General features: G+C 40.6%; 1 protein-coding gene, 2 long non-coding RNA genes, 1 other non-coding gene and 2 pseudogenes across 12 annotated transcripts; 2 read left to right on the forward strand and 4 right to left on the reverse strand.

Moving 5' to 3' along the window:
• Positions 1–36,296: 36,296 nt before the first annotated feature.
• Positions 36,297–36,403, reverse strand: LOC143678413 (U6 spliceosomal RNA). Its single transcript, XR_013173224.1, has one exon. It is a non-coding gene; the product is annotated as a U6 spliceosomal RNA (small nuclear RNA).
• An 8,085-nt stretch (positions 36,404–44,488) lies between these two features.
• Positions 44,489–53,534, forward strand: LOC143675784 (thioredoxin-related transmembrane protein 1 pseudogene; annotated as a pseudogene).
• Positions 53,535–115,269: 61,735 nt separating this feature from the next.
• LOC143675785 (large ribosomal subunit protein uL6 pseudogene) lies at positions 115,270–118,684 on the reverse strand (annotated as a pseudogene).
• A 1,504-nt stretch (positions 118,685–120,188) lies between these two features.
• On the reverse strand, positions 120,189–153,496 carry LOC143676383 (uncharacterized). Of its 2 annotated transcripts, none has more exons than XR_013172047.1 (3): positions 153,332–153,496; positions 134,645–134,791; positions 120,189–120,754 (listed from the first exon to the last, which is right to left on the reverse strand). It is a non-coding gene; the product is annotated as an uncharacterized LOC143676383 (long non-coding RNA). The 2 variants fall into 2 exon arrangements; XR_013172048.1 differs by lacking the exon at positions 120,189–120,754 and adding an exon at positions 134,226–134,297.
• A 99-nt stretch (positions 153,497–153,595) lies between these two features.
• ITGA6 (integrin subunit alpha 6) lies at positions 153,596–226,636 on the forward strand. Of its 4 annotated transcripts, none has more exons than XM_077154148.1 (26): positions 153,597–154,035; positions 184,604–184,728; positions 187,785–187,864; positions 189,160–189,415; positions 191,041–191,172; positions 193,057–193,173; positions 194,299–194,509; positions 195,170–195,363; positions 195,503–195,591; positions 196,263–196,381; positions 199,753–199,851; positions 200,078–200,139; positions 204,957–205,114; positions 205,300–205,443; positions 206,902–207,017; positions 207,141–207,330; positions 207,420–207,503; positions 207,611–207,690; positions 207,844–207,921; positions 208,009–208,111; positions 209,612–209,785; positions 211,720–211,818; positions 211,925–212,035; positions 212,127–212,225; positions 218,605–218,730; positions 224,387–226,636. In XM_077154148.1, exons 1-26 carry the CDS (start codon positions 153,854–153,856, stop codon positions 224,546–224,548), a joined length of 3,390 nt encoding a protein of 1,129 aa, XP_077010263.1. In that variant the 5' UTR covers positions 153,597–153,853; the 3' UTR covers positions 224,549–226,636. The 4 variants fall into 4 exon arrangements, with proteins under 4 accessions (XP_077010262.1, XP_077010263.1, XP_077010261.1 ...); XM_077154146.1 differs by lacking the exon at positions 193,057–193,173 and adding an exon at positions 222,003–222,132 and having other exon boundaries at positions 224,387–224,499; XM_077154145.1 differs by lacking the exon at positions 193,057–193,173 and having other exon boundaries at positions 153,598–154,035.
• Positions 193,684–224,929, reverse strand: LOC143677762 (uncharacterized). 5 transcript variants are annotated; one of them, XR_013172855.1, is made up of 5 exons: positions 224,793–224,929; positions 224,341–224,438; positions 220,073–220,165; positions 202,694–203,249; positions 200,903–201,896 (listed from the first exon to the last, which is right to left on the reverse strand). It is a non-coding gene; the product is annotated as an uncharacterized LOC143677762 (long non-coding RNA). The 5 variants fall into 5 exon arrangements; XR_013172858.1 differs by lacking the exons at positions 200,903–201,896; positions 202,694–203,249 and adding an exon at positions 193,684–193,744; XR_013172854.1 differs by having other exon boundaries at positions 200,903–203,249.
• Positions 226,637–260,010: the final 33,374 nt, after the last annotated feature.

Genomic DNA, 260,010 nt, shown 5'->3' on the forward strand with positions numbered 1-260,010 from the left:
TTAAATTTAACTCCCAAATACAAATTTATAACTAAGAGTTTCCATTTGCATTAAGCAAGCCTCTACCAACTGGCTACAAAAGGGAAAAGGAGCAGTACTTACTGAGGGGCCCTGATGTGCCAGAATCAATTGTCTCAGCTCAGTGAGGCAGATGCTATTATGTCCTACTCCCTCCTCCTTGGGGAGTAGTGCCAGGTGGTAGTGGTGGCTGTCAACCCTAGTAAGCAGGCAGAAAGGGGTTCAGAGACAGTGCCTGGACTGCAAATCACTTAATATTCCTGGGGATCGTCCCTGGATAAGTGGGTGTAACCTACACACTGTGAAAGCCAAGGGAGTCAGCATGAGTTCCATAAGTACTTGTGATAACACACCTGAATACCCCCATCAACTTATGTTGAACTAAGATACACACGGAGGTTGGCAGTTAAGGTTAGTTCAATTACCCATGCTTTGCAGTGATATCACATTTTTTTTTTTAAACCTGGTTTCAGTGTCTCTAAAGATATCGGATTCACCTAAGGGTGAATCGGTATTTGAATATGGATGTACCCATGTGACCTGAAATGTAACTTCCCATTTTGCCTGGTGGGGGTCTCAGAAGTTGGGGGTGGGGGAGGAAATCTTTCCCTGAAGAGAAGTTCTACACTTTAGAGATGGTAGGGTATAATGCTTATACACACAGATTCTGGGTCCAGACTTTCTCAGTTCATAATCCAAATTCCCCTACTTATTTCATGTGTGATGTTAGGCAAGTTACGTAACCTCTTGATGTCTCAGTTCTTTCATTTATGAAGTGGGAATGACAAATGTAGTACCTACCTCCCAGAACAGTTGGTGGATTAAGTGGGTTAATCTATAGAAAGCATTTAAATCAACGTTCAACAAACTCTTCAAAGCATTTGCTGCTATTGTTGCTATGAGGGTAGTGAGGCTCTTGGTAAAACTTCCTTTCTGTAGAATTTCATTCTAGCAGAGTTACCAGTTTTTTTTTCCTTTTTTGAGCAACCAGTGTAAATTGTCTTCCTTTTTCATGTTATCTTGACCATAGATTATAGATTTTTTAAAGCTTTTTTTTGTGTTAATTTTTTTTTTATTATTAGGGAAGTTGTGGGGATACAGAACAATCAGGCCTAAAAGACCGGGTTCCCATCTATCACCCTACCACCAACACCTTGTATTGGTGTGGAACGTTAGTTATAATTAACTATAGCATTTTTTAATTGTACTTTTTTTTTTTAACAGTAGTTAGCTTTGTTGCAATTGATGAAAAATTATTAAAGTGGCACTATTAACTATTGTCCATGGTTTTCACTGGGTACCTTTTTTCCCCATATATTGTCTGTACTGGTTTGAAAGGATTTATGTGCCCTAGAAAAGCCATGTTTTAATCCTAATCAATCTTGTGGGAGCAATGGCTTCTTCTAATCCCTATTCAGCACTGTAGGTTGGAAACTTGATTAGGTTATCTCCACGGAGATGTGACTCAATCAAGTGTGGGTATTAAACTTGATTAGATGAAGATGTGTCTCCTATAAAAGAAGAAGTATTTTGGAGAAAGCTTCAGAATGCCGCAGAACCATAAAGCAGAGAGTCCACCAGCAAGCGACTTTTGGAGACGAGGAAGAAAAACACCTCCAGGGGAGCTTCATGAAGCTATGGCCATTCTAACTTTTTCATGTTGGGAAGGAGTATTGATAATATGGAATAGTGGGATGGAACTAGTTGACGTTCTTAGAGAGAGTGGCCCCTCTGGGTTTCAGGACTTATCTGGCCTAGGAACCTCCTGGAGGCTGTAGACTTCTGGAAATCAATCTTAGTGCATGAAACTTATGTAGAGTCTCAGATAGAGCCCTAGGTATTCTTCAAGGCTGACACAAATGGTTTTGGTTGGGGTTTGGCAAACCATGGTAAACAGCAATATGTAGTGGAAGCTAGCATAAGAGTAGCCTCCAGAATAGCCTCTTATCTCTATTTGAACTCTCCTAGCCTCTGATACTCTATTTTGTTACATTTCTTCCCCCCTTTTAGTTGGGAAGGCATTGTTAATCCCACTGTGCCAAGGTCAGATTCATCCTTGGGAGTCGTGTCCCACGTTGCCAGGGAGACTGTTGGCCACTGTTATGACCCTAAGGAATGTTTAAGTAAAAACGAGAGAGAGACTGAGATCAGGGGGTCTGAAGCTTTAGTAGTAAAGACAGCAGACCCCCTGATCCCGTCTTTCTTTCTTTCTTTCTCATCATTCCTTAATACCGTTCAAGTTCCATTTCATAGGAAGCAACAGGAGACTTTCACCCCTGGATGTCATGCCCCATGTAGAGGGGTGGGTAATGATTTTATTTGCAAAGTTGGGCTTAAGAAGAGAGAGGCCACATCTGAGCAACAAAAGAGGTTTTCTGGAAGTAACTCTTGGACATACTATAGGTAGGCTTAGCTTCTCTGCTACAGAAATAAGCTTTATAAGTATAAGCCTCAAGATCAAGGGCATAGCCTATTGACTTGGGAGTCCCTAAGTTTGAGAGAGTATCAGAGGTTTTCCCCACGATAAAAACTAATTGTTCCATATATTTTCTCCCATCCCTCAAGGGACTTTGCCAATACTTTTTAATTATCTGCTCAATATACTCTGGGGTATATCTGGGTATTACATTAAGCTATGCAGAATTACAAGCCCTTGTTCCCATTCTGAGCTCCATGTGTTTGGGTTGTTTAAATGAGCTATCCAGATGGGTTAAGTTAGATTTTGTGCGATAGAAAATTAGGATTTTGCACAAAATCACAAAAATAAACCTCTCTTTCTTTGGCCTCATATAGTAGGTGAAGTTCTAAAATACAACATCCTCTTTACCCCATATTCTGCTTTACCTTAGTCCTGACCTGATTTGTTTTGTTATCTCTAATTGAAGCCTGATCTCTTTTCAGTTTCTTTAACAGTTATTGTATGTAGCAATGCTGACTTTCAGAGCTGCAGAACTGTAATTCTGAATCTTAGATGTCACACAGGTAGCCAAAGTTCCAGGGAGATACCAGGTTATATGTACAGGTTTTTATATGGACAAAACTTTGCGTTTCCTTAGGGTGAATACCAAGGAGCATGACTGCTGGATTGTAGGGCAAATTTATGTTTAGTTTTGTAAGAATCTGCCAGACTGTCTTCCAAAGAGGCTGTACACTTTTTCATTCCCATCAGTAATGAATGAGAGTTCCTGTTATACCATAACCTTGTCAGTATTTGGTGTTGTCATTGTTTTGGATTTTAGCCATTCCAGTAGGTGTTTAGTGGTATCATTGCTTCATCATAGCTTTATTGCATTAATTTTTATTTTAAAAAATACTGCATTAAAATGTTGTTTATCTTGATTATTAATTTTTTTTTGGTGCCCTCTTACATTTTGCACCTGAGGTGAGTGCCTCACTGGCCTTACTCTATTCCCAGTCCTGCATTACACTTTTGTAAATTGTCTCTTTATAAAACTCTTCTCTTGGAGCAAGTGATTTGTTTCATGATATTTCCTGAAAATTGTTTACAGACTGATACAGATACCCTCTCTCAAAAGCAGAAGTTGTAAACCACTGACTCTCAGACAGTATTTTTCCAAAGAGATGATTTATTTTGCCTGATAAGTTTTGAAATTTAGTTGATGGAAATTGGACATTCACACAAAAATCTAGATTTCTGGCTTCTGTTGGAAAAAAAATCAAACAATCTGGCAACACTGGGCCCCATTCCTGTATGGTAACAATTGGCTAGAGTCCCTACTACTCCCTATTACCCCCAATACTTTCACCTAGTGTTTTGCTGTCATTTATTATCACAGCTGCACTGTTGTTTTCCCCCCACTTTGTAAAATTAGAGCAGTTGTATGTTTATAGAAAAATCATTCAGAAAGTACAGTGGTTGCATGTACCCCCTAAAACACATATTTTCCCTGCTATTGACATTTTGCATTAGTTATTATTATTATAACTATACTATTAACTTAGCCCGTAGTTTACATTAGGTCACTCTTCGTGTTGTTCAGTTCTATGACTTGTTACAACCTAAAACAAACAATTTTAACCACTTTCAAGCATACAATCCAGTATTAAATACATTCACAATGTTGTGCTATCATCACCACCAGCCATTACCTAAACTTTTCCATCACCCCTACACTGATGTTTCACTTCACTGGGCCTTCTTGCCCAGTAACCCTTGCAAGGTGCTGGGCTTGAAACACCTGTACCAGCTCTCTGCTGTCACAAGATTTCATTCTTAACTTCCAGTCTTTGTGACTCCCGGTTCAAGTTCTCCTTCCCCAGGAGAGTAGGTCACGTTAGCTCAAATTGAAATAGGTATCCATCTCAGCACCAAGCCACTATATTAAGCATTTTGCAGTTGAACCCCTACTGGGAACTCACTCCTGAAGAAAGAGACAGGGGAGTTTCTAAAGAAGTACCTGTTACACTGCATTGCTGGCTCTAGAATCAAAGTAATATTGTATGCATTTTCTGGTTTACTTAATCTTTTAGCTGTTCAGAGTAAACACCTGAAAATGTCCCATTTAGTGGATTCAGCAGAAGAAATGCTTCTGAGAGCAAAATGGCAAAAAGTAAACACAATTTCAAGTTTATTCTTTATGTAAACAGCATCACTGAGTAGCAAGTGAGGGTGTGTTCATCATCCACAGTCTGGTGTTAAAAAATCCCATGTAAGGCAGGCCTGTTGTGGTATAGGTTGAGGCTGAGGGTTTGACCCAGTCTCTGCACAGCTGAGGTCCCTGACAAGCAGATAGCAAATGTGTGGCTCCACGATTCACCCCTGCCTGGCCCATGGTAGACACTGCTAATTGCTGCAGCACTCCTTATGAGCTTTGTAGGTGTTCAGAGTCCTTCTCAGCACAGCTCTCACGGCAGCTGGCACCAATTGAGCATGTGGCACATGAAATGAAATCCATTTGCCACTCCTGCCTGAGGGGCTTCCTGGCGACTCCAGGTGGGCCTCCTGGAGCTATTGGAGCCAACACTTTATTGACACTTATGAAAGTTTGGATGGAGGCTATTGTGAAAAGCAGATTAGAGGCAAGATCCTCTCAAGTCATCAAGGTAACTCACAAACCTGAGGAATCCAGTCTAAGCCCTTTCCTCACAAAGTCTCAAAACAGACAAAGTGCTACTTCTTATTCAGTTGCAGGAAAGATAAGTGACTCTATTGGGTCACTGTTGGGATTGTGGATAGATGAGCAGTCACAGGCTCTGGAATCAGAACGCCCCTGAGAAGACTCTCCAGATGATCCAGGAGGCATTCCTTCCTGAGTCCTGGAAGAGGGACCATCTGAGGAAGAACCTCCAGAGAAGACTGCTTCCTTCCTTCCCAGTTTCTCAGGCCTAAACCATGGCAGTGTGGCCCCTGGCTGACCTGGTAAGCTTCCAGACAAACCCTGCACAGTCGTTTTTGAAACCAAAGCTGATCTCCTTCTGCACTTCTTCCTCTCCCCTCCCTGCTTTCGGATGGTTAATTAAATTATCAAATTTATATTGATTTTGTTTGAATGAAAGCCCTGGGATTAAATGCTTAGTCCTCCTCAGGGTGTGTCTGTCCTATTATTTAGGGGCCACCACTTGACTTCTTTGATCCTCTTTCTGTCAGCCACTCCCCATTCTCTAGGTTTAGGAACGTTCAGGAACAGCTATCCAGAGACTGGGCTGTCTCTGTCAAGCTGAGTGACTAGTTCAATTTTCTTTGCCTCTCTGGGCTTCTGAGATCATATCTTTAAAATACGGGGGTTGGGATAGGTGATGACCAAAGTCCCCCTTAGCTCTCATAGCTAACATTCTGAGCTCTGACCCTCTCAAACACTTCAGGGTAACACTGAACAATTATCGACGCTTACTCTGAACTTGGAATGGTACTAAGAGTTTTATATACATTCTCTTACTATAGTTCTTACAAAAACAGGTTGAAGAAGTTACAAGTATTACCTCCTTGTATTAGTTAGTATTCAACACAGCTGCTTATATGGAAATGCCCTAAATAGCGACTTCAGTAAGATTGGAGTTTATTTTTCTCTCATGTTAAAAACAAAGCAAAACAAAGCACCGGGAGTTAGCAAGGCCCCTGTGGAGGGTGGCCCCATGGTGTCATCGAGATGTCCATCTCTTTGCTCCATCATCCTCAGCATATGGCTTCAAGTTCACTTCAAGATCCACGGTGGCTGCCAGGGCTCTAGCAATCACATCTCTGCTTCAGACAGGAAAAAGGATGAAAGGGCCACCTTTTTCAATTCCTTGAAATCCCAAAATACTTCTGGCAGAAGTTAATGACATCTTCGTACCTAGCTGCAAGGGAGGCTGATGAGGCAGGGAACAGTCCAAGTGTAGCTTGCCTCCTTCTCCTGGGACACACAAACAAATCCTGTGCTGGAGCCAGAAGTGTGGGCTTTCTGCCTGGGTTGGATGGTGACAGTGGGCTGAGTCCTCTCTGGGAAGCACCTAGAGATGAATCACATTTCCTAGCAGATAGTGGACTATAGGCACATTCCTCCCCCCTTTGCCCCAGCACATATAAACATTCACTGGAGACAGTCTGGCTAAAGTAGGCATGCTTTATGGCATCTGGCTCACTTCGTGGACAGTATATCTGTTCCTAGTGTGGAGGGAGTGGACTTTTTCCACTGTGACACAAAAAGGGACCAGCTCCCTGCGTCTGCCACAGATTGAGACCTGCTTGCCTTAGGGAGCCAAAGTCTACTCCTGAAACTGAACTTGCTTGGGCTTTTCTCTATGGGTAAAATATTGTTCCATCAGTGCCAATGTGAGTTGTGCTTTCGTTGGTGACCTCAACACCTGTAAAGCATGGAGGGGTTGGATCCCTAGGACTGCTGTTCCTGGTGGCAGGCATTTCTATGCTCTTGCTACCCTCTGTGTGGTGAGACTCCTCTGGAGGTAAGAATAGGTGCCTCTCCTTTCTGACCTACAAGTTGGCACTGTGGACAGGATGCTGGCACTCCTGACAAGTAGGAAATGTTGTTTACCAGTCAGAAATGTAGCAGTTAAATATTTGGGCTTTGTCACAAGGAATAAGGTAAGAATTGGTATTAAACCATATTCTAGCAGTCTCTTCACATCACACTTGACAAATGGGAGGAAGCAGGGCACAGAGCGGTTAAACAAATTGCCCCTTAGACATACAGTTGTCTGGTGGCATCCAGCCAATCTAAACCCTTTCTGCCTTCACTAGGGTTCCCTTGATGCTTCTTTTCCCCTCTTATCAAAGGCTCTTCTTATCAAAGACTTCGTGCAGTCTCTCTGGCTCTAAGGCTCAGTTCTCTTCCTGTTTTAGGAGAGCTTCTTATGGAGGCTTCACATTCAATTGCCTCCAAAATGCAAGATGTTGGGCTGAGCTGGGAGGCTGAAGCTGGACTGCAGGAACAGGTCCTCCCATCACTGGGGGAAGGCCCAGTATCCCCCTCTAGAATGTCCTCTGGTCCCCAGGCCCACGCCCCTCTCCACAGACATCCCCTTTCCCATTTCTGCACTCCTCAGCTCCCTCCATGGTGTTCCCAAACCCTTCAACGTGCCCTCAATTCCTGTCCTTGCCAAGCCTGGTATAAATTATAAATTGGTGCATCTCTACTTGCAGTGTTCATATTTGAAAAGATGAAGGAATAAGTTTGTTACTGTAAAATTTATGTAGATTTTTTCCCTTCTTTTTCATAATAGGATGCCCTTCCCAAGCAAAGCCCTTAAAATCATGCCATCAAGGCAGGACCTCCTTTGACTCCTAGACCAGTCGGTTTATTACTAAAGTCATTCCCAGAAGCTGCCACCTCCTCCTTGCCTCTTCTTGTCTGTTCAGTGTGGCCTAAGACCTCTGTGCACAGCAGCCTTGGTGTCACCTGGGAGTTTTTAGAAATGCAGGATCTCAGGCCCCACCCCAGACCTACTAAGTCAGAATCTGCATTTTTAACGGGTCCGCAGGTGATTCTCATCACACACAGGTTTGTGAAGCACTGACTTAGGAAACCTGGGACGTAAGATTCCTAACTAATTGTGAATTGAAGAAATTAACCTATATAAGTGTTTGCTTATTAAATACATTGCTTGTTTTAGAAGGAACCAAACCAAAGAAAAGAGAACAAATGAAAATCAGCTACAGAAAAAAATAATTACCTTTTGTGGCATAGTTATGACCTTATTCTATCCAGTACATCATGAAAATACCGATAGTTCATTGACTGATAGTAGATAAAAATTCTCATGCTTAAATTTTCTCTTAAGATTCCTTTGAAATTTATCCAGATCAGTGCATTTTAAGTCTCCAAATGGCTTTTGCAAATCAGATTAGCATGGCATTTTGGTTCATATACTTGCTCGGTTTTGCTAGGAGATTGCCAAATGCACTGGTCTCTAAACATATACTTTATTTTAAAGATACAATCTAGGTTTAAAAGCTTTAAAATCACAGGAAAGAGGGTTGTTTTACTCTCTATCTCTTTATTTTTATATCATACAGAAGTTCAGAAAGCTGAAAAAATAACAGAGCTATTTATTTCTATGAGCCATGCTTAAATTGGAGTGAGCTGAAAAGAAATTCACATTTGGCACTTTTAAAATATTGGTCCCTCCCCTCATTCGCCACCCCTCACTCAAAGTTATTTTCACCTTTTCACCTCTGGTCAGGTAGTACAGCCTGGGATGTTGATGTAAACCAGCTGGCGTGTGACATCTGAGAGATGCTGCTACTTTGGCTGCCGTGAACAGCAGAGCAGCTTTAAGTGACTAAACTCAAAGCTACCCCTTCCCCAGGGTTTTGATAATTCCTCCTGCCAATTATAGCACTTTACTGAGATTAACTAATTAATTCTCACCAAACACCCAAGAGACAGAATTACAGATAATTCATTCACACGTGTAAAGCACCTTTTATCTAAGGATTCCTGACACCGATGAATGCTCTCCCTTGACAACACTGCACATTTCAAAGATGACAAGGAAAGTCTTAATTACCATTTCAAAAACTGGGAACAAAGAAAAACCCCACTCCAGGACACAGAGGGGGAGATAGGGGAAACTGAACAGGTAGGTGGTTGGCAAGCTTACCACCAAAATACACCTGGGATCCTGGGCGCTGCATGGGGACTTCAATGACCTGTCCCTACTGGTCAGCTCTCTCCCTGCTCACAGTTCCCAGGGCCATGTCTGCAATAAGGAACAAGAGATAGTTTCACAGAGATATTCAAGCATATGTTTGGTTTCCTATGGAACCTCCTATTTCTACTCTCCTGCCTGTCTTCATAACACTGATTCCTCCTCACCTTTACTGGGAGAAGTTCCATTTGTGATTGAGATGAAACCTCTGACCCTTGAAATGGAGCCATTGGCCAAATACTATGAGGGGTTGGGGGAGAGAATTTGAAAAAAACTTGACGAACTGAGAATGCTTCAAGTGGAAAGGAAGGGAGGAAGGGGGAAGTGTGGGAAAAAGGAAGAGAGAGAAGTCAGTCCACCAAAAGCTCTGGAATCAATATTTAGGGAAAAGAAGAGAAAACAGTGATCCACACTACATAGGCTGTTGATTGGTTTACTATCATTTCTTTGTGAATCTCTTGGCAGTAGATTAATTTTGCTCCACTTGGCAGCACAGGGAGCTGACACTGAGCTGCAGTGGGAACTGGAATGACATTGTCATGTGATAGTATCAGGGGTGCTTCATGTACGGGTCTGTCATAAGGGAGACCCACGTGGTCCATTTGGAGATGCTTCTTAATAATGGATGAGCATTCACATAATGTATTTCTTCTAAGCTCAGATTATCAGTGCATCCCACACTCCTGGAGACTGCAAAGATGTGCTGGTTTCCCTTCTGACCAACAGCTGTGGTTCTGGAGCTCAGAGCCCTGGGTCTGCACAATCTGGTGCTTTGGAGTTTGCCTCAGCTGACAAGTAGGTTAGCAGAAACTTCTAGGCCTCTCAGGAGAAGGGGACTCAGAAGGAAAAGCTTTTGCTCAACAACACATTCAAGAAAGAGAGGTTGAGTAAGAACTTCACATTTTATAAGGCTTTACAAGGAATTTCCTAGGTGTATGATCTCACTTAAGCTTCCTGACTAACATATGAGGTATGAAAGTGAAGGGACACCTTTAATTTTGCATATTCAGCATTCTTTTCCTTGGGAAACCGACTTTTCTCCAACCACTGCATTCTGATGGGGCTGCCAGCCACGGGACTGTTCACGCCCCTCCTCCCCACTCCCTTCCCTCTCCCACCTCTCAAAGTTGGGCATATGACTTGAGCTGGGCTACCAGATTCTTTATCCCAAGAATTTGAATGTTGTGGAAGATACTTGGGGAAGATACATATTGGAGCTGTATAAAGAGAATGTCTGTGGGCCTTATCACCAAGACTCCCAGAACCATTCAAAGCCTGCCGCCTCAGCTCTTCCTTCCACTCTGTGAGACCAACGCATCCGTGTGACGGATCCTTAGCTAAAATGGGCTTCCCATATGTGAAATAATTACCTGTAATTCTATCCCTTGAGTATATGGAGAGTCAGGTTGTTTACAGTATTTTGTTATTAAATAGAATATTGCTATGAGCATTCTTGTATAGCCTCTGTGTGCCCAGGGGCAGGAGTTTTCCCAAACTATAAATCTAGAGGTTGAATGGATAGGTCATGCAACAGGCACATCTGCAATTTTACTGAGTATTATCAAATTGTTCACCAAAGCAGTTGCACCAGTTTATACCACTATCACTAGTAACTGAGTACCCATTGCTCTACATTCTGACACTTGGTACTGTCCAGTTAAAATTTCCTTGCCAGGTTAATGGTTATGAAATAGTATCTATTTATAGTTTTAATTTGCCTTTCCCTGACTACTAATGAGGTTGAGATTTCTTTCACAGTGCACTGACTTTGTTTTTTTTTCTGAGCATTGCTTTTTGCATCCTTTGCCAATTTTTCTATTAAGTTATTTCCCTTTTTCTTATTAATTTGAAAGTATTCTTCATATTACTAAATACTAATTTTTGTTGATTATATGTGTTTTTTGATTATATGTGTTGCCAAAATTGTTTTCCTGTCTGATGATTGTCTTTTTTTACATTCCTGTTGTCTTTGTTGAATACAATTTTTAAATGTTAATGTAATTAAATGCATCAATCTTTTTCTTTATGATTTGTTTAATATCAAGCTACCAGCTAGACTCTGTCTTTCTTTCTTTTATAGTAATGGAGTTGCAGCTGGGTTATGATCATTGCATGAGTCTAGAAGTGATGTGTGCAATATCTTTTTTTAAGAAGTCCACCCTTCAGCAGTCTGGTACAGCAATTACTACAGAGAACCCAGGAAGTCTCACATTGAAGTCATCAGAGCTGCCATCAGGTTGGGTCTTCCTACCTATAATCACTGGCCTGGAACCTCTTCCTGGACTATTGCATGAGAAGGACTTCTTTGTTTTTTCTTTAGCTAGTGAATCTGGGGGAAGTCTCTGAGATACAGCAGCTTCACCTACTGAGGTTATAAAGATATTTTTTTGTGTTGTCTTCTAAAACTTTTAAAGATTTCTCTTTTTTTTCACATTTAGATCTTTAATATGCCTGGAGTTTACTCCTACGTATGGTGTAGTACAAATTTTTTTCCATAAGGGTACCCATCTGTTCCAATACCCAGAATTATTATTTTTTTCCTTTAGGAGAGAGAAACCAAGAAAGGTTGAGAGACTTTATCAAGATCACATAGCTTGTTAGTGATTATAGCCCTTATGAAGAGCTAACATTTATAATATCTTCCCCAAAGCTCTATGAAGTAGGAACTGCCATTATCCCAATTTTACATATTAGAAAACCAATGCAGGAGGAGTTACATTGTTAACAAGATAAGCAAATCATCTTATGCCCTGACGCCTATTTACTGGTGTTACTATGCCGAGAGAAGCCTAATTAAATCCAATAAATATTATTAAGCACCTCCCATATTAAGCACCTCTGTGATAAGTGCCACAGGGTACACCGAGCTGAGACCCACCTCTGATATAAGAACCTTACAGTCTGGTCAGGGGTCAAGGCAGAATCACAAGTGTCATGAAAAGGGAAAGTGAGTTATAGGGGATTAGGGGGTAGAAGGAGGGGGAACACCTTCTACTCTGGCAATCAGGAAAGTCTTCATGATATTTGGGATCCCACCAGGCAGCCTGGAGAAAGGGTTTTCTATGGGTAATGGTTTAAACAAAAGTTCACAGGCTGGAAAGAACAAGGCATCTTAAGGACATGGCCAGAGATTGAATTCAACTCGAATGAGGTTGGGTAGAAAGATGGAAAAGAAGCTGGACAGGTCCAGTCTGGAGTCACCACCCAGCTATTTTCTATGAACAAACAATAGTGGTAACCAGGCCTATGGGAGCTGTTTCTTATAGCAACTGCAATGGAAAACTGGGTGGAGCCAGCTGTTAGTCATTCTTGCCTTGAATATCTTTTAAAATGTTGATGTAAAGTCTAAACCACTGTGTTCTCTCACAGCTTTTGAACTTTATAGAAACTCATCATCAGCAAGGCTATCAAGAACATTGCAAAAAATATTATCATCTTAGGATTTCTTTTCCAGGGCCATCTCCACCCTTTGTGGAACCAAGAGAGTGTGTATCCCTCTGAGACATGGCTGTAGATCTCTAACTTGATATCTGCTATTTTCAGCAGAATTTCTCAGTTTTCTCAGAATTCTATCACCAGCTCATGCTTATAAACTTCTTAACTTGACCAATCTTCTCCAAACAAATATCAGCGGCAGAGGCCCTGCCTTATTCATTGTTATGTCCCCACAGCCTGGCCCTGTGCCTGACACAGGGCAGGTGTTCCATACACATTTGGTGCTTGAGTAAGCAGATGTTGGGAGGGAATGAAAGAATGAATTCAGCAATGCTGCATGCAGCGGCTGCTGCAGCAGGCAACTGTGTTCAAGACAGCTAAGACAGGATGCCCAAGTCCTGCCTCATGCCAACTTCAAGGGTGGCCATAAACAGTCCCTGAAACTTTGTGTGAACTAAGATATAGATGCAGCTGCTATAGCAGAGATCCTGGCTTACACAAAATAAAGATTTATTTCTCTTTCATGTAAAAATCAAGCCAGTGTGAGGCTCTAGTTGGCAGAGATCCAGGCCTCTTCTACTCTGTTGTTCCACTAGCCCTAAAGTGTCGCCTTATCCACAGATCTTCCATGTCTTCATTTGCCCAGAGCTGCTATAATAAATACCACACAATGATTGGTTTAATGACAGGAATCTATTGTCTCACAGTTTTGGAGGCTGGAAGTCCAAAATCAAAGTACTGACAGACTTCTCTCTGAATCTGTAGCATCTGATGCTGGCTTGCTGCAATCCCTGGAGTACCTTATCTTGTCTCTGCCTCCATCACATGGCAATCTCTCTCTTTCTCTTCTCTGGTGTCTACTGACTTTTGGCTTCTGACTATGTCCAAATTTCTTCTCTTTATGAGGCCTCCAGTCATATGGATTAAAACTTACCGTGATTCAATTTGGCCACATCTTAACAAATAATCTTCAAAGATCCCATTTACAATAGGTCCATGCCCACAGGAACGTGGATCAAGATTTGCACATGTCTTTTGTGGGAGGTCTGATTCAATTCCCATAAAGAAGAGGGAGAAAGGAAGGAAAGGGCATGCTCTTTCTATCTAAGGGCACAACTTGGAAGTTGCACATATCCCTTCTGCTCACATGCCATTAGCCGGAGCTTAGTCATGTGGCCACACCCAACTGCAAAGGAAGGTGGGAACGGAGTAGTTTTATTCTTGGTGGCCAGTGCCAAGTTGATTACCATCTTATTCAAAAGCAAGGGAGACGAAATAATGGCGAACAACTTACCATTTCTGCCGCAAACTGATTTCACACTCTGTAGCACAGATCAGAGTGCCTAAGAAGGCACAGTGGCAGGCAGAGGAGCCTGGCGATCTACAAACAGAAAGGATGTACTTTGAATAAATTCATCAGTGTTGGTGCTAAAAATCACAGCCTGCAATTATGTGAGCACAGTATCAAAAGTAGAGCTGTCTTCACATACAGAGAACAGTGGCATACCCTCATTAATTTGGACTAGTCAACACGAATCTTCCGTCTGCTTCCAGAAGGTGGTCAATCTAATATGTTGCTGCATCACAATCTGAAGAGCATCAGTGATGAGAAGGGGGGAGACGTTTTGCACCAGAACTTGTATAATTGGCCGAGAAAAGATATCTCTTTTTCAGTAATCGCCCCTCTCCTGTCCCAGATTCTATTTGAGAGGACACACCATGGCTATTATTTTCATTGTCCTCCAGCTCAGTTCTCCCCTTTTTTCTGGGTACATGACTAGACTGTATTTCCCTACGCCCCTCGCAATTAAGTGTGGCGATGTGATCAAGTCCTTCAGAAGGATGTAAGTCTTCTCTGACCCAGGCCTAAAGACTGTGCTATTCTCTCCACGTTCTTACCCTTTCGTGTAATGGGCGACATTGATGTGGACCCGATTTAGCTTTGACCATGTAGACAGAAAAAAATGCCCTAGAGGCTGGTGGGGGGATAACCTGGAAGGAATCTGGTTCCTGATTGACCTCATAGACCAGAGCTGCTCACCAGCCTGTTATGCTCCCTTCTCACTGTACGTAAGAGAGAAACTGTGCTGTTTAATCCACTGTATCTTTGTCTTTTTGTTCATAGCAGCATAAACTTTTAGTGCAACTAATATGTCCATGGTCTTTTTAAATTCTGAACGTGGTACTGTGGACAGGAAGTTGCCCATCAGGTCTGCATGCTTTAACACCGGGAGCACTAGAATGAGGCAGTTTTTCATGCTATATGTCACAGAATTATTTCTTCTGCTGCTCACCTTTTACCATTGCATTCTTATAAAGAATCTACAAAAAAAGAACTCACATAGCAATAAAATGTAAAATACTTTAGATAAAACATTAAAAGAAATGTATAGAATCGACATGAGGAAAACTATAATACTTTCTGAGGTACATAAAGGAGATGAATAAATTTAGAGACATGAAAGATTCAATTGTAAAGACGTACATCCTCTCTAAAATCACTTGTCAGTATTAAATAATTCTAAAAAATTACTATAGGAGAGCTTATGGATCATGATAACAATGATGTAAAGTTATTTTGAATACTAAATGGGAGAGAATAACCAAAAAACAGAAAAATAAGAATAATTGGGAAAGCTTTCCCTACCAGATGTCAAAATTATTACAATGCTGCAATTTGCAAATAAATCTGATAGTGTTTCAGGAACAGACTTACAAATTGATGAATATAAGCTAGGAAACCCTGCTAATTGTGTACATACACAAATATATACGCATCCTTACTATTACTAGGGAAAGGTTACACTACTCAATAAATGATTGCAGGATAATTGGTTAGCTAAGTAGAAAAAAGTAAGTTATATATTTATCCCTTAAACAAAAGGACTGATTTTTTTTTAAAGAAATTTTGTGGAGATAGATTCATATATCATAAAATTCATCCAAGGTGTACAATCAATGGCTTTTAGTATAATCACAGAGTTGTGCATTCATTACCACAATCAATTTTAGAACATTTTCATTATTCCAAAAAGAAAAACCCCATACCCCTTAGCATACCCCTCTATCCTTCCCCAGCCCCACATAACCACTGATCTAATTCTGACTCAATAGATTTTTTAATATTTAAAGAATACTACTTATTACTGTTTACTATAATCTATAGTTTGCATTAGATGATTTTCCCCTATTAGTAACACCTTGTAATATTGACATACATTTGTTATAGTTCATGAAAGAATAGTCTTTATTTATGCTATTCACAATAGAGATTGTCAACCACAGGGTTCACTATGATATGCAGCCTCATATTTTAACCTCTACCTTTCCTTTTAGTAACATACATGACCTAAAACTACCCCTTTCATCCATATTTACATACATGAGTCAACACTGTTAATTATACTCACAGCAACATGCTACTATCATCTCTATCAATTTCCAAACATTTACAATCAACCTAAATAGAAATCTTGCCCACATTAAACATCAGCTCCCCATTCTCTACCTCCATTCTATGGTCTGGTAACCTACAATCTAGATTCTAACTTTATGAGTTGGCTTATTATACTTAGTTCATATTAGTGAGATCATACAATATTTATCCTTTTATGTATGACTCATTTCACGCAACATAATGTCCTCCAGGCTCATCCATGTTGTTGCATGCTTCGAGACTTTATTCCTTCTTGCTGCAGAATAATATTTATTGTATGTAGCACTTTTTGCTTATTTGCTCATTGGTTGATGGACATTTGGGTTATTTCCATCTTTTGACAATTGTGAATAATGCTTCTATGAACATTGGTGTGCAAATGTTTGTTCATGTCTTTGCTTTCAGTTCTTCTGGCTATATATATATATATATATATATAATATATATGTATATATAATAGTGGGGTTGCCAGATAATAGCAGTTGTATACTTAGTTTCTTGAGGAAACGCCAAACTGTCTTCCACAGTGGTTGCACCATTTTACATTCCTGCCAGCAGTGATTGAGTATTCCTCTTTCTCCACATCCTCTTCAACACTTGTAGCTTTCTGTTTTTAAAAAATACTGGCCATTCTAATAGATAGGAAATGATATCTAGACTGTGGTCTTGATTTGCATTTCCTTAATAGTTAGTGATGTTGAACAATTTTTCATGTACTTTTGGCCATTTGTACTTCCTCTTTGGAAAAATGTCTATTCAAGTCCTTTGCCCATTTTAAAATTGGGCTTTGTCTTTTTATTGTTGAGTCATAGGATTTTTTTTAACGTACTCTGGATGTTAAATCCTAATCAGACACATGGTTTCTAAATATTTTCTCTCATTGCACAGGGTTTTCACTTTTTTGACAAGGTCCTTTGAAACACAGAAGTTTTTAATTTTGAGACGGTCCATTTATCTATTTTTCATTGCATTGCTTGTGCTTTGGGTATAATGTCTAAGAAATCATTGCCTAATACAAGATCTTGAAGATGCTCCCTTGTGTTTTTCTCTAGCAGTTTTATGGTCCTGGTTCTTATAGTTAGGTCTGTGATTCATTTTGAGCTAATTTTTGTAAAAGGTGTGAGGTAGGGTGTCATGGTCAGGTTCATGTGTCAGCTTGGTCAGGTGGTGTTGCCCATTTGTCTGGTTGGGTAAGTGCTGGCCTGTCTGTTGCTATGAGGACATTTCATAGAATTAAATCATGATCACATCAGCTGCATCCACAGCTGATTGCATTTGTAATCAGCCAAGGGGAGTGTCTTCTGCAATGAGTGACATTTAATCTAATCACTGGAAGGCTTTTCAGGAGGATTCAGAAGAGATAGTCTCTCTTCCTGCTTTAGCTGGTGAGCCTCTCCTGTGGAGTTCATCCAGACCCTTCATCAGAGTCGTTAGCTTCACAGAATCAACAGGAAACACTCACAGATATAAAATTTATAAAAGTGTCTCACATAACTGTGGGAATGCAGAGTCCAAAATCTGCAGGACAGGCTGTGAAGCTAATAACTCTACATTCCCATGGTTATGTGAGACACTTTTATAAATTTTTTATCTACAGATATTTTCTGCTGATTCTGTTTCTCTACAGAACCCTAGCTAATACATAGGCATCCTCTTTCATTCTTTTAGATATGGATATCCAGTTCTCCCAGCACCATTTGTTGAAGAGATTATTCTATCCCATTTGGGTGGATGTGGGAGTCTTGTGAAATATCAATTGCCATAGATGTGAGAGTCTGATTCTGAACACTCAGTTTGATTCCATTTGTTAGTATAGCTGTTTTTATGTCATTACTGTGCTGTTTTGACCACACTAGCTTTGTAGCAGCCTTTAAAATCAGGAATTGTCAGTCTTCCAAAATTGTTCTTTTCTTTCATGGTAATGTTGACTATTTGGGGCCCCTTACCCTTTCCAAATAAATTTGATAATTGGCTTTTCTAATTCTGCAAAGTAGCCTGTTAGAATTTTGATTGAGATCACATTGAACCTGTAAAGCAATTTGGGCAGAATTGATAACTTAATGATATTTAAGAATATGGAATGCCCTTCCATTTATTAAGCTCTTTGATTTCTTTAAGAAATGTTTGGTAGTTTTCTGGGTATGGTTACTTTACAGCCTTGGTTAAATTTATTCCTTGATATTTGATTCTTTTAGTTGCTATTGTAAATGGAATTTTTTTTTCTTTCCTCCTCAGACTGCTCATTACTAATTATAAAACACTACTGACTTTTGCATCTTTAGCTTGTGTCACACTACTTTGCTGAACTTGTTTATTAGCCAGGTAACTTTGTCATAGATTTTTCAGGTTATTCTAAATATAGGATCATATCGTCTGTAAATAGTGAAAGTTTTACTTTTTCCTTTCTGATTTGGATGCCTTTTATTTCTTTTTCTTGCCTTATTGTGCTAGCTAGAATTTCTAGCATACTGTCGAATAACAGTGATGACACCCTTGTCCTGCTCCTGATCTTAGAGGGAAAACTTTCAGTCTCACACCTTTGAATACAATGTTAGCTGTGGGGTTTTCATACATGCCTTTTATTGAATAGAAGTTTCCTTCTATTCCTATTCTTGAAGGATTTTTATCAAGAATGAGTGATGGATTTTGTCAAATGCCTTTTCTGTGTCAATTGAGATGATCATGTGGTTTTCTCCCTCTGATTTTTTTAATGTGACATATTACATTAATTGATTTTCTTGTGTTGAACCACCCTTGCAAACTTGAAATAAAACCCATTTGATCCTGGTGTGTAATTCTTTTAATGTGCTGTTGGATTTGATTTGCAAGTATTTTGTTGAGAATTTTTGTATCTATATTCATTAGAGAGAGAGGTGTCTGTAATTTTCTTTTCTTGTAGTATCTTTATCTGGCTTTGGTAGTAGGTTGACGTTGGCTTCACAAAATAAGTTAGTTTGTTCCCACCTCTTCAATTTTTTTGGAAGAGTTTGAGTAGGATTGGTATTCATTCTTCTTGGAATGATTGGTAGAATCCCCTGTGAAGACTTCTGGCCCTAGGCCTTTCTTTGTTGGGAGGTTTTTGATGACTGAATCAATCTTTTTACTTGTAACTGGTCTGTTGAAGTCTTCTGTTTCTTCTAGTGTCAGTGTGGATTGTTTATATGTTTCTAGGAATTTGTCCATTTCATCTAACTTTTCTAATTTTATACTCTTATGATACTTTTTATTTCTGTGGGGTCAGTAGTGAGGTCTCCTTCTCATTTCTGATTTTATTTATTCATCTCTCGTTTTTCTTTGTCTAGTTAAGGCTTGTCAATTTTATTGATCTTCTCAAAGAACTAACTTTTGGTTTTGTTTATTCTCTCTATTGTTTTAATGTTCTCAATATCATTTATTTCTGCTCTAATCTTTATGTCTTTCATTCTGCTTGCATTAGGATGCTTGTTTTTCTTTTTCTAGCTCCTCCAGGTGTGCAGTTAGTTCTTTGATTTTTAGCTCTTTATTCTTTTTTAATGTTGTGGTTAGGGCTATAAATTTCCCTCAGAACAGCCTTCACTACATCCCATAAATTTTGATGTGTTATGGTGTTCTCATTTTCATTCATTTGGAGATATTTACTGATTTCTCTTGCAGTTTCTTTTTTGACTCACTGATTTTTAAAAGCATATTGTTTAATCTGCTTAACATTAAGCGGATTTTCCAGTTTTCTGCTTGTTATTGATTTCAAGCTCATTTCATTATGATCAGAGAAAGTGCTTTGTATAATTTCAATCTATTAAAATTTGTTGAGACTGTTTTGTGACCAACATGTGGTCTATCCTGAAGAATGATGCATGAGCACTTGAGAAGAATGTATATTCTGCTATTCCGAGGCACAACGCTCTATATATTCTGTTAGGTCTAGTTCATTATCATTTTATTCAAGTTCTCGGTTTCCTTATTAAGACTCTGCCTAGATGTTCTATTCATTGATGAGAGTATTGTGTTGAAGTCTTCAACTATTACTGTAGAGATGTCTACTTCTCCCTTCAGTTTTGCCAGTGTTTGCATCATGTATTGTGGGGCATCCTGGTTAGGTGCATAAAGATTTATGATTGTTATGTCTTCTTGATGGATTGTCCCTTTTATTAATAAATAATGCCCTTCTTTGTTTCTTTTAACAGTTTGGCACTTAAATTCTACTTTGGCTGATATTAATACACTTTCCCAGCTCTTTTTTTGGTTATTGTTTTTTGGAATATCTTTTTCCAGCCTTTCACTTTCAACCTATTTGTGTCCTTGAGCCTAAAGTGAGTCTCTTGTAGACAGCATATAGACATATCATAATTTTTAATCCAGTATACCAGTTTGTGTCTTTTGATTGGGGAGTTTAATCTATTAGCATTCAGTGTTATTACTGTAAATGCAGTACTTACTTCAACTACTTTATCCTTTGGCCTTTATATTTGATATCTTATTTTTGTCTCTCTTTTTATCCTTTCAGTTAACCTTACTGATAATCTTCATTTCTACACTCTCCTCCAAACCTCTTTCCTGTCTTTTCCTTTCAGCCTGCAGAACTCCCCTTAGTATTTCTTGTAGGGCTGGTCTCTTGTTGGCAAACTCTGTTTCTGTTTCTCTGGGAATGTTTTAAATTCTCTGTCATTTTAGAAGGACAGCTTTTCTGGATAAAGATTTCTTGGTTGACAGTTTTTCCCTTTCAGTACCTTAAATATATTATACATTGCCTTCTCACCTCCATGGTTTTTGATGAAAAATCAGCACTTAGTCTTATTGAGTATCCCTTGTATGTAATGAATCACTTTTGCTGCTTTCAGAATTCTCTCTTTTTATTTGGCATTTGATATTCTGATTAGTATGTGTCTTGCAGTAGGTCTGTTAGGGTTTATTCTGTTTGGAGTACGCCGTGCTTCCTGACTATGCATATTGAAGTTTTTCATAAGAGTTGGGAAATTTTTGGCCATTATTACTTCAAATATTCTTTCTGCCCCCTCTCTCTTCTCTTCCCCTTCTGGGACGCCCATGGCATGTATGTTCATGTGCTTTGTGCTGTCGTCTGATTCCCTGACACTTTGCTCAATTTTTCTCTATCTGTTCTGTCTGTACAATTTCAGATGTTCTGTCTTCTAGTTCTCTGATCCTTTCTTTTTCCTGTTCAAATCTGCTGTTGTATGCCTCTAGTGTGTTTTTATCTCTTCTATTGTGCCTTTCATTCCCATAAATTTTGTTAGTTTTCTTTGCATGCTTTCAAATTCTTCTTTATTCTCACCCAGTATCTTCTTAGTATCCTTTATCTCTTTAGCTATATTTGCCTTCATCTCCTTGAATTGATTTAGGAGATTTGTTTGAACATTTTTGATTAGTTGTTCCAAATTCTGTCTCCTCCACTTTTTAAATTTGTCCCTTGTCTGGGCCATATCTTTCTGTTTCTTAGTTTGGCTTGTAACTTTTTCCTAATGTCTAGGCATCTGATTATCTAGATCAGTTTGCTTTGATGGTCTGTTTCTTTCTTTTACTTGGGATTTTATTGTTGATTAGGCTTGCAGTAAGGTTCTTTTTTGACTCTTGGTTCAACTTATTTTATCAATTTTTCTTTTTTCTTTTTGCATGGGCAGCACCAGGAATCGAACCTGGGCCTCCCGCATGGCAGGCGAAAACTCTGCCTGCTGAGCCATAATGGCCCACTCTCAACTTATTTTAGATCATTAGAATTGCCTGTGTTTAACTGACCAAAACAGGACCAGGGGCCCGTGAAGTGTGTACAGACCAGTTCCAAAGGCCCTGGGGAGAGGGTCAGGAAAGACACCCCAAATCTTTTTTTTTTTTCCTCTTCTTTTCAGCTCCCCAAAACTGCACTTTCCAGACCTGTCCAGCAGATGGCACTCTTCAGCAAACTACTCCCTGCAGCCCTAAGCAGTGAGTGTGTTTTTCAACCACTACAGCCTCCACCCTTGATGGAGTCTGCATTGAAGCAATATCCATGGGGAACCCTTTCCCAGGCAGGTTAGAACTGAGATTCAGACCTGGAACCCAGCTTTCCAAACTTGCCAATCAGAAGTCACCCTAGGTACTTGGCTGTGCCCCTCCTTGTTCCCAGGAAGGAAGGCCCCCATATCCATCTCTGTCTGCAGCACCTAGCCACAAGCCATACTGAGGCTGCTTCCATTGATGTTGAGGGATAGGCGCTGGCCACCACTGTGGCATGATTCACTCACTGTTTTTTTGTTGCAGCTTCTCAGTCTCCCTGTTCCACTCTGTCCTGGATGCTATACAGTGTTTCCCTGATTGCCACAGCCCCAGAGCCATTGTTTTAGACGGTTTCAGCCTGTCCACTGGCTGTTTTTATAGGTGTGTGTTCTGCATCTCCCTACCCCTTTATCTTCCCTGGAAGTCCTCTAACTAGGACTGATTTGCTTTAAAGGAAACCATTTTAAAATAAAGAAAATATGGGTAAAGATATTGTTTGAATACATTATGGCTGATAGAATTTTATGCAGCAGTGAAAAATCATCTTTTTGAAGAAAATGTAATGAACTAGGGAAATGTTCAAAATATGATTATAAGTGAAAGAAAACAGACTACTCTGTGGTATATAGGCCTCCATTGGCCCATCTCCTACCACCCTGCCCCTCACTCACTCTGCCCTGAACACTCTGGCCTCCAGATGTCTTTCTAATACGCCCAGCAGTTGATGTCTGCATGACTTTACACTTGCTATTCCCTCTGCCTAAAACCTTCTGCCTTGAGGTATCTGCACAACTACATTTTCTTCAGCCTTTCGTCAATTCGCATCTTATCAATGAGACTGTCCCTGGCTACTCTATATAAAAACAGTAAGACCCCTCAGCCACTACTGCCATCCCATACTCCCTGTCCCCTTACCCTGCCTTGTTTTTTTCAGTAGCACTTACAATTGACTGGCACAAGACGTATTTTCATGATTATTTATTTATTGTCTATCTCCCCATCTAGAGTATCAGCTCCATAACATCAGGGAACTTGTCTGTTTTGTTTATTACTAAATCCACAACACATAGCAGGCCACCACTTAATATTTGCTAGATAAATGAATAAAATGTATCCCTATAAACAATATTATATGACTTTCATAAAACAAATTTAGGTGACAGATAGATATAGCAAAATGGTAAGGAGGTGGTACACCAAATGTTAACCTTTATGATGGGATTGCTGCTGATTTTGATTTTTTTCTTTATGCATTTCTGTACTTTAAAAATTTTTTATAAAGAATATGTGTTCTAATGAGAGAGAAACCAACATGGTGTTATTTCAAAATTTTATACTGAAAGCAAATCACCTAAAACCTGAGCCGGCCAGATATTCTAATTTGTAGACCAATTCTGTTTTTTGAGAAGTTCCCACCAGTTTCCTCTTTATTTGCACTTTTCCATTTTATGAATCTGGCTACACTTCCACAGGGTTATATTTTATCAGCTACTCCCTCCTGGCATTTCCTTCCTCTGCCTTTCCCACTTCAACAAGCACCTCTATGTCGTGGAATTTCTTTTGGGGGACACTCACTTAAGGCATTCCTCATTGTCCACATTCAGCGTCCTCGGCCCAGTGCCAGCTCGGAATTTGCAGAGACTTCCTCCTCCTTTTCTCCAACCAGGCTTCTGGAGTTCCTTCCCAGGACCTGCATTTCTGGGTGCTTGAAGGGATGATGGGATTGGCCCATTCCAGGCTCACTGGTCTTGACGCAGAGGGGTAGGTTACTTGAGGGAAATTACTTAAGATTAGAGGAGACTGGGATGGGGCACAGCTGGTATTAATCCCCTTAAGAATCTTCATTTAGGGGCTACCTACCCCGCAAAGGGTCCCACTGCATGTAGAACTAATCCAGTGAGGAAGACATGTCACAGCAGCTACGTTTACCTAAAGGGTCCTGGGCCGTAAGCTTCTTTCCTCAGAAAGGAGGTAGATCTTGGTATAAAATCCCAAGTCTCCCTTTATTTGACTCACATTCCTCCTTCTACTCTGGAATATCCAGCTGCACAAGGTGAATGAAAGGTTATCATCCGCAAACAGACACTATTGTTTCCCCTTGCCGTAGCACCTCATATATTAAAAAATAATTATCCAAGTACAAAGAGTAGCCATAATTATCCAAGTACAAAGAGTAGTCGTCCCCCTGAAAATCTGAAGCCCGCCAGCAATGATCAGCGGTGCACAGGCCTGGGCTTGAAGGAAGGGAGTCATCAGAAATACCAGGTCAGTGCTTCTCCCCCAGGGCATTGCTGGTGGCCCGCGTGTTCAAGGTGAGGTGGACGACGACAGTCAGCTATTATTTATAGACCCAGTGGGGAGGGCTTGTGGGCTGCTGGGAAGCCTGTGGCAGTCAGGGACAGCGCTGGCTTTGTTTGAGCAAAGATGACTACGTGCTGGGTGACCAGGGCGTGCCTCAGTCCAGCGGCCCAGCGGCCCCAGCCGAGCAGCAGGGCTTCCTCTTGCTCGCCTCTTAAACATGGGCTACCATAACGGCAGTCGCTGCTTAGAATGTGCCGCATTGGGCTTAGCAGCCCTTGGTATTTCTGAACCCCAGCTGTCCAGGGAAGAACCTCAAAATGAATCGCTGTCTTAGGTCGGTCTCTACCACCATATTTAAATCCTTAACTCCCCAATTGGGCTACTCCTTTGCAACCTCTGAGCAAGCTGGGCACGCCTCTGTTTACCACTCACCATATTTTATGTGAATTATCTGTTCATGGGACTGCTTCCTCTCCTAAATGACAAACTCCTCAAATTCAGGGACCGTGTCTTAACTCATATTTATAGGCCTAGTGCCTGGAACACAGCTGCACTCAACTAATATTTCACAAACCAGTTCTCAGATTCTGGTTTTCTTTTCTTTTCTTTTTTTTTAAATGTTTTTTATAGCTAAATATAACATATATATAAAGAAAAGAAAGAAAAAGCAGTGATTTTCAAAGTACACGTCAACAAGTAGTTGCAGAACAGATTTGAATTTGTTATGGGTTACCATTCTACTATTTTAGATTTTTGCTTCTAGCTGCTCCAAAACCCTGGAGGCTAGAAGAACTTCTTAAAATCTTTTTTTGTGAAAAATGTCATATATACAAAAAAGCAATAAATTTCAAAGAACATTGCAACAATTAGTTGTTAAAGAGATTCAGAGTTTGGTATGGGTTACAATTCCACAATTTTAGGTTTTTACTTCTAACTGCTCTAAGATACTGGAAACTAAAAGAAGTACCAATACAATAATTTAGCAATCATGCTCATTTGTTAAAACCATCATTGACTTTGATCATTTCCCACTCTTTAGGGGTATTTGGGCTATGACCCTTCTTTTTCATGTTGGAAGGGGCTGTCGATAATATGGAATAGGGGAATGGAAATAGTTGATGCTCTGGAGAGGCTGGTACCTCTGGGTTTTGGGACTGTAATTAGTCCAGGGAGCCATCTGGAGGCTGTAGGTTTCTGGAAAGTTACCCTAGTGCATGAAACCTTTGTAGAATCTTATATAACAACCAAGGTGTTCTTTAGAATTGGCAGGAATGGTTTTGGTTGGGGTTTGGCAAGTTATGATAGGTAGCAATGTCCAACTGAAGCTTGTGTGAGAGTGACCTCCAGAGTAGCCTCTCAACTGTATTTGAACTCTCTCAGCCACTGATACTTCAGAGTCTGTTTTAAAAAGTTCAGTTGAAAACATTTCAGACAATTGTGATTCCTTAGCAGATTTTTTATTTAGGGCAAAGTTCATGGGAATATTTCTTGAGAATTGCCTATATCTGGGTCTTAAAATGCCCATGGTGAGGGGTTTCTAGGGTGTCAGGGCCAATCAGTCCCCTAAGTGGGATTTGATATTATTATTTGATATAACAGTTGTCACAGTGAAAATCTCTCATGTGTCTGACACTTCACAATTTAAAGCCCTTTGATTAGATTATCACACATTACTATGCTTACTTCTGATCTTCAAGGCATAAAGTGTGGAGGGGACATATTTTAAAATCTTATAAAATAAAAATCATTTACCCTCTGTGATTTATCTGAGAATCTTATTTTTATAATTAAGCATCTTTTCACCTTCATTCAGCAGTTATTACATTCCTATTCTGTGTGCCAGGCACTGTGCAATGCACTGGAGAAACAAAGATGAAAAGTCACAATTTCTGCTCACATTAGGAAACCAATACAAAGTGATAAGGGCTATAGTAAAATTGTTCCTAAAGGCTACCAGAGCAGTGGGCAGGAGTGTTTGAGTCTGCCTGAAGGGAAGTGTCAGATCAAGATGATGGTAATGATGATGATGGTGGTGATGGTGGTGATGGTGGTGGTGATGGTGGTGATGGCGGTGATGGAGGGGGTGGTGATGATGGTGGTGATAGTGGTGATGGAGGTGGTGGTGGTGGTGGTGGTGGTGGTGGTGATGGCGGTGATGGTGGTGGCGATGGTGGTGGTGATGGTGGTGGTGATGGCGGTGATGGTGGTGGTGGTGGTGGTGGTGATGGTGGTGGTGATAGTGGTGATGGTGGTGGTGGTGGTGGTGGTGGTGATGGTGATGGTGGTGATAGTGGCGGTGATGGTGGTGGCGATGGTGGTGGTGATAGTGGTGATGGAGGTGGTGGTGATGGTGATGGTGGTGATGGTGGTGGTGACGGTGGTGGTGGTGGTGATGGTGGTGATAGTGGTGATGGTGATGGTGGTGGTGATGGTGGTGATAGTGGTGATGGAGGTGGTGATGGAGGTGGTGATGGTGGTGGTGGTGATGGTGGTGATAGTGGTGGTGATGGTGGTGATGATGGTGGTGATAGTGGTGATGGAGGTGGTGGTGGTGGTGGTGATGATGGTGGTGATAGTGGTGATGATGGAGGTAATGCTGGTGCTGGCAATGATGCCAGCAACATGCAGTGCTTACCATGTATCAAACATTTTCTGAGTGCTTTGCATATATTAACTCACTGAATCTTCATAATCACTTTTATTATTTCCATTTAACAAATGAGAAAATTGAGGCATGTAAAAATTAGGTAAATTGTTCAAGATCGCATAACAGGTAAGTGGTGGAGACAGTCTACCTCCTCTTCGGTCGCTGAACCAAAACAACAATAAAATTGACAAAGAACAGGGCCTTCTGTTATTGCCTAACGTACCTTCCTTGGTCCCCTCTGGATGTTCAGCCCACTTATTTCTTGAGCCAGCCCTTTATCTTGGCACTACTCAAGGGTCCTTCCTGTCCAGATGGTGAGTCTGGCTTGTGATTCTGGCCCCATGTGCCTAAACAGCCCATCATGAATAGAAAGTGAAGGTTAAATTTGGGATACCAAGTCAGACAAATCTGGGCTAGAATTCTGATCGTCACTTCTTAGCTATGTGACCTGTTTGCCTCAGCTTTTCCATCTGTAAAATGGGATAATTGCCGCATGTATGCCTCTTTGGCCTTACATGTCAACTACTTTTTGCTCATCCCACACCCTTCACACAAGATTAGGCCCCTGAACCACACGGCTGCTGAAACTGAGCCAACTTGGAAGCTCTTGGAGTTCCCCTGCATGACTGGAGACATTGTTCTGTTGCAGAGGAGAGCCCTCTGTCAGGGAGGGACTGAGGGCTTCAGCGCCTTCAGGAGACAACGGCTCAGAGATTCCTCTGCCTTGCATTTGGAGACAAGCTTTTCCTTCAGAGACTGAAGTAAATGTGATAGAAAGAAATGACTTCATGGAAACCGCAGTTGGTGACTAGCAGAAGGCTGGCGAGAGGACTGGAAGTGGGGTTATGTGCCCGGGGTACACCTCAGAGGAACCTTGGGGCCAACAGCACGCTCTCTGTTTATTCAGGGGTTTCCTCCCTGAACTCGCCGAGGAAACAGCTTTTTAAGGAAAGGGAAAACATATGAGTTCAACAAGGCAAGATGTATTCGGGGGGGCAGCAGAGCCCAAGTAGCGGGCTACAAATGGCCTCCTCTTTCAGTCCAAGGGGGGCCACAGAGCAGAGAGTACAGTGCACTTCCTGCTGTGTGGGGGCTCAGCACCAGTGGTGCACTCCAGGCGCTGCAGAGGGGCTGGCCCGCGGTCACCACCTCCTGGGCGCATCTGGTGCCTTTTGGGGAGAAGCAGCAAATCTTTCGGGGCACCTGGCATCCTTCAGTAATTTCTGAGATGAAGAAATTAGTTGTGGCAGGACTCTCTTTTTCTTTACCCATTTTACCTTCACTCTTGGTGGGAAGAGACTTTTTAAAAAGCATAATAATATATTAAAATTATGCTGTGAAAGGTATAGTATTAGCAAAAGAGAGGGCTTTACTTGGGAAAAAGAATTCATTCTGCTCTCTCAGTTTGGGTGAGGATGGGCTTCAGAGGCCTCCTTGCTGAGTGGTGGCGATGGGAGTGGAGGGTGGAGTGCAGGGCAGGTGGTGAAGGACAGAGGGAGGGAGACTGAGGGAGCAGGAGCTTTTCTCCATTCATCAAATTCTAACAACCATAAGATGACTTGATTGGGAGTAAATGAATGGTTTTACCATCCTCTGGACTCTTAGCTTCCTGTGATCAGCTTCTTTCTGGAAACATATTCTTTTTGGAAATGGACTGTGAATTTTAGATGTTGGGCAAAACAGCCTGATCCACCTCAGCCCGATGGCACTGAGCACCAGCACCGTGCATCAGGTGGAATAGAGATGGAAGGTGCTGGTGGGTCCTGAGGAACTTGGGCTTTTGCGGAGGAGACAACCAATAACAATGACAGATGTCAGCACAAGGGCAAGTGAGAGCCTCTTATGGGTGGTATGGACAAAAGAGACTTCACAGAGAATGGACAGGACAGAAACAGTGAATGGGACTTGGGGCTGTGCCAGGGAGAAGGAGACCAGCTTTCCAGACATGGCTTTCCAATCCTTTGAACTTGACTGTATAGACGCCTTTTTTTTTAAAAAAAAAAAATTTTTAATTGAGAAATCCTCACACACATACTTTCTATAAATGGTGCACAATAAATGGCTCACAATATCATCACATAGTTGTGTATTCATTACCATGACCATTTTTCAGAACATTTGCATCACTCCAGAAAAAAAAGAAAAAGAAAAAAGAAAACTCATACATACCATACACCTTACTCCTTCCCTCTCATCGGCTACTAGTGCTTCCTTCCACCCAATTTATTTTACCCTTTGTCCTCCCCATTATTTATCTATTTATTTATATACATTTTTTTTACTCATCTGTTCATACCCTGGATATAAGGAGCATCAGACACAAGGTTCTCACAATCACACAGTCACATTTTAAACATTATATCTTTGTACAATTGTCTTCAAGAATCTAGGCTACTGGAACACATTTCAACAGTTTCAGCTACTTCCCTTCACCCACTCCAATACAAGAAGTCTCTCTTGGCCATACCACCCACATAAACTAAAAAGGGATGTCTATATAATGCAAAAGAATAACCTCCAGGATAACCTCTTGACTCTTTGAAATCTCTCAGACACTGAAACTTTATTTTGTCTCATTTCTCTCTTCCTCCTTTTGGTCAAGAAGGCTTTCTCAATCTCTTGATGCCAGGTCCTTGCTTATCCCAGGTTTTCTGTCCTACATTGCCAGGGAGATTTATACCCCTGGGAGTCATGTCCCATGTAGGAGGGAAGGCAGTCAGTTCACATGCTGCGTTGGCTTAGAGAGAGAGGCCACATCTGAGCAACAAAAGATGTTCTCTGGGGGTGACTCTTAGGCCTAATTTTAAGTAGGCTTAGCCTATCCTTTGTAGGGATAAGTTTCATTGGGGTGAACCCCAAGATTGAGGGCTTGGCCTATTGATTTGGTTGTCCCCACTGCTGGAGAGAGTATTAGAAATTCTCCAAATGGGAAAGTTGAATATTTCCTCCTTTCTCCCCATTTCCCCAAGAGGACTTTGCAAATACTTCTTTATTCACTGCCCGAATTGCTCTGGGATTTATTGGGACATCACATTAACCTGGACAAACCAACAAAATCTCATGCCCTATTCAAGATTGCATGTACTTATGGTGTTTAACTAAACGGACAATACTTAAGTTAAATTAGGAAATGCACTACCCAAAATATAAATTTTGCACAACTAAACATCTCTCGATTTTGTCTCACCCAGAAGTTGAGGTTTTAAAATGTGAACGATATCATCATTTGCCCAGTCTTCTAGTATACCTTAGTCCTATCCAGATTAGCTTCATTTATATCTCCAGTTGAAGTCTGATCCCTTTTTCACCTGAAGTCTGATCCCTTTTTCATCTTTTAAATAGTTTCTGTTAAAAAGCTGACTTTCATAGCTTCAGAGCTCTGACTCTGCGTCTCAGGTGTCACATAAGTACCTAAAGTTTCTGGGAAAGACCATGTTATATATAAACAGCCCAGTATCTCAGAATTAGAATTAACAGTTACACCCCATGAATATATATAACTGCTGTAAGAGCTTACAAACTAGAACCCTTTGCAATAAGCCCCAACCTGATAACCCATGCTCCTCAACTTTAGTTCACTGATTTTTTTATTTGAGTTAGTCCATGTGATTGAGGTATGATAATATTTGTATTTTTTTCCTGACATTTCATTCAAAATACAGCTCTTAAGTTTTATTCACCTAGTTGCATGCCTCACAACTTCATTCCTTCTCATGGCCGCTCAGTAGTTCATTGTATTACATAAGCACCATAGTTCCCCTTTCCATTCCTCAGTCGTTGTTCCCTTAGGCCACCTCCATTCACTATGGGTCAGGAACACTGCGACCAGAAACACCAGTGTGCAAATATCCATTGAGTCTCCACACTTAGTTCCTCCAGGTGTGTACTGAGCAAAGGGGTTTTAGAATCATATGGCAACCCCACCCCGAGCCTCCTGTGGAACTACTCTGCCCTCCAAGAGCTGCACCTCTCAGTTTCCCTAATGACAGTGAACAGGAACATCTCTTTCTCCGTATTTTCTCCAGCACTTCTCTCAGTTCATTTTTAAACAGTTTTATTCACATGCTATACAAGCCAAACTAAGTGTATAGACATGCCTTCACCACCGTACTCTATCTGAAGACATTTCCTTTTCTCCCACAAAGAATCCATACCCCTTTCCAAATCCCCCTGACTGTTGACATTTAGTTTTGGCATAATGCCTTTGTTACCTTCAGTGGAAGCATATTACAATGTTACTGTTGACTTGTATAGAGGCCTTTGATAGAGAATTTTACTCTGCCTTGATATCTTGCCATGGATTACTGGCCCCTGGTTGGGCAATGTACAAACCTGGAAACCAGGACTCAAATGCCAAACTGAAAGCCTTGAGCCAGTCTGGGTTTGAGGGCTCACGGAATTCTCTCTGGACCCTGCGTTCTCTGGAATCCTGGCAAAGAAGCATCAAATATAATATATATATAGGGAAATAAGGGAAACAAAAGGAGACATTGATGCCCTCAACAGATCTCAGGAAGATTTTTTTGTGAGCAGGGGAAATAAGGGCTACATACACTGCAAGTGTAAAGGCGCCTGTCCTTACCCTTTGCTGGAGAAAGTACAGCTGAGCAGAGAGCAGGTGGCTGTAGGCTGGGCTGGGTTGGACACAAGTATGTGGCGGGGCTGTTAGAATCTAGGTTCTGTGGGTGCAGATGGCTTCGGAATGCCTGGTTAAAAACTTCTCCTGCCCTGGTGTTTCAGGTCTGCAAACCTCCTGGGGTCCTCTTCAAGGACTTCTCCCGAGCACAGGATAATATAACCCGGGCTGCTCTACCCCGGCTCTGCCCCCGCCTCACCCCATCTTGCTCATCTGACCCACCTTCCCATGAAAAACAAACCTCCTCGAAATGTGTTTGATTTTCTTTCTCCCTTTGTAACTATTTTAAAAATGTTCTCCTTTTTGTTTTCTCCTCCAAGAATTTTACAGGAAAGGAGGATCTAAGAATGATTGGTGCAGATAATGAGAAAAGCAGGATTGGGTGGGTAGTTACAATGTCAGGGCGTTTGAAAGAAGAATACTTTTTCCCCCTTCATTGCACCCAGTGGAGAAATTGTTGCAAACCATTCCCAGAAATGTTAGCAATGCAGAGAGATTTATGAACTTCATAGCAAAGGTCATATATAGTACCTAATATTCACAGGAAAATTTTACAGACAATCAAGAATAACATTTTGAAACCAGGGCAATGTGTCAGAGATTGATCTTGGGTTATTTCAGCTATTATTTCCCAAAATGCTACAGTGTATATGTCAAATTTGGTATCAGAGCTAAGTAAGCTTGAGCCTATAGAATCCAAGAAGAAGGATCCGGAAAGGAAAGATTTTTCACTAGGTAGTTTCAGTAATAGCGGTCCTTAGATATACTAAGATCATTATTGTCACATTCTCTTACACTGTAGACTATTTAGAATTTACAAAGTGCTCTTTTAGAATATCATTTAATAGCACACTGTCCCATTTCTAGGCTTTTCTTTTCTTTTTTTTTTTTTTTGTATGCCATATGGCGGGGCAAACACAAAATGTTTGCTTGTTTGTTGTTTTTTTGGCGGGGGGGGGGTAAAGCTCATGGACCAGTAATCAAACCCGTCTGCCACGCGGCAGGTGAGAATTCTACCACTGAGCTACACTTGCACCACCTAGGTTTGCCTGTGTTTGAGATCTGAGCATGTTTAAGTCAAATTCTCTATGAAGGGTCTGTGTTAAGGACTTGTACAAGTGTTTATTTTCTACCTCCAACTGGAGTAGTCTTAATAACAGGATCTTCCCTTCCTCCCTTTCTCCCTTCTTTTCTTTTTAAAAAATGAAGCCCTCTCAGTGCAAAATTTTCAGCAAAATAGCTACATTTTCCATTGCTGTGTTATGCTGAGAATATACCTCTTGACCCTGCCTCTACTTTTTAAACACAGCAGCTGCTGGAGTTAAGTCCTTATCATTTCTTCCTTTTATTATTGTAATTACATAGTTATATCTCTACCTTAATTCCCCTCTCCTATCCATCACCCTCACTGCTGTCAAACTGAACTTTGACAAACTCGAGGCAAGGATGTGTGGAAGCAAGCAATCTCATAGATGTGTCTTGGTACAGCCCTTTCTAAGGGCTGTATGGTAATGTCTATCAAAGTTACAAATGCAGATACCCTTTGTCTTAAAGTTATTCTTCCAGTAACTTGTCCTAAGATATCCTTGTACATGCTAAAAATGTACGTGTGAGGATGTTAATTAAAGCATTGTATATAATTGCTAAATACTGGGAGCAAACTGAATAATCATCAGCGGGGGCACTGAAATGAATTATGGTAAATTGGATGATGGAGTGTTTAAGGATCTTTTTGTTTGTTTTTGTCCTAGCATCTGCTTGCTTTTCAACCCTCCTCATGGTCTGTTGTTGTTGATTTTCTCCAGGGGTGGGTCTAACTGGTGTAGCCAATTAGTCCATCATATTTCCCTGGCAACAATAACTGTTTCTTGTAAAATGGAAGTTTGTCCAATAAGAATGAACTCAAGATTTTGCTGGGAATACTGGGCTACTGACTCCTTCTTTTCTGTCGGTCTTGGAGGTGTGAGACATGAAGTTTGGAAGAGCTGCAGCCATGAGGGGAAAGCCTAGAGCTTCCAGGAGACCTAATGTGGGAACATGAGGAAGGAACCAAGCCAGGAAAGTGTGCTAAGGGATGGAGCCTACTGCCGTTGAGCCATGGGCAGGCACTGGGAATCGAACCTGGGTTTCCAGTATGGCAGGCAAGAATTCTGCCACTGAGCCACCTTTGCATTGCCCTGGGTGAATTCCCTTTTGATTTTGTTTTTGTTTAAGCTACTCTGAGGTGAGTTGTCTTTCATTTGCAAACGAAAGGATCTTGGGTGCTAAAGAATGCATATTAGCCATGAAAAGGTATGAGGGCCATCTACTTGTGCCCAAGTGGAATGATGTTGGTGATATTTCATAAAATGAAGGTGTTACATAATAAATATAGAATATATTCCCTCTATATAAATAAAATGTCATGTACGTGAGTGCATGCCTGTGTAATGCGTGCGTAATGTGTGTAAATGGCCTCAGCTAACCCATACAGTACCTTTGAAAACGTTAGAAAAAGATGTCCTCTTTGGACACTGCAGCCCCGTGCCAGGGAGAAACTTGGCAAGCAAGGGTGCAATGGATTTGAATCCTCTCTTACTCCTTTGGCCAGGCAATTTTGTGCAGTGCACAACCTGAGCAACAATATGCTGTGCCCCTTTATGTATCCATATACTTCTGGTAGGATTTACATGACAGTAGAAAGAAAGGTTGATTTGGGGAAGGGAAGACTGGGAATTTGTCGTCGAGGGTGTAAAGAAGGCTTAAAGCTTTGTACTACATTAGGGGAATGCTTGAATTTTCTTACCACAGACAAATATTATTTGTAAAAAACTAATTAGTTTAAATAAACAAGCAAGAAAGCAAACAGAAACAGAGGTTTGAGCTCAGTCACTCTCTGGCTTTTAAAAACCTTCAATGATTCCTAATGGAGAAATTCCAGATACTTGAGTATGTTGCTCAAAGGTCCTTCACAAACTGGCCTCAGCCTGTCTTCCCAACCTTATCTCTGGCCACTCCCTTCTTTCCCACCTTGCAAGGCAGGATTGCTTGTGATTCATCTCACAGATCATGTTTGTTGGTCTCTCTGGCCTTCCTCGAGCTCCACCCCCAGAGAAATACCCATCATCCTCCAGGGCCTTCCCTACCTGGGTGCTCCCGCAGTCTTGGGTGCTCCTGCAGTCCTGGGTGCTCCCACAGTCCTGGGTGCCTTTCTTTTTCTTGTTATTTTCACATTTTATTGTAATTATTTGTTTTATCTCAGCCACTCCTCCTATTTTGTAAATTCTTTGAGCCCCCCCCCCCATCTCCCTGGACCTAAGAGAGTCAGTGCTTGTGACATAGCTCATAGCTATTCTGTGAGTGAATGGAGGTAGGTTCAGATTCCATCTCTTTACTAAGCTGCTCTATCCCTTTCACATTTCTTTTCTTTTAGAGATGCAAATTCTTATCTATTCTTTGCTTCTCTGCAGAGCAGCAATTATCTAGGAGGTAGCAGAGCTAGAGTTTCCAGCCCAAACCAGATTGCATTTCCTCATGCTTAGCAGCTCTGGGGAGTCCTTTTTCACTTTGTGATAAATGCATCTGAGATTCATAGGTCAAATGACCTGTTTATTAGCTATTTGTGTGCCCCGACACGCACAGTCTGTCATGAAGTGCTCATACAGTTTAGAATCTGGAAAAAGAGATGGGGAAGAGAAGAGGGGTAAGAATTTGTGAAAATGTAGGCAGTTACATGGGCCTTTGCCCCATCAGGCAGTCAGTCTCCCCGGTAAGCCTTTAACCTGGAAACTTGTACAGCTGCTATTCCCAGGAGCCATCACTCTGGTTAAATAATTACCAAGACCAGGAGAAATCTGCCATCTGCACATAAAAATCTGTGAGGCAGATTCTTTCCAGGAAAGAGACAGGTGAGGCAATAGTTCTCTCCTCATGCATTCATTCATACAATGGAGCTGACAGCTTACACAGGGAGGAGCTGAATCCCTCGGGGACAGCACTGTGGGTGCATCATCATAGGTGCTCAGGAAAGACCTGGATGGCTGTTGAGTGGCTAATGATGAATGAGGAAAATGCTGAGCCGTTAGACCCACTCCTCAGTCAGGGGCAAGGAGGGTGCTAGCTGATGAGATCTGGAGAAGATGTGGTGTCCCAAGTCTTAGACAAAGGATTCAGGGCTGGTGCCAATCAATAGAGGGTCTTTGTGAGAATCAGAGAAGAGGTGACAGCCTCGCACCAGACTGTTGCAATCTAGGCTTGCAAGTGGATGGTGTCTCTGGCCAGAGAAAGCATGTTCATCACTTTGGGAGGACACAGCCCCAGGTCAGGCATCTCGACCTCAATGGCCACATGATTCTCTCTGGGGTGGGGTGGGGGGTGGGGTGAATTGATAAATTAGTTTTCTACAGATGTTCAATGTTATCTTTCCAAAATCACCTAAGGTTCTACTGAACCAGAATTGCTGAAGGGGTGGGGGTGGGGTCCTGAAATCTGGATTTTTAATCAGTTTCTAGGGGATTCTAATGCCCACTAAGGCTTAAGAACTGCTGGGTTAGCAGTTGTTCTATCAGGAGTCCTTGGGATCTGAATATCTGGGACTCCAGAACCATCTGACTGGACAGAAGCAAAAATAGACCATCAGTTCCTTGAGCTCTGCTGTGTCATCTCCTTACCTGTCCTTGCAGCTGCTTCTCTGGGGCTTAGGGCTGATGTCATTATTTTTCCTGGCACCACTGCTTTGCTGTTGCTAAAAAGCACTTTCATTTTTCTTTAAAAATATGGAGCGCTTCACGAATTTGCACGTCATCCTTGCACAGGGACCATGCTAATCTTCTCTGCATCATTTCAATTTTAGTATATGTGCTGCCAAAGCAAGCACTAAATAGCACTTTTAAAAGTAGCAGTTTTTAGGATAGAAACTCTGGGACTCTTGATAAAAAGAGTGGGTACCACTCAGGTATTTCACACTTGTTCTTTTTCGTTTTCTCCTAGGCCTCAGGCACCTTTCCTGTCCCCTGGTCATGTGGTAGAGAAGATCCAGGCTGATCCATTTCAATAAGGTCTCCTGGACATTTCATTTCCATTTTGGTTTCCATCCTATCTGAAGGTTGAATTAATCACATCATTCTAAATTCAAAAGATCTATAGAGTTTGCATTACTGAGCTGGCAACATTTTGATTATGCATGAAATATGAGCATGATTATCCCAGCAATGCTTCTTTAATATTGAGATTTTCACTGGAATAGATTTGTTGCTGAACCCACATGTGCTCACTTCTCGTTTTATGGCAGGTGTCAGACTCGGGTACCCACTCTGCTGGGCCACAAGGCCCTCCCTTGGGCCCTGAGCCATTCAAAAGGTGCATTGTTAGGATTTGTGCCAGGTACTAGCTGCACACCCTTCCTTCCGGGAGTGTAAATCCAGACCCACTCTGTCCCAAGATGGTAGCCACCAACCACATGTTTGAGCATTTGAAATGTGACTAATCCAAATGGAGATATGCCACCAAGTATAAGATAGACAACACATTTCAAAGACAGTGCAAAAACAAACTTAAAAAAAATCTTGAAAAATTGTTTTATATAGATGACATGATGAAATCATAATATTTTATATATATATATGGGCTACCTAAAATATATTATTAAAATTAATTTTACCTGTTTCATTTTACTTTTCAAATGAGGCTACTAGGAAATTTAACATTACATATATGGCTCATATTTTATTTCTCTTGGAAAGCATAGCTCTGAGTAAATGAGGATTGTAGAACAGGGTAATAAGGGCTGGGATAAGGAAGAAGAGAGCACTATAGGTACAGTTCGAAGGAGCCCTAAATCAGTCGTGGGAGACAGGGAAAGGCTTCAGGGAGGCAGTGACATCCAATTGAGACCCCAAAGATGAATAAGAATGAGGAGAAGAGCTGGCATAGGGTGTTCAAGATGAGAGAATATGGTGTATCTGGGGACTTGTAAGCAGTCCAGTAGCTGAGTGTGAGGGGAAGGGGGCAAAAACAGGCTGGAGAGGAAGGGAGGAGTCAGAATGCAGGGAGGGCCTGACTCGACTTCTTTCTACGAGAAAGAGCTCAGTTCTCCTTTTCCTGGAACTGGAATTGGAGGTGTTAGAGATGAATGCACACTGATTTCCTTTCTACCTTTCTACCTAGATGTTAGAGATGGGGGTGCAGTGCTCAGCAGCAGCCTGAGGGCGAGAAAAGCATTGAAATTTTTGCCCCTTTTGCCAGATGTAGAGCTGATAATTAGAACAGTTCTTCCCAACGAGATTATATAGATGAAGGTGCATTGTAAATGTAACACCCTATATAAACATTAGTTAATTAATTATGTTTACTTGTACTTTGACCTTACTATAATAATACTGGAATTGTAAATTCTATCCATGGGAAAGTTGTTGCGCTTGCTTCAGACTAGCCTGTTTTCTTTTAGAAGAGGGAATTTTCAATAACTATTGTAATAAGGATGACAGCAATGATAATCCTTTTTTAAAGCAGAAGAATCTGAAGACACTAACAGTTCTGACCTTGAAGTCTCAGAATTTTATAGGAACAGTGCCCCCCAGGTCATAAATCAAGGATATTACCCCATTTTACCTTCTTCTAGGGTGCAATGCATCCGGAAGTTAAAAGCTCAAAGATTTATACATGAAAGAACCATCAGAATCTCTCTGATCTTGCACAGCACAAGATGGATATTATCACCAAAATTCTAAAAGAAAGCAATAAACTAAATGCTTGGCTTGGAATTTTCAGGAAGTTTCACTTCTGTGTGTGGTTTTGCTTTGCTCTTAACACACTGTAAAATTGCTAGCATCTGAGGCTTTACTTATCTGGAAGCAGTTCGTTTGCACATTGCTTTCTTTGCCTTTGGGGTTTCTCTACGATTGGAGGAATGGCAGGAGTTGTCCAGAGCAAACGTTTTTCCACAGATAAATGTCCTTTGACTCCTAAAGTCTTCCACCTACAATAAGGGAGACTCTCCAAGGAAGGTGGAGTTTTTGGACACTTGTTCATTCACTCCTATTATGGTGCCAGGGACTACTAGTTCAGAGAATATTATAATGAAGGATAAAGAAGGAGTCCATACTTGGGTTGAGCTCTTAATCAGGTCAGGGAGAGGGATATATAAGCAAATAAGTCTGCCAAAATGTAGTTTAGTGTTACCGTAAAAGTATGTACACAGAGAGCCCAAGGCCCAGGGGAGGAAGACATTAATTTCGTCTTGATGAGGAGGGAAAAGGCAGGAGAGCTTTTACTAAGAGGTGACATATGAGATAGGTCTGGACCACAGGCAGAAGGCGAAGTAGGTAAGAAAGATATTCTGAGTGGTGTGAAAGCACATGGCCTGTGGGTTGGCATGGGAGGTATGAAAGTGATGAGACTGGACAGGGAGGCATTGGAAGAGCTGGGAGGGAGTTTGTGCTTCTTCCAGGAGAGACAAGATCTTGCCTGCTTTATGAAGAACCCAGCAGTGGTGAAGCCTTCATTGGTGGGGGAAGGTCTATTCAATAGCCCCAGAGTCCAGGTGAATTGGAAATCTACAACTCTGCAATTTCTTTCTCTCCTGTCTGGAAAAATGTCCAGTCAGCCTCTGGGACCACCAGGTAAAGGTGGAACTATCTTAGAGAAGAATAAACCTGTAGCTCCTTCCTCAGGGAGCCATGAGGCTTCTGCAAACCAACGGCCTGCTAAGGATGAATTTCTCCTCTTGTCCACACTCCTGATTTAGAAAGAGCTTTTGTCACCATGTGGAGATGGCTCATGGAGTCTCAGCACCCGGCCCGTGGGGCAGGGTTGCCTGGCTGGCGGTGTGAGAGCCCCAGCCCTTGCCTCGCACCTGTGCTTTGGGGGCTGGGTGGGAGGCCGAACCCTCTGCTTGGTGCTGCCTTCAGGACCACTGCAGAGTGGCATGAATCTTGGTGAAATGTGAAGTTTCCGTTGGCCACCTGCCACTATTCCCACTGCACACTGATGCCCCACCCTGAGGCAGGATGCTCCGCCCTGCAGAGCGGTTGGGAGTGATAAATGCATTTGTTTTTGAATTAAAACCTTTCCTAGCCCTGGGAGAACATGCATCTGCAGCCCGCCTGGCCTGGCAGCTCTCCCCTGCTCTGGTTTCCACATAACACAGAGCTCTGGATAATGATTACACTGGCCTGCTGGAGCCCAATCTCCCAAGGGCGAAGGCGCTAAGATGAAGGGCCCTCAGGCTGGCGTGTCATCATCAAAGGTACCCTAATTACACCACCCTAGGTAATCAAAACTCCAGCCCTACCCTGCCCCTCATTCCCTTATTGTGGCAATATGCTTTGCTTACCTTAGCACTGTGTGTGGCTGTGGGTCAGGTCACCCTGGGGTGTACCTAGGATGGAGGCTGGGCACTTACTTACTCAGGCAGTAAAGCAACATGTGTCTCACTCTTTACCTGCTTAGCAAAGTTGAGCAATCCGGGACCTTTATAAAGGCTCCAGAGGCTTCTGTGAACTCCAAACTCAGAAGCAGTCCTGATTGTAGGATTGCCCCTGGCTGGAACAGGTTTGCCTAGAGAGGTCAGCCAGAAGCATAGGGGCTGGGGCTTGCACTATAAACATCCTTGTGCAACAGGTCCATAGACAGATACTTGAGAATCAAACTGCCTGGGCTGAGTGCTCTACTTATGGGAGCAGCAGGAGACTATCGTTTTATTTTAAACTACATTGCATGGTCATGACCAATACCAAAATTGTCTTTGGTTGATACATTTTGGCTAGTTTCTGGAGAGAAATGAAGTTATTGACAATCATTTTGCTAGTCATTGTATCAAGCTGGAAATATATATTTGCCTTCCATTAAAAATAAAACCAAAAAGTCTACCCCCTTGGTTTTCTAAGTCAGGGTTGTTCTGTTTAAGTATGATATCTTAAGGAGGGCCTGAGGGCCACGAATTTACTGAATCAACAAACAGGATAACACTGCAGTTGAGAAAGTTCACACTGACTAGATCTAGATCCTGCCAAAGCTGTGTGACCTCGGGCAGTTACCTTACCTCCTCTGCCTTCAGTTTCCTCATCTGTATAAAAGAGACTCAAATATGACTTACTTCCTAATGTCATTGTGCAGATTTAAAGTAAACCCGGAAGTGCTGATACCAGAGAAAACATGGATGCATCTTGAAGACATGTTGAGTGAAATAAACCAGACACAAAAGAACACATACTGTGTGCGCTCACTCATATGAAGTAATTAGAAAAAGTAAACTCATGGAGTCAGAATCTGGGCTATAGGGCGGGATGGATGTAGTGAATGGAGAGTTGAGGCTTAAAATGTACAGTTTCTATTTGGGGTGATGGACATGTTTTCGTGATGGAAGCACAGCTTTGTGAATTGTAATTAAACCATAGAATTATATATTTGAATATGGTCAAAAGGGGGAGATTACGTATGTTACTAGAATAAAAAATTAAAAAGAAATTCTACAGGACTGAGCAGCACAAATTGTGAACCTTAATGTAAAGTAAGGACTATGGTTAATAGTTTTTACAATGATATTGTTCATCAGTTGTAACAAAGGTGCTACATGAATGCAAAGTGCTAGTAATAGGGAAAAAAGCGTGCATAAGGGGGGAAATATGAGAACTCTTTGTATTTCCTGCATGGTTTTTCTATAATTCTACAACTTCTCTAATTTCAAAAAAAAAAAAAGTAAACGCAGGTAAAAATATTGAATATATATTTATTAATATTGTTAAGTAACTACTCAGGAGCAGATGAGTAAAATATGGCCCTTATCTATAGGAGTTCCAAATCTAGTGGGGGAAGCAAATATCGACACAAGACTCTAAGCACCTAAACACAGGCATGTATAAGATACGATCAAACTCAAAAGAATCTGATTTCATGGGCTGATCAGGGGAGACTCCACAAAGGAGGCAAGCTTGTTGAGCAGGGCTCTGAGAACCACAGAAGTTGTTAAAAGATAAATTTTTTAAAAGTAAAAAATCATGACTCTCACAGTAGTATAAATTGAGTATCTGTCAAAGATTTTATTTACCTCCCTCAATAATGAGGAAACCAGTAAGATGTTACAAACAGTTCAAAGGAGAATTCAAATAAACACAAATTTATAGGTGATCAGAGATACTGAAAAATATTTATAAATAGATGCAAAACTGGCCAGTACCCACAGGCAATAATCATTTCCGTCACTTTCAGTAGTCTACAGCCTACAGAGTTCTAAAAGAGTTCAAAGACAAGGAAACACAGAGATAACCCAGAAGGGAGCACAAGACAGGACGCCCTGTAATCTTTGTGTATGTATGTGCCCATTTCAATGTTTTTCACAATTTTCCATGACAGAGCAGGTTATTTTATGGGAGAACAAAGGGGAGAGTGGAAGTAGATGAAATGAAGATGGGGCCTGAAACAAAGGCAGGAACCTGATGACCAAGAACCTGGAACACTGCTGGGGAGTCTGAGTTTTATTCTGCAGCCCACAAGTGTGAAGGGATGGGTGGTGCGAGGCTGAAGCTGGAAACTGGACCCAGAGGAAAAGGGAAGAGGCCCTGAGCCAAGGTAATGAGAATGGAGATGAGAGTGAAGAGCACATCTGGATAAGTCAAGTTTCAGGAGGGTGTAGCTATGTGACAAAGTAATCTGAAGAGGCTCTGATTTTCGTTATGCACACTCAAGGGTGTTGTTTTCTGGGAGACCTTCACCGCATCCATTGGAAATGGGGACTACGACTCCTACCCTACTTCTCCGCCAAAGAGGAGGACATTTTGTAGAGATGGCTTTTTTGAGGGAGAATGCACATCTTGATTTTTCTCTCTTGGTTTTCAATATACTCCGGTTCCCAAGGTATACTATGGAAGTGTCTTACTAATCAACTTCGGTCCCTAATCCGGTTGTATCCCTTGATTCTGTGCAGTGTCAGTGGATGTTCATTTTGCTCGTTTTTCTTTGTTTGCCCCTATGTCTTGCCTTCCTTCCCGCCCTCTCCCCCAAGATGCATTCTTCTCCCTCCTCTGCCCTGTGCTAGGAGAAGGCTCACTTCTCCAAATTTTATCGTGACTCCCCTGTCCTCTGTCTTCTGGATGGGTTTGGCACCTGGAATGTGGAAAAAGAGCGGTGGCAGTATTTATATCTCCAGCTCCCTCCCTGCTTTGGTGAGGTTGCAGCTTCACAGTGGCCCTTGGTGACTATAGCCATGGCTGGGCCCAGATCTCAGCCAGGCTCCACAGCATTTTCTCTGCTCTTTGCCTATTCAGGTCCAGAGGTCGTAACAGCTTTTGGCTGGTGCTAAACCATGGGAGACTCACCGTCCTCTTGGTTCCTTAACCCTGCCCACACTTATGAAAAACCCTGCCCATTGCCAAAAGTCTCTTCAAAACTCCCAGCTGAGTGTGCTGTTCATTTGCTGCCAGGACCATGCCTGATACACTATTGTGAAATAGGTGTTTCCCTTGTCCCCTTCCCTTTTCATCTCTCCTTACGACAGTGTTATCTTCCTGGCCTTTACATGCTCTTCCGAGTTGTTTCGTATTGGAACTGCTACTCATGGTAAACTTGGGAGTATGTTTTGTGGAGAGAAGTTTGCATTTTCTCAGCCCATGACTTCTGTAACAGGCAGCACACCAGAGAAAAGGTGGTAGCCGTAAACATACACACATGGTCACATGCTTGAATGGTAATGTCTGTAGTCTGGTGACTTTCCTGGCATTTTGGGCCCTCATTCTTCCATAGACACGTGGGATTCACATCCATGTAGACGTCATCAGCAGGATCTTCAGTTTTGGTGCTAAGTAGACCCACTTGTTTGTGCCAAGCCATAGTTTACTAGAAGGGCTTCCTGCATGCTGAGGAGTGTCACAACCTGACTGCCCCTGCAAGTTGGAAACACAAATATCTCTTTATCCCAGCAGCCCTGTCCTCTCCTCTTCATGTAAGTCTCTGAACAAAGGTTAGCCTGTATTCTTTGGCTGGGTTTCCAAATATCTCCTCTTACCAACACAATGAAAAGATCTCTTCTTAGCTCTGTAGTCTTATTTATTTTCTCCAGTCAAGACAAGACACATCACCAGTTATCATTAGGGGTGATAAAGTGACACTTCAGCAAGGTCATACAGATGGCAGATGTCTATACTGTTAATTTCCTCAGAGTTGAAATTCCAGCATCTGTTCTTTGAAATGGAAGGACACATGTTTTTAAAAAGCCTCTTCGATGTGTACCCCATTCCGGAACTGCTTCTTCACAAACTGTTGCATCATTCGGGTAGATCTGTGGTGGTATGAGAAATCCCACAGCAGTACATTAACGGAGCAAACAATAATAAACTTCTTTTATGCTGTTTGTGTTAAAACAGCTTTTCTAATAGTTTTCAGAAGTAGTTCTAAAACCTCTCTGGTCTATCATAGTTACATTGATCTTGCCTCTATTTACCAGATATATTTTCACTGGCCAGGGCACTCCCCGACCCAAAGTTTACAAAAATATGAGTCAAATACTGAGAAGATAGCACTGGTTACACATGGAATAATTATATATAATTAGTACTAATTAAACATAATTACTAATTACTATAGTTAGTACGAAGGCAGATAGTTTTTATTTTCATATTTTTACTTTCTATTCATGGCAGATGATTCTGACTTTCCATTTTAGTGTTATAAAATCTCCTTGTAAAAAGCAGGGATCGAACGTAAATTTCACAAATACCTTAAAGGTGAAATGACTGAAGCCTGGAAAACCCTGGTCTTTGGAAACACAAATAATTCCGCTCCCCCCGGCCCCCTGCCCCCCGCCACCACCATTAGCAAATAGATCCAACACCCTCTCTCAAATAAAAATTTCAGTGCTATATGAATAAAAGAGGAATAGGAAGAAAAACAGGAGGCTTTTCCCTTTGTCCCGCCGTAATGGGTCTTGAGCCTTAAACGTGGGTCAGCCCTCCCTCGGGCTGAACTCGGCATGGTGCAGGTGCCCTTAGAAGTCCCAGCGCACTCTGCTCCGAGCCTCGCCAGGACTCGGTGGCAGGATTCCCTCGCCAGACTCCAGCAGGCCCCTGGTGAAGGCAGCCCCTCCTCCGGGAGCCGCCGCGCCCCTCACCTGGCCGCTCCTGCGGCCTACGCAGCCGGAGCAGGCAGCCCGGGTGGAGGGGGCGGGAGGCTCTTTTGCAGTCCAGACATGGCCTGGAGTCCAGTCCTGGGCTCAGTCACACTTAATCTCTCTTTCTCTGAGGATATTCTCTGACGGTCATAACTGCTTTCGCCATGAGTTCGTGTGAGGATTAAATAAAATAATTCATGTGAGACACACTGCCTGACACCTAGCAAGCCCCCATAAATGCCATGTTATCTTTTAATAACCTCTGTGTATGTCCACTAAGTGCCATACACGATCCTTGACAATGAAAAAATGGCACTTTCGTGTTGATCTGGAAAACAGAACTAAGCTTTTGGGATCAAGGGTAAATGCATATATACGGTTACATCTTCATTTGAAAAATAATCTTTTTGATGGTTATACAACTCTGTGGTTTTTTGTATAAACTGTCAGAATAATACCTTATATTTGAACAAGTTTTCTGTTTTCATTTGTACTCACAGAAACCCTGAGAAACTGGCAGGGTGGGTATTGATAATCCGTATAGATAAGGAAAGGGAGAGTGAGAGTTTAAGAGGTCTGCTTTAGATCAGCTGGTGCAACAAGAGCTGCTGACTGCTCACCCAGCTTGTCTTCTCTCCTTCTTCCTTGGTAACAGGACGTCTCTTTAAATTGGATAGTAGGAGGTCCAGATAAAAAAGAACATTCCCCAGCCCCTTTTGCTGACAGAGCTGGCCACTATAAGCAGAAGATAGGGGATGATGAGGTTTCCAAGAATGCCCTCTAAAGGAGGTCGATTTATCTGGTAGGTGTGTGCATGTGGGCTTGTGTGTGTGTTAGTTTTCTAGTTATCTAAGCCCTTGTTCGTTTTAAAACAGCCCACTGGGGAATCTGTACTCTGCTGGATGGTCAGGAGTCCACTTTCCAAAAGTGGTTAAAGACCACTGAAATCCTGAATTTCAACTACAGTATTTATTCATTAGCATAAGGGATACTAGAAAGGATTTTCATTTATGAAGTGTTGAGTGGCCAGAAATACTGTAAAGGTACTTCTCCTTTGCATTAATGTGATATTGGAGCCAGCCCCCAGGCCTAACCTCCTTTGGACAAGGGGCTTTGTTGAATTCTGACCCATGCATACCCTTAGACTTAGCCACTGGTGCAACTGGGAGTTTACTGGATTCTGCTCCTGGAGTATATATTGCCACTTCTAATCTACTCAAATGAACTTTTCATTAGAGGTTTGTCAGCTGCTACTTCTCTGAGCTCATGCAAACAGGTGATAGGGCAGCTTATTAATAAATGTTTGTATATGCTGTAGAATTCTAAATGAAATCTGCCTTCATTTTCACACCCTGCCTTGCAGTGAGTTAGTTGGGGAAGAGAATATAGCTTGCACGCCTCTAATCGTTGGGGAACTACCGAAAAATAGCCTGATAACTGTGAATGGCCAAATAGACATTGGTCCACTGTCAACAGATTTGAACAATGTACCTGCTCCACTGGCTGTAAAGGTAGACACTGGCCCAAGCAGAGCCAATAATCAAGTACTTTCTCTTGTGAGTTTGGAATTGAGACTGAAAAATATTAGTTTCAACCTCTGCTTATTGTCAAAACTGAGGTGATGATGTAAATCTGGAAATGGTGGGGAAGCCGTGCGGATGGACAAGGAAGAAAGGCGAGCCGCTGAGAGAGAAGGTGGAGGCACACATGCAGAGGCAGGCGTAAGAGGCCACATGGCCGCGGAAAGAGAGGATGCGAGAGAGCGCACATCTGCAGGGCTGCTTCCTTGGCTCCCACTGACTTTCTAATTCTGGGTGTCAGTTTCTTGGGAACATTTGATCTTTCTGCCCCTGGGGTTCCATGATATACCCCTGTATTCTTATAAATTACTCCTGGTTATTGCTTAAGTGAACTTGGAGTGGTTTCTATCATTTTAAAGAAACTTGAGACAATCTACCGTTACACTGGTATGTATAAATACCATCTAAAAATGTTTGTATATCTATAGGCTCCATTAATATTCCTTCTTCCCAAACTCATTAAAATAACACATGCACACATTGTGCTCACATGCTTAGTTAATTACCACATTGGAACTCCCCACATTCCTAAATGTCTTGTCGGCACTTTTATTTCTTAGGCTCCATAAAAAGAACCATTTTCTAGGTTTTAAGTGGACTTAATAGGAAAAGGTATTGGTAAACTTTCTTTGAGGTGAATTCCCCTTCTTATAACTAAATCAAATTCAAGGAAAAGTTTGCAGCAGATTTCACAAACTGCTCTTGGGCTTATTTCACTCGTTTATCACCCAAAGTGTCAAAAAAAGTGGGGCATTAAGAACAGTTCTATTCACTTCGTCCTTTCTTTATTCAGTAGACATTTCTTGACTGTCCACCATGTGGTATGCTCTGTGTCAGATGCTGTGACTCCACAAGTGAGAGATTCAGTCTCTGTGTTAAATCATATCTCTAGAGGTTCCTTAAATCTAAAGTGCCACTCTCATTCCTCAGTTACATTTTCTGGTTTCCCAGTTTTCCCACACAACCCTCACATCACTCTTACAGGTTCTGTGCTTCCACGTACTCACTCTTTCTTTCTAGACGTTTCAAACTTTTTTTTTTTTTTTGTCTATCTAGAGTCAGGGAATGGTAACCCTCTCTGATTTGGGATTCTTTCTCCAAACATGCCACCCACCAGGAAGTGGTGTTACTTTGGACAGACTAAACACACTTTCACCTTGGCCTCTTCACCCTGGCTCTTCTCTCTGCCAGGAAAGTTCTAGCCGGGTATCTTCACCTTCATCATCCCCTCAGCCCCTTCACATCTTTGCTCAATTGTCAGTTTCTTCTGAGGCCTACCCCTCTCCTAGGTCATCTGTACAATTAGGGGATTGGATTAGATCCTCTTTAAGGTCTCTCGCAGTTCCTAGGGGTTGTGGTGTGGGATGTACTGGGCATCCGGCTATATATTCTGTGGCCAACAGGAAAAATAAGGCAGCCCGGTGCCTCACACAGGTTACTGCTCAATAATGCATGGTCTTCTATTAGTCTACTGAGAGGCAAAACACTACAGGAAAACATTTCACTTCTTTGAATAGTTACTGACTTAAAATGGCATCAGGAAGCTTGAGGCCATTTCAGATTGGAAACTGAGTCAATCATCTAAGTATAAAGAAAGCAAGGGCAGAGATGAGCAAGAATAGCTCCTCCTGAGTTGTGGACTTCAGTTTTCTTTCCTTCTATATTCCTAAAAATAACCAAGCAGAATATATTTTTTTGGTCAGTCTTTTCCTGTTTTGTTCCCTCTCTCCCAAATCATTGCATTTAATTTTTGAGGTTTTTTTTTTTTTTTTTTTTTCACATGGTCCGGCTTTGGGAATCGAACCCGGGTCTCTGGCATGGCAGCTGAGAACTCTGCCTGCTGAGGCTCCATTGCATCGCCCTTGCATTTAACTTTTAATGCTAAAGAATTGACCTTTAATAGAAAATCTGGATTTCACCTGGAACATGGAACATAATCAGAGAAGAATTAGGTCATGCGGCACCAGAACGATAACCTCCTAGCGCATCAAAGCAGCCGTTTTGTGGAACTCAGCTGAAAGGGGGCGGGAGGGGGCGGTGCTGTGTATCTATCCCACTTAGTTATTGTGAAGAATTCTACTTTAACATAGTCAATAAGTTAATTTAATTCTGTTAATGATGACAGTTTACCAAAAAATTAATATGCAGAAGCTTAACCACAATTTTTTTATTAATGTTTTTTTGTTGGTGAAATAAAACGTATATACAGAAAAGCATTAAATTTGTAGGTATGTTTTAACAAGTAATCATAGAGCAGATTTTAAACTTTGGTATGGGTTACACTTTCATGATTTTTCATTTTTTTCTTCTAGCTGTTCCAAGACACTGGAGACACGCAGGAATATCAATGTAATGATTCAGCAGTCATACTCATTCGTTAAATCCCATCTTCTCTGTTATATTCCTTTTTCTCTTTAAATAACATATATACATAAAAGCAATAAATTTCAAAGTACATCACAACAATTAGCTATAGAACAGATTTCAGAGTTTGATATGAATTACAATTCCACAATTTTAGGTTTTTATTTCTAGCTGCTCTAAAGTGTTGGAGGCTAAAAGAAGTATCAGTATCATGATTCAGTACTCATACTCATTTGTTAAACCTGCTTTCTCTGTATAACTCCACCATCACCTTTCATCTTTCTCTCACTCTTTAGGGGTATTTGGGCTATATCCATTCTAACCTTTTCATGTTGGAAGAGGCTATCAATAACATGGGATAGGGGGATGGAACCAGGTGATGTTTTAGAGAGGCTGACCCCTCTGCATTTCAGGACTTATCTAGTCCAGGGACCCATCTGGAGATTTAGATTTTGAAAAGTTACTCTAGCGCATGGAAACTTTGTAGAATCTTATGTAATACCCTAGGTATTCTTTAGTCTTGGCTGGAATGGTCCTGGTTGGGGCTTGGCAAGTTATGATAGGTAGTAATGTCTAACTGAAGCTTGCATAAGAGTGAACTCCAGAGTATCCTCTGAACTCTATTTGAAATCTCTCTGCCACTGATATCTTATTTGTTACACTTCTTTCCCCCCTTTATGTCAGGATGGCATTGTGGATCCCATGGTGCCAGGGCCAGGCTCATCTCTGGGAGTCATCTATCCTCAATTTTTAAATGAGAAAATGAGGCACAGGAAGGTGGGTCTGTTCACCCAAAGCCTCCAGGCCTGGCAGATTGCATGAGTTGAAACTTCCACCTTCAAAGCCCAGGAAACCCTAATGGACTCCATGAGGCAGGCAAATGTCTGCAGAACAAATGTGAAATCTAAAGGGTGGGAGAGAACTTTTGGTTAAACATGGCAGACTGAAGCCACGCTCTTCCAAGACCCACTAAAAATTTCTGTAAAGGAATAAAAAACAGATTCATAGGGAGAGGAGCTACACAGATTTTGAAGTGGCTACAGTTTTGGAAGATGGAAAACAGGAGAGGTGGTGACTGACTTAGCCAATCCGGGTGTGTGTGTGTGTGTGTGTGTGTGTGTGTGTGTGTGTGTGTGTGTGAGAAACCCAAATTCCTACAGAGGGGTATTCTAAGGGGTTGGCTGGTTTCACTCCCCCAATTCCACCCCCAAACAAACAAACAAACGAAAACATAGAAGGCTTGGGTCCTGTGGCAGCAGGATGAATTGAGAAGCTGAGTAGGGGGATTGCTCGGAAGTTCAAACCCCCAAGTGGATCACCTCCCCCCCCCCCATGTAACCAAGCAATTACTCCTCCACCTCCCTTCTTCTGCACCACCTTGCTGGAGGTTTTTCTTCCAGGGATGCTGAGCCAAAAAGACACAAAAGCTCAGGGGACGGGCAGGAGTGACGTTTGGGATGATGGGAGGAGAGTGAGTTAGCGCACTGAATGATGGTTTCCCTTCAATGAGATTCACCAGCCCTGCTCACGTATGTCCAGGCAAATCATCCAATTAAGTTTTTGGACCTTAGTCTTACATTTGAACGCACATCTGGGGACATCTAACTCTGGAGGACAGCTCCCGGCATGAAAAATAGAGACTAAAATCATTCAAGCAGCAAAAAAGATTTAGGAAGAAACAGAAACAAATGCGGGGAACAGAATAAAACCTTGCAACCAGCCCCCTCACACTCAAAAAATTTAATATTCTTAGGGAGATAAGAGATAGTGCTACATCCATTAATCAGAAACTGGATGATTTAATTTAAGAACAATTAAAGAATAAGGAAGATGAGCTCTTAGAAATTAAAAATAGAAGAGCTAAAAAAAAAAATTGGAAGATTTAGAAGATAAAGTGGGAAAATCTCCCAGAAAGACTAACAAAGAGAGAGAGAGTGGATGGGAAAGAAAGGATGAGAAAATTAACGGATTGAGCCAGGAGACCCAACATTCACCTAATAGGAATTCCAGAAAGAGACAGCAGAGAAAATGAAAATGAAAGAATTGGCAAAGAAGTAATATCAGGAAATTTCCCTGTGAATTTGAAAAGACACAAGCCAGGTCATACCACTTTGGAATTTTAGAAACTAAATAAAGAGAAACATTTCCACAGAGGGGTAAAAAACAGGTTCTTTGCAAAGGAACAGAAATTGTAATGGCCCAGTATTTCTCAGTAGCAACCCTGATACCAGAAGACAGAGGAAATAAAATTAGAGTTCATTCTGGCCTCAGAGATGAACAATAGCTAATAATGTAAAACACGGACTGTTGATTCAAACAAAAACAATAATTTAACTATATTGGGAGAATAAAGGTGTGGGTGGGTATATGCAAAACAGGGAGGGGATGTAAGAGTCTTCTACATCATGGCATGTCCATAAACGTTAACCCCAATGGATAAATCAATAACAGTGCAAGCATATTATTTAGAAACCTAGGACAAAGTGTAAAAACAACAGCTAAAAAAGTATTTTTTTTCTTTCCTTTAGAGGGTAGGTCAAGGAAGGGAACAGGGGGCCATCTTTTTCATTACAGGATTTGTATTATTGGACTTTCTAAGCCATGTGCTTGTACTGTATGATAAAACCCAGAGGGGAACCTTGAAAAAGGTCTCATAGCCTTTTTTCAATTCCCTTATCCGATTGCTTTGCCTTCTCCAAGGAGGCAGCCTGACCTAGCTATCTCCTAAACCCTTTATTTTTAGGGGATCTATCGGGGTTTCCCTTGCTTGGAGGTCTGGGCGCTGGTCTCACAGAACAATGCGGTTTACATAACGTAAGGGAAAAGTAAGTCTCTAATATGCCTTTGTGCAGATAAAATACATGAACATTGTTCTTTGTTTACACGGTGCTATTTACACAAAGTTCTTTTCCCTCTGGTGTTTATCTCTTGGCAGGGCTTGTGAGGGGAACGGACTCAGGGGGTGAGGAATGAGTCCCGTTGTTTCCACCCTGGGTGAGGACACCCTGAGCAGGTCTACTGTCCAGTGGAAGCAGGGCCAGCCTGGCCTTTGACGTCCTACTCATTTGTAAGAATGTCATCTTTTTCTTGACATTAACATCAATTTGGATTTGTAAAAATCAATGCAGGATATAAGAAGGAATGAAGTCCTGAAGCAGGGGACAACATGGATGAAGCTTGAGGACATCATACGTTAAATGAAATAAGTCAGACACAAAAGGACGAATATTTTATGATCTCACTGATGTGAACTAACGATTATATAGACATATATTATAGGCATTTTATAGACATAAAATATGGAAGAATATAGGCTACCAGGATATAAAATGAGGCTCAAGAATGGGGAGTGGTTGCTTAGTATGTGCAGAATGGTTAAGTAGGGTGATTTTTTTTTTTTTTTGGTGCATGGTCGGGAATAACTAGGGCGAATTTAAATGTTTGGAAATGGACAGAAGTAACGTTGGCACCTTATTGTGAAAATAATTAATAGTGCTGAATAGTGTTTGAGTGTGGTGGAAAGGGGAAGTTTAGATTCATGTATGTCACCAGAAGAAAAGCTGGAGGTTAAAACAGAGATGTATAACACAGTGGAACTTATGCTGGACAATGTCCATGATTAACTGTACAACACAAAGAAGTTCTTTCATGAACTAGAGCAGCTGTATGACACTATTATAAGGAGTTAATAATAGTGTGGTATATAGGAAAAATATACTTATCACAAACTATGAACTATATCGACCAGTAATATTTTAATATTCTTTCTTCAACAGTAGCAAATGTATTACACCAATATTACAGGTCCAATATTATAATGCGGGAGGAATAAGGAGTATGGGAGGATTAGGGTTTTCTTTTTTATTTTTATTTCTTTTCTGGAGAAAATGTTCTGCCTGTGATTATGGGGCTGTATGCAGAACTATATGATGATACTGTGGGCCAGTGATTGCATACTTTGGGTGGTTTCTATGCTGTGTGAATATATCTCAATAAAATTGCATTAAAAAATCAAAGCAGGGAAGCGCTGCAGGGCGGTGAGAGCGGAGTTCCTCCGGGTGAGCAGCCGCGTGGCTGACCTGGTGCCCTCCGCGGGGTGCGGGGTTCCCTCGCCAGTCCTGGTGGTGTTACTCTTGGGGGCTCCCTCGACCCACAGGCGGCAGAGCGACGTCTGCCTCGTCACAGACGTGACCTGGAAGGAGCTGCTGGAAGGAGATTGGATGATAGAATTTTATGCTCCCTGGTGCTCTGCTTGCGAGAATCTTCAACCAGAATGGAAAGTTCTGCTGAATGGGAGAAGATCTTGAGATCAATGTTGCAAAAGTGCATGTCACAGAGCAGCCAGGGCTGAGTGGACGATTTCTCATAACTGCTTTTCCTACTATTTATCATTATATAAAATGGTGAATTTAGGCGCTATCAGGGCCCAAGAACTAAAAGGACTTCATACGCTTTATAAGTGAAAAAGAGTGGAAGAGCATTGAACCTGTTTCATCCTGGCTTCAGGATCTATTCTGATGAGTAGCATGTCAGCACTCTTTCAGCTATCTCTGTGGATCAGGACTTGCCAGAACTACTTTACTGAAGACCTTGCATTACCAGCTTGGGGATCATGTGCAGTTTTGCTTTAGCAACTCTGCTTTCAAGATTATTTTTAGGACTTTGTGTGGTATTTGTGGCAGATTGCCTTTGTCTTTCAAAAAGGCTCTGACCACAACCATACCCTTCAAAAAAATTATTACCAGAATCTCCACTATTGACAAATGTGGAGGAGCAAAGGCCGATGAAGATGCTTCAGAAGAGGAAGGTGAAAGTAAAGAGAGAGCAAACAACAAAGACTTTCCGCAGAATGCCATGAGACGACGTTTTGTAGGTCCTTCGTTGCCCACAGACAAATACTAATTAATTTTTATAAGTATCTTAATATTATGATTTTGACGAAAACAGAAGATTGATCACTTGTTTTGGAGCAAACTGTGACTTACATTGCAAGGGTCATGCTAGATTGTCATTAGATTGAACAGTCTACTTTCAGAAAATAAAAGTGGCACTAAGTATACAAGTTCGAAATATGATTTAAGAACAGTTTGGTGGTAAAAGTCTGGTACTGAGTAATGAAGTTGGAATATGTTTATTTAACAATAACCTGGTTCAAGTCTGAGTTGAGAATTTATACTACCTAAGTATTGCATTATTGAGATATTTAAAAGATGTACTAACGGATTTATGTTAGGGAAAAATATTTAATTTGATATAATTTTTCTCAGTTTCACTGTGTGAAAAAAAGAGCACGTTTCCCTTTAATGGGAATTTCCCCCATAATCTCAAGAAATGTATATTTCACTGAAAACTCTGTGGTCTTTTAGAGATACAGTCCAAAATTTCTTCATATTTTCAGATTATGCATTAATAAAAACTTTAAATTTATAGTTTTCTATGCATAATGATTAATACAGGATATGATACTGATTTAGGGAGTTTTTATAACTCCATGGTTATTGTCTTAATTCCCATAAAGATTGATGATTGCCTTTTTTGTCCTCTCTGTTCAGTGTATTGTTTTTATTTTCCAAATTAGATGATATTTTCCAGGAAATTTTCATTTTTTAGTAAATAGTGCTTTTTTGTTGGTAAAAATTGATAAAGTTTAGTAAGGGATCCTTAAAACTGAAGAACTGGCTACAGACAACTTTAAATTTGGCAAATTGTGGTAGAATGCTCGCCTTCTCTGCAGGAGACTTCTATGCATGCATCTAAAAAATAAAGAGGTAAGTTTGGCAACTCATCTCAGATTTTTATACTTTTCTTTCCATTATTATTATTATTATTATAAGGTGAACATTCCTGATTTTTTACTTGGTATTATGGAAAAGCTTTGATATTTTACATTTCAAAAATTCACAGAAGCTTAAATTAATATAAAATGAAGTTTGCATTCTGTTCAGGAAAATGCATCTTATAGTGGATGTTTTCAATGGATTTTTGTCTCCATGTACGGAAAATTCTTACTGATTCTATGTAGTCAATGTATGCTTGATGTTTTAAAAGTAAAACATTGTCATGTTTTTGAAAAGACAGACTCCACCTTCTGTACTTTATTTTGTGGTATTTCACATATACTTATCAGCAAGATGGAACATTAATGTATTTTCACACCATAAAGAGTTAGAAGACAGTTTTTCAACTTTACAGGAAAGAAGGGGGTGGGGTGATAGGCAAGTACATTAGCCACAAAAAGAGGAAAGGCCATAAATATTTAGAATGAATCACCTATCCTTTATGTACTAGACATTTTCTGTAATGTCTCCTGACTTGTAGGTTTTGCTGCTGTGAATCATACTTATAGTATCATAATGTACAACAGTCTTCTTTAAAGGTTTCTCCTTTAGAATGTTATTTTCCCATTGAAGAATCTGAATATGTAATAATTTTGTGATGCCTTAGAAAAATATTTTAAGCATGAAATAAGTTTTTTAAGCACTTCAAAAAAAAAATCAAAGCAGGACAATTATATCATGATGAACTGGAGTTTAAAGGTTAAATGCAATGGAGATAAGTCCTTGTTCTCCACAGCTGTTTTCTTTGATCCTAAGCTCTGAGAGTCCCCAATTTAGATTTTAATAGGCTGACCCCATTGCAAGTGCTATATAGCTCAGGAAAAGAAATGCTGTAAATCCTTATCTCTTCCTGGTGTTGCTCTCACACCGTGGTTTCCTTCTATATATAAATCACAAATTCCTAGAGGGTCTTAGGAAAGGGGCAGCCTCCTTGCACCTCTGATTTGGTGGGAAGCGCTGTAGGGCAGCAGCGTGCGCCACTTCAGGGAGCAGAGGAGGTGGTGGCAGCAGTTGCTGCCAAACATCAGTGACCCTCTGCAGCAAGCACTGAACCTCCGACTTGCCGCGGTAATGGGAGGGCCTTGTGGCCAGTCTTAGTGCTCGCTCCCCTCTACCTCAGGCATCCTGCCCCTGGTGCTGCCTTACTTCCCTCTTCCAGGCTTGATGTCCATTTTCACTTTTGCAGGGGAAAGAGCCAGTACAAGGGAATGCTCCAGGCGGCACCCCCTAAAACGGCCTTCTCTTCACTCCACTCCACTCCATTTCCCATCCTCTCTATCTCTGGCTGACTCTCTGTCTCTATCTCTTTTTCTTATATGATTGTATAAGGGCTAAGAGCTGGGTCTTTTTGGCACAAAACATGTGTGCCTTAATCGGTTAGGTGAAGCTGGGGGAGATGGGGGAATTTAGATTTCCTAAATTTGTTTTATTCACAGTCTTCCTGGTGATTTAAAAGAAAAACACGAGGAGTGCCCTTGGATAAGCTCCTAGCTGAGTTTAATGAACTGGGCCAGTCTCGCTCAGCCTTATACTAGGGTCTGTGGGAGTTGAACTTCTGGTGAAAGTCCAGTTTATCTGATTGAGTGCATTCATTAACATTTGAAAAGCAAATGCGTGCTTGGTTATGCTTCTACTTGTCTGATTTTGAGATGCTTGATCAGGTCCCGATTTTCTCTTCTAGAAGATTCCTTTCATGGCTTTGTTTCTGCACCTGTCAATGAAATCAATCACTTTCATCTCTCGTACAATCAAGTGTCTTGAAGGGTCTAGAAGATGCTGGCGTTTCTGTAAAATCTACCACAAGCAAAAGGGTGATGAAGTTTTCAGCAGCTTCAACAGACAGAGGAAGTCGTGGGGAAGGTTTCAACATAACTATCCTGAGTTAAGGACCACTGTCCCTGTTTGGGGCTTCCATGTCTCCTTAGCTGTTAGCTTCAGATGTCAGGGACGGCATTTTACTGGCCCCCTTCCAAATAGTAAATTCGCTTCCTGAAGGAAAAAGGAGAAAACTATGTGGCACTTTCTTACCTAAGGGAAAAAGAAACATTCAGTTTGCAGTTTGGGTAAAATGTTGAGGTATTTGAAAGTAATTTTATGTAGTTTTATGCTGCATTCTTCAGTATTGCCTACAGAATGCAAAAAATTTCACTGTCCTTACTGTATACAAAGGAGAGAAATTTACCTCTATTCAGTTCCTACAACAGTATTTCTTAAGCATAATTGGCAGCAGGATTACCTAGAGAACCTGATACAAATTCAGTTTACCAGGCACCCAGGTATCCTGACTCTATAGAACCAGATTTTGAGAAACCCTGACCCTTAGATGTTAAATGGCCAGAACTGGACAGTGTCTTAATGCTCATAAATGATGACTCCTCATTTTACAGAGAGAAGAGGGGTTCAGTAACTCAAAGAGATTTTGTAGGCTCCTACAGCTCACATAGCTGTCTCCTTTGAGAAAAAATCAGGCCCATATCCTGGTCTCGGGCTCTCAGGGGGCCCTGCCCTCATCCAGCAGCCTTGACTCTCCTGTGACCTCATTTGTTTTTGCTCTCTTCCTTTTCCAGCCTCACCAATTCCTGCTTCCTCTCTTGTCTCTGCTCTTACTCTAACCAGAGTCCTTAACTTGGGTCTTCCTTCTGTCTGATTTTATTCTCCCTGGCCCTGCCCCCTTTACCATCCTTCCTTACCTTCTACAAAGTTACACAGCACTGAAGCAATGGAAATAGCCTTGGCCTGCCCCCTTTCCTCTACCTGGTGAAGTCCTACTCATCCTTCAAGACATAATTCAACTGTCCGTTCTTCTAAGCCTACTGATGCCTCCTCAAACTGACTTAATTTCTCCAGTCCCTTAAATTTTTTATATAAAAATGGTATTTAAGTAGAGAGCACCCATTACACTGTGTTAATTAATTTTGTTGGCTTGCCTACCTCCTCTACTAGACTATGAGCTCATGGAGGGCAGGCATCTTGTCTTTACAGAGCTCTCTATCTTTGTGTCCTCTTTGCCTAGCTATTCTAGTTGACTGTTGTGAATAAAGCCACCCCAATATGCAGTGGCCCAAAACAACAACAATTATTTAATTTGCTCATGAATCTGTGACTTGGACGGAGCTTGGCAAGGACAGTTTGTCTCTGCTTCATTCACTGTCAGCTGGGAAAGATCCCCTGGGTCTAGAGTATCTCCTTCCAATATGGTGCACTCATGGGCTAGCAAGTTGGTGTGAATTGTCTGTTCCTCTCTACATGGACTTCTTCACAAGAAGGCTTGACTCATTCACAGAATGGTATCTGGGATTCAAAAGCCACCATCCCGGGAGAGCCAGACGGAAGCTGTATTTATCTTGATCTAACCTTGTGTATTAGTCAGGGTTCTTTAAGGAAACAGAACTAACAGAATAATATCTGTAAATAGCATGAGGTTTTACAAAAGTGTCTTATGCAACTGTGGGGATGTATGAGTCCAAATTCCACAGGACAGGCTGCAAGCTGGCAGCTCCAGTAATGTTTTTGCTGAATTCTGCAAGAGAGGCTAGCTGGCTGAAGTAGAGTTGAAAGTTCTCTCTTCTAACTGCTGAAGTCATCGCCTCTCCCTTAAAAGCCTTCAACTGATTGGATTAAACATAGCTCATTGCTGGAGGCATTCCCGTAGTTGACTGTAGATGCTATCAGCCACAGATGCAATCAACTCACTGAAGATTCAAGTCATGAAATGTCCTCATAGCCACAGTTCAAGCCAGTGCTTGCTTGACCAGATGAGAGGGCACCATCACCTGACCAAGTTGACACATGAACCCAATCATCACAACTTGGAAGTCAATAGCATCCCTGCTGTTACGGGTCACAAGTCCACCCGGATTCCAGGGGAGGGAACATAGATCCTACCTGTCAATGGGAGGAGTGGGAGAGTCACATTTTAAGAAGAGTATGCGGGATGGGATATGTTGTTGGGATAATTTTTGTAAAATACAATTTGCCATACTAGGACAGGGTCTAGTACTTAATAACAGATTGATAAATGAATGAAGAAATATGTGAATATATAAATGGCTAAGTGAAGACACAGTCCCAAACCTTTGCAGCATTAGAAATTGCAGTGACATCTGCAGTGTTCAAATACATTTTAGGTCTCTTGAATTCTCTCTTTTAGGTAAATATTCATAACTTTCTCAATTGTTTTGAATGTACAGAAGCTTTCATATATTGGGTAAGAAAATTGATTCAGAGAGTCTCAAGTTACAATTTTTTTGTATTCTCATACATTCTGAAATTCAAAGTGTCCAGGACACAGATGGGGGAAGACTTATTTTTAACTTTATTCCTTTGTGTGCCCTCTGGATTTTGCACCATGTACACGTATCTGTTTTGAGGGTTTAAATTGTAGAATAAAATTTAAAATTAAATTATATCATAATGGGCAAGATTGATGCAACTTATTCTGAAATGATTCAGAGAAAAATATATTATGGATACAAAGATGGAGAGAAAGAGAGAGAAAAGATGAAACAAATGGGACAAGATGTCAACAATCGGTGAATCTGGGTAAACGGTATTTGGGTGTCCTTGGTATTATTGTTCTTTGTAGCTGCAACTTTTACATAAGTTTGACATTATTTCCAGATAAAAATTTTGTTTATTTTTATAAATATATTTAAAAATATATATGTATATTTTATATGAAAGGGTAGCTACTGGGCTACCAGCATAATGGTTTATTTTTTGGTGGGGGGAGGGACAGAGAGGAAGAGTCTTCTTAGACTTTGTTGCTCTCCTGGCAGAAATTTAGTTTTTTTTATTCACAGATCATCTTTTAATCATTTCCCAGAATAAGTTCTTTGATAAGTTTAATAAAAACAAAAGCCAAAGAGAAAAACACGGTTAATGGAATAATCAATTCTCTCAAAGTTGGTGGTATCAAGCTTACTAGGAAACATAACTGACAGTTCTATCAGCTATGCATGTGTTGAACCTTGTCTCCCTAATATTTAAATTGAAGATAGCATAAGAGGGAAATGGGGGGCGGGAAGGGAACTCACATTTACCTAGCACTTCCTCTAAGATAGGCACGGTCCAAGGAGTTCTCAATGCGTTATCTAATTTATTGCCTTCAAATTCCAATGAGACTGATTTTATCATCCCTGTTCTTTAGTTGAGGAAGTTAAGATTCATTCAATCATTGAGTCAATTCTGAAGTCTGTAAGAAAACCTCCAGTGGACTGGTTTAAACAGCAAAGAAGTTTATTATCTCATATGATGAGCAAGAAAAAAGGACCAAGATATTTGGGATTCTGCTCGCCCTGACAATATGAAGATGAGTAAGACTTAGCTCTTGCATGTAGGAACTCAGAGTAGTTGTAGCTCTAGAAATGGTATTTTAATAGGCCATGTGATTGTTATTAAATGAACACATAGCTAACAGATAGCTATTAAGTGAGTATGCTTTTTAAGAGAAGTATTTATTTGTGCTTCAAACCAATGAAGTATTTTCTTACCCAAATAAATATTATTTCTGCATATCTACATATGATTTTATTGACTTACATTTTGTGTGATCTTACATCATTTTGCTTCTTGGCCTTATTTGCAAATAGAGTAATTTTCTGGTCATAAGAATCACTTGCGGGTGGACCACAGTGGCTCAGCAGGCAAGAACGCTTGCCTGCCGTGCCAGAGGACCCGGGTTCGATTTCTGGTGCCTGCCCATGTATTAAAAAAAAAAGAATCACTTGCATGACAGGTCAAGAACATTTTGAGTCATTTTAGTATTTTCATTATTAAAAATATAAAAATGAGAATTTCACCAATTTTCTTATAGATAATTGTTTACTTTGCATGAAAACATCATTGGTCTTATAAAAAATACGTTTAGAGATAACGCCACAACACATCACTGATATTCTTCAGAAGTATACATTTGATGTCCCGTTCAGATCCCTTATTTTTTTTCATGGTCTGCTGCAACCTCTTTTTATTAGATTCTATCTTCACTTTCTCTCCATTCCAATTTTCTTGAACTTGTTGTGTTGGGGAAAGCACATTGTACTGGTAATAGGAGACCTCAGCTTCATTTTTGCTATTAATTTGCCGTACTCTTGAGACTCAAGTTTTATAAAATGAGGCAATTGACCTGGGTCACAGGTGACAAATGGATCTCAAGATCTAACTCTAATTGAGCATGACTACCAGGATCCCTTTGTGTCTGATTGGCAATGTTTGCCAAAGGCTGGGAGGATCAGGGTACACTTACCATGTGCTTCCTTCCTCAGGCTAGGTAATTTGTGTGTTTGTTTGCTTGTCCTTTTTGAAAAATGGTTTTGTTCAGTTTATAATTGACATAACTAAACTAAACATATTTGAAGTATATAATTTGATAATTTTTCCATATATATGTATATATATACATACATACATATCTGTATATACATATATATGGGAAAATTTATATACATATATATATATGAAATTATTACCTTGTGAAGGTAATGCACATGTCCACATTCCTCAAAAGTTTCCTCATGCCACTTTGAAATCCCTTCCTCTTGTCCATTCCTACCCCCCTACTACTGATCTGCTTTCTGGCAATACAGATTCTTAGCTTTTTCTGAAATCTTGTATAAAATGAAACACTCATTGAATCTCTTTGGTCTAACTTCTTTCACTCAGTGTAATTATTTTGAATTCATCTAGGTTGTTGCATGTATCGATGGTTCATTCTTCATTGCTGAGTAGAATTCCATTGTCTGGATATACCACAATTTGTTTGTCCATCCACAGTTGTTGATGGCCATTTGGGTTGTTTCTAGTTTTTGGTTAATGCATATAAAGCTGCTATGAATATTTGAGCACATATCTTTCTATCAACATAGCTTTCGTTCATCCTGGGTAAATACTTAGGAATAGAATGGCTGGCTCATAAAGTAGATACATGATTAACATTTTAAGAAACTACCAATCTGTTTTCCAGAAGAATTGGACCATTTTACATTCCCACCAGCAGTATGTGAGAAATCATTTGTCTACAACCATTAGCCAACATGTGGTATGGTCAGCATGGTCAGTATTTCTAACAGTAGATATTTTAATAGGCATGTACTCATTGTGGGTTTTAAAAAAATACAATTTTATTGAGATATATTCAAATACCATATGATCATCCAAAATATACAATCAGTGGCTCATGATATCATCATATAACTGTGCATTTATCATTACCATTGATTTTTGAACTTTTTCATTACTCAACAACAATAAAAATGAAAGTGAAAAAGAACATCCAAAACGTCCCATACCCTCTATGCCCCTATTATTTATTTATTTTTTTCCTTCGTTTCTCTTCCCCTTTTTGGTCAAGAAACCTTTCTCAATCCCATGATGCCAAGGTCAGGCTTATCCCTGGAAGTCATGTCCCACATTACCAGGGAGATGTACACTTCTGATTTACACGTAGGAGGGAAGGCAGCAAGTTCACCTGCAGTGTTGGCTTAGAGTGGCCACATCTGAGCAACAAAAGAGTTTCTCTGGAGGTGACTCTTAAGCATAATTAGAAGTAATCTTAGTTTCTTCTTTGTATAAATGTTTCATAAGGGCAAGCCTCAAGATCAAGGGCTTGGCCTATTAAATTGGTAGTCCCCAATGCTTGTGAGAATATTAGGTCTTCCCCAGGTGGGAAGTTTAATATTTCCACATTTTCCCCTACTCCCTCAAAGGAACTTTGCAAATACTTCTTTTATCATCTGTCCAGATTACTCTGGGATATAGCGGGACATGTACAAACCAGCAAGATTGCACTCCCTATTCAAGATTCCATATGATTAACGGTGTTCAAATAAACTGACCATACAAGTTAAAATAGATGTTGTGCTAATGAAAATATAAATTTTGTACCAAATAAACATCTTTTCCTTTGGTCTCACACAGAAGTTGAAGTTTTAAAATATAGTCAATATCATCCTTTACCCTTTGTTTTGATTTACCTTAGTCCTAACCAGATGGGCTTCAAACACATCTCTAATTGAAGTCTGATCTCTTCTTCAATTTTTTAAATAGTTGCTGTATAAGGTAATGCTGACTTTCATAGCTACAGAACTTGAGCTCTGAGTCTCAGGTGTCACACAGACACCCGAAGTTCCAGGGGACAACCAGGTTATATGCAAAGAGTTCAGCATCTCAGAATTTAGAAATAACAGTTACAACTCAGAATAGATGTAATCACTGTAAGAGTTTACAATCTGGGAACCTTTACAATATACCTTCCCCTGATAACCTATGTTCTCAAATTCAATTCTCAAAGTTTGCACATTATAGTTAGTCCATATTAGGGAGGCATCATAATATCTGTCTTTTTGTTTCTGGCTTATTTCACTCAACATACTGTCCTCAAGGTTCATTTGCCCATTTGCATGCCTCATAACTTCCTTCATTCTTGCAAATGCTCAATATTCTATTGTATGTATACACCACAGTTTCATTGTAGTTTTAATTTGTATTTCTCTAATACTAATCATGTTGAACATATTATCATGTTCAATATGAACATGGCAAATAAGCCATCTTCTTTGGTGAAGTATCTGTCCAAATCTTCTGCCCGTTTTTTTGAATTGGATTGTTTATATTTCGTACCATTGAGTTTAGGGAGCTTTTTTTAAATCAAAACAAGTCTTTTATCAAATACGTAATTTGCAAATATTTTCTCCCAGTCTCTGGTTTGTCTTTTCCATTTTCTTGCTAGTATCTTTCAAAAGGCAGTTATTTTTAATTTTGATGAAGTCCAATATTACTATTTTTCTTTTATGGATTATGATTTTGGTGTTTCATCTAAGTCAGTGTAAGTCTGCTGTTTTGACTACTCTGTGTTTGCATTTCCATATTAATTTTAGAATTGGATTTTAATTTTATACCAAAAAAAAAAAAAAAAAAGCTTGCTGACACTCTGGCATTGCAGCTTTGAATCTATAGATCATTTGGGAGAGAATTAATATCTTAATAATTTTGAGACTTTCTGATCCATGATTACAGTATCTTTCTATTTATTTTTGGTCTTCTTTAGTTTCTGTTAGGTACATCTTGTGTTTTTCAGTGCACAGGCTTCACACCTCTTTGTCAGATTTATCCCCAAGTATTTAATATTTTGTGCTCTTATAAATAGTATTTTTAAAATTTCAATATCCAAATGTTCCTTGCTGGTATATAGAAATAAAATTGATTTTTGTATATTAATCTTGTATCCTATAGTCTTACTAAATTCACTTTTTAATTCTAGTAACTTTTTTGTAGATTTTATAGGATTTCCTACATAAACGAACTTGTCACCTGTCAATAAAGAGAAGTTGACTTCTTCCATTCCAATACTGATGACTTTTAATATTTTTTTGCCTAATAGCACTGGCTGGAACATTTAGTACACTATTAAATTGAAATGATGAGAGTGGGGATTCTTATCTTTTTCCTGATATTGGGGAAGCAGCATTTGGTCTTTCACCATTAATTATGATGTTAGCTGTAAATACCCTTTAATGAGTTTAAAACGTTTACTTCAACTCCTAGTTTGCTGAGAGATCTATCAGGAATGGTTGTTGGATTTTGTGAAATGCTTTTTTCTGTATCTACTGAGATGATCTTATGGTTTTTCTCGTTTAGTCTATTATATGGTGCTTTTAGCCTATTAATGCGGTGACTAACAGTGACTGATTTTTGAATGCTGAATGAGCCTGGTATTCCTAGGATAAAACTCACTTGGTCACACTGTATTATGCTTTTTACATATAGTTCGATTCAATTTGCTAAAATTTTGTTAAGAATTTTTGCATCTCTGTTCATGAAAGATACAGATCTCTAGCTTTCTTCTCCTGAATAGCTTTGCCTGCTTTTGGTACAAGAATAATGCTAGCCTGAAGAGTGGTTGCTCCTCATTGATTTTCAGGAAGAGTTTGTGTAAAATGGTATTATTTCTTCCTGAAATATTTGGTAAAATTCCCTAAGGAAGGCATCTTAACCTGCAGTTTTCTTTTTAGGAAGGCTTTAAACTACAAATCTGATTTCTTGAAAAAAAAAAAAAAAACGGGGCTATTCAAGTTATCTGTTTCTTCTTGAGTAAGCTTGGTGAGGTGAGATCAGAGAAGGTTTAATCTAGGGTTAATTTTTTTCTACTACAAACTCTGGATCCTTCTGAGTACTCTACCCAGTACCCTATGAATCATGAGTTTTTTCTCCCTATCTGGTGGGAGGAGGCATTTTTTCCAGCCCTAATATGAGTTCTTCCTATCCCTTGTTCCTTCTAATCCTTTCAGGTGGTTCTTTCCCTAATCTCAGGTAGTTTCCTATAATGCATACACTGAACAGCACTCAACTTGAGGGGACCTTCTGCAGAGCTCTCTCAGTTTTCTCCATTCAGTCCTCTGCACTGTGAACTCTGGCTACTTTGGCCTCCCAAATTTCCTTAATCCAGGAGTAGCCAGCCCCCCTCTAGGCTCCCCCTCTCTAGCACTGTGACCAGAAACTCTTTCAATGCAGTTAGCCAGGGCCATCTTAGGGCTCATCTCATTTGTTCCCTGTCTTTCAGGTATCAGTGCCTTTCATTGCCTGATGTCCAGTGTCTTGAGACTTTTTGATTCCTGTAATTTGTCAGGTTTTTTAGTTGTTTTGGGTGGGAGAGTAAATCTGGTTCATGTTACTCCATCTTGTCCCAAAGTGGAAATCTCCAGGTTGGATAATTTTTACAGTTTTATTTAGTACTGTGATTCAAAATTTCCAAAGTCACATTCTTAGGGTGATTTGGGAACAGAGTTTGGTTGTTTCCATTTATTTTAGGGTTGACAGGTTTTTCATTCTAATATAGTCTATCTTGTAGACAGCTTTTGGCATTCTGCTTGAACAGAATAAGTGTATATTTAAAGAAACTTCAGAAGGTTCCCCATTACACTGATGCCTAAAATTTCACATTAGCCAAACATTTCTTTGGGTGAACCAATCCTTTTCTAAGCTTCACTTCTATAATCTGAAAATCATATGATAAGACTTTAACATTCTAAGGTTAATCATATATTAGATTTTCTCTTGTGAATCACAGAATGAGCAAGAGCCCTAATGCCATTGTATGATCAGTTTATTCAAACACCATAATTACATGGAATCTTGAATAGGGTGTGAAATCTTGTTGGTTTGTCCAGGTTAGTATGGTGCCTTAATATATCCCAGAATAACTGGGGCAGAGAAAGTATTTGTAAAGTCCCCTTAGAGGACTTAGGAGAAAGGAGGAAGTATTAAACTTTCACATCTGGGGAATTCCTGTTATTCTTGCAGGCAGTGGGGACAACCATTTTAATAGGCTGAGACCTCGATCTTGGGTTTTTACCCCTATGAAACTTATTCCCACAAAGAAGAAGCTAAGCCTACTTATAATTATACTTAAGAGTCAGTCACCTCCAGGGAGCCTCTTTTTTTGCTCAGATATGGTTTTCTCTCTAATCCAACTCATCAGGTAAACTCACTGCCCTCCCTGCTATGTAGAACATGACTCCCAGGATGGAAATCTCCCTGGTAACGTGGGACATGACTCCTGAGATGAGCCGGGACTCAGCATCATGGGATTGAGAAAGACATCTTGACCAAAAGGGAGAGAAATGAGACAAAATAAAGTTTCAGTGGCTGAGAGATTTCAAACAGCATCAAGAGTTTATACTGGAGGCTATCTTATGCATTACATAGCTATCTGTTTTTAGTTTATAGTGTATTGGCATGGCAACAGGAAAGTACCTGAATCTGTTGAACTTTGTTCCAATAGCCTTGATTCTTTTTTTTTTTAATTTAATTTATTTTTTTTACATGGGCAGGCACTGGGAATCGAACTCGGGTCCTCTAGCATGGCAGGCAAGCATTCTTGCCTGCTGAGCCACTGTGGCCCGCCCAATAGCCTTGATTCTTGAAGATGATTGCATAACTATATAGCTTTTACAATGTGACTATGTTATTGTGAAAATCTTGTGCCTGATGCATCTTTTATCCAGGGTATAAAAAATATGGATATGTAAAAAAAAAATAAGGATAAAACAATAAATAAATAAATAGGGTTAGATAAGGGGTAAAAAATGGGTAGATTGAAATATTAGTGGTCGATGAGAGCGGGGGTAAGGGGTATGGGATGTATGAGTTTTTTTGTTTTCATTTCTTTTTCTGGAATGATGCCTATGTTCTAAAAATGATCATAATGATGAAAACACAACTATGTGATGATATTGTGAGCCATTGATTGTATACTTCGGATGAACTGTATGAGTGTGAAGATATCTCAATAAAAATACTTTTTTATAAAAGCATCCTAATATCAGTAGTAGGCAGAGTGTAAAAGGTGGGGAAAGGATACATGGATGAAGTTACCTATAGGTCAGTTTTATTTGCAGACTGAATGCCAACAAGATAAAATAATCCGGGGTATCCATAGAGACAACTTAATGCAAAAAAAAAAAAAAAGATTCAGCTCCCTGACTCAAGGATCAAGTCATTTTATCAATTTCTAGAACTCTGTGGCTATTGAAGTGCTCTGCCTTGGACTAATCATGTATCTCCCTGGCCTTAGCAGGGTCATTAAAGAAACCATGAAAATATCTGCCTTCCTCCATGACAGAGGACACACAAAGGATATGTGGAAGTGCCTTGGATTCTTCAGAGGTAAGATGCAGACACAAAATTAGTGTAAAATGTATTGTCAGCTTTTTGTTCATGTTTGGAGTAAAGCTACAGACCTAAAATGGACTTTTCCCCCTTGTCAATGGATGAAGAGTTATCTTGGGCCACCAAATAAGATCTCTTGTTAGTTATTTTGGTATTGTGGATGGTATTTAGTTTTTTAAGGGAGTGGTGCCTTCTGCATTCCTGTGGGCTTCTTTCTGAAAGTCAAGTTCAAATGAGTTCTCAGAATCTTCATGCTTTCTTGATTTTTAAAGCTGTAAAATAGAAATCAGTGATTCCAGAGACATTTCCTACACAGAAAGAAACACCCCAGATTTGTGCCCTCAAAGTGGTCACTAAACTTTGAAATGCATCTCTCAGGACTGGAGGGGGATGTTGGACTAAAGGGTCAAATAGTCTATGTGGAAAAGGGGTAGAAGGTGGTCTACAAGCCCCTGGTCTCAGGAATCCTCCATGGACCATTATCCTGACCACCCTTGAGATGATGGGGCAAGGTCAGGGAGGGAGAAATGGACCCCTGCCTCCAAGAAATAATATTAGTCTTTAAATTGGCATTTTCAAAGTTCTTGAAGTACTTTTTCCCACAGAGATATCAAAGAGAAGACCCAGAGGACCTAGACTATGCAACTACCCCACACTACCAGTTGGAATTTAGTCAGACTTATATTGGGGTCCTACAACTTCAGTGCACATCACACTCACCTGTAGTAGTTATTTAAAAGATCAGCTTTCCAGCCCCCATTGTAAGAGATTCTGATTCAGGATGGTTGGGATGCGGACCGGTGTTTCGGCTGTGGGCCTTACTTTTAGAAACATTGACCCAGATCTTTTAAGCTAGAGTCCATGAGTTTACTGTATGGCTCAAATGTTTCCCAGAAAAGAAGCTTTTCAGGACATGAGAGAACTGTAATAATGAGGTACAAAAGAATAATTGAAAAGAGCCAACTGGCAGAGAAATGCAGGAGGCTGGTTCTGGAAGGAGAAACCTGGCACAGTGACTCTGTGGTGTCTGACAGCTTCCTCTTTTCCCATGGTCGCTTGTGTCCAAGTCTTAGGCATGGTCATCTGAGGCCCTAAAGTGACACAGTCAGGGTCAAGGCAGCACGAGCTTCATGGAGAAACAGGTGCAAGCATGCTTTGTGTCTTAGCAGTTAGGTTTGGAACCTAACCGTGCTGATCAACCAAGCAAAGCAGGACCTGAGACTGAAAGCGCCAACAGCCAAGCTGGTACAGCTGCCCTCAGGAGGGCCAGCCAGAAAATCATGGGAGAACCCTGCCTGCAGATAAGGAACCAGGGTCTGCTCTGGACTTGGCAAGTTCTCTGCTGGACTTTTGTGGAGGCCTGTTGGCAAAACCTTGCATCCTTAGACTGGGAGCTTGGCCAGACTGGCCTGTCCTATTTGATTGGGAGACAAAAAAAAATCTGGCCAAAGCTAGGAGGTCCTGCCCATGGAATAGGATCATCTTTTTGATAACCACAGTAGGCCTTGGTTTCACCTGGAAACTGAGGGAGTAGTATTGGAAAGGGGTGCCCTAAAGTCCCTCCAAGCTTTCATGTTTTGTGATTGAATGACAAACTGCACAAGAATGTCCTTGATAAACCTGAAGCAGGTGCTCACGGGCACATTTCTAAGCTACCAGGCCTGATCCTAAGTCACTGTGGTATTTCACAGGCCCATAAGGAACTTAGGATGTGAGTATTTGGTGGCAGTGAGGGAAATTCTAAAAACATGCAGTACAGTGTGGTATTGTGTGTATGTTTATTTCTAACCTAATTTTACTTGTGGTGAGCTGCCAAGAGGAAGAGGAAAGGGTGATTTTGCCATGAGGAAATCTTGAGTTATAGAAAGAAATTTCTTTTTAATGCAATTTCTGGCTTCTGTTTCCAGGGATAGGGGCCCTACCCAGCCCTAATAACTACTGCTCCAATGTCCCCCTCCCCACCCACCCGCCACTTGCTATATGTGCTCTCCTTGCCTGGACAAATGTAATTGTCTGACAGCTCCGAAATAGCCTCTTCCCTCTTGTTCCTGCAACAGTTTTTGATTTTGGGGGGATCCTTATGCCAGATGAATCATGCTCAAATTCCTCATTGGCCAGGAAGTCACCCAAGTGCCTTCTCTTGCTTCCCTGGTAAACACTTTTTAAAAGAATCCTATGGTTTTCTTGCCTCCTCTATTGATTATTTTCTGAGACCCTTGTCTCACTCTTTACAGCCAGGAAGGAACTTTACAAAAACTACCTCTGAAGAAAGATGTGATGGGCTAAGCTGGATGTCAGTGGAACAGCTGTGGCATCCTGGGAAGATGAGGCAGAGAGGAGAGGGAACGAGAGGATGGCCGGAGCCCTGGGCAGCCCAACCAGTAGGGAAGAGCAGAGCCAGGCAGGAAATGGACTGGCTTTGCAAGTTCATTTTGCAGGTTCACGGCATTGAGGGTTTGTACTTTCTTTGGGGTGTTTAAGCAATGCTTAATGATTTATGCAATTTAAACATTCTCATTTCACAGTGTCCTCCATAGACAAAAATGGCCTTTGGATTATCAGCTATTTTAGATTATCCATATCTATTTTATGTGAGCAAGGAGCATCTGAGTGCTCAAGCTCTTGTCAAAACTGTTTTGAATACAAGTAACACAACATACCTGAGCTAACTTAAGAACAAATTCTCATAGGATACAGGGCTGTTTCATGAAGACAGGAATGTCACAGAGCCCCATGATGGCCTGACACCAGAAAGGGCAAAGCTGTTAAGGACCAGTTAAAGCACCTCTCAGTCTCTGGGTTTCAGGCACACAGAACCTGGTGGCTACTTCTCCCAGTTCTCGTTTGTCCTCCACTCTAAAATGTCTGATATTATAAGTGCTCTGAATCACAGTTCCAAATTCTCAGGAGAGAGAATTTGGCTCAGCTTGGTCAGGTATTTACTCCTGGTCCAACCAGCTGTGGCTGAGGTAGGGACTGTGTATGGTGTGCAAACACAGCTGCTGGAAAGAAGTAGTTTTCAGAGAAAGCGGGTCGTGTGGGTTGGACAATGTTCCAGTTTGAAAATATTATGTCCCAGAAAAACTGTGTTTTAATCCTGATCTTATCTTGTGGGGGCAGCTGTTTCTTTTAATCCTGGTTCAAAATTGTAGATGGAAACTTTTGATTAGATCACCTCCATGGAGGTGTGGTGCGCCCAATTGTGGGTGCAACCTTTTGATTAGATGGAGATGTGACTCCACCCATTCTAGGTGAATCTTGATTAGTTTACTGGAGTCCTTTAAAAAGGAAACATTTTGGAGTGAGCCAGAGCTGACAGAGAGAGCAGATGTGGATGCTTGGAGAACAGTCACGTCACAGAACAGAGACACGGGTGTTTGGAGATGCTTGGAACCCAGCAGACATTGCCATGGGCTTTCCCATGAGATGATAAGCAAGCCAGAACCTAGAAATAGGCAAGAGAAGGCAGGAGATGAAAGCCAGCCCTGGAGAAGCAAAGTGAGGAACACCTGCAGAAACAGAGGCTGAAAGCAACAGAGCCCAGGAACAAGAGACCAGCAGATGCCAGCCACATGACTACTTAGCTGACAGAGGTATTCCAGACCCATCAGCCTTCCTTGAATTAAGGTATCTTTACCTGGATGCCTTAGTTTGGACATTTCTATAGGCTTAGAACTATAAACTTGCAACTTAATAAATTTCCTTTTTAAAAGCTGTTCTGTTCCATTTCTGGTATATCACATTCTGGCAACTTAACAAACTACTACAGATAGATACCCCAGATGTATCCACTACATCTGCTCATATATTATGCACAAGCTGTGCATCCCCTTTCCTTTTTCATTTATTGTCTATATTAATCATTTATTCAGCTGGTTTCTCTGCCACATTGAATGTTTCTGGAGACCATGGACATGACCTGCCCTACTCTATAAACTGACAGGTTGTCTCATGCAATGATCTGCATCTGGTGAGGATTGCTACAGATGGTATAATCAGGATATTAAACGTCTTCTCAGATGTGTGCTTTAGCAACATTACACCCACTATGTTCTGTTCTAAAATTTGAAATCTATAGAATTTTAACTGATTTTGTGATTAACAGAATCCAAAGGTAAAATAATATTATAAGAGGTTTTCTTTGATATTGACCTAGGAAAAAAGAGCAGCTGTTGGTAGAGAAGACTTTTCAAGATTCTTTCTGGTGGCCAGATTCATAGGCCCCATATGAGAACCTATACTTGGGGGAAATTAAGTTATAGAGAAATTAAGAGATTTGCATGCAGGGGATTGTTGGCAGAGCTGAGACATAAATGAATTCCTCTGTTCAGATTCTCTGTTGCCTTGGTCTGTATATTATGAGCCATTGGTACAGCTATAATTGTGTTGTGTTAGGCTCCTGGCAGACACAATACCCTCATAGTCGAGAAAATTATGTTTGGGGCTCTGACACTTGCAAATTGTATGATCTTTCCAATTTCATATGACTACCAGGCATTTATGGCTCCATTTTAAGAAAAAAGACCAAATCATTGCAACTTTATTTATGCAGTTATTTTGTGCTTGGTATTAGCAATATTGCATTACTAAAATTTACCAAAGTTGTTTGACCTTTAAATAGTTGTTCTCTATAACCACTGAAAAGAAAAAGATACTAGAGGAATGAATTGAGTTCCACATGTCTGAGCCTAAACTGATGAAGTCGATTATGGCTAATTTTTTTTTGTCATCGTGTGGTCATCACGGGCTTCTTGGATCTAAATACTTCATTCTGAACTCAAGTTTTTGAATTATAGTCTTGGCATATAGAATCTATTCAAGAGAATGAATACTTTAATCAGTTCTATGGAAGGAAAATTTAGACACAGACAGACTTAGGTCAGATCACATGCCTTAACATTATATATAGCAAAATGCAGATATCAAACTTCACTGACAAGGCAGGTGTCTGTGCTGTCCCCCAACGCTCTCCTGCATCTGCGACCAGCTGACACACTAACCTATGGAACAATGACACTTCTTACTCCTTCCATTACCTCGCCCACCTAAGTGACTTTAGGGTGTCTGCTTAGCCTGGAAGTGGACAGTCATAATGAAGATAACTGCCCCTCTTTTTCTGGTGGCATCTGGAAAGCCACAGATAGGCCTTCTTCACAGCAAAAGGCAGCAGAGAGCATCACTGGCATGTTGTCATCAGCTCTTGGTGTCTTATGCTCTCTCCATCCTCTGCTCCTCTGGTCGAGGCTGGGGCCTTCATGCTGACTGCCAAGTTCGGCCCCATTGACAAGAGCCAGAGACATCGCTGTCTTCATTTGGGCAAATGTAAGTCATGTTAAAAGCAGTTCAGGCTGTTCCTGTTAACAGGAAATAGTGAGAGAGCCAGTGTGACAGGTGCTGTGGGGTGCTGACGTTGGGGGTGCCTGGGGAAGGAATGTCATGCAATCTGTTGGGTTAGGCAGCGGAAAGGGGAAGATGAAGCAGATATGGAGATTGTTTGAGGGCACAGTGATCCTCCTCTCAGACCACAACTCCCTCTCAGTTTCCACCTATCATCAGTATCTTAAGATGGAAAAGGATCTAAAATGTCACACAGATCAATGGCCTAACCAGTGCTTGTGTCTCATCTGTTCCATCTCTGCCCAATACCTGCCCAACCTGTAATGGAATACTTCTCTAGGTGGGCAACTCATTACCTTCCAAGGCACACCATTCTATCTCTGCAGACAACAGCTACACATTTCTTCAATCGAACTAGAAATAACCTATATATCCAAGGGGAGGGGGATGTTGAATGCAGAATACTATGTGGGATACTATGCAGCTGTTTAAAATTATATTCTCAAAGAGTTTCAAAATGATGTGGGATTATATTCAAAATGTTAAGTGAGAAAGTGATTTATAATTCACTTTTTCGCTTTTGTGACAATTACGTGGGCATATTTATATAAGCATATATATATATATATATATATATATTTTTTTTTTTTTTCCCCATTAAAAGGGCTGAGAGAATCTCTTGGTAGTTAAATCACAGGCAGATATTGTTGGAAGCTACTAAAAAGCCACTCCTAGTTCCCTTTTCTTTTGCCAGTCTCCTACCATATAGGCCAGAAAAGGCAAATATTCCTTTTTCAATCTCATTTGCAGCTAGGGTTGGCCACATACCCTAGTAGGACAGATGAGATATACATGAAAATCTGAGAAATCCTTTCTTTTTCTGAAAAAAGGATAGCACCATTAAGGAAAAGGCAACTACATTGGCTCCCTCCTCACCTCTGCTCTCTCACAGTGAATATAGATCTGTGTTATTAGAGCATCTGCAGCCATCTTGTGACCACAAGGCAACAGATAGGAGGACAGAAATAACACTCTGATGATGTGGAGACGAAGACTGGGCCTTAATGACAAGCCACTTGTAGACTTCTTTTTAAGTAACAGATTTTTTGTTTATTTGTTTAAGCCACTATTAATCAGGTTTTCTGTTGCAGTTAAATAAATCTTAATGGTGACATTTGTTTTCTTCATTATATTTTACTCTAGTTTCTTCCTGAACCATCCAGCCACCATCCTGATTCCATTTTGCAGAGCCATGCATTACAAGTCTAATCCATCTTTGACTTGGCAGAATTTTAGATATTTGCAGAGAACTCTTATGACTCCCAGATGCTCCTCTTCTCTAGCTAACCAGCACCATTCTCGTATAATGTGGTTTGGAGTTCCATAATCACACAAGTTATTCAATCACTGAATGCTCTTTGGTTTGCATTCTCCTTAGTACACAGTGGACAGGCCTGAAAATGATACTCCAGGGCTGTAATGAGAAAGAATGAAACTGACTCCCTCCTCTCTTCTTTGGATCCTGTTTGTCTATTAGAACAGCATCAGATCCCATCTTCCTTTGGAGTGCCCTTATTTGATTCAAATCTCTAACTCTTTTCCTGTGTTTTGCCCAGAGAATTTATTTTATTTTGTTTTTATCTCAAGTGTGGAACATTCCCTTCATCCTTATTAAGTTTCTCCTTATTCAATTCAAGCATTCTAGTTTTTGTGGATTCTAATTATGTATTTGCTGTTCCTTTTAGCCTCCTGTCCTCCACAAATTTGATAAGCATGTCTCCTGTGTCTTCAACTCCTTGATAACAAGTGTGACCCAGATGTTAGTTGACGTCACCATGCCTTTTGAGCTTTCAATAAAATTAGCCTATGCCCTCACATAACATCCTGTAGGAAATCAGAAACTCCCCCAGAGGTCTTATGCTCTTAGGCCACTTGTGGTTCCATGTTTCTTCTCCTGCTGGCTCTGGGTTCAAGCATATCCACCTCTGTGGCTGGTGTCTCCTTTCAAGTTCATGTCAACTGGGCCCTTTCCCTGATTTATTCAAAGAAACCACTGGTGCAAGACATCTGGGTGTGTGACAGACTTCCCTTAAGACTTGAAGAGGTGATATGGGGGGGGGGGGGGTTGGTAGGACATAACACACAGGTACTCAATAACAATTATAATTAACAGGTATCCTTATTCTGTCCTCGAAAGTCCCTCAGTAACATTACCACTAGGACTTTCTTCTGGTCTCCTTTCCCTATGTACTCCATAAGACGACCCAGAGAACCAAGTTCCTAGAACTACCCATTAGCAGCTTTTGTCTTGGCTACTGTTGGAGAAAGGAACTCAGGGAAGGGAGACTTGAGGGCAGACCTTGAGCCAATCTGTGAAGAGTCAAAGTATGTTTAAGATACTTCCACTCTTGTTTTTTTAATGCAATTTTATTGATATATACTATATATTCACATACCATTTAATTATCTAAATTGTATAATTAATGGTTCACAGTTACATCATATAGTTTCATCACATAGATTTTAGAACACTTTCATTACTCAAAAAAAATACAATAAAAATAAATATAAAAGCAAAAAAGAATACCCAAAACACCCCATCCCACCATCCCAAGAATACCCAAAACACCCCATCTCTGGGGGTGACTCAAGAATAATTAGAAGTAGGCTGAACTTCTCCTTTACATGAAGAAGTTTCATAAGGGCAAGCTCCAAGATCAAGGGCCTGGCCTAGCAACTTGATAGTCCCCAATGATTGCAAGAATATCAGATATTCTCCAAATGAGGAAGTTTACTATTTCTCCACATTTTCCCCCAGTCCCTCAAAGGGACTTTGCAAATATTTTTTTATTTTGTGCCCAGATCTTGGAGCTTGCCCTTATGAAACTTCTTCATGTAGAGGAGAAGGTCAGCCTACTTCTAATTAATCTGTTCTATGCATTTCTGAATCTTTACAATCAGTCCTGCTGAATTACTCCTTCAGCACTGAATGCCCAACCTCTACCCTCTTTTTATTTCCTGACAACCTGTGTTCTTCTCTCAGAGTTCACTCATTAATGTTAGTTCCTATTAGTGAGACTGTACATTACTTGTCCTTTTGTTTCTGGCTAATTCAACTCAGCATAATGTCCTCAAGTTTCATCCACACTGTTATATGCTTCATGACTTTATTCTGTCTTACGGCTGTGTAATATTCTATCACATGTATATACCACAGCTTGTTTACCCACTCATCCATTGATGAACATTTGGCCTGTTTCCATCTCATGGCAATCGTGAATAATGCTACTATAAGCATCAGTGTGCAAATGTCTGTTTGTGTCCTTGCCTTCAGTTCCTCCGAATGTATACATAGTAACAGGATTGCTGGATCATATGGCAATTCTATACTTAGCTTCCTGAGGAGCCTCCAAACTGCCTTCCAGAGTGGTTGCACCATTTGACACTCCCACCAACAGTGGATAAGTGTGCCTCTTTCTCCACACCCTCTCCAGCACTTGCTGTTTTCTGTTTTATTGAAAATGGTCATTCTGGTGGGTGTGAAATGATATCTCATTGTGGTTTTGATTTGCATTTCCCTACTAGCCAGGAAAGTTGAGCATCTTTTCATGTGCCTTTTGGCCATTTGTATTTCCTCTTCTGAGAAGTGTCTGTTCAAGTCTTTTGCCCATTGTGTAATTGGGTTGTCTGTCTTTTTGTTGTTGAGTTGAACAATCTCTTTATATATTCTGGATCTAGTGAGCTTTATCTGATATATCATTTCTAAATATTGTCTCCCATTGTGTAGGCTGTCTTTTTACTTTCTGGATGAAGTTCTTTGATGCACAAAAGTGTTTAATTTTGAGGAGTTCCCACTTCTTTCTTTCTTTCTTCAATGCTCGTGCTTTGGGTGTAAGGTCTAGGAAACCACCTCCTATTATAAGATTTATAAGACATTTCCCTACATTTTCTTCCAACAGTTTTATGGTCTTAGATCTAATGTTTAGGTTTTTGATCCATTTTGAGTTAATTTTTGAATAGGGTGTGAGATATGGATCCTCTTTCATTCGTTTGCATGTGGATATCCAGTTCTCTAGGCACCATTTATTGAAGAGACTGTTCTGTTCCAGGTGAGTTGGCTTGTCTGCCTTATCAAAGATCAATTGTCCATAGATGAGAAGGTCTATATCTGAACATTCTATTCTATTCCATTGGTCAGTATATCTATCTTTATACCAGTACCATGCTGTTTTGACCACTGTAGCATCATAATATGACTTAAGGTCAGGTAGCGTGAGATCTCCAGCTTCATTTTTCTTTCTCAGGGTACTTTTAGCTATTCAGGGCACCCTGCCCTTCCAGATAAATTTGGTTATTGGTTTTTCTATTTCTGAAAAGTAAGTTCTTGGGATTTTAATTGGTATTGCATTGAATCTATAAATAAATTTAGGTAGAATTGACATCTTAACTATATTTAGTCTTCCAATCCATGAACATGGTGTGCCCTTCCATTAATTTAGGTCTTTTGTGATTTGTTTTTAACAATTTCTTATACTTTTCTCTGTATAGGTCTTTTGTCTCTTTAGTTAAATTTATTCCTAAATATTTTATTCTTTTGGTTGCGATTGTAAATGGATTTTTTTTCTTGATTTTCCCCCAGATTGTTCATTACAGGTGTATAGAGACACTACAGATTTTTGAGTGTTGATTTTGTAACCTGCCACTTTGCTATACTCATTTATTAGCTCTAGCAGTTTTCCTGTGGATTTTTTTGGGTTTTTGACATATAGTATCATACCACCTACAAACAGTGAGAGTTTTACTTCTTCCTTTCCAATTTTGATGCTATACTTGTCTTGTTCTTGATTTTAGGGGGAAAGTTTTCAGTTTTTCCCCATTGAGGATGATGTTAGCTATTCATTTTCATATATTCCCTTTATCATGTTGAGGAAGTTCCCTTCTTTTCCTATCCTTTGAAGTGTTTTCAATAGGAAAGGATGTTGAATTTTGTCAAATTCAAATTCAAGCTTCTTAATGACTGATTCAATTTCTTTACTTGTGATTGGTTTCTTGAGGTCATCTATTTCTTCTTGAATCGATGTTGGTTGTTCGTGTCTTTCTAGTAAGTGGTCCATTTCATCTACATTGCCGAGTTTATTAGCATAATGTTGTTCATAGTATCCTCTCATTACTTCCTTTATTTCTGTGGGGTCAGTGGTTATGTCTCCTCTTCCGTTTCTGATTTTATTTATTTGCATCCTCTCTCTTCTTCTTTTTATCAGCCTCTCTAAGGGTTCATCAATCTTATTGATTTTCTCATAGAACCAAGTTCTGGTTTTGTTGATTTTCTTGATTGTTTTCATGTTCTCAATTCATTATTTCTTTCTTTTTCCTTGCTTTGGTGTTAGTTTGCTGTTCTTTCTCTAGTTCTTCCAAGTGGACAGTTAATTTCTTGATTTTTGCTCTTTTTTCTTTTTATAATATAGGCATTTAGGGCAATAAATTTCCCTCAGCACTGCCTTGCTGCATCCCATAAATTTTGACATGTTGTGTTTTCATTTTCATTTGCCTCAAGATATTTACTGATTTCTCTTGTAATTTCTTCCTTAACCCACTGGTTGTTTAAGAGTGTGCTGTTGAGCCTCTATATATTTGTGAATTTTCTGGCACTCTGCCTATTATTGATTTCCAACTCCATTCTTTTATGTTCTGAGAAAGTGTTTTGCATGATTTCAATCTTTTAAAATTTATTGAGACTTGCTTTGTGACCCAGCATATGGTCTATCTTTGAGAATGATCCATGAGTACTTGAGAAAAAGATATATCTTGCTGTTGTGGGGTGTAATGTTCTATAAATGTCTGTTAAGTCTAGCTCATTTGTTGCATTATTCAAATTCTCTGTTGCTTTACTGATCCTCTGTTTAGATGTTCTGTCCACTGATGAGAGTGGAGAATTGAAGTCTCCAACTATTATGGTAGATGTGTCTAGTTCTCTTTTCAGTGTTTGCCTTGTATTTTGGAGCATTCTGGGTCAGTGCATAAATATTTATGATTGTTATGCTTCTTGTTGAGTTGTTCCTTTTATTAATACATAGTGTCCTTCTTTGTCTCTTTTAACTGTTTAACATTTGAAGTCTAATTTGTTGGATATTAGTATAGCTACTCCTGCTTTATTCTTATTGTTATTTGCATGAAATATCTTTTCCCAACCTTTCACTTTCAACCTATGTTTATCCTTGGGCCTAAGATGTGTTTCCAGTACACAGCATATAAATGGGTCCTGTTTTTTCATCCAGTCTGCCAGTCTATGTCTTTTGATTGGGGATTTTAATCCATTAACATTTAGTGTTATTAATGTACAAGCAGTACTTTCTTCTACCATTTTGCCTTTTGGATTTTATATGTCATAGCTATTTTTCCTTCTTTTTACCTTAACTGACAGTCTTCATTTCGACACTCTTCTCCACACCTCTCTCTCGCCTGTCTTTTTGTATCTGTCTCTAGTGCTTCCTTTCATATTTCTTGCAGAGCCAGTCTCTTGGGCACAAATTCTCTCAGTGATTTTTTGTCTGAAAATGTTTTACTGTCTCCCTCAGTTTTGAAGGACAGTTTTGCTGGATATAGAATTCCTGGTTGGCAGTTTTTCTCTTTTAGTAATTTAAGTATATCATTCCACTGTCTTTTTGCCTCCATGGTTTCTGCTGAGAAATCTATGTATGGTCTTATTGGGCTTCCCTTGCATGTAATGGATTGCTTTTCTCTTGCTGCTTTCAAGATTCTCTCTTTTTCTTTGACATCTGACATTCTGCTTAGTAAGTGTCTTGGAGTATGCCTATTTGGATCTACTCTGTTTGGGTACACTGCACTTCTTGGATCTGTAATTTTAAATCTTTCATACGAGTTGGGAAATTTTCAGTGATAATTTCCTACATTAGTTTTTCTCCTCCTTTTCCCTTCTTTTCTCCTTCTGGGACACCCACAACACGAATATTCATGCGCTTCATGTTGTCATTCAATTCCCTGAATCCCTGCTCATATTTTTCCATTCTTTTCCTTATATTTTCTTTTGCTTGTCGGGTTTCAGATGTCCCATTCTCCAGTTCACTAATCCTATCTTCTGCCTCTTAAAATCTGACATTGTAGGTTTCCATTGTTTTTCAATCTCTCCTACTGTACCTTTAATTCCCATAAGTTCTCTATTTGTTTTTACAAACTTTCCATTTCTTCTTTTTGTTCATTTCTTGCCTTCTTTATATCCTCCCTCAATTCACTGATTTGATTATTGATGAGGTTTTCCATGTCTGTTCAAACATTATGAATTAATTGTCTCAAATTCCTGTATCTCATTTGAATTGTAGGTTTGTTCCTTTGACTGGGCAATATCTTCAATTTTCCTAGTACAAATCATTATTTTTTGTTGATGTCTAGGCATTTAATTACCTTAATTAGTTTATTCTGGGGATTGTTTTCACTTTTTTTTAACCTAGGGTTTTCTAGCTGGATGACTTTGTTGTCTATCTGTCCTTTGACATTCAGTTCAGCTGATTCTGGACCTCTAGCTTAGGTTTTGTTTAATAGATCAGGATTTTTCTGTTCTTGTTTTCTTGTTTCTTGCCCTGCCTGTATGATGCCACCCCACTCCCCCACCTCCCCACCCTCACCTCCATCCCCCACATTAGGAAGGTCTACTTAGGTATTATAGACCCCAGCCTGATTTTCTCAGACCAAACTTGCCTCCTGTCAGGAGGAAAGAGTCACCTGCATCAGTTTTCCCTGAGGGTGAGACCCAGCAGATTGAAAGGCTTTTCTCTGAAGTCTCTGGGCTCTGTTTTTCCTATCCTGCCCAGTATGTGGCACTTGTCTGCCTGCAGGTCCCACCAGCATAAGGTGATGTGGTACCTTTAACTTCAGCAGACTTTCCCTGCTGGGGGTGTGGTGGAGACAGAGGAGAGGCTGTAGTTTGGTTTTAATTGCTTCACTTTTCCAGACCCTGAGGTCTGAATTCCTTGAGGGAGGGATTCCACCTGAGTTGGGCCCTACCCCTCTCCTGGGGAAGGCACAGGTTCCAGACAAACACTCAAACAGGCTTAATTCTGCCTATGCCTGGGGCAGTGAGCCTGAGAAGTCTTGCAGCTGTATCCAAAGAGCAGTCAAGTTGTAGAAACACAGCCACCAAAATGAAAGAAAAAAGTCCTTTTTAGAGCAGGACCCCCATTCCTTGGGTTTGCCACTCAAGAGCTTAAGTAGGTAGGTTGCTCTGTGTATCTCCAGGTCCTATGTGCCCCTCCTTTCCTTCAGGGTCCAGACCTTTTCAAATCCAAAAAAACTCTGTTTTTTTTTTTTTTTTCTTTTTCTGTCAGCCCTGCCCCCTCTGCACCTGGGCAAAAACCAGTGACCTCTGCTTTTATTCGAGGTTCAGCTGAGCTGGGGGCCTATTTTTAGCAGTCAGAACTTGTTAATTAATTTCTCAATTGGAGTTTGTTTGTCCTCAGCCCCTGCTGCTGGTAAAGTCTCTTTCCTTTCCCCTCTGGGAAGCAGCTTGTGGGGGAGAGGCGCTGGCCACCACAGCTTGGGGAACTCACAGTTCTGGGGGCGCTTGCAGCTGGTCCAGCTGGTCCAGACTTGGGTACGCTGTGTGTCCAGTCCCTGATGTGCCCCAGCAGTTGTTCTGTACTGTTCCTGGCTACTTATTAGCTGCTCTGGAGGATGAACTAAATCCCCTACCTCACTAAGCTGCCGTCTTGGCCCCCTTGTCCATTTTTTTGTAAATGTAATAGTTTATGTCTGGAAAAGTCAACATATTAATACCCTTCAAAAATACCTTGAGATTTTTATGTTACATGTGGTTAGGTTTTAGGGTAAGATGAGTATAAACAATTTTATTTGTTTGTTTTAACATTTTTTATTGTAAATATAACATATATACAAAAAAGCCAATATGTTTGAAATTACATTGTAACAAGTAGTTATAGAACAGATTTCAGAGTTTGGTATGGGATACAGTTCCACAGTTTTAGGTCTTTCCTTCTAGCTGCTCCAAGACACTAGAGACTGGAAGGAATATTAAGATAATGATTCAGAGTTCATACTCATTTGTTAAATCTCATCTCTGTTATAACTCTTCCTTCTCTTTTGATCCTTCTCCCAATCTTTAGGAGTAGTTGGGCTATGCCCATTCTAACTTTTTCATGTTAGAAAGGGGTGTCGATAATATGAGATAGGAACTAGTTGATGTTCTTGGAGAGGCTGGCCCCTCTGGATTTCAGGACTTATCTGGCTGAGGAATCCATCTGGAAATTGTAGGTTTCTGGAAAGTAATCTTGAGGCGTGAAACTTTTGTAGAATCTCAGATAGAGCCCTAAGTACTCTTTAGGGTTTGCAGAAATGATTTTGGTTGGGGTTTGGCAAACCCCAACTAAAACCAATTACCAGATATTGCTGGTAATTAGCAATATCTGTCTGAAGTTTGCATAAGAGTAGCCTCCAGAATAGCCTCTCAATTCTGTTTGAACTCTCTCAACCACTCATTCCTTATTTTGTAACATTCCTTTTTCCCCTTTTGGTCAGGAAGGTGTTATTAATCCTATGGTGCCAGGGCCAGGTTCAGCCTTGCCACCCTTACTCTTTAAAAACTTATAATACTTCATTTTATTTAACCCATTACATCCAAAATATTTTTTCACAATGTAATCAACATAAAACATCATTAGGGAGTGTAGTGGGTTGAATGGTGGCCTCCGAAAAGATATGTCCACGTCTTAATCCCTGAAACCTGCCATAAATGTGACTATATACGGACAAAGGGTCTTTGCAGATGTGATTAAGGATCTTGAGATGAGGTCATCCTGGATTATCTGGGTGTGTCCTAACTCTGGTGACAAGTATCCCTATAAGAGAGAAGAGAAGAAAGAAGACACAGAGACACAGAGCAGAAGGCCATGTGAAGGTGGAGGCAGAGATTGGAGTGATGCAGCCACAAGCCAAGGTGCACTTGGAGCCTTCAAAGGGAGCACAGTCCTTCTGACACCTTGATTTTGGACTTCTGGACTCCAGAACTATGAGAGAATAAGTGTTGGCTGTTTTAAGCCACCAAGCTTGTGGTAATTTGGTACAGCAGCCCTTGGAAACTAGTACAAAGGAGCTTTTCACATTCTTTTTTTCTTAGCTGAAGTCTTTGAAATCTGGTGCATAATTTGTATTTCCAGCACAACCCAATTCACACTAGCCAAATTTCATGCCAATTTATTTGGGAAGTGATTCCAGGCAGTTGGCGTGAGGAAAAGAGTAGAGTAACTGGGAAGGGGGCCAAGGTACGTTATCTAGCTGGCCACCACTGCACCGCCCTTCCTTTTACATCTCACGTTTGTGTTCTGTGCCCATGATGGCCAGCACTTTCCAGCACAAGCTGGCTCCCCAACTCCCACTCATTCTGATCTCCCTTCCAGGGCAGTGACTATTTCACCACGTGGAAACTCAACACTACTCGTCTAGTCTGTTTCTTGGTGCTGGTGATGAAAACTGAGCCAAGTGACGAGTATAGTGAGATATTTCTTTAGTGATAGTCCTATGCTGACCCTTCCTATCAGTAAGGAATCCGTGTCCACACCTCCCCTTAATTCTTTCCCTCCTTTTGGGGTTTCACTTCCTTATAGGACTCAGCAACCCAGGAGTTTACCTGGTGTTCATGGGTCATTTTAGTTCTCCAAACAAAGTTTCCTCATTTGTAAAATGGTGATGATAACATGTATTTTACAGTGTTGTAAGGATTAGATGTGATGAAATATGGGAACATACTGTACAACGTGAGCTGACATTATTATTACCCCTATCACCATCCCCTCCCTCCATACGCCCTGACCAAGGGGTGGAAAAATGCCACCAGTCCTGGAATCTGTTACCAGCTATGACAGAGCCAAAGACAAGCACATGACATGCATTTGAAACAAAACTGGAATTTTTCAAAAGGAACTTTACTGTGAAAAACAGAAAACACACCCTCACACAAACATAAAACCATTGAAGCAGCTGAGTGTGTAAAATATCTGTAATGATTTTAATACAGGAAGACTGACAGCAGACTGGCTTGGCTGAAGAGTAGCACATGGGCAGCCCTTTCCTTTGCCTCAGTCTTCCTTTCCTCCCCGTACCCACCACCACGTCAGGTATCCTTGGCTGATGGTCCAAGTTAAGTCCAGTTCTCCAAAATCCTGTGACGCGGTTGAGGGCTTCCTTTCTGGAAGGAGTCACCTTAGTGGAGGTTGGTGTCCCAGCTCAACCCACTCCTCACTTCCTCCTCTGCCTCCCCTGAACTGTGGCAAACCCCTTAGAAGCCTCATGGAAAAGCCCGAGAGGGTCTTGAGAGCTTCTACTCTGCCTAGGATCTTTTCTTGAGTGGATGAGGGAAGTAAAATTTTATTTTCTTAATAACAGAATTTCATATTCCTCAACTGTTTTGTTGAGAAAATATTTTTACAGGCCCTTGAGGAGGAGAGTAACCCCCCAAGGGACATGGTTGGGAACTAATAGATGTTTGCCCAACTGTTTTCCAACGAAAGTGGTGGGAGGAGCTTACTGCCATACTTTTATTTTGCTGAGTGGGAAATGCAAGCTGCCCTCTAGAACTGATTTCCTCTGGAATTTGAGAAGCTGGGGTGGGGGAAGGGTGGTCAGGGAGAGAAGGGAAAGTGAAGTGGTAACCCAGAGAGGAAAATTTTGAGGGAAAATTTATCATCCTGTGACATTTTCATTAATGATCAGGGCTACAACTGAGGCTGCCAATGTCAGCCCCATATCATCCAGTTAGCTGGAATTCAGCAGATTGGAATAGAACACACTTCCCTCTAGAAGGTGACAGAGGGTTTGCTTCTCAGTGGGATGGGTATAGATGATGATTCTGCCACAAGTTGCACCCAGCTTGATTAAGAGCTAAGTGCAGCTTTGACATATCAAGAAATAACTTGGCTGCAAAAAAAAAAAAGAAAAAGAAAAATGCAAAAACGCAATGAGTCAGCTGGCCTTTCAATGAAATTTTAATCCTTTGTAACTGAGCTTTTCTCCAAAAGACCAGGGGCTGAGGGGACATGTGATGGAGCCTTGTGTGAGGAAGGATCTTCTCTTAAAGCTCTACCCTCTTCATTGGGATGGGGTGGAGTGGGGTGGACAGAACTTTCTTATTTAGACTAGATCATGGGGAAACTCACTGTAGCCCCAAAGCATAAACCTTTGGTCAATGTGATGATTCTCTTGATCTGATTAGGTGCCTGGCATTCAGAATCATTTAGTGCCATTGTAAAAAATTCATAAAAATGTGCTGAACATTCAGCTGCTTAATAGAACAAATACAATTATTATGTACTAGACTAATGCATCACAAGGAATGAGCTTGTTTCCCTGGAGGAATCTGGAGACCTGTGACTTGATGTGCTGAGCCTGTAGACACATTCGAATGCTGAACCCATAACAATGGATAGCAAATGGGCCAGGATCCAGAAAAGGGCAGCACACCCTTCTCCTCCTCTGCTCTGGTGTTTACCACATCTGGAACACAAAAATTTGATGATGTTTTTATGGGATTGACTTGAAGGGCAATTACCTTACAACATTTGACTTTTAGTATCCAAACAATTCCATCTAGAATATATGAAAAGGTAGGGAAACCACATGCAGCCCCACCTTCCCAACCCTAATTTCCTTCCTCTCTATTTAGTTAATAGGTCTCAAGAGGTTGTTTAAGACAGTATGTTCAGAGGTTCTCAAATTTACTCATTGTGTTTGAGACATTGTTTTCCTCTGCTGACCCATAACATCTCTATTCTGACCCATAACATCTCTATTCTCTCAAAAAAGCAGTGTTAAAATGTGACTACAATGTGGGCCACAGAGGCTCAGCAGGCAGAGTTCTCGCCTGCCATGCCAGAAACCTGGGTTCGATTCCCGGTGCCTGCCCATGTGGAAAAGAAAAAAAAAAACGACTGCAGATTTTCTTTGAAATAGAACGAATGGGGCAGGGTGAGTGTGGAGTGGAGAGGGGCAGATGGACTTGAAACAAGTGAAGAACGTGTGGCTAATGCAGACTCCCAGAGATGCCAGGTGGAATACACCTGACAGGATCAAGTCTCTCCTATTCCACACCATCAAGAGGCATGGCACCTGAAAACCACACCTATTGGGACATCCTTGATGGGGTTATGAGAATGGAGTCTTGATGGTGATTTTACAGAGTCATTCTTTGGAGAAGGAACACAAATGAGCCCAAGGTTGTAAATGGATTTGAGCTTTGAGCACAAGGTCGCTGAACACTGCATGCATCATTCTCAAAGATACCCAGACAAGGGCACCACATGCCATTTCAACAGTATGGATTTCATAACCAAGGACAGCTACTGGAACCCGTCATTTGGACATTTATTGATTAAATAGGCTATAAGGATGCCCAAATTGTCAAATCTGGTTGGACTTTTGCTGCCTTCTTCAGTAAATCCAATTATCTAAGGACATTTTCTACTACTTTTTCTTATGTGTGCCTTGGCACCCTTGCTGTTCTTGAACATACCTGGGATGTCCCCCCCTTGGGGCCTATATACATGCCATTCCTTCTATCCAGAAGATTTTTTCCTGGACCGCTACATAATTTTCTCTATCACTATCTTAGGTCCTTGTTCAAATGTCACTTCCGTGGTAAGTTCCATCCCCCTGACTTCTTATATTGCTATTCCCTCTGCTTTATCTTTTACTTGTTTATTTATTTATTTATTTATCATCTCTCTATCTCCCATAGAATGTAAGCTCCATGAGGGCAGGGTTTTTTTCCATTTTTGTTCACTGCTGTATCCTTATCACCTAGATTGGTGTCTGGCATATAGGGAGCACTAAGTAGGTAGTTGCTCAACAACTAGATAAATGAATGCACGTCCTCCTAAAGCCACTTGGCTTAAGAGGAATGACACTTCTTTGTATTGTCAGAACATTTTGAGAAGTTTATCAGCCAGGCCCTGTAAATGTGACTTTATTATTTCCATAACACCCCAGACAATGCTTTTAAAAAATATTTATTTTCCAGGTGAAAGTAAGAGAAATACTGAAAAGTCATTTTGACCATTTCTTACTTACTAAATGATTGTGCACTCACTCTGTGATAGATCCTGTAATGGGTATGAGGGATTAAAAATTTAATTAAGACATAATTGTGGATTTCAAGAAGCTTCTAATGGGAAAAGAGAAACAAATAAAGAAAAAGAAAAACTAAATAATATGTGAGTGCTAGGGTGGAATGTGTGCTATTTTAGTTGGGGAAAAAAGGCTAAACAGATGTAACAAAGAAACCTGATAATTCTGTGGCTTAAAGAAAAGATAAATTTATTTATCTCATGTAACAGTGAGAGTAGGGAAGCAGATGCCCTCTTTTATGTGTTCATCGAGGAATCCAGGTTCCTTTCATATTACCTCTTTACCATCCTAGGACATTGTTCTCGTCTGAATGGTTGAGGTAGATTAGATTATAGCTCACAGATTGTTACTTTCTCTCCAAACCTCTATGAGAGCTGTATTCTCCCCCTTTTCTTGAATTTGGACCCGGCCATGTGAGTTGCTTTGGTCAAGATTGGGGTGTTAGCAGGTGTGGCTCAAGCAGAGTCTTGAAATGTGCTTGCGTGGTTAGGCTTGCCCTCTTGTGCCTCTACCATCATAATGAGAAGAGTTTCTCCTATTGAAGAGTTTCTTCAGCCTAGGATCCAAAATGAGTACTCGTGCAGGAGAGTAAAGCTCATTTCCAGCAAGGAGTTAGGCACTTCCAGGCCCACAACTCAAAGTAGAGCCACTGAGCGAGGCCTCTGAAAGAGCATGATTATTTTTTTAAACCACTGAGTTTGGGGTGATTTGTTACACAGCAACAGCTTACTGATTCAATGGTTCAAGCTGAGCTGCAGTACATCCATGTTCTGGCTTACAACAAGGGAAAAGAACAGAGAGGAGCAATGTATTAAGGCCAGGGAGGCACAGATCACATCTGTTCATATTCTCCATGTGCTCATACCTAGTTGCCAGCTAGCAAATGTAGTCTCTAGCAAGGTGGCTATATGTCCAGCCACAATTCTATTCCTATGGAAGAAATGCAGAATTCATTTTAGGGTCAGCTAGCAGTCTCTGCCGCATATAAAGAAAGACAGAAGTGCCTTACTCTGGGGAAAGGAATGGATTGTCATAAGAGATTCCTCAGAAAAACAAAATAGTTGAGCTCAGGCCTGAGGGGACAAGAGGAAATTTACCAGGCAGAAGAAACAGTGCATACAAAAGGGAAAGCTGTATATAGGGAAATGTGGCTTGATCAGAGGATGGTAAAGACATTGGAAGGGTTAAACTGTCAGATATGCTGCTGGAAGGAGGGCAGAAGCAGGCAGAGGCATAACATAGTGAAAATATTTGGGTAGCAGAGAGAACACATGGCTTGTTTGATTTTACTTTCTATCCTGATAAGCAATTTATGATTCTTACACTGTTACGGACCCCCCCAAAATAGAACTGAAGTGTATATTTCACGATTTTAGAGCTGATAGTTTGTACCTTTTCAGTTCTGATTCTTTCCTCTAGGGAATTGGGAGATGAGCATGTGCTCCCACCTGCTGACCCCGTGACCTTGACCTGGTCCTTCAAGGAAGCTCAACATCCCTTTTTTAAATCTCTGCATTCCAAGTTCAAATTTTCTATCACCCCTTTTCCAGATGCTATCTGAGAAGCACAATATTTTCCTCCCCACCAGTTCTTTACTTCCATTCAGAAACTAAATAAAGTTGAACGGTAATTTCTGAATCAACTTGGGGCTTACACTTTCAATACCTTAATGCTTGAACAGTAGAAACATGTTATAATGCAGCTTGTTACATGGGATTCATTATATGGGAATTATGCCTCAGATGGCTGAAGGGACTAACTCTTTAGTCCATTAACTGGACATTAGTCTCATCTCCCAATCTGTCCATTTTAATGGGATTCCACTGTTTTGGCAGGCGAGAATTCGACCACTGAACTATCCGTGTACTCCTGCCTCCACTGTTTTGGACTCTCTGTTTCTTCTTATTCCCTCACTTAAGCCTGGCTAACAGAAATGGGAGCCCACATTTTATATTGCTTCCTGATCTTTATTCCTTTTAAGTGCTCAGCAGGGGAGAGAACTTCATAGGGAAATGAATTTATGTGGTGTCAGCAGAACCCAGCCCCAGATGTCGTAACCCTGAAAGAATTCTACCAAGCAGGTGCTGCTATGTGTCTACTTCACTTAGGGACTGATAAATCGCAGATGTCTTAACATCTGCAACAGGCACCACGAAGCCCAGATACAATCTTCACTCAGGATTACTGAGTACATCTTCTCAACACTCACATGAAACTGCCAAACCTTCAGTACACTAAGTAAGCAAATTAAGAAAATGATGAAAATAAAAACTCCTTTTAAACACATTATTTTCTACATAAAAGCTCACTCCCAGCATGAACTTTTTGGACATTTCCCCCATGACATAATGTTCCCACAGCTACACCAGGAAGGGAAGGTAGAGAAACATCCCTACTGTTGGCATGTTCTGTTTTGGAAAAAACCCTTGGAATCCAGCTGTCAGACAACACTATTGGTTGGCTCCAAATGACTACGCAGGGCAGCACCTGAGCTGGAACAGAGCGGGTCAGCTTCTGGGCTGATGGTGTTGCACTGGGGACACTGGACCCCATGTGTCCCAAAAGGTCCTAGCTGCCTGCCGATCCTGGCTGGTGAGGAGGGAGCCAGCTCACAGTGGTTCTCTGCCCAGAGCTGACCATGCTGTGTACCAGCTCTCACTGCTCACTGGATCTGAGGGCTGCTAATGAATAAGCTGACCTGTCAAGAGAGCTTTACCCAGTAGGGATAATGATGGAGACTGAGTGGACCAATCAATGTCTTCTTCTCCCAGGAGAGAAATTTAAGACATAGCCAGAGATTAAGGACCTGTTAAAGCAAACAAATCTGTAGAAAAGTAGAGACAGACTAATTGGCTGAATCTCATGACCGCTGGAGCCTCGGAGTAGGGACCAATGACTTTCCATAACTGAACCGACAAAGGAACCACCCAATTGCCGAAACTGTGTTGCATTTGAGTCCAGGGATCCATCCACGAAAACAAGAAGAAGAGCAAATGCTTGCACAATACTAGCTGTGCCAGGCACCATTTGGAGTACCTCTGAAGCTACTGCTATCAGGACTGAATAGTCAGCTCCTTCAGGATACTGCCACACTGGGGCACTCCCTTTTGCTGGGGAGAGCAGGGTACCTCCAAGATAACACATAGTCTGGGGACAGAGGTTCCCCAAAAGGAAATCAGGGAGATTCCCTTTGATGCTGAGTAGACAAAAATAAAATGTGTCCACCTCAGTATGAAGAAACTTAGAATTAAGGAGATGAAAATCCTTTGAAATCCCACCATCCAGAGAAATTGGTTTGTGACATTTTTTACAGAAATGCTCATCACTCATTTGCCCCCCAGGCCCCAACCTCTGCCACTCATCAGCTCTAGGACCTCACAAATGCTGGTCTCTCCTGAGTTTCCCCTTCCTACTGCCTTGTGCTCAGTGGTACCCAAAGATCTATGATGAAGAATTGGTTGTTTTTCTTTTAGTTTCTAATCTATGCCAGGCTAATGCTTTTGCAAAATATGGCAAAATTAATTACCAGGGAAAATAAAATTTTAACAGCAGGCATATGAAGTATATCTCAAAATTTTTATTATTAGATTTAAGAGATATACAATTACTTTTTCCAATTGTTATAAAAATTTCTAAATGCTTATTCTCCATGTCTGTACTTACCTCAGAGAATACAGGTCACAGACTTGGCAGACACACTGAGCAGCATTGTTCTAGATAACGCCCACCCTTTCAGCCTCAAGTCCTCTGGGAAACCTTCCTGACAACCCTCCTCCAAGCTGTGTCTGTGCTAGGTGGTCTCAGAGAATCCTGTGTGTTCCCCTACTAGAGAACTAATGAGGGTGTACTTGAAATGAATCTGTCTTATTGGGCTGGGGGTGCTGTCAGTTACTTCGAAGTGCGGGTTGGAACACCTACCCCTTGCACAATTTCAGGGCTCTAAAGTTAGGGCTCTCAAAGTCATCACAACCACTTCTGCAAACCATTTGGTCAAAGGTGCTAAGTCTGGGTAGACATATTTTGTTCTACCTTGCCAGCTGCTGGAATGTAATATACCAGAAATGGAATGGCTTCTAAAAAGGGAAATTTAATAAGTTGCTAGTTTACAGTTCTAAGGCTGAAAAAATGTCCCAGTTAAAGCAAGTTTATAGAAGTGTCCAATCTAAGGCATCCAGGAAAAGATACCTTGATTCAAGAAGGCTGATAAAGTTCATGGTCTCTCTCTCTCAAATGAGAAGACACATGGTGAACACACTCAGGGTTTCTCTCTCATCTGGAAAGCCACATGGCAAACATGGTGTCATCTGCTAGCTTCCTCTCCTGGCTTCCTGTTTCATGAAGCTCCCCAGGAGGCATTTTCCTTCATCTCCAAAGGTCGCTGGCTGGTAGACTCTGCTTCTCGTGGCTATGTCGTTCTGCTCTGCTCTCTCTGAATCTCTGTCATTCTCCAAAATGTTTCCTCTTTTATAGGACTCCAGAAACTTCTTAAGACCCACCCAAATGGGTGGGGACACGCCTCCAGCTAATCCAGTTTAACAACCAATCTTGATTAAATCGCATCTCCAGGGAGATGATCTGATTACAGTTTCAAACATACAGTATTAAATAGGGATTATTCTGCCTTTATGAAATGGGATTTAGATTAAAACATGGCTTTTCTAGGGGACATATATCCTTTCAAACAAGCACATATTTGTACAAGTGAAAAAAGAAATGCCATATTTCCTTATGTATATAATGCCATGAGATGTATCTCTAGCTCAGAGATGTGAAAATAAGTATTTTAAAGCATTCAAATTTCAGAGATGGCAAAATGAGAGAATATGTGTGCCTTAGAACTGATAAAATGTGGTTGGTAAAAACTCCCAATCAGCTTTGTCTTTTGAGTTAGTTAAAATCTCTAAAGTCATGTCGGGAGTACATTATTCATAGAAAGGAAGAATATACATGGTAAATCATATTTACATTTCTGGTTGTGAGGTATTCCTGCCAAAAAAAAGAGGTTATTTGTGACTTCTTGTAATCCTTTGCAGTTATTGCCCCTAATATCTTTTTATTCCTTCAGATTATACATGTACTTGGCATTCTTATTTCCTCCTCTTGATCTTATCCCTCAAATAAGTAAAACACTGAGTAGTTAAGACAGTTACCCAAGCTATTGCAGTGTGTGACTCAGTGGGGAATGGAATTTCTGCTCTCCTTACCCTCAGGTAACATGGCCTAAAGCTATGCTGGGAAGAGCACACTGTGAAAAATCCAGGAAACTCCACTAACCAGACAGGTTTGGTCCTGACTCTACTGTTTTTCATCTCCCTATAGATGACTGAAGAGCAGCACTGACTTAGCCATCCCTATTGTCTGGTCTGGGAACCAATTTCTTTGAAAAGCTCATAAATTGATTTATAAGAATGACTATCAATGTTCCAGGAATATTATCAATGTTTCATAAACAAGAAACACAGTTGCAGACTCCAGTGATTTATGAACATAAACCTATGTGAACTGGAATGTCGAAGTGCCCAGGACCACATTTACGGGGCCAACATCAGAACTTGCATATATATTTTGGGAGACACAGTTTAATTCAAAGCAGTCTTAGGCCCTCTCCTTGACTAGAGGGTGGCAGGACTTCTTGGTTGATGTCCTGACCAGGGTTGGTCCTGACCAGGGGGAGAAATGTAGTTCTGTAGGTAAAATCAAGGAACTGTTTCAGAAGAGTAAATGGACACCATTTAGAAGCTCTACTACCAGTCAAGTGCCCCATCCTCCCCCACTCCTTGATGCCTTGAGTGTGCTGCTGGGCCTATCCCTCCACACTCTGCTTCACAGTTTCTACCCGTTCTTATTTTAGAACCCACAGCTTTCTGAAAGATCCAAATAGGTTTACAATAGCTTCCTTCTACCCAGAGTCTTTATATGTAGGGGCCATTTGAAGGGCTAACAGGTCTACCCGTGAGCTCAGTGGGATGGGCTGAATTGGTATCCAGGTGTAGCACTTTTCAGTTTGGTCTTCCAGACAGTGCTCTGGTTGGAGTCCTTAATCAGTGACTGCAGAGCATTTGGCCTCTTAGAATGTGGAGAAACCCTCTTGCTTAGCTTGAGGTAGCCTTTCTGGCTGGTGACACTCAGAATTATTTATTTAAACAAAGTTTAATTAAAGCCCAATGGAAGGAACAGTGCAAGAGATTAATATTTAGCCTGTGGAAAGGGGTAACTGCGTGTTTGGGGTTTGGTAACATTCTGCAGCACAGGTTGACCTAGACTCCACCTCGGCAAAACTCCTTGGGCCTCCCTGGTCCCAAGAATGTTTTCTTCCCTTGCCTTCATTCCCCACCCACTCCATCTGAAGAACTTGGGAGGAAATGGAAGGCAGAGCCTCGAGCCGTGACTTGCTAACCAAAGGCCTAATTGAACTTAAGTTTAAATGTAGTCAGGAAATGCGCTAATGAAGACAAGTTCTTTAAATCCTAAAGCTCCACCCTGGATGAACAGAATTGAGCTCTCCCAAAGGGCTTTGTCCTGGGGGTGAGTAATCCTTCTCTGCTCTACACCCAGAAGTCTCAGGCATAACTTGTTCCTTCTAAGCTCAAATAAGAGCATTTCAAGGATTCTGGATTGAACTTTTATGGGGTACCCACATGGCTTCCAGAACAAGGGAATACTGTGTAGACCCCAAATACTTGATGGCAAAAAGGAATATCTGAATATTTGTGGTAGAAAGGACATTTCTACTTTATGGAGGCAGCTTAGCGTAGGAGTTAAGAACAGACTCCAGAGTCAGATGTCCCAGGTCAAATTCTGGTTCACCACTGTTTCCTGTGTAGCCTTTGGGAATGACTTAATTCTCTAAGCCGTGGATAAATTGCAGTAATAGTAGCTACCTCATGGGATTCTGGAGAGGATCAAACAAAATAGTTCATGTAAAGTTCTTAGTACATACTAAGTGCTTGAATATCTGCTATTATTCATTCACTCATTCATTCAAATAATGTGCCAAATGCACAAAATGTACCAAATAATCCACTAGGTGATAGTAATACATGAAATGTTCCTTTCTGGATAGTCTGATCCCAAGATCAAAACTTAGTTCAGATGCAAATATATAAATTATTTTTTCCACGTTGTTGTAATTGCAGCAATAAAGATATTTTCTAGAAGTGTACCAATGCACAGAGAGGGAGTTCTTTCCATGGGAAATTTCAGGAAGGCTCCATGCTGTCTTGAAGGAAATTTAGGACTTTTTCAGGCAAAGAAAAGAACATTATCCAAGTAAGAAGGAATATCACAGCAATGAGAAAAAGCCCAGTGTGTTTGAGAAACTGCAGGAAATCCGGCTGGAGTGCCAAAGTGTAGATGGGTGGTGGGTGGTAAGATTAGAAAACCAGAGTCCAGGATGTCATGCAACATATCAAGGTGTTTAGATTTTGTTTTGCATGACCAGTTTTCAATTTAGGAACATAATTCAGACAGTAATATTAAAACTGGATTGAAAGAGAAGAGATTAGAACCCAGAAAAACAGAGAGCCTAACTACAGTCTAGGCAAGAGATAAGGAGAGCGCAACTCAGGGTCACGGCAGGATAATAAGAAAGGCAAAGAGGGAGAGAAAGATATTTAGATGGAATGCTTTTGCCCAGTCTCTTCTGTTACTATGAACAAATCACTGCTCTTTCTGCTGTTTATGGTCTAAAACTATGTTAGGAGGTTGTGGAGAAAATATCTGAAAAGTGTTGAGTGTTTCAGAATATTAGTGTTCTAGTCTACCAAAACTGCCAGAAATGCAATCCACCAGAGATGGGTCAGTTTTTAATAAAAGGGGATTTATTTAGTTAAAAACCTATAGTTCTTCAGAGGAAAAGCACCTAACTTTCATCTGAGGTTCTCTGTTACATGGGAAGGAACATGGCAACGTCATCTGGCTTCTCTCCTCTCTTCTGGGTTCTAAGGGCTTTCCCCAGGGCGATTCCTTTCTGCAGCTCCAAACTTCTTGGCTGAGCTGCAAATACTGAGATGAGGTATGCTGAGCTGCTTGGGCTGTGCCGCACTGAGCTCTCTCTTTTAAGCCTCCAGCTAATTAAATTAAACAGCATTTATTGCAAAGGCACTCCCTTTAGCCCACAGCAGATGTAATCAGCCACAGATGAGTTTCACATGCTACTGATTCAAGTCTACAGCAACAGAACTAGGCACCATCACCTCGCCAAGTTGACACCTGAACTTAACTATCACAATTAGTAATGATTTTTTGTAATGATTCATAAAAATTTACTGCCAAATAACCAAGAAACTGTAATCCTCACCCAACCACCTCCCACACATGAATTTATAGCTTAAACTTGCTCTTCCCTTATTGATCCTTCTGTTTTTAAAACTTTTAAGTCTGTCATTTTTATTGCAAGTTTCTATCGTTTTTGTTAATATAATATATTCATATCACATTAATTGAAACAATGACAGGAAACACTTAGCATGGTGCTTGACTTGATATCTATACCCAATAATGGTTAGCTATTACTACAATTACACCATTTTGCATCTATTAATGGTTTTTTTTGGTTATTTTTGTTGTTTTGCATGGGCAGGCACCGGGAATCAAACCTGGGTCTCCGGCATGGCAGGTGAGACTCAGTCTGCTGAGTTACCTGGCCCACCCTATTAATGGATTTTTAAGAGAAAAGAAAAGTGGTGGTGGAAATGTTAATAAGTTGGGTTTCTCCATCCATTTATTTTCTCTCTCAAGGAGATTTTAGCTGGTTCAAATCAACTAATGGAAACTGATATCATAGTATAATTGTGAATTGATTGTATGTCCCCTTTTAAAAATCATCAAAATTGACTTTGTTTTCCTTTTTGAGAAAAATAACATATTCAAAAAAACAATAAATTTCAAAGCACATCACAACAATCAGTTGTAGAACTGATTTCAGAGTTTGGTATGGGTTACAATTCCACAATTTTAGGTTTTTACTTCTAGCTGCTCATAGTGAACACAGCATCATCTGCTAGCTTCCTCTCTAGCTCCCCAGGAGGCATTTTCCTTCTTCATCTCCAAAAGCTGCTGACTGGTGGACTCTCTCCTTTGTAGTTCTGCGACGTTCTGTCATTCGTCTCTGCTCTCTTGGAATCTCCAAAAATTGCTGGCTGATGGACTCTGTGTCTGTGATTCTACAGTGTTCTGAAGCTTTCTCCAAAATGCTACTTCTTTGAAAGGATTCCAGTAAACTAATTAAGACCCACCTGGAATAGCTGTAGACACATCTCCATCTAATCAAGTTTAATACCCACATTTGATTGAGTTTGAGCTCCATGAAGATAATCTCATTAAAGTTTCCAACATACAGTACTGAATAGGAATTAGAAGAAATGGCTGTCTTTACAAAATGGGATTAGGATTAAAACATGGCTTTTCTAAGGTACATAAATCCTTTCAAGCCACTACAGTAAATTTAGTCCATTAGCATTCAAAGTTATTATTGTAAAGGCATTTCTTGAATCCACCATCTTATCCTTTGGATTTTATTTGTCATGTCTACATATGCTTTTCCCTTTTTCTCTTTTTATCCTTTAAGTTACTCTTACTAGTACTCTTCAATTCTGTGCTCTCCTCCAGACCTCCCTCTCTTATCTTTTTTTTTTCAGCTGGCAGAATTCCTCTTAGTATTTCTTGTAGGGCCAGTCTTGTTGACAAATTCCCTCAGCCTTTATTTTTCTGTGAAAATTTTAATCTCTCCTTCAGTTTTGAAGGACAGTTTAGCTAGGTACAGAATTCTTGGCTGGAAGTCTTTCTCTTTCAGGATCTTAAACATATCATACCACTGTCATTTCATCCCCATAGTGCCAGTTGAGTAGTCTGAATTAGTCCTATGTGGTTCCACTTGTTTGTAGTGGATTGTTTTTCTCTTGCAGCTTTCAGGATTTTCCACTTCCCTTCAACATTTGACGGACTGATTAGTATGTGTCCTTGGGGAGTTCTATATGGATTTATTCTATTTGGAGTTCATTGGGCTTCTTTGGTTTGCATATTTATGTCTTGTATAAGGATTGGACAATTTTTTTCCCCATTGTATCCTCAACTAATCTTCCTAGCCCTTTACTCATCTCTTCTCCTTCTGGGACACTGGTGATTCTTATATTTGGTCATTAGGCTGGGCTATATCTGTCTGCATCTTGATGTGCTTAGTGATCTTCTGTTACCTTCGAGGCAAGTAAATATCTTGATGGGGTTACTTTGGAAGTTGATTCCCTTCAATAGTCTAAAGCTTTGTATCTTCAGGATGGATGTGGAGCAGGATGCAGGGTGTGGTGCAGGTCACAACAATTTGGTGATGGGTTGTGGCAGGTATAGGCATGGATTGGGGATGTTATGCTGGTGCCTGTGAGTGTAGTGTCGGGGTTGTGGTCGTGGGAGGCAAGGGGTTGTGCAGGTGTGGTGTGGGGCCTCTGGAAGTGGGGTGCAGCTCAGGCAGGCCTTGGCGCATAGGAGCAGGGTACAGCATGGGAGACACAGAGAGAGGGCATGGTGGGAGACAGATGGGAGGGGCTGTGCAGATGCACGGGAGCTGGTGCACAGGCGGGATGTGGGTGGGTGTGTGGAGCTTGGGGATCATGGGTATCAGGGTGTGGAGTACAGGGCACAGAGGTTGGGGCACAGTGAGGGTAGGGTGCAGGTGTGTCCTTGTATGGGGGAAGGATCCAGGTGGACCAGGATGCAGATACACAAGTGTGTTGGGGAGGGGCACAGGTCATGGAGATTGTGGGATGTGGGTCAGGTGCAGTGATCCATGTGTGCTGATGTGGGGGTTCAGGCAAGGATGCATGCATGTGCAGGGTAGGGGTTCTGTAGCACAGATGTGCACATGAGCCCTGTCAGGTGTGGGAGCAGGACACTTGTGCTGGGGGGTGAGGCAAAGGTGTGCACATGTACAGTTCAGGGTTTGAGAGGTTGGTGCACAGATGCATGGGCACCTGGCTGGGAGAGATGTGGCTCTGTGTATATGCAGGTCTCGGGGTGGGGTGAGGCCCTTGTTGTGCACTTGCACAGAGCTCAGGGCAGTGTGAGGTGGTAGGGTGTCTGCGTGGGCTGGATGTGAGTGTGGCTCGGATGCGCAGGTGAGTGCTTGCCCAGAGCTAGGGGACGTGAAGGTGTGGGGGTTTGCCTCTGGGCTCTTGAATCTGGGGGTCTAGACAGTGATGTATGAGTGCGCAGAACTGGGTGGGGTTGCACAACTGTATAGGCTTGGGGCAGGTGTGGCCCATGTATGAAAGTATGTGTCTGCAGCCCAGATGTGCAAGAGACTGCCTCCAGGGGACAGGGAAGGGGAGGTGGGTCGGGCTAGGGTGGTTGGGGTGGGGGTGCATGGAGCTCGGGGAGGCAGGTGATGGGGTTCAAGTGCATGGGGTGAGGGGAGTTGCGGTTCTCGGGGCAGGTTTAGCACATGTGAGGGTAGCATGTTCAAGGAACTCAGCTAGGCTTACTTCCCTGTTCCAGTTTTCCTCTTTGTGCACTCCTGAGGGCTCTGGGCTTCCATTTGGAAAGGGACACCAGCTGGATGGTTTCTGGTTCTCTGCATTTCAATTCTTCACTTTTGTAACCAGGGCCTCCCTATGTGGTGTAGAAGACCCTCCAAATCACTTACACCCTGGAATCGCTGTCCCAGTCACCTTCCTATCCCTTCTCTAGCTGTTCTTTCTGTCCTCTCCCTGGAACTCTCCATTCCTTCTTATGACTGAATAGTATTCCATTGTATGTATATAACACATTTTGTTTATCCATTCATCTGTCGATGGGCTTGGGTTGGTTCCATGTTTTGGACATTTTGAATAATGCTGCTATAAATATTGGCATACAACTGAGTCCATGCTTTCAGTTCTTTTGGATATATATCTAGTAGTGAAAGTCCTGGGTCATATGGTAATAATATGTTTAACTTTTTGATAAACTGCCGAACTGTTTTCTACAGAGCCTGCACTATTTTACATTCTGATCAGAAATGGACAGCATTCTAATTTCACTACATCCTTGTCAGCACTTGTTATTTTCCATTTAAAAAATAATTCTGCTTGGTGTGAAATGTATCTCGTTGTGGTTTTTTATCTGCATTTCTCTAATGACAAATGATGTTGAGTATTTTTTTACTTGATCATTGGCCCTTTGTATATCTTCTTTGAGAAATGGATTGTTTGTCTTTCTGCTGTAGGAGTTCTTCAGATATTCTGGCATTAACTCCACATTTTTTTAATACTGTTGTCACCACCTTTACTATATGCCCCAACACAATATGTCAAGGATGACCTTGCCATGTATCAAAGCATTACGGTATACATATCATTTACAATTAGTTTCTTTCCAAAATATTCATCTACCTGCCAATTGAGGTAAGTAGATAAACATTGCGAAACTTCAGAATGCTTAGATTTCTCCCGGAACTCCCTTTAAGGAGTTCCTTATTGTAAAGGACCCTCCCCAAATAAGAAACTGGTACTACTTTCTTAGGTGTGGAATTTTCCCTATTATAAGACCACATTTAAGAATACTGCTGGCAAAGAACCAGAAGCTTTGCCAATTTTCCAAGTGCTTGAAAGAGTAATTACTCAGTAGCCAAGGATAAATTTACATTGGAGGTTCCTTTGACGTTTCCCTCCAACAGAAATGTATTTATGAATTCAGGGGCTTCACTGTAATAATATTTCATTACTTGGTACAATTAAGCCAGACAAAATAAAAGACAAAATAAAACCAAATCCTGAATAAATACTATAGTTGGGCTGATGTAATTTCTTGCTTTTTGCAAGCTGCAATTGAACATATATGTCTAACAGACTAGCTGTGCAGAGGGCCAGCCAATGCCTCAGAGTTTTAATCTACTTAATGGGATAATGGCTAGACTTAATTAAATATCTTTGAACTTGGATCTCTAAGTATAATAAGTAAATCCATCCAGGGAATATAATGAAAACATTTATCAAGGTAGTTATTTTGAAGGAGTAAACTCTCCTTCCAGTTAAACTTAAAATGGCTTGGAACTTTGGCTGAATGCCTGAAAACTATGTATCAGCTTTAGCATGTTCTTAGTAATGGCTGTCATGGAGAGAGTGGATGGAACGATGAATTCCTCTCATCTCAATCTTTCCTGAGACCCAGGATTTTCCTTTTGTTTTTTTTGGTTGTCCTATAAACTTGCTAAAAGTGTGAAAGTAGCAAATGACTTGCAGCAGCAAAGATCAGGCATTTTAACTCCGACACACTGAAGATTTTCTTACAACAAGTAGTTAAAAGGCAGCATTAAGGACAGGCAAAGACTTTGCCTCAAGAAAACGATCTGTTCCTCTAAGAAGATAGTGCTTGGCATTATGAGAATGAGAATTATGAGGCATTCTCATGGCCAGTGGAGCAGAATTCCAGTAAGGCACTCCCTAGCATGATATCCTGCTGCCTGAAGTCCTGTCTAGAGCTACTGTCCTGAGACCCTGGTTCCAGTTCAGTGTAGAATTCCGCATGTTGCTGATAGCTGGTCATAGTCACTTCTCTCTGCTGCTTTACCTGAGAAGACTGCTGTCTGAATTGCTGCCTGTGCAGACAGCCTTGTATTCAGGCTTAACGCTGTTCCCTCTTCCCTATTGACATCTACCTGCTCTCCAATAAAATAAACTAGGTAGACAGGATTCCTTATTATGTCTTCAGAGAGACATGCACAGCTCTGAGCAATGATAGGAAGACTAGAGGAAGGCAATGAGGGGAAGAGGACTGGGTAGCCAGGGCTCTTTGTAAAGGCAAAGCACAGGGTGACATGTAAAAGGAAAAAACTTCCCTTTAGCCGCTCTGCTCTCTGATGCCCTCTTTGCTGATGTCCACAAAGTGTCCTTTAACTGAAAATGTTGACGTTAAGGGCTAATTCTTTGCTTCTTAGAATTAGGGAATAGGGAAGGGAATGATGGCGAGGAGATCTTTCCCCCCTCACCTCTCTTTACACCCACACCCACACACACAATTGCACACGTACACACTATCTTACACCCTTGTGTATGTGTAAGTCTTGATGTCAGAGCTTGTTTCTGATCATTTATTGCATTTTTTAACTTTTTATTTTGAAATACCTTCATACTTACAGCATTTAGAAAAATAATATAGGGTGGACAACACTGGCTCTGGCAGAGTTCTCACCTGCTATGCCGGAGACCTGGGTTCGATTCCCGGTGCCTGCCCATGCAAAAAAATAAATAATAATGATAATAATAATATAAACCTCAAAAAGAGAATTTCAAATATTCCTGTCCACTCAGATAGCCAGATACACTAATTTTAACATTTTTCCTGCCACATTTTTCCTACCATTCCATATATCTATTTATCAATCCATTTATCTATCAATCCATCTATCTCTATCAGTTCATATTCTGAACACTTGAGTGTAGGTTTTAGACATCATGTTCTTTGAATACTTAATACTGTCATGTGCATTTCCTAAGATCAAGGATATTCACGTATTAACCACCTTAAGTGCAGACATTTAACATTTAACATTGATATAAGTATTATAGTCTTTATTCCAATTTTTTCATATGGCCCAATAAGGTCTCTTTTTTTTTTTGTGCATGACCCAGGAATCAAAGCCAGGTCTCCCACATCAATAATGTCTTTCTGAGACTTTTCTCCTCCCTTGTTAGATCTGGCCCAGGAGCACATGTTGCCTTTAATTGTCATTGATCTTTAGTTGTTTTTTTTTTAATTGTGGGAACATGTATATCATAAACTTTCCATTTCAACCACTCTCAAACATAACCATTCAATATTGCAGTACTCTCACCACCTTCCATTACTAAAACTTTCCCATCTCCTCAAACAGAAACTCTATACCCATTTTGTATTAACTCCTCATTCCCCCGTCTCCTGTCCTTGGCAACCCATACTCTAATATCTTTCTCTATGAGCTTGCATATTCTCTGACATTTTCTTTGTAGGTTCCACAGGGGTTTAATTTAACATCATAAATCCATAAATCATATTGTTTGCTTAGATGCTAATTTAACTTCAATAGTATATACAAAATATATTCCTAGACTCCCTGTAGTCCTGTCACAAATTGCGTAGTTATAAAGTATGAATCCCAAGCCACTGATTTATCATTATATTTTATGCATTTGCTTTCTAGATCCTATAGGAAGTAAAAAGTGGAATTACAAAAAAACTACAATAGTGTTGGTATTTATATTAATCCATGTCATTGCTATTACCAGAAATCTTTATTTCTTCATATGGCTTTGATCTATTGTCTAGTGTCCTTTCCTTTCAACCTTCAGAACCCTCTTTAGAGTATACTATAGGAATCATCTAGTGATGACAAACTCCCTCTGCCTTTGTTTACTTAGGAATGTCAATCTCTCCCAAGTTTTTGAAGGATAGTTTTACCAGATATGGAATGTTGGTAATTTTTTGCTTCCAATACTATAAGTATGTCACCCCACTTCCTACTTGCCTTCATGGTTTCCAGTGAAAAACAGGCACTTAATCTTACTGAAGCTTCTTTGTATGTAATACATTGCTGCTCTTTTGAGGCTTTCAGAATTCTCTCTTTACATTTGGCATTCAACTGATTGATTTTAATAGGTGATGGTGTGGATCTATTTGGGTTTATCCTGTCTGGAGTTTATTAAGTGTCTTAGATCTACATATTCCTGGCTTCCATTTAACTTGGGAAGTTTTCAGCCATTATTTCTTTCAATATTTTCCCTACCTTTTTCTCACTTCACCTTCTGGAATTTCCACAATGCATATATTGGTACATTTGATTTTACCCCACAGGCTCCTCAGGCTCTGTTCACTTTTTTTCTTCTTCTTCTTTTGCTTTTACTTTCTGCTTCTCAGATCAGATGATTTCCATTTTTCAGGATTTAAAAATTTATGTTGCTTTGATTTCCAGCTTTGTTTTGTTCCTTTTCATATTTTCTATCTCTCTGTTGACAGTCTCATGGCATTTATTTATCATTTTCCTGATTTCCTTTAGTTGTTTGTTCATGTTTTCCTTGAGGATATTTAGAATCATATTTTAAAATATTTTGTTTGATATGTCCCAGGTTTGTTCCTCTTCCTTGACAGTCTCAGATGCTTTAATTTTTTCCTTTGCTTGGGGTTTCATTTCCTATTTCCTTTTGTGTTTTGTAATCTTTTTTTTTTTGAGACGTGAACATTTTGGATATTTGAATGTGTTATTGCTGGAATTTAGACTCTGAGTTGTCTATTCCTTAAGCTTCTTTCCAGTTAATTCATGACAGAGTTTTCCTTCAATGCCAGAAGTGAACAAAATAAAAAGAAAACACCTTCCCAGTTTTGTAAATTGACCTGTACAAATGCTCTCCTTCAGGGCTTATCCATAGAGTTAATTTAGAGAATAGCTCCTGGCCAAAGCTTAGGTGCCTTCCTGATCCTTTGTGTACATGAGTCTTGAATTGGACATACACAGGTAGCCATAAGAATCCCCCCATTTACATAGACAGGAATGCCCCTTCTTCCCTAGGACACAGTTTCCTCACAGTCTGGGGCACTGCAGTATACGTTCTATAGCCAGGAATCCCTTCCCCTAGGACTGCTTTCCTACAACATTCTGGAGAACAGCTCTGTAAGCCACCTTCTTCATGCAGGACGAGTTCCGACATAGGGAGACTGCAACAAGTGTCCTGGTTCAGTCCCTCTGGCTGCCTCCAGAGGGTTGCTCCCAGTATGAGGAGTACTCTGCTCTTTTTAGAACCCGGACCAGGGATCTTCACTGGGAGCATGGGCTGGCTCTACTTTGAGCTGGTGATGGGGAAAGGGAGGGACTCGCCAGGACGCCATGAGATCCCACCACTTTAAAAAAAAACTTTTTTTTAAATTAGAGAAGTTATGAGTTTGCAGAAAAATCATGCATAAAACACAAGATTCCCATATTCCACCCTACTATTAACACCTTGCATTGGTGTGATACATTTGTCACTATTAATGAAAGCACTTTTTTATAATTGAACTATTAACGTTAGCCCATCGTTTAACAGAAGATTCACTGTTTCGTGGATTTTTAAAACATTTATTATTTTGCTGTATATACAACTTTTATCATTTCCCCTACCACTTTTAAGGTGCCTTTTTCTGGATTGGACACTTACCCTGTTATTTCAGTCCTCTAAGTGTTTTCTGGAGCTTTGAGAAAGATGATTCTGTCATTTCTTTGCTGTTTGTTCAAAGCCTCTGTGGGTAGATGGAGCCCTGAAATATCTCAATCTTGGTCAGGTGCACTAGACTTCTTGTTTTGCAGTCTAACAGATGTTTTCTTGGATCTCTGCTCTAAGAACAACTGTATTGTACTTTCTAATTTTGATCTGTGTTCTGTAATATTTATTTTGAGCCACAGATCCTTGGCCCTAGGTTTTAAAATTCTATCGGTGAGATTAGTATAACCGGATTTATTTGGGCCTAAAACCCATAAAGGGAGTGTTTGCTTAATGACAGAGAACATTTTTGTGGACTCACTTCCAGCATTAGAGAGTGGAATGCCTTTCCCCTCACAAGTTCCCTGATAGCCATCAGCATTGCCTCCTTTGGCTGGGGGGATGGGAAGTAGAAGGAAGAGAATATGATATTCAAGCTATGAATATCAAGCCCTTCTCTAAGCTCAAACTATATGAGACAATTCTCCCTCTTCATCAACTCTTTCACCACTCTGGCCAGATACACTTAATATCAGGAAGAAGTGCAGGGATATAAATTTTCCATGAGATCTAGAGAAACAGGAGACAAATTCATGAAGGCACTTACTGGGGAGGGACAGACAGATTACAGTCTGAATTAGTTGGGCCCAAGTCTAGGGTTTTCCAGGTGGGAGTCAAAGGATGCCCCCGTTGCTTTCCCTTAATTAGTGTTGCTTTCACCTAATTAGGAGAGCTTAATGACACTACTTTTTGACCATTCTTGGATCAAGTACTTCCTGTGGCCAGCACTCTGTGATGGCATGTCTTTATTTTCCGAGGCTGCTCTTAACAAAGTACCACAAACTGGGTGGCTTAAACCAACAGAAATGTATTGTCTCAGCTCTGGAGGTTAGAAGCCTGAAATCAAGGTGTTGGTAGATCCATGCTCCCTCTGAAATCTGTACAGGAGAATCCTCTTCTCTTCCTAGCTTCCAGTGGGTGGTTGGCAATCCTTGGTGGTGCTTGGCTTGCTGCGACAGCACTTCATTCTCTGCCTCCATCACCAGCTGGTTGTCTTCTCTCTCGTTTGTCTCCTTTCTTCTAGTATGGGCACCAATCTTATTGGGTTAGGGCCTCCCCTACTCCAGTATGACCTCATCTTTATAAAAACAAATTCCATCTGCACGGACCCTATTTCCAAATAAGCTCATCCAGAACTTAGACCCTAGGAATTGAACCAGGGTCTCTGGCATGGCACACGAGAACTCTCCCTGTTGAGCCACTGTGGCCCGCCCTCTACATATCTTTTGAAGGGACATAATTCAACCCATAGCACAGCACCATCATTGAATTCCTGGAATGTCTGCCCACTTTCCTATGGCCTTGAGCATTTCCTTACCTATTTTGAAGAGTAACCCAGCCCAGTCATCTCTTATACTTTTTCAGATGTAGTTTTTTTTCAAGGCAAAGGAGATGGAATTAGGAAATGTTTTTGGCTGGCATGGTGCCAGAGTGTCTCCACAGCCATGGTGCTTTTGACCAGATAACTGGGTACTGCTACTCTCCCTTGAGGCCCAAATGCTCATAAAGACTGTCATGGGTGAGACCCCTAAGAGAGGCCAGTGACAGGCCCTGGGTCTGGACTGCTGTGATAGTTTGCTAGGCTGCCAGAATGCGATATACCAGAACTGGAATGGCTTTTAAAAAGGAGAATCAATAAGTTACAAGTTTACAGTTCTAAGGCAATGATAATGCCCAAACTAAAGCGCCAACAAGAGGTTACCTTAATTCAAGGTCCATGGGTTAGGAACACCTTTGTCAGCTGGGTAGTAACTGGGTAGTAACATGGCTGGCAGCTGCTGCTGCAAGTTCCGGCTTGCTTAACATCTCATGGTGATGTCTACTGGGCCCCCAACATCTTCAAACATCTGTGTCTCTGTTCATGTGTGCGCATCTGTGTCAGCTCTGCTGTGAAGTTTCTGTTAGCTCTGAGACTTCTGTCATTTCTCTAGGCTCTGTCATTTCTGAGGTTCCTCCAAAATGTTTCCTCTTTTAAAGGATTCCAGTAAAGTAACAAAGCCTCACCTGGAATGGGTGGAGTCATGTCTCCACCTAATCAAAAGTTAATACCCACAATTGGGTGTGTCACATTCCCATGGAGATAATCTAATCAAGTCTCCAATTTACAGTGCTGAATAAGAATTAAAAGAAACGCTGCTTCCACAAATTGGATTAGGGTTAAAGCATGGCTTTTCTGGGGTACATAATACTTTCAAACTGGCACAGCTGCATATGAGAATTCAGATACAGGGACAGGCTAAGACCCGTTAATTTACTAAAAAGCCAGTGAAATAAAGGCTGCTCACTGCTAGTCATACTTTGACACACCCACTCAGTTCTTTTAAAAACAGCAGATGAAATTCCCACGGCAGGGCTCTTTCCCGCAAAACCCTTCGGTGCAATTCTCTCTACTGGGTGGATTTTGGGCATGGAGGAGATGCTCCCGAACCTGCACTGCCAGCGATTTCTATTGAAAGGCAAACCCCAGCAGAGAAATATTTGCTGTAAATTGTTACAGCAATGTGACGCGTGCCTTTTCTGCTTCTAAGGTCACACTGCCAAAGACCTCTCATTTCCTCCTCAATTGCTTGTTCATTCCACGAGGCTTCCTTAGTTTCAGCAATTCTTGTGTGGAGCCGCCTACCCAGCCATTTATCACTGATGTAAAGTTGTGATCTTTTACATCACCACACAATGATCTGAGTGTTGGAAGGCGTCCCAAACTCCCTGGTCTTCTCTGCCTGGACCAGTGCTTCTTTTGCTTTCTAAGTGTGATATCTCAGGAGTTCAGATGCAGGGCTCTCCCGCTGTGTAGGAGCTTGTAGGTCACAGCAGAGAGTCCAACAGATTAATTAACATAGCAATTGCTGGAGAGAAAGGAAGGCTGGGCGGATTCTGGTGAATGCTGGGCCTTGTTTTAAATCTTTATGTGTAGAATCTCCCCAAGGAGAGATTTGAGACACTGTTTTGCAAAAGAATATCAGAAAGCCAAAGGGGCTCAGTTGGAGCCAGCAGGATAGAAGGCCAGCTCAGCTCTGGGGAGAGATCTAAATTAAAATAACAACACACAGTAGTCAACAAGCTCCCTAGCTCCTGACTTCATTCCAACAGATGAATGAATTTTTTAAATGTGGTTACATATCTATAGCATATTTGCCATTTTAACCATGTTTTAGTGTACTAAAAATTAATACCACTAATTCAGTGGTATTAATTACTTTTACAATGCTTTGCTATTATCACCACCTTCCATTATTAAAACTTTATCGCCCTAATACTGAAACTTAACCTTCTAAATAAGGTTAAGTTATTTAAGTTATTTAACCTTATTTATTTATTTCTAAATAACTCCCCAATCTCTCTTCCTCCAGCCACTGGCAACCTCTAATCTACTTTCTGTTTCTAAAAATTTACTTATTCTAAGTATTTCATGTGAGTGGAATCATGTAATATTTGTCTTTTTGTATCTGGCTTATTTCACTGAACATAACGTTTTCTGGTTTCATTCATACTGCCCCATGTATGAGAACTTCATTCCTTTCTACGACTGACTAATATTCCGTTGTATGTTTACCCATTCGTCTCTCGATGGGCACTTGGGTTTTGTGAATACAGTAATGCTTTTGGCTATTGTGAATAATACCGCTCTGGACATTGGTGTATAAGAATCTGATGTATGAATGTACTTTAAATTTTTGAATGAAGGGCAGGGTGAAACCCAGGCGAGGCAGGAATCCTCCCAGCCCTACCTAGTCTGTGGTCCCTTGGTTCCCTAACCTTTCGAAAGAAGTATGTGTTTTCCAGCCCTGTTTTTCAGAACCAGAGAACTTCTTGCAGCTTGCAGGCAATTCCACAGTGTTTGGTGGTCCCGCTGACTTTGAGGCTTGGAAGGAAGGTATGTCAATTAAATATAGATTCTCAGGAGATGAATTTCTTCTGGAAGCAGGCCTGAGTGTGTCTACACCCATCTCAGTTCTTCCCTCGGATGTGTGCTGCCTGTGGGGGGTCTGTGAGTTTTTGCCTGCCAGGACCCAAGATGCCAAATAATCACTCCAACAGAGAGTATCAGCACATAGGGGCTGAACATTGGGCATCTTGAGCTCATAGCCACACTTCCGGAACAAAAACTGTATAGAGTATTCAGCATTCACATAAATGACAATAACAAGAACAATGCTACAATGGGTTTTGGGGGTGGGGGGAGGGTGGTGGCAATGCCCTGAGTCCTACACAGTCTTTTGGCCACAAATCCCAGAAAGCTTCTGTAATTATATATTCTAAAAGCCTCAATATTTTCTAAATTTTGAGAAACATTTTCTCAATATTATGTACCTTGGCTAGCCAATTTTTAATAAAAAAGTATACTTTACAAGTACAAAATTTGGAACTTAAGCAAAGAATCTGTTTTCCCTACTTTGTGATCACATTGCCCGAATAAGTTGCATTTTGTTTTTGAAGTTACCATTTTTCTTTCTCTTTACAGTTTATTTTGGTGATGAATTGTTACAATGAAACTTTTATAATCTGTGTGGTTGCTCTTTCCTGGTCTTCCTTCCTTAGCTCCTCCTGCTTCTTTTGATCAAAGAACCAACCCGAATAGCTGCCCTGCCCCGCCTTAGGGGAACCCACATCACATGCACCTTACTCAGAAGCAGGAAAAGTTTCTATTTTTCAGTGGCCAGAAGTCATGTTCAGCTCATGCTATTGAGCTGGATCCCTCTTGTGTCACAGCAAAGGGGGTAGTCGCAGCTTTAAGGGAAAGGGGGCAGAGTAGGATGATTTGGGTGTTTGAAAAGTGATCAAGTTGTGGGTTTCTCTCGCTAGCCTCCAGCAAGGATGGCACAGGTTGGAGACACCAGAAGTGAACAGTTTGCAGGCTGGGCTTGGGGCGGGACAGGCTCAGTTGGGGGCATGCAGCTGCTGAAGAAACACGTTTTCCTGCCACTCAGACCTCTAAAGGGCCTCTGTGTTGTACAACTCCAGGGCCCATTCCCCCAAGAAGTTTGTAATGGTTTAGAATGGGGTCTGTGGGTTCCCAGCCTTGCTGCCTGAGGGGAAGAGGGAACTGGACTGGGAAAGCCAGTGCCAACCTGCTTCCAGTCAGGGTCACACACAGACTGTGTGACAAGCGAGTGGCCGAGATGTGCCCCATGTGGGAAAGAGCCTCTTCTTGGTTTTGCTACATAAAAACCTCAGGCAATGAAAATGTAGAGCTGTGCTCCAGTAGCTGTGTTTCTTGAAGATGATTGTATAATGGTAAAGCTTTTGCAATGTGACTGTGATTATGAAAATCTTATGTCTGATGCTCCTTTTACCTTTACAACAGATGAGTAAAACGTACGGATTAAAAATAGATAATAAGGGGAACAAATGTTAAAATAAATTCAGTAGGTGGAAATGCTAGTGATCAATGAAAGGCAGGGGTAAGGGGTACAGTATGTATGAATTTTTTTGTTTTCTTTTTATTTCTTTTTCTGAATAGATGCAAATATTCTAAGAAATTATCATGATGATGAATATACAACTATGTGATGATATTGTGAATTACTGATTATATAGAGAGAATGGAATGATCATATGGTAAGAATGCTTGTGTTTGTTGTTATGCTTTAAAAAAATTTAAAAATTTATTAAAAAAAGAGCATAAAAAAAAAACCTCAGGCAAATTATTCTAATCCCCCAATAGAGGCCAATGACCAAAAGAAGGCTTGTGAATGAGGTTTTGGAATCTGACCTTCTAAGTTTTACTTCATCCCCTATTGATTTTCTACCAGAACTTCTGTTTCTACTCTTGGCGGCTCCCTGTTCATCCCAGATCCGCTAGTGCGACGTCCAGTTCCGGCTCTGGTGTAAGGGTAGTTGGTCAGGCTCTGGGTTGGAGAGTCTCTCAGGCTGCTTCAGGTAATGGGGGCTCTTGTAAGGATGGATGTGGCAAAGCAAGAGAGGAGGATCCCACCAGATCCCAGAACAGAGTACAGATGGTCCTCACAAAAGGAAGTTGTGTTCAGGAAATGGAAAGATCTAAAACTTCTCTGGGGATTTATTTTGTCATTCCCTCAAGACTGGGTTTTTAATAATATCACTAATACGGTAGTTGAGCTCTTCTCACCTTTCCTTGCATTTTCCCAGCATCTACCCACCACATGCATCCTGTATGTACATCTTTTTTCCTCTGTCAGGGATTTTTGCTAGCCCATAGCTCAGAGATGGTCATGAATTCTGCTTACTCCTCGCTTAGTTTACTTGTGAACTCTGTTCACTGCCCATCAGTGGTCTTGTAGTTTATACTCAAGATCTATAAGAGAATCTGATAGGCCCAGTTTTGTAACTCACAAGCTTTTGGACAGAGGCTTTCAGGCGGGGCCACTCACCAGTCTATGGATTGACTAATTGGCCTGGCTCTCAGCAGGGTCTCTGAGCCTTTCCCTTAGAAAAACACTGTGGGCTTGGCAGCACTGATGGGACTCTCTAGTATGTCAGGCAAAGCGTGAAAAGAGAGAAAAAATTTTCTATTACTCCACAATAACCTGAAAGCACTCCTGATGCCTGACGGTGTTAGCCACATGGCCTTTGTGAGGTCCCTCTTTCATTTACAGCATGCCTACCAACAGCAGAGCCTGTGGGTCACTGCCCTGAAAGCAACAGCCAACCTTTATCTGCCTGCCATTTCATCAAAAGAAAAAAAAAACCCACAAAATCTTTACTCGAGACTTTGAATACTAAAATTTGCCAGAGGAAGTAGTGGAAGCTGCATTACTTAAATCATTTCAAACTTGCCCAAATAGAGCACTTCACTCAGACACACAGAGAATAGACCAGCACTAACCCTGCAGGGCTTCCCTAAGATGACCTCAGAGTTTTTTTCCCTATGTCTAGTTTCTATGAAGGAGAAAGCCTGGAGCTGAACCAATGAAACAAAGAAGTTCATACCCTTTCCACCCCCTAATCCTTTAATCTTTAGTTGTGTCCAGATTCCAAACTGCCTCCACTAAAAAAAAAAAAAGGTTTAAAAGCATCCACACATGATGTCATCATCAACTCTACTTTAAAAAGACTTTCGTGTTTCCATTTCTTCCATAATTACTGCCAATGTCATCATGAGTGGACTCTGAATAATTCTCCCAATTCCCTCTGGTGCCTTAAAGTGCCCTCCACCTTACAGCAGTCAGAGTAAAATGTTCCCTTGCATGGCTATTGCGGCATCGGTTGTTACATGAGTTTGATTGTTTGCGATCCAAACAATCACATGGCAACTTCTTAGGCTACAGATAGAATACAGGAAAGTAAAAGGAGAAGGAAATATGCATCTTTTGCAGGAGTTGTAGCATTGCTTTCTCTTCTTCTTATTTCATTCATTCATTCTTTAGAAAGCAGATAAGGAGGTATTATTTATTGAGAAGGAAGTGTGTGCATTAGCTACCATGGTAACTCATGTTACTATCGGCACTGTCCAGGCCAATTAAGACCCTTTCATAATGTTCATTTTCTTTCTAGGGCCTGGGTAAAGCCACTCAAGTCAGACACAGATAAGGATCCTACATGCACCGAGCATCAGGCTTTGTAAGCCCCCTGCTGACTTTCCTAGAAATCTTACTACTGTGCACAATGGAGTTTCGTTTACTCCCAAGCCCCTGGGAAGAACCTGGGTCCTGGACTGTGCCCAGCCCTAGTGCTAGACAGGGAGAACTCCTTTAGCAGGAGTCAGTTTTGCCACTGTGTACTCTTTTGCACCTGCTTCCCACTTGCTGTGCAGTTAGCTTCTGAGTCTCTCTTGTTCAGTTGTGTGGGTCTTCCTTCCTGGGGTTTCTTACCCAGATCCATTGAGCCTGCTGTCATATTTCTTTGGTGCTAGAACTGTTTGTCTGGGGAGATCTATCTATTTATCCATTTGTCCATCTCCCCATTACTTTATCTATCTATCCATTTAACTTTCTACTACACACTAGGTGCTATATTTGGGGCTGAGGATACCAAAATGAATAGGTTGTGGCTTTGCCCTCAAGGAATATATAGTCTAATGGAAACAAATAAATAAGCCAGTGATTTCATATATGGACAAAATTCAGATCATGTGAAAGGTTTACAGGATAACATTGCACTTCCACTCCTGTTGTGCAGCTTCCTATTTCCTTTCTCCTGCAACTTTTACCAATTGGCGGAGATCCTTCCAAGGATATGCATGTGCACACCCTGCATATCTGGGGCTGGGTGAGCACACAGGGATGCCTTCTGGACCTGGGAACTCTGATGAAGTGGTGAGTTCACAGAGTCACTCCAGCAGGGTCCCTGTGGAACTGTGTTCCATGCTAGGCAAATGCATTTTAATTCTTTTAAATTTCCATTCATCCAACTGTGGATTAATCCTCCTAGACTACTGTGATATCTTTGATGGTCTCCCCTAATTGTTAACTGATGGCTAATTGGCTGCTGACTTCCAGACTTACTGTTTCTTCAGGCACTTCCTTGGAGGTGACTTGAGGCACTCTAAAACTTGCGTTTCAGACTCGACATGAATCACTTCCATTGCTTCTTCCGGCAGACCAAATGCCATGACTTCATACTTCATCTGCAGTCGTGGGTGTTCATCATAACATAAAATAATGGGCAGGAAGAAAGGCCACGTTAGAGCTCACATGCATTGCTGGTGGAAATAGAAAATGATGCAGCCTCTGTGGAAGGCAGTTTGGTTGCTCCTCAAAATAGTAAATATAGAATTATCATATAACCCAGCAGTTCCACTCTTAGGTCTGAAAGAACCTAAGAACCCCAAAGAACTGAAAGCAGGGCCTCAGACACTTGTCTGCCTATGTTCACAACAGCACTATTCAAAATGGTCAGAAGGTGGAAACAACCCAAATGTTCATTGACAAATGAATGGATAAACAAAATGTGGTGTATACATACACACACACACACACACACACACACACACACACACACACACAATGGAATAGTATTCAGTCATAATAAGGAATGAAGTGTTGCCATATGCTATAAAATGGGTGAACCTTGCAAATATTATGTTAATTGTGGTAAATCAGACACAAAAGGACAAATATTGTATGATTTTTCTTATGTGAAATATCTAGTATAAGTGTATTCATAGAGGCAGAAAGTAGATTAGACATTACCAGGGGCTGGAGGGAGGCGGGTGGAGAGTTACTGCTTAGAAGGTAAAGAGTTTCTTCTTTCAGTGATGAAAACATTCTGGTAATGGGCACAGGTAATGATAGCACAATATTGCAAATGTAATTAATGCCATTGAATTGTACACTTAAATATGGTTAAAATGGAAAATATATGTTACTATAATTAAAACGAAACAAAACAAAAGACAGGCCACCAGGTTAAAAATGTGGTTATCCAACTTAGGGGAGTGTGGCTGAGTGCTAATAGCTCACAGCATGGGGAAAATACACACTGTGCTGGTTTGAAAGGATTCATGTCCCCTAGAAAAGCCATGTTTTAATCTAAATCCCATTTTGTAAAGGCAAAATAACCCCTATTCAATACTGTACGTTTGAATCTGTAATTAGATCATCTCCCTGGAGATGTAACCCAATCAAGAGTGGTTGTTAAGCTGGAAATGTGTCTCCACCCATTTGCGTGGGTCTTGATTAGTTTCTGGAGTCCTATAAAAGAGGGAACATTTTGGAGAATGAAGGAGATTCAGAGAGAGCCAGAGCAGAACAACATAGCCATGAGAAGCAGAGAGCCAACTAGCCAGTGACCTTCGGAGATGAAAAAGGAAAACACCTCCCGGGGAGCTTCATGAAACAGGAAGCCAGGAGAAGAAGCCGAGTTCACCGTGTGCCTTTCCAGCTGCCATTCAATGCAGCTATAATCTTCAATTGAGAGAGAAACTCTATGTTTGCCATGTGCCCTTCCACTTGAGAGAGAAACCCTGAACTTCATATGCCTTCTTGAACCAAGGTATCTTTACCTGGATGACTGACTGGGCATTTCTATAGCTTGCTTTAATTGGGACATTATCTTGGCCTTAGAACTATAAACTAGCAACTTATTAAATTCCCCTTTTTAAAAGCCATTCTGTTTCTGTTATATTGCATTCCGGCAGCTAGCAAACTAGAACACCCACTAACAGAGTATTGTAGTGGATAAAACTTAGGTAGGTGGAACACTTATATTCATTATATAAATGACTAGTGGACTTCTGATTAGTCAATGGTGTCCATACCATACAGATTGGGAATTATTTTAGTGTTCAATAATGGTAATGTTCACGGGAGAGAGTTAAATGAAGAGTCCCTGTGTTTTGTGTGCAATCAAGCATATATATATATTAACTCTGAGATTTTAAGGGCTATTTCTGAACACGCTTAACCTTTCCTTGGAATTTTCTCAGGGGGAACCTCCTGAGTAAGCAGCAGAGCCAAGCAGGCAGGATCTTGGGGTATCTCTCCTTCTCCCACCTACTCTTCCTCAGAGGATCACCTATTTTGCATTGGGTTCTGAGTAAGATTTCTTTTGAAGAAAGCATTCCATTAATTAGAAAGAAGGTGGAAAGCCTATGAAATATACAATTACAATCCTCTGTGGTATTTCCATGAGGGATTTAGTGATGCATGTGGAAGACACACATAATCCAGACTTGGGGGTGAGGGATTGCTTAGGCAAGGCTTTCTATAAAAAGTGATTCCTGACTGTGTATAGGTGGGGTGGTGATTGTGTGCCTTCCAGGCAGGGTAGGAGCATGTAGAAAGCCTCAAAATCAAAAAAAGAAAGTTTAGCTCCCTAAGGAAAGTTGCAAGTCATTCAATGCAGCTATAGTCTTCAATTTAAGAGGAGAGCAGTCAAAGCAGCCAAAGAGGAGTCTGAAATGATGAACTGAGGTCAAATCTCTGCTCCTGTCTACTCCGTGTTGTCAGTTTCACATCCTGCAACCAACGCTCTGAATTTGGGCAGTGTCTCCCAAACTCTTGAACTTCAAACCCAGAAAATGCATCATTTCTTTCTTTCTGTTCTTTTGTCACCATTGAACTTTGATCTCAACCACATTCTCAGAACATGCTTCCCATCTGGCCATCACATGAAAGACTGGAATTGAATCCCATCAATTCATCCATACATTGTGACTTTCTTTTTTGCAGTCTGCTTATACCTATCGGCTTCCCAAATTCCTGAGCCCTATCAAACTTGAAGCCTGATTTGTCTAAATCAAGTGCTGAACTTCCACCAGCCATGACTTAGTTTTCTGGATCTCATGTTTTCTTAGTCAAGTCTTTGAGCAAGATCCTGCAATGGAGTCGTAGAATGACCTCCCCAATGCTCAGTGCACGAAAGCAAGCAGGTGGTGCACCTTTAAAAAGCCAGCCTTTGTTTACCTGTTATTTCAGTCTGGCAAATTTTCAGTGATTACTTTGATCTTCCTCTAGCTTACTCAGATATCGTTTTTTCCTTTCCTCAATTAACAGATGAATTTTATTGCATCTTTAAAATATCACATCTTGCTTCTATAGTTGAACAATTCCTAGATTTTATTCATTGGCTTGCTGAAGTGTTCTTTTTTCAAAACCATAAATACCATCCCCTAATTTTCTATTGTCCTTGTTTTAACTGTTGTGACTTGCTGAATCAAAGCTGGTGAATTTGATACAAGTTCAATGTCATTTCTTTCATGAATTAACTCATCTTTCTGGGCTTGAGGTACTGAATAAGCAACATGTGGCCTCATCCAAACCCTGTGGATATATTTTTCACCCCCAAAATTTCAGATTTCAACAGAAGATGCACTCCTAAATAACAATGTTGATGGGGAAGTGAGCACACACACACCTCACCTTGAGACAGAAGTCCAGTGTCCTACCCTTGATCATGTTCTGTACATGACTACAGATAATGTGAACTGTCACCTGTTCCTTTCTATTTCCCCACCCTTTGTTAACCTGAAACCTCTTTGTTTTCTTTCCAAGGAGACTAAGTTCTATATTGATGAGATTTGAAGTCTCTCTGCAGGGTCTCTCTTGGGCGCATCACAATTGCTATGAGTCCTTTCTGTGGGAGGTCAATAATTTCTGGAATGTCAACAGTTTGGTTGCTGAGAATGGCCTTCACACTGGCAAAGAGAGCTCACTCAGTTATCTTTTCTACCAAATTGCTATGCCATCTTTTTTTGTGTGTGAGAAATGCTCCATCGCCTTTTCTCCACACTCAGTCAAAGGAAATCCCCAAGTACTGAGGATTGAAAATGCCAGAAAATTCACCCCCCTGTACACTGTTGAGTACATGATGGCTGCCAGCAAAAGAGCTTCAGGCTTGTCAAAATCCAGGAGCTCAGTTCAAAGTCTTTAAGGAGCAGTCCTTGCTGATGGAAAAACCATCATGTCCTATACTGCTTTTGATGGTGTCCAAATTATTGATGTGACAAAGCAAATTTTGTACACAGGAAACAACCACTTCCCCTCTTCCTTTGGAGAACCTAAAAAAAATTTGATCTTAGATAAGAAGCCATAAATAATTACACAAACAATTACTCAGCCTTTGCCTTTTTTCTTTTAATTCTATAATGGTACTTTAGCAAGAACACCAAATACTTCTAGTTCTCTTTAGTTTTCACAATGAATAAAAATAAGAAAATTCAAATATTACACATTCTTGGTTTTTATGGCCTTCATTAGTTGTGAGAAGACACAATTTCTGATGTATTGCTGGCTCCTAATTTGATAACTATACATGACCACACAACTGAATGCAAGCTTTTTTTTTCTCCCAAGCAAAAAACAAGGCCATTTTTATGCATGTCATTTGGAACCTGTTTTCAACTTTCTCAGTTACATGAAGTCCCTGGACTTAAACTGTGCTTTTAGATGTGAACTGAGCACTAATATTTAGTTTGCAATATCTAAACTTTAACTTCTCCCAAGCCATTAAGAAGTTAAAAGCCAGGTCACTCTCCAAACAGAGATTGAACTTTCCAACATACTGTTATCTTTTATGGGACAAAAAGTGATGGCAATGTTCCACAAATGTTACTCTGGCTTATCCTATCTAGCTTTTCTGTGGAAAGCTTGGAATCCAGAGGATAAAATGTTACCCACCATTGTGCATAGTAAATATTGCTCATTTGCCATGAACTTTGTGATAGATTAGAGAACCACTAGTTGGAATGTTCTGGAAAAAAATAAAAGAGTCATTTTACCATGAAGAATAACACTACCCGTTAATGTGAGAAAAGAATTTCCTGGGCTTGAGTGTGACCTGAAATGGTTGATTTAGTATTTAATACTAAATTATTATAAACATTTAAAATATTTTATAACCACAACAATGTATATTTATAATTTGAATATTATAATGTAAGTTAATATGCTGTGGCTAGTGAAGATTATTTCATGAAAATTATCAAAGTGGGAGCTTCATTTGACACTCCAAAGTAGCTGTAAAATTGTGTCTTTTATTCAGTTAAGCCTGTTTGCTTCCTAGTAGAACTGATAGTATAAAAACCCTTCTTTATGCCTCCCCATGATGCTTTTGTCATTCAATTATTTACTTGTTCATTATACATTCATTCAATTTAGTTGCTGGGTACCTACTAAGGGCCAACCCCTCTGTGAGGCACTAGGCATCTAAGATGATTAAGACATGGGCTTTGTCCTCCAGGAGTAATAAGCAAGTGGGATGGAGGGTTTGAGATGCTGAGATCCAAGTGGGAACAGGCTGCAGAGGAGAGCCATGGAGGGAGTGGTCGGATCTAGACCAGGGGTCTGTTCTACGTAGGATTGACCTATGAAATTTGAGAAGGTGTTATGAAAAGAGCCCTGCACAGAATCAGAAGACTTGGTTGAGCTCCTTGTTCTGCTACTTACTAGATTTGTGACCTTAGGCAATTTGCTTCAACTCCCTGAGTTTTCTCATCTACAAAATAGAAAAAATAATATCTGCCCCACCCATCTCACAGAATTGTCGTTTTAAGGCTCAAATGACCTGGTGCATATGAAAATCTTGTTTAAAACCATAAAGAGCTCATAAATATATATAGACAGATAATTAGATAGATAGATAGATAGATAGATAGATAGATAGATAGATAGATAGATAAAGTAGATAGAGAGATGACAGATGACATTGTGGGCACTGATATCCATTTCCAGGTATTGTGACTACTTCTTGACTTCATAATGAGAAAGGGAGATGAAGATTTTGGAGAGGACTCAGAGGAGATGGGTAAGAAGGTAAACAGAATAAAGTGAGAAACCTGAGACAACATGTTCAATAAACACAGGAAGGGCTCCAGGTGTTTCCTATCTCTATCAAGTACCAAACAAGAAGAATGGACTTAAATGACAGCATGAATCCAAGCATAAGGGATTCAAATTAGGAATAAGGATGATTTTTTTCATAGTTGTTAAAACATTAAATGGCAGGTAGAGAAAGTTTCTGGGTCCACCTGCCCTCACCAAAGTCTTTAAAATAGGGAAAATTAGGCATCTTACAGTGAGTCATTGTTCAGTGCTGAGCATATAAAACAGAATTTAAACACAAGAAGGCCCAGATGATGTTTGGCACTTACACAACTTTATGTCATTTCTTTGGGGAAGAACCAAGGTCCTAAAAGTCACATCAGGGCCCTACTCACCTTTTAGCACGCAGTGGATGAAGATACACCTTCTTTTCTGCAGGCCTCTGTTATTCCTTATACCTTGCTTTGTGTAACCTCCAATGTTATTTGGCATTTCTTTATAGCCTGAGAGTCATGAAAGGCATTTGCTTTAGGACCAAAAAAGCATACAACTGTTTTCTCTGAAGTACTTGGGCTGATTCCCATCTTGGTGGAATTCTATATTTCCATCCCAGTGCCATATGCAGGGCTATGCAGGCCTCATGTACACTGGACTAACCCAGGCCTTTAACCCTTTACCTCAAGGGGGTGTATCTCAGAGATGCCTGGTACATGGCTGGCAGGAAATTGAGGGCACTGGGACCTAAAGACCTTATTTAACTTGCCAGGTTATTTTCCAGTCTCCCTAAAGTGAATAAAGTGAACGAAAATCTTTAAAGCGGGCAAGTATACACCTAGTCCAGGGAGAAGGCAAAGAATAGTCTGTATAACAAGTTTAAACATATTTCAAAGGAACTGTGTGCCCTGTTGAAGTTGTTCTGGAATACTCTTGACCTGATACCATGATTAAACCTGGCTTCCATTCCCAAAAGAGATGAGAGCCCACAAATGAGCTGAGTCCTATGATGAGTGTGCCACGTTGACAGTGTGCTGGGCCCTCCATTACTCCTTTGCCGTGGGAGAGGGAATCCAGGTCCAGAGGTTGCACTGATGCATCCACTACTCTCCTGTTGTGATATTTGTGTCAGATTAATTCCTGTTCTTTCTTAAACTTATTTCTCATCTGATTATACCTTATCTTGAAGCTCCTTTTTCCTACCCTTCATGGTTGAGTTTTGCCTCTGTATTTGCTTAGCCAGCAGGGGAAATGGAAGAAGTAGGAAGGAGTTTCTGTTGTAACTGTCTATTTTTAGTGGCTTATAAACTTTTCAATATTCCTTTGGCCTGAAGCTACACATGCTTGGCCAAGGTGAAGCTATTTTGGAAAGTGTGAGCAAAATCCTCTCCATTGCTGCTTTGGTTGGATAAGGGAGACAGACAAAAAAAATAGGCTTTTGGAACAGCAGGTCTGTAACTTTGGGGATGGTGTGGAACTGGCTGCTGGAATCCCACCTGGGTGTTCCATGCCCCAGTTGGGTAATGGCTGGATATATAGGGGCAACTGGACTAAATACTTGGAAAGTCCTTTAATAGGTTGGCTATTTTCCATTCCCTGGAAAGTAGCAGTACTATGGTCCCAGAGTTGAGAGCTGATAGCAGGGTAGTCAACAGGCTACACTGGTTTGAAGGAAAAAGAACTGAATCTGAACTCAGGCAACATGTGGGTTAGCCATTCAGAATACTGTCTCTTCTTGTTGTGTGGCCTTGGATAGGTCTGGTCCCTTCTCTGGGGTTCAGCTGCCTCCTCTATAAAATGAAGGGATTAGACCAGCCCTCCAATGACACTTAGTTCTAATGCTCATCTGGAATAAGGAGATAGATACCTACTTCTTGGGACCAAAGTACTTAATAACTGGGGGGGGAAATTATCTTCATTCTTTAGTGATAGTGCTGGTAAGAGGTCACTGATATCAAAAGACAGACTTTTCCTTTAGCCTGTTTTAAAGACAGTAAAAAAAAAATGAGACTCTAGAGTACAAATATGGAGAGAATTTCTTGGTTGTGGTGGGTGAAGATACAGAAGATATAAACAGAAATGAAGTGATGATTTCTATTGATTCCATGCAGTTTCCCAGAATTGAAACTATTTATCCATCAAAACAAATGAAAATCAAGCCCAACTCCTTTTTTTCCAAAAGTGGAGAACATTTCATTTATTCATTTATTCATCCATCCACTTCTTCGACTAATATTTATTGAATGCCCCCTAATTTTCACCTTTCCTCTTGGAGTTGGAAGGGAAATGAACTGGGGAGAGGAAGGTAAGGGAAAAAACTGATAAGCTGTCTTGACAGAAGGTGGGGGCTTGGGCCATGGGAAGCACAGTGAACTTGAAAATAGTCATCCTCCAGGAAGCACTAGAGCATGACTGAGTAAACAGCATGATCAGACCCTCTGATTATATTTGTGCTTCCCACCTGCTTCCAGGTTTTAGCAGCAAATACCCCCAACAGTCTAGTAGAGATAACAGGGGTCTGTACTCAGAGGCCACAGGCAGAACACCATCACACCTACATCAACCTTCTCGCTTCCTTGCTCTGTCATTCACTCCCATGGGAAGCTCTGAATTCCCACATGTCTCAGCCAGGAAGGTCAGCAAGGACACATCTGTCAGTATAACAGGGTGTGGCTGATAAGCACCAGCTGCTGGACCTTACTTGGCCTGGAATGCCATATCCTCTTCCATATCAGCCACTGCAGCAGAACCACAGATCCCATCCAAGAAGCCTGATGAGGGCCAGCTTCTGAGAGAGGGAAAAAGAAATAGTGTGGGAAGCTTGATTAGGTTCCATGCCAACCAGACGAGATCTGGTGTTGGTACTGCTGCTGTCAGAAGCGGTGGGTGGCAGCCTCCTCCTTCTGAGGCTTTGACAAGAAAACATGAGACAGGAATATCTGTAATCTCTTCAACCTGAGAAAAGGAGACCAGAGTATTAGAGCAGTCGCTTTCAGTTTGATACTAATCACATGGATTTGGGGATCTTGTTAAACTGCAGGTTCTGATCAGCAGGTCTGTGATGGGGCCTGAGAATTTCCATTTCAGAAAAGCTCCTAGATGATGCCTACACAGCTGGCCCCTAGACCACACCTTGAACAGTAAGTCTCTAGTGGACAAACATTTTATTCTCCCCAATACTAGCACGAAGAGGGTGGAATTCAATGTGGATCTAGGAAGAGGAGACCTCTCTTCTCTTCAGTTGCTGAAGTATGAGCTAAATTCCCAACTGACTAGTTTGCTAGCTGCCAGAATGCAATATACCAGAAACAGAATGGCTGTTAAAAGGGGGAATTTATTAAGTTGCAAGTTTACATTTCTAAGGCCATGAAAATGTCCCAATTAAAGCAAGTCTACAAAAATATTCAAATTAAGGCACCAACAAGAGGTTAGCTTCACTCAAGAAAGGCTGATGAAGTTCAGGGTTTCTCTCTCTCAACTGGAAAGGCACATGGCGAACATGGTGATGTCTGCTAGCTTTCTTTCCAGGCTTCTTGTTTCATGAAGCTCTCCTGGAGGTGTTTTCCTTCTTCATCTCCAAAGGTCTCTGACTGCATGGGCTCTCAGCTCTCGTGGATCTCGTGGCTCTTAAGCTTTTTCCAAAAGGTTTTCTTTTTTAAAGGATTCCAGTAAAGAAATCAAGACCCAGATGGAATGGGTGGAGTCACATCTCCCTCTAATCAACTGTTAATACCCACAGTTGGGTGTGTCACATCTCTGTAAAGATAATCTAATCACTTTGCAGCCTACAGTACTGAATAGGGATTAAAATAAAGGGTTGCCTTCACAAGATGAATCAGGATTAAAACATGGCTTTTCTAGGGTACATAATCTTTTCAAAGTGGCACACCAACTCACAGGGGAATTGGTCTGAGAAGATGCAGTAGATCCATGGGATGAGGCAGAGCAGAACAACAGAGAAGAAAGGAAAAGAGAGGATCTTCACTGTATTAAATGTCCTCGTTCCAGTTTCCCCTAAGGGCAGATCCACATGTTCCTTTCAGTGGTTGTCCTCTGTAAATCCATGAATTACCCTTTATTTCTTAAACCAGTGCTTCTCAACCATATTGCCTATTCAATTCTGCTGCCAGGGCCACTTCACTTGAAGACTCTGATTCAATTAGTCTGGGATAGGACTTGTACGTAAGCTTTCTTTGCTACTCTCCATATGATGCTAATGTGCTAACATGGAGAGTACTTATAGGCTCATTCAAATTGGGTGTTCATCTGCGGCAACTGAGAGAGTCCTAAAATGAGTTCTCAGGAACCCATCAATATGGAGAAGAGGCAGACAAAGCCAGAGGAGCTGGAGGGATTTCTGAGAGGACAACTCCTACAGGGGGACTGGAGAAAGAGGGGCTGGAAAACAACACTCCAGCCCTCAATGACCTCCCCACCCCCAATTTCTATTTGTGCCATAGATCCCATCTCTGAATTATGTGGGTGCTCACTCTTGTTTTGGTCTCTGTTTTCAAAGGGTTAGTTCTCGCTACAGATTGTATACTCATGAAGGGCAGTGATGGTATCTGATGCATCTTGCATTTCTTCCAAAGCACCAGCCAGTGTACATGCACATACTGGAGTTCCCAAATACAGAGTAATGAATGGGTATCCTAGCATGTGTCATAATGGTTGGCCTCATCTTTCAAACCTAAGTCTCCCCAACGTCCTTCTCATATTTGAGGAATTCCTAAGGCTGTTCATTATCTGCTCTTGACACGTGTTTTGGAGGAGCCGAGGGGAAGCATCAAATGCTTATTTTATTGTCCAGACCCACAGCTTAATCCAGAGTGGACGGAACATGTCAGAAGTGAGAGATCAAGGGGGTTGTAAATTCTCCTGCCACTTCAAGTTCAACAACTTGTTCTCTTGAAATAGAATAGTTGCCAGTGGTGTTTTTTTTTTCTTTTCTTTTTTTCTTTTTTTTCACTCTCCCCAAGGTCAGGCCCTTTTCTCAAAAATGCATTTGCCTGTGGAAAACTGACACTCCCCAATGAGTCCTTAGCAGCTGTCAGCTCCACAGCAATAGTAATTATTCTGCAGCCTTCTTGCTAAATTCCAGGGATGGTCTCTGAGGGCCCCTGGGACCACATGCGGGTTGGCGGGAGCCTCTCGGCTCTTTGGGTGGTATCCTCTCCCCGTCTCTCAGGAGTACTTGCCCTAGGCTTCCAGACCAACCTTCCACAGCTGGTGTGAGGAGACCCCGGGTGTGGGTGTAGAATTCTCAGGCTGAGCCTTGGGGCGTTCTCCCTGAATTCAAAGAATCTTGAGCACAATTAAAGACTGAGCTGAAGGCTAAGGAGTGATGTCAGCCTTGCCAGTTATAGGCAAGAAAAAGATCACAAGGAAAAGAGTGTGCATGAAAGCTCATTAGAATCCTTTACAAATGTAAACACAATCATTCTTTACTTTCCAGAATTATTGTATGGTGGAGAGAAATAGCATATACAGAACACTTCCCATCATAGCCCTGCGGTAAGGAGTCTAGAGCTTGCTGTGCTCTAGACTTGATTCTGCCACTAAGTTGCTGTGCGACCCAAGAGAATCCATTTTTACAATTCTGTAAATTTTTATTACTTAAGTTCAAAGGCCATTAGCCTTCAAATAACACATGTGGGGAACAAATCAATTATTGGCAAGAATGGTAGGGGGCTATTTCCAAGTGACTTGAATCCACATGGATGTCGATTTTTTTATTTTGTGGAGACTTGGTCCAAATAAAAACTTAACTGGTAAGAAATTGAAGTCCCTAGTTGTAGGCCCAAGATAGTAAATGGGTCTCTTTGGCTGAGTCAGGTAGAGAATTCATTTTTCTAGCTCACTTGAGAACTCCTGTTATGCTCAACTTCTCCTTTCTTCTTCCCCCACATGCAGTGACACCCAGAGGTGTTTTCTTCCAGCACACCCAGGACAGGCATGGGGGCAGGAGTGTCTGGTCAAGTCAGTGGCTGGATTAGCATACCTTAGGAGGGCGTTAGGCAAATAGTGAGGTTGCCTTCCTAGAGAGCTGCCTGTCCCAGGCCATTCCGTAGAGATGGAATCCAGCCAGCTCTTCCCAGCTGGCTTGGAAAGCCAATGCCCCAGTGATTGATTTCACCATCTGACTCCAAAGACATACACGCAGGGGTTAGGGAGCCTCTCTCAAGAGTGTGATAATCCATGCTTCTGGATGAAGTTTTCTGAGCCAACGCTCATTCTAGTTTTCCTTCTCACTCAGTAGTAGATCTTCCTACTGATAGCCTGAAAACACTCCTCAATATGGTCATGAAACTGGTTTCCACTTTTTTGTTCCGAGAGTGGAAAGGCCCTAGAATCTGTGCTTTTTATCCACGTCTCCCACAACACCTTGTATATCCCTGTTGCCACGTAGCATGTTTATTTAATTATTTAATTTAATTAATTATTATTTAATTAAACAACGATCTCCTCTGGGATCATTTGATTCATTCTTGCAGATTCAGCAAGTAATAGCACGAAGTTCTTAGCACATAGTAGGTGTTAAATGTTATCTGAAGGAATGCTTTGCATGAACTACATTAGGAAATTTTGGTGATTTTTCCAGGAAAAGTGAGACCTGCAAGAGTCAAAAGATAAAGAACTCCACAATTTTAAGACATCAGTTAAGAAATACATATGTACGAATGTTGATCTGAGCCTGTTTTAAGAGTCGGAGGCAACTTTTGGTGTCTATATAACCAAATTCTTTGTTAAATCAGTTTTCTGTTTTATAGACTCCAAAGTCTCATATGATCTCATGAAACAATCTTATGATAAAATAAACATACAGAAGTAAAAACACCTATATGTTTTTATCCACTTATAAATGTGTCAAATGAAAAAAGTGTATTTTAATAAACAAATAGAAATTATATAAATTCCATTTAAACTTCTTTGAACTCCATTATTAAAAATATATATACCTTTAAGTGAGATAACGTACATAAATCTGGTATGGGACGTGGCATCTAAATCAATTTAAGCTAGTTTTATTTTAATGTAGATAATGAAGTGGCTTGATTCTCCATTCAGTACAAATCACAGTCAATGCCAGCAATTTCCTACTTTCTGTTAAATTAAAAGCAAGTAAAAGGTAGCCCTAGAAAAAATCAGTAGCTAAATATACAGAATAATTTCTTGTATCTGAAGCACTTTTTGTTTAGTAGTCTTTATTCATCATCAGCACCTTTACATAAAGCAAGGCAAATTGTAGATGAAAAAAATGATAAGTACCAGAATTTGGTTAGATCTTGCCCGATCTCTTTTCAGTGACCTACGTCTAAATTTGGTAGCTCATTAGTTCTCCTTTTTACTTCTACCTCGTTGCCTTTGCTTTGACGGAGCTTACTGTAGATGATTCTTTCACTGTAATACTGAATCCCAAAGCTTCTTATAGTATGGACTGGATTAAAGAACAGAGAAGAAAGGGAGAATAGTGTGCTTTTTATTACTTACTAGTGTCTTCAGAACTCCAGAGGGGAATTTGCAGAGATTTGGCTAATTCTATCAGGGATGGAAGGATTTGATGTTATTTTTAGTCATCCTTGTTGGTGAGGGTTTTTTTCTGCAGGGTAGGCAGTCCCTCAGCCCCTGCTTAATGCTTCTCTCTATGTCAACAGAAGATAGGGTTCCATCATCCAAGCAGATCTAGTATGGGGTGGATCCCCCTCCCTCCCTCCATTGGGATTAGGCATAATTTCTGGCTTCGCATTACTCTGGTAGCCCACAGGATGGGCCCATGAGTCACACCCATTTTAAAGATTGCTTCCCTATTTGCTACAGGAAGACTGCCAGGAGATAGTAAACCTTGTCAAGTGCATAGGGTCATCACCCTGACACAGCAACGTTAGGACAGGAGTTAGGGTGATGAAAGTGAGGACAGGTCAGGGAAGTGCTGAGTTGGATCCTGTCTTTATTTAAATTTTTAATATTTTGTTTATTATGGATTTTTGCATTAACTTTTATTTTTCAAAAGTGCTGCAAAAAATATCACATATCTTGATTACCGAGTTTTTTGGTACCCCCTTATATTTTGACTGACTCAACAGTGTTTCAATCACCAGTACTGTCAGACTGGTATAGCTGCTGGATTATTTCCTATTTCTCAGACTTTGTCAAGTCCCTGGCGTTTCCTGAATGGGAGGGTGCAGTATCTTTTCCAAATGAACACAGATGGCATGTCCTACAGAGGAGAGGAACTCAATAAGTGTAGGGTCCCTTTCTTCCATAGTCCAGTGTGGAAACTTCTCAAAGCTTGAGAGAATCTTCTCTACCATAATTAATATGTTTAAGTTGAATGTGGTAGTGGGCATGTCTGTGGATATATGCTCTCCTCTGAAATAGAAGGATCGTTTTTACTTCCGATCAGAGGAGGCTGTGTGCTTCCTCCTTCGGGCTCCTACAGCACTTTGTCCCGGATCACAGCATTCCTCTGCTAATCCATCTGTTCACATGTCTGTCTCCCGAGGACTGTCAGTATCTCTATGCAGGAGCTCTGTCTCACTCTGTTTCCGCCTCTTGTCAAGCACTGTGTCGGCCCTGGACCTGCTAATAAATGCTTCTGGAGTAAATGAATATAATTAGGCAGCGTCTCTGACTCCTGCAAAATATTTTTGGGAGACAATTTATTAAAGTGCTTTTTGTTGGCAAGAGCTTTTTGTACCAGAAATTCTTCAATAAGTGAGAAGTGAGTACTTTTTGTGAACGCTGTCTCCTCTGATATTTCCATTCATGATGTTCAATGCATATAGGGTCTAGCCATGTAGGGAAGTCCTGAGCAAGCGGCCAGAATGTCACTTGAAACCATTATTTTAGTGACTGAAAGTTGTCTTGAATTAATCAGGACCTTTTGAGTTGCAGGCAAGGGACAGAATCCAAATTAGCTCAGGGTAAAATGGGAATTAGCTCAAATAGCAGAGAAGTCCAGGAGCAGACAGAACACAGCTCCAGGGACTGAGATGATGTCATTGGGACCCCATCTCTCAAGTGGGGTGAAGCTGGTTGTGGGCATCCCAAGGCTCACAGGAGACCTGACTCACCCATGCCTGTACAGAAGCGCCTCTTCATGCTACTTCAGAAAAGTCCTGGGGAAGACTCTGGGAACACCCGAAATCATGTGTCCACCTGTGCACTGATCACTGGGGCCAGAGATAATGGGGTTCTTTGGATAGATGTGGGGCATATTTCCACAGCTGTGGTGGAGGAGGGACAAGGGTGGGTCAGACCTACCTGAACTGCACAGCCTGGGACTCTCACAGGAAAGAGAGGTTCCTTCATGGAAGAATGGGGGTGAGTTCTGGGCAGGCGGAAACAACCCATGCCCACATACTTGTTCCACCGGATTTACTTATTTCCCATTTAGTTTCTATTTTTTCATCATCTTATTAACTTGCTTTCCCCTAAATCATGAATAAGATTATTATTGGGGCAGTTTTATGGTTTGATCTTAATCTGTTCCTTTTTTTTGCTTTGAGAAATCTTTTCAGGCCTTTCCCAAGGTTATCTCTTTTCTTACTTCCCCTCTCTACCTTTTGGTCTGTTTGTATTAGTTTCCTGTGACTCTGTAGCAGATTATCACAAACTTGGATGCTTAAAGCCACAACAATTTATTTGCTAACCATTCTGGAGGTCAGAAGTCCAAAAGCAAGGTATTGGCATGGCTGTGCTCCATCAGAAGGCTCTAGGGGAGAACATTTCCTTATATTTCCAGCTTCTGGTGGCTCCAGCTGTTCTTTTGGCTGTGGCTATAAACTCCAATCTCTGCCACCATCTTATCTGGCCTTTTCTTCTCTCTGTGTACCTCTTATAAAGACATTTGTCATTGGATTTAGGACGTACCTAGATGATCTAGGATGGTCTCATCTCAAGGTCCTTAGTTATATCTACAAGGACTCTTTCCCTAAGTAAGACCACATCCACAGGTTCTGAAAGCTTAGGGGTAGACCTATCTTTTGGAGGGGGCTACCGTTCAATCTGCTACAGTATGCTTCCCTTTATGTACCAGTCTGTCCTTTTTGTCCTTGGCTTAGTGGTTGGTCTTCATCATCCAGAGTGTATCCCTGTCTTCTGGTTAGTATCAGCAGGGTCTTGCATGTGGGGGTGTGTGTTTTGAGTCTTGACTATCTTCAAATGTCACTTCTGATGACTTTTAGATGGTTTCACCAAGCAGGATGCTTCATTTCACAGGGCCTGCCTCTGAGAAGGCCCACTGGGAGCCTGTGGTCTGGTGCTCACTTTGGTGAGGAAGGCTGATTCTCCTGCAAATGCACCGTCCTCTCACCCCTACAAACCTTTGCATGGTGCTGTTATCTCTGTCTGAAATTTGCCTGGTCAATTTCCACTTGTCCTTCAAGAGTCTAATCAGGCCTCGCTTTCTTTAGGAAGCTCCCTGTCTGTGTAGACTGGGATAGGGACAGGGTTCTTTCATAATCAGCCAGTACAGCCATTTATGGAGCCAATTGTTTACTACCAGAGTCAGTTCTGACTGGCCAGTTAAATATTTTGAGTATCGCCCCTGTGGTCAGAGCCCCTTCTCAGAGCTCCCCACTGCATCCGATGTAAATTCCCATTATGCTGCATATTGCATTTTTAGTATTTACCTGTTGGCTTATCTTACTATTCTAGTGGATCCTGAAAATACAGACTGTGTCTGTTCACGCTATCCCTAGTGTCTGGAATATAGTAAGTCCTCAACAAACGCGTGGGGAATGACCCATCCCTTCCACATGGAGTCTCTTCTGCTCTGCGCACGTCCCTGCACGTATTTAGCGTGCTCATCACAGGGTATTTGTTTGTGGGTCTCATTTCCCCTATTACACCGTAAAGTTCCTTGCGGTAACCAACTATGCCTTTATCCATTTCGTTATCTGGTGCCTAGTTCAATGCCTAGCATATATAGTAAGTACTAAATACATGTGAATAAATATTTTAAATATATTTCTTTAATTTTGAAGTCTCAAAGGGGCAAATTATTTTGTGTATACTTTTGTTTGTATCCACTGAAGTGCCTGGCTGGTTTAATTTGAATTAAAACCACGTGACTTCATCAACACTTTGGATAGTTCATAAAGATCCTCAATTTCAGGACTTTCAAGTAGCACCACTCAACTTTCTGTTTATTCTTGACATTAAGGTGAGAACAAACTCTGAGAGACAATGAGCATAATCTGGGCATTCCATGCCTCCCATGGCCCTATTCATGTCTCAGGATATACCTTTATATCCTTGCAGAAATGGCCCAAGACTTTTATTGATCTGGATTCCCAGATTCCAGACTGGAAGTGACTGGAGCTGGAGTTTGAGTCCAAGAATGAGGGTAGGGCTGGCATCAAGTCCACCCTGGTAGGCAGGGAGCAAGAATTGCCTTTTAAGCGGAGATGAGGCTAGAGAGGGTCTGAGTATTTGAAAGGAGATACTGGAAAGACTCCCAGAGGCAAAAGGATGCTGGAAGAAGGAACTTGTCATTTAAACCTGGGTGGATTCTGAAATAGACAGGAAGCTGTCGGCTTCTTGGCTATATGCGGCATTAAGCTGGAGGGTCACCACAAACACACTTTGAGCGTCACGAATTAGAGGACCCAGGGTAGACAGTACGTCACAGCCGAGCGTCACTGGACCTATCTCAGCCAGACTGCCCTGGAACCTGATGATGGATGCTACATATGGACAGACAAGCTGCAAGAGGGGGTTGTTGCTTCCTTCAGTGTGCCAGGCAGCCCAGATTCTGAGAGCAGAAGCTCCTCTTCATCCCAGGAGGAGGTGGAATTAGTTTAAATAAATATGATTAATAATATGTCAGATGCAGCCCAGTTAGTGATTAGAGACCCACCCTGGTTTTCCAACCCGTCATTAAGACTAACTTCAGTGCCAGTGGGCTCACAACCTATGCTGGGTAAATAACCGAACATCAGCTTTGGGGAAGATGGGAATGAAACTTCAGTGAAAAGAAAATGGGAAAGCTCTCTTCTACTTTTTTTTTTTAATTTTTAAATTAATTCGAATCAAGATTAGCAGGATTTTTAGGTATGGAGTAAAACAGAGTCAAATCACTTTTCTTTCTCAGAAGGAGAGAGGCTTTCTTTAGCAGACAGTTTACATCAGAGTAAAAGTTGAAGCTTTGATAAAACAATGTCTTTATTTCCTATGTATATTTCTTTGTTCTGAAAAGAGCTCTAATGTGTTTTCATGTTGGGTTCAAAGAAAAGATTGTCCTGGAAAAATCACAGCTTCTTTGGAACATCAACCAAGATATGAAATCCCTTCCTCTAAATCTTCACCCTGCTAGGCTGGGTAGCCACTTCCAAGCTGAGAATTGAATTTCCTGAGCAAGGGTGAGCTTTCTGGCTCAGGTGGTTTTTGATTAAAGAAATTTATATTCAAAGTATGTGACACATGCAGGCTCACAGAAATCAATGAAATCGAAAGAGGACACAGGGTAAAAAAAAATGAATGTAATTGAGAAGTGCTTAATGTGGGAAAGCCAACAAATTTTTTTATTTAAGATATTGGTAAACATAGTCTCATTTCAGCCAAAATTCTAAATATGCTGTACACTATTTACTCTTCTCCTCCTCCCTTCCTGCCCTTCCCCCCCAAAATAAGGCTGCATTGACCCAGATTAGGCATTGCTCCTTATTTTTCTTACATTTAAACAAGCACACAGTTTGAATGCTTAATAGATCACACAGAAGAACTTGCTGTCACCTCCCCTCAAAGAACTCAATGGGAATGAGGTATTAAAAAGTGTGTCCCCTTAAACAAGCTCTGAAGTTTTGTCATTTCCATGAAGTTCGCTGGCCTATAAATATAACCCCACATTCTTTTATGAAATACATAAATTCAATAAAATAGTTGCTTTGGTTCTCTTCTGGAGGCAGAAGGAGAAAAATGTCAAACTCACATTGTTCACTGTTTCTAACAGACCCCTTTTGTGCAATTAGTATGACTTTCCAGCACAAAGTTCCAAAGTGCAGATAATAGCTTAAGAGGCCATCTGAACCCATTCTGTTATGTAGATGAAAGGAAGTCTTTAAAATTAATCTATGGCATCTTTGAATAGAAAAGAACACTCATCCAGCTCATTTCTTTGGGCCAAAGCAGTGAGCAAGCAGAACAAAAATGCCGAGATTCTATTCCTCAAAAACCAGAGTTTGACACGGCACGAGTGCAGGCCATTAGCAACCACATTTTTGCTTCTGACATGTCACTGTTTAGAAATATGAAGCAGTGGCTTATTAGTCAATGTTATCACTAAATTAAAAGTTAATGTAGGGCATCTTACAAAATAAAGCATACTGTAAATATTACGAACCTGTTACATTGCTGCTTTGAAACAAAATATTATTTTACAAAATGGAAATATTTGAAAGGAGATAAAATGACCATTATTGAGATAGTAGAAGACTGTCTATTCAGGAAAACTGAGAGAAACAGCTGAAATACTAACCATCCTTGTCAAAGTGGGGTAAACATATCGGGAAATATGCATGATACATCATCCTGGAGAATAAATTTTATTAATAAATTTGTCTGTCGGTTTATGTTACAACAGATATTATATTAAGCAATAGAATGTAAAATCCAACACAATAAGAGGTTTAAAGAAATTTTGAGTCAACTGGATCAGTTAAAATGGTATGTAAAAGGGGATTTGAATAAGTGGAAAAACATATACTATATTCCTACTAGTAAAGACACAATATTACCAATGAGTCAATCTCTCCATATTCAGCTTTAATTTTAAATACATTCCTAATTATTTTAAGAATAATAATTCCAATGGAATTTAAGGGGAACTTGTTCTAATGTTCATCTAAAAAAATTTTTAAGAATATCTAAGAAAACCCTGAAAAAGTAGAACAATGAAGCAGGATTTGGCCAGGTTTTAAAATGTATCATAAAGTTGTTTTGATCAAAACAGTATAGTAGGAATAGATAAATAGGACCAAATAACATTATTTGGTCACACCCACTAATTTGCCAGACATGCTTAGTAGTGAACACATATCCTTGGACTTTTCTACCTAAAGAGGCTTCTCACCTCTAAGCAAATGATTTCTGCTGAGCATTTCTTCACTTTGTCAGTGATGCCCAGATATACCCAGACAGGCCTGAATTTGCAATAATGGATGCAGTCTAGGCTTAAGCTTAGAAATACCTATGGCATGTAAAACTATACTTATCACTCTATGGTTAAATCCTGATAGTCCTAAGAGATTCTGTGTGTGGACTTCCCTGGTGGCCACTGTTGGTTCAGAGGTGAGCACGTGGTCTAAGATGACCCAGCCAAGCCAAAGGAAGGACTTGTGTTTCATGGTTGGGGGAGACAACCTCTCATTTTATAGCACTCTCTTTTTTGTTGTAAAAACAAAGATACCCAAAGCTCTGATTACTTCTGGGAGCCATTTTGCAACAACTGGAGAAAGCAGACTTAGATGCTACAGACGACAGAACAGAGAAGATAATCTGAGTTCTGGATGGGACTGTTGAATGTCTTAATTTAACCAGCCCTGAAGCTGATCTACCTTAGGTAACTGTTCCTTGAGATGATAATTTTCCCTTTAGTTTAAACCAGTTAGAATTGGGGTTTCTTGTTACTTGCAGTCACAAACATCATAATTAAAACAATACCCAAATTTTAAGTTACCATCTGACGTGACTTCTTGACATATGCTGACACTTTTGACAACTCCTTCTTGAAATACTTTCCTTCTTTGTCTTCTGTAATGCCACTTTCTCCTGGCTCTCCTTCTACCTCTGATCCTACTTCAATCTCACCCACTACCTCTCTCTCTCTGCCACCCTACATGGTGGTAATGGCCAGGGTCATTCTCCTTACATTCTCACTCTCTCTTGGACCATTCACAGCCGTTCCCATGGCTTCGGCCATGCTCTGGAAATGATGCGTTTGCCCAGCATGAGACTGCTGGTGCTTTAACAGTAACCTCAATTCTAGAATTCAGATCTATATTTCCAATTCCATTCTACTTGGATGGCCCCCAGGCTTCTCAAATTCAATATTTTCTAACACTCACCTCATACTAATAATAATAATTATTATCACTTTTTTTTGCAAGTGCAGGGTCTGGTAATTGAACCCAAGTCTCCCGCATGGCAGGCGAGAATTCCACCACTGAGCTACCCTGGCACTGCCCATAAGTGACCATTAGAATGCTTTTGTCAGCAAAACACAGAAAACCCCTACTCAGACTGGCTATAACAATAGGGACATTTGTGATCTCGCACAATTGGCAGGCCAAGGAAAAGACAGGGTCCAGAAAGAATATGCTCGGCAACTCCCTGATGTCATCCAGAATCCAGGTTCTTTCTATCTCTATTCTCTACCGTCCTCGGTGTTTGTTTCATGCTTAAGTCAAATTCAACCACAATGGCTTTCACATGCCTTCTAACCCCCATTTCTCCCTGACAGGGGAAAAACAGAGACCCACTTCTATTACCGAATTCTATTCCTCAGTTAATGACCTTATCATCTAACTAAACATTCAAGTTGGCAAAATTAGCATTTTTTTTTATTCTTTATCTCATTGGCAATGCCCTTATCCATTCAGCCACTACAGTCTATTTTGTCTCCATCTCTGTTCTACTACTTAGTTCAGACCCGCATTATCTTCTGTCGTAACTATTATTGCAAAGGACGCCTACTGATTTCTTTGCGTCCAGTCCATCTTATTTCTGCTGCCAGAACACAGATCTCAACATTAACCTATCCTGCTTGAGGATTTTCCAACGTTCACCATTGCCTCATTACAGGATAAACTCTAGGTCTCCTGACCTGACATACAAAGGCTTCACTGGACATCAGCTTAGCTCCAGAGACTCAGTGGGAGCCCCTGCACCTGTTGCCAGCATTTCTTATACTCTAGCCCAGTGATCCTCAACCAGGGACATCTTTGAGCACATGTGCGTGCACAGACACACACACACACACACACACACACAACCCCTCCTCAGAGACATTTGGCAATGCCTGGAGACATTTGTGGTTGTCAACTGGGTGGGAGGAGCGGAGGTACGGCTGGCAGTTAGTGGGTACAGAGCAGGGATGCTGCAAAATACCCTACAATGCACAGGTCAGGCCCCCCCACTCCCACCCACACCCCCACACAAACAATTATCTTGCCCCAAATGTCAATAATGTGAATTTGAGAAACTCTGTTCAAGCCCTAATGAAATACTCCTTCCTTGAGGAGGGCCAAATACTCATACCTTTGAGGCCTGCTGTTCCTTTCGTATGGCAAGTCTTTTCCTTTCCTCCATCCTCTTTTCTTCCTGGCAAACTTACACACATATTTCAAAATTATGTTAGTCAGAGCTGGAAACAGAAGTCACTCTGTTTTCAAGCAGAGAAATATTTAACGCAAGGAATCAGGTGCTTACAAATTTATTGGAAGGGCTGCAGGAACAAAAGATGATAAAGGTCATTTTTGTCCCATCCAAACTTATGATTCCCTTGAATTTCATTCAGTTCTCGGATTAGGAACCCTGCCTTTCAACCCAGCACAAAGGCCCCCCCAGCCGTGGTGATATACCGTGACCCTTCAGTTCAGAAACCACCAGAAACTGGCAGTATCTGGCTCTCTTCACTTAGGTACTTGAGAAAATAGATTTTGATGGGTCGGCTTACCTCTATTTGAAAGCAGCCCTTGGCACCAGGCTGTCCCACTGGCCACTGGCCGGTTTCTGGAGCAGTTGCCCCCCAGGTCAGGTGATTTCCCCCGGACCAATCAGGGTGGAAACAGGCTTTCTTGACACCAGAGCATGGGGTGGTCCTCTAGAAAGGAGATGGAAGGAAGGGGTGGAAAGAGAAACATGTTTAATGAATCTGTGTGTTTCTCTTGCTAGGCTGTGAACTGTGAGGGCGAGAATGTGGTCATTTTCCTCATTCATCTCTAAACCTGGCTGGAAAATTGTAGGTGTTCAATGTTTGATGACTGAGTAAATGCATGTATGAATCAACATGCATTTAAAATGAAACTTTGAATAATAACAGGAAGATCCACTAACCTTAGATCTCTGCTTGAAAGTTCCTGACAAAATTCCTTCATAATACCTAACATTAAAATGAGATTTTCTGTCTAATAAGACCACCAAGCCCCAATCAATGCCTTAGTTTGCCATTTCTCAAGTTTCATTAATTTGTAGGCCACCAGAAGTGGAAATAATTTCTCCTTACAATGATTCAAATTTTTTTTATTAATTAAAAAAAATTACAGGAAAGAAACACAAACATTCCCAATATGTGATCATTCCATTCTACATATATAATTAGTAATTCACAATATCATCACATAGCTACAGATTCATCATCATGATCATTTCTTAGAATGTTTGCATCAATTCAGAAAAAGAAACAAAAAGGCAACAGAAAAATAAAACGAAAACAGAAAAAAAAACCATACACACCATACCCCTTACTCCTCCCTTTCATTGATCACTAGCATTTCAAACTAAATTTATTTTAACATTTGTTCCTCCTATTATTTATTTTTATTCCATATGTTCTACTCATCTATTGACAAGGTAGATAAAAGGAGCATCAGACACAAGGTTTTCACTATCACACAGTCACATTGCGAAAGCTATATCATTATATAATCATCTTCAAGAAACATGGCTACTGGAACACAGCTCTACATTTTCAGGCAGTTCCCTCCAACCTCTCTGTTATGCCTTAACTAAAAAGGTGATATCTATGTAATGTGTAAAGAATAATTTCCAGGATAACCTCTCAGCTCTGTTTGGAATCTCTCAGCCATTGACACTTTATTTTGTCTCATTTCTCTCTTCCATCTTTCTGTTGAGAAGGTTTTCTCAATCCCTTGGTGCTGGGTCTCAGCTCATTCTACGGTTTTTCTCAATCCCTTGATGGTGAGTCCGAGTTCATTCTCGGATTTCCGTCCCATGTTGCCAGGAAGGTCCACAGCCCTGGGAGTCATGTCCCACATAGACAAATTATTTTTTAAGTAACATTTAAATATAAACAAACACAACTAGGTAAGTACAATGCCAAAAAACATTTATCAGTTAAAACCCCATAACTATAAAACCGATAACATTCAAATGACTAACACTTAAAAACTGCCCTAGATAGTGTTTTAGGGAAACTAAATTGCTGATGTTGGGTTTAATAACAGGAAGACATGTTTGACTGTTCTATGTTTCACTAGTTGACATGATTCTCTTGATCTTGAATATGATGGACTGTCATTTGAGGCATCATCATTTTCATTGCTGTTATTTTTAGTTTTTGTAGTTTCTATCTTTATACAATGATCCATTAGGTTGATTGGCCGAATAGTTTAATATATTGTTTTATCTAAGTTAAAATACAACCCTAAAGACTGAACACCAGCTCTCTTGGAGAGACAAACACAGATGCAGAACTCCAGGCAGTATTTGGTTACAAAGTTGTCATCCTGTGGTTCCAAACATTCACATTACTTTTCTTAGATTATAATTCAAAGGAAAACCCCAAATTAAAAAATTCTTGCAGACCTTGTACAACTTTTTTGAGAAACACTGTCATGGCTTATTTCAAGGGCTAATTGATTTTTTTTTTTAAATTCCAGAATAATAGAAGAGTTGGGGCAATCTTTTGGGATTATTGTAAAAGAGACTTTATGACATTGATCTCTATTTTCAACACCCATCTCGGGCCTGGAAAACTGCCCTCCTTTGGAGATAGGCACTGCTAACCCTGTTTGCAAACTGAAGCAGAGGATAGTTCACCCCAGGCATGGAGAAAGAAGGTTGTGGTGAAATTTAGAGTAAAGGTAAAAGTTGATCCTAATTGAGGAGGCAAGTGGGGGGACAATCACAAAAATTGGTCAGCTTTTGGCTTGCTCTGACAATCATTTAGGGTTTACCTTTTTATTTCTTCCCTTCTGGCTAAATAGGATTCCTTGGAATTTCAGGCAATGCACAGATGCTCATTCAGCACTTGCACTAAATATGTACTCCCTGGACCACCTCACCCCCAAGTGTCCTTATTCAGCTACAAGGGTCTAAGTGGAAACTAATGACTTATCTGAGACTGAGGGCCAGCACTCCACTTCTAATAATAGGTTTGCGGTCTGCAAGATGTGAATGTTTACCTGGGGGAACTGCTAGTCTTTCCCAAGTACAGTTGTCCCTTCTTCTTGAGCAGCTGCTGGGTGCTCGGCAGCCTTGGGAACCCTTCAGATAAATAAGACCTGAGGTTACATTGCCTCAACTGTGGCATGTGGAGGCACAAACCTCAGGTATCTGGGTGTGGGCCTGCCTTAGTCATAGTGAGCCTGGAGAGAATGTTCCTTCACATTACACCAAGACATAACCACCTCATCCAAATATCAGAGGAAACTCACACTAGCCCTAGACACTACTGTCATTATGCCAGAGTCACTAGTGTAACTAAACAAAATCACCAGGAAACAGAGCACCAGACAGATTGGGCCAAGTGCACTCATAATTAGTGTTAAATTAAATAACTTACTATTAAATAGAGTTTGAGACATTTCTGCAACTCAGCAGAATAATAATAGAAAATAATTTCAGTTCCAACATTTTTATTATTAATTCCAGTAAGAACTGTAATCCTGTTTTTAAATTACTAGATTGGATTTATTTGCATGTTTGGAGTAACCAGGCAAACTAGTCACAGCAAGCCAAGTTACCCTCAACCTCTACTTGTGTTATTTTAGTTGTTGTTTTCTGGATCCTTAAAGTAGGTCTTAATACTTCAAGAGGGAGTTTGACCTATGACTTTTAATAAGGAGTTCCTTAACATTAGTCAAGATTTGAAAGCCAAATATTTATAAACATGTTCTTACATGCATAAAAGGGAGGATGTAAACCAAACTGTTAACAATGATTATCTTAGGGGAGTGGTGTAAGACAGATGGAAAATGTCTCTGTATGTTTTATACATGTCTAGTGTCTAAGTTTCTTTTCTTCATAATAAGCATGTGATTCATATTTTAACTCTTTAAAAATGTGGTTTTATTTAGGATAGTTGTATTAACTTGTGAAAAATTAAATGGGATTCACACTTGTGCTGTGAGCAAGTATGATTCAAGGTACATTAGAATAGTTGATCTGAACTGATAGACTTTAGAAGGAACTAGTGGAGACAGGCCAACACCATGGAGGGTAGCGCTTCATCCTATAGGCAGCAAGAAACTTTCTCTTCTTTTCTTTGCATGGAAGCCCTGGACTGAAAAGTAATATGAAACCAAGAAGACTGCAAGCCACTGGGTAGTGGTGCCTGGCACTCATCATGCCCTCTGAAAGCAGAAGGATCTGGTCATAGCAGAATAATAATGCCAAGATGCCATCATAGGATCACCTCAGCCTCTACTAAGTGTTTGCTCCACAACTTTGTGATTTCTGGGCTTATAGAATTTCAATGTTGTGTGCCACTGAGGAGCCCTGTGCATTCTAATATATTGAGTTGAGGAAAAGAACATGCTACTTCTTTTCTAATCTGGTTTGCTGGGGGGAAAACTTGGTAAGATTAAGGAGATTGATGATCTGTTTCCAATTCTGTCTTTTCTCCCTTATGTGCCACAGTTTCCTCAACTCTATATACATGAAAAGATTGAACCTTACATCATCTCTAAGGTCTTAGTGGGCAAGTGTTATGACTTCTAAGGTGGTCCATAAACCAGGAATTTTGAGTTGTGAATACTGTCTATTTCCTTTCTCATAATTTTTTTTTAAAGCGCAACTTTAATTAAACATAGCCACTCAGTAAGATATGTAGAGAAAAATTAGCCTAACCCATTTTATAGGGAAGGAAATGGGAGAACTGAGAGATATGGTGTGTTCAATGTTTCTCAAGAAACAAATATGAACTCGGGATTGGGATTTACTTCTCCATGCTCTGACATGGAGACAAGGCTGCCTTCAAGTCTCTCTTGATGAGCTCAGTATCTTGGAAATAAGGTCCACACTGCCCATTTTCCTTCAAATTACAGCAAATACAGAGCTGTGTATGGTGTGGGCAGGGGCGGCATGGTGCCATCATTCAGATTCTTCTGGCCAAGACATTCCCACTTGGGTGGGGGCCACTGTGGAGCCACGTCCAGATGGATTCCTGAAGGGAGCTGCTGAATGGGTCGCATTCTGATCCCCTCAGGTGTTTCAGCCGCCACCAAGGAGGTCCTGTGGGATGTGGCAAAGGCGAATGGCACGCAAAGTACCTTAACTCTTGGCCACTAACTTGGTCATGCACAAGTCTGGTCACTTGTAAGCCAGGGTTCCTTGATGACCATCCTGTTATATACTTTATTGCACAAAATAAGAGAACTCAGAGACCTATGGAGATCACCTGAAAGATGAATGCTAATTTGACCACTTCCTACAACGTATTTCCATTCCTTGTTTCTTCTTCTTTTTCCTCCATATTCTTTTTCTTTCTTCTTTCTCATCTGACTCCTGGTTTCCTATGGCAGTCACAAATAGGCTTTGTATATTTATGCCAGTGGTACAGGTCCAAAGACACTCCTGAGCCCTATCACCAACTGCACAAGACTGTCAGGTGTCTTCTAGGTTTCTTCTTGAATGTCTCTAGGACTAGACACTCCTTGGCCTTCTTCTGTAGCCTGTCAGATTCCTCCTTTCATCTGCCAAAAAAGCTTAGGCCAAAGCTCATTCCTATCTCAATGAATGCAAGATATAATATGATTAACAACTTTCCATATTTGTGAAGATAATAAAGAAGTCACCCCTTAGCTTTCTTCTCTTTAGACCAAATAGCACCAATTCCTTGTAACATTACTTGTAAGGCATATTGTAATAATTCTGATTACTTTTGGAATCCTTGCCAGGAGCTCAAGCACTTCTGAGCTGGGTAGCCTGGGGAACTTCTGTGACTCTGTTTTTTTCTTATTCCTCACATATGAAATGAAAACACTCAGAATACTTATTATGCAGGATATGGTGAAGATTGAGTGAATATAAAATGTTTTGAACAGTACTTACAGCAAAATAAATAAAATAACATTTACTCCATAAAAGTTAGCTGTTGTCACAATTCCATATACTTTGGTTGAATACCCATGATATAGCTTAAGCTGGTTTCTGGTGGGATTCTGTGAATTTTACAAACACAGTGGTCTTAACCAAAAAAATGCTGATGCATTTTCTATGTCACTTTCTACCAGTTTACGTGGTGACAACTTTCGTTTAGAATGAAGTTAGATTGGCTTTTTATGTCCGGCTCTTTACAGAATCACACTGGTAATTTTTAATCATCTTCATATAGATTTTTTTCATGGATTTCCTGAAATGACTATTTTGACTGCTTAAGATCAGTTTGTGAGCAGTTATACTTTTTTCTTCCAGAATATTAGATATTTAATTTAATTTTCTCCAATTAAAGTTTCCTTCATTAAATATGAAATATTTTACAAAGGTAATTCCTTGAATCTTATTGTGACGTTGTTCCTTACATTTTTTGCCTGTATTAATTCTGGATGTAGTGATTTGAAGCTATAAATGTATTGGTGTGAGAGTCTACACTGAAATAGACACAACACGCACTCGTGACTCCAAGAACACGATCCGCCAAACGCCTAATAAACAACGAAATGTGTTGTTACTAGTGGTCATTTTGAACTGAACTGAAAATTCTGCTCGATGGGTCTGTCACACTAAATATGTCTCTCATTCTAATAATACATATCAGGTTTACTGCTCTAAGCAGACAGCCTCTTGTAACCTTATAATGCTTATAGTGAAAAGCGTTTCCACATCTGCTTATTTCAAGTATAAGTGCTTTTCTTCTCACTGAAAAACTGAGAGAAGGCAAATATCACCAGCCCCATACATTTCTACTTGAAGTTTCAGCCAAGAGGTAAATTTAAGGCTCCGAGGGCCAGAAAATGTCTTAAATTTGCACACTATTATAACTGCATTGTCCACGGCTAGGGAATGATGGGAAATTGGCATTCCTGATGGAGCTGTGGTGAAGATTCATTTTTCCATCTGGAAGCTAAGCATGTGCGATTTAGGAGATGAAAACTGGTGTGACTTCAGTACTGTAATTAAATGAACTTTACGATCTTGAGAGTAAAATTCACATTCAAAAACGTATTGCTGTAAAAGTATATAACAGAGAAGAGAATGGAATTAGTTGCTGAAACTAATTAAGTCCATTTTCCAGAGATAATCTGAGGCACAATGACGTTAAAAAGAATCTTCGCAGGTGGGGATCCAGGGGCACACTTTGATGGCTATTAAGTGGGGCTATTAAGAAGCAGGAGAAGTTTTCTGTTCCTGTCAACACGGGATTCCAATTTCATCAAGAGTTGCCAGGATCTCCTTAGAAATACAAAATATTGGATAAATGGAAGGAAATTGAATAAGTTAAAGACACACTTTATGCCATTAAAAAAAAAAGATCCTGCAGTTTAGTTCTTGGATTAAAATCCTCAGAGGGATCGACAGCTTTTTCCTCTGTAGGAATCGCTCTTTGGAAATTAATGGGCCTGGCTTTGTATCTCCGACCCTCCTGCATGAATAAACCAAACTGGGAATCAGTTGGAGTCACCGAAGCTTAACACAACTTCAGCTATTGTTTGCGTGGCTCCCATGAAACCCATGAGCCAAACGGATTAGATTTACGGTTCATTCTATAAGCTCATCTGCTCATGGCACCTAAGGCAGTGACCCTTTTCACAGGATGAAACTAGAGCTGGAGAAGGGCGGGGAACCCTTTAATGAAGAGGGAGGCTGAGAGACTTTGCAGGTGGGGGGGGGGGGGGGGGCGGTGACTTGTAAGTTTTTAGGAAGCCTCCCTTGTGCTGGGATTTTAATGCTCAATTTTGGAACTACACTTTGGGATTTGCTCTCTTGCAAACTGCAGGGAGATTTAAAAATTCTTTGTGATCATGGAAACGATAATAGTAATGACAAGTAGGTCCTATAAAAGAATCTTAAAAATAAATAAAGATTAAGTGGACAAGGGAGCATTGGGTATCAAAGTAAACTATCCCCAACCACATGATGCCAGACAGATGAGCTTTAGTCTCAGTCCCCTAACCACCGCCCCACTCCACCATGCCAAAGCCGGGGAAACTGTATAAAACCTACCCCCATTCCCACAGACTTGGGACCTATTATTGGACAGTTAGGAATTACCCTTAAAATTCTTTCAACTCACCTGTAAAAAAGGATCTCATTTCTTAAAAAGCATGTCTCAATAGCTTTGCCATTTATGGCCTAGGTTTGTGGACTTGCTCTCATGGAGGAAGATGGTAGAGGAGGTGGTCAGCTGAATAGAAACCCACCATCAGAGTCTCACATGAGTACTTTATAGCATATCTGTTTTGGTTATATAGTGCTTTATCACAAATCACCCTAAAACTTAGTGTTTTGAGACAACAACTATTTTATTATTTTTCAAAATTCTGTGGGTCGGGAATTCAGGTAGGGCTTGGCCAGGTGATTCCTCTGCTCCACATAGCACCGGCGGGGACGACTCTGGTATTCAGCTGATGGTGGCAGGTGTGTAAGGTCCATCTCTCATGTCTGGCACATTGGCACAGGTGGCTGAAAGGCTGAGCTCAGCTAGATCTTCCTTCAGAGTTATTTTTCTCTCCTCCTGGCATATGCAGTTGGGATGGGGCGAGGGCAGAAGGCAGAGACTGGCCTTAACTATACGTAGGTTGAGGCAGGGTGGGAGAGTCTATTACCTGAACTATTCCCTTCCTCCTTCATGTCACCATGTCTTCTCTTTGCCTATTTGGTGTTCTGAAGCATGAGACATGATGAAGGTGGCAGCATTGTGAGTGCCTAGTGATGGAAGACGAAAGCGTGAAACAAGCACGTGTCCCAATTAGGGAACTCTAGCTTCCCAGGACCCTGTTGTTGGGCTCATAGGACTTCCACATTTGCAGCCATCATGCCCCCTTCTCCAATTGATCTTCCTTTTCTCCACTTCTCCAAACTCTACCAAATGCTATGCTAAGAACTCCCATTCCAGATTACTGCAGTTTGCTTTCACTTTTTCTCAGCTAGATTGAATTTTGGGTAGGATTATAGCATTAGAGACCTTGGGTCCAAATCGGTGCCTTGTTAACCCACCAATTTGATGTGAGGATTTTCCATTTCCATGAGAATTACTGCTTTGTAGGAGAATCTGGATAGGGAGGACATGCACCTTGAACAAAGTATATTCCTAGGTATGCTCCATTTTAAGCAAGTAATACAAGGGGTGGCACATTTTCTAACAAAAATAACATTTCTAAAGAAGTCATTGGCACAGAAGCCATAAAAAAATCACATAGTCATTTTTTTAGGACCTTCTATGTTCTAGGCTCTGTATTTGGTGCTGTGGATACAAAGATGAATAAAGCATGGTCCCTACTCTGAAAAAACTCAGAGTACTGGAGGCAGAAAGTTTAAGCAGATAAATCCAAGTATAACTCAGTATCTAAGATACACAGTGTTGACTGATAAGGGGACCCTTGGGCAGAGAGGGTGTCTACGTGACACTTATTCTCTTCTCTGAAATTTTATCTTAAGTGACTGCTGATTAGAATATACCTATCCTTTTAGTTAACCTTTGAAAACATTTCAACTTTAGAATATATTAAAATATATATATAATATGAATTTTTCTCCTGCATTTAAATTATTTTAAAAAATACTATTGGAACTATTTATAACCACTAAAGACATTAAGAGCTCCTGCAGTCCACACATGAGAAAGTCTCAGAGAAATAGATGTATTTTGGTTATTTACAGAGTGCAAATTAGGAAATTCTAAAAGCCCTTCAAAATCAAAGAGCTGACTGTCTCCCATACTTTCCTACCTCCTTTTCAACCAATGTGGCATTTACCCAACCGTTTCTGTAACTAACAGCAACCGATGGTGGGCTGGCTACTTTGGGGAAAGTAAACTTCATCAGGAGCGATGGGGTGGAGGTTCTATTTCCTAGCACTGCTGTCCAAGGCTGAAATAATTCATTCTGGTTCATTGGATTCGGTAGAGGCAGAAATCCCCCTAGTTAGCCACTCTGTCCTTTCCATCCTCTCTAAGCAGGAAGAACAAGCAGCATGTGTTTTTCTATGAACAACCTAACCGACAAAATGTTACTGGTGTTTTTTTTTTTCCTGCCGGGAACCCACTGGATCAAGATCACACTTTGTGAATTGCTACAATTCCTTGTTTGGGAGGCAGGAAATCTGGTCTCCATGGACTAGTCCTCTGCGAAGGCTGGAGAAGGGACTGAAGGTGTGGTCTGGTTTATGAAATCAGAATTTGGGAAATCCTGGATCTTAATTTGGTTAGAGACGCAGACATTCTTTCCTAAAAGAAGTCCCTGCATCGGTGTCTCCATGAATATAAAATTTGGACCGCTGCTTTCGCCTTGTGGAGATATACTGACTTTAGTGTTTCTAAAGATTTTTGAAAATGGAATTGACGTAACATCAGTGAGTGCATTTTTCCCCCTTCTCACCAGGGAATGTTCAGAGAAATACATTGTGTAATGCTGGAATGTTTAGCCTGTTCTTTTGGTCTTGGGACACCAAATCCATTATTACAAGAACATTCTCAGCTTTTCGGTGGTCCACATTTCTGCATTCTTTTTCTCCTTTCTTTGTTATTTGTTCTGTATAGTGCTATGTTCACAGGGCAAATTTTATTACATCACCTTCAAATGTCTTTTTAATATGTCAACAGGAGTGACCTGTTAGAGTGAGGGCTTAATTTTTCATGTGCAAATGACTTGCTTTCTAGATTCTGTAAAGAAAATTTGAAGTTCAACTTCTCATTTCCCTACTAATAGCATATTTGTCTAACTGCCCTGTCAATTTACTCTAAGTAGGATAAACTGCTTTAATGTTAGCAGCAAGATGTATTCAATAAGATAAAACAAAAATAAGGATGATCTTTACATTGGCCACGATTTTGGTTAATTCGTAACATTAACCAAAGATAGGATGGAAATGTCCTTCTGTTTCATCTCTTTCTCACTTCAGATCTCCTGGCAAGTCCTCTGAAGAGTTTTTTCTTCTAAGGTCAAAATATTCAGTTTGGGATCCATTATTGGTAGCTTCTACAAAAACGGCAAGAGATGAAAGTGGTCCAGAGCCAGAAGTGAGGCACAAAACTGCTTCTACCCAAACCTTAGGCAACTATTAAAAAGCACGGGCATTATTTGCCGGTCTATAACCAGAAGGAGCGGTTTATCCTGGCCATTGAGAGGAAGTGAAGGTGGAGCATAGGGGACCTCGTCTGGTATAGTCGTGCTTAATGCCAGTCACCTGAAGCCATTCACTGTTTTTGTTTTTTCCCTGGGATACTTTCTTCTTCATTTTCACAGCTACCATTTTATTCAGCACATTTAATAGTAGGCATGCTACATACCTCATGTTGATAATCTCATTTAGTCCTCATAACAACCTGGTGAGGTAAGAATTCTGGCCATTTTACAGATTAGAAAACTGAGTCCTAGAGAGGTAGGGTAATTTGCTCCAAGTCCTCAGCTCAGAAGTGGGGGAGGCTAACCTGCCTTCCCTGAGCACTTGTCTTCATCTGAATTGACATACTTCTGGGATCACTGGTTTAAGCCCTGACTCAGAATCAGCTTGCCTTTTATTTTTTTTCACTGAAAAAAAAATTGTAATTGAAAGCAAGAACATTTTTTCTTTAAAGATATTAAGGAAAAAAGTTTACTTTATTTTATTGTGTGGCATGATATACATATAGCTTTATGTTTGTTCCAATGGTGAGGCTAGAACCCTGAGTTTGCCAATTAGGGATTTCACCCCAGCCTTGAGAGCTCAGTTTTAAATTCACCTTTGCTGGTTTAAGGTCTTGTTTGGCTGACAAAATGTAACTTCCTGGCTTAGAAAAACTCCCTCAAAAGAAACTTCGGAAAGAAAAAAATCAAATATAAACGAGCTCATTGTAGGTGAATTAGAAACATTCACATAAAATTTACTTTAAAATAGATATGGGTGTTCAAATAAAATACAATTGTCTGTTTGTATACTCCTGATCCCAAGCAAAGGCAGGTTTGCCCCTATAAAATGGGTTGTGATTTAGAGTAAATAAAATGCCGCTTGAAAAAAAAGGTTTAATATGGAAGAGAAAATTAATAAAAATAAAAATAAAAAAATAAAGGAAAACTCTATTTCCTTCCCTTAAAAAACCAAAATCTACCATTGAATAATAGAACTTGAACCTCTATTTAAAACATATGTATATAAATGTGTATACATATATATATAAAAATGTGTATACATATATATATATATATAAATGTGTATACATATATATATGTATATGTTTCCAACACTGTAGCTATGTTGTGGGCGTAGCTCCTCAAAATCATATTTTGAAAGCAAATACAGAGATGATAGTTCTGGTTTGACACAGCCATCTAACTGCTTCAGATCCTATACACTCTGTCAATCCTTAAGGCAAAGCCACTCTGGAGGTAGATGCTATTATTATCCCCACTTTAGAGATGGAGAAACTGAAACGCAGAGAGATTAAGTGACTTGCCTGAGGTCACATGGCAGGCGTCTTGAACGAAGGAATTTGGGAAAATGTGTACAATGGCCTCTCACTAAAGAGCTCTAGGAAATTGTATAAGGCAACCACAGAAGGGGAATAAAGAGATGTTTTCAATATCTAGTTTCTATATTTCATAAAATCAGTAGTCATTGGGGGTACATGGGTAGTTCAGTGGTAGAATTCTCACTTGCCAAGCAAGAGACCCGGGCTCAATTCCCAGTCCGTGCACTTCTAAAAAAAAATGTTTTTTTCAACAAATGATGCTGCAATAATGGGATACTCACATGGAAATAGAATGAAATGTGACCTCCACCATACAGTATACAAAAAAAAAAAGGCAGTATCCATGATGTTTTCTGCTGTTGGTGATGATGAAGTCAATATAAGTGAACCTGATAGAAAAATCATTCAAGTAGGTCCCACGAAATGGAAAACTATCAGGCACACCGTGGGCTCCTCAGACTTTTCCATGGATGATCAATATTTTAAAATTATTTGAAAGCTCCCCTTCCAAAAGTCGATATAGAAGAAATTATTTTCTATTGAAGAGTGTACTGGTAAAATATAAGAATTCAAAAGCTCTCACCTGAGTGAATGCCTCAGTACACAGCTTTCACTTAGAGGGGAAGTGCCTTCTTACTTAAAATTTTTAGTATTTAAGAGTTTCTTCTGTGAGACAGTCATTCTGTTGTTTTAGACCAATACACAGTTTTGTCAATTTGATTTGTAGAACCCTTTTTGCAATGTGCACATCTTGTTTACATATATGTGTACATGCGTGTGCTCCCCCCCCCCCCCCCACGCTCAATGCCTTCTACGGCCAGCATACCTTTATCTTCAAGCTCTCACTCTCCTTTGGTTCCAGAAAAGTGTCTTTCTTCCTGCAGATCTTTATTTCATAGTTTGTAGGGTCCCAAGTCTTTCATTCCTTTGACACCAGAGACTGACATTGTCCTTGCCAGATCCTGAAGGAATTCTAAAACTCCCTGTAGTAAAACACTTCTCTCTCATGTTGGCCCAGCTCCTTTTTACCATGGAAATGACAGCCAGGTCACACAACTTGATTGTTATAATCAACCAGGGGGTGTTGCCAACCTTAAAATCGAGTACTAAGAGTGAGTCAAGTTTGACTGTATGTCAGTATGTTTGGCATCCCAGGCAGGAAACAGGTGGTAGCTAAGAGAGTGGCAGATATGATTTTCATCTGTGATGGGCATTTGGGCATACACCAGAACAAATCTAACTCTTAGCATTGTTTTTCTTTATCCCATCCTCCTCCAGTGAAGCATTATTTAATTCAGTAATGCTATATATGATGTATTAGTTGCAATATTAACCTGTTAGTTAAATTTTCGATTTGGGCACAATCAATATTTCAGATCAAGTAGATGACTAGGCATTCTATTTTTTTTTTATTAACGGAAAAAAAAAAGAAATTAACACAACATTTAGAAATCATACCGTTCTACATATGCAATCAGTAATTCTTAACATCATCACATAGATGCATGATCATCGTTTCTTAGTACATTTGCATCGGTTTAGAGGAACTAGCAACACAACAGAAAAAGATATAGAATGTTAATATAGAGAAAAAAAATAAAAGTAGTAATAATAGTAAAAAAAAAAAACAAAAAAAACCCTATAGCTCAGATGCAACTTCATTCAGTGTTTTAACATGATTACTTTACACTTAGGTATTATTGTGCTGTCCATTTTTGAGTTTTTGTATCTAGTCCTGTTGCACAGTCTGTATCCCTTCAGCTCCAATTTCCCATTATCTTACCCTGTTTCTAACTCCTGCTGGACTCTGTTAACAATGACATATTTCAAGTTTATTCTCGAATGTCCGTTCACATCAGTGGGACCATACAGTATTTGTCCTTTAGTTTTTGGCTAGACTCACTCAGCATAATATTCTCTAGGTCCATCCATGTTATTACATGCTTCATAAGTTTATCTTGTCTTAAAGCTGCATAATATTCCATCGTGTGTATATACCACAGTTTGTTTAGCCATTCTTCTGTTGATGGACATTTTGGCTGTTTCCATCTCTTTGCAATTGTAAATAACGCTGCTATAAACATTGGTGTGCAAATGTCCATTTGTGTCTTTGCCCTTAAGTCCTTTGAGTAGATACCTAGCAATGGTATTGCTGGGTCGTATGGCAATTCTATATTCAGCTTTTTGAGGAACCGCCAAACTGCCTTCCACAGTGGTTGCACCCTTTGACATTCCCACCAACAGTGGATAAGTGTGCCTCTTTCTCCGCATCCTCTCCAGCACTTGTCATTTTCTGTTTTGTTGATAATGGCCATTCTGGTGGGTGTGAGATGATATCTCATTGTGGTTTTGATTTGCATTTCTCTAATGGCCAGGGACATTGAGCATCTCTTCATGTGCCTCTTGGCCATCCGTATTTCCTCTTCTGGTAGGTGTCTGTTCAAGTCTTTTTCCCATTTTGTAATTGGGTTGGCTGTCTTTTTGTTGTTGAGTTGAACAATCTCTTTATAAATTCTGGATACTAGACCTTTATCTGATATGTCATTTCCAAATATTGTCTCCCATTGTGTAGGCTGTCTTTCTACTTTCTTGATGAAGTTCTTTGATGCACAAAAGTGTTTAATTTTGAGGAACTCCCATTTATTTCTTTCTTTCTTCAGTGCTCTTGCTTTAGGTTTAAGGTCCATAAAACCGCCTCCAGTTGTAAGATTCATAAGATATCTCCCTACATTTTCCTCTAACTGTTTTATGGTCTTAGACCTAATGTTTAGATCTTTGATCCATTTTGAGTTAACTTTTGTATAAGGTGTGAGATACGGGTCTTCTTTCATTCTTTTACCTATGGATATCCAGTTCTCTAGGCACCATTTATTGAAGAGACTGTTCTGTCCCAGGTGAGTTGGCTTGACTGCCTTATCAAAGATCAAATGTCCATAGATGAGAGGGTCTATATTTGAGCACTCTATTCGATTCCATTGGTCGATATATCTATCTTTATGCCAATACCATGCTGTTTTGACCACTGTGGCTTCATAATATGCCTTAAAGTCCAGCATCGCGAGACCTCCAGCTTCGTTTTTTTTCCTCAAGATGTTTTTAGCAATTCGGGGCACCCTGCCCTTCCAGATAAATTTGCTTATTGGTTTTTCTAATTCTGAAAAATAAGTTGTTGGGATTTTGATTGGTATTGCATTGAATCTGTAGATCAGTTTAGGTAGGATTGACATCTTAATTATATTTAGTCTTCCAATCCATGAACACGGTATGCCCTTCCATCTATTTAGGTCTTCTGTGATTTCTTTTAGCAGTTTTTTGTAGTTTTCTTTATATAGGTTTTTTGTCTCTTTAGTTAAATTTATTCCTAGGTTTTTTATTCTTTTAGTTGCGATTGTAAATGGGATTCGTTTCTTGATTTCCCCCTCAGCTTGTTCATTACTAGTGTATAGAAATGCTACAGATTTTTGAATGTTGATCTTATAACCTGCTACTTTGCTGTACTCATTTATTAGCTCTAGTAATTTTGTTGTGGATTTTTCCGGGTTTTCGACGTATAGTATCATATCGTCTGCAAACAGTGATAGTTTTACTTCTTCCTTTCCAATTTTGATGCCTTGTATTTCTTTTTCTTGTCTAATTGCTTTGGCTAGAACTTCCAACACAATGTTGAATAATAGTGGTGATAGTGGACATCCTTGTCTTGTTCCTGATCTTAGGGGGAAAGTTTTCAATTTTTCCCTATTGAGGATGATATTAGCTGTGGGTTTTTCATATATTCCCTCTATCATTTTAAGGAAGTTCCCTTGTATTCCTATCTTTTGAAGTGTTTTCAACAGGAAAGGATGTTGAATCTTGTCAAATGCCTTCTCTGCATCAATTGAGATGATCATGTGATTTTTCTGCTTTGATTTGTTGATATGGTGTATTACATTAATTGATTTTCTTATGTTGAACCATCCTTGCATACCTGGGATGAATCCTACTTGGTCATGATGTATAATTCTTTTAATGTGTTGTTGGATACGATTTGCTAGAATTTTATTGAGGATTTTTGCATCTATATTCATTAGAGAGATTGGTCTGTAGTTTTCTTTTTTTGTAATATCTTTGCCTGGTTTTGGTATGAGGGTGATGTTGGCTTCATAGAATGAATTAGGTAGTTTTCCCTCCACTTCGATTATTTTGAAGAGTTTGAGGAGAGTTGGTAGTAATTCTTTCTGGAATGTTTGATAGAATTCACATGTGAAGCCGTCTGGTCCTGGACTTTTCTTTTTAGGGAGCTTTTGAATGACTAATTCAATCTCTTTACTTGTGATTGGTTTGTTGAGGTCATCTATTTCTTCTTGAGTCAAAGTTGGTTGTTCATGTCTTTCCAGGAACCCGTCCATTTCCTCTAAATTGTTGTATTTATTAGTGTAAAGTTGTTCATAGTATCCTGTTATTACCTCCTTTATTTCTGTGAGGTCAGTAGTTATGTCTCCTCTTCCATTTCTGATCTTATTTATTTGCATCCTCTCTCTTCTTCTTTTTGTCAATCTTGCTAAGGGCCCATCAATCTTATTGATTTTCTCATAGAACCAACTTCTGGTCTTATTGATTTTCTCTATTGTTTTCATGTTTTCAATTTCATTTATTTCTGCTCTAATCTTTGTTATGTCTTTCCTTTGCTTGCTTTGGGGTTAGTTTGCTGTTCTTTCTCCAGTTCTTCCAAGTGGACAGTTAATTCCTGCATTTTTGCCTTTTCTGATGACTAGGCATTCTAACAACATATAATAAATATATATGGGAAGGAAGCAATGAATGGTCTACAAAATTACTCTTATAAGCAAGGGGTGATGTTCAAAATAGTACCATGGGATGACATGGGCGCAGCCAATCAGGGGGATCCCTTTCAGCACCAGGGTTTAAGGGTTTAAACCTTTAGTTGCTGGATTGTGGAGAAGTTGGTAGCTTCTGGAAAGTGGCTGGGGTGGGACAGATGTACTTGGCGAGCCCAAGACAGCAGATTTTATCAACCAGTTCAGAAATATTTCAGTATTTCAGCAACCATTACAACCATATCAGTGGACCCTGGCTGAGTACTAACCTATGGTGAGGCTCATAATTGCTTTAATAGCTTGCACCCGTCTGTCTGGAACAGTATGCGTTTAACATAAAGAAGAAAGCTTAACTTGCAACTAATTTGCACGAAAATTCATACTGCAGATATTCCTTAGCTTATCATATTACAGTTTCCAAAATTTTCTCAAACTTATCAAAACACACACGCTGAAACAGTGTAATCTCCATGATCATCTACTGAATGTAAATCTGCTGCATCCCAGTTTTGGACTAATTTTACTTGAGTTACTGATTGGTAGAAAAGGAGTTCCCATCCCAGATATGCTCAGAGTCTCATTCTGGCAGCTACTTCCTCCTGTGGTAGCTGTAGATGACATTCAGGTGGCTTTTCTGTGTGGCACTGGCTGCTTCCTTGGCACAAATATCACTGGAAGTGAAGAGACCCCTACCCTCAGCTCCCATAGGTCCAGCTCTTAACTGGAACTACATCCTGTCTCTATTTCCAATGTAGGGATGTCAGATGCCAAGGAGGCATTCCAGGAGCATCTGGCTTGTACTTCTTAACCTTTTTCATGCCATGGGAGCCCTTCTCAGAATAAAGTCTGTTAATGCATTAAGTAACACACATGGAATTACAAAGGAAACCAATTTTATTAACATATAGTTATTCAAATATTACAAACAAATGTGTGAGATATATATATATATGCTTATTTATCAGCATGTAACAAAGCAAAACCTAGTTGAGGGTCTAATACCTACTATAATTCTGAGGTAGTGATGAGTATAAATGATATTTTGAGAAATCTGCAACAGCAGTGATGTAATGTGAAAAAAAAAACTTTTTGATTTTCACTGACGTCTTAATCACAGATACTTATCCTAATGCCACCATGGTTTGTTGCCTAGATTCACAATGGAAGGAAATGCTAAATGGTAGAGATAGGTGCAAATAAAATGCAAACTTTATTCCCTCTCCCCCTAGTTAAAAATCTCTGTAGGATAAGTTTTCCCAAGGGTCAGTGCTTCACTTGAGGCCCCACACCATGCCCTGGAGACAGGAGCCTTCCTACCACTCACAGGGAACTCCCAGTACCTCCTGACTGGGGAGTTCTTTTCCCCAGCCAGTCTTGGAAACTTTGGGCTAGGAAAGAAGGGAAACACTAGAGATCCTGGGTGCCACTGTAAACAACCCATCTTTACTGCTGAGAGTCTTTGTCCTAGTCTCGGATCATCTGGAAACCAAGTTTCGAATTTCTGATACCACTGTGATTTCTCCACAAACTTTGCTTTTCACTTGGGCATATACCCCGGGGTAATCTGGGACAAGGCTGAGCTTCAGGTTGCTCATCTGCAAATGCAAATATCTACCTCATGGGACTGTTAGGAGGATTAAATGAGATAATAGCTGTGTTCTGCAAATTACACAGCACTATCAAAGGGTGTGCCATTGTCATTTTCGACAGTAAGATCTTTGAGAACCCAGAACTGTCTCCACTTCTCGTTGTACTGAGCGCATGTTAAATGCTCAATAAACACTTGTAGAACGAATGAATGAGATACGCATTTGCACATGTAGCCGCGTCTGAGAGCACAGGCTGCTTCAGGAGATAAGGCTCGGCCCACCATCAGCACCTTTCTTTACTAATAGGTGGTAAACGCTTTTCTCCCTCTGCCTGTAACAGCAACAACTGAAGTGCTTCCTTCCAGTGGGGTTCCCAGGGTGGTGCTACTGACCCGAAGCTTGTCTCCGGGTTCCGGACCAGTCTGGTCTCCCACGCCGCTGCTTCCCCGCTAGGTAAGAGCCGCAGCAGGACAGGCGAGGGGCTGGGCCCAGGCAGGGCAGCCCCCGGATCCTCGGGCAACCGGGGCTGGCCGGGAAGGTGCAGGAGGACGGAAGGGCGGTTGGGAGGGGGGGGGCGAGGAGGGGCGAGAGGGGTGGGGAGGGGCGGGGCCGGGCCGACGTCCCCGTCACTTGATAAAACGCCTGAGAGTCTCCAGAGAACAACGGGCTCATTCAGCGCTCAGGAGCTGCCCGCAAGGGGGAGCGGCTGGAGTGAGAGCGCGCCTGGTCCGGGGGTGGGGCCGGGCGCAACGGAGAGAAGAGGGGAAGGTGGCCGCGGCGGCGGCAGCAGCAGCAGCAGCAGCGCGGCAGAGTCGGACTCCGACCAGGACCCCGACCCGGCCCCGGCCCCAGACCCGGCCCGAAACACAGGGCGGTCGCCGCAGGTCCCCGCTCTCCTCCTGGTGAGACCGCCCATGGCGGCCGCTCGGCAGCTCCGGCTGCTCTACCTGTCGGCGGGGCTCCTGCTCCGGCTCGGCGCTGCCTTCAACTTGGACACCCGCGAGGATTATGTGATCCGGAAATTTGGGGACCCTGGGAGCCTCTTCGGCTTCTCGTTGGCAATGCACTGGCAGCTGCAGCCCGAGGAGAAGCGGCTGTGAGTTTCTCCGACTCTTCCTACTCCCACCAGGGCGCCGGCCGGTGCGCGAGGAGGGGCGAGGGCGCGCCCTGTTCCCGCTCGCCCGGCGCGCGCCGGAGCCCGCCGGCCGGCCCGCCCTCCCTATCCCGGCCCCGCCTGGGATCCGCCGGCCGGCTTGCCGCGGCGGGAGCAGGGCGAGTCGCCCTCCCCGCCCCGCGCAGCGCCTCCCCCATCTAGCTCCGGAAGGGGGAGAACCCGAGGGCCGACCCCCAGTGGGCCGCGCGGCCGGGGTCCCCGTGCCGGGTGGCGCCGTCCTCGGCCTCGGGAGAGTTTACTTTTTGTCTCTCCCTTTAAACAAAGTGCTTTCGGCCGGTCCTTCCCTCCGGGCACGTTTGCTGGGAACCCGGCAGGTGGCACGCTTTGCTGAGCTTCACGTGTGTGCATCCGGCGGGGGTGGGGTAGGGTATTAGCGTCACTGTATCGCTGCTACGGGGTCGCCGGGGGTGTCGATGCAGCAAGATCCAGGCCTTACCCAAACTTACCGAACGCCCCTCAGAAGTTCGAAAAACACTTCATCGTGTCCCGCGGGGCTTTCCTAGCCGGGCAGGTGCGCTTATCGGGTGTACTTTTGCACGCCTTAAAAAAAATTTTTTTTAAAGATGGAATTAACCAAGCACCTGTTCGCAGGACTAGGTCAGCTGAGAAAACAAATCCCTCTGAGTGGTGTACCGAGTCCCCTCTTCCGCCGCCCCCGCAGCGCTTCGCGCATCCGAGACTCTTTGGGACCCTACTTTGGGCGGACCCAGCCGAAAGTTTAAAGCGAAAGGTCCGTTCTGAGCTGGAGCTTTGCAAACAAAATTTGAAAATGACAACCCCCACCATAGCTGTGCTCTTTCCAGGAGAAAGTGGAGGCAGGCACTCTTGGCCTCTCTCTTTTTTAAACAACTTAAAGTATTTGATTTCCACAGATCGAACTATGAAGGCTGGAGAGGGGATTTTGGAACTTATTTGCCTAGTCGCTGTGGGACTTAAACAGGCTCTAACAACAAACGGGTCCCGTGTGCCGCCCCCCCCCCAACCCCGCACCCCTCCTTGACCCCCCACGCCTGCTTCCATTCCCATCCCCAGGAAGGCGTGTAGTTTGAACCATGGCCCTTCCAGGACCAACAGACTGGAGAAAGCAAAGTGCAGGCATTTTGCGTTTAGGAGAGGCAAGTGGGATCTTGGAGTTGGAGGAAACTTTTTGATTTCAACGATTAAGAGCTCTGGAATTTGTGAATGTCGTGAGCTCCTGAATCTTAAGAATCTGAAGTCAGATTTCTCTGGTAGCACCTGCTAGCGAGGCAAAAAAAAATGAAATTGGGAGTGGGGGTAGGCTGGGCCCATCTGCTGGCCTGGCCAGCTGCTTGTACCCTGCTTTCCCTTGGTAGACATGAGTAAACTGTAAATCTGAAATGAAAGGTGGTTTCTGTTAACTCAGTTAATGGATGAGGTTTAGTGTCTCTGAATATTTAGGAGTGGGTAGATGCACACGCACCCACAGGGAGAATTTGAGTGCCTTAGCGTAGAAAATGTTAGTGGGCCTGCAGAAGGAATACATTCTCCTTGGTCTTCTCTGCACCAAATGCCTCTTTGTTGGCTCTCTGACATTCTGATTTGAGCAAAAACTGTGAACTTCACAGTGGAAATATGGGGGCAAGAAAATATACATGGGATGGAGATTTACAAAACATGACTTTAGCCTGGAACCTGTTGTCTCTGAGGTCAGCAGCATGCTTGCTAAAACTTGTTACTGCCGCTGGGTTTCTCTGGTAATAGAACTGCTGGCTTCAAATCTTCCAGGAGGTAAAGATAGCTTTGTGGTAGGAGTCTGATGCCTTCTAGAAATGCTGTTCTTAGGAGCCAATAGAGGAAAGTAGCCAACCAGATGGATGGATGAGGAAAGGCCTATCCAGAAGGACTGTACTTTTCCCTAAAACCACGTTGGGGGGCTGTGGTTTGTGTCAAGTGTTGCCCTCCTTCCTCCTTTCATAAAGTCCTCCAGCTTCAGAAGGAGCATCGGTTCTCTCAGGAGAACCAGGGCACCAGGTAATAACCACATGGGTTCTTACCTTTGAAAGTAAAGAACCGTGGGTGAAAATAACAGGGCCAGTGAGAGGGAGACCCAGGATCCAGTTTCCTAAACTCTGTCCTCTATGGGAAGATTAGGTGGCAGGATTTTAGAGAGCTGGTGGGAGAGATACCTAAACTCAAATTCCTTCTCAGCCGCTTGGCAGCTGTTAATTTATTTATTTTTATATTTTTGCCTGGGCAGGCACCGGAAATCAAAGCCGGGTCTCCTGCATGGCAGGTGAGAATTCTGCCACTGAGCCACCGTTGCACCATCCTGTTGAATTACTTTAATCTCCTTGAGCCTTGGTTTTTTTTGTCTGTAAAATGGAGATAATAGCCTCTGCTTAATAGGGTTGTCCTTGAGGATTCAGAGATAACCTGCAAAGCACCTGATGGGTGCCTGGCATAGGGACTTTCTTGGCTAAATGGTAGCCGTTACTTAAATGATGATAATACATTTAAAAGTGGTGCTTGAGTTACTGCTGTGTGCCAGGTACCGAGCAAGGCATTAAATGCTCTGAGATTCTTAGACTGCCTGAGAGTAATCTTTGTAGCTACAGGTTATTGTAGTTTGAATTATTGATATTTTAAACTCTTGGTCACATGTATGAACCCTTGTTCACATCAACCCAACTTTAATTACACTTATAACAAAAGTACATTTACTGAAAAGGGGACTTTCTTGAGACAAGAGAAGTAAAATATCAAAGCTGTGCAGGAATATCAGAGAAATGCACTATTCTAGAAAATCTGTTGTAGATTTTCCTGGGTTAAATTTTTTACAATACCATTTAAATATTTAGCAGCATCTTAAATTCTAGTTTAAGATTTTAAAACGGAATAATATTGTATCTGAAAGCCTCCAAATATGCTGGATGTTCCTAAAACTTCAGGGACTGTGAAACTGAACTGGAGACTGTAAAACTTCATTCAGGTTTTTAGACTGTGTATTAAAGAAGTTTTAGAATCCAAGATTATTAGATGATTGGCTTGGTTACAGAGGTCAGACTCTGAGTGCCTTGGAACCTTTAATTTCTCTTAGGTACTTAAGGTTGATTCATCCCCAGGGGCAGAAGGGATATGATGACATCTACAGGTATGTCCGTCCTATGATTCATCACTCTTAGTTCCTCTTCGAAGGATGGACGTATGACTGTAGGACAAACAACCTAGAAGAAGGAGACCTCTAAATGACAGTCTCATGGAGCAAGTCTGGGTTTCTCCCAATCCCAGTTTTCGTTTTGGGGGGACCATCACCTTCCACATGGCTCTCCAGGCCCACCATCACTTCTGCCCTTGAGTTTTCTCAGACTTACAAAGCGCCAGCTTATTAAAATCACGTTCTGAACTTGAGATCGAATAGTCTAGCTGGCTCCCTTTACAGATGAAGAAACTGAAACCTAAAGTTGAAGTGTCTTGTCCAGAGTCTCACAGCTACTGAAGCAGAATCTTGATGGAATCTGAATTTGAACTTGGTATTTCTGACTTGTGCTCATACCGTCTCTAAAAGGAATAGTCAGAAATGTCCTTCAGATCTGGAGAAGTCGGCCAGCATTTGAGGTTTGGAAATGTACTGTACTTCATTGATTTATTAAACCACTTTGCATCTGGGTCAGGGCCATTATTTAACTATCTGTGCCTGGATTCTCTCCCTGTTGACCCTTATTCCAACTGGTGTTGGGTCAGTTTCTGGGTCTTTCCTTCATTGCCAGGCAGGTGTGTCTGTAGCTGGCCGTGGACCAAGTCTTACCCAGGGTGTGTATCTAAGTAGCTGCTTTCAGCCTCTCGGAGTGACAGGTGGCCCAGGGCCATCTTTTGGGGACTGCGTGATCAGCTTGAGTCCTGAGATGGGAGAAAGAGCCATAGAGGAGTCTTAGAATTCAGCAAGAAAGCAAAAAAAAAAAAAGTGACCAGTTTAACTTTAATACTGTAAGACCATCCGTGTAATGGCTTTGGGTTGAAAAAAGGTGTCAAAGTATTTATATGGTATGAATATTTTCTTTGACAGGAAAATTAGGTCATATAATAAGATTCACCACTCTACTACAAAGAAACAGTTATTCTGTGTTCTTACAAGTTTACACTATCTTAGTATAACAGTAAGATTTAATTTAGGCTTTTGTAATCAAATAGTACTGAGACTATGGCACAAGGTTCCCCAAGGACCTTGGCTCAACATATGAATGTGGGCAGAGTGGCCAATGAATTATTAGGCATTTTCTAGAGAGACAACGGAAGCAAAACAGAAAATACTATTGCACTCTTAGATGACAGGGCTAATTATGCCTGAAACACTGATTATTTCTGGGTTGGCCCATTTTAAGAAAGCACATAATCATATCTCAAGAACCGGATTAAATTTTTCCATGAAACCCTTTGAGCTTATCCTATACCACAGCAATTTCTTCTTCCTTCAGATGTGTGTAGCACTTGGTATCATGTGTTTAGCAGTTCCGGTGGTGGTGTGTTTTAGCAGTTATCCACTATTTTCTGGGATGATCTAATTTCTCCCAACTGGATTATAGGTTTTGTGAGGGTGGGGGTGTCATACTCATTTCTTTGCCTGATAGTACCCAGCATATGGCATGCCAGTACAATGGAGTCTTATCATTCACTCAGTTTAACTTATGAAATCACCTGTCTCAGCTCAAAGTAAAGAGAAGAAATCCCTTTATTTAACCGCTTGCCCTTCCTTCCCTGTTCAAAGTAGCCTTGGCCTTTGCTATCTCCAGGGAAGGGGAAGTATAGCCATAATGTAAAGAAAGACACACACAAGAAGTTAATTCTTGGTTTTTGAGTTTTTGAGGGCCTGATTCCAGTGAAGAGATTTTCACGAGTGATTTTTAATTATACTTGACTTTTGTCTTCAGAGAAGACTTTAGAACTTAACCCCAGAAGTACAAGCTGACCCTCCGCTGCAGTGGGTACTCAGAATTTGCTGGTTAATTATTGCCGTAAGGATGGATAGACAGAGAAGGACTGCTTAGAAGAGAGTCATGAAAGCAACTTACCAGGGTGTGGCATTCAAATGAGAGAAAATATGTGAGGGCACTTTGTGAACTGATGGCTGAAGGTTTAGTTATTTAAGGATAGTAAGAGAATCTTGGGTGTATTTAACTTGTCGGGGATGTAGGGGAGCTGCCCCAGTGTTCCAGTGGAGATCCCGACGGCCATAGAATTGGGGGTCAGGGTGGACCACATCTCTGAACCAGGGTTTCGATGTTCTGTATAATGCCCTCATTGGCCTGTTGCGGAGAAGGTAGCAGTCGAGCACAGCAGTAATGGGCCCTGGGGGCAGAGCCAGTCTGCACTGCACATCTTCCCTCTGTGCTCGGATGCTACAAATTGAGAATCAAGTAACTTTACGTCTGGAAGGAACCTTAGGGGTCCTTAAACCCATCCAGTCATTAGGGTAACTCGGGGAATCTTTTTATGAAAAAATAGAATTCTAGGCTCAGCCCAGGAACTACTGTGTCTGTGTGTATGGGTGTGCTCCTGGGATCCTAAAATTTTCTAGATTTGGAAACAGTCAAGCTGGACATGTCTTCCTTTTTTCCATAGAAGGCAGCATAAGGTTGTGGTTCAGAAAGACTCTGGAGCTCAATTACTGGGATGAAATCTCTCTGTGACATTGTGCAGGATTCCTAACCTCTCTATGCCTTGATTTCCTCAGCTGTAAGGAAGGGTAACAATATCTTGGACTAGTACCTGGCACAGAGCAGGCACTTTGTGTTGGTTCAATGAATGCCGAAGCCAAGCTTGTAAGAGGTGATGTACCCACAGCATGTCAGGGAAGAGTTGGTCTTAAATCCATATTTTTCTACACCTCCTGGCCAGTACAGAGTATGTACTTTTCTCCTTTTGGGTTTGATTTTGTGGTTTGAGTGAATGTTCTCCCATTCTTCCTTTCTGTTTTACAGTTACCATATGCTGGAAAGTCTATCTCTGAAGAACCGTGCCTTGTAGCCTTTCAGTAGTTGCCAAGTGGTTGATAAGTACCAGCCGGGTTTCAGTGCTCAGAGGAGACGAATGCACAGACTGGTGGTGGGACCGCGAGGTTCCCGGACAGCAGGGGCTTTGTGTGTGAGACACGCATGGAGGGTGGATTGTGCAGATGCAGCTGGAGTTACTTGTGAGGAATACCAACTGTTTGGGTCCCGTGTGTTCCCAGACCTCCATGAGGGAGCACCCTTACGCCCCGCTGCAGGGGGGCTGGATAATCTACACACACCCAGGGCAGGGTCAAAGGCAGGGGCAGTGGCGGTGCGTTTTCTCAGTCCCGCAGTGGACACCACTCCTGTGTGGTAGGAAGGGACTTGTGCAGAGCTGGACCCGATTGTCGGCAGTGAGATGCGCGGACCAACTGTGGAAATAGTGTTTTCACAGCAGATTCTTGTTTGTTAAGTTGGCGTTTAGAATTGCCAACAGTGCTCTCTTGGGACTAAATTAGGAGACTAATTGTTTATTAGCCCTGAACTGGGACAGGTAGATGGGCTCCTTCCCAGCATGGGTCCCTGTCAGACTAAAAACAGGGAAGCAACAGGATCTCATTTGCTCCTGTCTGGCTTTTCTGTTTAGATAAACAAGGCAGAACCATTCCAGATCATTTTACTAATTCTGAGGTTGGCATGTCTGCAGAACGATACCTTCCACAGGCCTCAGTGTGGCAGCAGACACCCCCTCCCCCATGCTGGATTCCAGGGTTGGCTGCTACAGTCACTTTAATCCAAAATGGACAAAAAGGCTGTTTTTAGAAAAAGCTTTTAATTAAGTCTCTGAAACCAGTTAAATGGTGAAGATGGTTCTGAATGAAGGGAAATGGGCTAAGTGCAGCTACAAGCAAGTACAGAGGGTTCAAACAAGTGACACGGAATTATGCATGTCAGCTTGCGTGTTTATTTGCTAACCGATGAGATAAATTTTACATGTCATAGAATCTGAGGCGTACTTTTTTTCAGGCTTACTTTCTTTGAGAAGCCATTTCAGAAATAGTATAAGAAAAACCTTTTAGAGGAATATGCTTTTTAAGCCTGGGAATATAGAAATAAACTTTGGAATCATTCAAAAAGGACTCGTCCGTTAATGATATGAGGAACAGACAAAGCCTGTGGTAATGGCTGTTTACCCGAGATCTGTGTTTGTTTCATTGGTAATATCAGTGTTGCTCAAGTTCATTTGAAAAGGATTTGTACCGGTTATTTTAATTGATTGTGCCTGTATGTGCCTCATACAAATGACAGGCATTTCAGAGCCTAAGGGTAGGATGAACCATGATTCTCCTGAACAGAATAATGTCTGAGTTCCCATAGAATCGGGGTCCTTCTCTTTGTGATAGCCTGCCTTTGATCAGTGATGAGACTTGGGTGGCCATGATAAAGGAGCGTGACACAGGGTAAGCTGGAAGATGCCCATCAAAGTGAGGACAGCCTCACAGGGCATAGCTGTCCCCTGGCGTGGATAAAGCATTTAGTGGCGCTGGGAGTTTGGAGTTGTCCTATGTTCTCCTGGCTGAGGAGAGTGAAAACCTCTTCCTGGGCTCCTTTCCCACTGTCACATCCTTTCAGATGAACCTGAGCCTCCTCCTGCTGGCAGTGAGGCTCTGTCTGTCCCCTTAGGAAAAAAGGTATTTTGATGTAGTAATATTTAAGTGGTTAGAATTCTGGAAGCTTTGGAAAGATATCGAAATACCTGGGAGAGTGTGAGGTGCTGAAAACCTATAGATTGGGCTTAAGGAATCCAGCTTGGCTGCGGCACAAATAAACCTAAGAGTTTTCCAAACAAGAAAAAGCTCAGAAAGGCTCAGGCAGTTTTAGTTAGACATGCAGACGTACCTCTGGGAACATGGTATTTGCCATTGAGGCCACATGGCTGCTAATGAGGCTAGGCCCAGGTGCCCACTTACGATGATACGAAAAAGATGAGAGCTGGCTTTATGATCAGGAGCCTGAACAGGCCTCGTGTGAACCCATAAGCACAAAGAGGGAAAGGTCTGGACCTATTGGTCCTTCCAGAGGCTCAAGGACAGAGGACTTGGGAAGGCTGAAGGAAGTGCCTGCTAAATTGGATAGCCCAAAGCTCAAGGGAGGGCTTTGGGAGCCAGGTGGAGAAATGCTTTCTTTACAGCCATTTCAGATACAGATGCATTTAGGGGGAGAAATTACCTTCTGAGCCTTGATGGCATTTAGAAAGGGCTCAGGCTGCTGCAGAGCTGAACTGAGTTAGGGTTGTGGGTGTGTAGAGGGGCACCCTGGTCCCTCCCTCAGGATGACCCCAGGAAGTAGGCTGTGTGGGATAGGGACACCCACCCAGGCCTAGCAGCAGTGTCAGCCAGAAGCAGTCGATGAGGTTTTTAAATTATCTTAGCATAGGAAACTGGTCTTCTGTAAGCTCATGTATCCCCCTGCATGTGCGTATACATATTGACATATTTGTTTTCTATTTCAGCCTAAAAGAGATAGGGATTTTTATCCTTGTTTGAATATGAGGAAGAAGTAAAAACTTGGAGGAGAATGAGCTTTAAACCTGCCAGAGAAAACAGCTAGATAAAAGGGTGTATTGTGTTAGAGGGTAATAAATGATACCAAGGAAAATAAAATGGAGAAAATGAATAGGGAGTTGGGGTGGGTGTGGAGTGGCTGGCAGTAGAAGAGCCAGGTAAACCTTCACTGAGAAGCGGAAACTGCACGCCCTGCCAGTTTTGGGGGAGCAGAGCTTTCCTGGCAGGGAATGGCAGGTGCAAAGGCCCTGAGACGGAAGCATGCCTGGCATGTTTGGGAACAGCATGGAGTCCAGCAGTCTCCTTGGAAGAAGATTGGATAGGGTCTTACGGTTTATTTGAAAGAGTTTGGCTTTTATTCTCGAATGAGATTAGAGGCTATCGAAGGTGGTGGTGGTGGTTTTTTTCTTAGGATTTTTTATTGTCAAACATATATATACAAAGAAAAAGAAAGAAATGATTTTAAAGTACACATTGAGGATTTTGAGATTCTAGTTCTGACCTAGATTTTAGCAGTTCTTTGGCTGCTTTATTGAGAATAGATCGCATGAGGGCAGGAACGGAAGTAGTGATGCTAATTAGAAGGCATCCATTGTACCAGGCGAGAGATGATGGTTTGGGCAAAGAGGACAGTGAAGGTAGTGAGAAGTGGTTGGAATTTGTATACATTTTGAAAATAAAATCAACAGTATTTCCCATGGCTTGGATACTGGGGTTGGGGGCGGGGGGGGGCGGAGAGAGAGAGAGGGAGAGGGAGAGGGAGGAGATGAATACAGCTGGAAGGTTAAAGTTGTCGTATAGTCATTGGGGGCAGACTATTTAGGTGTTGGTGTTACAGGAAGAGCAGGAGTTCGGTTGTGGACAGTTTTGAGATATCTAGACATCCATGTGGAGTTACTGAGTAGGAAGTAAGAGTCTGAGGTTCAGGTGGGGAGGTTTGGGTTGCGGTTACAGTTTGGGAGGCATCAGCTTATCTAAGCAGTGTTCAGGGTGATGGGCTGGACAGCATCACCAAGGGAATGAGAACAGAGGACTGACTTAGCTCTGGGGCACTCCAGCTTGTAGAGGCTCAGGCCATGAGGGGACGCCAGCAGAGGAGACGATGGGCGAGCAGTTGTGCTGTCCCGGGAGCCACACGGTGAAAGTGTTCCAAAGGAGCGATCAGTGGTGTCAGATGGCGCTTACGGAGACTCGACCCCTAGATTCCCCGTGCGGGCCTTGGCGAGCTCATCACACCACTTGCGGAGGAGGAGCCGGAGCAGTGCCCAGCTGGGGTGGCCTTGAGAGCAGAGGAGAGGAATTAGAGACAAGGAGAGGAATTAGAGACAAGGAATAGAAATTCTGGTGAGGAGTCTTCCTGTATGAGGGAGCAGAATGATGGGGCACTAGCTGGAGAAGAAACGGGGTCAACAGCGATTTTTATTTTTAAAAGGGAGAAAATTATAATGAGTGTTTTTTGCTGAAGGGGATGGGTCAGCAGAGAAGGAAGAGGTACTTCAGCATCTGGGCGAATTGCTGGGGCGAGGTCTGGAGCAGGTGAGAGGCACGTGTAGAGGAGGGGTCAGCCTCCTCACTAGAGCGTGGGTAGCTCAGGAGAGATGTGGGGAAGGAAGGGGAATGAAAGGGGCACAGGGCCAAGCACGTGGGTAGTTGTCCTGGTGGGAGGTTGAGGTTTTCTCTGAGATTGCTTCTGTTTCTTAGTGAAATAGGAAGCAAGGTCATTAGCCCTAAGTTACTGGGTACTTGTCTAAAAGTTTGCCTTGAAAGAATTCCTTTCCGTAGGCAGATGGTTATGGGTTTGAATCCCAGCTCCTTCACTTTCTCTCGATTTGCCCTTGATCAAGTTCCTTGTTTCATCAGTCAAATGGGGGGACTAATAGCACCTCCCTTGTAGCGTTAATGAAGATGAAATGTGGTAAAAGAGTCCAAAGCATGGCAACGTGTCAGAAAAACTTTGAGGGTCTCCAGTTCCTTGTGCTATATGCTGTAGAGAACCTAAGCTTTGAGCTTTGTTACATTCCTGTGGGGCTCATCTTAGGTATGCTGTGAGCTGCTTCTGTGGGGGAGTATCTGCAGCTCTGGAATCTGGTACACTTTGGATGGAACAGTCTTTTGTGTCATCCAGATTGGTGTGCGTATGACCTGCAGGGTGGAAGCGAGCACGGGGAACACAGGAGAACTGAGGCCTCCTTTCCTGCTCCTGCTGGCCTGGCTGGTTGTCTTTGTCATCCTGGTCAACACTGACAGCTTATCACTGCATTTATTGAATGTAGTTGACAAGTGGCCTTGTTGAATTGTCAGGAGTTTGGAAAACATGGCTAAACCAGCCCCCTCTGGGTTTTGAAATCCTGTCAGTGTTCCCAGTTTCTTCTTTTGAGATAAGTGGTATAGGCTAAGAAGGTAGCTTGTGCTACATCTAAATGAAAAGGAAATGGACTATCTTGGACATTATGCAGATGTATGAATCATCAGGACACTGATGTCCATTCCCATGGGGTGTGCCACAGATGACACAGTGTATCTTCCTGAATGGCATGGTGGTGAGTTTTGTTTTGTTTTTTTTATTCTGCATCATTATAGAGCAGAATGAAATATGTGCAAAGTTTTAATATAAAACATGAAGTTCTAAAGACATTTCAAGCTTTTGGTGGCAGCTTTGGGTTATACCTCCATGCGTACTCACCATCCTCCATCATTCCAGCTTTTGTGAAGATGGTTGAGAAGCACTGACCAGTCCAGCATTTTCTCTACAGAGTGAAGACTGAGACACAGAAAAGTTAAGTGACAGCTAGTTAGTGTCATCTGTGGGCCCTAGAACCCAGTTGTCAGGGTGTCTAGTCTACCTAATACTATGCTATATATGTCTACCTTTTGGTAAAATTCTTGAAATTAAACTGGTGCCACATAATCCTGCCCATCATAGTGCAATATCTTAGGTTTTAAAATGTCTCCTGACATAATGGCCTGGGATGAAAATAACAAATATACAACACTGTCCCTCCACTAATGGGGGGCATCCAAATGACCATTGCTATTTTTTCAGCTGAGTCTCAGAATTCTTCAGGCCAGCTTATTTAGCCTTTACTGATGTATGGATATTTGTACATAAGACAACTCCTGCTTATCTCTTGGTCTAGTTAAATCCCAAGCCAAATGATGGCTGCTGGATGTTACCTCTGTTGGTTTGTAAGCTTCTTAATAGCAAGGCTGACATCTTGCCCATTTTGGGTTGAAGTCTCCTACACAGAGATGGGTACCCAATAGGTATTGTGGGAGTTCTTAGAGTTGATTAATTTCCCCAATACATCAAAGGCTTGTAGAGAATAGAAACCGGGTTGATGATTTCTTTCTAATGATCCTTCACCCATCCTAGCACTTCTTAAACTTGTTTTGGAGGTGGAATGCTTTGGAAGTCATGATGTCTGTATTATGAGAGCATAAAATATTGTTTTAAAACTTAAAACAACGAAATATAGATCTGTGCTTACTCATTTACCATCCAATATTCTAATGTAGATTAGTAACAGTGCAATTAAACTGAGTTAAAGAGAAAATTGCCATGAATAAAAAGCCTGGTTGTATTAGTTTTTTTCTCACTTATGTCTTGCAGCTGCTCCTACCTAACTCTGAAACTGAGAGCAGGTTTGAAATGATAATGGCACATTTACAGGTCGAAGTTCAAAAGGAAGTGTGTGTCTGTGTGTGTGTGTGTGTGTGTGTGTGTTCAGGGAACACCAGATTAGACTAACTTCTGATCCTTGTAGCAAGGCCATCTTTGACCTCTCTTGCAAATACTTTCCTTAGTCACTATCCCTTCAACCCCCCGACCTTCGGTTTCCTTTAGAGCCTACTTAATCTGTTTCCTGGGAGCAGTTTCATTTTCCTTTTCTGTCCCTCACTCTTTTATTTTCTAATGATTAATTACTCTATTGCCCGGATCCTGTTTGAGTCTAGTTTAATAAGCTCTCTTTATTCTTCTGATGTTTTCATTATAAAAATTTTAATATGCTATGTGGGTGCTATCAGAATAGAAGCTTACTGACAGTTCTGAATTATGGACCCTCTGAAAGAGGCAGGGAGTTGCTTCTGATTTATCTTTGTTTGCCCGGAGGTTTCACGTGGAGCCTGATACATCATTCCTCAAAACCATGCTTTGAGAAATAAACTCAATGCACAAGATGTAGGTGTTTCCATTTGCACAAAGATGGTATTTATTACCCATTATTACCCATAATGTATATTACCAAATACTTAACCCTACTTCTCTGGCATGTCCAGAGTTCTTTCTACCACATTGCCCCTCGTCCTGCAGGGCTCTACCTAGCCAATGCATCTGTTTGTTTGTTTTTTTTTCAACCTGTTTTTGTAAGATGACATTCTTACATAAGTCTTTTATAAGACTTCTTCAGCAGCTGTCTTCAGTGCAACCGAACTTGTCTAACTCTTTTTCTCAGTGTGGAGAGGTGTCATTCTGAGTTCCTTAGACAGTAAACTTTTCTCCTTTGTCAGCTAGGCCTGGACTTGCCTTTGGCCACAAATCCAGCCGCAGCTGTGTGTTCCCATATTGAGCCTCATGCTCTCTCTTATGTTTCTGAACAAGAAGTCCCCATTCCCTCCACACCTCTCATTCAGTGCTTTAGATTAGATGAAAGGTGAAGTCCTGACTCAGTGCCTGGGTAAACCTGGCTCTTCCCGGAGGAAGTGGTTGCTGTAGGCAAGTTTGGTGGAGGCATCTGAGACTAAGGCTTTTGGACCGTGCAGTTATTTATAAATGGTACTGTGGCTCTGAATATTGGGATGCCCCTGAACTGGACTGATTCATTCCCTTCTAGAAGGAAGATTTTGAGTGGAGAGGATTTTTCCATAGCTCTGAAATGTTTCCCTGAATTAGAGTGCCTCTCTCTGAGGAACCCTGAGGTCATTCCATTTTATCCTGTACTCTACTTGACCATGGGGCTCTGGTGGAAAGCTTGTCTGCCTTTCCAGCTGTTTGGACTTCCTCTCCTCAGCATTCAGCTCCTGCCTTTCGTCTGCCCTTTATCGTAATGCTCAGACTCCTGGCACAGTGCTCATGTGCGCAGGTACCGTCTGTATGCCTCCTTTATTGAGGTGCGTCATACTTCTGGAATAGGCCGTTCAAAAACAATCTTTGAAGTCTTTTGCCTGCAACTGCCTACGGAAAACGGCATGTGTGAGCTTGTTTTATGCACTTGTGAGGTTTGCTTTCTTCATGACTTCTAGGCACTGCTTTTGATCTTCATGATCATGTATGGCATTTTTCTCTAATGGCCCTATGTCCACTGACTGACATCATTTGTAAAATTTTAAAAAGTGTTTCTGAATAGGCAGTACAGTCACATAGTACAAAATTAAAAATCTGACAAACTACGGGGGGCACTCATTTTCACTTGTTGTTCCACCATGTGTAGCATCAGCTTCATCATTCAAGATGGCAGCAGCATCTGCATTCTAGGTGAGATGAAAAAGGGCCAAGGGAGAGAGCAAAGGACACATGTGCACCATCTTTCAGGAAGATGCCTGCAAGCAGCAAACTGACACCCTGTCGTACATCCTGTTCAGCAGGACTGAGTGGCATGGGCCACTAGCTGAAAAGACAGGCGAGGATGAGTGGTCTTTATTCAGGGTGGCCCTATGCCCAGCTAAAATACGCTTACTAGGAAGAAGCGGGGAGAACTGATGTTGGGTGATGGCCAGCAATCTCCGGCTCAGCTACTAAGCCTCTTGTTTCATTTATCCCATTTAGAAAATAAACTAAGCAATCATATTAATTTCCTTTTCCAAACATTGAAAAATTTGGATTTCACAGCTCTTGGAATAATAAAATAGGTATGCTGATCTACCAGGTGTGAGTTCTTTAAATATACCTTTTTTCTTCCTGGTTTTTAATTAAATATATTTTACTGGGAAGTGATAGAACTTGAAAAGTCATTTTTTCCCTTACAAATAAGCTATCTGAATGCAGTTTTTAACAAATGAATCTTTTTTTTTCTCTAAGTGGGAAACACTGATAATATTGATTCTTGGTACACTGCACATATAAAAACTTGGTTGGTAACTACATATTCAAATGCATTAATTATTAAAAATGAGAAATTCATTATAAAATAACTTCATTAATTTACAGAAATTTACTAAGCATCTGCATGGTGCCAAGCACTGTGGGAAGGTCAAGGATGAGAGGGTGGGCTCACAGTTAAGTTTAAGCAGGTTCTTTTTCTGGTTTCTTGAAGGGAAAATTAACTAGAGGTTGGGCTTTTATGAAGGTCAAATGAGATAAGGCAACTGTAAAGACAGATATCTGATAAGCAATTGAATGCCACATTTGGCAAGCTCTGTTGCTTTGTGCAATAAAGTGTTGCTTGGAGGAAATCATCAGAATTTGGACTTTCATTCTTCCTTTTGTTACAGCAGTAGGGTTTTTGTTTTTTTTTTTTTGGCATAGGCAAGCTTGGGAATCAAACCTGGGTCTCTGGCATGGCAGGTGAGAACTCTGCTGCTGAGCCACCATTGCCCTGCCCTGCAGTAGGGTTTTTATTGTAGTGGTTTGAGGGGTGTCTTACTGGATTGAGTTTCTTGGTCAGCTTAAAAACCCTTTTCAGTTGATAACTTTCTTTTTTTCAAATGAGATGGTTATATATTTAAACCTCTACTTTATAGGCTTTTGTTGAACTCATGGCTTTTTAAAATTTTATGAATTTATATTGTCAAATATAATGGTATTTGCTTTCTTTGAGAGATTATTTATGATAGTCCTTATTGTCAGGAGAACCAAGGTGATACTAAAAACTGATGCCAGGAATTCCTTCCCACCCCCCCATATTTTGCTGATCTGAGCACCCTGGTTGGCATTGCATTTAAATAGCTTAAATCGATGGTTGTCATTTTACGTTTTGTCCCTTGTAGATGGTAGAGAAGGAGCTGATGTGATGAGTAATAAAAACCTGTTCTTCTTTGGGTGTTCACTTTACTGCCGGAGCTGATCCCTGGTCCTTAGAGACAGGCTTGTGTTAAAGTGCACCCAGTCACGTAAGAGTTAGGCCCTTGGGCTCAGATGTCGGAAGAGTTTCACAGTCACTGGAAACTGGATTTAGTTCTAGCATGCTCCTCTAAGGAGACAGGGAAAAAAATCTCTTATGAAATTTGCATAATTGGTGAAGTGAATTCTATGTGAAGGCTGGGGCAAAATTATCAGTCTTGTGATGCAGTTAAAGGTAACAGGCGTGCCTTGGGTCCTTGTGTACAGATGTCGAGGCACTTTATGGACCTTGATTATTACCTGCCATGCTCTTGGACAAATACTCTTTAAAAAAGAAAAAGGATAAATCGGGGTGTGATACTGATATTTATCATCAAAACAGACAGAAAAGAGATTGTGAGTATTGTGATTGAAAATAAGATCTGGGAACCAAGGAGTGCTCCTGGTGTTGCCATTTACCAGCTGTGTGACCTTTGGCAAGTTACTTGGCCTCTCTGAACATGCATCCATATTTGTAAAATGGGGTAGTAATTGTATCTATTTCTTAATGAACTCCTAGCAGAGTACCTAATATGTTATAAGTGCAGAAGAGATGATAGCTATTATTGTAAATAATACACAGGCAACTATTTTTCCTAATTATGCAGGCAGAATGTGCATCTCTTGGGAGATTATTAGAAATCTGGTCTTTTGAAAGTGAGAGTGTAATTTACAGAGAAATGGGAAGCTCTGCTTTTTAATCAGTTTTTTAATGTAAATGTGAAAACCCGGGCTAGGAGGTGAGCAGATTTGTTTGACTGTGAATTTGAGCTTATGCTTGTCCAACTGGATCAGCCAGTTAGTAGAGTTAAATAGGGTTTTGAATTTTCCTGGCAGGCACCCTTAAGGTTACCAAAAAAAAAAAAAAAAAGTAGGCTCAGCTCCTGCCCTCAACAAGTTTATAACCTAATTCAGTGGAGTGGGGATATGTCCTTGCCCAGGGAGGTTTACTTTGGAAGGCGTGAAACTCAGTCTGTTCTTGAAGTTAAATTCACTTGTGAAGCCCAGAGCTGGTGGGAGAGCATTTGGTGGATGTTGGGTGGTGGCAGGAAGCACTTAACGCTTTTGTGTGCCTTTGTGTGCCAGGGAAGTGAGGGAAGTAGGGGTGGCTGAGGGCTGGCAGCCAGGGCGTGGCCAGAAGGTGAGGGCTGGCTCCCATTCCCGGTGGGGAAAGCATGCATGGCGGGGAAAGCACTAGGCTTAAAGCCCTACACACGTCAGGTAATGTCTGAGCCTTGGTTTCTTTATCTCTAAATGGAGATGCCTAAGTTCTTGGGTGGTGAGGCATATTTAAAGATAAACAACATAAAAGACTTTGCAATTATAGAGTGCCCTACAAATGTGAGTAGGATTTACTTGCCCCCCCCCTTGCCAATAATAATATTGGGATGCACGAGTAGTATCTTTCTAGGGTTGCAGGCGTCCCATTCTTGAAGTCCAAAGATATCCAGACACTCCTTTGGGTTTTGTGCTTGGGGAACAAGAGAAGAAGAACTCCCATGTCTGTGGAGCTAATAACATCCTAGTGTGGAAAAAAAGATGGGTGATTGACATGTAAACAAGCAAAACAATTTCAGGTACTGATAAGGGCTATGAAGTATATTAACTGGGGTGTATGATGTAGGGCAAGACCTTGGGAGAGCTTTAGGATGCTCAGGGAAGGACTTCTCTGAGGAGGTGATGCTTGAGTTGAGGCCTGAAGGATGCAGCCTGCAAGGATTTGAGGCAAGGATGTTCCAAGTCTAAGGAAGAGCAATTGCAAATCCCAACATGGAAGCAAGATTGTTGGGTTAAAGGATGACGGCCTGTGCCACAGTGCATGTCTGATGGGGAGGAGGCTAGAGAGGCAGATGAAGGGCAGTTCACTTAGGGCCTTAGAGTATAATGGGAATTTTACTTTCCTCCTAGAGAGGATAGGAAGTCCTTGGAGGGCTGTAAGCAGGGGAGTGATGTGATCTGACTTAAAATCTAGGAAAAACAATTGTTCTGTGGTGGACAGACAAGGGGCAGGATAAAAATGGAAGCAGGTAGACCAGAATGCTACTTACTGTCGTTGTCCAGGTGGGGCGTGGTGGAGGCTTGGACCTTCATGACAGCGAAAGAACCTCCGAGAAGTGGTCAGATTCAGAGTGAAATGCTCAGGTAGAGCCCATTGAATTTACTGAGGCACTGGATTTGGGCTATGAGGGAGAGCAAGGAATCAAGGATGACTCCTAAGTTTGTGGCCTGTTGGGAGCACAGCTAGGGGGAAAAGGGAGTTTCGTTTTGGATTTAAGTGTGAGACACTAAGTGGAGCTGTCCAGTAGGCAGTCGGGTGTCTGAGGGTGGAGCTCAGAGTAAGGTCTAGACTAGAGAGAGATGTCTGAAAGTCAGCAGGGTTTCTCGTCACAGGGTGAGAGTATAGCTAAGACTGGGAGTGGGTCTCTTCTGATGGAGGCGGAGAAGCTGGTGACAGGGGCTGTGAGATGGGAGGATAAATCTGGAAAATCTGGAAAATATGCTAACTTGCACGTAGACTGTCCCACTGCCCTTTCTCCAGCTGCTCAGTCTAGTTCCCAATTAAGCAGAATGAGAGTCAAAATTGAACCAGATATGAGAAGTCACAGAGACCCTTAGGCCCTTTTCTCTTAAATAAGGGAAGTGAGCCCATAGTTTAGAGCTCTTCTGGTGGGGCAAGATAGAAATGATCACAGAGGACATGGTTTCTAATCATGAACCAAGTATTTGATTGACCCATTAAATCTTGTGGCTTGGACTCCCTCCACTGTCTGCCCCGAACTGCACTGAACTCCAAATGGTCAGAGGGAAGGAGGGGGAGCCGGGTGTCACTGTTCTGGTGCCTGTTTTTTGATTCAAAAACCTGTTATTTTTTTAAATAATGTGGTACTTAAAGAGATGTGTGTTAGTTTCTCCTTAGTTCCCCGCCCCCCTCCATTTTTTACCTTGGCAATCTTAGGTGTTAAGATTGAGAAGATACTTAACATCGGGGGTTTCTTCAGCGATGGAATGAAATGTGATTTTAAAATTTGGTTCAGAAAGAGGTAGAATATAGTCAGTTTCCTCGTCCAGCTTCCCTCAACCTTTTAGTCCCTCTTTCCAAGTGGTTAATTGTTTGGCTCTCAGAGGTTTTGTATGCAGGCTGCATAATTTACTATGTGACCTTGGTCCTCTTTGAAACTTCATTCCTGTTTACATAAACTTAGAGGTTTAAAGTAGACCAAGGGGGACTCCTTGAGCTCCTCCAGGGAATGAGGGCCAGGTAGGGGTAGATGGCTAGCAGGTCCTCATGGAGGAATTCCCGGGCTCAGGTACAGAAGATGTGGTATCCAGCACCGAAGGGGAGGGTGGTGCAGCTGAGGTGGAGGCGGCAGGAAAGAGCAGGCTTCCTAGATAGGTGATACTTAAGTTGAGTGGAGATATAGAGAGGAGGTAAGGGTGTGGCAGGCACTCCGTGGAGAACAGATAGTCCTTGCAGAGCCAAGGACCTGCAAAGAGTCTGGTGAAAAGGTCATAGTCCTGCGGTTGGTCCCAGTGAAGGCTGGGTGGAGCACCCAGGTTGGAGTACTGGTGATGTGATTGCAATGTCTGGGTGGAGAGCCCAGATGTCTTTTCTCATCTATAAGTAACCATGTGGAGGATCCAAAGGACATTCAAAACCATTAGGCGCTTAGTTCTGTTGGAATAAAATCAGAAACAAATTTCAACCTTCGTCTGAAAAGCAATCAAGACACGAGTCGGAAGCTTTCTCACAAAACCCATCTAGTGGGCTCATTTTGGTGTTTATTGTTTTAGCTGGTGTGTTCCAGGTAACAGCATTTGCTTTACTTAGAGCCAACTTCGCAGCCCTTCCTTTGGTTTTCTAAACAGGGTGGGAGCATTTGAGGCCAGCTGTTGTGTATCTGAAGCATGGCTAAGCATTTGATTTTGCCAGACTTGTTGCCTCTGCATCTCTTATAAATGCATTAATCAGTAGGAATTGCTGGAGATGAGAACTATTGACTCCTCTGTTAGGACCAATTAAGCCAGGAAGGCAGGGCAGTGGGCCCAGTCACAGCGAGGGGCAGAGCGGCCATTTAGGAAGGAGCTTTGAAAATATTTGCTGACTGAATGAATGAACAAAGAATTGAAAAATTGTGCTCTTAAACTAGCAGCCAGCATTTCAGAGTTACTTTGGCTCAAAAGATTTGGAGGCAAACCATTTTTTGTTATCACTTTAAAACACAATGCTACATTATTAATTATAATCTTTTATAATTATAATTACATTAAATTAAAAAAACAGTACAAATGGAATATTAATTAATTTATTTAAGGAACAAACTGGAGCCTTCAGAGCAATGTCTGGCATCTGGTATTGGGCAGAGGCACAAGGAGCAGGGGCGTCCGTGGGTGTACTTACCGTTTTACTCTGCCGGTAGAAGGCTACTTATAGGAACAGTTGAAGGTCTCTCAAAGTCTAAAATGCTGTGTTGAAACGATTAAAACCGAACTTTGCCTCAATTATGTAAATTACTCATTTCGTTCATTAGAAATGAGTGTCCTTTAAGTGTTAGGCAGTGAGCTGGACACTAGGCACACAGTGAACAGAGCACACAGAGACCCGACTCTCCTGCCCGCTGAGCTTCCTGGAATGAGATGGGCAGTAAGCAAGTAAACTCATGGCTAGCCGTGTAATTACGAACTGCCATCACTGCTGGAGAGGAAAGGTAAATGAGAAACTACAAGAGGGAGGAAGTGATCTAGCCTGAATGTTATGGGAGGACTTGGGTGGACCCCTGAAGAGCAGTAGAGGTTAGTTATGGGAAGATTGGGCATAGGAAATTCCAGGGAGAGAAGAACATGTGCAAAGGTCCTGAGCCAGGAAACAGGGTGTGGCTTGAAGAGTTTGAAAGAAGACCTATGTAGTTAGCGGGTAAAGATTGAAGGAGAAGGTTAACCCAGAGTGTGCCCTTTGGAAATAATTAACCCAATATGTTTTTCCTGAGGCCATCACCAAAATTCAAGTTCTAGGTATCCGAGCACCATTTAATATGGATTTCCTGCTGTGGTAGGTAGGATGCTGCCCCCCCAAAGATGTCCTCATCTTAATCCTCAAAGCCTGTGAATATATTAGGTTTTACCAACAAAGGGAAATTAAGGTTGTTAATCAGTTGACCTAAAAATAGGAATTGAACTCCACCCTGGATTATTATCTGGGTGGACTCAGTATAATCTCAAGGATCTTTCTAATGTAGAAGAAGAGGCAGAAGAGAAAGATTTGAAGATGGAAGAAGAGGCCCTGAGTCAAGGAATGCAGGCAACCTTATAAGTGGAAAGGGCGAGGAAACAGATTCTCCCCTGCAGTCTTCAGAAAGGAACACAGCCTGCCGATCCCTTGATTTTAGCCCAGTGAGACCCATTTTGGACTTCTGAACTACAGAGCTGTAAGATAATAATTTATATTGTTTTAAGCCACTAAATTTGTGATAGTGTTACAGCAGCAATGGGAAGCTAATACACCTGCCCAGCTCCAGGTCTCAATACAGCAGAAGGCCATGACTAAATCACTCAGTAGAAACAACCTCTGATACGCTCTGCTGTTCACAGACAGCAGGGAGCAAGTGGCTCTCACAAATCACAACCACGAGATTGTTGAGCTGTGATCATTCTTCAGCAGAGTTTGTAGAGGGTCTGTAATATTCCAGACCTGCCTTAAGTGCGTGGAATAAGTCTGTGGGTAAAAACAGAGCAAGATCTGAGCCCTTGAGCATGTCTAGCATGTCATACAGTCCTAACCCACGTAGAGGGCCAGGCCTAGGGGGTGCCACAGCAGCACAGACATTCCCTGTTGACCACCGGTCCTCAGAAAGCAGGCCCTTTCCCCTCCAGCCAGAGGAGGGACAGCACATGGGTCAGTGACCTGGTGGGCCTAGGGATTGAAAGACTGTTTCAGGCTCTCCTGGAGTATGGGCCCTAGGGGATACCCTTATGAGGCCAGCAGAGATTGAGTGGCCAAGCCAGCTGCCCTCCTGTAGGGAGGAGGAGGGTCATGTGGAGACTGACCTTAGGGGTTCACAGGCTAAAGTAACTCGCTAGTCCCCATAAAACCACAGCCGAATCTAACCAGACAGTCTAAATTCTCAAGCATTACATTATAGCCTAAATCCAAGCTTCTGCATTGTAGTCAAGTTCTGTTGCCAGCTTTATTTCTGAGGCTGGGGTAACTGACCTTGTAATTTATCTTTCAAACTGGGACACTTTTGAGAGTGAGAGGGACTAGGATAAATGTTAAGTCTTCAGGGCACAGGGACCGCAGGTGTGAACCAGGGTTTTCCTGGGGAAACTGAGATGCATGGATATTCTAATAAGTCCTGGAAGTTTTAACCACTTTATGGGATGGTCTGACCAAAACGTCTCAGTACAATGTGCCCATTGGTACAGTGGCCATCCAGAAAGAGAGAGGGGAGGTCTCAGGGCCCTTCCTACGATAACTGTCCATAGCATAGAGAGCTTTCCACTTAGGGGTCTTGAAGAGGTGTTTTCTATATACCCCTGAATATCAGGCAACACTTATTTTTTCCTCCAAATTATTCTACCTTATATTTGAGCCCTTATAAAATTTTTCTCATGAGAGCTGCCCTCTTAAACACTTTATTTTAAATAACAAAGCTCTATTTTTCATGAACACATTAACCTAAAAGAACCTCAACCAGTTTTAATTGTCAATGCTGATAGAAGTTAAAATTTGATTTTAAAGGATTTTAATAAAGTAACTTAAAATCGATTTAAAGGAGGAGTCGGAGAAATTAAACTCACATTTGGTAGTTAATTTCTCAGGATATGACATCATGACAAGTGTTGGACGAACTCACAAGGGATACAATGGACCGTTAAGACATGGGGACCGGGAACGTACATGAAAACGAGAGCCTAAGGTGCTCTGGAAAACTGGGAGACACTGCTCTTAAGTAACGCCAAAGAAAAGAAAAGTGAAGTTTGAATTTGCTTTGTGAGACATGCACTATTTTAAAATGAATGTTTGGGTATAACATCTGAGTTTAAATATCTGGGTAAATCCAGTGGTCCAATATTAATTGACAGAAACAAAACAAAACAAAAAAAGTCAATTGATTATTTCATATATGTTAATAAAAGTTAAAATATTCAAGTTTCCCAAAAAGGTTTTTGAGATTTTTTTTTCCCCTGGCAGTCTTCTCATATTTAGGCACACATGTGCACGGTGTGATGAGAGCGATGTGAGTGAGCTGGGGCAGTAGTGGTGAGATGTTCACTGCAGCTACAGGCAGTTGTCAGGTCAGGTAGGGACCCAGAGTGTGGAGCTGAAGTGAAGGTCCGCGCAGGGGCAGAGACGCTGACGGCAGCACCGTCCCCGTCTTCATACAGAGTTCAGGCTGCTGGCTTTTAACATTCTGGGGCAGGTGGTGGTGGGGGGCTGGGGTGGGGAAGCCATGGTCCTGTTTGTTTAGGGAGAACGTTGACATATACATGTTTTATAATGTTTAGATTGATTACAACTCACAAATTTAAAAAATGATTGCTTGTAGAGGTGGGCAAGGCAGCTATGACATTTTTCTTAAAAAACAAAGTAAAACAAACCTGAAAGCTGAGGCCTCTAGCTGGCACATGGAGAATTGAGCCTTCCTCACTTTGGCATTTGAAGAGTTTACGGTCTGCCAGCTTGAATCCTATCCACTCAGCCTAAAGCAAATCCCGGCAGTCAGCAGGTCTCAACGGGGGCTAACTGTTGCAGAATTCCTTCTCAGAATGAGACCTAGCTAGAAATGGACCTTTTTACGTAACAGCAAACATACCAAAGAGAAGTAAGGATTAGCAGGCATGTGAGAGAGGCAGCAGCATGAAAGAGAACCGCTAAAGTAAACCCCAAAGAAAAACTGGAAGAAGTAGATAATTCAGGAACAGAAAGAGAACTTTAAGGAGAAAAACATCTAGTTAATTTGAAAACATGTTTAATCCACAAAGTAAGAATAGGATATGTTGTTAACTACAAGGCACAATCAGAATAAGAAAGAGCTTTCAGAGATTATAAATAGAGATGCTAACATATTAAAAATTCTGTAGAAATACTAGAAAATAAAGTTGAAAAAAATCTCAAAACCACAGAAAGGGAAGGAAAACGAGAAAAAAGAGAATTTAATCCAGGAGGTCCAACATCTAATTTCTAGAGGTTCCAGAAAGTGAACTGAGAAAATGCGACAGATAAGTTATTGATGTACAATTAGAAGAGGTTCCTAGAAATGAATGCCCCAAATCAATAGATTGAGAGAGGCCCCGCAGAGCACAGTGAGTGAATAAAGACTCACCCAGATACACTGTCGTGATGGTCAGAATGCCTCGGGTAAATTGGAGCACGTACATGTTACCCCTGAAGGGCAAATCAGACTAACATCAGCATTTTCATTAGCAATACTGGATATTAGCATAATCTAGAGGCAGAAAGAGGACTTAATTCTTGGAATACCACCGACATTCACCCTAGAAGCCCTAGGACCCCTGAGCTTTTTTTTTTTAAGGAAAAGGTGTCGTGACTGCCTTGTCCACCTCTACAACAATCCATTCTTATTTTTCTGATTTGTAATCATTTTAAACTGTGTAAGCTTCAGCGTTCTGAAGAAAATGTTTTGCAACCTAGAGTCCTACCCCCAATTGAACTGTCAGCCTAGGGTGAGAGCAGCATAAAGGCATTTGCACCCATGCAGGGACTCAGTTTAGCTATCATGCACTCTTCCTTAGGATACTTGAGGAAATCATTTAAATAAGAGGAAAACGTGGGCCCCCAGAAGAAAGCAGATCCAACTCAGGGTAGTGGAAGTCCCAGGATGACCCTGTGTGTGCATCAGGCCTGGAGAGCAGCTGGTCTTTGTAGTACCAGGAGGGCCAAGGGCTCTAAAAAGGCAAAGAAGAAATCCTGGTTGAATACACAGGGTGATTGGATGCTTAGAAGTGATTGAGGCCAGAATAAAGGCAAACAATAAAGTAAAAAGAAAGGCAGTTAGAAATGCCAAGAAAAGCAAGTCATGCTCCAAATGTGAAATCAACCAAACAATTGCTAGAATGTAAGAAAAGCAAATGTATTTGACCTTGATGCTTAGGAATGGTTTCCTCTGAGCCAAGGGCTTCGATATTGGTCCCAGGTAGAAAGAAGATGATCTGAGTACCATTTATGTCAATACTGAATAATATTTACTTAGTTATGTAAAACCACAGGTGACTGAGTTGTGGTTACAAAACAAAATGTGACAAAGCGCGGATATATAATATAAAAGTATAACTGATGGATGGCAGGGCTTAGGGAAACCAAGAAGTAAGTCCAGCAGGAAAGGGTCAGAGTGCTAAAGCTTTGTTTCAACCACTGGGACATTGAGAGGGTCTGTCAAAATTTGATGATGGGAAAGTAGAGGTTCAAATGTATTATTTAAAACAATGTTTCATTGGTACAGCGTTTCTGTTTGGGGTGATAGAAAAGTTTTGGCAATGGATAGTGGTGATAGTAGCACAACATTTACACCAGTGAATTGTATATTTAAATGGGTTTAAAGGGGCAATTTTAGATTGTGTATGCCCAAATAAAAGTTAAAAAAAAAATCACCACCACCACCAAAAAACTATACAATACAAACAGCAAGCCCTAATGTAAACAATGGACTATAGTTTTTGTTTAATTATAATATTGTTTTATCAGTTGTATCATAGGTACCACATGAATCAAAATGTTAATAATAGGGAACACTGTTGTGAGGGGAGGTATATGGGAAGTCTGTACTTTTATGCATGATTTTGCTGTAAACCTGCAACTTCTCTAATAAAAAAAAACAACTTAAAAGGATAGCAAGTAGGAAACTAAAGTAATATAGTTGTTAAATAGGGAAAGTGGCAAGTAGTTTCAGTTCTTCCTTTTCATAGTGTTGGATCAACAATTATTATGTACCCCGATAAATCAAGAAAGAAAGGTAGAAGTGTAATATCTAGAGTATAGAGAAGTAAATAGCAGAATTTAAAAGAAAAAAGAAAAAAGAGGTTTTACCCAGAGAGTAGGTCTTGGGATGAGCTTGGAATCTGTTGCTTTCTGCCGTAAGGTCTTTTTTACTTTTGATTTCTTGTTATTTGCATTTAATTATTTAATACAAATTTAAAAATTGACTTTGAAGATGGGTTAAATGTATCTGTGGCACAATTGCCATAGATTTACCGTCTTCTGGTTTGTCTTAATATGGACAATTTTAAGGAGGCTGTGTTATAAAGGAAGGGATAATAGTGTCCTTGTTCTAATGAAGCAATAGTTCACTTTTCCTGGGACACAGTTACTTTGCTAGAGGCAGACTCATTAATCCTTAAGGAAATGAATTATTGCCAAAGACAATGAAGCAAAGCTGCTATTGTCTTTAGAGTTTTAAACAGTGCTCCCGAGTTTAGAACTTTTGATTGCAAGAGTTATACAGAAGCATGCCAGTTCTTCTTGGGGGGAAACTTGAGCACATGAATGACAAGTGTGGATTACTTGAAGAATTTCTAAATAACCTTGTAGTTAATAACATGATGGTGCATCTAGCATGATCTAGACGCCAAAGACTGAATTTATATCATATCCTCAGTTAGTCGCACATTTGGGGAGTTAGCCTTTTATATTGTTTTTTACTATTACAAATTTTATTTCTTAGCTTTAAAGACAGTGTTGTAGTTTTACAAGTTTTGAGTATTGTCTTGTATTTCAAATGTGGGTTTCCAATAAATTAGAATCCCAGAGCAGTTTTTATAGCAGTGTAGCTTTCGTACTTGTGGAGATGATTGTCCACCGGCTCTGTGGAAAGCAATTTGGAAAGTAATTTTCGTTTTTCCATTTGGTATCTAATACAATGTTAGGTTGAACCCAGATTCTTGCCCTTTGTTTTTTGTTTTTTGACCATCTGATATGGGAATAAATTTCTCAGACCCTGTTCTGTTTAATTTCTGCCCCCTCCTTGTGGGGGCCATAACTCCTCTCCCTTGGTCCCTGTCCCTCTGAATGTAGTTATTACTGTGGGTCCACCTTCTTCCATATTTACTGGGCGGGTGGGTAGTGAGAGAGTGTCTCTGCTGCTGCTTCTTAAGAGAGAATGAACCAGATGGCTTTGCAGCTGCTGCCTTGGTCCTAGGAGTTCCTATCGGCATCCTGGCAGTGCCCATCGCTGACCCCGATGCCCACACTGAGCCATCCCCACAGACTGGCGCTGCAAAGGGCATTGGTGGGAAAAGGAAGAGAGCTGAGATTTGAATGGAAACTGGATCTTGACATGGACTCAAGGTGTCCCCAAGTGCTGTCCATCCCTCTTGGAGCTGTACCCACTTCCAGCCCTGGAGGTGGATGTGTTCTGAACAGTTTAGAGCAGCCCCCTTATCCTAAAGGACTTACCTTACGAAACGGGTGATGATTATTAGTGACTTTGACTGGACACAAATCTTCTTTGATTTATTTGTTTGTGCCAGACCTAGCCTCAGCTAATGGGCTGCATCCTTCCTACATTAAGGCTGGTTCCAAGCAGAATTGAGAGTCTGCTTGTTTCCTGAACCAGAGAAGGCAGCTTTACCTTCAGGATGTAAGTACCTGCCAGTTGGTGAGTTTGGTTAGGGTTACCGTGTTATCTCATCAGGGTCCTTCCTTACCTTATTTTTCTATGACTCCATGTCCACTGACCTAACTCCTACTCCCTTTACCCCCTGCCCCCTGCCAGGTTTTTCCTGCAAGTGTGGTCCCAGGAAAGGGGTACAGCCAGCGCAGAGGTGCCCTCTGCTGTTCAGTGTCTGCTTTTTCTCCCCCAGCTGCCCCTGGGGCCTAAGTCTGCAGGTGGAAAGGGATGTTGGCTGAAGGGCGGTATTTGGGGGTTGGCTGGCTGTGCCCACTGTCCCGGAGCCTGGGGGAAAGGATGGTGCTGGGAACACATGCAGGCACAGCCCCCAGGGAGGCAGTTTGATAGCTAATATTCTCTATAGGTTCATTTCTCTAATTTTGTATAGTTCTCTTTTTTCTCAAAATCTTCCCTCTCAAAACCATCCTTCCTTGTGTCCTGCTTTAAGCTGCAGTAACCTGGGAGTGCCTCCTCTGTAAGAGCTTAGCATTTCAAGCATGTGAAATTGTGCTTACACAGCTCCTGTAACCAGCCTGCAAGCTCTAGTTAAATGTCTGCTGTTTGTCATGTTCAAGGCCCCTGCAGCCCCAGAGGGGTACAGTAGAAAGATGGAGGCACCAAAGAGATCCTACAGTAGGGCAACACAGCTGCAAATCAGGGGGGCTGAAGGAGGTGCTCAGCCTCTGGGGACTGTCTGTGTTCCTCGAACAAACCTCCAGCTTTTTAAACAACAGGAAACCCAGAGCACCCGCCCCCTGCGTGGCACAATAGTCAGCGGAAGCATCGGGGCTCCGTCGGGTGCGCAATGCTCGCCGCGCCAATGGCGTGACCCTGCGACCGACCATTTGCTTATGTACACAGACCTCTGCGCCCCAGCGATCCCCAACCCCGCCTCGTTGCATCGCTGATTCCCTCTCGGCCACTTTCTCTGCTTCCTTCTGTCTCGGCCTTTGCACGCGCTGTGCTGCTCGCCAGCCCCATCGTGGCACCCTTTCTCCCAGGCGGACCTTCCTCACCACTCTGTCACTCCCTCTCACTGCCTCTACCTCCGTATAATTTAAGAACGCATTTATGGATCTGACTACCCTAAGAGCCGCAGTTTGAGGCAGGGACACGTTCTTTATTCATCCTAGGAGGCTGTTGCCAAATGACTGTTGAGTGAATAAGTGAAGAGCAAGTGCGGGAGATAATGAGCCTGGGTGGTCTCTGCGTTAGGCAGCGCCTGCCTCGGTGGTGGGGGCGAGAAGAGGGAGTGGGTAGAGAGTGCGAGGTAATGAGAATGGGACTCAGGGGCTGCTCTCTAGAGCCGTACCCTGGCCTTCCACGTTGGTTCCCTTGACGGGAGGCCTGAACCTCACCCCGCCCAGCTACAATTGTGCTTTGACTTCCTTTCCTCAACCTCTCCGTGTTTACTCTGAAGTCTGTCTGCATACCGAGCTATTCTTGTTTCAGTGTTTGGTTTGTGTAGGCATTGCCCTTTCAACTAGGTTGGAAGGGTCTTAAAATCGTGAGTTTTATTTCTAGGAACCAGTGCAGAGAGTAGAAACAATACTTCCCCAGGTAGTTTTTGTCCTGGCCACCAGCTAGCTGTGAGAGCTCAGGGGCAGGGTGATTAACCTCCCTCATCTGTAAAATTAGAAGGTGGGTTTCTCAGGTGCTTTCTAGCGCTGACCTCTTGAGATTCAGGGCTTCTGGCCCCTGCACTTGCTTTTCCTCCCAGTGTCCAGGACGTGGTTTCCGTTCCATCCTAGCATCTGCCGAGAAATTGAATTTGCTCACCTCTCATCTGAGCCAGGTGCCAGGTATTTGCTGGGCTCCTGGGCAGCATTGCGGGAAGAGGTGTGGGCTGGACCACGGAGGCCTCTGTGGCTGCTGGCCTTACCTCTGCCCTCTGCTGAGACGTTCCAGGCTGCCCTGGTGCTTGAAGGCTCCACTTGTTTGCTTTTCATGATTCGGCGTGCGCTGTTTTTGTTCCTGCGGGAGTGGAAAGATTCGGTGCTGGAGGCCCACTGTGCCAGGTGTTCAGGGACCTGGAAGGAGGATGGTGCTGGGGACAGTGAGCCCCCCTGCCCTGCTCTGTAAGGCCTGGCTTGACTGCCCCCGCAACACCCCCATGTCCACTTTCCACCTGGTATACCAGCTGCATTGCACTGTTTTGTTTTTTAAACAAAACAGTTTCTTTATTTGGCATATCAGCAGAGATAGAGGAGATTGGAAATTTTTCTGGTTTGTTGGATTTTCTTTTGATCTTTGCATCTGAGATTTATGAGTTTCTTGAAGGCCAGGAATGGTTTGTTTTCTCTTGAGAGGATTTTGTTTGTTTATTTTTTCACGTTTGTGTTCTCAGCCCCTTTCCCTGGCTCCATCCTCGTTTCTCTTTCAGTTCTTTGTTCCCCTCTGTCCGGCAGGTCTGTTCTTTCCCTTTGTTTTTTCTCCTGGTGTTCCTTTAGTCAGCCTCTCTGTCCCTGAAGATTTGTAAGGATGACAGTGAGTAAAGAGTGTTCTCAAAAGGAGTCTGAGGGGAAGGTAACTGAGCTCTCAAGAGCCCTTTGGCTGTGAAGTGGCGTGATTTTAAGATTTGTGGTTTTGGTTTAGGGACCGCTCTCACAGGAGATGGCAGGAGCGCCTGGCTGGGAGGGAGGGAGGAAGGAACACTGCGACGCCGAGAGCATGAGTGGCGCTGCACAGATCTGTGACTCCTCTGTGCGGGACTGACCTGCTGAGAGGTAGAGGGGCAGGTCTGAGCTGACAGGAGCCTCAGGAGGCAGGAACTGACTCACAAAAAGGCCAAGGATGCAAAAGAAAGTAGCTCAGTCGACTTGTATCTTAAGCAAAGTTTAGGTTTTACATCAGCATGTAAACTGAAAATCTAGGTTATGGTCAATTTACCTTTGAAAAATACCTTAGGAAGGTCCAGTGTTAGCTGTTAACATACTGTCGCTTAGGGTTCAGTGAACGTTTTCTCCTCTCCAGTGTGGGAAGCATTTGCAGTTTTACCTGCCGAGTTCCATGTGATGCCCTTGGCTTAGATTTAGGGTCATGTTGTATGAAAAGTGTGTGTTTTCACACTTTCACAGTCATACCCAGCCCACAGCTGCTGATCCTATGAAACTCCCCCCTGCCCCCCATCTCTGCTCTACTGGCCCTGTGTGGGTTGCAGGAGACAGTCATGGGACCCCACCTTTGTTCTCCCTTGGTGCCTCGGCTTCTGAAGGATTAGTGGGCTCCTTGACAAGAATAATCCAATATCTCTTAGTTCTAACTTCCACGTTAAATTTGTGTTAAACTCAAGTATCCACGTTCTCTCTGTTTTGTCCACAGGTTGCTAGTGGGGGCCCCTCGGGCAGAAGCCCTTCCGCTGCAGAGAGCCAACAGGACGGGAGGCTTGTACAGCTGTGACATCACCTCCCGTGGGCCGTGCACACGCATCGAATTTGATAATGATGGTGCGTTCCTCTGACCTCACTCGCGGTCGCTTGGGCAACTTTGCCTTCTCCCTAAGAACCTGGTACCCCATATTGCCTTCTCTATGAGAACGAAAAGAGGGTACAAGCATTCAGTCCTAGAGAGAGGACCTCTTTTTTTTTTTAACGTTTCTTTTTATTGTGAAAAATAACATATATACAAAAAAAAGCAATAAATTTCCAAATACATTTTAACAAGTAGTTATATCACAGATTTTAAAGTTTAGTTTGGGTTATAGTTCCACGATCTTTCATTTTTTCTTCTAGCTATTCCAAGGTACTGGAGACCAAAAGAAATATCAATATATTAATTCAGCAGTCACATTCATTAATTAAATCCTTTCTTTTCTATTATATTCTTCTTTCTCTCTTTTTTCTTTTTTGTGAAAAATAGCATATATACAAAAAACAATAAATTTCAAGGCACAGCACAACAATTAGCTGTGGAACTGATTTCAGAGTTCGGTATGGGTTACAATTCCATAATTTTAGGTTTTTACTTCTAGTTGCTTTTAAGGTACTGGAGACTAAAGGAAATACCAATATAATGATTCAGAAGTTATACTCATTTGTTAAACTCTGCCTTCTCTGTATAACTCCACCGTGGTCACCTTTGATCTTTCTCCCAGTCTTTAGGAGTATTTGGGCTATGCCCATTCTAACTTTTTCATGTTGAAAGGGGCTGTCGATAATACCGGATAGGGGGATGGAACTAGTTGATACTCTGGAGAGGCTGCATTTCAGGACTTTTTAGCTGGTCCGGGGACTCATCTGGAGGTTGTAAGTTTCTAGAAAGTTACCCTAGTGCATGGAACCTTTGTAGAATCGTATATATTCTTTAGGGCTGGCAGAAATGGTTTTGGTTGAGGTTTGGCAAGTTATGATAGAAACAATGTCCAACGAAGCTTGCACAAGAGTGACCTCCTCAGTAGCCTCTCCACTCTATTTGAACTCTCTCAGCCCCTGGAGGGGACCTTTTTTCAACTACATCAGTGTTGACTGATTTTGTCCATTAGTTTGCACTGAAAACAGGTTCTAAATCTCTGGGATGGAGAAACCCTAGTGTTGCTGCGCTTAACTCTGGTTTCTAAACTAATATGATGTATCAATGTTGCCACCTAGTGATGCATCGAGGTTCTACAGGAAGCTGGTGATTAAAAACCGAATCCATAGCAGTGAAGGAAATTGAATGTGCATATCTTCTACTCAGCAGCCTGACGTTTTCATTTGCTGTTAAAATATTTGGGGGAAAGACATTTAAATGTCAGATATCTCTGAAGTGAGAGCTGATTGATATGGATAAAATTTGCCCAACTCTCTCAGGCCAAGAATTGTTTTGTGAGGACCTGAGCAGCTGGAAGATGCCATGCCACGGTCCAGTTAACATCCAGTTTCTGAAGGTTGGCAAGTAATTAGTGTCCTGAGCGCCAAGCCTCACCTGACATGCTGGGGTCTAAGTAGATTTGCGAATTCATGTTTATGTTCTTCTCTTTTTTAACTTAAAAAAAGTACATTTATTACTTTTTATTGATTAGAAGATCATGCATGTTAATTGTAGGAAACTTAAAATGTACATAGACCTACAGAGAAAAAGACAAAAGCCACTGCTAATCCTAGTATCTAACAAAATCACGCTTTATTCAATAGTTTAGCATTTTTCTTCCTGTCTACTTAAGGTTGTTTGTTTTCTCATTTTTGTAATGATTTAAGACTGAAGATCATGCTTGTCTTCTCATCGAGGAAATGGTTGCTTTCTTTTTTCAAAGAGAAATGAGGATGTCGCTTGTATTTGTTTCCTAGGGCTGCTATGACAAATCACTATAAATTGGGTGACTTAAAATAACAGACGGAGTGCAAGGGTAGTTCAGTGGTAGAATTCTCTCCTGCCATGCAGGAGACCCGGGTTTGATTCCAAGTCCGTGCACTTCCCAAAAAACAAAAACAAACAACAAAAATTCAACAAATGGTGCTGCAGTAATGGGATACTCATGGGAAAATAATGAAATGTGACCCCACCATACAGCATACAAAAAAAAAGTCTTAAAATAATAGAAATGTATTCACTCACAGTTCTGGAGGCCAGGAGTGTGGGATCAAGGTGTTGGTAGGGCCATACTCCCTCCAACGCCTCTACGGGAGAACCCTCCCTCTCCTCTCCCAGCCTCTGGTTCCTGCCAGTTCTTGGTGCCTTGGCTGTGTGGCAGCACAATTCCAGTCTCTCCCTCCATCTTCGCCACTCTGCGTGTTTGTCTTAGCATGTTATCTCTTACTTGTAAGGACACCAGTCATTGGATTTGGGGCCACCTTAATCCAATGTGACCTCATCTCAACTTGATTACGTCTGCAAAGACCCTATTTCCAAATAAGGTCACATTTACAAGTACCAGGGGTTAGGACTTCAACATATCTTTTTGGAGCACATAAGTCACATAATGCCACTTAATGATAGATGCAGTAGGTTTTTGTGATTTCTCATTTTTTCCTTAAAAAAATAAATATATGACTCTCCGGTTTGGCACTAGTAAAAGATGTACCTAGTCAGGTATGAGACCTAAAGTGCATTTGGGGCTTTATCTTGCCATCTCAAGGAAAGAACAGTTCATGCTGTTATGTAGCAAATATGAGAGTATTTAGAGAGGTACCCACTTTATTAGTTTGGATGATTATTGGATTGTGGAAACAATTGCTTTAAGGGACTTACGTCAGAGGGCCACCCTGTAGTCTTACATTTTCTATTACCCTTCCGTATTCAGGACCCAGGGTGCCTGAGTGGGCAAAGGGGATTGTTGTACAAGATGGGCTACCATATAGAGCTGTGCATTTGCATAGAGGATTTTATGAAAGACCCTTATAGATAACAACTTAAACACTTTCTTGAGATAAGCAATACTTTTTCTGGGTTGAGTAATTAAAATTCCTAACTGGTTAGACTTGGAGTCAAGGAGATTTAGTAAGTTGCTTCTACTTTTGTTCATCTCTTGGTTCATAGGCGTTTGAAGTTCTCACCATGTGCATGTAATCTATGCTACTTTCCACAGCTGACCCTTCATCAGAAAGCAAGGAAGATCAGTGGATGGGAGTCACTGTCCAGAGCCAGGGTCCGGGGGGCAAAGTGGTGGTAAGTGTGGGAAACACGTTCACTCCACAGACATTTGAGCACATATTATGTGCCGGTACTAGGCTTATAGCAATGAACAAAACAGACAGAACCTCGGCCCAAAGGAAGGGTACATTCTAGCAAACTTACTACTTTAAAACAGGAATTGATGTCAAGGAGAAATTAAAACACTGTTTTCCCTGTGATTCCTGATATGCTTTTACACAGCCTTACAACCTGTTTTCTTTAGAACTTCTTGATGCAGAGAACTTATGATTAAACCTTTATTGATGTTCCCTAAGACTGGAATTGGTCTTAGAACAAAGGTAGACAGGATTTCTGTCACAGAAACTGTGTAGGACTTATAGATAAGTTACTTAAAAAAAAATGAAATGGTCCCAGAAAGTAACATCAGATAATTTTAGACTCTTGTTATTTATTCTGAGCTTCCTCAAATGATTGATAGAAGTCACAGCAAGAAAAGAGACAATTGGTTAAATAGGAAGTGCTTTCCATTGGAAAATGAGGATTTTTTAAATCTGTCTTTCAAAAGCTCGTTGCTGTGACAAATTTATATAGAATTTTGTGAAAAGTGAATGCTGAATTTTCATATTTAAGGAATGCATCATGGGAAAATGACTCTGATGGTGTAAAGTATTTTCAGCCTTTTGCATGGAGGAAATATATCCTGTAAAAACAAGATTATTTTACCTTTCTGGGAGTGCAGTTATCTCTCCTGTTAAAACTAAGCATATTCAGGGAAACAATTTTAGAATTTAGAATGTACATTAGAATTAATTACAAAGGAAATAGTTTGGTTTAAAATGAAGTGTCTTTTTTTTTTAGCTGTTTTTTTGTTTGGTTCATATGGAAAATATGTCCATGGTTTCTCTCCTCCAGAACATAATTACTTATTTTCACACACATGCCGATATAAAGGTTTATACAGCCATTGAAAGGTAATTAAATTAAGAAAATGAAATAGGAAAGTGTTTCCCCCTGTCTATATGGCAGTAAAATTATAGGTAAATTGCCTGTGAATTACAGATTGACGTTTCATAGTTGGATCAGAACATTATTCTCTGGGTGAGAATATGATGGAAGTTCTAGTTTCTAGATACTGGATCATTGAGACAATTACCTCCTTAGTGGCACTTTGAGTAAGAACTACTGGTATGAGATCCAAATCCAGAATGAGAACACATTTAATCACTCTATTTCAAATGAACCTTTGTTTTATTGACACTTTTATTAATTTGTAATAAAAAAAAAGAGGCTTCTATGAACACGGACTGCCGTATTCCATCTGTATGCAGACATGTGCCCATCGATACGAGAAAAGGCAGCATGTTAACACGAAGCAGGAATCCCGAGACATCTTCGGGAGGTGTTACGTCCTGAGTCAGAATCTCAGGATCGAAGACGATATGGATGGAGGAGACTGGAGTTTCTGTGACGGCCGTTTGCGGGGCCATGAGAAATTTGGTTCTTGCCAGCAGGGCGTAGCAGCTACTTTTACTAAGGACTTTCATTATATTGTGTTTGGAGCCCCGGGTACCTATAACTGGAAAGGTATGACATTTTGATTTATAAAAAGAGATAAGAATGTCTAATTTCTATAAAATGCATCCTGATGTGCAACATTCTGAGTTAAAGCAAAATGTATTATAAGGCATTTGTATATTACAAAGGGGGTGGAGTAAATGAAATTCTCTAAATTATATGATTTTTAAAAAACATATTGGTGAGTTTGTTTTAATGCTAAGAGGTTTTGTGTTGTTGTTGTTGTTTTTTCCTACTGATTATTTACATTGATGCAACTAGTTATTTTTATGTAGGAATATAATAACTAACATTAATAATTTTTACTTTCTGGTATGTGCCTGGTTCACGAAACTGGAAGTTTTAGTTTTGTTAGCATTTTGAACACCTAGAAGAATTGAATGGTGGTGTCAACAAATAACACTCTGTATTACAGACATTCCTTTCATTTTACATTATCCTGGAAAGCCATGTCTTGCTGATAAAGCAGTAAAATCACAAGGGCAAATTAAGGATTTTTGAGATGATAATTTCAAATAACTGGAGGAAGAGTTTTTTATTGGTATTTGTTAAATACCAGTCAGTTCCTCTTATAAAAGGTTAACTTCTCTGAAGAAACTAGGCACGTATAGAAAACCCACTATATCATAAAGGTGACTAACCTAGCTATAATCCACGATGGGGAGAAATGCACCTGAGTTGGAAATAAGACTTTTTTTGAGAAATGTATTAAAGTAAATCATATGTTGTAACATTTTTACTAGTCAGGAAAAACTTAAGAAAATTTTTTCCTTTTCTATCCAAGAATTTTCAAGTTTTAACTCCTCTTAGAAATTATTTGGGTTCACTTTCCTCTGTTTTATCAACCTGTGGAAGCAGTTTTCTTTTGTCTCCTCACTGTGTCCCCATCCCCAGGTCCCCAACAGAATCTTTTATGTAACTGTATTTTTGGTGTAATTGAAATATGTTGAATTTAGAAAAACTTTATTTTAGCAAGAATAGTTGCCATATATGGTAAAACAAAACAGAAAACAACAAAAACACCTACCAATGTATGTTTTGATTTTGGGGAAATACTTCTTACCTGTTTTGGAAACTCTGATCATAAATTATTGCCACTTAAAAAAAAAGTTCTATAATAACTTGGGCTTACTGTCTGAAGTCTTATCTTTTTAATTAAATATGAGAATTTTAAAAAGATCAAATCTTGAGTCCAGTGATTTAAAGAGAAGATTAAAGCATCATTTTCATTTCACACTCTATAAATAAGCTAAATTGATTCTGGAATATGGAGAATGTAAAAATCGTATTTATTAAGTTCATGTCAATTTTAAAAATATTAGGTTTTGTTAACTAAGTAAACATATGCATTCCACTTTCCATCTATTTTCATGTCACTAGAGACAATTCATGAGAAACCATGGGCCTTTTTTTTTTTTTAACTAGAACAGATTTCTTTGGAGTAAAATTTTACATAAGCATGATTTTTTAATTTTAATAACCTTAAAAGTCATCTTTTTCCTCTGCCTTTAGTTCCTTCAAGCTTTTCTTCCTGTACTCAGTGATAACATGAGGTATGTTTAGTTGGAACCATTTCTTTTATTTGTTTCATCTTCATTTTTTGTTGTTTTTTTTTTACCATTTCATTCCTTTAGGGATTGTTCGCGTAGAACAAAAGAATAACACTTTTTTTGACATGAACATATTTGAAGACGGGCCTTATGAAGTTGGTGGCGAGACTGACCATGATGAAAGCCTAGTTCCTGTTCCTGCTAACAGTTACTTAGGTAGGAATGAGCGTAGGTGGCACAACAGCCCTGTGGGACTCTCCCCCCCAGGGCCTGCAGGACCCTGCACTGCTCAGGCTGCAAATGAGCCGGGTGGAGCCAGGGGTCTCCCGCATCCTCTGCAGGGATTTGATTTAAACTTGGTGATACCCAGGTAACCTGACTGATACTCGGGATCCTTCCCTTCTAACCTGGGATCCCTCAAGGGGAGAAAAAACATATAATCTACTATACTCCTCCATCCTCCTGCTTGGACATCTGTCTCCTGAGCTGACGGTCGACCCTGTGGCCTGAAATAGGCCACTCATGCGGCAGTGAAAAAAATGCATGGATGTTCACAGTAAGCAGAACTGCCTTCCCTTCACTGCCTCCTTTGAGAGGTCTCTTAAGAGCTACCTTCATAAAGTAGCTCTGCAGTGGCAGGTCAGGACCTCTGGGTCCTTTCTCTGTGGTTGCCCTTCTCCAAGGCTTGGCCCTGTCTCTGCAATGGGCCCTTCAAGTCACAGGCCCCCGGCAGGCCGCAGGCTGAGCAGGACTGGGGAAGCAGATTTCAGGACACTCAGATTGTATCTAAATGCCAATTCCTTAACTCCTAAGGCTTGTTTGCATTACTAATGGGCATCCTAAATTATTCATGTGCATTATGGTAATTACACAAAGGCTTTTAAAGGCTTTAATTCTTGGTGTGAATTGACATAAAGAATAATTACTATGCATTTCTTGGAAAAAAATGTAAAAAAATCTGAGCCTAACTAGTAACCTATTTTTTAAAAAGATACCCCATAGTTTTAAAGATATTGCTGCCACAATGGAAGGTTAGAAAAAAAAGGAGAAAAAAGCTATGATATGAATAATTCTAAACAATTGCATTAGTAAACATTCTCTAAGCAATTGTTCTAATTGTAGCCATAGTATCAACAGTACTGTCAAAAACAAAACAAAACACAAAACTTTTCACACCCCACTCCCCCAAAATAAAAACTTAGTGTGAAGATATAGAAGAAGGAAAAGAAAAACTGTACTTATTATTTATTAGCATATACTGTATGAGTCAGGTACTGTACAGAGTGCTTTACCTTATCTCATTTAATCTTCACCAAAAGACTATAAAATAAGTATTATTTGTCCCTCTTTTGCTGATGAGAAAAACTGTGACTCAGAGAAATTAATTTCCTAGTCCTTGGTCACACAATTAATCCCCTAGCCATGGAAAGAAACACTCCAGGAAAGGAGAGGAGCAGGGTGTGGGAAGCAGCAGGGTGTGGGAAGGAGCAGGGTGTGGGAATGGGAGGTCAGGGGACTCAAAGGAGGGGGAAAGAGCCCTCAGGAGAGCAGTTCAGGTTTGCTGTCCCTACTATGAGACATGGTTTTTCAGGGTAAAAATTCTTTTCAAGGTAAATAATATCAACAATCCAACATTTTACTTGAATATATACTAACAGATATCCTTTCTCTTCAAATACATTGTTTAGAGATGATTTCTGATGAGGCATATTTAATTTCAGTTACTCTGGTCCAGATCCAGTACTTCGCGTTTGAGTTGGACGCCCGTGGGCCTTGTAACCATAGCTGCTGTTTAAACATTTTCATCAAATACATTTGCCACTTTCAGAATGGATTACCTCCAAAGTGGCTGCCTTAAAAAAAAATACTAATCACGTTCTGCTGATTACAATTTTGCTGTCTGTGAATCTGTCATTTCAAAAGATCAGTGGGTCTTAGTATTAACGTGATGCGCTTGAGGTTTCAAAAGCCGGCGGAGAGTGCAGCGTGCTGGGTGCGGGGGTGGACTCACCGCCCAGCGAGAACTGCAGCCGCTGACCCGCCTCTCACCGAGCATGACTATTTTTTCTTCAATCTCTTCTATCCCGTGCATGTGTCCAGGCCTGCTGTTTTTGACCAGCGTTTCCTATACAGATCCCGATCAGTTTGTTTATAAAACACAGTCTCCCAGGGAGCGGCCTGGCACATCCCCTGACGTGATGACAAATAGCTACCTAGGTTTGTGACCTCAGAGATGGCAAATTGTCTTGGTCATGGTCGTTTAAAACATTTTTTTTTTTTGATCCATACAGAGCTTAAATCTTTTTATTTTCTTTTTCATTTCAGTTGTAGCACACAAGCACAAAAGCATGCCGTGGTCAAGGCTTTGCTACCCGGGGGCTTTCAGAACTGGATTGGATGATATCATTCTGTTCTAAACTGGTGGCTCTTTATGTGTTTTCAACTCACTTCACAATTTGAGAACTGTAGCAGTACTGGTGAAACTTCTCATAAACAAAACCCAATAAAAAGGATGAGTTTATATAATTCTGCGATCGCCTCTCCTTTATATGGAAAGATATGCTCAATTTGAATGGTTTGATGTGGGCATTTATATTTGATCTCCAGCAAATCTTATTAACTGTAATCTGACATTCTGCCTGATGTTTTATATTGAGGTGAATTGATGGGTTTTCCCTCTGAACAATGATGTAATTTACATTAGTGACAAATTACTCACCTCTATTGCTTATACTGAGTTCTCAAATACTGTGTATCATCATCCATGGTTTTGTTTGCATGTGTGTGCCTGAGAAAAAAGAGAGTCCAAAATATTGGTGTTATTTATAGTATAGTAACATTGTTAGCGTTTGATCTTCCCTAATTACTAGGGATATGGATAAACTTGGAAGTATTCATGTATCAAATATTAATCATTATATTATAGCAGAACCTTAGAACATGGACTTAATTATGCTGCAAGTTGGATTGTGTTCTCTATGTGTATGATATAACGTTCCCTAGATAATTCAGTGTCTAGCTTGATTTTATCATTTCACCAGAATTCTAATATTAAAATGGGATTCAAACTGACTCTTAAGATGCATGAATGCTTCATGATTCAAGTTACACAAATGCTAAATAGCATAGATGCATTTTTAATTCTTAATGTCCATAGGAAGCCGTGAAATAGCCCTACAACTTTGTACCTGTATCCTACCTTTTAGCTCTGTAACTCTTTCATATAAAGATGAGAGCTGGTGGGAGGCCCTGGAGAGGGGTGGGAAACAATAGGAAAAGATGATGGTGTTACCAATGTCAGAAAACAGAATTGATATGAGAAGCTGTATTTTGTCTTTCTAGGGTTTTCTTTGGATTCAGGGAAAGGTATTGTTTCTAAAGATGACATCACTTTTGTGTCTGGTGCTCCGAGAGCCAATCACAGTGGAGCTGTGGTTTTGCTAAAAAGAGACTTGAAGTCCGCACATCTTCTGCCTGAGTACATATTTGACGGGGAAGGTCTGGCCTCTTCATTTGGCTATGATGTGGCCGTGGTGGACCTCAACAAAGACGGGTAAGAGCACCCTGACTTATTTTGTACTGCAGTTCATTGCTTCTTTGACAGGCTTCTGTAGGTATTGAGAAGAGTGTTTTTACAAGTTGGTTGATTCAAAGAACATTTTTTGCTGCCCCATTTTTACCATCCTACCACATCTTCATGATTTTCTTACCAAAGAATAGGGTTTACATTTTCACTTTTCTGTTTTTACTCATGTTTTAAAATCTTGGGTCCATGAGAATTAAAATTTGGAAAAAGAATTAACCCAAAACAGTGATTCCTACATGGTTCTGTTCTGTGGTTTCTTAAGGATGCCACAGCACCCAAAATGTCCTGTTGGAAGTAGAGATTGGAGACAAGGTCAGCACACATATCTGTGGCTATTGGTGGCGGGTTGTGTGGGGTGAGGTAGTAGGTCTTGACTGGAAGTCCTGCTGCAGTGTGATTCTAACTGGGGAAATGGCTTTGAATTCTTACACTGAATATTTTTCTTTGGGCATTTATTATAGGCTACCTTGTTTTTTTCAGGTTTTAATTGATGAGACATAAGTCTTAGATTGGAAGTCCTTTCCGTCATCTCTCTCTGTGTCCTTCACAGCTGGGCTGATGCTATTTTCCCTACGTGGCTGGTGTTTAGCTGATGATTCACATTTATTCCCCTGACTATGTCTTCAGGTGGCAAGATATAGTTATTGGCGCTCCACAGTATTTTGACAGAGATGGAGAAGTTGGAGGTGCAGTGTATGTCTACATTAACCAGCAAGGCAGATGGAAAAATGTCAAGCCAATTCGTCTTAATGGAACCAAAGATTCTATGTTTGGTATCGCAGTAAAAAACATTGGCGATATTAATCAGGACGGCTTCCCAGGTAGATAATAGAAGTAAAATGGTAATGATTTATAGACATTTGATTCTTTAAAAGAATGATGCTTTATAGCAACTTAAATGATGTTGTATTAGGATGTCTTAAAAATGTAGTGTTTGTCAAAATGCAATGTTGTCAACAGATATTGCCGTTGGAGCTCCCTATGATGATTTAGGAAAAGTTTTTATCTATCATGGATCTGCAAATGGAATAAATACCAAACCAACACAGGTAATTACATAACTTGGATTTCTACAGTAAAGGTCTCAGCCTTTTGCTTTGTAGTAGGATATTTAGGTTTAAGTGACTTTTCACACTAATTATATTTTATGTACGAATCTACAATAGTATGAATTTTGTTTGTTTTAATGTAATATTAGAAGATACCTTAGAAATAGACACAAATAGAATGACTTGCTTATTTTAGTTGTAAAATTTCTTATATATGTTAGAAATCAAAGTAATCCAAAGCAGAAGACTGTTCTACTCTGACAGCATAAAGAGCTGGAAACGTAGCATACTAAAAAGAGTTGAAACTGGACAAATGAATAGATGATCCTAATTATGTGAAGAATTCAGGCACCAAGAATTAAAATTCATTTTTGAGAAAAAAAAGATTTTTGGAGGGCAGGTAGGGAGGTTTGGTTTGAAATATCCCAGTTGACTTAAAATAGGAAACGGGCTCATCAAAGATTGTCTCTTTTGTCTTTTGAGATACTAGGTAAATCAATTTATTTGTATGAAATAAAATGCAGCACATGTTGGATCATATGCATGTATTTATTTTTAATTCTAATTGATAAGTGAACTCAAATTTCAAGGGAAACTGGTGTGTCTTTTTCAAAATAAAGATAAGCTTGTTTTGGTGGCCCAGTGTCCATTTTATGCCTTATTCATTTCAGGTTCTCGAGGGTACCTCACCTTATTTTGGATATTCAATTGCTGGAAATATGGACCTTGATAGAAATTCCTACCCTGATGTTGCTGTTGGTTCCCTCTCCGATTCAGTGACTATTTTCAGGTATGTTATTTCTGACTTGAGTTAAGCATGTTTAATAATCAGGTTACACTAAAATTTTGACATTTTGGGTTGAAATAACCGAAATACAATGCCTGTACTTCAAAGACAAAGACTTGTATGAATTTTGAAGATTTTTCTTTTGAGGACAGTGTAACAACTTAGTAAAACCCTGTTTTGTCAAACCTTGCTAATTTAACTAATTAAGAGAGTGGTCAGAATTAGTGAAAATCATTACCTTAGAAATGTATCTTAATGCTAAAAAACAAAACATGTCTACATATAAAAATTTGACAGCATAAAGAACATAAAGAAGAAAATTAAAGTCCTCTCTAATTCACCATCCTTTATTAAACTTCAAAATTTTGATTTATGTCTTTTTAGTCCTATTTTCTGTGAATGTACATGTATATTTAACAAAATTGATATTGTAATGTTCATATTGTTTTATAATCTGCTTTTGCCCATTTATTCTGCGTATGGGCTTTTCCCCAGGTCTCGAGTGCTTTTCTACAATAAACACACCTCACATGGCTGTAACATAGTTTATTTAACCAATTGCCCCACTTTTATTGGACCTTTTATGTTACTTTTCAGGGTTTTTTTTGCCATGATTTGCAAAGCTGTGGTAAACATTGTTACTTTTGTTCATGCCCTTAGTTATTTCCTTACAGTAAATCCCTGAGAGTGAAATTGCTGATCTGAAGGGGGTGTGCATTTTAAGACTTCTGAGTCAGGTTCAGAAAGGCTACAGCAGTTGGTATTCCCGTCAGCTATGTTTGTGTCCCCTTTTCCCAGAGATTTCGTAACTGCTAAAATCCTCCATTAAAAAATAGTTTTTGTAAGTAGCACATCCTTGTAAAAAAGTTAATAATACAGAATTGTAATAAGTGCTAGAGTCTCAGTATTCCCATATTCCATATAACAATTTTAACAGTTTTGAATCTCTGGACATTTTGGGTATCATTAAAAAAAGCTATACTAGAACCTGCTATTCTCTAAATCTGGATTTTTAAAAATTTAATCTCTTCTGTACCTTTCCCTGTCAATGAAAGATACATCAGTCTTATACTTTTTAACATCTTAATATTATCCCATTGAACGCATTTAATCGATCTTCAATTGATGGACATTTTAGGTTGTCTCTGATCTGTAGCAATTATAAAACAGTATGCTATATTGCGTAATGACCTTTTCGTTTAAGAAAAATTTCTAGAAATGTAAATTCCTGAGATAAAGGTTAGCACAATTCCTGTCAGAAAAGCTGTAACAATTTCTGCTCATGGCAACAATTTCTGAGAGGGTCTAGTTTTCTCATACCCTCACTAGCATTGATCATGATTAATTTATTTGGTTTTTGCCAATGTGAAATGTGATCTCATCTTTTTTTTTTTACATGGGCAGGCACCGGGAATTGAACCCAGGTCCTCTGGCATGGCAGGCAAGCGTTCTTGCTGCTGAGCCACCGTGGCCCACCTGTGATCTCATCTTTTGATTTTAGTTTGCATTTCTTTGATTGCTAGTGAAAATGAACTTGACTTTATGGTCATTTTTATTTGTTAAGGAATTTTGTAAAAGAAAAGGGTAATAATGTACAGTGAGGCCGTCAGTATACAAAGCTGTATGTCAGGTTTGTTCTTGGCACCATCGCTGCAGCACAGACTTCCAGCAGGGTATGGGACATAGCCATAATATCTGAAATATAATCCCAAAGAAAAGCCTGGGCATAAGGAACCAACCTCAAAGCATATATTAAGAGAATGCTTTTTAATATTATTCCAGTCATGCTAGAAATGCATATGAGAAAAATAACTTTCTGGTTAAATGGGGTGCTCTATGAAAACTAAGACTCACAGGAGGTTACAGATGGCAAAAGTGAGGGAAGTGAAATTAAGTAGGAAAGAATGTGCCTGAGCTATTCGTGAGGCCAAAGGAGAAAGAAAAAAACCCAGCTCAACTAATCAAATACATGAACGAGTGAAGTGATTTGGAAAAAGTGTGCTCAGGAAAATGTTAATGATCATCATTGGCTTGAGTTCTTAATGATCTCTGCCATTCTTGACTTCAGAGCTGTCCCACGGGGTGGGGAGGGGGCATGGCCCTCTGTGCCCTCCTAGCGTAGAGCCTTCAGGCTCCACCAGCTGGTGTTCTCAAACACAGCTTTTAATGTGTGCTTCTCTTTGTTCATATAGGAATTACCATTAAAATAATTGAGCATTTTTAAAAAGTAAAAGAGTGTATGACATTCAGGTATTTTCGCAAGGTTTCTCTTGACATTCTAGTTCCGGTTGGAGGAATAACCCATAAGTGTCAAGAAAACTTGACTACCTGTGCTAAAATTTGGCTACCAGGTTTTTCCCAAGAGATGACCTAACTTTAAATCAGTTAACTCTTTGCCTTTAGGTGTACTTGATCCTTACTTTAATGTCCTCATAAGTTGACTGACAATGAATCCTGTACACTTCTTCCTTCTTTCTTCATGGATAGGTCAAAAGTAAATTTCCAAATCTTTAAAATGTAGTATAACAACAACAGGGGAACCAACTCTTTTATTTTTCAAATGAGGAAACTGAGGCCCAGTTTGTTATAGTGACTTGTTCCTGAGAGAATAGGGCCTGGTACTCAAATCTTCCCAACTCCAGTGCTGGTCGTTTTCTCCTCTAAATCATACCGGTACTTCAGGTTGGTTAGTAAATAAATGTCCGTTAAACATGAGGCAGCTGAACCAGTAGTAATACCAGACTATTATTTATTTGGGTTGATGAAAAAGTTTTGGTGCTGGGTAATGGCGATGGCAGCACAACATTGTGAATGTATTAACAATACTGAATTAGATATTTGAATGTGGTGAAAGAGAAAATTTTAGGTTCCATATATGTCGGTAGAATAAAAATAAAAAATAATAGCATAAGACTGTACAACACAAACAGTGAACCTTATCATAAACCCTGGACTATGGCTTATAGTACAGTTATGAAAACTTTCTCTCATGAGTTGTAATAAAAGTACCACACTAATGCAAGGTGTTAATAATAGGGTGGTTTATGGGAACTGCATATTATACATGATTTTTCCATAAACCTACAGAATGGTTTAGATAAGAAAAAGAAAAAAACACATAGTTTAAAATTACAAAGAGTTTAATAATGTTTAAGTTTTTTATTGGTTTTAAGTTTTAAAATAAATATTGTATAATTAGGCTGTTAATGATTATATCTATTCACAGTTATTTTCTTCAGCAATGGGGAAAATAATTACATGTGCCAACATTTTTTTCCTGTAGTTTTTAAGATAGATGGTCTAGGCAGTTAAGGATATCACCGCAAGTCTGAGCTTTTCCCTGGTCTTTTTTTTCCTAACTTCTTTGTCTTCAGATCCCGGCCTGTGATCAATATTCAGAAAACCATCACAGTAACACCCAAAAAGATTGATCTCCGCCAGAAAATGTCCTGTGGGGCGCCTAGTGGGATATGGTGAGTTTCTCAGTTTCATACCTCTGTTTTATGGAAACGCTTTTGTCCTGAGAAGCCATAGAGAAGGGAAAAAACAGAGCTGGCAAAGGAAGAGCTGTCTGTCAAGTGAATACATCACGTTTTACTCATCAGTGGGCCGGGGGGATTTGAGACCTGGGAAATGTGTTGTTGTTTTTCTTTCACAATGATGCATTTGTTAAGAAATAACGCGCTTGATATTTTACAGCCTAAAGGTTAAGGCCTGTTTTGAATATCCTGCCAAATCCACTGGTTTTAACCCTCCAATATGTAAGTACTTTTAAAAATATACATTTTCTTCTTTAACATTGAAAATTCTCCATAAATAGTAGAAAAACAGAACTGGATTGGCCAAAATGGTCCATAAAGTCTTTTTTACAGAATTAAGTGTATCTGTTGCCTCCCCTTTAATCAGGAGATTATAATACAGCGGCAGGAAAATTCTTCTTTGGGAGAATTTTCTTCTTCTCCTTTGGGAGATTTTTTCCATACCAGACGAGGTGGGACAGAATGCTAGAAAATTACTCATTTGCTACAACAACCCCTTTCTCAAATTTCTGTCTGAGAATCAGTGTGGAAAATCGGCTGTAGTTGCGAGATGGCCGGTGGTGGTTGTAGAAGAGTGACTGCAGGACCCTGAGTCCAGCGGAGGATCCCTGCCACTGTATGTTCTCTCCACTCTGCGGTCCCCTCGCTAAATCGCCTCTGGCCTGGAACATGGGCTGTATTCCCAAGCACGCAGCCTGGTGTGGATTGTGATGCTGACCTTGAGAGATCAAGGACTCAGGCTCTGCCTCTGTTTCCAGCTTTGAGGCCAACTGGCCCTACAACCCAGGGCAAATCCCTTAACATTAAGTTTTTAATTTCCCATCAGTTAAAAATAAAAGTCTAGGGTGCAAGAAACGATGATCATGCAACTATGTGATGATGTTAAGAATTACTGATTGCATATGTAGAATGGTATGATTTCTAAATGTTGGGTTAATTTCTTTTTTTTTTTCCGTTAATTAATAAAAAAAAAAAAAGACTGGCAACAGGCAAAGAGTTGAACAAACTTTGACACCTACAAACCATTGAGTACGGCTGACTCAATCAAAGGAACGAGCCATTGACACAGCAAGCAACCCAGATGAAGCGCCTGAGAATTATGTTGAGCTAAAAATAAATCAGTCCCTAAAAGTCAAAAAAAAAAAAAAAAGTCTAGGGCGGGCCACAGTGGCTCAGCAGGCAGAGTTCTCGCCTGCCATGCCGGAGACCCGGGTTCGATTCCCGGTGCTGCCCATGCAAAAAAGAAAAAGTCTAACAGTAGTTACTGCAGAGGATGGTAGTGGAGATCCAATGAAATAATGTGTCAAAAACTGTTTGTAATTTATAAGGTATTATTCTGCTTCCTGTCTTCGTGATCCAAAAGAGGATTTTTGCCAAAATTTTCACAGCCCTAATGATTCTCTAACAATAGTGACCTTAGGGCCTTCTCTTATGTTTTGGTGGCAGCCGCACCTCTCCGAGGCTAAGCCGCCTGATCCAGTCCCAGAATCGAGGTGGGACCACGGGAGTGTAGAGAAATCACTTCCCCAAAGAGAAAATGAAGGGGTGAGAGAATCCCCACCCTTAGGCCAGGGCCTGGGTAGCTCGGAATCGCTTCCTCAAGGAAAGGTTTATAGAAGGGTAGCATGGTTCTGTCCTGTCCATATGTTTTTTTTATCTTTACGACACTTTGAGGAAATGAGTTTTCTCCTGTTTTTTTTAGTATCTCCAGAGTTGACAAGTAGGTCTAACTTCACCCAGTTCATGCTTTCTTTCTTTAAACTGGTCATGCACACACCTAGCCTTCCTCTTCCCAGATCATAAGCTGTCTTGAGGTGGTTTCTAGTGTCTGCCTGATCTTTTCCGGCCCCTAGATGGACTGTGTCTTCCTCGGAGTTTGTGTAAAGCATTCTTGGTGTTCGTGACTTTGTGCACAGGTGAAGCTGTGGCTTTTCACTTTGCAGCATTTTGATAAGTGTAGAAAGCAATTCCATGGGTGGCTTTTAATGAAGAAAAAGTAATAAAAAGAAGAAAAGAGAGTTCATGCATCCCATAACCCTTATCCCTCCCTCTCACTGACCCACAGTATTCCAATCCCCCCAATTTTTACCCTTTTTCTCCCCCTATTATTTATTTACTAATTTTTTGCTCACATGTCCAACTCTGGGTTAAAGGAGCATCAGACACAAGGTTTTCACAATCACAGTCACATTGTAAAATCTATATAGTTACACAGTCTCCTTCAAGAATCAAGGCTACAGGGACACAGTTCAACAGTTTCAGATACTTCAGTTTAGCCACTTCAACACACCATAAGCTAAAAAGGAATATCTACATAATGCATAAGAATAAGCTCCAGGATAACTTCTTGACTCTATTTGAAATCTCTCAGCCACTGAGACTGTATTTTGTCTCATTTCTCTCTTCCTTTTTTGGTCAAGAAGGCTTTCTCATTCCATCTGTCATCTATCAAGAAAACGTTTGCCATCCCTCCCCATGATCTATCGTGGCCTTTTAGGATTGTTTATGTTACTTTTACCCACATGCATTGCCTTACCCTTGCTTGGATAACAGGCCTTGTACCATTGTGTGAGGCTGAACTGGAGAGACAAGGAGCAACAGTGACTCTTTGTCTAGCCAGGGGACAGAAAGTGGATAACACTTTTATTCTATTAGTTTGATTGTCATTTTTCCAGGTACTCTCGGTTTGACTTTTAGATGTGAAATCTCATCAGAGCACTCCTTGCCTTACCCCCATACGATTATTTATATATAATAAATTATAAATTTCTCCTACCTTTAATGCATCATGTGGTAATACCTTTACAGAACGATTCCATTAACTGGGTGTTTAATAATGGCCAACTATGGGTAAATTTTTTTTCTCTGAAGATCTTCAGATTAAAACCCACTTTTATCATCTGTCCTTCAACAGTAGTGGAAAATTCTAGAACAAATAAAACAGAACTTCCACAAAGCTGTGCAATAAGTTAACACAACTGAAATTGTCCCCAGTATCTGAGAATACAAGCTTCTTGTTTGACCATTTTAACTGGGCATTCCTCAGCAGCAGGATTCCGTACATATAGATATTTATAATTGAGTCTTAATGAGTTTTTGACTTGGCTTGCCCCTCAAAAGGTCAGCAAGGTGACCTGCAAGGATTTTAAGATGATGTGAGCCGTCTGGAGAGTGAGGAGAGGTTGGAGTGGGTTGGTTAGCAGCTTTGATGCACCCACACTTCCGCCTCCCTGACTTTTGCTGCCGGGGGCACTCAGCATGTGGCCTTCCTCTGGTTCATCGTGAAGTTGGCAGGTCACCGATAAATGGATGATGTCACGGTTGCAGAGGACCTGAAATGGGAAGCATTCTATTTGGCTGCTGTGACATTTGCAAATTCTTCAGATGGACCTGGAAATTACTATGTTTCTAGATTTTGGTCATATGTATCTGAATCACTGTCCTTGCAGCATAAGAATATTGTCTGTGTGTGTACATGTATGTGTTAGGCTGGAACCAGTTAGTCCCAACTCCATTCATTCTACAGATCATTGTTACATCAGGTATTGTGCCAGTCGCTGGTGAATACTATGCTGAACAAAACGAGATGGTCCCTTTCCTTGGCTTTGTGCACCTGCGAGACAGTCAGACAGTTCTAGTACAGTGGGCAAAGTGTGGTGATTGGGGAGACAGTGTGCAGTAGGGTCACACAGAAGGGGCCAGGGAAGGCTTCCTGGAGGAGGTGATAGCCACTGTGAGTCTGATGAGGAGTAGATCAGTCAGTATGGGTTGGGTGGGAGAGGAGGGAGCTCAGTAGGGAGGAGGGAGTGGTTCATACCAAGGCCCAGAGAAAGTGAGAAACTGGGGCCCTAGGAGGCTTCATAAAAGATTGTCTTTTGTGTTTGTGACAGAGACTTAGAAGCTGGTGTTACCTTTGTCCCACATTGTGTGGCCCTGGGCCGGTCACCTACTCCTCTGGGCCTCCATTTCTTCCTCTGCAAAAAGGGGACATTAAAGCAGGTGTTCTCAATGGTCTAGACACTCTAACTAGCATCTTCCAGCTCTCATGTGGATATCAGAATGTCGGTGGTTCATTCTGTACGTATTCTGGAGCAGATTTTTGCCTTGAGGCTGACTTCTCTGGCCCTTTGCACACATAGGTTCACTTTCCTGTGGAAAATGTAGTTAGCAGCTATGTCCAGTGATCTGACAAATAATGCATTCTGAAGTCAAAAAACAAGATTTAGAGACTCCAAATCTTGGCTGGCCTCCATGATCTATTAATCTAGTTAACCAAGAGTTGGTTGTTCTGCCGAGAGCTATGGAGGCTGGCAACTTTGGTTGTAGGACCTATATTAGGCTGACAAAGGGACCTTCTAGCCATCAAAAGGAATAGGTTTTACCTTTTAACTGTTTATTGAAAAAGAAAAGGTCTCATCCTACTGTAAAGAGGCTTTTCCATCTCTGCCTCTTTTGTATGCAGCTGTCCTTTATCTGTGTGTCTCAAACTCTCGTATAGATATGTGTCCACTGGTGAGCCTATTAAAATGCAGATTCTGGTTCAGTGGGTCTTATGTGGGGTCGAGTTCTTACAGGCTGTTGGGGGCTGCTGCTGATGCTGCTCTGGGGACCCTCTTGGATTAGAGTCAGACTGTTTGACGGGCGAGCTCCTCAGGGAGTGCTGGGTCCCCTCTAGATAACTTGAATATCCTGTGAGTTCGTCAAGAATATCCTGTGAGTTCATGAAATTCGGGCAGAAATCAAATGCTTGTTAGTCGACACCGCTAAGAGGTTCTGACTTATTCTTGAGCTCCCCCAGGTGACCCAATGGAAATTTAATTTTAAAACATCATCACTAGCTATAAGAAGGAAAGGACAGCTTGATTTTAAATCTCATGCACGATTGGGATGTCTGTTAGTGAGCACTATGACGAGAAACAATAGCAGTAGGAAAAGTGTTTGTCTGCAGAGAGTTAAGAAAATATTCTGAAATGGAGCCCAGTACACTTAGCGCTGAATTGTGCACTTTAAGTTAATAAGATTTTGCTGATTTTGTCTAGCAATTGTGGGCACTCTCGAAGCTGAAAAGGAAAGAAGAAAATCTGGGCTGTCATCAAGAGTTCAGTTTCGAAACCAAGGTTCTGAGCCCAAGCTTACTCGAGAGCTGACTCTGACCAGGCAGAAGCCCATATGCATGGAGGAAACCCTCTGGCTACAGGTGAGGCTGCAAACAGTCAGATCGGTTTTATAAACAAGACAGAGGTTGAGTTTTATCTTGAAATATATAGATTTCTGAATTTTATTCTAGCAACTCATTATTCAGTACAGAAGAAAGCATTGTTTTCGAGTTCCCCAATAGCTACTCCCTGTATATGACTTTCTGTATCACTGCACATTTTTCAGGAAAATATCAGAGATAAACTGCGTCCCATTCCCATTACTGCTTCAGTAGAGATCCAAGAGTCGAGCACTCGTAGGCGAGTGAATTCACTTCCAGAAGTTCTTCCAATTCTGAATTCAAATGAACCCAAGACAGTTCATACTGATGTAAGTCTTTCTGCCTTTTGTTTTTGCCATGTTATTATGCTAAAGCAGATGTCCCTGAAGGCAGTAGAACTAGTGATTTTGAATTCCTTTCTATAAATAAGCTTTTTGTTATATATAAAATTTGTTCCCCAATTAGCAGTATATACAGAAACATAAAATAGAGTTTATGCACAGAGTATTTCATATTTTTTGGTGTCTACAACTTATTAAGGCCTTAATTGGCAGAGCTTATTATTCTTACATTAAGCTTTCCTATTGCTGCCTGCAGAAAGAAAATGCATTATATTTTACCATTGAGAACACTCAAATGTAGAAAACCAACTATTTGTGGTTAGTCTGAACATTAAAATCAATGAATATCAAAATCCAGTAAGGCAAAAAATTATTATTAGCCATGAAATAGCCATTTAGTGTCCAATGTAGCCTTGGTAATCTTAAGAAGAAAAAGCTAGTTTATATGGCTTGCTGGACACTTTAAATGAGGTGGCATCTAATTGTTAAGATCTAGGATGCACAATCAGCTGGGGAGTTGTGGCATCTTGATTTGCCCTTTCGTACTTGCTGCCAGAATCCTCGTGGTGCTGGAGTGCTAGCTCGGGGCCTCCTGGTTCTGGTGGGTCACTGATGTGGCTTTTCGGAAATGAGCACTTGCCACATCAGGCTTAGGAAGGGATGCCTAGATCTGTAGTTTGTCTCTATTGTCACCAAATATATTTCCTTATTCTCTGTAGGCCCTCAGTATTTGACGTTACTGATTATTGATTTATAATATTTCTTGTGTATAGTCCCAGCTCTTCATAGCCATGTTAAACACAGCAATCAGGGCAACAGTTTTCCTAATGAATTGTTGGCATGATCGCTGAGCATCCATTAGCATTGTGCTATAGATATTCTGTGCCATTTGTTTTCCTGGCTTTAAGCTCTTTCTGTACAATGTGCAATTTTCTCATCTCTTCAATAGAACTGATAATAGTATCTTCCTCGTAGGTCTGTGGGATGGATTTAATGAGTTAAAATATGTAAATCGGTGTTAGCCTAGCATCAGCAGTATAATTGATAATTCTTGTAATAGCCCTATAAAGTAGGGGCATGGTATCCCCATGCTACCTGTGATGATACTTAAGACTCCAAAAGGTGCAGTGACTTGCCTGAAGCCACACAGCTCGGTAAGTGGCAGAGCCTGGTTTGGAACCCAGAGGTTTGTGGCTGCAGGCCTCACGCTCTTAACTGCATCATGCTGTCTCCCTGCCCTTGTCAAAAAATTCATAAAACACAGTTTTCTTAAAGGACAGAGTGAAAATTAGATGTGTGGCAAAGTATGTTTGAAGCTTGAATTCTCCAATGGTAATTGTCACACAGAGAGAGGAACTCTATCTATATAAAAACAGCCAGTTACCTATTTAGCTGCCTTTCTGAATTCTGAATAGTGTAAATTACAATGATTTTGTTTTCTTACAGGTGCACTTCTTAAAAGAGGGATGTGGAGACGACAATGTCTGTAATAGCAACCTTAAACTAGAATATAAATTTTGTTCCCGAGAAGGAAATCAAGACAAATTTTCTTATTTGCCAATGTAAGAATCTCTCTGGCACACTAGCAAAAATGACTCTGGCTTTGCCGTGGCTTTTTGTTAATAGTTACTGGAAACGTATTGAAGACTTTGGTGTTTTCTTTCTTTCTTTTTTCTTTTAATTAGTCAAAAAGGGGTACCAGAACTAGTTTTAAAAGATCAAAAGGATATCGCTTTAGAGATTACAGTGACAAACAGCCCTTCCAATCCAAGGAACCCCACAAAAGATGCTGACGATGCTCATGAAGCTAAACTCATCGCAACATTTCCAGACACTTTGACTTATTCTGCTTATAGAGAACTGAGGGCTTTCCCTGTGAGTATTTTCAGAGACCAGCCGAGGGGGAAGGACCAACACTGTGTGACAAAGGAACATATTGTGACCTAATTATTCTTCTGTTCTAGGAGAAACAGCTGAGCTGTGTGGCCAACCAGAATGGCTCACAAGCAGACTGCGAGCTTGGAAATCCTTTTAAAAGAAATGCTAGTGTAGGTGATGCTTTTTCATATTTATTATGATGATGATGATTTTTCACTGTTTTAAATACCATTTGTCAACCTGCTAGCCCATGTTAACAGCTATTTATGTCTTTTAGGTTACTTTTTATTTGATTTTAAGTACAACGGAGGTCACCTTTGACACCACAGATCTGGATATTCATCTGAAGTTGGAGACGTAAGAGTTATTTCAGCCTTTCCAATTCAGTATTATTTCGTGAAAACATAAGCAGTCAGTGAATTGGCCCTGCTCTACCTCATAAAAGAAGTGTAATTGTAATGAGAAAACTGACTGTTAAAATAAAACCCCATTGTTTCCTTTTCATTTCAGAACAAGCAATCAAGATAATTTGGCTTCAGTTACAGCTAAAGCAAAAGTGGTTATTGAACTGCTTTTATCAGTCTCTGGGTAAGTGTTTGTGTTTAGCATAACAAATCAATGTATGAAAGAATCATTTACAATCCTTACTAAAACTGGTGTTTTTAAATTTAACAGAGTTGCTAAACCTTCCCAGGTGTATTTTGGAGGTACAGTTGTTGGTGAGCAAGCTATGAAATCTGAAGATGAAGTGGGAAGTTTAATAGAGTATGAATTCAGGGTAAGTTTGAGCAATGTCCATTGTCCTCTTTTATACCAGAAGTCAACTATGTACTATATATGGTCTTAAATTGTAATTTTAATAAATAATATTCAATAAATATTATAAATAAATGCTGAATTAAAATTGAGTTTGCCAGGTTATAGTAAAAAATGCATCCTCCAGAATAGAGACCAACTGTCATTTAACACAGGACTTTGTTCAGAATTCAGTTTAGTTTGGCCTTTTTATTTTAGTGTATGTGTGGTATAGAGACAAGGTAATTCTTGCATTTTCCACCCAGAGTCTGTAAAACAAAGGAAAATCTGTGTGGCTGCAGAGCTTGTACTCTACTGCACCACGCTGCCTCCCTGCCCTTGTCAAAGCATTCTTTAAAACAGAGTTTTCTTAGTGCCTGCCCATGCCAAAAGAAAACCCCCAGAGTTTTCTTTAAGGACCGAGTGAGAATTAGATACATGGAAAAGTATGTCTGAAGCTTGGATTCTCCAGTGGTAACTGTCACACAGTAATTTATATTTGGCTTTAGAAAATGCTATGTTTTATTATAAGATTATCTTTCTATTAATTGCTTGATGGAAAGAATATTAATTGTTTACCTTTCATGACCTCAATTTTGTGGTGGTCATTGTGGATCTGGCTATGCCAGTAAGGGAAGCCTAACAAGTGACTTTGAACCATTTCAAAGTAGGCCATCACAATGTCTCTATGTTCAGTTGCATGGGACGGAGTCCACCCATGGACTCAAGTCTACCATGACTCAAATTGCATTCCTGAAAGTATGATCCTTATTGAGGTGCAAGCCTGAAATGGCAAGAACGGGCTTGCCCTAACCTCAGCAGGATTCAGAGGCTGAATTCTTCTCTGTGTGTCTCCACATCACAGACCCAGCTGTGAAAGGGCATGGTGGTGGTGTTATGAGCTCTGTGTAGGTGTGGCTGAAAAGAAGTCTGAGTTTCGGAGCGTCCTCCACACAGCCAGAGGAAGCTCTTCCTCATCTGGCTTCTGCTATAAGAAGTTACTTGCTTGGACACTTAGGCTCATTCTGTCCTCATGGCTGTACTGGAAGTCTCTTGGTTATTGACCAATGTCTCCTCTGGGAATAGAGGACGGAGGCAGTTTCATGTTTGCAGTGGGTGAGGTTTCCCTGAAGCAGGTTGGCACACTCTCTGGCACAGGCTCTGTCATCAGAGTGATTCACAGACAGACACGTGACTTTTCCCTGGCACGTTGAAAACCTGGTAGACTTAGGTCGCTGAATCTATTGCACATGCCATTTGTTCTGCAAGTGAATGAGCCGTTATTTCTTTTTGACCTCCCTGCCCCCGTCACTGTTTTTATGAACTAGAATCTCTATTTTGAATGCCCTATGTATTTTTGGAACTTGTGTTTTTATGTAGGATTATACCAGGTATTTTGGCTTTTTTCTCTTGATAACAGAACTGCTACTTAATTTCACAGTAGAAGAATTGCATTGAGATAATACATATTATTTTCTAACAGGTGATTAACTTAGGCAAGCCTCTTAAAAACCTTGGCACAGCAACCTTGAATATCCAGTGGCCAAAAGAAATTAGCAATGGCAAGTGGTTGCTTTATTTGGTGAAGATGGAATCTAAAGGATTAGAAAAGATAGATTGTGAGCCACGGGATGAAATAAACCCCCTGAAATTAAAGGTATGTTGGTGGATTTAGCTGCTACCTCATAGACGTAAATAAAAGAAGCTAATTCTTGAGGGAAAAAGCATTGCCTTAGGAAACTGACATTCTAGCAAACTGACTTATTCTTTGGTGTCATCGTTTTCCATCTATAGTCATCATATGACCACCACAGGTTGAGGGATTTCTGCTTCTTAGTGGCCATTATGGCACACAGGGCATGGTCACTCCATGCTTGATGAGACAAATGACATTATCTGAAGTTTTATGACTGGTTCCTCAGTATGATATCCTAGGAGGACTGGGACATGATTCTGGGGGAGGTGAAGTCACCCAGTGATAACTCCCAGGTAATCCCTATTGTACTCACAAAAAATGTGCTGCATTTATTGGCCATAAAAATAACCGGGGGAACCAAACTCATTGCAAAAGTTATTGACACTTTTAGCAAATGATCCTGAAAGCATTTTATTCTCTTTTTTAAAATGGTAAATGTTATTGAGGCCTCACTGTGTCTCAAGCACTGTGCAGAGCATTGTGTTTGCATTTTCTCATTTCGTTCTCTTGATAGTCCTGGGAGCTAAGTCTTTTTGTTAACCCCACCATTTCGCAGAAGAGGAAATTGAGGTCCAGAGAGATGAAGTAACTTCCCCAAAGTCACTCAGCTGTTCATAGGCAGATTCTGCATGCAAGCTCAGTTCTGCCTTATTTTGAAGCCTGCATTCTTAACCCTCTTTCTCTGTATTGCTTCACATTCATGTTACTGCTTTGTTATTTACATCCCAGTATGACAATGGTTGGCTTTGTCACTGTGTGTCTCTTTTATTTTAAATTCTAAATTGGCTGGGGGTATCATCAGTGTTTATTGCTAGTAGCTTATCATATGATTTTTGCTTGTCAATCTTAAAAAGCAAAATGGTCCATTATTCCCAAAACTTATTATAAGGAAAATGCTATTTTAAAACTTCTTGTATGACTTAGTTATTCTTTTCTTTCTTTTATTTTTGATATGCTGTATGGCAGAGGTCACATTTCATTCTTTTTCTGTACGAGTGTCCCCTTATTGCAGCACCATTTGTTGAATTTTTGTTTGTTTTGGTTTTTCATTTGTTTGTTTGCTTATTTGTTTGGGAAGCACATGGACTGGGAATCGAGCCTGGGTCTCCCACATGGCAGGTGAGAATTCTACCACTGAACCACCTTTGCACCCCCAGTTTTTCTTTTTTAAATGCAATTTTATTGAGCTATATACATACACCGTGCAATCCTGAATATCCCAGCACTGTCACATAGTTGTGCATTTATCACCACAATAAATTTTAGAACGTTTTCATTACTCCATTAATAACAATAAGAAGAAAAGATAAAATAAAAATATAAAAGAAAACCCAAAATATCCTATACCCCTTATTTCCCCCTATTATTGATCCCTCATATTGATTTGGTAGATTTGTTACTGTTGATGAGGAGAGTGTTAACATATTACTGTTAATTATGGTTATGGTTTAGTTTTCAGTGCTCTACTTTGAGTAAGCCATATGATTGCTTCTTTCCCTCTTTTTCAACATCACTTACTAGTTCAGGATGTGCTGACTTTCTACTGTACGTTAGGCACAGAGCTGTGCTCGGGATGTAAGAAAAAGATTTGATCCCTGAACTCAGGATGCTCAGAGTTTGGTGGGGAGACAGAAAACTGGAGAGCTTTCTTTCTCTTTCCCCAAGTTGCATGGTCAGGGTGGGAATGAATTGCCTTAAGACAGTGGATGTTTGGGTTGGTAGTAGCCCATGCATGTTTCATGCTTTTTATTTCTGTGCCTTTGCCGACAGGAGAGGAGTTGATATTAATTGGTGAGTATGTAAATTTGGCATTATCTGGGAATGTGTGCTGAAGAGGTTTATGGAGTATTGATAAAGAAGTAAAGTGAAATGATTTGGGATGTATTTCTCCTCAGGAGTCTCACAACTCAAGAAAGAAACGAGAAATTGCTGAAAAACACGTAGATGACAACAGAAAATTTTCTCTATTTGCTGAAAGGAAATATCAGACACTTGTAAGTATTTTTCAAGAGTTATGAATATTTGATGGCGGGGTGGGGGGGGGAGGGGAGGGCTGCCCCGCACGTGGCACTTTCACCCCCCACCGTCCTTCCTTTGCAGAACTGCAGCGTGAACGTGAACTGCGTGACCTTCCGGTGCCCGCTGCGAGGGCTGGACAGCAAGGCCTCGGTGGTTTTGCGCTCAAGGTTGTGGAACGGCACGTTTCTAGAGGTGTGTCCATGCCCTGAGGCCTTCCCCCGGAGCACACCTCCCAGGACATTTCTCCGTTCCTAATACCTTTGCTGATTTTGTTTCCAAACAGGAATATTCCAAACTGAACTACTTGGACATTCTCGTGCGGGCTTCCATCGATGTGACTGCTGCCACCGAGAATATCAAGCTGCCAAATGCAGGCACTCAGGTGGGAGGTTCCCCGGACCTCATTCAGTTTTGTAGCTCATTCGTCTTTCCTCTGCCTCTTGCCCATCAGCCATGCATCTTTGGCACTCATTTATTCCCCTCATTTCTCCCTTAAGGAGAAGGCAAGTGATGTCGTAAGGTGCTGCCGCCACCCCAAGCTGCATTTTCATAGAATCATTGAAACCAGAAGTAAATCTAGGGTCACCTAGTTTGGCAGGACACATGGTAGACTTGTTGGCTCAGTGAAAGCATGGACAGACCTCCCAGCCCTGCAGCCCTTGCCTCATACCATCCCTGCTGCTGCAGCCTTAGTCTGATGGAACTGCTCTCACAAATACCACACAATGGGTTGGCTTAAACAATGGGAACTTATTGGCTGGCTCATGATTCTGAGGCTAGGAGAAGTACAAATCCAGGCACCAACACAGCGATGCTCTCTTCTGAAACGCTGTATTGTTCTAGTGCTGGCTGCTGACAAGCCTTGAGGTGCCTTGGCTTCTACCTCTGCCTCCTGTCACCTGGCAAAGTTGTCTTCTGTCCAGCTCCTGTGACTTCTGGGCTCTCTTCGCACGGCCTCCAGGAACCTGGATTAAGACTCAGTTCGCTGCACCTTAACTAAAAATAACATCTTCAAAGTGAACTATTTGCTATGTGTTCACACCTATAGAGATGTGGATTAAGATCAAAAACATGTATTTCTTGGGGTATATAATTTAATCTACCACCTAGCCATTGTGGGAATGCCCCCATGATAGTAACCTCACTGCATCCTGGGGCAGCTCCTGCCATGGTTGGCCAGCTGCATTTATTAGGAAATATCTCCTTACTTATATATCACCTTGTGAAATAGGTCCTGGGTTATATTCTTTAGAACAAGTCCAAAACAAATCCTTCCTCTTTGCCACATAGCAACCTTTCAAATAATTGAAGGAAACTGTCAAGCCTCCCTGGGCTTGTCTCATGCTCTCTTCAGAGCTCAGCACCCCCACTCTTCAGTTATCCATCATGCCAGGTACAGTGGAACTGGTTCCAGGCCTCTCCCTGTCCTGGGCCTCCCCTTGTTAGGCACTGTCCTGTTTCAGATGCATGGGCAGCAGAGCTGAGCTGAGGTCTGCCCCGTTCAGCTGCCTTGGAACCATTATCTCCCCTCATCTCAGCACCACACTTCTCTCAATCCAGCCTAAAATGTGGTTTTTAAATGTCTGCTGAGGGTTGTTGGCATTTCTAACAGCTACTATTTTTGTATTTGCAGTCGACTGAAACTTCCAAGTGTTTTTCATCAGAATTTGTCCTGTCCTTGAACAGATTCTAATAATCTAAATCTAAACGCCTGCCTTTGGATGTGCCCTTACGTTTGATGCCATTATCTTTGGGTCCATTGCTTTAGTTTGCAAAGTAATTTTGAATCTTGATTATTCGTTCTCTCTTAACTTTCTGTCCCTGTAAGCTTTATCCCCTTCAAAGCTCAGAAGCTTCTTCATCCAACTAACTACCAGAGTAGTGGCCAGGGCTAAGATCTGAATGCTGTGGTAAGCCACCAGTGAGGGATTCCTTTTCATGTTCTGGAACCCACACAACCTTCAGTCAGGATCTCAGGTAGAATGGTAGCATGTCATGAGAGACGGCAATGTTTTGTAAAAGAGTCTGAGTGGAGGAAGAAAGCCTTGGGCCTTTTCTGGCTCCAGCCCTTTAGCCAGCTGAAAGTCCATTCATTCTCCCTGATCATTCTGATTTCTGAAACACAGTGGTTCATAGGGTATCCTTACAGCTTGTCATTCAAACCAGGAACATTTATGTGGGACAAATGCTAAACTGCACAGGATGTTGGGACAAGTGGTGTTAATCAGGAGTGTCCCAAGTTCACCAGGACATACGGTCACCCTGGCTTCATATTATCTTTGCAAGTTACTCCAGCCCACTTTTCTCCATCTTAGAAATAAGGCCTCATAAGGGAATGTCAAATATACTACACCTGCCCTGAGAATCTTCTGTGTATCTCAGACTGAAGACAGCTGCTTGACCTTTCTGTAACTTTAAAACAAGAACTCTGAGAATCAGTGGTTTTAGAGCTGGAAAGAGAGCTAACATTTTAGAGGGAAGGGACTAGCATTTAAAAAGCAATAGTAAAATGTCTGTGATTTCCTGGAGACTTTACCTATACTCTATCATTTGAGCTTCAGAAGAATGTCAAGGTAGAAATTATACGCACTTTACGAAAAAGGAAACAGCCTCAGTGAGGGGATGCCATTTGGGTTCCTGGATTGAAACCCACAGCTGTCTGACCTCAGGGCTCCTCTTCTTTCACTCTGCAAAATGTGGTTGATCCCTTTTAAGTTCCAAAATCTCAAATTCAGACGAGGCAGTTGAGTTCAGGAAAGGTTGTCTTTCCCTCAAGACCACACGACCAGCAAGTGTAGCTGAGACTAGACCTTAGGTCTCGTGACTTTTCGAGTGAGATTTTCTTTGGAGGATGACTAACTGGGGCACTGTATAAAATTTTGTGACTGTATCACATAGGACAATAAGGTTCTTGGGGGCGTGTCTTATTGTTAGGACATAGAGAATTTATGCTTCCTAATAGGAGTTTTTACTGTAGTCCTGTTATGATTAATAATTGGTAGATTTGTGATGAAGTACTGGTCTTTTATTTCTAGCACTCATTTCTTTTGAAAATTGAGACATTTGCTTATCACTAGTCCCCTGAAACCTTTTCTATTATTCACTGTGATTTCTGAGCAACAGTAGCCTTGGATATCTTAACTACAGGCTTCCTTAGTATTTGGGGGTGCAGTTTTTCTAGACCTGAAGATTTGAGCTTAATTCAAGTATCAGGATGCCTTCTTTGTTTTTATACCTTCACTGATTAGGGTTTCAGTTTCATCTTTATCTTTCCTTTGAAGCCTTGTCATTTTATTTGGGGATAGAAGCAACAAAAGATGGAATGATTCAGTTTGGTCTTTTGGTTTTAATATCGTAGCATCTTCCCATTGCTTTTACTCTAATCCTTGCATTACCGAAAAAAGGAAAAAACCAAAAAACCTGTTTATTTCCTTATATCCTAACCAGTTTCAAGAGGTTTCTGCTTACTAAAGTACAACAAAATACCTCTAAATCAAGAGACTAACAAAATCAGAACAGAAATCACATAATTCAGGCAGGCAAGATGGTTACAGTTTAGCATTGAATCAAGCCCACCCAATGAGTGAGCACCTACGAAGGATACACTGTGTGCTTTCCCTGTTCCAGATGCTAGAGAAGCAGAACTGAATATGCTATAGTGTCAATTGTTATGAATTTCATGCTCTGAGAGACAGTGTAGCAGGAGAGAATAATTGGTAAGCAAAGGAAAGAGGAGATTGATTATTTGTCGTTTTTATATACCCCCTCTTATTCCTAAGGAAATCTGAAAAGACTATCTAAACTTCTTGGCCATCAGAGATAAAAGGAAACAGGATAGGGGAAAATAAGCCCATCATATGAATTAATTACAATATGTAAACTCAGACAAAAAATATAAAATATAAGTTACCAGGATATCAAATGAGAATGGGAAGCGGTTGCTTAATATGTGCAGAATGTTTAACTAGGATGGACTTGAACATCTGGAAATGGACCGAGGTGACCGTAGCACATTATTGCGAGAATAATAATTAACAGTGCTGAATGATGTGTGAATGTGGTGGAAAGGGGAAGTTTAGAGTCATGTATGTCACCAGAAGGAAAGCTGGAGCTTTAAACATGGGATTGGATAATACAGTGCATCTTGCAGTGGACAGTGTTCATGATTAACTGTAAAAATACAAAAAGTTATCTCATGAACTAGAACAAATGTTGTATGACACTATTATAAGGAGCTAATAATAAAGAGGTTTATGGGGGAAATGTACCTGTTGCAAACTATTGACTACAAAGAGTAATATTTTAATACTCTTTCATCAAAAGTAACAAATGTACTATACCAATACTAAACATTAAGATAATGTAGAGCTATGCAACTCCAAAAATAAACTTTTGTTGATGCTATTTCATCAAAATCTAGGCATCTCTAGAGGGATGTCCAACGCATGTGAACGCTTCTTAACTGTGGTTCACAATCTGTTCTAGGGCCACCTGTGTGTTTATTCCCAGTCCCAGCTGTAGAATAACTGTCATCCCAGAAAAAAAGAGCGACAATAAAAAATTCATTGACAATTTAAGTAAAAGTTGCTAATTGGCTGCTGGCCTTTCTGGTCGGCAGATTAGGAGGTTTAGAGCACACATCTGCCCTTTAAAATGTGTGATCCAGCCTAATTTTGGTCCTCTTCCTTTGATCTCCAGTGGGTTGTTTTACAATTTCTGAAGGGCTCCAAAGCTCTGTTTTGAATGGTGGCCAGACTCAGGGCTTAGAGTGCTCAACCGATCCCCTGCCCCACCCCACTGCCCGAGACTGCAAAATCAAAAATTGTCAGTCACCACTGATGCTGTTGGATTGCAGCCATTTGTGGGAGTGGTCTCCTCACGCCCGCATTGTCAGTGATGTTTCGGCTTTGGTCTCTGTGTTTGTAATAAGGGTGATTCCCTTGCCTTGTACCAGCTCACTCTCCACTTCCAACTTGAAGGCTTATTCCTGCGAATGAAGATAGATGGCCCTTCCAAGTGGCCGCCTTGTCCCTATGACACATTGTGCCTTCCCAGTGCTAGGTACTAGGGAAGTAGAGTTGAGTAAGATACAGCATAGACTGATTGAAATAATTTTTCTTTTTAGACTAGTGAGTTTGCCAATCACACAAGATAATCAACTATATTATTTCTACACTGGTTTCTCACCATTTCTTCTTTCTTTCTTCTTTATGGATGCTGCTATACTGGAGTCAGTAATCTCAAGAGATTACTTTTAAGCACAGAGCTGGGACACCTGTAGGGGGAGGGGAGTGTGAGCTGATCCAGGAGGCCACCCTGGGGCTGAGAGCTTGGAGGAAACCTCATTTAGAGCATAACAGGAAATGGTAGCTGATAAAAATATGCTTTCTGCCTCCCTGATTTAGTCAGTATAACTAACTGGCAGAAAACTTTAAATGTGAATGTCTGCCTAGTAAATATTTTAAGAAAAGCAGTTTCTCTTTCTGGTATTTTCTCTAAGTCCAATGAGATTGATAAGCTGTTTTCCAGTAGAAGAGAAAAGGCAAGTACTTTAATTAAGATATTTGGAAAAGAATCATATAGTATAGCAGTGTATAAGCATAGTATAGAACAGAAGTGCTTTTAGGCAGCATCCAAAGTTCAATACCAGTAGAAGGTTCTTGACTGAAAACACTTCTCAGAGTTAAAGTTTCTTGTGAGTTTTGTTTACCCTTTACATTGTCTGAAATCAGAACGATCAGAAACTTAAACTCCTAATCTGTGTGGTTTACAAAATCATACAGCAATCACCAGGTCTTTTATGTGCTTTGAACAATAGTCTTCTGGCGTCACAAAGATCTCGTAAACCCACGTAACTGAGTTGTTGTGAATTGCCGTAAGCAATGTTTTAGGTCTCTGAATAAACCGTATTTCTATTTAATTGGTATTTGCCAACTATCAAATGATTCAGAGTTTAAGCTTCTCATTTAGTTGCAGCTTAAACTCTAAACTGCATTTGAATAAATCCAGTCTTGGTTGTCCAAGAGGATGGCACTAAATGCATTGTTATGGAGGAAATTTTACTGTTTATGAGGATCCTTAGTTTGATATCGTAAGGGAAAGCTAGTGTACATCAGTCACACAGCTTTACCCCCACTTCTATATTTCATGACGTCTTTAAAATTTAAGTGAGGGCGGGCCACGGTGGCTCAGCAGGCAAGAATGCTTGCCTGCCATGCCAGAGGACCTGGGTTCGGTTCCCGGTGCCTGCCCATGTAAAAAAAAAAAAAAAAAAGATTTAAGTGAGCAATGTAGCCTGAGTGTACTTAAGCTGCCCTTCTATTTCCATTGCTGAAAATTAATTAAAAGAAAACGTGATCATTCTTAAAAAGATACCAGTTATATAAGTGAAACAGGATTGGCTGTGTATTGATAATTGTTAAAAAAAAAAATGGAGGTTGAATACGTGATGGTTCATTGTACACAGTTCTGTCTACTTTTGTTGCTAACAAAATTCTTAAGATGATACCAGGTTAGCAAAGAAATAACCACTTTGTCAGAACACAGTTGAGCATTTTCCAGGTTCTGGAGAAAAATACCCAAGAAATGCCTCTTGAAGCAATATTCCTTTATTAAGGAATAACGGAATGATAAAGTCATCTCATCCATCCATAAGTTTCATTATCCAAAATGTGTTTGGAAGCTCAGTTAGAACTATCAATTCTTGGTATTACCTCTCACCCAATTTATAAGGATGCTGCTTTTTTTTTTCTGCCCTACAGGTTCGGGTGACTGTGTTTCCCTCCAAGACTGTAGCTCAGTATTCAGGAATACCGTGGTGGATCATTCTAGTAGCTATTCTTGCTGGGATTTTGATGCTTGCTCTATTAGTGTTTTTACTATGGAAGGTAAGTCATAAGAGACATTTGAGTTGCATGGCATAAACTGCTTCAAGTTTTTTAAAAATGTGAATTAAAACTATCACTGGTAGCATGTTTTTCTTTTCTTTCTCATTACTTCCTTTTTTCCCAACGTTTTATTATGAACATTTGTTAACATGCAAGAAATATGAAAGAATTTTATAATGAACACCTGTATACCTACCAAAGATTTTAATTTTTTTAAGGGTATTATTTTTTCATTCTAAGTTTCTTAAATATACAGTTTTGGTGTTCTTCATATATAATTTAATATGTTTGGCAAATAATAGTTTTAAATTTTATTACTTTAATTTTTTCTTCGTCTAAGATCAAATTGTGGATCTATGCCAGATTGTTGGGCATAGATTAACCTGAATCTGTGTTGCTTCTAGTTCCAGTCTCTATAAAGAAATATTCATAACAACTGGGTTAGTTATGGTTGTAGCTAGATTGGGAACAGAAAAGCATGAAAAAGAATGAATTACTCCATCTCAAGGGATCATCAAAGCCTATATCAAATGTGAGGAAGGTTTATGTATAATATGACATTCCTCATTAGAATCTGGTCCTTTGACTTCAAATAAAATATAATATTGTCCTCCTGCTTCCTACAAATAAATACTCTACATTATAAAAAAATGTGTATAAGATAGGAGCATACTTTGGTTGCTAGTGATTATGCCATATGGAATTTGTATTATTCTCAGTAAGTAATCCCTTATCTACAATATCTACTAGTAATTCCCTAGTCCCTTATCTATAATTCTAAAAAGCCCTGAAAAATGAAAGTTGTAGTGACTTACTTGGCAACAAAACTTGACAGATGTAGAGGGAATCTGTCTTTATCATTTATTCACTAGTTTTATTACAGAAATATTAACATTCTGATTACACTGGTATTATTTATGCATTATAGTGCTTTTCTAAAACGGAAAACGTTCTGTATTCTGAAACATGCCTGGTCCATAGGATTTTGGATTAGGGTTATGAAACTCAGCCAACAATCCTCTAGGATCAAATACACCCCTGTCCTTTCCTTTGGATCCAGAATATAATACACAAGGGCTTGGCATATTCTCACTTTAAAATACCAGGCATCTCAGAGTTCTCACCTGTCATGCCAGAGACGTGGGTTTGATTCCCGGTGCCTGCCCATGCAAAAAAAAAAAAAAAAAAAAAAATATATATATATATATATATATATATATATATAAGGCATCTCTTTCTTGCTTTATTTTTCCACGTAGTTTTCTTTTGCCTATCTGGGATAATTTTCCAGTGTCCTCCAAACATGTGATTGAAGTGGGTATCTGCTCATGCCTAGACTTACCCTGCAGTGGGACTTCAGCTAGTCCTATCTCGGTGTTTACTTCAGGCAGTAGATTCCTTCTGGCAGGTGTAATCAGCCAATACAGGAGATGTCCTGAAAATTATTTTGATATCGAAAGCTGAATTTGGGTTTGCTATTTGAAGATGGTCACATTGTACCCTCTAAAAGATGGGGTCTTATTGGCAGTCATTAATGAGGGTGTAACTTACCAGGTTTGAGAGCTAAGAAACTCGATCTGTGTGATTTGGGATGCATCATCACACCTTCCTGGGGCTTGGGTTTATCTCAGTTATTAATAAGCAGTATGGACTAGATAATCTCAGTAGTGTTTTGTGAAGGCTCTAAAGTATCCAGGCTCCTAAGCGGACTATAAAGGAATTGAATAACTTCTGAAACCCCCAAATGAAAATCATTTTTATTACTTCATAAATATTCTTCTTTCCTAAACTGAACTGTTTGATTTTATATATTAAAGTCATAAAATTTTAGGGTTAGAGAGGACACTGTTCCAGTGGTCTTTAAATTGGGTTTTGTACAACCACATAAGTGCCTAGGCTGAGCTAAGTGGATTTGGGGGAGGGGGTTGCTTGGACCTACACCCCCACTTCTACCTTGTGTAAAACCAGCAGTTCTGATTTTATCTGCTATAAATAGTGGGGTTCTACGAAGGATTTTGTTTGGAGGTAATAGAGAAAAGCCGTCCAACAGGTCCGATCACCTTCATCTTGCAGATGAAGACACTCATGCCCAGGGATATTTAGCTTGTGGCCAAATTGGATGCAGGACCAGGATTCTTGGTTCCTGGTTCATTCTTTTCATCCTGTTTCCTGGCACATAGTATTGAAAGTTTGGCTGGGTGTGTTCACTGTGTATTAAATTGAGAGTCACATGTAAGTACCAGGATAAATATAGTCTAGATCGACATTGCCTACTAGATCTTTCTGTAATGATAGAAATCTTCTGGAGCTGCACTGTCCAATGTGGTAGCCACTAGGTGCATGTGGCTAGAGAACATTTGGGGTATGACTGGTGCAACTGAGGTATTAAATTTAAAATTTTGTTTCGATTAATTTAAATAGCTGCATGTGGCTAGGAGCCACTGCGTTGTCCAATGCAGATCACGGTTTTTACCTTCGCGAAGTTGCCAGACTTGGAAGCAGAATGTTCTAGGAGGGTAAAGATGTATTCAGCCAAATAATATTTCAAAGGGCAATTTCATGGCCTTACAAACTAGATGAAAGTTCACCATTGAATGAAGGAAACTATAGGGAAAAGTGGAATTATACTTTTATATACTCATTTAGAGCGGCCTAACCTGAGGAACCTAGGTTCCCACTGTTTAACGGTTCAGAATATGGGAAAATGAGAGCAATCATTCTTTCATGATGGTGTATTTGAATTTCTGTTGCATCACTCCCTAAATCCAAGAGTAGATGGCATTTATTTCATAAAATTTACTATAAAAGGCAGAAAATACCTATAGTATTTCTGTATTTTATTTGGATTCATGCTAAGAATTCATTTTCTAACCTTTGTCTTAAACTGCAAAAGTCAATTTTTTGCCTATTTTAGAGTTCATATTCTCCTGTGAGAAGAAACCACCCAAAGCTGCCATCAGATGTGTATACGTTTTCCCTTTTAGGATGACTTTTTTTTTTTACTTCAGAATTTCAGTTCCAAATAAAACAATCAATTAGCTGACTAATGTCAGCCCTATACACATTTGATCAGAGACCCATGGTGATAGAATTGGGTGAATGTGTTACAGTGTGTATCTTAGTGCAGTAGCTGTTGACTTCTGGGTGACTCAATAAGCGATTCCTTTGTAAACAAGCTATTAATAGAAAATGGGTTAAAATCTGAGGTTTTCTTTTGTTTAGCTCTTATACACCAAATTGTAAAATTGACTAAATACCTTGCTTCCTTGTAGTGTGGTTTCTTCAAGAGAAATAAGAAAGATCATTATGATGCCACATATCACAAGGCTGAGATCCATGCTCAGCCATCTGATAAAGAGAGGCTTACTTCTGATGCATAGTATTGATCTACTTCTGTAATTGGTAATTGTTCAATGTTTTTTAATTGCTAGCTGTGGGACCTGCTGTGGTTGTGGTGGCTAACTTTAAAAGCAACAGCTTGCTGTGTGTGTCCCATTAACAGATGTTTCCAAATGTCCATACTGGCTTAGCTTGCTTGGATTTATTTTTATTTTATTTATTACACTTAAAAGCTCACAGTTTTGAAAAAAATATGCACAAGGAATCTTTTGTTGCAGGTGAGTTGTTTCATGTTGTTGTTATTGATGCTCAACATAACCCACAGCAATGAACAAAATTGCAGTCTTTCTATATGCAGAAGGAGGATTAGACCTCCAGAGTAGCCCAGTTTGCCACATGTTGTTAATCCAATTATGTAGTCCCCCAACTCGAAATTTCAAAGATGCATAAGAAATCATTCCAGGTTTCTTGTACATTTTGAAATTTCCCACAAGTAGAAGCTTATGTTGACTGCCTAATTAACCTGTTGCATGTTGGAAATCTTGTGTCTCTCTTGATGATAGGCTTTCTTGCTTCTTTTTTATTTCTTTGCTATGAAGTGATGAGGGAAGGCTTGGAATGCTTTTGTTGTTGCTCAGAAACCATTCATGCTAGCTAAGCATGCATCTTCCTTTTCCTGCATATCTCCAACTGGTCAAAGACCATTACTACAAATTATGACTATCAGCATGATGGAGGTTATAGCCAACTTCAGAAGATTGTCCTTTACCAAAGTAACCTTCAATATACAAAATTCTACTACAAAAGGTGCTCTAAATGGTTTTGTTTCAATATGTTGTAATGGAGTTTGACCTTGTTTCCTTTTTCTAGAGATTTTATTCAACCTTTGGTCTCAGTTGATTTTAAGTTCCTGTTTTGATTCTCTTATTTATAAATCCATGGAAACAGGAATTGGCAGTGATTCCTTTTTCCATTTCTGTAGGCATGAGACGATAGAATTATGCCCATAATCCCTTTCTGTGTTAGTATGAATCCCAATTTTGCAATTCCAGTTTTATTTATCACCCCTAATTTCCTTTCTTTGTTTAAATGAGACAACAATCACATGTGCAATAGGTACTTTGCCTCTTTTGCATGGGATAATAAATTAATCAATGGAGAAATAACCTTAGAACAAAACTTCTTGGTCCATTTTGCCCATTGATTTAGTGATAGCTATGCACATAATTTTATTTTGCCTCACAGCATTTTTATAACATAATATCACTCAATTTAAATGTTCTGTTCCTATTGATATCACGTAATAAACACATTAATTGACCATTCTACGTATCTTCCTCATCCTACTTCTAGCTGCATTTCTAAATTGAAAACATGCCTTTTAAAGAAACCATCACATATATATTTAATTCATTAAAAAACTTCATTCCAATTAAAAAATTTCCAGCTAAGTATTTAATAATAATCTATTTTGGGTCAGATTGAATTTTTAAAATATACATATATTCTTTAAAATATATATATGTTCTTTAAAAATTTAAATGTCAATGGTGTCTTTCTTTTTCCAAAAAAAAGAATGAGAAATTTGGGGGTGCTCTGAAATTTGGTACAATGCTGCTTTTTTCGAGTTCTGTGCCATACATCATTGATTTAATTGCAGGACACAGTTACTACATGATTTACTAAGGAAACAGCTTAATTTGGAAGCATAACAGCAAAGTAAGGGAAAGTGAACTACCTTTTAGCTAATGAGAAATGTTATATGTGTTGTGCAGCCTCGGAGGACAGGGAGAAGATTCTTAAATTGGACCTGTTTGAACTAGTATATTCAACTTGTAATGTGTAAAATATCTGTGACTTGATTTCCATTTTAATAGTAGGAAAGAGACATGAAATAATCTTTGGTTTTTGGCCTGTAAAAAGAAGTTGTTCTTAAAATTTTTTAAATGTGCTGGTAATCAGAAAATTAGGTATTTCACATATATTGTGATTATAAAAAAGAATGAAAGCAGTTTCATTAACTCCTACATTTAGTAGATAGGGGTAGTAAAGAGGTAGCTCTCATTGTTATCACCTGTAGAGACAAGCTGAAAATGGTCTTTTCTTCCAGTTTTACAGCTGTTCTTATCTTCCATTTTTCGCTAGTGGCTGCTATGTACTTTTTTCAGGTCTGTTAGGTTTTTCTTAAAAGAAAACCATTTCTTTTTTCCTTAGTTTAAAGCTAGGCATAGCTGAACAGAAAGCTTAAACATTCCCGTTTGGTACACTTACTTTTTCTGAAATTAATTTGTTTCTTTTTCTCTTGCCCCTTGTCCAGTGTGGATTCTTTAAACGCTCTAGGTACGACGATAGCGTCCCGCGTTATCACGCTGTGAGGATTCGTAAAGAAGAGCGTGAGATCAAAGATGAAAAATATAATGATAACCTTGAAAAAAAGCAGTGGGTCACAAAGTGGAATGAAAATGAAAGCTACTCCTAGGGAAGCCAAAAAAAAAAGCTCCACAGAACCGAAACTGCTTATTTTTACCCCCCAACTTAGAAATTTAAATGGATTTTTAAAGTCCCTTCAAAGCCTGGATGCTGATTTCAGACTGACTACACACAGTACGAACCTACAGTTTTTAACTGTGGATATTGTTACGTGGCCTAAGGCTCTTGTTTTGCACAGCCAAATTTAAGTCTGTCAGAGTGGATTTTTCTTTAACTGCCTTAATTTAACTTACTTTCCGAGTTGCCTTTGTTTTCGATGTGGCTGATTTGCACCGGCTGGGGAAGAGCCTGCCAGATTTCTGCGTGTGACCGAGAGGCACCTGCACTAAAAGAACAGGCGCCGCGTCCTCAATCAGCATTTCCTCTGCAAACATTCTTTTCTTTGGATTGGACAGCCTGCAAGGGAACTGGCCTGTGTTACAAGACTCTGTTGTCCGGGTAGTTGTGTTTCAATTTAAAGTGCCATCTGAAATTAAATGTGCAATATAAGGTGATATTGCCATCTTGCCATCTTTTCTGTTTCTTTGATGTGTGAATACTTGATCATACCAAATGCTTACAGGCTGCATATTTTTTTCTCTTTACTAAAACACACAGGCACAACAGTCCTGAATGCTAGTTCTACTTGTTTGTACATATTTAGCCCTGGTATTTATTATTATTATTTTTTTTCAAACCATTTTGTTATCGACAGGCCAAAGATTCTCCAGTTTATCCATCAGGTTGGTTTAAACAATCAGAATTAGAACATGGGAGGTCATTGGTTTGACCTAAATTGCTTATCGCAAAAGGAAAATACTAGTTCTTTATTAATGTACCAGAGAGTTGTTTTATTAACTTAAACTCTTCTGTAAATTATGTCATCTCTCTCTATGACAGCCTGTACCTTTTTTCCTCCAAACCCGAAAGGTTTGTTTAAGAAATAGGATTAACTGTAAAATGTTTAATTCTAATCAGACATTGGACACTTTTGACTTCCGAGCCCTGCGTGATATTTCTGAATACCATTCTATAACTTTCAGGAACTCTTGGAAATAATGGGTTTATTCACTGAACTTCAGTGTAGTTCACTCACGGCTGCAAATACTGTATATTCAGGACCAGAGGTGAGTGCCCATGGTGGATCCAGACTGGTCCAGTATAAGACTACTGAGTATCTGATACCGAACCAGTGATTCTAGTCAGATAGAGCATTACAGCTTTTACTATTTTAAATGTTATTAGAGCCGTTTAATCAGTGAGTCGGTGTTTTGTTTCCTCCCCTGTCCTGTATTTCCAAAATGACATTGGGACTACTTAACAAGAACTTTAAATTATTTCATTATAAAAATGGAAAGAAAAGAAAAGACAATTATTCTTTACATTCGGTAGAGTTTGGATAAATATGAAAGCTGAATTTTTTTTTTAATTACCATGCTTCAAAATGGTATGGGGGAGCAACAGCAGACAGGTGCTAATTTGTTTGGATATAGTGTAAGCAATGTCTCAATCCTTTAAAAGAACAAAAATGTGCTTCTATGCCTTGCTTTAGAGTTTTAATTATTTTTCCTTTTCAGAAATCTTATACTCTTAAGATACTAAGGACTTATTCTGATTGTACTTTGGAAATTTCATTCACAGAAATAGCTATACAGATGATTATTTTGTTTACAAAAAGTTTTGCTAAAACAGGGTCATAACCATGTTTAAAATCTCAGTTTCTTGCTCAGGTAACTCCAAGCCTAAGGCACAGGCTTTATAGGTTGCTAAGAAGCTGATATTTTGGCAGTGTTATAGACTTTTGTTATAAAAATGAATGTCCTGAAAAGAGGGGCTAAGGGTGGGTGGGTTGTTCAACAACAAAGAAACAAGAATGTTGTGGGGTTTAAATTTAGAATTGTTAAAATGTCATCTCAAGTCAAGTCACTGGTCTGCATTTGATACATTTTTATACTAACTAGCATTGTTAAATCATTTCATGATTAGAACATACCTGTGGATATTTGTATAAAAGTGAAATAAATTTTTTAATGAAAGTGTTTATTGCTTAGTAACACTGCATTGTATATGAGAAACAAATTCAAATTATAAATGACAATCTGTGTCGCCTTTCTTTTCATTTCAGCAAGCCAAACTGAAGTCTGCTTAGAGTATCAAATAATTTTAATTTTTAAATTATTATTCTTAATGTCCCATACAATCTCAGATCAGCCAAAGATTTTGGTGCCCAAAGAAATACAAGCAAAGGTAACTGAGATTTTGGTCCCACCCTTTGAGCTCAACTGTTAAGTTGGTGTTCAAATCTCTAAAATAGCTTCCTTTCTTTATAAGTAAAAAGAGATGGTTTATTCAAGATACCTACTAAGTGGAAGTTGTCAGTTTGCATTGAGTCATCTGTTGTAAAGACTTATGTCTGTGAAGGATAGAATATTCTATAGCAGTGATACCATGGCGTGAAGAATAAAAGTTCTTGGGTGGGTTCAAGGGTAATTCAGTGATAGAATTCTCACCCACCATTTGGGAGATCTGGGTTCAATTTCGGGACCATGCCCCAGGCCCTCTGAAAAAAAAAAAAAAAGTTCTTGTGCTAGGTTGCTTGTGCTAGAGTACATTTTGTATCTGGTGTGTTTTACTCATCACCTGAAATGATTTGGCAGGATTGATCAGTCTGTAAATACTTTCTTCACAAAGGACTTCATTTAGATTCAGTTTTATGAAACTTCTCTAGCTGGGTTATCACAATTTAGTAAAAGAAAAACAGCAAGTATAGAATTCCCAGACAGTAGAGTATCCCCTGGCCTGAATAAATTTCCAATCTAAAATGTATTATCTATTCCAGTGCATTAGTACTAATTTTCCACTGAACTCAGCATATGATATGTTAAGTCTTAGCCTTCTTGGTTTTTTGGAAATCAGAAGACCAGACTGGGATTGCCACCCAAAGAAATGTGGGTGCTTTTTTTTAAAGATTTGGGTCAGTGACCCTGAACTTTTTTTTGCCACAAATTGTATTTCTAGTGCTGTGGGTATGCCCAGATTTTAACATAATCCTAGAAAATTTTTTTCTGGGAAATGAATTATTGCAATGTGTAAACCCCCCAGCAGCTAATAGTCTATCGGTAGCTGTAGTTTGGCCAGGGCTATGGCATAAATGACATGGGCTGGAGGTCATGGTGATGCTTTATGTGTCTCCTATGATTCTACCCCTTTCCCTGCCTTTCTAAAAATCTTACAGGAATGCCTAGAAGTGATAGCGATGTCATGATAGGAATAATCTTAGATCCATTTGGGTTCATAAAGGAATCATTGCAAACATTGACCATTTATTATTTGTTACAAATTACTTGCCACAGACTTCATAGTGGGTCACAAACATTCATGGCTTATGTCATATTTTGTGGTGGAGAATTAATATTCTAGGATGTGGGCTAGATGTAGTGCGGAATGCTTTCAATTGTCCAGGCCAAGGATGTAAAGATAAAACCAAGTCTTTCACTCTAAATGAAAATATCTTAATGAGAAACTGGTTTCTAAATCTACCAATCCACAAAAGGTTAATGTGGGAAGACAGACTGGGGTTGATTGCTTTGTTTCAAAAGAGGAAAAGTGAAATGCTGTGGATGGTTGCCTCCCACATAACTATATCCTCAGGGCAGAGAATACAGGAATGTGGACGCGTCCTTTGATCAGCTTGGGTAGCATAAAGTAAATGATTAAAAGCAGTTCCTCAAGGCCATAGGATATGGTCCAACCCACTGCCTTGCACTGAGAAGGCGAGGTTCAAAGAGATGAAGAAAATGACCTTCAGAACGAGTTCAGAAGAGTGACTATTGCAAATGAAGCTAGTGGGCATCTGTTCTTCCAGTAGTTCCTGATTCTGGTCAAATGGCAAGTGCTTTGTTTCTCTCTTGTACTTTCAGCAGTGTCTGCTGCCTCTGAAAGGCATCTGACCCAGCTGATAGAGTGTGGGAGTGCACCCTACTAGTGGCTGAGGCCAGGTCTGCAGAGGTGTTACCAAAAGGCCCCTCTAGTAGGACAATCGTAAAAGAAATTCATGGCTAAATCCCCCGTCTAAGGATAAATGAATTATAAAACACAAACCAGAGCAAGATAACTGGTTCAGCACAGTGTAAGGGTGGACAAGACACCACAAAGGGCAAAACTGAAGAGCTAATAGTGATGGTATGAGGGAGTTATAATTCTTGCAGCAGGCAGCAGTGCTTATGTGCCCTAATCTTCTCTTTGCCTTGCCCTGGAGCCATCTCTGTTAGGCTGGCTGTGCCAAGGTCATGGACATGAGCAGAGACAGACCCATGTTAGGAGAGGTCAGATAAACTTTCTCAGACACTAATTATTCTTCTAGAACATCCACCAGGAATCTGAAACTATAGGAAATGCTCTAGTTATCTCAAAGCCTAGCAGACAAGTAACTCAATTCACTAATGACCAGCTGATATATTTAAGTGAGCATTCTGTTAAGATCCTACTATAATGAGATAAAGATATTTAGAAAAGAATTTCTAGAAATGTGAAATTAGGCTTTGAGGATACACATACAAATAAGGCATTGGTTCTCACCTTTTAATAGAAACTTATAATCTAAAACTAAGATGTTACTGATAAATTAAGTGAATTCACTTTATATAGGAAAATTTTAAACCTGAAGTTAAGACATCAATAGCTGATACGTATGGTTAATACCTACCAGATCCTCTGTGGGTGGAACTTGACTCAGGAACAAACCCCACTTCACACCCAAAAAAATCTTGGTGTAGTGACTTTCAATCTGCACTGTACATTTGAATCATCTAGTAATATCTAAAATATATTTTTAAAAAACCGCTTTCTAGGCTACACACCAGACCAATTAAATCAAAATCTCTGAGGGTGGAATCATCTGTTGTTTAAAGATCCCCCAGATGCAGCCAAGGTTGAGAATTGCTTTTGGATGGCCTGAATAAATATCCGAAGGGCTCTGCCCACTGTGTGGAAATGCCTCATTTCTGCTTGTGATGCTTTCACTTTCCAGTAACAGGAACTGAGAGAGGCTGGAGGTATAGTTACCTTAAACCAGGAGGCAATTTTAAGAAGGGTGCTTAAGAGTATGGCTCTGCAGTCAAACTGCTCAGGTGTGAATTGGTGAATCTTTGAATATAATCTTGGTGAGTTGCTGACCACTTTCTGTGGTCAGTTTCTTCATCTGTACAATGGGATTGATAACTACCCACCTCATATATTTCTGTAAGAAATAAATGAGGCAATATGGAAGTGCTCACTAAGTGGTAGCTATTTTATTATCCTTGTTCAGTAGAATTGTAAACACAGAAATAAGAAGGAACACTTGTTCTGCTTCCTCAGTTCACAGATGGGAAACATAGTTTATTTCAGTTGTCACTGAACCTGTTGTCTCCTCACTCTTCAATGTCTCTCAACTGATGACTTACTAGTAGGTGTTATAGCAACAATCTTCAAGGCTAAGTAGCTAATCTTTAAACTGCTTATCAACATAGGTCATTGTTTTGGTTTGCTAAAGCTGCCGAACTACAATATACCAGAAATGGACTAGCTTTTACAATGGTGATTTATTAGTTTACAAATTATAGTCCTAAGGCTGTGGAAATGTCCAAATTAAGGCACTATCAGGATGATACCTTCCCTGAAGAATAGCCACTGACATCTGGTATACCTCTCTCCCACGGCAAGGCACATGGCCAGTGTCTGTTGGTCATTCTCTCCTGGGTTTCATTGCTTCCAGCTTCTGGCTTCAGTGGCCAGTGGCCAGAAGCTGGGGCTTTTTCTGTGAGCTTCTCATTCTTTTTAGGCATCTTAAAATTGCTCATTTTAAGTACTGATTATTTTTTTTTGTAAATATTTTTATTGACAAATTTTCACACACATAGAGTCTGTACCTGGTATACAATCAATGTCTCACAGTATCATCACATAGTTGTATGTTTATCCCTATGATCTTTCTTAGAACATTTGCATCACTCCAGAAAAAGAAATAAAATTTTAGAAAAAAGGAAAACTATACTTACCACACCCCTTACCCTTCCCTCTCACTGACTACTAGTATTTCTATCTATCCAATTTATCTTACCCTTTATCCCCCCTGTTATTTACTTTTTGTCCATATTTTTTTTACTTATCTGTCCATATGCTAGATAAAAGGAGCACCAGACACAAGGTTTTCACAATCACACAGTCACATTGTAAAAGCTATATCATTATACAATCATCTTCAAGAATCAAGGCTACTGGAACACAGCTCAACAGTTTAAGGTACTTCCCTCCAGCCACTCCAAAACACCATAAACTAAAAAGGGATATCTCTGTAATGCATTAGAATAACCTCCAGGATAACCTCTTGATGCTGTTTGAAATCTCTCAGCCACTGGTAGTTTATTTTGTCTCATTTCTCTCTTCCCCCTTTTGGTCAAGAAGACTTTCTCAATCCCATGATGCTGGGTCCTGGCTTGTCCCAGAACTTCTGACTCACGTTAACAGGAAGCTTTATACTCCTGGGTGTCATGTTCCATTTAGTGATGAGGGCAGTGAGTTCCCCTGCCAGGCTGGCTTAGAGAGAGAGGCCACATCTGAGCAACAGAAGGGGTTCTCTGGGGGTTGGTCTTAGGCCTAATTTTCATTAGGCTTAGCCTATCCTTCGCAGGAATAAGTTTCACAAGGGCAAGCCACATCATTGGAGGCTCAGCCTATTGATTTGGTTGTCCCCACTGCTAGCAAGAATATCAGAAATTCTCCAAAATGGGAAGTTGAATATTTCCTCCTTACTTCCCAGTCCCCCAAGGGGACTTTGCAGATACTTCTTTATTCTCTGCCCAAATTACGCTGGGATTTATCAGGGCATCATACTAACCTGTACAAACCAACAAAATCTCATGCCCTATTCAAGATTCCATGTACTTATGGTGTTCAACTAAACTGGCAATACAAGTTAAATTAGGTAATGTGATACCCAAAATATACATTTAGTGTGAAATAAACATCTCTCCCTTTAGTCTCACACAGAAGTTGAAGTTTTAAAATATGGACGATATTATCTTTAACTCTGTATTCTATTCTACCTTAGTCCTATATAGATCAGCTTTCTTCATATCTCTACTCGAAGTCTGATTGCTTTTCTAACTTTTTAAACAGTTCCTGTATGGGGTACTGCTGATTTTCATAGCTTTGAAGCTCTGACTCTGAGTCTCAAGTGTCACATAAATACCTGGAGTTTCTGAGAATGACCCAGTTATATGCAAACAGCTCAGCATCTCAGACTTTAGAAATAACAATTACAAGTCCTGAATATATGTAACTGCTATAGAGCCTACAATCTAGAACTCTTTACAAAAGACCCGAACCCCATAAACCCATGCTCTCAATCTCAGTTTACTGAGCTTTTATATTATAGTTAGTCCATATGAGTGAGGCATGATAATATTTGTCTTTTTGTCTCCGATATTTCATTCAACATACAGCCCCTAACCTAGTTGCATACCTTACAACTTCATTCCTTTCTTACAGCAGCTCAGTAATCCACTGTATACACCACAGTTCCCCCTTCCATTCCTCAGTCGTTGCATTCTTAGGTAACCGCTGTCCATTGTGGATTGCGAACACTGCCACCATAGACACCAGTGTGCAAATGTCCATTTGTGTACCCACACTCAATTCCTCCAGGTATTCACTGAGCCACAGGGTTTCAGGATCATATGGCAACCCCACCCCTAACCCCCTGTGGAACCACCACACTGCCCTCCAAGGGGCTGCACCTCTCAGTTTCCCTACTGACAGTAAGTAGGTACACTTCTTTCTCTGCATTTTCTCTAGCACTTGTTTCTCTCTGCTCATTTTTTTTTTTTTTTTTGCATGGGCAGGCACTAGGAATTGAGCCCAGGTCTCTGGCATGGCAGGCAAGAACTCAGCCTGCTGAACCACTCTGGTCTGCCTTCTCTGTTCATTTTTAAACAGTCTTATTCACATATCATACAATCCAACCTAAGTATATAGACATGCCTTTGCCACCATACTCTATATGAAGACGTTTCCTTTTTTCCATAAAAAATACATACCCCTCCCCCATGCCCCCCTCCTGTTGGCATTTAGTTTTGGCATAATGCCTTTGTTACATTCAGTGGGAGCATATTACAGTGTTACTGTTGACTATAGACACTAGCTTGCATTGATGGTACTTCTACCTGTAAAGCATCCATTTTCAGCACCTTGTAATGTTGACATTCATTTGTTCTCCCTCATGCAAAAATGTATTTGTACATTTAACCACCATCATTGTTCTCTCTACGCATTCCTAAATTATACTGTCTCAGTTTTTATCCTCTATCTTTCCTTCTCCCTCAATCATACTCACATTCACCTTCATTCAGTGTGCTGATGTTATTGTGGTAAAATCAGGTAGTATTGTGCTATCTATTTCTGGATTTTTACAATCAGTCCTTGTTCTAGTTTGCTAGCTGCCAGAATGCAACATACCAGAAATGGAATGGCTTTTAAAAAGGGGACTTTAATAAGTTTCTAATTTACAGTTCTAAGGCAGAGAAAATGTCCTAATTACAAGTCTATAGAAATGTCCAATCAAAGGTATCCAGGGAAAGATACCTCGGTTCAAGAAGGCCGATGAAGTTCAGGGTCTCTCTCTCAAGTGAGAAGGCACATGGTGAACACAGTCACGGTTTTCCCTCGGTTGGAAGGACACATGGCGAACACGGCATCATCTGCTAGCTTCCTTCCTGGCTTCCGGAGAAGCTCACCGGGTGGTGTTTCATGAAGCTCCCCGGGAGGCGTTTTCCTTCTTTATCTCCAAAGGTCACTGGCTCGTGGACTCTCTGCTTTATGGTGCTGCAGCATTCTCTGCTCTCTCCGAATCTCTTTCATTCTTCAAAATGTTTCCTCTTTTATAGGACTCCAGAAATTTATCAAGACCCTCCCAAATGGGTGGAGACACTCCTCCATCTAATCCAGTTTAACAACCACTCTTGATTATATCACATAAGAAATGGTTGCCTTTACAAAATGGGACTAGGACTAAAACATGGCTTTTCAAGGGTACATACATCCTTTCAAACCAGCACAGTCCTATTGTACAATCTGTATTCCTTCAGCACCAAATGCCCAGTCTCTGCCCTATTTCTATCTCCTGGTAACCTGTGTTCTTAACTTTAACTCTCAAAGTTCACTCCTTGTTAGTATTAGCGAGATGGTATAGTATTTGTCCTTTTGTTTCTGGCTAATTTCTCTCAGCATAATATCCTCAAGATTCATCCACATTTTACATGCTTCATGACTTTATTCTGTCTTACAGCTGCATAATATTTCATTGTATGTATATACCATAGTTTGTTTAGCCACTCATTTGTTAACAGACATTTGGGCTGTTTCCATCTCTTTGCAATTGTAAATAATTCTGCTATAAACATCGGTGTGCAAACGTCCGTGTGTGTCTCTACCTTTAGTTCCTTTGAATATGTATCTAGTAATGGGATTGCTGGATCACATACTAATCCTATCCTTAGCTTCCAGAGGAGGTGCCAAACTGCCTTCCAGAGTGGTTGTTCCATTTTACATTACAACTAAGGTGTGGATAGTGTGCCTCTCTCTCTACATCCTCTCCAGCACTTATGGTTTTCTTTTTTTTTTATAATGGCCATTCTAGTGGGTGTCAGATGATATCTTATTGTGGTTTTCAATTATATTTCCCTAACAGCCAGTGAAATTGAGCATGTTTTCATGTGTCTTTTAACCATTTGTATTTCTTCTTCTGCGAAGTGTCTGTTCATGTCTTTTGCCTATATATATATGCATATATTACAAATATGTCAATATCTATATATATTTTTTGCATGGGCAGACTCTGGGAATTGAACCTGGGTCTCTAACATGGCAGGCAAGAATTCTGCCACCGAGCCACCGTTGCACTTTTTTGTCTACTTTTAAATTGGGTTGATTGTCTTTTTGTTGTTAAGTTGAAAAATCTCTTTATACATTCTGAATTCTAAACCCTTATGCTATATGGTTTCCAAATATTGTTTCCCCATTGTGTAGGTTTCCTTTCTACTTTCCTGACAAAGTTCTTTGATGTGTAAAAGTGCTTAATTTTGAGGAGTCCCATTTTTCTATCTATGTTTTCAATGCCCTTGCTTTGGGTGCAAGATCTAGGAAACTGCCTCCTATCACAAGATTTATAAGATGTTTCCCTACATTTTCTTCTAGAGGTTTTATGGGTTTAGCTCTAATATTTAGGTCTTTGATCCACTTTGAGTTAATTTTTGTATTGTGTATGAGATATGAACCCTCTTTCATTCTATTGTATATGAATATCCAGTTCTCCGAACACCATTTATTGAAGAGGATACTCTGTCCCAGGTGGGTTGACTTGAACACCTTATCAAAAATCAGTTGTCCAACCCAGCAGCAGTACTACTTGGTATATATCCAGAAGAGCCAAAAGCAGTGACACAAACAGACATTTGTATACTGATGTTCATAGCAGCGTTATTCACAATCACAAAAAGAAACAATCCAAATGCCCATCAACAGATGAGTGGTTTAACAAAATATGGTATATACATGTGATGGAATATTATGCAGCAGTAAGAGGAAATGACGTCCTGAAGCACATGACAAGATGGATGAGCCTTGAAGACATAATGCTGAGTAAAATAAGCCAGACACGAAAAGATAGATACTGTATGATTCCACTTTTATGACCATGGTAAAGGTAAAATCTGAGGCTTATAATACAGAATATAGAGGACTTAGAGATGCATAGAAGCTAGAGGTTAGTTAATGAGGTTGAACTCAAACGTAAGGGAATAGATAGAAGTGAAGGCAATTTTCTAGTGGGCCTAAGTAATATCACTATATTGAAGGTGAACATGATTGAAAGGTATTGTATAGACCTATGTGTCCCACTGATTAATAGAAATATAAATAAGTTCTTGCAAGAATTACTTCATCAAAGGACTTAAGGGCAAAGACACAAACGGACATTTGCACACCAATGTTTATAGCAGCATTATTTACAATTGCAAAGAGATGGAAACAGCCAAAATCTCCATCAACAGAAGAGTGGCTAAACAAACTGTGGTATATACATACGATGGAATATTATGCAGCTTTAAGACAAGATAAACTTATGAACCATGTAATAACATGGATGGACCTAGAGAATATTATGCTGAGTGAATCCAGCCAAAAACTAAAGGACAAATACTGTATGGTCCCACTGATGTGAACGGACATTCGAGAATAAACTTGAAATATGTCATTGGTAACAGAGTTCAGCAGGAGTTAGAAACAGGGTAAGACAATGGGTAATTGAAGCTGAAGGGATACAGACTGTGCAACAGGACTAGATACAAAAACTCAAAAATGGACAGCACAATAATACCTAATTGTAAAGTAATCATGTTAAAACACTGAATGAAGCTGCATCTGAGCTATAGGTTTTTGTTTTGTTTTGTGTTGTTTTGTTTTGATTTTACTATTATTACTTTTATTTTTTTCTCTATATTAACATTCTATATCTTTTTCGGTTATGTTGCTAGTTCTTCTAAACCAATGCAAATGTACTAAGAAATGATGATCATGCATCTATGTGATGATGTTAAGAATTAATGATTGCATGTGTAGAATGGTATGATCTCTAAATGTTGGGTTAATTTCTTTTTTTCCGTTAATTAAAAAAAAAAAAAAAAGAGAAGGGATAATTGGAGATGAAGGGATACAGACTGTACAACGGGACTGGATATAAAAACTCAGAAATGGACAGCACAATACTACCCAATTGTAATGCAATTATGTTAAAACACTGAATGAAGCTGCATGTGAGGTATAGGTTTTTTGTTTTTGTTTTTTTTGTTTTTTTTTTCTTTCTATTATTGTTTTAATTCTTATTCTGTTGTCTTTTTATTTCTTTTTCTAAATCGATGCAAATGTACTAAGAAATGATGAATATGCAACTATGTGATGTTATTAAGAATTACTGATTGTACATGTAGATTGGAATGATTTCTAATTGTTTTGTTAATTCTTTTTTTAATTAATAAAAAAAATAAATAAAAAAAAAAAAAAAAAAGAATTACTTCAAAGGTATGATTCATGTTCAGTGTTCAAGTCCAGAGTACAGGGGGAAAACTGCTATTGCATGCTATGGACTATGTTTAACAGGAAACCATCAGCACTACCACAGCAACAGCAGAGGTAAATAATGGGGGGATTGACAAGAGTTAAGGGGAGGTTTAGATTTCCTATTTGGTGAGGGCATGTTTATTGCTTAGTTTCTCTTGGGAACAACGAAATTATCTAAAACCAAGAGTGTTCAAGGACTGTGGACTTTGGGCATTTTACATGATGCCTAATGAATGCAGGTGACTGAAGGATGCACTGACAGAAGCAGATTGGCAAACGATGGTGTATACATATGATCGAATGTTGTGCTGCTACAAAAAGAAATGAAGTCGTGAGGCCTACAATGATATGAATGAACCTGTGGGATATTTGGTGAGGCAAAATAAGGCAGAAACAAAAAGAACAAGTATTGTATGGTCTCTTAAACAAAATGCTTATAAGAAAACAGGGGCCTAGATTGTAAGCTCTTATAGCAGACACATTTAGTCTGGAGTGGTAATTATTATTTCTGGATTTTGAGAGGCTGTTTTATATATGTATAACCTGGTGTTTAGAGATAAGAATGAAGCTGATCAGGTCAGGATTAAGGGAATTCAGAACACAAGGGTAAGGAAGACATTGTATATATTTTAGAACTGCACCTACTCTTTGAGACCAAAGGAAAAAAGGTTTATTTTGTCTGGAACCTAAATTTTCAGTAGCACATAATCTACCTCAACCTGTCTGGATAGCTCATTTGAATAATCCAAACACAGGGAGCCTAGAATAAGAATGAGAGCCTTTAATCCTGTACGACTTAATGTAAAGGCTGAATACACCCTAGAATATATTAAACAGGTGATCAAAAAGTATTGGCAAAGTCCCTTGAGGGATGAAAGAAAAAATATGAAACTATTAAACTTTACCACTGGGAAAACCCCTGATACTGTGTCAGATATTAGGCACACCCAAATCAATAGGCCAAGCCCTTGATCTTGAGGCTTGCTCTTCTTTGCTTATGTATGTAGCGGAGAAGCTTTGCCTACCTATAGGTATGCCTAAGAGTTACTTTCGGAGGACCTCTTTTGCTGCTCATATGTGGCCTCACTCTCTTTAAGCCCAACTCTGAAAGAGAAATCATTGCCCTCCCCCCTACAAGGGACATGACATCTGGGGTGAAAGTCTCCCTGATAACGTGGGAGATGACTCCCAGGGATGAATCCAGCCCTGGAGCCGTTGGATCAACAATTCCATCCTGAACAAAATGGGCAATAAAAGTATAACTAATTAAGTATCAGTGGCTGAGAGAGTTCAAATAGAGTCAAGAGGCTACTCTGGAGGTCACTCTTATGCAAGCTTCAGTTACACATTGCTACCTATCATAACCTGCTAAACCCTAAGCAAAACCATTCCATCCAATCCTAAAGAAGACCTAGGGCAATATATAAGATTCTACAAAGGTTCCATGCACTTGTGTAACTTTCCAGGATTCTACAACCTCTAGATGGGTCCCTGAACTAGGTAAGTCCTGAACCCTAGATGGTCCAGCCTCTCCAGAACATCAGCTAGTTCCATCTCCCTACCCCACATTATTGGCAGCCCCTTCCAACATGAAAAAGTTAGAATGGCCATAGCCCAAATACCCCTAACGAGTGGGATAGAAAGATCAAAGGTGATGCTGGAGTTATACAGATAAGGTAGAGTTTAACAAATAAATATGATTGCTGAATCATTAAATTGATACTTCTTTTAGTCTCCAGTATCCTAGAGCAGCTAGAAGTAAAAACCTAAAATTGTGGAATTGTAACCCATACCAAACTCTGTAATCTGTTCTACAACTAATTATGGTGCTGTACTTTGAAGTTTATTGATTTTTTGTATATATGTTATTTTTCATAACAAAGAAAAAGTCAATTGTGATGATAAAAAAAAAAATATGTATTCCTTTTAGCCTCCTATGTTCTGGGGCAGCTAGAAGGAAAAATCTGAGATGATGCTATAGTAGCCCATGACAAACTTCAGGGTCTGCCCTGTAACTACTTGTTGAAGAATGTTTTGAAAACTATTACTTTTTTCTTTCTTTGCTTTGTGTATGTTATATTATACAATCAAAAAAAGTCAAAAAAGAAGATCAATTGTCCATAGATGAGAGGGTGTATTTCTGAACACTCAATTTGATTCCATTGGTCTGTATATCTATCTTTATGCCAGTACTATGCTGTTTTGACCACTGTAGCTTCATAATATGCTTTAAAGTCAGGTAGTGTGAGACTTCCCACTTCATTTTTCTTTCTCAAGATATTTTTAGCTATTCAGGGTACCCTGCCCTTCCAAATAAATTTGGTTATTGGTTTTTCTATTTCTGCAAAGTAGGTTTTTGGGATTTTAATTCTGCATTGAATCTATAAATCAATTTGGGTAGAATTGACATCTTAACTATACTTATTCTTCCAGTTCATGAACACAATATGCCCTTCCATTTATTTAGATCCTTCATGATTTCTTTAAATGATTTCTTGTAGTTTTCTGTGTATGTATCTTTTGTATCCTTAGTTAAATTTATTTGTAAATATTTGATTCTTTGGTTGCTATTGTAAATGGAATTTTTTCCTTGATTTCCTCCTCAGATTGATCATTACTGGTGTATAGAAACACTACTAATTTTGAGGTGTTGATCTTGTACCCCACCACTTTGTTGTACTCATTTATTAATTCTAGTAACTTTGCTGTAGATTTTTTGGGATTTTTAACATACAGTATCATATCATCCGCAAACAGCAAGAATTTTACTTCTTCCTTTCCAATCTGGATACTTTTCCAGCTTTTTCTTGTCTAATTGCTCTGGCTTGACCTTCCAGCACAATGCTGAATACGATGATGATCCTTGTCTTTTTCCTAATCTTAGGGGTAAAGCTTTCAGTCTTTCCCCATCTAGGATGATGTTAGCTGTTGGTTTTTTCATATATTCCCTTTATCATGTTGAGGAAGTTCCCTTCTATTCCTATCCTTTGAGGTGTTTTCATTCAAGAAAGGATGTTGAATTTTGTCAAATGCCTTTTCTGCATCAATCAAGATGATCGTGTGATTTTTCCACCTTGATAAATTGATATGGTGTGTTACATTGATTGATTTTCTTATGTTGAACCATTCTTGCATAACTGGAATAAATCCCATTGGTCATGGTATATAATTATTTTAATGTGCTGCTGGATTTGATTTACAAGTATTTTGTTGAAGATTTTTGCATCTTTATTAATTAAAATTGGATTGTAATTTTCTTTTCTTGTAGTATCTTTATCTGGCTTTGGTGTTAGGGTGATGTTGGCTTCACAGAATGAGTTAGGTAGCTTTCCCTCCTCTTCAGTTTCTTTTAAGAGTTTGTGCAGGATTGATACCAATTCTTTCTTGAATGCTTGATAGAATTCACATGTGAAGCCATCTAGTCCTGAACTTGTCTTTTTGGGGAGCTTCTTGATGACTGATGCAATCCTCTTTACTTGTGATTGGCTTGTTGAGGTCATCTATGTCTTCTGGCGTTAATGTTGGTTATTCATGTCTTTCTAGGAAGTTGTCCATTTTATCTACATTGTCTACTTTATTTGCATATAGTTGCTCATAATATCCTCTCATCTCCTTTATTTCTGTGGGGTCAGTGGTTATGGCCCCTCTTCCGTTTCTAATTTTATTTGTTTGCATCTACTCTCTCTTTTTTTTTTTGTCAACCCAGCTATGGGTCCATCAATTTTTATTGATTTTTCTCAAAGAACGAATTTCTGGTTTTGAGGATTTTCTCAATTGTTTTCATGTTCTCAATTTCATTTATTTCTATTCTAATATTTGTTATTTCTTTCCTTTTTTTTGGCTTGGGGGCTAGCTTGCTGTTTCTTTTTCCTAGTTTAAGTGAATAGTTAATTCCTTGACTTTTGCTCTTTCTTCTTTTTTAATACAGGCATTTACGGCAATATATTTTTCTCTTATCATTGCTTTTGCTACATCCCATAAATTTTGATATGTTGTTTTTTCATTTTCATTTGCCTTGAGATATTTACTGATTCTCTTATAATTTGTTCCTTGACCCACTGTAAGAGTATGTTGTTTAGTCTCCATATATTTGTGAATTTTCTGGCCCTCTGCCTGTTATTGATTCCAGCTTCATTCCATTACGATTCGAGAAAGTGTTTTGTAGGATTGCAATTTTTTAAATTTATCGAGACTTGCTTTTGTGACCCAGAATATGGTCTTTCCTTGAGAATGATCCATGAGCATTTGGGAAAAATGTGTATCATGCTGTTGTGAGATGTAATGTTCTGTGAATGACTATGTCTAGTTCATATATCATATTGTTCAAATTCTCTGTTTCTTTATTGATCCTCTGTCTGGATGCTCTATCCATTGATGAGAGCAGTGAATTGAAGTCTCCAACTTTTATGGTAATGGTGTCTATTTATTTCTCCCTTCAGTGTTGTCAGTGTTTGCCTAATGTATTTTGGAGAGCTTTAGCTTGATGCATGAATAGTTATGATTATTATTGCTTCTTTTTGAATTGTTCCCTTCATTAGTACATAGTGTCATTATTTGTCTCTTTTAATTGTTTTACATTTGAGGTCTAATTTGTTGAATATTAGTGTAGCTACTCCTGCTCTTTTCTGATTGTTTGCATGAACTACCTTTTCCCAACCTTTCACTTTTAACCTATTTTTGTCCTTGAGTCTAAAAAAAGTTTCCTGTAGACAGCATATAGATGGGTCCTGTTTTTTAATCCATTCTACCGATCTATGTCTTTTGATAGGGGAGTTTAATTAATTAACATTTAATATTCTTACTGTAAATACTGTGAAGGCAGTACTTTCTTCTACCTTTTTTGTCTTTTGGATTTTATATGTCATATCTACAGCATCTGTTCAGCATCTGTTTTCCCTGAGGGTGAGACCCAGCAGGTTGTCGGGCTTTCCTATGAAGCCTCTAGATTTTGTGCTTTTCCTATCCTATCCTGCCCAGCATGTGGTGCTTACCTGCCTGTGGCTTTCCACCAGCTTGAAGGGATGAGATGCCTTTAATTTCAGCAGACTCTCCCTACCAGGGGCATGGTTGAGACAGAGGTGAGGTAATATGATGGCTTTAAATTGCCTGAGTTTTCCAGTTCCTGGGGTCTGAATTCCTTCAAGGAGGGATTCCACTTGAGCTGGGACCTGCCCCCTTTTTCTTAGGGAAGTTATACTCTTTAGGGAATTAACTCCTTTCACCTAACTAATTACTTTTTCTCTCAGACAAATGTAATTCCACCCTTGCCTGGGCAGTGCTGGAGCCTCAAAGTGTTCCAGTTCTTTCTAATGAGCTGTTAAGGAGTTAAAAAAAAATTAAAAATCCTTTTCAGAGCCAGATCCCTACTCCTCAGGTTTGTCAATCAAGAATAAGTTGTTACATGGTTCTATGTATCTCCAGGTTCTATGTGCCACCTTCCCTTGGGGTCCAGCCATTTTTCAGTATTTTGTGCTTCCACCTCAAAAAGCCTCTGGGTGTTTTCTTTTCCTTCAGCCCTCCACCCCCACCCCTTCTCTGCTGGAACAAAAACTCCTAGTTCCTTTAGTGCTTATTCCAGGTTTATCTAGTGCTGGGGGCCTGTTTTCAGTAGTCAGAATTTGTTAATTAGTTCCACAATTGGAGCTTGGTTGAGCTAAGCCCTTGCTAATAGTAAAGTCTGTTTCTTTTCCCCTCTGGGAACCTGCCTGTTGGGGAGGGACACTGGCCTTCGTAGCTTGGGGGACTTACAGTTCTGTGTGGATCTCAGCTGTTCCACCAGGTCCAGAGTGGTGTACACTGTGTGTCTGGTCACTGATGTTCTCCCAGAAGTTGTTCTGTGCTGTTCCTGGCTGTTTACTAGCTGTTTTGAAGGACAAACTAAATTCCACATTAGGTACCACCATCTTGCCGTGCTTCTTGACATCCAGTACTGGTTCTTCTTGATTATCAATATGTATGTATATAGAATAGATTTTTTTTAAGAGTGTTACCTTACTGGGGAAGCCACCCCTGCTTAAGGAGGCTTCAGAGCAGTGCTTCTCTAACTTAACATGCCTAAGAATCACCCAAGATCTTGTTAAGAGACAGGTTCTAATTCAGGAGGTCTGGGGTGGAACCTGAGATTCTTCATTTCTAACAAGCTTGCAGGCACTGCAGTGTTGCTGGTCAGTGGGTTACATGTCAGCTAGCGGGGATCATTGGAGTCAGTCTTTGTTCGGGTTTTTGCTCCGCCACTTCCTACTTGTGTGACATTGACAAGTTTAATAACCCCCAATGATCTGCAAAATGATATATGGAATAACTAGAATTATAACCTGGGCCAATACAATCTCCAACACCCTTCAACCTCCTTAACATCCTCAGATGTGTGGCTAGAGTAGCCAGGCATATTTTCCTCTTTTTTATACCACAGTCTATAGCTTTCATTACCTTGGCAAGCTAAGTAACATCTGTCTGGGGCCACTCTTGTAGACCATGCCTTCAAGATGCCCTGCTAGAAGCAAAGTCCAATCATAACTGAATGGAGTACAATGTGCCAGTTCTAGTAACTGACCCACAGGAGCAGTGATAGGTTGATCTGGTTATAATGACTTCTCTAAATCAGTAAAAAAAAAAAAAATTGAAATGAGATTCAGGCTGGCTTTGAGAATTTTGCAATTCTATGTTTCCTTCTGCAAGCAGCAGTTATCTTTCAGTTTTCCTTTGCCTGTTCTCACCATAAACAGTCCATTTATCTCTACCAGAAAATGAACAAAAATAAATTCCTAAGTATTGTGGTAATTCCTAAGACATTGCATTGGCTTGCTCACTCTCTGTTCCACCCTCCTTTTCGTTGGAAGGGTTGGAAAGATAGTATTTGTTCAGACCTCCTTGCAACTAGGGTTTTGCATGTGAATGAGAGACTGAATTAGAGCTCATTTCAGATCTGAATGGTGGACTCACACTGGCTGTTTTTGGTCATGGAGACCTGAGGTTTTTCAGTATCAATTTTCAGTGTCTTCTAGCTTTCTTAGTGTCAGATAAGGGTTAACTGGCTATTGGCCTCTTTATTCCATTTTCCTGGCCTTGGATTGCAGCTACAAGTATTTGTCTTCACCTCAATTTCCAGTGACCACCTCAGAGTTCGCTAGGAGGGCACATTCTTCCAGAAATTGCTCTTGGAGGCCCAGTCTAGATCCTGCTTCTATCAGTTTCCTACGCAAGCACACCTCATTTTATTGTGCTGGGTAGATGTTGTGTTTTTTAAAAATGTAAGGTTTGTGGCCACCCTGTGTCGAGCAAATCTATTGGCACATTTCCAATAGCATGTTCTCATTTTGTGTTTCTGTGTCACATTTTGGTAATTCTTGCAATATTTCAAACATCTTCATTATTATATATGTTATAGTGATCTGTGACCTGTGATCTTCCTATCATAATTGTTTTAGGGCACCACACACTACACCCATATATTACGGTGAACTTAATAAATGTGTGTGTTCTGACTGCTTGACGATTGACTATTCCCATTTCTTTCCCTCTTCTCGAGTCTTCCTATTCCCTGAGACACAGAAATATTGAAATTAAGCCAATTAATAACCCTGTAAGTGTTCAAGTGAGAGGAAGAGTCACAGGTCTCTCACTTTATATCAAAAGCTAGAAAGGATTAAGCTTAGTGAGGAAGGCATGGCAAAAGCTGTGGTAGGCTGAAAGCCAGGCCTCCTGAGCCAAACAGGCAAGTTGTGAATGCAAAGGAAAGTTCTTGAAGAAAAAAGTGCTACTTCAGTGAACAAGCCAATGACAAGGAAGTGAAACAGCCTTATTGCTGTTTTGAAGAAATTTTTAGTGGTCTGATAGAAGATCAAATCAATCACAACATTCCCTTAAGCCAAAAACTAAACCAGAGCGAGGCCCTAACTCTCTTCAATTCTAAGAAGGCTGAGAGAGGTGAGGAAACTGCAGAAGAAAAGTGTGAAGCTAGCAGAGGTTGGTTCATGGAGTTTAAGGAAAGAAGCTGTCTCCAGAACATAAAAATGCAAGGTAAAGTAACAAATGCTGCAGCAAGTTTTCCAGAAGACCTAGGTAAGATCATTAAAGAACAGATTTCCAATGTAGACAAAATAGCCTTATATTGGAAGAAGAATGCTATCTAGGGTTTTTATAGCTAGAGAGGAGAAGTCAGTGTCTGGCTTCAAAGCTTCAAAGGACAGGCAGACTCTCTTGTTAGGGGCTAATGCAGCTGGTGATTTTAAGTGGAAGCCAGTTCTTATTTACCATTCCAAAATCCTACAGCCCTTACGAATTATGCTAAATCTCTTCCTAAATAAATGAAACAACAAAGTCTGGTTGACACGGCACATCTGTTTACAACATGGCTGTTCTAGTTTGCTAGCTGCTGGAATGCAATATACCAGAAACAGAATGGCTTTTAACAAAGGGAATTTAATGAGTTGCTAGTTTACAGATCTAAGGCCGAGAAAATGTCCCAATTAAAACAAGTCTATAGAAATGTCCAATCAAAGGCATCCGGGGAAAGATACCTTGGTTCAAGAAGGCCGATGAAGTTCAGGGTTTCTCTCTCATCTGGAAAGGCACATGGCGAACGCAGTCAGGGCTTCTCTCTCGGCTGGAAGGGCACATGGTAGACACGGCGTCATCTGCTAGCTTACTCTCCTGGCTTCTGGTTTCATGAAGCTCCCCGGGAGGCATTTCCCTTCTTCATCTCCAAAGGTTGCTGGCTGGTGGACTCTGCTTCATGGTGCTGCAGCATTCTCTGCTCTCTCTGAGTCTCTCTGAGTCCATTTCTCCAAAATGTTTCCTCTTTTATAGGACTCCAGTAAACCAATCAATACCCACTCAAATGGGTGGAGACATATCATCCCCTAATCCAGTTTAACAACCGTTCTTAACTAAATCTCATCAACCAGGGAGATGATCCCATCACAGTCCCAAATACACAGCATTGAATAGAGACTATTCTACCTTTAAAAAATGGGATTTATATTAAAACATGACTTTTCTTAGGGGGCATACTTCCTTTCAAACCAGCACATTCCACCCTCTGGCCCCTAAAAAAGACATGTTTTTCCCATATACAAATATATTAACTTCATAACAATATCAGAAACCTTAAACCTTTCAGTAGCAATACAATGAAGTACAAAATTGGAGACAGTATAAAATCTCATCAAGTCAGTTACAGGCATGGTCTGTCCTAAGGCAAAATTCTCTCCATTTACTCTGGACCTTTGAAAACTCATGACAAGTTATTTGCTGCCAACATACAAAGGAGGAACATTCATAGGATATATATATACATTTCCATAGGGAGGAAGGAACACAGAGGTCACCGGACCCATACAGTTTTGAAAACCCGCAGGGCAAAGTCCATTAGATTTCAAAGTCTGAGACTCATTTATCCTCAGGGCTTTAGAAAGTGGCAGTCCCACCCTTTCCAAACGCCTACGCCTGCCTCTCTCTGAATGCAACCTTGGGGGATATTGGGGAGACCACCTTTCTCTCGGCTCCACCCTCTCCAAGCATTGGGGCCGCACCCGGGCTCTCTGCCATCTCCGGGGCACACACTCAACCCCTCCATGTGGTGGCAGCCAGGCTCTCCCCAAACCCCAAGGAATGTGCTTCACCTTCTCCAAGGCCTGAGGCGGCATGACTCTTCCACTGCAACGAGGTGGAAGGCCCATTCTCTGCCTTTGGGGCAAACTCACCCTCTCCACGGGCTTGGGTGGGTCCACTCTCCTGGCCCGAGGCTTCTTGACTTCAGACCTCAGCCTCCACGGTTTTGCCTCTGAAGTTATTTTTCCAATGTGTCCCTTCTCTGAACCCCTCAGTCCAGACTGGCAGCGGCTCTGTTTATACAGGTCCCACAGCACTCTCGTTGGCTTTCTATGCAGTAGCCTTGGATCATGCCCATCAGACATAAGGAGTTTCCACAAATCTTTCCTGGATAACTCCATGTCCGATCCTGACTTTCTCTGAAATGGCTGGCTGGTTCCACATTTGGTTAAATCCACACTCAGGGCACTATACTCTGGAGTCTCCCTTTCTGTAGGCCCAGAATTTTCCAGGACCTCAATTTCTAGTTTCTTTTTACTCAAGAGTTCAGTTTTCAGCTTATCTCTTTCCTTTCGCATTTCACTATAAGCTGTGAGGAGAAACCAGGCTGCACTTTCAACACTTAATTTGGAGATCTCTTCTGCTAAATATACAAGCTCATGGCTTTTACAATCTGCCTTCCAGCCAAAGCCACGAGTCAATTTTGCCAGATTATCTGCCATTTTAAAGCAAGGCTCACTTTCCTTCCAGTCTACAATAACGCGTGCCTCATTTCTGTCTAGGGCCTCATCAGAGGTATCTTTAGAGTCCACATTTCTCCCAACAGTCTCTCCAAAGCATTCTAGGCCTTCTCTATCAAGCTTTTCACAACTCTTCCAGAATCTTCCCCATATCCATTTAAAAAGCCACTCCAACATGCTTGGTATTTGCAAACTGCAGCAGCACCCCACTCCTGGTACCAAAATCTGTTCTAGTTTGCTAGCTGCTGGAATGCAATATACCAGAAACAGAATGGCTTTTAACAAAGGGAATTTAATGAGTTGCTAGTTTACAGATCTAAGGCCGAGAAAATGTCCCAATTAAAACAAGTCTATAGAAATGTCCAATCAAAGGCATCCGGGGAAAGATACCTTGGTTCAAGAAGGCCGATGAAGTTCAGGGTTTCTCTCTCATCTGGAAAGGCACATGGCGAACGCAGTCAGGGCTTCTCTCTCGGCTGGAAGGGCACATGGTAGACACAGCGTCATCTGCTAGCTTACTCTCCTGGCTTCTGGTTTCATGAAGCTCCCCGGGAGGCATTTCCCTTCTTCATCTCCAAAGGTTGCTGGCTGGTGGACTCTGCTTCATGGTGCTGCAGCATTCTCTGCTCTCTCTGAGTCTCTCTGAGTCCATTTCTCCAAAATGTTTCCTCTTTTATAGGACTCCAGTAAACCAATCAATACCCACTCAAATGGGTGGAGACATATCATCCCCTAATCCAGTTTAACAACCGTTCTTAACTAAATCTCATCAACCAGGGAGATGATCCCATCACAGTCCCAAATACACAGCATTGAATAGAGACTATTCTACCTTTAAAAAATGGGATTTATATTAAAACATGACTTTTCTTAGGGGGCATACTTCCTTTCAAACCAGCACAATGGCTTACTGAATATGTGAAGCCTACTGTTGAGACCTAGTGCTCAGAAAAAAAGATTCCTTTCAAAATATTACAACTCATTAACAATGTATCTGGTCATACAAGAGCTCTAATGGAGATATACAGCAAGATCAATGTTGTTTTCATGCCTGCTAACACAACAGCCACTCTGCAGCCCATGGATCATGGAGTCATTTCAACTTTCAAGTCTTATTATTGAAGAAATGCTTTCGTAAGGCTTTAGCTGCCATAGATAGTGATTTCTATGATGGCTCCATGCAAAGTAAATTAAAAACATTCTGAAAAGGACTCACTTTCTAGATGCTATTAACGATACTTGTGATTCATGTGAGGAGGTCAAAACATCAACATTAACAGGAGTTTGGAAGAAGTTGCACCCAACCCTTATGGATGACTTTGAAGGAATGAAGACTTCAGTGAAGGAAGTAACTGCAGATATGGTGGAAATAGCAAAAGAATTGAAATTAGAACTGGAATCCGAAGATGAGATTGAATTGCTGCAATCTCATGATAAAACTTAAATGGATGAGGAGTCACTTATGGATGAGCAAAGAAAGTGGTTTCTTGAGATGGAATCCACTTCTGGTGAAGATGCTGTGAACATTGTTGAAATGACAACAAAGGATCTAGAATAGTACATAAACTTAATTGGTAAAGCAGCAGCAGGATTTGGTAAAGCAGCAGCAGGATTTGAGAGGATTGATTCCAGTTTTAAAAGAAGTTCTATGGGTAAAATGCTATCAAACAGCATCACATGCTAGGGAGAAATCTTTTGTGAAAGGAAGAGCCAGTTGATGTGGTAAACTTCATTGTTGTCTTCTGTTAAGAAATTGCCACAGCTACCCCAACCTTCAGCAAACACCACACTGATCAGTCGGCAGCCATCAATGTCCAAAGCTGGAACCTCCACCAGCAAAAGAATTATGACTCACTGAAGGCTCAGATAATGGTTATCATTTTTAGCAATAAAGTATTTTTAACTAAGGTATGTACATTGTTTTTTTTAAAGATATAATACTATTGCACACTCCGTAGACTACAATTTGATGGAAACCTAACTTTTATATGCACCAGGAAACCAAAAAATTCATGTGACTCTCTTTATTGTGATACTTGCTTTATTACAGTGGTTTGGAACCAAACCGCAATATGTCTGAGGCGTGCCTGTACATGTAATCCCCTGAACTAAATTCCTTTATGCCAAACTAAACCACTAGAGTGGTTTCTGTTTATACACTGAACTGTGACTGATATGTTCATCCACCCAAAGAAAATGCTAAGAGATCTAGGAAATAGAAAAAATAGGTAGCGAGAAAGGAACTGCCTAATGCTGGGTTCAAAGTACTTTTATTATTTTTAAGATCACTTGATTTTCCAACATATGTCCCCAAACTCACATCAAAATATATCTTTTTCCTTATTTTTTTTGAATCTCCTCTGAGAGAATGTGAAAAAGGATACATTACCAGACTGGGGAAAAAAAGAAAGAAAGAAACAATTAGGAAAGTTGAAGGGAATAGAAGTGAAGTGTGAAGAATCATAATTCTTTAAGCTTGAAAGAATGTCATATTACATGGATTGAATGTGCTTATGAGATCCTATTTATGAATTCCAGCAAAACATTAAAAAATCTTCAATTAGTAGAAATTTGTGTCATATAAGAAAACATATTTGCAGTGTACACAACATCAAATCAGGTAATATGTGTGGTTTTGTTTCCCAGCCTCTTTTCTTCAGGTGAAAGCATATGCTTTATTCTTTGGGAATCCTTCTGTCTCCTAGGTCAGTCCATGAGGTTGGGGTGGGGTGTGAATCACCTCTCCATACCCATCCTTGGTTTCCAGACATGGAAACATGGACCAAACCTGGCCACAGTCAAGCCTGGTGCCTTTCTTAAGTGATTAGGGAGAGACATGCTCACCACGAGATTTTACCCATTGCAGACTACAGAAGCCTGGTGCTACTCTAATCTATCTCTGTTATTATGAGGAATCAGCCTGAGAATGAAGCTGACACTAAGGAAAGTAGCTGAACTATGGAGAAGAAGAGAGAGGAGGACAGGACACCCTGCCTGGCGAAGTTTCTCTTTATCAAAACTTGAGCTGGATTTTCTGTTCTTGAGTTTGCAAGAGTATTTAATACAAGGTAAAATCAATCAACTCCAAAGCATCTTAAATAAATTTAAGCATTTTAAATTTATTATTGAAAGCAAATAAATATTTAGTTATTCCAACTTTTCCTTAGATGGTTTACCTGATGGGTTTTTCCACCTGTCGCCTTAGCTTCAGCTGTACCTTTCCTCTTGCTTCACAAAGGAAATGGAAATTATAAGGACTCTCTCAATTACCTGCCTAGATAGATCTGGGCCCTGGTCTATTTCACTTTAAGACACATTCTCTCCACTAGGCTATCCAGCTTCAGCAGCTCCCCTGTAAAAATAAGAACTTTTGGGGGTAGTATGTGTCTCATGCTCAAAGCAGAGTCAGCCGTTACCACTGGAGAGAGTACATGATGTAGCCAAGGTTAAGCAGCTTTGATTCCAGCCCGGGTCTGCCCACATCAAGTCCCATACATTTCCTAAGTATGCTGACAATGCATCCCAATCAGAGACAGGGCCCTCCTCCACTTAAGGCAACCCTTCCATTCCTCCAGGACCTTATTCAGTTAACCTCTTCTTCTTTTTTGTATCCAGCGTCCTTCTTTGGCCCCTTATTTCCTGCATTTAGACATGCTCAAGACTTTCCCAATATAAAAGACATAAGTAAACCCATTCAGCTCCACGGTCCTTCCCAATGGCTGCATTTAACAGTCATTTCTATTTCCTCCCTGTAATTTGGCTTTTTCATCACTGTTTTCATGGACCCACTTATTCCAAAGCCATCAACAACCTCTTGGCTATTAAATCTAAGGTATACTTCTCAGTCCTCATCTTACTTGACCGCTTGAGAATACTTGTAAGTACTGATTGTCTACCTTATTAAAAAATATTTTGTGGTAAAATATCCGTAACACAAAATTTTCCATTTAGCGATTTGAGTGTACACTTTTGTGGCATTAAGTACATTTTCAATGTTGTGCAATCATCACAACTATTTCCAACATTTTTCATCACGCCAACCAGAAACTCTGTATTCATTAAGTAGTAATTCCCCATTCTCCCCTATCCTAGCCCTTGATAACCTCTAATCTACTTTCGGTCTATAAGTTTCCCTACTCTAGATATGCCAAATATCATACACTATGTATCCTTTTGTGTCTGGCTTATTTCCTTTAGCTTCTTGTTTTCAAGGTTCATCCATGCTGTAGCATGTATCAGAACTTCATTCATTTGTAGCAGAATAATATTCCATTGTATGTATGCCACATTTTGTTTATACATTCATCTGTTGGTGAACCCTTGAGTTGTTTCCATCTTTTGGCTCTTGTGAATAATGTTGCTATGAACATTTGTGCACAAGTATCTGAGTACCTGTTTTCAATTTCTTTGGTTATATACCTATGAGTAAAATTGCTGAACCATTTCACATTTCCTTCAGCAATGTATGAGGGTTCCAATTCCCCACATCCTCCACAACACTTATTTTCTGTTGTTGCTATTATTATTATTATAGCTATCTTAGTTGGTATAATGTGGCATCTCATTGTGATTTTGATTTGCATTTCCCTAAAGGCTATTGATGTTGAGCATCTTTTCATACAGCCACCTCATTTTTTAAAGCATTCTTCCCTTGGCTTCTATTCTTGGTCATTCCTTAAATATCGTTGTTTGGGTATTGTATATCTGGCTATCATCACTTCTTGCTTCATACCTCCTCCAGGTGATAGCAACAGCTCCAGTTACCATCTGCATCAGAGAGACAGTGAGTTGTCTCCCAAAATCCATTCTCTATTTCTACTACAGTAATAAAAATGTTAGCTGGACAGATGTTACCAATAATAAAAACCACTCTTCCTGCTTTTGTTGTACCTTAAGTATGGCCATGTGGCATTAGCTCCATGGAAATGTTTGGATACCGGCAAAGAGAAGTCAGATGTTGCAAAGTAGAATGCTATTGTTCTGGATTGAATCATGTCCCTCACAGACATGTTCAATTCCTTACCTCCTGTCCTATAGCTCTGAACCCATTTGTAAATAGAGATCTCAGAAGATCCTGTTAGTGAAGATGAGGCCAGACTGAACCAGTGTGGGCCTTATTCCAATATGACTGGACTTACTCTAAGCCAAAGAGTAGGAGTGAAAAGATAGAAGGAGACCGATGGCCACGAAGCAGAGGCAAAGATTAAGTTATGCTGGCAGAATGCTATGAGAAAATATGATCCCTCTGACACCTTGATTTTGGACTTCTAGGTTCCCAAACCATGAGACAATAAACTCCTGTTGTTTAAGCCAGCAGTCTGTGGTAGCTGTAATAGCAACCCTGGCAATCTAAGACAGTTATGATCCTTGTTACGCTTGCAAAACATTTAACAAAATCATCATTCACGATACCTTGAAGGCACACTACTTCCCAACCAAGGAGAAAGGCTAGGAACAATTCATAATGTTGACATATGTTCACTGCTTCTTCCTGCTTTTAGTATAGTCCTATGAAACCAATGAGCTCAGGCAATTCTACACAAAGATGGAAGGGAACGCAACCCTGATAAGGGAACAGTTTTCTGTTTGCTACCTAAAATCTTAGCCAGCTTTTAAAAAGCTGTTTTTATACTGCAGACAGAAATTGTTGTAAAATTATCACTTGGAAGACACACCATTATTTATGAACTAGTAAGAAAAATGTTGCCAATGACATAATGCTTTCTGATCATTTAGACTTTATTATATTAAGAGTTCATAGACATATTTAGACAGAATTTAAATCTATTATACTTTGTGCGTATATAAATAGGATATACCTTGTGTACATAAGTGAAACAAATTAAGTGTCTCTTAAAATTTCTTTACCTTTAGTCTGACTCTTCAGACGCACCCATTGACTCAGGATTATAAATGTCTGCATCTTTAAAATATAGTATCCTCTGCATTGGTGAATAGCATTTCTTGAGAGAGTGCTTCACTATTATTTTCACTATTTTATTTTCTTCTACACAGCTGACACCGATTCAGCAAGTTTTGATGTTTGTTTAGGCAAAGTCAACTCCTACTCTAAGAGAGATTATAAGACTGTGCTATTAAAAAAAGTCATGTATTAATAAAATATGGTAATTCATATAATTTTGAAGAGAACATGGCTGTGGCTCCAAGCTTTTTAAAGTAGGGACTGACAGTGGAGGCACCTCAGTAGCCAGAGAGCAGATAGGAAAGAGGCTCCCAACAAAGCCTTTTTGTTTTGGTTGTTCTCCCGACAGCCATCAGTGGAGGCTGGACTGCACAGTGGCTAGTTAGTAAAAGGCAGCCTCAAGTCTTACTAAAACTAAGACCCACCCCTTTTGGAAAACATAAATTAATCCATTTGAAATTATACCAGGGAGACTTATAAAAATAAACCCTGGGATATATGACCCTTGCCTCATAAAAGGAAATATGCTAACCATTGTCAGGAACTAATCAGAACCTTAAAGAAAAATGAAACCCTGGTAGAACAATCCTTTTACAGCAGACTCCTGGGAGATGAAGACATTCAAAACCACAACCTTTAGCCTGGCAGCTGTGTGTATCGGAAAAGACTCCTCCATAAAGAAACATTCTAACTCACTGGAAAGGACCCTATATCAGGTACTTTTTTAAAAAGTAGTTTTATTGAGATATATGCACTCACCATACAAATTTCCTAAATGCAACTTCTGACTCACAGTATCATCACATATTTGTGCATACATGCTCATGATCAGTTTAGAACATTTTCATCACTCCATAAAAGAAATAAAAATAAAAGAAGACACAAATCCTCCTATACACCCTGTCCCCCCTATTATTGGTGTAGTACATTTGTTGCTTTTGATGAAAGAATATTAAAATATTACCGTTAACTATATATAGTCCATGCTTTGCAATAGGTAAATTTTCTCCCATGTACTCTTCTATTATTTTAATGTAATTTTATTGAGATATATTCGGACATCAAATAATACCATCCGAGGTATATGATCAGCGGCTAACAGTATCTTCATATAGGTGTGCATTCATCACCACAATCAATTTTAGCACATTTTCATTACTCCAAGAAAATAGAAATAAAAAAGAACACCTAAAACATCCCATGCCCCTTATCCCCCCTATGATTTATTTACTTCTTTTGTCTTTATTTTATTACTCATCTTCCCATATACTGGATAAAAGGAATGTCAGTCACAATGTTTCCAGAATCACACAGTTACACAATAGAGCTATATAATTATACAATCATCATTGAGAATATGGTGTACTGGGTTACAGTTCAACTGTTTCAGGTATTCCCTTCTAGCTATTCTAATACAGTAAAAATTAAAAAGGGGTATCTATATAATATATAAGAATAAGCTCCAGAATGACCTCTCAACTCTATTTGAAGTCTCATGGCCACTGAAACTTTATTTTGTTTCATTTCTTTTCCTCCTTTTGATCAAGAAGTCACTTTCAATCTCATGAGCTAGGAGTTAGGTCCCACACTGCCAGGGAGGCTTATGCCACTGAAAGTCATAAGTTTGAGGAGTTGGCCCTATAGGGTACTTTCAACTAGCCTGTGTGCAGCTAAATTAGAAAGTATTGATTCTTGGATTCATATTTCTTATTTAAAGAAAGGTCCCAGCCGTGCCTGGAAGTCCACTCTTACTGGGGGCCTAAAGCTCAAAATAACCAAGGATCAGAAGCAGACAGCATCTGATATAGACAGCTATCCCAAGACCTGGGACCAGACGTGATTCTCATCAGCTTGAAATGAACTCAACGATGCCTGTTGTTATCGTCATTGTTATCCTATTAGCTCTTTTGCCGCATTTTTTTTTTTTTTTTTTTTTTTTTTTTTAAGAGAGAGGGAGGAAGGGAAGGAAAGACAGAGAAGGAAGGAAGGATGGAAGGAAGAAAGGGAAACATCTTTAAACATTTTCTTGTTTTATTATATTTTGTTTGTTTGTTTGTTTTTTTACATGGGCTGGGGCCGGGAATCGAACCGGGGTCCTCCGGCATGGCAGGCAAGCACTCTTGCCCGCTGAGCCACCGCGGCCCGCCCTGCCGCATTTTTTATTCCTCCCTCACCCTTGCTTTTGTACCCCAGTTCATTTTTGTCCCTCCCATAATGAGTCGTATCCCTTTTAAAACTCCTCATTTTCACTCTTACCCTCTCTTCCTGGTCTCTTGACAGTCTTCATCGTTTTTCTGGCCATATAAAAAGATGCTGACCTAGGCGATTTTTCAAATTGCCGAGTCTGTGCTAATTTAGACTCCATGGAACGGTCACTTGTTGGCTGCACCCATGGGTACTTATCTAGTTGGCCAAATCTTAAATTTTGAGGAGACTGGATTTGTAGCATATTTCAAACCTTCCTAATCCCTTTTCTTATTATAGGCACTACAATATCTCTTACTCAATGTCTTATCTCCAGGATAACAACTGCAACTATCTGCTAATGGGTCAAGCCCTTGATCTTGAAGCTTGCACTTAGGAAACTTATTTCTGTAATCTTGAAACTAAACCCAATTATCATTAATGCCTGAGTCACCCCCTAAATATCTCCTTGTTGCTCAAATGTGGTCTCTCTCTAAGCCAAATTCTGCGAACTCACTACCTTCCCTCCTATAGGGGATGTGATTCCCAAAGGATAAGCCTCCTTGGCACCAAGAGGTTAATATCAAATGTTGATCGGTGATGCTTTCAGAGAAAGGTCTTGATCAAAAGATAGAATGTAAAAAAAATATTGAAAATAGAGTACTATGGCTGTGCTGGTTTGAAACTATTATTTACCTCAGAAAAGCCATGTTTTAATCCTGATCCAATCTTGTGGGATCAGACCTACTGCTTAGGGTGGGAAACTTTGATTGGATTGTTTCTTGGGGATATGATACACCCAGTAATGGGTGTGGCCTTTTGCTTAGATGGAGATATGACTCCATGCATTCAAAGTGGGCCTTGATTAGTTTACTGGAGTCCTTTAAAAGGGGAAACATTTTGGAAGAAAACTCAGAGCCAACGCAAGCACAGACACTTAGATAAGCAGGAAAAAATGCCCCAGGGAAGCTGTTTGAAACAGAAGCCAAAGACCCCAGCAGAGCCAGCCATGTGCCTTCCCAGTTGACAGAAGTGTTCTGTAGCCATCAGCCTTTCTTGAGTCAAGGTATCTTTCTCTGGATGCCTTAGCTTGGACATTTTTATGGCCTTAGAACTGTAAACTTAATAAAATTCCCTGTAAAAAGTCAACCCATTTCTGGTATATTGCATTCTGGCAGCTTTAACAAACCAAAATAATGGCCAAGAGATTTAAAATGGAGTTGGAGATCTTTCTGGGGGTTATTCTTAAGCAGATCGCAGTCAGATATCACACACTGCCAAAGTATGCAAAGCCTCAAGCAACAGCGTTCCTCAAAACCCTAAAGACATCTGGACACCATAAAAAAAACAAGATAAAGAACTCAGTAAACTAACTTTAAGTAGAATTGGGGTACCCAGAATATCCACCAACCATAAACAGCTTAACTTATCTTTTTCTTTAAAGACCATTGCCTGGAAATGCCAAGACAGGGCACTATTTGAGTTGCTACCTGAATCTGTGCTCCCCAAATTGCAATTCTAAGACCTCAGCTATATATATATATATATATATTTGCCTTATAGCTTAATTTGTTATTTCTCTGTTGATGGGTTCAAGGGCTGAGGGGAAGGAGCTGGTATTAGGGGATGGCGGGTGCCACAGCTGAGGGAGAGGAGCTGCCCATACCTAGAGGAACACAAACCATGGCCTGACAGGGAAGGGGAATACATATCACAATGCTTCTTTTATCTTCTAAACCCCATGAAGCCAGAAGATAAAGGAGACAGGGAAACATAGCACAGCATTCTAGGGCACAAAGCAAGGCGGCGAATAGAAGCGGGTAGATCTGGAGGGGCAGTTAGGCAGAAACTGGCATAGCTAGCTAAGCTCTTTCCTGTACTAAGCTGGTTTTCCATGGCTATTTCTGATTTTCAGTCAGATCAGCCCCACATAGATCTTAAATTATGGGGTCTGGCCCAAATCTTCTATATAAAGATTTTATGAAGCCTTAGTATATGATTATACTTTATATCTACATAGTTAAGTTCTCTAAGGTTTAGTAAAGTTCTCTATGGTTCTCTCTGCCTTTTGGACCCTAAGACTTTGACCAAGAAACAAGTTGATGCCATTCTATATGTATACAAAAATACTGATTTTCTGGATATTCTGTATACATGATGTAAATATGCTTTGGAGAAAAAGAAAACACATTATAAATCAATTGATTGCTTTCTGTGAGAAAAAACAATGACATTGCTAATTTAGATTCATTAAATGCATGAACTATGTAGTTAGCTAAGGCTGTTATATGCTTTTCAGTAACCATTGCAGCTACCTCTGGGGCAAGAATAGCTAAAGGAATAAAACTACCATGGGGTATGCTTCGCTCAATATTTCCCAATGGCTAGGAGTCTGTGGTAAAGAATCATGTAATGTGGCAGGGACACATAGCTGCCCCCACAGTGTCCTGTCCAATTGTAAGGTAATTAAGTCCATCCATATTGCCCACAGGTCCACAGCCACCACATTGGGGAGGGATATGCTCTGTGTCTGTTGAAGGCACTTTGTCATTGGAATAGGCTATCATTTTGTAGCTTAATGGTTAAACCACACACTTCTGAGGGTAGCCACCTCATATTTCAGTTTCCACTAAGACAGTCTATGCAGACTTGGGCAGTACAATCTAAGGTTACTGCTTCTGCTGTCAGCCATTCTGTTCCGTCATTTATAGCATACTCTAATATAGGCCAGGGCTTATTTACTTGTTTCCTCGCAAGGGAAAAGTGGGTTCTGTGGTAGGTCATGCCCACAATCAAAACCAATGTTGTGTTTGCACAGACTTGCCATCTTCAGGTGCTACCAGCCTTCCCTCAACCATAACTCCTACTAACTGGACTATGTGGAATGCCCTGTTAATGTGGCAGAATTCAACACATCAACAAATCTGGAATGAGGCTTTCTCTTTTAAGACTGAAATCCAATTATCATCTTATAAGGAGATTCAGGCTTATATCTTTTAAAACTAACAAATGATATCATAATGGTGGACTCTCAAGATTTACATCAATTGTTAGTCAAGGCATAAGAAGGGTCCAATAAGGTCCCATGGGAACAGGAGGCCCTAGATTGGTGATAAAAAATTTAAGACTTTTTTTTGGTATAAATTATGGCCATATTATAATGTTTTGGGTGACTTCTATCTGCCATGGGCTAAAGAGTTCCAACTGGCTGCATAGGCCAACACCAAGGCCAAAGGATCTCATTTTCTCCTGTTTGTATGGTCTGAGGCATAGGCAACAATAAAGTATTATCATTAGGCTGTAAAGCAGCTGGCCCTTTACTTTGTATCCTTAGAACTTGCATTGGCCCTGCCATTAGCATTTCAATTGGATCTGGGGCTGCAGCTATGGTGTATAGTTTAGGTAGTTAGGGTCTGATAAAGCCATTTAGTCCATTGTTTTAGGGATTTCTTATCATCTTTCAACTGTTCCTTTAAGAGGCCATTTATTCTTTCTATAAGACCTGCATCTGTAGGGTTAAAGGGTAGATGAAAAATCCACATTACATTGTCGCCCATAGCCCATGCTTGGGCCATTTGCCCAGTGAAAGTGGGTTCCTGATCACTGTCTGTTTGTTTAGGTATCCCATACATGGCACTTACCCTTTCTATATGTAGCATGCTGGTTAGCTTTCCCCACCAGAAAAGCTAACTGAAGTCCCGTGGCAGTATCTGCCATGATGAATGCATACTTTGCCCCTTCTAAGAGCAGAAGTGGGCTGATGTAGCACACTTGCCACTGGGTCAATGGAGCCTTACGACCAGCTGATGTTTCCCATCTGGTGGGGTAATCGGCATCATTGTCATGGGGAGCATGACGGGCACTCCCGTGTGATGACTATAAGTTGTTGGTGCATGATGGGTAACTGGAACTGCTGGGCTAAATGCCATAAGGATTGATACCATCAATGCTATAATTTTAATGAAGCCATTTGGCTGCTTCACAGGGTTCAGTAATGTGGTTCTGTACTCAAGTGAGGGCGTGTGCTTTGTTTCCAGGTAGTATGTTAGGAGTGTGGGCAGGGACATGATAGACAGTTACCTTTTGTCATTGTCAGGCATCTCATATGTCTTGCCATGGCTCTTGTCCCCATAGGGGGTGACCTATGACTGTCCATTGTTCTTGTTTCCAGGTTGCCATCCAGGTCATGCAGCCTTTCTAAACAGCCCAGCTGTTGGTACAGATAGTTATCACATCTCCTGGTTCATGCAGTATTACCATCTATATGGCCCTTAACTCAGCCCATTGACTGCTTTGCATAGCACCAGTCTCCCACTATATAGCATAAAAACTAGGTTGTATTGCCACAGCAGTCCATGTGGGAGGTTACCTGATAGTGGATCCATCAGCATACCAAGCAATTGTTCTTGTGGCCTTTACAATTGTGAGTATTTAAACAGCTGTTCAAGTGCAACAGTTTTAGCTATTGAATCTTCAACCTATGACACTGGTCCTGAAATTTCATGCATCTCAAGCTAAGAGGGCTGTGTGCTGCAACAAGTTTCCCATTTTGTTAAGGTATTTAATTGTGCACTGCCAGAGTGTGGCTTATTGACCTTGCCCATAATCCACCCTTGTATAGGAAGGGTGGTCCTCAAGGTGACAGGACATTTCTGTGTCAGACCTTCCACTTGCAATAGCACATTATATGCAGCATACAGTTTCTTCTCTAATTCTACTTCTCTAAGAATTCTCTAAGTTAATTCTCTAATCTTAATTATGCCCCTTTCCATAATTTGACCAGAACCCTAGGGGTACTTGTTTAGAATGTTGCCTGTGCCACAAACAGCACCCAAAATCAATATCAGTGCTAGCCACATCCAATTCACTGGATAAATCAGGGTCTACCCCCTCAGTGCTTGTGCCTGTGTTATTGTCCTT

This window comes from Tamandua tetradactyla, chromosome 3 (genome assembly GCF_023851605.1).
Source record: "Tamandua tetradactyla isolate mTamTet1 chromosome 3, mTamTet1.pri, whole genome shotgun sequence".
Taxonomy (NCBI): Eukaryota; Metazoa; Chordata; class Mammalia; order Pilosa; family Myrmecophagidae; genus Tamandua; species Tamandua tetradactyla.

Excerpts from the sequence above, each read along its gene's own strand:
- ITGA6 (XM_077154148.1), top strand. The coding sequence starts at position 153,854 with ATGGCGGCCGCTCGGCAGCTCCGGCTGCTCTACCTGTCGGCGGGGCTC. Across the intron at positions 184,729-187,784 it reads CATCGAATTTGATAATGATG|CTGACCCTTCATCAGAAAGC; the intron begins GTGCGTTCCTCT and ends TACTTTCCACAG. Across the intron at positions 194,510-195,169 it reads GTGGACCTCAACAAAGACGG|GTGGCAAGATATAGTTATTG; the intron begins GTAAGAGCACCC and ends CTATGTCTTCAG.